The sequence below is a fragment of the Podarcis vaucheri genome, assembly GCF_965113315.1.
Source record: "Podarcis vaucheri genome assembly, chromosome: 5".
In the NCBI taxonomy this organism is placed as follows: domain Eukaryota; kingdom Metazoa; phylum Chordata; class Lepidosauria; order Squamata; family Lacertidae; genus Podarcis; species Podarcis vaucheri.
In genome coordinates this window covers 35070734-35337799 of record NC_138763.1, presented here as the reverse complement: position 1 = coordinate 35337799, position 267066 = coordinate 35070734, and the positions used below count along the sequence as shown (strand labels likewise).

Below are 267066 nucleotides of genomic sequence, written 5' to 3'. Positions count from 1 at the left end.
TTCAGCACCTTAACCAGCAGGAGAGATGAAGCTCTGCAAACTGCATCCCAAGCTTCTTGTATCCAGCATAACTCTGCCCACACTACATGGTGTCCATTTCCTCTCCTTCCCCTAAAAAAGGTAAGCCACACTCATCTCGCTTTACAGGCCGTGGCAGCCAGCGCTTGTCCGCAGACAGTTTTTCTTGGTCATGTGGCCAGCATGACTAAGCCACTTCTGGTGCAACAGAACACCGAAACCAGAGCAGTGCACAGAAGTGCCGTTTACCTCCCTGCCAGAGTGGTACCTATTTATCTACTTGCACTGGTGTGCTTTCGAACTGCTAGGTTGGCAGGAGCTGGAACCGAGCAACGGGAGCTCACCCCGCCGTGGGGATTCGGACCACCGACATTCTGATCAGCAAGCCTAAGAGGTTGAGTGGTTTAGACCACAGTGCCACCCGCATCCCTTCTCCTTCCCCTACACCCCCCCAATCTATCTGGAGCTGATTTTAAAGCATGGAGGGGAAGGGGAAGGAAGAGGCGGTTCCATTGCACACATGTCTGTTGCATTAGTGGAGGTGGGAGGTTGGACAAAGCCTTAAGTCTTTTATATATTTATAAAGATACTGTCTTCATTAAAAAAAAAAAAAAGATATTTCCCCGAGAATCCCGGGACCTTAGCAAGACCCCATACATGGCATATTGTGATTGACATCTTGGTGGTCCCATCTACTTGTCAAAGTTGGTCTACAGGAGAGTTGGGGACATATGGATTTGGTCTACCTGCCAGCCAGATGCATGTCTCTCTCCCCCTCCACCATTGTACACCCTTAAATGGGAGCCTCTGAAAAGGGTGAAAAGTCAGTTTGAATCTGAAGCAATAATTCCTAGTTGAATGTTCTTTTATGTAAGCTACATTTGACATATAATATTCCCCCAAAGTTAACCCAAACTACTTTGAGACATTTGAGTATTAGCTTGGTTCAATAATTTCCTGTGCAACTTCCAGACTCTTGTCTGTTATAGCACCCTTGAATTAGCTGACCTTTGCATTTACTGGCATTTATTGTGCAGATGACAACTTCCCTGTGTGCTCATTTTAGCAGGGATTTTTAGCCAGTGAATATTTCTCACACCCTTTAGAATTTAGCATTTCTTCAACAACAATAATAATAAAAGTTCAGCTATTATATTATATTATATTATACAATAATAAAAGTGCAACTAGTTTTTCTTTTCTTTACTTTAAGATAGTTTGTCGCCCTCATCTCATGGGCAGCATAGGAGTATGCTGAATTATCTTGTCTTCATTTGTTCTAAATAGAACCTGATTAATAAGAGGGGCAAATTTCAAATAATTAAAGAAAAAAACATTCTCTGCGCATGAGATGTACCTGCAATCAGTGCTTAGAGGTTAACTACAGTCTATACTGTAATCAAAAATGGAAGGAGCCAGAGTTCATAAAACTGTTCTTCCAGTTTGAATGGCAAAAATTTCTATCCTTTATCCATCAAGTTCCAAACAGAACAGAATAAACAGAAGTCCTTGTCACAGGCAGAAACCCGATTGTGTGTGTGTCTGTGTGTTACTTGAGGGGGACAAGAGATGCAGGCAGATTTATGGGGGAAAGACAAAATCAGGAAGAAATGTGATTGCAGCCATTACAAACCCTGGGAGGTAAACACATTTTGTGTGTGTGTGTGTGTTTCTATCCCCTTTGAGCTTCCAACTTGTGGAATGTGACTGTCTGAACCAGAGAGCTTTTTTTTTTTCAATCCATGGAAGCTCCTGACACATTTTGGAGCACTGGAAAAATCAGGGTTCCAAAATGCACAGGTACAAAGCAGCATAGAAAACTGCCTTATACCAAGACCTTATCTCAACTGCCTTAACCCAACAGCCCATCTAGTTCAGTATTACCTACACTGACTGGTTTTCTCCAGGTTTTCAGGCAGGAGTCTGTCCCAGCCCAATGTGGAGATACCAGGGGTTGAAACTGGGGACCCTTTGCATGCAAGACGGATGCTCTTCCCCTAAGCTCCATGGGCACAAGAGGCTCCCCACTGCAGAGAGTCACCTTCCACAAGCCGAAAGGTGATAAAAACATCCCTAGAGAGTGCAGTGAGCATACTTGCCCCCACTGCTTCCCTTCACATGTTTATTTCCCAGCAGTTGTAACACCTACATAGGGGTTACAAGAAGCAGCAGATGTTGGAGCAGCAGCAGCAGCAGCAGCAGCAGCAGGAGGAGGAGGAGCATTACAGAAGCCAGAAACAGAAGGGAATAAAGACAAAACAATCAGCTGTACTCAGATCAGTTAAAAACAAACAAACACAACAGTGCTGGAGAAAAGGCACAGTGACAAGATCTCGGTAGCGGCAATTTCACTGGTGAAGATGGGTGACGGCCATATTTGAGAAGACGAAATAGAGACCTACATGGGTGGTGGATGTGACTTCAGAGGTTCCTGAAACAAAGAACAGGAGAGTCTGAAGAAAGGAAGATGGAACTCTGGAGGGGAAGGGCAATAAGCTATAAATGCATGGCTGGGGGGGGGGAATGGGGAAGAAGAAGAAGAAGAAGAAGAAGAAGAAGAAGAAGAAGAAGAGGAGGAGGAGGAGGAGGAGGAGGAGGAGGAGGAGGAGTTTGGATTTGATATCCCACTTTATCACTACCCGAAGGAGTCTCAAAGCGGCTAACATTCTCCTTCCCTTCCTCCCCCACAACAAACACTCTGTGAGGTGAGTGGGGCTGAGAGACTTCAGAGAAGTGTGACTGGCCCAAGGTCACCCAGCAGCGGCATGTGGGCGAGTGGAGACGCGAACCCGGTTCCCCAGATTACGAGTCCACTGCTCTTAACCACTACACCACACTGGCTCTCGTATGGAATAGTATGGAATAACAGTACACTTGGGAAGGGGAAGGAAGGAAGGAAGGAAAAATGCCTGTGTGACTGGCCCATAAGGTTTTATGCACATCCTAGTCTTCCTTGGGACTCACATTTGGGGATTTATAATAGCGTATATTATCTGTATGCAAATCAGTGGAGAGACCTATACCCCACAAGGCTCTTCTGCAGAAAACTGGTATGTTGTTTAGCGACTTCTGATTTGCTAACATTTTAACTAAATATTCATGTTTTCCATAGATTCAGTTCAGCCATCAGGAAAAGCAAATTGCAAATGCTTTTAGGGAACCCATTAGTGACAAACAGCAATCTGTGTTTTTAAGGAAGGGAAGCTGTTATTTTAGAGAGCGGAGGCTGTCTGTGCCATTTTTATCCTCTAACAGCAGAAATTCATTTTCCAGGTGTGTTTGCTGAATATTTTACCAGCATTTGCTTCTCAAAGAGGTCAGGGAACTTACAGGAGTAAAATGGCTTGCCATTTATTTTATTGTGTATTTTAAAAAAAACTACATGTAAGTTAAATGCCTGGATATCTTGGACTAGTAATGAAAGAAATATTTTGCTGTGACTCATTAGTGGTTACTAGCTCCAGTGGCTATGCCTCTGAACACAACTTGCTAAGAATTACAAGTGGAAAGAGTGCTGCTGTACTCCTGCCTGTGGACTTACCCTAGACATCTGGTTGTGAGAGTAGGATGCTGAACTAGATTGGCTTTAAGCCTGATCAAGCAAACTACTCTTACATGCTTATCAAGCAGAGTGTCTGTCACCCAGTGAAAGCCACCTGTCAGGAATATCCTTGAAGAGATCAAAGATGACCCTGAGGTTTGAGAAGCAAAGGTGATGTTGTTGACCCACAACAGGAGCAGCAAACTCACAAAGGCGAATGTTTTCACTTCCAAAATGAGCAACTTTGTGCTCTTAGCATTTATGCCAACCTAACTCACTTCAATAGCAGGTGATCATGAGTTCGGATCTCAGTTTAAGGACAGGGTTACATAAATGAACAAATGAATGAACAGTGGACCAAATTAATTATATAGACCTTTGGTCAATGAAGGCAAAAATGAGAGGTGAATTGAAACAAGGCCAGCGGAAGATGAGGACCAAAGTCCACAAGACAGCAGTGTAAGCAGAAGCCACCAAATATATATGCAAAAGCAGTAGTCACCAATCTGATGCCCCCCAGATGCTTAGGGCTACAACCTCCATCAACCCCAGGGCTGTAACTGATTTTGACTACAATTCTCATCAGCTCACGTCATCATAGCCATGCCTGCTGGGGCTGATGGGAGATGTAGGCCAAAACAGCTGGAAGGATGAACAGCTGGAAGGATCAGCCAACAGGCTCTTTTTATGTTCATCTTTCCATCTAGTCCATGAGGTTGGCAAAGGCTATCCTAAATCTTACAGCATTTCCAATTTTTATAAGCAAAGGGCTGGCTATGCGAACAAAAGCTGGTTATAGTTGTTAAAGATTGACATGGGGTTTTGTGCAAGCAACCAAGAAATGGCATGGTTTTTTTTGGGGGGGGGGGCACTGACTCTGGCTGTGTTGTTGTCATACTAACTGATCAACTGGATACAACTAAAGTTTCTCAGGCTTCTAGGCACCATAGTCTTTCTTAAGTCCAGCCAAGGAAGTTGTATTTCCTGACACAAGGGAAAAAAGCATGCTACCAAGTACTTTTCCTCCTGTGGCCATGTGCTGGAGAGACATGTTTAATGTATTATCCAGATAGGCGAAATGAATACTGCATTGAAAGCCCTGGAGAGGAAATCCTATATCAGAGAGGCCCTCTAGTCACATTTTATTGCCGGATAATCTTTATCCCCATTGCTTCTCCAGGGAAAATAATATATACCTGGGAAGAGAAGCTTAGTTTACTTATTACAGTTCCCTTCTCTGAGTATTACACTTGCTAAGAAAAACAGATGGAAGAGTCTTGAGGAAAAACAGCGGGGGGTAAGTATTAATGCTGAGTTGAGGTGTGCAAAAGAGGATTAACGATTTAAATTGTGAAACTTGCTAAGGCAGGGGAACAAAAAAGATGGAAATGCGTTACAGAAGAGCAATTAAGGAAGACGGATAGATCAAATAGCCCTTGGCTGTAAAAACTGAAGACATTTTACACTGAATTGCTATCCTAGGTCGAAAGAAGCACCCCAAAGGCAATACTATGGGATTAAACTGGTAAAGACCCTGTTTAACCTTCATGTCTCATTTTCATTTCCTCCAGTCAAAAATAGGGCTTCTGAGAACAGCATGCTTGACAGAGTTTACCCTAGTTGTTCATAAAGTCTTTAATGGGCAATTTTAGGTTGGACTAGGAGTATAAAGTATAACAAAATGGAAATGGCCAAATAAACAACAGAAAGCCTCATCCTGGGGTTGAAGAACTTTTTCTCCACTGAAGGCCACATTCCCGCAGGGCCAAAGTCACCCCACAGTCTATTTTCTCTCTAAAGGACATCAACAAGTCACAATATTTCTCTCTCTCTCTCTCTCTCAAATCCACACCTTTCATTTAAAACACATGGCTTTCTTCAAAAAATCCTGAGTATTGTGGTTTATGCTTTAAAGGTAAAGGTAAAGGGACCCCTGACCATTGGGTCCAGTCGTGGCCGACTCTGGGGTTGCAGCTCTCATCTCGCTTTATTGGCCGGCGTACAGCTTCCGGGTCATGTGGCCAGCATGACTAAGCCACTTATGGAGAACCAGAGCAGCCCACGGAAACGCCGTTTACCTTCCCGCCGGAGCGGTACCTATTTATCTACTTGCACTTTGACGTGCTTTCAAACTGCTAGGTTGGCAGGAGCAGGGACCAAGCAATGGGAGCTCACCCCGTCACAGGGATTCGAACCACCAACCTTCTGATTGGCAAGTCCTAGGCTCTGTGGTTTAACTCACAGCGCCACCCATGTCCCTTGGTTTATGCTTTACAGAGCTGCAATTCCTAGCACCCTACAGTTCCTGGTGTTCTTTGGAGAGACCATGTACTTTAAGTGTATTGCATGTCTACAGTCCACGAGTGTGGACTGCTAATGGTCCTAGGTCTTCCTCTTTTTGTCACAGCCACCTCACGCCATCCACCCATGCACACTACTCCAGCCATTCGCAAGCAAATACATCTACAGAAAGAGAGAGAGCGCCTCAGAACATTAGTGGTATAAAAAGTTGCAGGATTTCAATAGGACATTACATGACATGGACTGATTAGAAGTGAAGCAAGGTGATGACCCCCAAATTCTTACAGGCACAAGTAGTATTGAAAGTGGGGTCACATATGACCGCCCCAGTAGCATCATAGGCACAACTTATCATGGGTGCACAATAAAAAAGGACGTCTGGAGGGGGCCTAATTGGAAATTGTTAGTCACAGTGCTGTTTCACACATTAAATGAAGGCAAAGTCAGGTTTACTACCACAGCTGCCGTCACCTCTCTAGGACATGTAAGTATACGCTACACTCAACCCTGCCATGTGGGAATCCCTTGCGGACAAGCATAGTGCCTGGAGACAGACAGTCGGGTCGTGAAGCAATCCATTGCAATGACCAGAGGAAGAATGACCGCTGGGAGGAGTGCAGAAACAAGAAACACCATGGTGCAACTGCAGCAGCAACACTGAACGCCTTCATCTGCCCCAGCTGCAACCAAACATGCCTCCCCTGCTTCAGTCTCTACGGCCACAGCAAGCGCTGCAACCTTCTAACAGTTTGACTTCACCCCCAAAGGTGTCTCCTGAGATGGACGGACGCCAACAACTCCACACAGGTGGTTTTTTTGCATGGAATCCCATTTACGCTTTTTAAGCAAACACATATTCTATTTTATGTGTAAAAGGTACCCCTGCCCATCAGGGCCAGTCGTGACCGACTCTAGGGTTGCGCGCTCATCTCGCTCAAGAGGCCGGGAGCCGGCGCTGTCTGAAGACACTTCCGGGTCACGTGGATTTTATGTGTACACCTTTAAAAAGGTGATTTTATGTGTACACCTTTAAAATTTGATACTTCAAGCAACTTAGCTGTTGGCTGGATTGATTAGGCATCACAACTCTGCCCTTCCACCTCTACTTTTCACCTTCACTTCCAAACTCTGCAATATTTCTTTCCAGATGAATTACTGCCGTCTTAAACTGAATTTGGTGGAGACAGAGCCTTTCATCTTCCTTCTTCTTTCTTTGCCCTTCCTCCCCAGTTACATCCACTAATTCCATTATTTTACTCAACTTATAAAAATGTACATAAAACTCTTCTCTAATCAGAGGCGTAGCTAGGGGGGCCTGCAGCGTGCCTGAGCCACGCATCTCTCCTGGGACTAACACAGTGGCTCGGGTGCCTGCAAGCTCCACACTGCCCGAAACAGAAGTGTGGGGCTTGCACCTGTCTGCCGCTTCCCCCTCAGCCGCCCTACAACTGAAGGGGAGGAGGCGGAGGCGGACTCCATGGAGGCTCTGTGCAGTGTGTCCTGCCCTGGCTCGGCCCCCCCTGTGGGCAACTTGCTCCACCCTCATGGGCGGCTCGGCCCACCACCGGGCGCAGGGCGTGCACCACCCCAGGTGCCCAAGCGTCTAGCTACACCGCTGTCTCTAATCCAGGTCAATGTAACTGTGATGGCCTGGGACTCAGGCTCAGACTCGGAACCAAAGGAGTCTCAGTCTGCACCAAATCCTTTGCCTCAGGCACCATCTGAACCAAGTCTAGGGCCTGATCCTGAAGAGTCCCAGTCTGCACAGGTTCCCCTGCAACAAACACCAGCTGGTCCGAGTCAGGGGCCTGAGCCTGCCCTGGCTCCAGATGCGGGGATTACCTCGTTGCCTCCAGCCGGGCCATCACTTACAGCTGCTCCACTACTGGTTGGGGAGGCTGAGGTGGCCCCTGGGTCTAGTAACCCACCGACGTCCCCCGAGCTGCGGAAACTAAGGTCTGAGAGAAGGAGACAACTGAGTACTCGCAGGAGGAGTGCTCGCCTTCGGGCGAAACAGGGAGGTGAGTCTGTTGGACCCCGCCCCAGGTTGCAGGAGCAACATTGCTGTATGCCAGGTCCTGCTTGAGATCCTGTACCTGTCCTTGCCTGGTTTCATGCCTCTTGTCCTGCCTTGACCCTGTAAGACTGACTCCTAGCACAGCCTTCGGATTCTGGACCGGACCTGGACCACGGTTCTTGGGTTACCCCCGGGCCCAGCACAGCAGCCTTCTACTGATTGTTTTTAGCATCTCCAGAATACATCCATTCCTTTTTAAATCTATTGCTTAAACTTTCATCCATGACTATACTTTCCTCTTATCCAGAATGGCTGCTACGGTCATATCTATAGTCTGAGCATGTTTATCACAAATCCTCTTCCCACATTGCAATGGAAAGTGTGTTTCAGGGAGGCAAACAGCTTTGGTTGTTTCTGTTGTCCCAATTTATTTTATTTTATTTCCCCCTGTGGAACCACTGCTTTTCCAGTTAGCTGTTGATAGCACAGCTTCCATGCCTGTGCACGTTCAGCATAACCTATGAAAAAGCCCGCAAAAGCTGCTTTGTACTAAGCCAGACTGTTGGTCCATATAGGCCAGTATTCTGACTGGGCGTGGCTTTGCAAGCTATCAGTCTACTTTGTTGTTTATAACTGGATATTCCTGGGATTGAATTTGGGATTTTTCGCAAGCAAGATGTTATTTCACAGTTGCCATTATTTTGTGACATCACAGGGCCCTATTGCTTTTCTGATTATTCCACCATCTTCCCTCTCATGTATTAGTTTCTTAGTGTAATCAGTCACAGTGCAACACAAGATCTAATTATAGCAAGTAGGAAGTGGGGGAAATAATTGACAAAAATTTTGCAGCTCTCAAAATGCATGTCTGGTTAATTTTCCTTTAATCTCATTTTCACAAAATGATTCTACCTCATCTTCCAGTCTTCAGATCTGCATAACAAGTGCAATCAAGAAGACCAAAATTAATAACCATCCCCACCGCTACCCGTCCAATCATTCACAAATTAAATGTGCAAAGAGCCTCTTCTGCTGTGTATGTGTGGGAGCAGAGAGGAAGGAAAAGGACCCAACCCTGCATTAAAAACGTAAGTGCATCTGTTGTCCTATTAATCTCTCTGCATTACAGCTAAATGTGAACTTGCCAATTAGAGCAGAAACAAATATTGTAATTAAATTGCTTCCTGTCTCCGTGTGTATTAGAGCAGTCTTTCTCAAACTTTTTGAACTGGGGCCCTCTTAAAAACTTTCCCAACTCCCTTGCCCCTGCCACCCAGATCCCAACCATGTGAAAAAGATACAGACATCATCCTGGCATGTAGTTGTGTGGTGCATAGAACCTGTGGCTATAGGTAAAGATCTGTGAAACATGACATGAGAGGAAGAAGAAGTTCTCTCTGGTTATTCTCCTGAAACCATTCTGAAGGATATCTTGTAAAAAGAAAGCAGTCTCCACCACAAATCCACACCCAATTAGTGATGCATAAGTGTAGTTTTTCTCATTCTAGAAGAGTTCATGCTCATCCTCAACATGCTGCTTTTAATCTGGATTGAGTCTAGATCCTGTTGTCCACATTGGTGGGTGTGCTTACTTGAATAAATGTACACACTGCAGGGTGATGCAGAATCAATTTGCAACAAGCTTTTGTTTTTGGAATGAAACCAATTTCTCAAGATGCACTTTTCAGGGTTTGGGGCAATACACAATAGATCTAGATTTATGTGCGGATTGTGTAGGGGGGAAAGCAAGTACCCAGTCTCCATTGAAACTAGAACAAAATGTTGGGTGTATGCTGCCCAATGTGAATTGATGGGGGTTGTCTGCCAGAAGTAATTCAATCCATACAAAATCTTGACAGCTGGGAAGGAAGGTATCCACTGCTGTTCTCTCTGTAGAACTTTGCACTTTGGAGAACATGGATTGCCAGTATTTTGGGACCCATGCACACATTTGCAAACCTAAGCTGGAATCCAACATGGCAGCCTGCTTTCACTCACTTGATGTAGCCTCACCACTCACCTGTGGTTGCTGATCCAGGGGTTGAAGACTATTTATATAGACATTGTTCTCCATGCCACAGCCCCAGTCCATATGCTATTCCTGCTATGAAATATAGGTCCCCCTGCCTCTCAAATTTCTATAAGGCTTCACACAGCCAAGCTCCCAGAGCAATTAACAATAAAAAGAAAAATTGTTCCAGTATAACAGCAAACTTGTGTTTACAGCCCCCAGGAGAACAAGAGCTGGATAAAAATGTGGCAAGATGGATGTCCCATTGGAGGCAATAGCCATAGACTGCAGCTGGGGAGGATCAGGGTAGAAAGTGGACTTCATTGAGTTGTATGTGGGTCATGTTACGTACCGAAGTTCTCACCCTGGGCCAGCAGACGAATACTGTAGATAGTTTTCACTCAGGTCCACATATGCAAATAAGGAATTGAAAGTGACGTTCATTGATTGGATAGTTACAGAAAGTTGTTACTGTTGCTTTGTAGTTGAGCTCTATATAAGCAGGTTGGCTGAACCCTTCAGTTCAGTTCTGTTCTGGCCTGTAAATAAACAAGAGCTGTTTGAAGAATCGCTGTGTTGTCTGATATTTTTACAAACAACTTAACAGGTCATCTCCTGCATACACCATGCAAGGCAATGGATCAGATACAGTGGTACCTGGGGTTAAGCACTTAATTCGTTCTGGAGGTCCGTTCTTAACCTGAAACTGTTCTTAACCTGAGGTACCACTTTAGCTTATGGGGCCTCCCCCTGCCGCCATGCGATATCTGTTCTCATCCTGAAGCAAAGTTCTTAACCGAGGTACTATTTCTGAGTTAGCTGAGTCTGTAATCTGAAGGGTCTGTAACCCAAGGTACCACTGTAAATGATAAGTGAAATGATAAATTCACTATGTATCTATGCCACTGGGCAGAGGTTTATTCTTTACACAAATTGCCAGCATGGGGTTCTGATTTGGTTGGGGCCTTAACATGGCATGAGTGCATGTATATAAGAGACTTTAACTCCCGTGCCACCCTGAGCGAGCCTCCTGCACCTGTAATTTGCATTGGTAAAAACTTTCCATTTGCTTAAATGGGAGCAAATGTTTGCAATACATCTTGGGGTCCTCCAGCGCTGATTAGCATACAGCAGAAGACAAAGTGTTAAAAGTCCATCGTGCTATAGTCCTGATCAGGACTGCTGCCCTCCATGCTGGCAATTTTCTAACCAAACGTGCCCTTAAGGGCACAGATACGTAGATACCATATTGTGTAGTTTGACCCCCTCATTCACATAATATTGCACTATCAAGGTGTTAAGAGGCTCTGAGGTAATGCTCTCTGATTTATTGGTCAGAACTCACCCCCGCCTTCACCCACCCAAATGCTAATGTTTCGCCTGCTGCGAGGAAGATAGCGGACTTTGTGGTAGTTTAGTAGGAAATTGAACATAATGAGCATTGTTGAAATCACTCAGTACTGTTGCAAATTGCAACATAATACATTACCTTACATGTGTTTCCTTTTCAGAACATGCTGGTCTAAAGGACTGAGTTCATGAATAAAATACATTATGATGAATTTGGAAGTTTAAACTCTGTGTGTGCATGGGGTATGTGATTTTGTTTTATTTTCCACCATTTTTCAAGAGGCTAGTTCGTTCCCTCTTTCTTTCTTTCTTTCTTTCTTTCTTTCTTTCTTTCTTTCTTTCTTTCTTTCTTTCTTTCGTGATCTTGGCATGTATGCTGACAATGTCAAGAAGGCCTGATGCAAAACCTGTGTCTTATAGCCACAGCCACATGTTTCATACAGTCTTGACAGTTTATACTAGGCATTAGGATCAGAACTGCGCCCACTGACCCTATCCCAGCCCCAATCTCCACACATGGATCATTTCTGTGCATTGAGCAATCAAAAGGTTACAGCAGGTATAAGAAATGACTGTACAGATCTAGGGGCTTAATGTGCCCCTTCAGACCTCTCTGTATTGCCCTTGTAATGCTCCCAAATCCACAGACATTGTTGACCATGCTCTGCACTCTCATAATGTGCTTTTGCCCGGCGAGAATGTGTTCTTGGGCTGGTATCAGGACCAGGCTGCCCATGAGGCACACTGAGGCAGCTGCCTCATGAGTCTGAATCCCGTGAGACTTCTGGTGAGATATCTCGAGAGTTCCACAAGATCTCATGAGCCTATCAACTGGAAGCCACTGCCACATAACCCTGGTAAGCAAGCCTTCAGTGGTTGGGCAGTGGTGGAGTAGGGGCAGCAGGGAAGTGGCACCTTCCCATTCACCTCAGGCGGCAAAGCGAGATAGGCCGGGCCATGCCTGACTGTGATAATGCTCCTTGCTTTGCTGGATGGAGGATGATCAGGCATGTGTAAAACCTTTAACTCCGCATGGCTGGAATGTGGCCTCCTGTACAAAGGTACAATACTGGTATGCAGGCCCTGGGAGGTTGTCCACAAGGGAATGCAGCCCTGGGTTGGAAAAAGGGTTCCCCACTGCTGGGTTACAGAGTCCTCAGCCAGCTGCCAGCATCCACACCAGAGCTTACACTCACATTTTGTGAGAAGTGGAATTTGGCTCAAGAAGTCTTGAGACAGGCAATCCAGTACTGATCCCCTGACAAGAGTACCTCTGTGGTACATGTGCTTTAGGACACTTCTTGGCCACATCAGCCCTAAATGTCAGTGTGTAAATATAGTTCCTTTATTTAGCCTCGGACAGCAGTTGAGATATAGCTGAAGCCATGATATGAAGCACTCTGATGTGAAGCACTCTGAGAGGCACGAGTTAAATCTCCCGTTAAGCTCGTTGAATATCTGTGGCCTGGGTTTTCAGAGACACCTTTCTGAGGAACACAAACTAGAAACAAATTAGGTTTGTTCAGAGGACTTTTCCGATGGCTGCGGTCTTCCTTTCCTAAATTTAATTTAGTGATCTAGCTGTTAGTGGCTTTGAGTCTCATTCCCAGCCCACTGAGCATTTTGTTGCCTGAAACTAGAGTCCTGGTGACCCATAGCTAAGGAAGTTAGAAAAAGTACAATGAACACGGGCTTTGCCCTCCTCATCATTGAAATGTATATTAGACTGTCATGGAGTGAGGGGCCATTGTCAAGATAAGTGTGCTTATTTCTTACATCGCTGCTGGAGGACATTTTGTCTTTGGTGCTGAAATGTTTTTCTTGCCAAGGTTTACGTGGGGGACAATTAGAAGAGCAAGACATACATTATTTAACTTTGGAAAGCAAGAGCTCTTTTAAAAAACCACGTAGGAGAGTGTTTGATGTTACTATAAGAGGTTTCCCACTCATTGAACTGAACAGCAGATCTCTGGCAGTGTCAAGGTTTTATTTATTTAATTCAGCAAAGAATATAATAATTACGCAGTGTGCAGCTGGATGGGATTCAAATCCATTTAATTCTTCTTCTTAAAGACTTGATGGCACACCTGGTCTTCGCATGTCAGCTCCTACAACATTAAAACCATCGGTAAGCACAGACAATTCCCTTCCAGACTTGCAGAGAAAACAGCTAAGCCAGAGCATTAACGGCGGGGCTGGGCTATTAAAAGGGAAAGAGCAGCGTATTTTATATAACCAATCAGCCAGCAAGCACTACAGGTTGCAGTAATTAGATTCTGACACTTGAATTGACTTTTACAAAGGATAAAAATGGGGAAATGCATAGGAATTGCTCTGTAACTGTGGGACATTGCATTGTCTATTATTAACCAACATACTGTAATTTATTAAACTCACTGAAGCAACAAGGAAATTGCAAAAGGAGAGAAGGAAAAGCTTTAAAGGTAACAGGAGTTAAGTATAACACTTTGTCAATTGGTTTCCCAACAAAATGTGGCTCTTTTCTCAGAATGTTATACCAACCCTAACAAATCCAGTCAATGAGATTACTAGCCAATTCTGAAGTTGTTTCATAACAATATAAAGCAAGTCTGGCACAGAACAGGATAAGATTCTGGTTTCTGCAGGGATGAAATCAACCCAATGGTAATTTTGTACATCTTATTGACCTTCTTTTGCTAAAAGTGAAGCCAGAATTTTATGATCGTGAAAAGAATAGAAATGAGTAGGTAGCTTCCTATTGTGCGTCTGTGAAATTAATCCCTCATCCCTTTAGACTGGCCCCTCAGAGTTTGCAAATACTGTAGTCGGTTTTGTATTAAAGTGAGCTATGCAGGCTTGGATAGTGACAATGTAAACAGAGGTAGAATGTTGCAAAAAATAGCAGCGGGATTTTTTAATTATAAACATAATTTGCAAAGGTGTTTAGTTTTTTTAAATAATTTTGGATACTTTTCTTTTTTCAGTTAAGTTCATATGGATAAGCTACTACCCTGTGGTTCTTCCTCTGTAAAATGGGGATAATAATCTATTGTGCAAAGCTGTTATCAGGGTGAAAGGGAAAGTACCACAAGCTAATGAATCATATGACTTACGCTCCAGGGTCCTCATTTTTAAATTAATAATTTAATTTAATTTAATTTCTAATATCATCTCCTTCACCCCTGCGGTTTGGAGAAAATTGTGATGTGTCATGAGGCACTGCAATGTTGATGAAGGCTGCCAAATTCTGTTTTTATACGGAATCCATCAGCAGATTTTTCAGTCCACCTGTGATAAAACTTTGACTAAGGGACTAACTGGAATCTGGTGAGTGTCCACCATTTAGTATTGTTAAGCGTTTGTGGGTGCCTTGACTCCCCTAAATTCCTGTGTCTAGTGGGCATTGGATTATCAAGATGGACTATTAAGATGGGCTGCCAGACACTGAATTTAACAGTGTGAAAATACAGGCCAAAGCAGTTTTTCTGTGCTCAGGAAAACACATGGGAGAAAAGCTATTATGGAGAACAAAAGAAAGGTAAGGGGTGATTAACAAAGCAGATACTCTGTGCCGGAGGGTAGATGAGCGCAAGCCCCTCCTTCCACTGAGAGACAAAGTGTCAGTCTGCTAAACACAACAAGCTAAGCATAGGGACAAAAAGCCATGTTTGATCTCTTTGGATCCAGCAGTGGGAGAAACAGAACCCTCTTGGAGCGTAATGCATTGACCTCTCCATCATAGGCTCAGGTTGTATATGTGTGTAAATAAGCCATATATCATAAAGACACCACAGTTTCCACTGTGCCTCATTTCCAAAGGAAACACAAACACTAGGTAAGTGTCTGGAGTACAGGAATCTTGGACCACTTGGAGATTGGGGTGACATGTAACAGAAGAGCCCTGCTGGATCAGACCAAAGGATAATCTAAGGCAGCATTCTGTTGCCATATTAAACTACTGTACTAGGACCATATCAAGCTACTAGAACTTATTGGAATGTACTGGAACTCAAGCGATCTGGTTATAAGGTTTGTTGAATTTGGATTCCAGAAGATTTTTCAAATGTTTTAGGGATCAGGGTGAAAAAGTGCCACTTCTAAACTTGCTCTGGAATGGTGGGACTTAGAGGGATGCGGAAGGGCATCCTTCAGGTGGGTGATTCAGAAGTCTACCTAAGAGGTTTGCAAGCCTGTGGCTGCACCTAAAATAACTTTGGATTCTGGGCAAGGACTGTAAAAATGTATACATTCGGAAGGCAACATTAAACACAGTTGTTTAGAGCAGTGATGGGGGATCTAAGGCTTGAAGCCAAATATGGCCCGCCAGGACTATCTATCTATCTATCCCTCAGGAATCCCCATAGTCCATAACTCCTTTTCATCCCCTTCCCTTCATCCCAGACCACACTTCCAATTAGCTTGGCTTTGCACTTCCTTGAGTGTTTTTGCCTGACTAGAAAGTGTCCTTGGACTCTGATAATTCTTCTTGTTTGCCTGGATGGAGAACTGAGAGGAGTGTGTGTGTGTGTGTGTGTGTGTGAAAAGCCTACTGTAAAAAGATAAAATTAACATTTGCTGCTCCACGAGCTTTTGCTTCTCCCCTAGCCCCTAGCAGTGGCATATGGCCCCCAGAAGGTTTTAATATAAGGGTATGTGCCCCTTCAGCTGGAAAAAACCCCATTGCACTAATTTTCAATTAAATGTGTTTAGAACGGGGATATGGAAAGTGTTTGAGAAAATTATTAACTCATCAAGCCATCCTGTTCTACATGGAGAAGCTGTGCAAAACCATTAGGGATTATGCAGCTAGATCCATATCAGAGGAAGTAAACATGCAGGTTCATTTCCAAAAGCTATGTGTGTTTGTCTGCTGAAGATCTCCATCTCCTTTGCCTGTTCATTTAGTTCACTGAGGCTTGTGCCCATAAAGAGCTTTGAAAACTGAACTGAAATTCTTTGGTTCACCCAAGTCTGCCTGTTCACTTTCCCAATTGTTCTTTCGAGTCCTCTTAATATGTAAACTCTCATTTATTTTTTCCATACTTCACTGACTGCTTATTTTCTTTACAGGCCCCTATAGCCCCACTGAAACTTACTACATGTCAGGCTTGGACTTCATTTACTAACCCAGCTGTATGAACTCAGCTTTTCCAGTGGCACTAAATTATACGCTTTAGAGATTGTATATACCGGGTGCCTGATGGTTATTCTGAGAGCAATTTTCTGACCTGCTTTTCTGCATCATTCTTCTTACCACCCCCCAAGAACATCTTTTCTGTAGGTAAATAATACTCCAGATAGCTTCAAATTAGGCGGAGGCAAATATATGCCTTTGTTCATTATGGCAATGATATGCTAGGAAGGGAAGCCAGGCTCAGAATAGTCAACATGGGCAGCGGCTCTCTGGGGTTCCCGGCCCCCTGGAGACACCAGGGCTTGAACCTGGGACCTGCTGCATGCAAAGCTACAGCCCTTTCCCCAAGTGACTGAATTTTCCTGCAGTACTGCTATTGGTATATCTTTCATGAATGATTTCGGCTCTTACCAGATGCAAATTGTCCCCTTCAATCCAGTGTTTCCAGCCTCTGTTATTCTTTTCGCCTTTCTGGACACAGATTAGTTTATCACCATCCCAGGTCACCAGCGTCTGCAGGGATCAAATGATAAAGTTCAGCAACATGGTAGAAACGTTTGAGGCTAACAACATATCAGAATAAACTGGAGTCAGGGTGACATAATGGCAGCATAGAGTTGGTCGGGGTGGGAGGTGGGGAGAGGGAACACATAACAAGCAAATACCACCCCCTCCCCTCTCTCCCAGCTCCCCAAATTTAAGTAGAAAGCCTATAGTGTCACTAAAAGTGTTTTATGTTTTCAATTCCCGGCTATTTCTCCTGACACAATGATCCATAATATACGCACAAAAGAAGATAATTAAATAAAGTGAATTTATGATGGGATTTGTCTCCAGAAAGGGGAGCACAGATATGAAATTTGCATTATTCCGTTCTCCCTCAGAAGAAAGCCACAAACGCACTGTAAAGCACAGCAGCAGGAAAAGCCGTGGATCATTTTAACTGCTACAACATTAATACACATGCACACGCACTTCTGTTGTGGATGCGGAGGGCATATTGGGAGGGAAGAGATTGTTCACAGCAGCTTGGATTCAAAGCTTTTGCATATGAGCATCTTCTAATATGTAAATGGTCCCCAAATTTATTTTCAGGCTAACCAAAACAGGTGTTTACTGCTAGAATAACATTGGGGGGGGGGCTCAGAAAGGAAATGGAAGGAAGGGAGGGTGGGTGGAGTCAACCTTATCATGGTCAAACTACCATGAAAGACAGTTCTCTGTGTGCAAACAAGAGGCATCTTGGAGCCACTCAACTGGAAGTGCAATAAGAAGAATGGGGATGCCCTGATCACAGCTACTATAGTAGTGCAGGCACACACCAGAGGAGATATTTGAATTATATTCTCTTTCTTCCTTTCTTTCATTTGAGTGCTGCTTCACTACAATTGTGATTGGGAGAAAAATATGACCTCTGTACATTCTGTAGCTGTCTGGCAACATCCCACATTCTCTGCACTGAAAAGAACAGATTGCAAAAGAACAGCTCTCTTTAAAAATAATTAATTCCTGAGCCTCCTGCAAAAACAGCAGTGTGTCGGTGGGGGAATATCGGGCAGAAATCATCTTGATAAGAAATCAGATAGAATTATAAAAGAAATAAGATGCTTTTTCTACTCTCCGTCAGATAACAACAGTGACGATAGGAGAAAATTGAGGTTATTGAAAGTTCAGGGAAGAGGCAGTTTTCTACCCGAGACAGGACTGGTAAAGGATAGCTTTGACAGAGGTATAAGGAGCATGCTGTGATGTCAGGGCATGAAAAGGTCACAGATAATAGGAAAGATGTTGGCTATGAGCAGCATACTCCTCCACATTATCTTGGGGAGGGGAGAGGAAATGATTTGGCTATTGTAATGCTTGCCATTCTGTTTTAGCTCTGTAGATACCAAGCGGTGTAGGCACAGATTAGGTTACAATCAGGAATAAAATGTAATCCAATTGGGGGAGAGGGAAGCTACCCACTGAAAAGCAGCTATATGGGAAACAAGACCTTGGCTTGAGAGTTCCTTCACAGAGAGCTCAATTCAATGGATGGAAATGAATTGAACTAACAATTGCCTCAGAATCAGACCAATATCTTCTGAAAGACAGATCAATGCAATTATCTTCCCTCAAGGGAATCCAGTGAGTCCCCCACCCCACCCCCAGAAGAGTGGCCAGATCTTACTGTCAGGAAAACAGCAACAACAACAACAAAACACAGGAACTAACTTTTCCATAATAGCAGAGCCAGCCTGTCCATGAGGCATACTGAGGCAGCTGCCTCAGGCTGTGGAATCCCATGAGATGGCACTCCCCGCCTTGCCCCTGCCACCACCTGAGAAGTGAGGAGAGGTGATGGTGGCTGGCAAGATCTCATGGAACTCTTGTGATCCTGGCAAGTGAAGCTTCAGAGGGAATGCTAGGGCAGCAGGGCGAAAGCACCCTCCCCTTTCACCTCAGGTGGCAAAACTAGATGTTCCATCCCTGCATATAAGGTCAATATGGGCATAAGTATTTTACAACTTGGTAAATGATGAATAAACCTATGGGCATTTCTATTATTATTATTATTATTATTATTATTATTATTATTATTAACCAGTTACCATTTTGACAGCACTGCTTGTCTTCCATGTTATAATTTTCTCCTCAGAACCAGAAGCAATGGAGGAACTCGGGAGAACTTTGGGTGAAGACATCCTCTCCCCACTCTAAAATTGTGCAAATGTGACTTGAAACACAGAGGTGTGTGTGTGTGTGTGTGTGTGATTGACCTCACTGGATTTTAAGCCACTAAAGAGAGCCAGTGTGCTGTAGTGGTTAAGAGTGGTAGTCTCATAATCTGAGGAACAGGGTTCGCGTCTCCGCTCCTCCACCTGCAGCTGCTGGGTGACCTTGGGCCAGTCACACTTCTGTGAAGTCTCTCAGCCCCACTCACCTCACAGAGTGTTCGTTGTGGGGGAGGAAGGGAAAGGAGAATGTTAGCCGCTTTGAGACTCCTTCGGGTAGTGATAAAGCGGGATATCAAATCCAAACTCTTCTTCTTCTTCTAAAGTGAACATACGCATACTCTCCAGCTGTGGAATGGCCCTTCCTATTCAGGAAAGGCCACTGGACTCCACTAGACAGGAAAGCATATAAAAGTCTTCCTATTTGAACAGGAGCATTCATGCATGAGCCACAAGGTTTTTTGGCTTTTGATGTGCAGGCCCCTCAACTTTCTGGCTCAGCACCTGGCTCACAGTTCTGGCCCACCACTGACTATGATGCAGCCCTAACTAGGACACAGCTTGCATCAGGCTCACTTGACTCCTGGGACTCAGCTATACAGCTGCAAATGTTTTAAGTGTGTTTTAATTGTGATATACAATGTGACACTAGATGACGATGGTGAGCCTTATGGAAAATTCAATGCATTTTTAAAAATGCTTTTTTAAAATGCATTTTTAAAAATGCTTTTTTAAAAAGCATTTTCAGAATGGTTTGTATGTGTGTATAGATTCTACTCTGCTTAAAAAGTTCTCCAGAAACAGGGAGCTACGGGGGGGGGGGAATAAACTAACATGAAAAAAAATGTGCCGCCACAGGTAGAATGGTCATATGCAGTAGCTCAGCAGTTGCTTCCACCAGAAAGCAGAATTTGCTGTAGCCTGTGGGGAGTCTGGAGGAGCCAGTGGGGGATATATAAGTACCTGGTGGAACCATGAGGAGTTGGAAAAATAATTCTGTCTTGCTGTCAACGAGCTGAAAAACTGTCATGATTTACATATGGAATAAATAGTTGCAATAGAAAAACATCCACGTTTTGAAATGCAAATAGCGGCTTCTTTATAAATAAACATTTCTTTAACATTTATAATTTGCTTTCAACCTGTTTTCTTGAATGTCAGGTGCTGGTGTTGACTGCTGTGTAAATGGAAAGCAAATCATAAGTTTCTACCTTCACCACTCGGTCATCAAGCCCCTTGGTGTGCTCTTCAAATTCCTCTCCTACGGTGTAATTCACTTCATAGTTCCTGAAAGTGCTCAGCGTTTTCGTCTTGAAATGGTTTCCCTCTTGAATAATTTCTTTCGTTTGTGTCAGGTGGTTTGCAATCTTTCTCGTAGCAAGGCCAATGCCTGCAGACACACCAATAAATATGTTAACAATGGGCCTGATTAATTCAAACATACATTTATAAACAATAAAGTAATGTGTGCCCAATAGGACTTTCTGCTTTTGGGGTGTGTGTGTGGAGTATTACATCCTGGGCCATATGATACTGCCGGTATACAACTATCACATTCTATCAGCATAAGGATTACTGTTTACATAATGGAACTTTCCAGGCCTTCTTTCCCCATGTGTAGCCCATCTGCTCTGGAGGGTTGGAGAGTCCCCATAACAGGTTTAGAGGGTGCAAAGGGGGAGAAGGGGGGGAAGGTTCTTTTGCACAAGTGGCAATCCTTGTGCTGATGGAATACATTACAGCTGTACCTCGGAAGTCAAATGGAATCCGTTCCAGAAGTCTGTTCGACTTCCAAAACGTTCGGAAACCAAGGCGTGGCTTCTGATTGGCTGCAAGAAGTTCCTGCAGCCATTCGGAAGCCACGGGACCTGCTTTGGATGTTCAGGTTCCAAAGAACGTTCGCAAACACTCACTTCCAGATTTGTGGCATTTGGGAGCCAAACCATTTGACTCGCAAGGCGTTCATCAACTAAGGTACACCTTTACTTAGCACTGCTGTGGAAAGTTCACTCATCTGAATTGCACTTGTGCACAAGTTTAACTGTTTAGCCACATTGTAATCTAAGGCAGTCCTCACTTATCAAGAAGTAACTCACTTTGGCAGAAAGCTGGTAGATATAGATATAGATATAGATATAGATATAGATATAGATATAGATATAGATCAGGCTTACTCAACCTCGGCCCTCCAGATGTTTTTGGCATACAACTCCCATGATAGCTAGCAGATCCAGTGGTCAGGGATGATGGGAATTGTAGTCTTAAAACATCTGGAGGGCTGAGGTTGAGGAAGCCTGGATTAGATGATATAGATATAGATATAGATATAGATATAGATATAGATATAGATATAGATATAGATATAGATATAGATATAGATATAGATATAGATATAGATATATTTAGGGTGGTATTCAACTAAATTTTACTTGGAGTAGACTAATTAAAAGTAATGAACAAGATTGTGTTAGGTCTATTAATTTCTGCTTTGAGTAAAACTTAGTTGAATACCATCCTCAGTGACTAACAGTGTAACCCTAAGTATGTCTACTCAGAAGTAAGGCCTGTTGAATTCAACGGGACTTATTCCTAGGTCCCTATAGGACTTTTTCTACACCGCAGCTGTTCAGTGTTTTTTTTTCTATATTTATTTGACTAGCAATCTTGGCCATTGGACTGCTGGCTTGTGGCCAGATTCACTTCATGAGCAAATATCGCCACGGAACAGGGTGTCCTGACTGCTGAGATGCTGCAGGGACATCCTGGCAGGATGACAGGCGGTAGTATAAACATTTAAGATCTAGGTAGAACATGCTGCTTACATCACTGAAACATGGTCTCAGTGACTGGTGGGGAGTGGGGGTCAGAAGTCCCTCTTGTACTTAGGAAAAATAGTGTGGCTAATGATCCATAAGTTCAATTAAAACAACCTTCCTTGCCTGAACAATCCACCCTCAACAATTTATGATGCAGATCAGGAGTTAAAATACAGGGACAACTGTGGCACATTTAGGGCCACTTTTCTGCTGTTAATGCAGAGATGGCCTAGCTGGGGAGGGGGAGATATTTTCCAGAGGCACCAGCTGTCTTTCAGCTTGTTGAGTATGGCACCAAATTGGGAGCACAGAGAGCTTCTTATAAATGTTACCATACAAGATTCAAGCTGCAGCCCTATGCACACTTTCCTAGGAGCAAGACAAAGTCAACCTTACCTTACTACTCAGTAGATGTGCATAGGATTGTACTGCAAAGTAGGTTTTCTGACCCATTTGCAGTTTAGGTCAGTGCAAATCACCTGTGCCTTTCAGCTATAGAATGCCTGTTCAATGATCTCATATATAGCATAGGTGTTGAAATATGACTGACAAATTCTTTTGTACGGGAGAAAGAGAAAAGAAAACCTTCAAAGAGAAATGTTTGAGATAAAACGTACTTGCTAGGAAGCATATTCCACTGTATTCACTGGGCTTACTTCAAAATATATCTGCTTAGAAATGGCTTGCTATAAAGGCAAAAGTTAATGTTGAATTAAATCTTATTCATTTATTTTTAAATTAAATGTAGAACAAAGTATCCCACCAATTCAAAATTCTTATTTTTATATTTACCTAAAGCAACCATGTAACCTTCGAAGTTGTCATTGGATACCATCACCCACGTTCCAGTGTAATCAACAGGCATTGCGGCTAGGATTTAAATCCAGGGATGGCTCAGATATGGAACTTGGAAAGGAGAAAGAGCTTACTGTAATTCTGTCCTTTTTATATTTCTTTGGGTGAAGTTTACAGCTTCCAAGATAATAAAGTCTAAGGGTCAGCGAGATAACCTAAACCGAACTTTCCCTTCATTACCAAGGTTCAAGAGGACAAGGCAGAGGCAGCAAACAGATTTCTGAGGTTAGAAGTCAGAGAGAAAATGATGTTGCAATGACCTTTGTAAAATATAAAAGAAGAGTAGAAAAACATTGATGGGAGCACAGCTCTGGAAGATGGACTGCATAATATCAAGTTATATAGTTATATGAACCTGATTGTGTGTATGTGTGTGCTTATTCAGAATTTCCTTAACTCCTGTTTACATTCTGTGGATGTTCTGGATGTATGAAAAATCCAACATTTACTTTTAATAGAAATGTTCATGATGCTGTGTCATCCAAGCAGAAAGAAAGACACACAAATCGCATAAAGGACAAGAAAAGATCTTCTGCAAGTAGAAGGCTGATTGTAACAAAGGCACCACCAGCCATTCCCTGCCTGTTTTGAGCTCCAAGTCACCACTTGTGCAAATGTTTAATGCTGGCATAGTCAGTGTTATGCCCTCCAGATGTTGTCAGACATGGTAGGAATTCCTGCCTGGGAATGATGAGAGCATTGATGGGGGGAGCTCACCCCATTGTGGGAATTTGAACTGCCGACCTTTTGATCGGCAAGCCCAAGGCTCAGTGGTTTGCAGTAGTAGGGTCTATTTCAGCACCTGGGCTCCTTGGACAGCTGCTGGAGCCTAAATACCCTGCTAGGGCCCAACAGTACAGGTGCCTCTTTTGTCCCTCCTACTAGTTCATTTCCCCAGCTGCCCTGGAGAAGGAATGGACCACCTCCTACATTGGAGGGATGTGACGGACAAGTTGCTGTTTGGTGGTGGCAGTAGCTGCCAACCTAGCAGTTCGAAAGCACACCAAAAAGTGCAAGGAGATTAATAGGTACCACTCTGCTTGGAAGGTAAACGGCGTTTCTGTGCGCTGCTCTGGTTTGTCTGAAGTGGCTTAGTCATGCTGGCCACATGACCCAGAAAAACTGTCAGTGGAGTGGACAAATGCCAGCTCCCTCGACCTGTAAAGCGAGATGAGCGCCACAACCCCAGAGTCATTCATGCCTGGACTTAAATGTCAGGGGTCCCTTTACCTTTTTTTACTGCTCACCAGCACCAATCCTATGACATTATGGTCCAGACTGAAATAGCAACTGCAATTATCGAAAAGCTAGATACAAATATATTGATTGTATTTCCATTCTGCTTTCCACTAAAGTGAATCCCAATACAGCTTACAAGCGATAAATAACAACAGCTGCAGCACTGAACACCAGCTGCTGCAATGCCTGGGCCATTATGAGCTGACCCCACTAAGTCGGGTAATAAAATTAGGAAATCCACAAGAAAACAATTATAAGTAATTGTAGAATATACGAAAAGATGAACAAAACAGAGCTAAAAAGTAGTCTAAAAGTTGCTGCCTTCACCCATACTCCACCACACCTGCTATCTCAAATATCAGTTACTCTACTCAATTCAAGGAAATACACTGCCCCACACAACTCTGCCTGGCACTTCTGACTTATGACTGAAAATCTCTTGCTTTGCTTGCTTATAAATTTGTGATTCCTCAGCTAGGCTTTTATGGACCCCTGTGTGAGTAGCTTGCGGTTCCTTTGGTGTGATACTGCTGGCGTTGTGGCCAGTGATTCACACAAACACAAGGTGTAATATTTGAATTTTAATGTCTCATGCATCTAGTCTTGTTCTTTACAACTCAAGGAAACTGGCCAAGTGACCCAATATCACATGTTGAGGTGCTTTCTTGCCAAGTTGCTTTCCTTATTACTAGAATAGCTCCATCCAACAACACAACCCTGGAAGCATTTGCTTTGTCACTTTACATCAGGGCTCAGTAGCTTCCTTTCGGATGGAGATACCGCTGAGGTCAGCTTCAGGTTTCGTTAAATTGACTCCTTGCTATCACAGGTCTCCAGATACAATGCTATTTTCTTTCTGCTTGCAGCTGCAGACATACCGAAGGAGGGCAGGGGGAGCTTATATCATAAGATGCAGGCACTTGTCAGAAGGTCTCTGAAAACAAATTGTAACATACTAAAAGCAATACGGGAAGCTACTTTCATGGCATTTTGAAGTAAGCGAAGAGGCAGGAGAACTTAATAAACCCCTGTGTTACTTCTGATTTCATTGAAACGAAGTGATACTTGAGAATGAATCCCATGACATTACGTGGAATTGCCCTGCTTTCCTCAGTGGCTTAAAGAAATATTTGGCCCTGCTACCCAAAAGATTTGTTGCCAAACACACGGAAAGCATAAAAAGTGGAGTTGAATCTCACCCTCTGAAGTCAGAGGAAATGTGGCTTTCTCCTGCTGTCCCACACTTTTTCCATCCTAAATCCAGAGATTCCCTATGCAACTGGTGTAGCTTTCCTGTTCAGATTTTCAAAGCATAGGGAATCTCCAGATCTAGAAAGCACAAAGTGTGGGACAGCAATAGTTGGAGGATGCTGCTGCGTGGACCAGGGATAATGAAAAGGAGGCTTGGGGGTTCAGAATCCACATTAAGTTCAGATATGGGTGGCCCTCTGTCGTATTTATTAATGTCAGTGGGGCTACTCTGAGTAAACCTCAGTTGCATATCACCCATGTGAAAGCTGGGCAAACTGGATATGCTCAGCAAAGGGAAAGTTAAAGAGACACGTCAGTATTTACACATACACGAAAACACAAAGCATCATTGCATATTTTACAAGCAAATTAACAAGTCAGAAAAATACCCTGACAATTAAGATTAGCAAGAAAGTGGGACAAAGCCAGTTGAAACGGAGGGATTTTAAAGCACAGCCTGATGAAATTCTGGCAAGGATGCTTTTGGGACGACGCTTTCTGCTTTTGCAAAAAGGTTTGTACTATCCCAGAGTCCCATTCCAGTTTTTATTTTGCAGTTAGTTTCCTCACAAGTGAATTGGAAATTTTCATAAAGGGATTTCCTTCATTCATACCCTGTATGTAATTGTTCTTAATTGCTAATTTGTAGCTGGTTTCCTTCGAGGTGTGTGGGTTTCTTTTTCTTTTTCTTTCGTTTTTCAAAAAGATGAGCTCTATTTCAGGAATTCCCTACACATGTATTTACTCAACACTAGCACCAGTTCCTTTGTGCCTTCTGAGGCATGGGTATAATTAGAAGCAGTGCATTATATTCCACCAAAAAACAATGTAAACAGAGAATTACTGAAAATATGGAGTATTGACTTTAACAGACGGTTCTGCTGAGATTTTACAGCGAAGGGTTGCAAGGGCCTATGAAGAGACACCGCAGCTCAAGGGTCAATACTATGATAGGCAATAATGCCTCCATCAGATTCAAAAGTCAGTCTAAATTGCACAGACCCCCACAGACTCCAGAGGCTCTGTCATTGCAGGTGCTGCTAACACAATATTATCTCAGGGCTCCACTGGAAATACTTTATTTTGCAGGTCATTGATCCAACAGAGTCCTAGTGGTGTGTTGGGGCAATGAACTGACAACTAAAATGATCTGTGGAGTTGGTGCGGTCACAAGTTCACTTGCTACAAGACCTCCTTTGGCATTTTTGATAGAAAGCTCTTGCTGGGAAGCCCTTTCTAAGTGGGGGAAAATAATTATTGCTGTGCATTTGTCTATATATGCTTACAAAGCTGCAGTGGGCAAGTTCCAGTCATTTCACTGAGTTTCATATATGCTCTGCACTTAGGATCTTCCTGTTACTCTTTAGACTGGAAGAAGAAGAAGAAGAAGAAGAAGAAGAAGAAGAAGAAGAAGAAGAAGAAGAAGAAGAAGAAGAAGAAGAAGAAGAAGAAGAAGAAGCAGCAGCAGCAGCAGCTGCTTCCTGGAAGCAAATTTGCTATTTTGTTGGTGATGATTCATTAACTTCCTCACAGGGAACTCTTATTGATGTCAATGGGACCTCTCTATGTAGAAAAACTGCAAGCCAGGCCCTGTGGTTCTTTTGCTTTTTCTAAGCATGGTGTTAAAATTTAACTCCAAATTCATAGTTTTATTCTACTTCAGAGTCAGATATAGTTATCTCAGTATAATAAATCATTGTTCATTAGATAGAGAAGGAGCACCGTGCCTGCGCACTAGCACAGCTGGCGTGGTGGTGCTGTTCCACAGCCCTCCTGACAACAGGGTCACTATGCTTCCTGGGCAGGGAAGGAGTGAGGTTGGGGCTAGGTGAGCATTCTGGCAGAACCAGCCTGCACACCCTGCCAGTGTGTCCATGCAGCCCCAGCCTTGCCACCTTCCTTCCTTCCTTTCCTCCGGAGCATATCAGCTGTGGAGCAGAGGCATTGATCCTGTGGTGGGGTGCAGAGTGCTTGTCTGCAAGTGCGCCTTTCCCCACAGAGAAGCTGAATGTGAAGGAAGACCTTGCAGCATTGAACCCTCCATTCTCATGAGGGGAAGCGGAGATGCCGTATCCCCCTCCCCCCTCCCATCTGGCCCCCAGGACAGATCAGGGGAGCTGCGCATAGCCCTAATGTACAGTATCACCTCCCAACCCTTGTCCGCCCACAAAGCTGGTTGCATGCAACTAGAACAATGTGCAAACAGGCCACGAGCAGCTGAGCAACCTGTGCACATTTGAAAAAGAACAACTGGTGGAGAACGAGCGAACTTCACAGCGGCAGCTGGAAACAGAAGGCGATTGTTGTCTGGACAGCAGATTCAGGCTTCAGCTTTAAGTTCTGCCAGTCTGGCATATTTTCCTGAGTGTTTGAGCCCCCTTTAAAAGAGAAAGCATAAAAATCCATTTTGAAATCAATCTTTTGAAAATAAAATGGCTGGCTTCCTGCCACCAGCGGCTGCTAACTCATCTGATCAATGCCTCTGTGTCTCCAGTCAATTCCTTGCCATCCTTTCCCCATTGCCATTAATCCCTCTCTTGCTGACTTCAAACTTCATTCTCATGTAATACTTGGGAGGAAACAGAAGTAAAACTCAAATGAAGCAGTGCATCATTTGAGGAAAGGAAGATGCCATTTAAAAATAAATTTCATGTCCTGGAAATGACAGAGAGCAGGAATGAATAGCCCATCGGTCAGTTTTGGTTACGGATAACATGGTTGTCCTGTCTGCACCTGTCTGTGTAGAAGAGGCGCCGTGATGGTTAGACAAAGGTGTTGCAACCACCACCAGTTGTTTTTTTTTATGACTCGTGTTTGCAAAACCTGGAGTACTGACAGGGGTTTATTAGCAGTGGTGCAGTTAGGTAATTTCAGACTCTGGACTTCATTGTCTTCCTCTCCCTTAAGATTGTAATGTGTTACTTGGCTTACTTAAAAATGTGGTAAGCCAGCATTGCTACATCCTCCTGCTCATTCTGGATGAATTCTGCCCTTTCCTGGTGGCACAACCGTTCTTTCATTCTTAATGATTGGCCTAGGTAGCATGCAGCCTCTTTCTTTCATTGGGTCCTTCCAATTTTTTCAATATTTTGTTGAAATTGTTTTTTCAGATCATGCCAACAGTGGGGAACTGAGGAATCAAAGGTACATTGTGCATTGCCATGGATCTGCATGTTGCACCGAGAGATGCAAAGAGACCTCTTTGGGAGGAAGGAGGGGATAGAATCTTAATAAGTAAAATGGAAGAGACAGTTGTAAAAAAAACCACAGTCTTCTTGTGGGCTTGTACTGGCTTGATTCCTTGGCCAGACTGCCTCCAGATTAATATCTGATGCCACCATTGATAAATCCAAATAGAAACATCAAGCTTTCATGCACCGTTTGGATTCCCCACCCACAGCCCTTTGCAGAAATCAGACATTAATATCTATATTGTTCTAATTGTATTTATTCTGTGGCAAAGTTTTCTAATTGCTGCTGCCAGTTTCTATCTTCATCAGATAAAGGTTACAATATTCAGACATTGAACGGCACTATTGATGGATTGCTTTTGAATGGGAAGATTCCATAGAAAGCAATATGGTTCTTTCACCCTTCTCCTACCTCTATGACAAGCATAATTTAACTAAAAGGATATATATGCCATTAAGCTTTCTCATGCCTGACCAATGAGAATGCTGTAATGTCATTTATTACCAGTTCCCATCCATTACAGGAGCATTTTGGAGAATGGATTTTGTCAAACGCTTTGCAGAAAAGTATTGCCTAAACCTCCCGCCCCCCCACAAAAAACTCATCGGGAAATCATAGTAAAAGTGCAGTAACATTCTAGGCTTCTGTGGATGTATTTTATATAAATAATATCTATTGGTATAAAATACACTGGCATAAGCTGAAAATACTATACTTTTTTTTTTTTTTTTTTTTTTTTTTACAATGATCCTATGGCAGCTTTCCCCAAACTGATATCCTTCAGATGTTTTGGACTACAACTCTCAGCATCTCATACCAATAGTCATGCTGGCCGGGATGATTGGAACTGGGAGATCTGCAGGGCAGCAATTTGCCCAAGTCAGCCATATACTCTGGTCTCTGCAAACATACCTCACAATAGTAGTCTGCATGAGGTTGTAAATGGCTTATGAACTCAGCTTCCTCCCATTGCAACCTAGCAGAATAAACTCCCATCGTTCTGCCCGGACACTGAGGTCCAGTGCCGGGGGCCTTCTGGCGGTTCCCTCACTGCGAGAAGCCAAGTTACAGGGAACTAGACAGAGGACCTTCTTGGTAGTGGCACCCGCCCTGTGGAATGCCCTCCCACCAGATGTCAAAAAGAACAACAACTACCAGACTTTTAGAAGACTTCTGAAGGCAGCCCTGTTTAGGGAAGCTTTTAATGTTTAATAGACTATTATATTTTAATTTTCTGCTGGAAGCTGCCCAGAGTTGACCTAAAAGGCCAACAAGTCAAGAGAGCTGTCTAGCCCTTTTTACATGCTCAGATTATGTAGAATCCACACTTGTGGAGGTCTTGTGCCAACCCCAAACCCATGTAGTAGACTCAGCGCATATCTCCTCCAGCATGCGTATGAATTGGGAGTGTGTGCAGGTTTGTTTGCACAATCCTGCTTCCAGTTGTTCATGCAGAGCCTACTTGCACACATCTGTACAAACGTAGAGTCCAGCCAATGTGCCTAGGTCACAATGCATAGTGGATATGGCATGAGGGTGACAGTCTCCTCCGTTGCGCTGCATGCATGGATTGCAAATAAGTTCTGAAAAGACACATGCATTTGGGAATCTGCTGTTCTGGGGTTCTTGAGAGGGTGCCCTCCGTATGTTCACCTGTACATACCTAGGTCTTTTGAAACCTTACAATGAACATGCATAGGTTGGGATTGTGGCTTGCTGCTGAAATACCTAACCTTCCCATGTGCATTCGCTGTGACTGGTGCCCGCACACTATATATTTAAAGCAGATTTAGTGTGCATTTAAAGTGCATGGCTTTCCCCAAAGAATCCCAGGTTTGTTAAGGGTGTTTGGGATTTTTCCTCTGTGAGGGTTAAACTACAGTCCTCAGGATTCTTTGGGAACAGGCCATGTGCATTAAATGTGCTTTAAACATATGGTGTGACTGTGAGAGGCTCATGTGTAAAGGGCAATTACTACCATAATTCCAGAATTAATTGTACTACTCATGTTTAGTAATGAAAACACTACATAGAAAGTGTTGTGGCCATGTCTGGGCACTGCTGCTCCAAAAGGATGGTGCAGCTGTAAACAAATGGGGACCATTGATGATAAATTGGAAAGGCTGCATCAATGCCTTGATTCTTATTTCTGAAATGTGACACTATCCAATAAAAGCTGTACCATTAAGGATAATGGAACCTAGCGTGGAGAAGACAATATGTTCACACAGCACTTAAACCAGCTCTGAATAGATCCATCAGGACGGCTTCCAGGTTCTGCAGCTGTGATTTGAAGATGGGAAATGGACAGGGATGAATGGGTAACTGGCACATATATCCCAATCCCTATTGATCAGGAATTGTTCCTCAATCGTGGCTTTGTGCCCTGTGATGAGGAACAGTTGGGACCGCTTTGACCATCTCTCAGCAGCACCTGCAAAAGGAAATAAGAACGGTGCTGGCAATATGCTGGTGAACACTCTTGTTCACCCCTCCCATGCTGCTAGGTTTTTGTTTTTATGTTCCGTGGATTCTCAGTTAATGTTTTTCTGCAGCCACTGGCAGAGGAAGAGGGGGGAGGGGAGAGCACACTGCCCCTGGCACCACAATCCTGGTGGGGTGCCATCGCAGCTGCCCCCCCCCCCGCACTGGGCGCCACACCCCTACAGGCAGTGCGCCACACCCCCAGGATACACACCATGCCCCTGGGATGCACGCTACGCCCACTGGGACATGCGCCAGCCATGCCCCCGTCTGCACTCCGCCACTGTCTGCAGCCTGCTACCAGTCCCGAAATCCTCAGTAGTCTTGTTTGTTGTCTTGGATGTTCCTGGACCAGTAGCACAGTGGCAAATTCAGAAGTGCGCAGTCCCTTCCTGATAGTCACAACCACACCCTCTTCTAACATTGCACAGCGTTCTAAGATTATAGAATAATCTTGAGAAATTACAGTAATATTAATAAGGGGTGCACTGCAACTATCAATGCAGATCTCCATGTGTTTCCTTTCAGTTAGATCTGCTATTTTCTGTGCAAATGATTTGGGGTGCTCTAATATGGTCTTTCAGAGTAATGTGAGCTCCTTGAAGTTCCATTGTACATACATAACACTACATACCAGTATCTTGAATCTGAAGCACTTTGTTTAGCTTTGGAACATACAGAACAACATCCAAGTGTTTTTTCCATGCACCTTCCCCAGAGTGATCCAAGAGTCAATCCTCAATGACTGACTGACATCCTTTTACCCTGATTGGCTCTAATCGGCACAAAGGTTGAACAGAATCAGTAGATAAAAGTCCCCCTTTCATGCTGATTGGGTGGCTCTAAGCAGTGGCGGAGCTTCATGCTCCAGGACCGGGGGGGGGGGGCAGAGAGCAGGCGTGGGCGGTGCCGGCACACGTCCTGGGGGTGTGGCATGCCACCTGTGTTGGCGGGGGGGGGGGAGCCGCAATGGCACTCCACTGGGATCGCGCTGCCGGGGACGGTGCGCTCACCCCACACTCCTCTTCCTCCACCAGTGGCTCTAGGCCACTGGAAACAGGGACTTGCCTGGGATCCTGCTGCAAAAATGGTAAGAGGTCCTTGACTTCTCACAACCCCACAACTTCCCACCTCTATCCTGGACACTGGCCTACCTTTTCTGTGGCATGAACAAACCCACATTGGTCCTTCAAAGATGTATCCTCCCATCTCTAAGCCTGTAAATTCTGTTCATGCACACAGATCAGGCATAAGCAAACTCGGCTCTCCAGATGTTTTGAAACTACAATTCCTGACCACTGGTCTTGTTAGCTAGGGATGATGGGAGTTGTAGTCCCAAAACAACTGGAGGGCCGAGTTTGCCTATGCCTGCCATAGATACATACATTCATTTATGTCCACACAGAGAGGGGAAATGGGGGTCATGGTCACTGGCAATGTCCCTGCTGCTGCATATTCTTGGATCTTGTTTCCATGAAATGTATGCACATAAAACTGAACATGTGCAGCCTCCTTTGTGCATTACATTGGAAGATGGGCAATTCAAACAGGAGCCAATGCTCATTTGGCTATACATGTATAGGCACCATGCAAGCGTAAGCCTAGAACGCACAGCGGGCAGAAGTGGTGCCAGCAGGTGTGACACCAATTAGTCCTCTCCTTGTGTTTATTGCCTGTATAAAAGGTTCCAATAGTTGTTTCAAAGCAAAACATGGCCACAGCGCTTATTCTCTTTTTGCTGCTACATTAACCAGAGTTTCTCTTTGCTGGACATGGTTTTTAATAGGTTGAAATGAATTCAGCACAATTACTTTAGTGGAAGGAAGGTCAAAACTACAACTTAAGCTGGCAATCGCTTCACCTTGAATATCATCATTAAATGCTGCAATCAGTGTTGCCGGTGTCAAAGGGCAAAAAAAATAAATGTGGAGGAAAGCAAAGGAGTGCTCTAAATGATCCTGGGTCTCTTTTATGTCGCCAATCAGATTGGAAAGTCATTCATTCCTTTGTAGGTTTAAGCCGCTATCTTTCTTTGAATCCTGCTGCACCTTCCTCATGCCCAGTGAGTAAAGGTTAAGTTGCTACGTGGCAGCTCAACTATCTCAGGTGCTATTTCATTATTCTCAAGCCTCTGCAATGGTTCTTAGCGAAGGTGTGCCCTGTGTTGATAGAGAGGGCTTGTGCAACAAGTTCAGCTACTATGCAAAGATAACCACCCACCCATCAGGTGATTTAAAGTGATCCTCATAAATTGAGGAATTTCCTGTGTTGTGCTATGCCATGGTTTGGCAGGAGAGGAACGAACCATGTATGATCCTTCCTCCTCTGCCGCCCCTTACGCATTCTCTTTAACTGGTTGCTTCTTGCCTTGCAGAAACTATACTTTGGCCTTTCACCCAAATGGGCAAACTATGGATCAGATTCAATGAACTAGCCCTACCAGTGGAAGCCTGCACAAGAACTTGTGCTTGTTTAACAGAGATTTCTCTCCCTCTCCTCCCACGTTGCCCGCCAAAGTCGCTCAGAGTGGTATTGGGATTGAAGAACCCAGGAACAGCATGCAGTCAGAGGAGAGGTCAGATCATTCCATCAGGCAAGCGGAAATGGTTTGTGTATTGTGTCTGTTCTACAAAACAGAACTGCAGGTTGGGGTTTGATCCTGGCCAGGTTGAAAACCTGGTTTGCATCAGAAGGATCTCAAAAGAAAAGATAGACAAGGACTGGAAGGCGTTTAAAGAATATTTGCAAAATCATATTGAAAAACCTGAATTCCTATTAGAATAAACAAGTTCCGCTATAAATACTGAAATATCAAATAATAAGGAGAACAATGTGCAACAGAAAAAGAAGTAGAAAGTTGGTTTAATAGTGTGTGAAAGAAAGTAATAGAAATGGAAAGAAATTGCAATTGAGTCTAGCACAGAGTGGGGTGAGGGGTGAGGGACGGTGGTGGGAAAAGGAAGTATGTGCGGGATCAAATGTGGGTATGTATGAATATTTTTAAGGATTGTATGAAATGTATGTTTGTTTGTATATCTGTGATATGTATGTATAAATGTATTAATAAAAAAGGGGGGGAGAAAACCTGGTTTGCAGGGGAAGTGAAAAGCACAGTTTGCTGAATTACGTAACTAAAACAGCAGAAACGCACGAGGGAGGGAAAGCGGGAACCACAGGCATCATCCAGCCATTGTTTGGTGTTGCATGGGAACTGAGATTTGAACCCCCTTACGGTATACAGAAATAAGCCCATTGCCTTACCAACATATCCATAACCACAGCAAGTAAAGCAACATATTTAGTACATTGGTAGCTAGAACAATCCCTATTCTTGTATTGCCTTGAAAATGAAAGGTGTTTTTTCTTTGTGCTTTTAAAGGTAGAATTGGGGTTATTGGCACAGCAACATGTTAGGCCATATTTCTCCAAGCACATGATCAATAAAACCAATCACTAAGAAAAAAACAGGGCAATAAGGACAAAAACAGACACAAGAAGAAAAATGCAACAAAACAGGGATCTTCAAAACCAGGATATTTCAGAAAAAGTAAAAAGGGCATACAGGTCCTTTTAGATCAGCCTTAATGTTGCTTAAATTCATTGACTCTTTTGGAAAATAAACTTGGATTAAAAAAAATTAAAAACTGTGACTAAAATGCAAAAGTCTCATGTGTTGAAAAGAAACTGCAACAGAAATATTCTTCATACACAATGAATGGCATTCAGTGCCTCACTCAGTTGTGCAAAAAGAATTCCTCGCTATCTCTTTTGCCCTGCAGCACACCGTGTTTCCCTTAAGGCTCTCCTGAGGGTCAAACGTCTTAAGGAAAGGCCTGAGATATTGGGTGGTGGGGCTGCTGTGGGACTGAGGACTCTCTGAGAATTAGCCAGATGTAACTTCCACATGCGGGAAGCAGTGGAAGACAGAAGTGCCTGGCGTGCTCTGGTCCAGGGGTCACGAAGAGTCGGCCACGACTAAACGACTAAACAGCAACTTCCACATGTGGTATCTCCGAGCATCCGGAAGGCCTTTATGGGGATAGAGGCCCAGAAGTTGCAGTGGGGAGGAGGTGGTTGGCAAGTCTTCCTCTCGAGTGAGCATCAGATACTACCCCAGTGCTTTCTGATATTTCATCTTGCCGTGATGGGCCTTGCTAGAAAATGTGCCTGCTTCAATATTTCTGCCGCACACGCCAAACCTAAAAAATATATGAAGCAATCTTCAGTTATACTGTACCTGAAAGCCCTGCATTCTTAGCTCTGGCTCTCATTATGCATCAACACAGCAAGTGAAGAAACAGATGTCAGAAAAGCTTTCAAGCTGGCAGCAGCCATTTCTTTCTCTCTTTCCTAGCTACCTTTGGCTGGAAACCTGGCGCGAAGCTTCAGTATGCAAAAGGCTGCTGTCACTTCATGCAGGTCTGTGATCCTCAGCTTGTCCAGGAGGAGGGCGCATCACACTTCAGGGCCGAGAAGGGGTAGGACATGATGGGATGAGGAGGGTAGAGGCATTCCTGTTTTCCCCATCTACACGCTGTGCGACTTAAGGCTCTTTAGCCCCAGGCAAGACACGGGACTTCGCTGACACCGACTTCTTCTTTGTTCAAGTCACAGACAGCATTAACATTCTCTTCAAGCCCATCAGTCAAAAGCTCCCTGGAAATAAAACTACATCCGTTTCTTTGATTCTATAGACTAAACAGGTTTCTTTTATATCTTTGGAAAAGGGAGAAGGGGAGCGAACAATGACACAAGTTAAAGCATTATGTATACAACGTGGTAGCCTCCCCGGAGAGCCGGTGACGCCAACGCTGTGATGAGAGCTTTGGGGAGGGGGGAGAAGTTTCATTAATAATCTAAGAACCTGAAAATTATCCTTCGAGGAAACACGCTGTATCTCTTCAAGACCTACTGTTCTGGCAGTATGAATGGATCTGACGCTTCCCGTAGGAAATGCTTTTTCTTTTGTCTTGGACTTCAGGAACATGGAAGAGAAATCTTTCTTTTCCTCATAGCGACGGGTGCAGATCAATGCTTCAAAACATTGATCTCTCATTAGACAGCGTCTTGTCTATTTAACAGTCATTTCCCACAGAGGATTCAATAATTCCTTCAGCTACTCTGATCTGGGCATTCGGCACCTTCTCAGCTTTGTCTCCTTTAATATCAAGAGTAATTACGATGACCTGTGACTTCTATTCCCCTACCTTTCAGGTGTCATTATCTTTTCTGAATGCAGGGCAAGATTGCCTTTGCTAACTATTGTGAATCCAGATGATCTGCACACAGGAAGGAAGGCATTGTTTCTTCAGCACAGCAGTCCCAAACCATTTACTAAAGAGTCCAGATAAAGGCATTTTCCTCGAACTGCATGTGGCTCACCCTGCAGCTGCTATTACGTGACCCCAAATCCCTCCTTTTTGTTCCCATTGCACTTCCATGCAATTAAATGTCTATTAAGCTTAAGGTGGCTTGCATGGTTCTCCTTCTTTTCATTTATCTTAACAACAGCCCTGTGGGGTAGGTTAGGCTGAAAGAGTGAAGGACTCAAGGTCACCTGCTGAGTTTCATGGCTGTGTGGGGTTTTGGAAACTGGTCTCCCAGGAAAACGTCCATCACTCAAACCACTCAAACCACCACACCACACTGCCTCTCATCCACTATAATACCCACCAGGGCCAGAATAAAAAGGTAAAGGGACCCCTGACCATTAGGCCCAGTCGTGACCGACTCTGGGGTTGTGGCGCTCATCTCACTTTATTGGCCGAGGGAGCCAGCGTACAGCTTCTGGGTCATGTGGCCAGCATGACTAAGCCGCTTCTGGCAAACCAGAGCAGCGCACGGAAACGCCGTTTACCTTCCCGTCGGAGCGGCACCTATTTATCTACTTGCACTTTGATGTGCTTTTGAACTGCTAGGTTGGCAGGAGCTGGGACCAAGCAACGGGAGCTCACCCGGCGCGGGGATTCGAACCGCCAACCTTCTGACCAGCAAGTCCTAGGGTCTGTGGTTTAACCCACAGCACCACCCGCGTCCCCACACTGCCTCTCACCCACTATAATAACCACCAGGGCCAGAATACTTCCAATAATACAGAAGTCTCAGCCTGGGCCATAAATGCCTCCATCTCCCATAGCCCCAGTTTATGCAGCTTCCTTCTAGTGTGGCACCTGCTTCTGCTTTTTCCCACCAGAGCAACCAAGAAGGATCAGAAGTGATGGAACCTAGAACGTGTACAGCACTGGGCTGCTTAAAGGCATGGGGAAGAGCATATCCCTGACATCTCCAGGTAGGGCGGGAAAATAGTCTTGTCTGGGGCTACACTACCAGCCAAGTGAACTAAGAACATAAGACCCCTGCTGGATCAGGCCAAAAGCCCATCCAGCCCAGCATCTTGTTCTCATAGTGAGCAACCAGATTCCAATGGGGAACCCATAAACAGGACATGAGCACAAGAGCGCTCTCTGGACGTGGTTCACCGAAACTGGCTTGCAGAGGAATATCGCCTCTCATACTGGAGGCAGTAGACAGCCATCATGCCCTATAAGCCACCAATAGCCTTATCCTCCATCAGTCCTTTGAGGGAGAGCTGGACATTGCAGGAGATGAATTAGCAATCCCATGCCGAATAATAACCTGAAATATTGTTTAAACAGTGCTGAAGAAATATAGTACTGGGCCATTGTCATGGACTGGTTGTAGGCAAAGGAATGGTGGAAGGAACCAGGTGGAGAACCCCCAAGGGAAGAAGGTTCAGAGCCAGGGGATTGGTGGTGGGACGATGAGTGGTCAGAAGCAGAAGAGGGAGAAGACTGGGAGGAGAAAGTGTCAGAAGCTGAAGAGGCAACAGGGTTTAGTGAGTAGGAGGCATCTGCAGCAGAGAGAAGTCTAGAAGCTGAAGCAGGAAAGGAGCGGGGCCAAGAGGCAGAGGTGAATGTGGCTAGTGAAGAAACCAGGGGGTCTCCCCCTCTTGCTGTGACCAGCTCCCCTCCCCTCTGGTCTCCCAGAACCAGGAGAAGCATGAAGAGGGCAGAGAAGTTAGCTTCTTGTAGGTGCAGTCTCAGATTGCTTGAAGAAAACTTGGGAGAGGAGAGGACTTAGGCGGCTGTAGGGAGGTGGGTACCTTCAGTGTCAGCAACTGCTTCATGGGGGCAATACCTGCCTGAGATGAGTTGCTGTGCTCATTAGGCCTGACACTCCCGTGCAGATCCTGCTTTTTGGTAATAAAGAGTTTACTCCAGAGTGCCCAGTGTGATTTACTGCTGGCTCGCCCCTGTCAGTTATTTATGCAAATCATTGTACCAGTAAGTTCAGAGAGTTTGGAATGAAGCAGAGTGTTTTATTTTGCAGCTGTTGCCATCTACGATGATCCCATTTCTCCTGATTATTCTGGTAAAAAGTTGTGCTGCAGCAGTTAGCCTGGTTAAGCAAGCATAATCAAATCCAATTTAAATGGACCCTGATGATCAAACTAATGTGGACAACAGATGATTTTCCAAAACTAATCAATTTCTTCAAAGCTTGTGCTATCACTTATGCAGGGCAGAAAATCAATTTGTCTGGCCATGTTATTTTCCACTTCAGCTTTGTCTTCCCTCTTGTCAGTCTTCCCTCTTTGGCATCCTGCTAATATTTCCTGACATCATCTATTCTTTTACACCTCAGACATAGATCATTTGGAACAATATCCAGAATTGGTAGTTTTCCTTGCCTATTTCACATACTTCTTCATGGCTCAAGGCTTTGGCTGCCAATCACAAAATGGCTACTGTGGAGCACAAAAAAGGAGGAGCATAAACAACAGGTAAAAAAAATGGATCCTCTTGTATTTTGGATGAATTTCAAATCTTATTTTCCCCAGGTCAACATCAAATTGCTGAGCTCATCCATTTCCATTGGCTGACCTGTAAAAATCACAGAAGCAGCATTTGACAGCACCACCATGACATTGGTGTGTATGGATACCATTATGAAAGTCATTGTTCTAGTGTTAACCAGAAGCATCATGACTAAAAATAATGGAGCCAAGGCACTGATCCTCACATATCTTAATGTTTTTACATGAGATTAGAAGGGAGCAGGTGGTGCTGTGGTCTAAACCACTGAGCCTCTTGGGCTTGCTGATCAGAAGGTCGGCAGTTCGAATCTGTGCAGCGGGGTGAGCTCCCATTGCTCTGTCCCAGCTTCTGCCAACCTAATAGTTCGAAAGTGCCAGTAAATAAACAGGTACTGCTGCGGAGGGAAGGGAAACATAATTTCCATGCGCTCTGGCTTCCATCACGCTGTTCCATTGTGCCAGAGGCAGTTTAGTCATGCTGGCCACATGACCCGGAAAGTTGTCTGTGGATAAATGCCGGCTCTCTCGGCCTGAAGCGAGATGAGCACTGCACCCCACAGATTCCTTTGACAAGACTTAACTGTCCAGGGATCCATTACCGTTACCTTTTTACATGAGACTGCCCTCAAACTACAAAACATGTCTGTGGATCTGTGATTTAATGTGGATCCATGAAGATCTGTGCCTTGTACCCATGTTATGGCATGTGCAGAAAAGGTCATTTTGACAGTACATTCCATAGAAAACCATGTTAGTTTTAAATAGCTTGGGGATAAGATGAAACCCTGCAGGATAATTCTCATCAGGTTAAGCAGTTGTCCTCCATCTCTACTCTCTGGAAATGACCACACAGGGAAGAGTGGTACCATAATAACCCTGTGCTTCCAACTCCCAAACCATGGAGCTGGTCTAAGGGGATACTATGGTTGATTGCATCCAAAGCTGCTGAAAGGTCAAGAAGAATTAAAAGGATCACATTTCCACTGTCTCTCTTCTCTTAAAGGCCATAAAAGAAGCAAGGTGTCCAAGGCAGTGGACCTGGTGCTGAAGCCAGATGGAGATGGATCTAGATAACTCATTTACTCAAGTTTTCCTGAACTCCTAGCATCCTCTTAAGCACTTTGCTCAGAAAGGAAATATTAAACTGCAATCCTAACTACGTCTGCTCAGAAGCAAGTCCTGTTGAATTCAATAGGACTTGCTCCCAGATAAGTGGCATTAGGAAGGAAGCTTTAGTGCTATTACACATGCCACATTCCCAAAATACACTTTGATGTTGTGCATGTGCAAAAGACGATAATTCAAAATCTTATAATAATAGAGAACATCTGATTTATGATTTGACAAGCAAACTGCATTATGGCAGCCTCAGTTCACTCATAATCAGATAGCTTTTTCAGCTTTATTTTTATATAATTCAATCCATAGGAGTACATAAGTAAAATCAGGGCTTTTTTGGCTGGAACTTGCTGGAACTCAGTTCTGGCACCTCTCAGGTGGGCGCTATTGCCATTCCAAGAGAATGAGGCAGGCGTTCATAATAAGTTCCAGCACCTCTTTTTCTAGAAAAATAGCACTGTGTAAAACTATACCGTTCTTCAACAGCAATTCAGAAAAAGTGCATAGTGCGGCACCATACCCTATACATCCCTAACAAAATACAGTAATTAAGGGTTTACTAGATCTTGTACTATGCTGGTCCAATTTTTCTATAAAATTATTATATCATAGTCTGCCTTGTGAAGTTTACCATATGTGTTATTTCCTGACTTTGGCAAGCCAAGAATAGGGAAGGAGTTTCCCCATTTTTCCTTAATCACAATTTTCACTCCTTTTAATTCTGTGGGATTTACGTCTGAATAAATTCTGCTTATGTTTATTCTACACCAAACCAGTGCTTCTGAGGGGGGAAAAGGTTAATAATAATAATAATAATAATAATAATAATAATAATTTATTATTTATACCCCGCCCATCTGGCTGGGCTTCCCCAGCCACTCTGGGCGGCTTCCAAAAGAATATTGAAATACTATAATACATCAAACATTAAAAGCTTCCCGAAACAGGGCTGCCTTCAGATGTCTTCTAAAAGCCTGGTAGTTGTTGTTCTCTTTGATATCTGGTGGGAGGGCGTTCCACAGGGCGGGCGCCACTACCGAGAAGGCCCTCTGCCTGGTTCCCTGTAGCTTTGCTTCTCGCAATGAGGGAACCGCCAGAAGGCCCTCAGCGCTGGACCTCAGCATCCGGGTAGAACGATGGGGGTGGAGACGCTCCTTCAGATATACTGGGCCAAGGCCATTTAGGGCTTTAAAGGTCAGCACCAACACTTTGAATTGTGCTCGGAAACGTACTGGGAGCCAATGTAGGTCTTTCAAGACCGGTGTTATGTGGTCTCTGCGGCCGCTCCCAGTCACCAGTCTAGCTGCCGCGTTCTGGATTAGTTGTAGTTTCCGGGTCACCTTCAAAGGTAGCCCCACGTAGAGCGCATTGCAGTAATCCAAGTGGGAGATAACCAGAGCATGCACTACTCTGGCGAGGCAGTCCGCGAGCAGATAGGGTCTCAGCCTGCGTACCAGATGGAGATGGTAAACAGCTGCCCTGGATACAGATTTGACCTGTGCCTCCATGGACGGCTGTGAGTCCAAAATGACTCCCAGGCTGTGCACCTGGTCCTTCAGGGGCACAGTTACCCCATTCAGGACCAGGGAATCCTCCACACCTGCCCGCCTCCTGTCCCCCAAAAACAGTACTTCTGTCTTGTCAGGATTCAACCTGACAAGGTTCTTTTTTTAAAGGAAAATAACAAATCCAGGAATATAATTTTCAAGCAGTATCTTAAAGAAATATGAAGAAAGTCTGCCAGACAGTTTGTAAAAATAATAAATTATATGGGAAAAATATATGTAAACATGATAAGTAAATCGATCCATCCATCAAAAAGAGGCAACATCCCTGAATTACCTGTTGTGTTTTGCTCTGTCTTGCTTCTAAAAATAAGTAAATGTGTCGAGCAAAGGAGTTCTGCTTATTAAGAGCGGTTGTGGTTTTTTTTTTTTAATCCCTGTATGGAATAACTGTACAGTAATTAAAACATTTTCTGCTTGAAATTCAGCAGTTAAAATTGACCAAATCCCAGGGAATTGCCTTAGAAAAGTCTGGGAAGATTAAGGGGGCCATTTGACGGGCAATTATTCTGTGGGTGCCCATTGATTTTATAAATCTTCCAAGAGCATAGTAAGAACCCTTTGCACTGAGCAGCTGAAAGTTTAAACTCTGTGTCCTGCTTTGTGGTACTTCCATCACCTGCTCAGTTACAGTTTGACCAATACAGCAAAGAGTGGTCCATCATTTTTATGACATTTTAAGATTTCATTTTGGAATAGTTACTTTTTTCTGTGTTTAGTATTATTTATTTTATTTGAAATTCCGCTAGGTTACATATCAGAGCAAAAAAAAGCTCTCCCAAGGCACAGAATTAGGGAGTGCAGTTTCATTAGCATGGTGAGTGTTATACAGTGGTGCCTCGCAAGACGAAAAGAATCCGCTCTGTGATTCTCTTCGTCTAGCGGTTTTTTCGTCTTGCAAAGCAAGCCCATTGACGGATTAGCAGATTAGCGCTATTAGCGGCTTTTAGCGGCTTATCTGCTGATCGGATCAGCTGATAAGCGGCTTAGCGGCTTAGAAAAAGGGGGGAAGGGGAAAAAAGCAGCAGGAACTCGCAAGACATTGTCGTCTTGCGAAGCAAGCCCATAGGAAATTCGTTTTGCGAAAACGGAAAACTCTTTGGTCTAGCGAGTTTTCTGTCTTGCAAGGCATTCGTCTTGCGGGGCACCACTGTAGTCCAAAACATCTGAGCAGCATCATGTTAGCAGTCTCTGCTGTCGTGTAAGGTCTCACTTCTTACTGAACCTTTCCCCTGGATTTGTATCATTTGTATGGCCTTCCTCTTGCTCAGGGGTGCCAACTTGCATAAAGTATCGGGGGTTAGGGGCAGCTAAGGTCCACCCTGTATAATCAAACACATGGCAGGGCACATGCATACCATTTGAATGGCAATGTCCATCAACTGTGAGTGGTCCTGGACCTGTCAAATATTTTATTGGGGGGGAGGTGAAGGGACCTCAGCTCCTAGGAATTGGCTCCTATGCTCCTGCAATTTCCCTTTTAAAGAGCTCTCTTACAATTGAAAAATGTCGCCATGCTCTGAACATTCATATGGTTTCGCTCTTGGTCAGGATATCTTATGTGCTCTAAAGAGTGAGCTTAAATTGAAGCGTCTTCCAAAAAGGGATGTGCGTTGGTGTGTAGCCTGGCTCCCATTTGATCAAATTTACCATCTATATTGGGAAAGTTGTTATCAGTCCTCTTCTCTAGATTCAGTACCAGCTCACTTTCTGTTGACTCACACACTGCATTTATTTCCAGTCTGTAAGGATCTTGGTAGATAATGAGATATTGTACGCTGTGTATATTAGGGGGGGAGGAGGGGAGACATAGTTGATCTGCACAGGCAGTGAGACAAGACTTGACAATATTTATTACTTCTTACATTTTTATGTTTTATGCTATAGAAATCTTCGGCCATAAATTGTTAAAAAGGTATGAATTAGCCAATTCAATCCCTGATTATAAAAAGGGGACTATTCACTTAGCAAATGTTAAAGTTTATTGTGCCCAATTAGCATTCAGTTGGATCTGATAAAGTGAAAAGAAATCCTTAATTGGTCTTGCACAATGGCTTTTGCTCTGTCATCATTATTCCATGGATTCAACCCTGTGTCACATTCTTTTTCCTTTTGAAAGCTGTGCCGAGGTAAATTAAAAAGAGATATTTTTCCTTCCTTATCATTTTACTAGGTTAAGCAAAGAGCAGTGCACAAATGGCCTCTTAAAATTCTTCACTTTGTTTGCAGGCAGAGAAATTGAGGAGAGAATTCCACAGAATTTCTCCAGGAAAAGGATAAATTATTCAATAGTTTCTAGGGGATGAAGATCAGTAGAAACTATTGCCCCCCCCTCCAGCTAGCTATCAACTGAATTGTTAGTCTGGCCACCATTTTGCACACACCACAAGGTCCCACGCCTAATATTGTTCTGGTGAATGTTATTGGGCCTGGGATGGGGGAGACAAAATGGTGGCCTCAATCAATCAATCAATCAATCAATAACAATAAAAAAAGATTTGGAGCAAGTTCTGCAAAATTGTCTTTTTTCTTGTGGTGGGGAGGTCAGGGAAGAGCGGTGTAGTAAGAAAAAGCTCAGAAATTTTCTCAGAAAAATGTCTTCTGAGAATTTTTGGCTCAGCTCTCATTTCATTATTATTATTATTAATGTGTGTTTCTGAGGTCCTAAACCCATTGTCCACAGAGTTTAAATGAACAGAAAACGATGTATTTCTGAGAAAACATAATTGCTTCATAATTTGCTGTGAGCCAAGCGGTATTTCTCAATTTAGTGAACTTGTCTGAGGTTATCATAAAAGAAAATCTGATTTTTGTGTGCAGAGGCACATTTCAAATACAAAATACCATTTTGGCACAGCATCCTGCAGCAGGGATGAGCAACCTAAAGCCTCAAACCCCACCAGCCTCAAACAATATGGCCAGCTGTCAGGGATGATAGAAGTTGTAGTCCAGCAATATCTAGAAGGCCACAGGTTTCTCAATGCAACCTGCAAGGTGTAGAAGCAGTGACTGGGAAAGACTGGAACCCAACAGTCAGTCATACTTGGTCATCATTGTCTTTCCATTGCCTTTTCAGCCTACATAATAATCATTGCTGGATATCTAGGCAGGTAACCTATTGGTTGCTTTTAGCTGTATTTCTATTTCTGTGGGTTTTGAAAAGTCTTATAAAAAGTCTATTTTCAATAGGAGTTTGCCGAAAAATACGAAACAAGGGACAAAGCAGCTTAGATAATACCCTAAAAATTTGAATATAAACCATTAGCAAAAACCTTTTTCAAAATTCCATTTTCTTCACCATTGAATCAGTACTTATGTTTTAGATAAGCCATTTAGCATTACTAACTACAATGCTAATCTTGCCCCTGTGTCAAATGTCCCCAAGGGGAGAATTTGTGTGTCTGATTACAGTAATAAGAAGCTTCAACAATTGGATTTACTTGGCTAGCTGCTAATTGAACTGCTTATACCTTTCCACCATAGAGTTTGCGAATGGGATTGGAGAAAATTGGAAGCAATTCTTCTGCCCCAAAATCCCAACTCCACAGAAGGCCATTAGTTAAGTGTTCGGCTCTGCTTTTCGGTAGCTCTCACAGGATGCACTAAGCAATTTTTAAAGTATCTCAACTCCAGCAAGAAGCTGCAGAAGGCTAGATGCAAAGAAGGGCATGGCTCCTGTACAGTTGTATAGAGCAGTGTTTCCCAACCTTTTTTGGGCAAAGGCACACTTGTTTCATGAAAAAAATCTCGAGGCACACCACCATGCCAGATGGGGAAAGGTCACTTTTTACTTATGTAAAAAAAAAAAAAAAATAGTAACAGCATAGAAGGTAATGGTTAGGCTAGCATCCCTCTTCCAAATATGCTAGGTTTTTATTTGCAGGGACTGTTCTACATGGGAAAGCATTCAGCACTGTCATTCTCCCATCTGCCATCTGAATTGGTACTATTCTGGGTCAACTTACTCTGCTGCATGTGTAGATGAAAATGGCACCAAGTGTGGGGGGTTTTGGCCCTCTCTGAAGTGCTTCTCTGCAAGATATGGTAGGGTGTGTTACACAAGTAAACACTTGGAGGGTATGATAAAGAGAGCATTCCAAGAGTGACTTGGGATGCTATGAAGATGCTGCAAAAGTGGGCATGTGATTATTGCATGCCTTAAGCTAATGCTGAATACCCAAGAGTGTACAACTGGACTGCTGAATCCTAACTGGGTGTACTGAAAAGATGCTGTATGAGACCCAGACCAATAGTACCTGCAAAAGCAGCGTTATTAAAAGCAGCTTTCCCTTTGAACATCTCTTTGTTCAAAGTGCATCTGAAAGCCTAATGACCCACTGGTTCCTTAGCAGTGAGCTTTAATGCAAGGATTTTGATGTTAATCCATGGATCAGATGCGTGTGTGTGGATAATCGCATTGTTGGACAGTCCTTTCTGCCTGTTGGCCGTTAGCCAACGACCCCCTCCTCCGCCTGAATGAAATGTGCCCCGTGGGAGCGTTGGGACATCAGAACCACGAGTTATAGTTATAGGCACGTCCCAGGGCGAAGCAGGTTTGGAGGGAGGGGGGTGCCTAAGAAACCATCGACGGGGTTGGCGAGGCGGCGTTCAGACGGGGCTGCAAACAGCAGCTGTGCAGCCTGGCCATAGGAAAGGCGAGCAGCTCCTTTTATTTCCTCCCTCGCAGCTGATTCCCCTCTCTCCCGCCACCAGATTGTGAAAAGGCTCGGAATTCAGCCTGAGGAAAACCCCAAGTCCCCACATTTCTAGTTTCCCGCGCCCTTTAAAGGGCGATACGAGCCCCACGGCAGGCAGGCAGGCAGAGCTGGGAAGGGGGTTTCCAGGGGACACGGCAGCTCCTCGAAAGGCTTCTCTCAGCTGCGCTCAATCCTCCTCGGAGAGGATTTCCCCTCCGGTCCCATGCGTTCGTTTGGGGCATCGCTCCGGCTGCTCCCTCTCCCGCCGCGCAGGAGCGATGCCTCTCTCTGGCTCTCCCTCCGCACAGGCTGAGGGAGGGAGGGAGGTGCGCGTGTGACCCATCTCTGCTGGGAGACCAAACCCAGCGAGGCAGAGTCGCGCGGAGGCGCCCAGGCAGCGCTGCCGGCTGCGAGGAGGAGCGCCAGGCAGCAGCAGGAGGCGCGGCCTCTCCTCGCCGCCGCCGCCCCGCCTCTCGCCGCCCGACTCGCCCGCCTCCCTCCAGGCAACATCTCGCGGCACACGAGGCAACGTCTCACGGCACACTCGTGTGCCGCGGAACACCGGTTGGGAAACACTGGTATAGAGGAGAGAGTTTTGGTGGGTGCACTTTCACAGAATCATAGAATTCTAGAGTTGGAAGGGACCCCTGCAATGCAGGAATCCTGCCCACAGCTATCCCTGGGTGGGCTTGAACCACCAACCTTCTTTGTCATGCAGGATTAAGAAGAGCCAAAATTCCCTTATCCACAAACCTATTAAGCGTACATGAACCCTAACTTCATTGCAATTAGTCATCCAAAGCAAAGCAGCTAACATTAATTGACAGGCCAGCAGGGTTGTAGGTACTGAACAAATCCAAATATCAATCTGTGGGGTTTTTTTTAATGAATCACCTAGGTAGCTTAGTACTGCTGAATATGGAAAATCAATCCCATGTTTGTTTGCTTTTGTGTGTGTGTGTGAGAGAGAGAGAGAGAGAGAGAGACACACACACACACACACACACACACACACATATATATATACACACACACGCAGTGGTACCTCGGGTTACATATGCTTCAGGTTACAGACTCCGCTAACCCAGAAATATTACCTCAGGTTAAGAAATTTGCTTCAGGATGAGAACAGAAATCGTGCAGTGGTTGCGCAGCAGCAGCAGGAGGCCCCATTAACTAAAGTGGTACCTCAGGTTAAGAACAGTTTCAAGTTAAGACCAGACCTCCAGAACGAATTAAGTTCTTAACCACTCTCTCTCTCTCTCTGTGTACACACACACACACACACACACACACACACACACACACACACAGTTTGCAATGATATCTCTATATAACATAAATTTACAATAAAAAACCATCCAGCTAACAATTATTGAAATACTTTTTCTTAATCAGCCTGGTGGAATAGGAAGGGTTTTTAGGAGGCATTCAAGAGTTGAAACAAGAAGGCAGAGCATTCCACAGCATTGGCCCAATGATGCTAAAGGCTGTATTTTGGGTTGATGTCAGATGAGCCTGGCCAACTCGCGGGACAACCAAGAACACTTCTACAGAGGATGTCAGTAATTCAGCTGGACAGTAAGAGGTTGGGCCTAAGTTGTCCAGGGCTTTGTGAATTGATAGTGCTAATTGACTAGTCATATATACATCGAGCCAGATAAAGAATCCAATGGGTGTGGTATAGTGGTTAGAGTATGGGACTAGGGCCTTGGAGGCCAGGGTTCAAATCCCCACTTGGCCATTAAGCCCACTGGGTGACCTTGGGCCAGGAGGGAACATGTATGCCACCTTGAGCTCTTTGGAGAAAAAAATAGGAATTTAAATGAAATAAATAAATTAATAAAGTTGCATGTTTCTCCCACTTGACCTAAGAGGAGCTTAGTGTGAAGCAGGCTAAGCCAAGCAATAGTGACTTAAGAGTCATTCACTCAGAAAGATGGGGTGTGTCACAACTGGCATTGAGTGATTTAATATCTCAGCTACTAAATGCAAGTTGCTCTCTGATTACACAGCTAATTGTAGCGGTGAGGGCCAGGGATGCCATGTTCCTGCCTCCCCATCCCTACCCCCCACCGCTATAAGCACTGCCTGAGGTGGCCAACTCCCTCTGGCTAATTATATGGCCATCCCTGTGTGACAACAATTCAAACACCAGAACTGAGCGCACATTGTTAAATGAAAACAAAAAATATTGCCAAGCAGTTCTATATGTTTCCTTTCATAGGCTCAAATGGCAGCTTCAGAAAAGAAAAACAAACAGCATTTAAAGAAAGATTTAAAAAATAAATGGATAAAATCTCAGCACTAATAATACACACATTCCAGGCTGCCTGAGACCTCTCTTGGGTGTCTGAAAACAGTTTTTAGAAGAGGCATTTATTGTATAAGGAATCCTTAAAGTGGCAATTTAGCGACCACCTCCAGTTGTTAGATTCCCATTCACCTCAGGTGGGGGGGGGGGCGCACGCGTGAGTAGTATGTCAGTATCACTCATAATCTATAGCTGAAGTTCTGGGCCTGCTGGGGTCAGTGATAATGCTTCTAGTGACTTCATCTCTTTCGCTAGAATAGTCTCCTTGGAATTACTGTAAAGCAAATGTCTGCCTATCAACTTGGACCTTCAGGGTCTCAGCTCTCTCTTCCCTTGATGAAATTTCTGTTGAGCACCTGTAGTGCTTTAGCACTGGCATACAAATTACTAATTGGGTTCAGTACATTAACACAGTGGCAATGAATTAGCATAGGGATTACAAATGTTTAATTTTTAAAATGGATATCATTATCTATTGTGCTACCCACACTCTTGGGACTCTCGCTTTGTTTAGAACAAAAACATTTTCCATATGTTTCTGTAAGTATTAGAAATGAAGGCGCACACCTTAAATAGCACATATCGAGGTGTTTTTCTTCAATCTATCCTCCAAAGTTCTTACCACATGGTCCAACAGGGACTGAAAAGTCATACATTCCCACCCACGCTTGGAATGAAAAGAAAATTATCCACCATTGCACAGCTTATTTATGCTCCAGATCAAATGAACTGGATGTTCATGCCAATATATCTGGGGGTAACTTTTATTTACAATGAAGATGTTTCACTTTCAGATCTGCAAAAATATCTTTGCTCTGAGTTCTTTCTATACGGGAAGTAAAGTACTGTCATATTGGGAGTAGGACCTTTTGGATAAGTATCATAAAATACTTTCCCCAAGGAAGTCTGTTAGGCTTCCTCTTTATTTAGATTTGGGATCAAACTACATTTTATGCGGCTGATCTGTGATTGAATCTCCTGTTGTTGTTTTTATTGTTCCTTTAAAACTGCTGCACAGTGTTAAAAATTGATCAGAGAAGTGGAACTTAGATCAGGAGATGTGCAACACCCACCCTTGTCTGTTTCCCTAATTACAGCTTCAGGAAGTGGGGAAATGGATGGAGGAAGGATGAAGAAAATATTAAGTCTCAAGCAAATATCATGTCCAGCTTTGCCACTTGAGATTTTTTAACTGGTGTCACATGCCGGTGGGTGCTCTCAGAAGATAGGGTCCCAGGCTGTGTACCCATTACTGTTCACTCTGGTCCCAGTGGACTCCCACCCCTGTATTCTGAATCCATGTATGTGCAACATTATCCTTGATCCACAGGTATCCACAGGGAAGATCAGCCTGGCTCAAATTGGATATAAATACCTCCTCATTCCATTCTGTCCCTGGATAAATAATCCCCTTCCTCTGCATTTTCCATCCATTCTCCTTGTGTGGCAGAGTGTCTCTCTCTCTCTCACTCTTTTAATTGATGTGAGCCATTTGGGAGACAATTATTGACTGGAAAGTGGGATACAAAAAATATATAATAAATCAATAAACCATCTTGGGAAATCTTGCCCCTTCTTGGTTTTATTATTGATCTGTAAGTTGTTCTTGGAGTCCTATCTGAAGAGATGGGTGAAACAGGTTTCAATAGCTAAAGAATAAATAAGTGCATTGATTTTATCCCCAATGCATATGCAGGAAAATAGCAGTCCATTGCAATGAACGCATAAGCAAAACCCCATTAGGAGAAACTCTGCCAACAGCAGCAATTTCCCTCGTCATCATAGACTGGGGTCAACCTAAACCAGCTCCTCAAATCTAACAGTTCCAGAGAAAAGGCTTGATCATTCTTTATGTAGTTCTGCCATTTAAGCTAAGCAAGTCTGGACTCAGCATTGTATTTTATGTACAGTTCTGGTACAATAAGCTTAGCAGTCAAAGTGAATATCAAACTTCACAGACAACCCTTTTTAAAAAACAAAAAAATTACATATTTATATAAAAATGAAATCACACATAATTCAGGTTTCATTAGCTTTAATCTGAACTTCTACATGATGATGATGATGATGCTCATTCAGACTCAACTATTGCTTTTTAAAATATCATATACGGTATGCAACAAAACCCACTACAGAGCTCCAATTAGACATGGCTAGATGTTGGCCATGGGCTCCTTTCTAGGTGTTAAGGGATAAGGTTTTTGTGCACTAACAGGGTTGTAAGTTTGGCAGCTGGTCCATCCATTTTATTCGACCCTCTTGGCCTCTGGGTTCAGGCTCATCACTGTACCTTCTTAAATACTTGCTTACATTTGACGCCACAAGCTCTTATTTCCTGAAAAAGAAAAGTCAATACTTAAATGCTACTTCTTCAAACACTGTGTTCTTCATAGATAAACACTGATGTCTTCCTTAGAATTGAATAGTATTCATAGTCAAACAGAAATAGCTGAATGATTACATTGGGAGTGTGTGCCCCTTTCACAAACATAAACGCTTATCTGGGGACATTTTAAAATATTTTCTCAGTATGAATGAAGATATTAGCTATCCAGATAACAAGACACTTCATTCTACTCTTTTATATCTATGTGGCACATCCTCCCTCCTTTCTCTCATTGCACCTCAGTGGGCTGAGAAGGGCCTTTGGAGATGGCAATGTGGGCTGGGTAGGAACATAAGGGAGAGGCTTTTCATCAGGTACTGGGGTTCCAAGCTGGTTTTTAAACTTAAAATCAGCACCTCGGTCCTGGAAACAAAAGCAGAACCCAGTGCAGGCAGGCAAAGAGAAGCACAGTATGATCAAACCAGAAGTGGATTTAGGGGAGTGCCACAATTTCGCCTGCACTGGGCACCAGAATTATGTTGAAGAATGGAAGGTGAAAGGTTTGGGGGCACTGAATTTTGGTGCCACACAGGGTGCCATTGAAATTTGAGACCCCCAAGGTCTGCCTCTGATCAAACGGCTGTTAACAATCCAGCAGCCATTTTGTGCACCAGTTGAAGTTTCCAATATATACACTCCAAAGCCCTTTAGACTAAAGGAAGCATTCTGGAGGTGTTTCAAGAATCTCTTAACCTTCAACCTGAGTAGTCCCCATAGAGGATAGGATATTTGCACCTAAAAGGAGAGGTGTGGGAAAGGAATTGAGATGCCTTTGATTTATTAGAAAAGATCAAACTTGTATTTTTAAAGGAGATACTTTTGGACAAAGTTAGTGTTATTTTATAAGATAACACTTTTTTTAAAAAAAAAAAATGACCTGGATGCTATGGGCATAATTTTCTCAGTCTAAAAAAGAACTTTTGATATCACTTCACAGAAAATATTAATCTAGTTGAGGAAAATCCATTCCTGGGGTGAGTGACCTAAAGCAGGTGAGTGATCTGAATGGAACTGGAAGAGGGAAGAAAGTGCACTTTAGATTTCAAAAAGTACCAGAAAGTGGGACAGACTGAATGGAAATGATTCAACAAATGAAAAAATACTGGCACACATTCTGTTCATTTTTTGTGTCAATGGATTTGATAAAGGAGTAAATGCAGCCAGGATGTGTGATCTCACAACAATGTGCCATCTATTGAAGAGAAAGGGACATCACAATTCAGAAAAAAACTCAGGAATGACTTGACAGCGGCAGAGAAATAAAGCCTAAAGTGGAATGGGAGTTAACATAAGATGTGTATGTTTTAATTAACAAAAAAATGCTGACTTGGAAAATAATCTGCCTGGAAAGAATGGTGAATAAATGCCAAAAGCTTATGGCAGATCACTTAATAGACGTTATAAAAGGATTAATTAATTAACATTTGGAATATTGTCTGAAGTTCAATAGGACCATAAAATTATTACTGAAACATCATAGAATAATGTTTATGGCACCTGAATGCCCTACATATTCAGAAACTCTCAAAGATACAAGCATGTGAAGATGAGATATCCAAATACATTAATAACACAACAGAGGTATTTTTTATTTTTATTTTTTGAGGAGGGGAGGAAAGATGAATGATGCTTTCAGAAGCAGGTAAGAGAAGTGATAATTTAAGCTGTCACAATGCATAAATAAAATACAAACAATGGAGTATTAGGATATGGCAGTTTAGAAATATCTATCATCTATCTATCTATCTAATCTATCTACCTCCCCACTCAAACCCCTGATGTGCATAACTACCGTATTTTTTGCTCTATAAGATGCACCAGACCACAAGACGCACCTAGTTTTTGGAGGAGGAAAACAAGAAAAAAATATTCTGAATCTCAGAAGCCAGAATAGCAAGAGAGATTGCTGCGCAGCGAAAGAATCATAGAATCATAGAGTTGGAAGAGACCACAAGGGCCATCGAGTCCAACCCCCTGCCAAGCAGGAAACACCATCAGAGCACTCCTGACATATGGTTGTCAAGTCTCTGCTTAAAGACCTCCAAAGAAGGAGACTCCACCACACTCCTTGGCAGCAAATTCCACTGTCAAACAGCTCTTACGGTCAGGAAGTTCTTCCTAATGTTTAGGTGGAATCTTCTTTCTTGTAGTTTGGATCCATTGCTCCGTGTCCGCTTCTCTGGAGCAGCAGAAAACAACCTTTCTCCCTCCTCTATGTGACATCCTTTTATATATTTGAACATGGCTATCATATCACCCCTTAACCTCCTCTTCTCCAGGCTAAACATGCAGCAAATCCCTCTTGCTGTTCTGGCTTCTGAGATAGCTGCGCAGCCTGCATTCGCTCCATAAGACGCACACACATTTCCCCTTACTTTTTAGGGGGGGGGGAAGTGAGTCTTATAGAGCAAAAAATGCGGTACAGTAGTTGAAAGTAGATGTGAATTTGGTCAGTAACTAATGCTGTAGTCCACTTATGTTTGAGTAAACTCCCTTAACTCAAAGGGATTCATTTCTGATACACAGATATGACTGTAACATAGTTCTCTTAGAGGTGCCCTTGGGGAGTAGAGTAAGGCTTGGAAACCCAAGGATCTAAGTGGCTTGCCGGTAAATCATGTTACCAGAGACTCCACTCCCAACACACCACTCTTTCTAGTTACTGCTCCTTAACTATGGTCTCATGAGGAAGTTATAGCCCTGGTGGTGGAAAATTATTTGCCAAGTAGACACATTACGTGACCCATAAGAGCAGCAAAATAACAAGAATGTGGAACAGTGATGGGATAAAATCGGGCCAAATATTTATTGACTGCAGCAGGCAGGGCAAGGGTTAAGCCCCATGTTGATGGAATGAATCTGTTGGGTTTGGAGCTCCCCAAACCTGTTCTGTGCGAGTCAGCCAGTGTTGAACCTTGCCATGGTGCAAGCCCAGCAAGCAAGGTCTCACAGGGCAACCAAGGTGCAGATTTCTACCAGGCAGATACCCCAACCCAAGCTTGGGAGTGCCATGATGAATTATGTCCTCAGGCTATTTATGGGGACCCCCCTGTTGATCCTGCTCAATGCCATTTCCGCCCTCATACAAACAATGTTCTTTGCCTAACAAAGGAAGGCTGTAATTTCCCTGAGGGAAAGGTGGGGGGAAATCCCTCAACCATATACCAATCAATTTGAGAGAAATATCCCTTTCCAGCCGTGTCAACCAGCGACCCAGAATTGCTCAGTGAAGGCTCTAACCCGAAGGTGGGCTGGCAGGGGCCTCTCAAGGCAAAATGGCCCTGAGTTCCAGGGGAAGCAGCCTTATTAAGGCATTCCCCTGTCCTTTGCAAGGGCTCATGGAACGGTTTTTTCCCATGAGCCCACCACACAAACAAGATACTGGGAAAACCTTGCCCCATATTTTGCTGCAATCTATGGGTCACAGGACTGCCAGGCAAAGGTGTCCCGTGCTTATGGGGCATGTAAAGTGAGGCTCCCTAAGTGAGTGCAGCACCATAATACAAACAAATGGAGACACTGAAATCATTTCCTTATTCTTTATTTAGGAACCCCCTCTGCAACAGACACACCAGTTATTCCACCCCCACCCCGTGTAGTGATAATGGCTGCAGACCTGGCAATGATTTAATCAAAACAAACTACATATTTGCCAGAGGATTATCATGCAGATTCTTTCAGGTATGAATTCTACAGAAAATTAGCAGAAGGAGAAACTATGTGCGGCATTATTATCACCATACATTTTTATAGCACTATAATGGCTGAACTAAACTTCCTGTTAAACGTGTGTGTGCACTGACATTTTAAAGTGTCTTATCTTTTACTTTTAAAACAACAGCTTCATGGGGGCTCAGTCAAGATTGGCACCACAGGAAAGGTCAACTCTTCACTGTGCTCCTGGTAAAAATGGTCACTGCCAGCTGTTACTGATCCTGAGTACAAAGCTGCCATTGGCCTGACCATTACAATACATTATTATCAATACCTAGTTTACCCCTAAGGATGAGATCCTAGTTTCACTTAAGTCCCATATAATTAGGAAAATGTAAATATATGGGGACAGCAGGAATAAGTGCACTAGCTCTGTGTCCTCTGTTGCAACTGTCTGAAGTGTGCGTGGACCCTGCGCACTTTATAACCCCCAAATGTGTGATATCAAAGGCTCCCTGCTACTTTCCCAGGTGACTGAAAAAGCAGCAGAGGGAGCAGAGATAGTCTGCTTCTCCAGCTGCCCTCCCTAATTGCAATGCCTGCACAGAGCCTCTCTTGGAAGCACATGCCATTAGAATCAATAGGACCGGCTTCCAATTAAATATTCCTAGGACTGGAGTGCTGGCGTTGAAACTGTTGTCTCATTTTACAGATGGAGAAGAAGTTGAGAGTTACGCAATAAAGACTGCGGTGAGATTCAGAGGCATGTCTCCAAGTTCCAACCCAACTATTCTCTCTCTCATTTACTACAACTCGTCCTGTTGGCTTTGATGGAAATTCAAACTTGAAAGCTCCATCCATCTACAATCTCAATGGCTCACCTGGATGTTTACCAAGTTAGCATCCTAAACAAATGGTGAAGTGCATTTAGTAGGCAGTAAGTTCTCAAGGATGGGTTTGTAGCCCCCTGGGGGAAGAGGACTTTCAAGAGGGCTATAAACAAGATACTTGAAAAAGCAGCAGCAATAAACTTTATTAGGTCCTACTATCTCAGAAAGTCAGAAATAATGGTTAGAAAGAAAATAATACTTTCAAAAGGGAATTGCTCTCTTTCATTTCCTAAGCTACAAAAAATTCTAGCCTTAAAAAGAAAAGAAAATAACTCCCTCCTTCCACTTATGACCTGTGGTTTGGGATGCAAAAATCTTCCCCAGCCACACACCATCACAGAGCAAGTCAAGGGCACTTCTGTTACATGCTTTCTCTTGTGTAAACTGATCAAAGCAATTTGACGGTTAATATAAAGATTTGCTGAATTTAGAATGCTGCTATTTATGACAGGGACACGAAAGAGATTATTGCCTTAGAAGTAAATCAAACACAATGCCAATGCTTAATTACTCCAGAGTTAGCCAGCATAATGCACAAGCAAATTGTGGATTATTGCATTTAGCCATATGAACAAATAAAGACTTTGGGGAGTGGAGAGAGGTGAGGGAAATATATTTGAAACATTGCATGTCCTTACCAAGTGCATTTCGTCCCCTTCAATCCACTGGGTCCAGCCACGGCCTTCTTTTTCTCCTTTCTGTACACAAAGAAGTTTATCTCCGTCCCACGTCACACAGGTCTAGTAAAATGCATTAAAAAACAGTATGATGGTAACTTTTAAATTCATCAACTAAAACTCAGTTGGGGTCAATTTCCTTTAGGAAGCAAAACTCAATACTGAATGGAAGAGCAATATTATTATTATTATTATTATTATTATTATTATTATTATTATTATTATAGCTTCTTCCAAAAGAAGGCAACTGCTGTTTTTCCAAATAAATTAAGAATGAGGGAGATAAACTGGTGTAGCCTTCAGATTAAATGAAAGATTCATTAGAGTCTAACTCGCTCATCCCAGTGGAACTTGCTATAGGATTTCTCCCTTAAGAGTTGTTTGCAGAATAATACCTGGAACTCAATGGAATGGGAAACATATCACCCTGAACACACTATAATTTAATCTATTTATATGCTCTTTATGTTGTATAGATTATTTTATTTTGCATTTTTTAAAAATCTTAGTAGAGTTGGTTAAACTATTTAAGAGGAGACCATCTTTGGTTGGGGGAGATAGACAGTGGAAGGCGAGGAGGGAAAACTAAGGGAAACTGTTGGATGTTGAAATGTTAAAATCTTGAATAAACTGTTAAAAATACCCATCTATTTGGTTTCTCCGATTCCTGTGGGTTTTTTTTTACACAGTAGATATACTTGGGTTAAAAGAAGGGGCTTTAAAAACAATCCACAGTGATAAAAAAACATCGTAAAAGCTAAGGAACAATAAACTTCACTGTAGTTCAGCTCCTGTCTGTATGCATAACCTGTCGATTCGATAGGCTGCGGAAAGGATAGACTTGGTCAACAAATGATGTGCTGCATTATAGAATCCCCACAGCTTATGCTAATCGGAGCTAGTTTAACAGAAGTCAGTGAAATTACACATGCATTTAGCACAGATGTAGCCAGAAAAAAAGTTGTGCCTGTCTAATGCCCAGTTCAAAGTGGGAAATAACTAGATTCATTACAAGCACTTTGATCATTCCTCACTACCACGGATTCTGTTGACAAGGCACAAGCAGCTTTTCAACCAGCAGGAGGAGCCGCTGTTCAGCATTTTCAATCTTTGGCTACAAAGCCAATTGACCTTGGGAAAATGCAGCGGTTTTTATAGTTCCTTTTTACCAATCTTTCTTTCAAGTGATTTAGCATGGCTTCAGAAAGACAGAAGGCAAGGGACTTCTTAACCCAGTTTTCTCATAATCTATGATTTCCAGTAACCCATTTTCCCCCACCCCCACCATCTTTGGGAAGCATATGACAGTAGTAAGGGGTGTGTTTTTGGCTCTTTTATTAATACTGTGTCTACTTCCCCAGACAGTTCAAATAAGGCAAGCACCATGCTAAATGCAACACGATCTCCATTCACTTCAGTAGGACTTGCACAGGGCTGTACAAACACTGGTAACATTGGACAAGCGCCTGACTGAATATTCCCCGCGTTCTTCCCCACACCCTCCCAAACAAAAGACATTGGATTCAGAGCAGCCAGTCCCCAAATATATGGATAGAAATACTTACTCCGGTGATAACATAAATTATAAGCCTGCAGCCCATGAGTAAGTTCAAAAGAAAGTGGTGAGTGAGGATCTATACCAGGAACAAGGGGGGGGGAATAAAGATGTAGTAGTAGCAACTATGAGACCAGCAGTGACTCCTATTGACCAAGAGGCCACTGCAGAAGCGGCATTGAGTGGGCACTGGGCAGATCTGGCCTCCAAGGGGTGTATTGCAGTTGTTGCTGCCACCACAGCAGCAGCAGTGGATAATTCTGTGGAGGCTAGATCTGCTGCCCTTGCAGATCTTGCTGCCTGAGGTGGTCACCTCCCATTGCCTGCCTATAATGGGTGGGCCGGCCCTGTAGGGTGAGGTGCTCCAAGTGAGAGAAGGGCTGCCCAGCCATTGGTTGGTGAACTTCCTTGGAATCAACTGTGTGGGGAGGTGATGGAAGAGGAGAACATGCCTTGGGATGGAATCCTGCTGATTCTATTTTAATGCTGCTGCTTTAATAGACTTTGACATTATTTCAATACCAATGTTTTGATTTTTAGATTTGCATTAAAACAATGTTTTAGATCTTTAGATTTGTATTAGTGGTTAGGGTCTTTGGTTAGTTCCTGAAAAGGTTTTAATTAGCTAAATGTGGACATCTTTTTTCTTATTCTTCTGATTAATGGAGGAGATTGATCTCTGATAGGCTTTGTAGGAAATTTTAAATTAAGAGGCAGGCTGTCCTCATTGTGTTAGCCGGCTATAATGTGGATATAACACACAGTGGTACCTCTAGTTGGGGACACGATCTCTTCTGGGGTGCCGTTCGCACCCCGAAAAGTCCACAACTAGAACGGCATTTCTGCGCAAGCGCGGCAAAACCTGGAAGTTTGCTGCATTCACAAGCTGAAGAGACGCAACATGAACCTAACGCATCACATGGTATGACTGTATTAGGATTTATAGAAGGTTTTAAATGGATTTGGCATACTTTTACCATCTGGCCTGAAGGAGTGGGTAGAACCGATGGTGACCTGCTGTGACTTATTTGCAAAATGTTTTGAGAATAAAATTGCTTGCTATTATACCAGGTGCCTAGCATTTTCCTTTCCTTTGATTCCTTTGATTCATTCTTACAAATGTCTCCTCACCTCCACATTCACATTACCTCTATAAACATAGATCTGACAACCTGAATTTCTTGAGGCAACATGTACATCCATCCTAAGTCAGATGTGTATAATATTTTAACACCATCTAAATTTCCTGCGACCTCTTTCACCAACTGCAGGAAAGTGAGGAAACATGAGTGCCTTTGTCTCCTCACCTCCACATTCACATTACCTCTATAAACATAGATCTGACAACCTGAATTTCTTGAGGCAACATGTACATCCATCCTAAGTCAGATGTGTATAATATTTTAACACCATCTAAATTTCCTGCGACCTCTTTCACCAACTGCAGGAAAGTGAGGAAACATGAGTGCCTTTGTTTCTTAACACTTCTACTGTAAAGAGCAACAGGAAAACACATATATTTAAGCTATTTCTATACTGGGAGTTCACGCTTCCCTTCCCAGTCCCATGGAGGAGACGTGCAATGTGCTCCTTTGTACATTACAGTAGATGCATGAAAAGCACAAACCATTGACACTCCTTGCAATTCCAAAAGAGCCCTGGGAAGCATTGCAACATTGTAATGTTACTGAAGTTCACTAATGAATTCAGAAACATTTAAATCTCAGATTAAATATGTTTAGGGAAGGCACTCTTCCTTTCTTTTGCAATCCACATATCCTGGAGCTATGGTGTGTGTGAGAGAGTCCTACTGGAGTTTACGCATAGAAAACAAAATGTTTTGGTTACCCCATGCCCAGGAAACTTCATTATTCTTTGCTAACTAGAATGTTTTGCATGGTGGCTCCTAGCTGGAAGATGCGCATTTTCTTTAAAATGTAATTTAGTTTCATAGCTTCTAGTACTAATGCTGCTGGTTCCATTTCCAATTGCGCATGAAACATACTAAATCTTCCCTGTTGAAATTCACTCTCTTATAGTAATTTAAAGAAGCATGTTTATTTTAAGTGTTTCCCAGTGGCGCTCAGCATCAACAACATAAGGGACCAGAACGCTGCCTATGGGAAAAGAACAGGCAAGGATAACTGTGCACAGCAGGCAGAGAGAATTCCCTAGAAGGCAACATGTGTTCACCCTGGAGATAACACCTGTTTTGAAAGCTGAACAACTCTCCCCATTTCTAAACTTTGAGTGGATACACTTCTCATCCCTTAGAGTATACCACTTAGAAAACAAAACAGCTTGTTAACAAAAGACACCATGGGAGTGAAATATCAACTAGTACTTGGTGCTGCTGTCAGGATGCTAGATATAAATTCTCTGATGGAAGACAGATCTCACGACACCTTTAGCTACAGTTTCGTGATGGAGTTATCTGCTGCATGGGCACTGCAGTTATCCCTGGCCAAGTGTGATTTCTTTGCCCGCTGTGGGTTTTACATTAAAACGTGTTGAAAACCAAACAGTTAAAGGGAAACTGAGGCAGTAGCAGCCATGGGAGGAACTCTGTATGTGAACACACACACACACACACACACAGAGAGAGAGAGAGAGAGAGAGAGAGAGAACAACAACAACAACAACAACAACAACACAAAAGCAACAAGAACTGGCCCCAACAGATTGGTGGTATTTCAGCTCAGGTGTTCCTGGATGAAAAGGATTATTTTAGATCCATTTCCATTTGGATTCAGGCCTGTTTATGAAATTAAGAAGGCTGTTGTTGCCTTGGTTCATCTATGGTGAAAACTACATCTTGGAGGCTTTCAGAGCCATCAGTGTGGGTATCATTATGGCCTGGCTAGTTGCCTGGCACTTGGAGACACCATTATACAGTGGTCTCAGTCATTCTTGGATGGGTGCCTCAAGAAGGTGGTGATGGGGGAAGTCCTGTTAGATTCCTTGGTCATTGTCCCTCGTGGCTCCATCTTGCTCCCCATGCTATTTAACATCAATATGAAACTGCTTGGTGAGGTTGTCCAGGGTTCCAGGGCTCCTTGTCACTTCGTCTTACTTTGTCCACTGTAAATATGCTGCAGGTGGTTAATTGGTTGTCTTTTAAAATCATTTAAGTTGATGCATTTTATCCCTCTTGTTGTACTGTTTTTGACAGTTCTATTGTCTTTAACTTCTTTCTTACTGCTGCTAGCCACCTTGAGCACCATTTGGTAGGATACAAAGCTAACAAACAAATTTGGAAGGAGACATTACCAGAGACCTATGGTGTGTTTTGTGTATGCGTATAACATTTAGGTTTATTTGCAAATATAAAGCTGAGCATAGATTAAGACACACAGCATAGCGCTTCCACAAGCAGCAATTTCCCTGCCCCTGCATCAGTTCTCCACAGAGAGGCATTCCTTCCCTCACAGATGCTTGCAGCTAGAGGAATCTGTCAGTTTCCGTTTCACATTTGCTTTGACTACTGCAATGCCCTTTACACAGTGGCGTAGCGTGGGGGGTGCAGGGGGGGCCGGCCGCACCAGGCGCAACATCTGGGGGTTAGGGTTAGGGGGCACAAATCCACGGGTTAGGGGGCGCAAATCCACGGGTAAGGGGGCGCAAATCCACGGGTTAGGGGGCGCAAATCCACGGGTAAAGGGGGCGCAAATCCACGGGTTAGGGGGCGCAAATTACTTGCCTTGCCCCGGGTGCTGACAGCCCACGCTACGCCACTGCCTTTACATAGGGCTTCCCTTGAATTTTGCCTGAAAGCTGCAGCTAGTGCAAAACATTACTGAATGGTTGCTGTTTGGGGCAACCTCTCACCAACATCTCCATTGAAAAGAGTGAACTGCCTGCCAATTTGCTACCATGCTAGATTCAAGGTATTGCTACTGATATATCAAGCCCGATTCAGTTCTGTAGCAGGGTACCTAGAAGCTGTTCCCCTTACATCCCATCACATTCACATGGTGGTGGTGTCACACAAACCAGTGGGAAAGCATGCTGTGACTTGAAGTGTGCATTTTAACTGTTTTATAGCCTGATTCTGTACACTTCTTGCATATTCTCTGAATGTAGAGTGGTTTATGAATTCTACAGAAATACACCCCCCCATAACCTGTAGGAGAATTTCAGTCTAGCTTAGCCCGGTCTGCTTCCTTTCATACAGATCTTGCGTAACAAGAGAAATGTGCATATGGGTTTTCATGCAGACTTATTGAGATCCATGTCTCCACCCACTTGAAGAAAAATCAGCCACACATCTTGAGACATTAGCTAGAAATCCCAACAAAAGAAAGTTATGACCAGGAACTGCCACATAATACTTAATGTTAGGGTACTGTGAAATAGCATGCCCTTTCCAAGTACTTAATCAGCTTAACTTAACTAATGTGACTAAACTAAGAATTTGATGGTGTAGGACCGTTTGTGCTTGATTGACTTCAGTTAAAGCTAACATTGGTTTTGACAGAGAGTCGTGCATGCTGTTACATATCTCGTCTTTCATTAGTAACTGGAAAAGGTAACTGGAAAAAGGACACAGACAGTTCTTTTTTAAGATCAGACTGGTCAGAAATAACCATTTTTTGTGTTTTTATATTGAAAACCACCCTGTAATCCTCGGATGAAGGATATTTCAGGAAGTTTTTAATGTTTGATGCTGTATTTTGTTGGAAGCAGACCAGAGTGGCTGGGACAATCCAGTCAGATGGGTGGGGTAAAATGAATGGATGCATGAATGAATGTGATCATTCTAAAGTTTGACATGTGCCTATGCATGCACACAAAAGTATCCATTTTATGCCAAGTTTCCTTACAACCATTTCCTGTAAGACCTATTACAGTCATTAAGAGTCGTCAACAGGCTCATCTCAGCCATCTGCCAATCTCCCATTCCCACCACCCTTCTGAGTAATACCCCTCCCCACCTTCTCACTATATAGAAGGATCTGGCAACTTCTGTTTCAGTGTATCTGAAGAAGTGTGCATGCACACGAAAGCTCATACCAAGAACTAACTTAGTTGGTCTTTAAGGTGCTACTGGAAGGATTTTTTTTTATTTTAACCATTTCCTCAAAATACACGCATGGAGAGGCAATGCTGGAAATGCTAAGGACGGGCTGCGTATGCTGTGCGATCTGTTAGCACATTTCCTTGCTTTCCCCACTTCTTGAATTTCAACTAAATGCCAAATCATTGCAAGTTATGAGCAGGGTAGGAATGGATTGTAGTGGATTGTCTGCAGCCCATATTGCTTTGGCACTCACTACAGGGAAGAAAAAGAAAGTCCACTTGTATCTCACTATTGTGGAGGAACAAATCAATTTTACAGCATGCCTGTTTGTCTCAACGGCTTGTGGGCTGCGTGTGACAAGGTCTATAATTCTATCATGAGGATGCTAAAAGATGCACCTGGGCTAGAAAGACCACATTAGCTAGTCCAGGCATGATCAAGGACCTAGATACAGACCGTGTACACGAAAAAAGGCTCACAATAATAATTTTCTGCCTCCTTTTTTTGGCATATCAGCATTCTGAGACATTCCTCCCTTTTATATTGTTTGGGTTCATCAGTGAACTGTACATTGGTGACTCTTTTAAATGCCTTTGGAAACATGACAGTCTGAATGAAGAATAGGTTTGAAAAAACATGTAATTGGATAAAAAAGCAGAATGCTTCAAAACACTTTTCAGACACATTTTGCAGCCTGCTGCAGATACGGGGGGCGGGGCGGCTCTTTATACATACATGATTTGATCTTTAAAGCCTTAAACAGTGTGCGATCTAGGGATTCTTGGTGGCACCTAAAATCACAGACTTCCCAGACATGTTCACTTGGTGGCTTCTTTGCCATTTTTTTTAAGGTGCCAGTTGAAATCTACTCTGTTTTTTTAAGCTGATTTCTTTTTTAGGCTGTAATTCAGGGGTGGGAGTCTGATTTGGCCAATGCATTGGATCCTTCCCTTCCCTACCCCTCCTGGGCCAAATTTGACAGGTGAGTTGGGCTACCTACTTGTGAATCATCTGGTGTCCGGTGATAACAGACAGGACTTCAAAGCCCTACACAGGGCTTGCAAAGAGGGAATTTGGTTCTGCAGCCAATCCAGCCGGCCTGATGTCAGATGCATGCTGTCAGATATATAGTAGGGGGCATGGTTTGGGGGCAAATAGCCTCACAAACTCAATTTGACGGTGGAGATTCCACATCCTTGCTGTATTTCCATGCACCCTTACTTGAGCTATTAAATGCAACAGGGCTGACTTCACATTTATTTGTTGTTTTTTTAAAACTGGGAATTTGCTCGCTGATCATACTGTTTTATCTGCCTATTCATTTATTGAGTTGCATTTTTATATACTGGAAATGACTGGAGGCCATCTTCTTGATGAAAGGAGGGGTGTACCATGCTATCAATCAATAAACAACCAAGACAAGGCTTATGAGAAGATACAAATTTGATGAACTACTGCATAAAGCATGCAGTTCCAATTTGCTGAGCAGATTGCTAGGCTGGTGCTGTGCTGTCTCCCTTGGGGTATTTCAAAAAGATCTTTGCTCCCTGTGAAAGAGATCTTTTTTCTGCATCTTTTATGGGGAGTAATAGAACTTTGCCCCCCCCCAAAAAAAAACCCACCACCCAAAACATGAGTGTTTGTGTGTGTTGCATTTATCTTGTAAACTTAACAAGGTGGCCAAAGGGGTCTTTCTTTAACTTTTCCAAGTTACCACTCGTACCTATAGGGCAGAGATGCAGAAACACGTAAAAATCTGTTTGCAATTTATATACAATATGACTGAAGTACAATGTATATATGTAACTCAGCTACTTGACCAGTGTGGTATCATTGAGAATTGTGACATATAATACTAATGATGAACTTCCCTCCAAACACAGAGTATAACTCATTCCCCCCCTTTTTATTTTAATGGTAGCAATTTGTTTTACTTGCTTTTCTGTCAGTCTAATAGGAATATAATTAGTGGAATCTGTGACTCCTTTATAGAACTCCTTTGTAGGCATAGATGCTTTTACTGCCCACTGCATGTCTGTCTCCTCCGGGCTCCTGACAGTAAGTAAATTGTCACCAGCTTATGTATGCTTGAAAGCACCAGCTCCATGCAAATTAGAATCCACAATAAATGCAAATTACAGCAGTTATGATATTGCTTTCAATGCAGGTTAACTTTTAATTTCAGCAATTAGTAAAAACAAAACAAAGCTGCTGTCTAGATCATGTGTATTCCCCTCAGTGCAATCTGAGTAGGCCAGTAAGCTAAAGCCATATTGACTTAAGGTCGGGAATATGGATGTCTGCAGCTTACCGAAGTATTCATCAAAATAATTGCTTTATCAGAAAACAATGTATTTTTGCCTTATGATCTACATGCAAGAGCTTTGGAAACATTTATTTATAGAGCATCAATGCTGTACTTGCAGGTTAAGTACCACACCTGATCTATTTGACTGCTTAAAATATTGCACTTCTGGCTGAAAGACAACAATATGGAACAAAACAGTATTTCTTCCTCAGTAACAAAAGGCTACTCCCCGTAGCAGGTTTCATTTTGTACCACCCAAGCTTCTATCAAAAACCTATTATAGGTTTCCCTTCCCATAGGGAAGTGCTGTATCTTTTTGAGCGTTTCTTCTTAGCAACATCCCCTAATAGCATCTTGATTTCATAATGAAGCCAATCTGTTTATCCGATTTCATGTACAATTGTCAATGTTTGTGTTCCATTTCTGGACTGTTTGATGCAAAATCCTGCAGCTCACTAAAACTACTTTCCTAGATTTGCTCTCGTATTACAACTGCCATATATAATGACCCATATATAATGGGTCCAAGAGACAACAAAAGGTTTATCATGTTTCTATGATTGAGATGGTTCACTACAATGACATTATTTACTACCATCATCTCTAGCCAAGCTGAATATGCATAAGTGGGAACCTAAGAATGATTACGATTTACTTGTTGGGCTGCATCTCTCCATATGAACCAACCCAGACCCTGCAATCATGATCTGAGGCCCTTCTTCACAATTTCTCAGAAGACACCATTTCTCCACAAGAGTTCTGGATCTTTCTTTTTTTGTTTTTGTTTTCATTCTTTCAATGTGTGTTGCTTTTAATTAAAAACATTATTGGAAATACCGAGGTTTGTGGAGAAGTTTGGTTTCCTGAGAAGTTGCTGCATTAATCCTGAAGCAGCAGCTGGGAGTATGAATGGCTCTCCCCCTTAATGAGCTTGCCCAGCACCACCAGATCTCTGCCCCCTTTTCCATCCCATCCCATGAGGGAACTCTCATAGAAGGTACCAGACCAGTTGAACAGAGATGGTGGTGAAGCCCAGAAGCAGATGCTTGGGTTTGCCCCATTGATCCTCCAAAGCTCTGCCACTCAGTGAGCAAGTGAGAGAGACACAAGGAGAGCTTTGGCATCTTGTGCATGCTGTACGTGTCTCGTTTGTCCCGTGGAGAAGCCATAGAGCAACACACAAATAGACAGTGTGGCTAGTCTTCTGCTTTGCGGGGAGGAGGGTAACTAACTTGACATTAACGTGAACTTCTTTGCAACACCAGAAGCAACTCAAGCCCCTCTTCAAAGAAGGAAACCCAAATCCAGCCCTGCACCTCCAATCCATAGCCTCTGGAATGGGAACAATTTCATTTCTTGTTTCTGATGATCTCTGGCTGATCCTCATCTGGGTAAACTGGCTCCTCCTTCTCTGGGTGAAGGTCCCTCAGTTTTTCCAGTGGAAAGCAGAGGACAGAGGTGCCGTTAAATATGTCCAAGTACTGAGGGTGAGAAGGAAGGGCTTCTTCATCTGTTGCTACTGAAACCTTGGCAATGTAACTGTAGGCCTTTTGGAATACAAGCACCCTGTCTTTAATGCCCTTGAAGCTGTCCCTTGTGATGACCAGTTGCTCCAGAGCAAGTTGTTATAGAGAGCTTTCCCACAGTGGACCATGTAGAAGATTATGGATGCAGTGTTTCCCCTCCTCGAGCAGCAGAAGGAGGAAGGCCAGCTGGTATTGTGCTTGGACGCAAGAGGAGAAGTTCCCAATGCCATAACACACGCACTGCAAGCCCTGGGCTCTGCTGTGGCTGGGCTCCTCCAGCAGCCAGGAGCTGGGCTCAAGAACTGACTCAGCTGGTGGTGTGAGCTTCAGCTTCTCGAAGGCAGAGAGGGCCTTCTCCATGGAACGCCTGGTTGCCCCCTTCCCTGCTGCTGGATGTTTGGGGGTGGATTTTAAGATGGTTCCGAGGCTTGAATCCCAGAATTCTGAGCTCTGCAGTTCTGAACACGCCTCCCGCAGCCACAGACTCTGCCTTTCTCCTGCCTCATCAGGGCTCTCTGCTGCTCCGCTCATCTCTCCGTTGCTGGCGCCTCCGCCTCCGCCTCCTGCTCTCAACCCAGAATGGTCCTTTTCTGAAGTGGCTCCCCATTTGTGGAATATTCTCCCCAGAGAGGCTTGCCTGGAACCTTCATTACATATTTTTAGGAGCCAGGTGAAAAAGTTTCTCTATAACCTGAACATCCTATGACATTTTAAATATGCTTATGCAGGGAAGTTATTGGTTTATCTTATTACGTATTCTCATTTTGTATTTTTATGTTGTGAGCCACCCTGTTATCTTCAGATGAAGGAAGATATACAAATTTCAACAACAATTGCTACTTTCCTCTTGCCTTCCTGTAGTCATTAAACTCTGTCTAAATGTCAATTGCCATGCTACCTTTTCACAGCTAGATAAGAGGATTCCGTTTTTGTTGACATACCTGTAATATCTCTTGGTGAAATTATAGCAAGGGAAGTCTCACAAGCCGGTACAAAATCAGCTTGCTTAAAATCCTTGATCTCAGGGGCAAGTTACCTTATGGAACAGTAATTACTTTTTGTTTAGGTTCGTTTATATGCCATTCACGTATCACCTACTTTCCTTAAGCACACATCTTGATATCTGAGAAAGAGTTTAGGTTTAGTAAAAGATAAATTTTACAAAAATTTAAGTTTGTGATGGATTTCTTAGTTTTATATGCTGTGAGCAGGCCTACAAAAATTCTCCTCACAAGTTTACAGTTTTGCACAATTCACAATTGTTAGGAGTTTAAATGCTGTAACATCACCATTTTCATACTGTGCAACTGCACTGGCTTCTGATCCCAATCCTGGATGTCCCATTTTGGCTCCCATGCTCAAAGATGCACTCTTTTTTTTGGTCCCACACCGGGGTGCGAATTAGTTGACTCACACCAGAGTATGGGACCAAGAAATGGAAGTAAAGCTTACCTTGCCCTGCATGTTACCACTCTTCCTCCTTCCGCTGTGGCTTTCCACCAATGTACCTCCAGAAGTGTTGTCGGCTTCCAGAAGTACATTGGCTTGCTGTGGCGGGTGAAGGTGTGAGGGAGGGAGCCAAGTGGGAGAGCATGAATGAGAGGGGATGCAGCCTCCATTGAGGCCCTGTCCCAATTTCCCTCACTCCAGTGTTGGAAGATATCCATTTGAAACAGTTAATTCTACTTTTTAACATATCCCCATTTGCTCTTAATAACCATCAACCACTTCCTAATGCAAAACAATGTTCCGCGTCTACTACAACACTAAACGGGTGATGGGGTGAATGACAGAAAGTGCTAAACAATAAAAATGTTGACAAATATGGAGAGAAAATTCTACAAGGCAACCTTTTGAGAAAAAAAGGTAAAATATTAGATGTCAGAAAAACAAAATATTCTGAGGAATTTCAGCTTATCTGTAGCCTCTTTTAGATCCTTAACCTATGAATTCCATAAAGAGATGTTGCTTTCAGTAACGAAGATTTGTCTCGATGGAATGGCATAAATGGGCGCATTTTATCTTCCAGAAACAGTGTACTTGCTTTCAAACGTGCATGGAAACTGTAGCGGAAATTCAGTCTCCTATTCAACAAAAATCCAAACATAACCAAACGGTTATGTTCATAATTGCTCCAGTGCTGCTGCCCTCGTGAGTTCTCCAAAATACAGCCATGGGATTGGATGACCTGAACTGTAATACGACTGAGTTGAGTTGGTAGGAAAAGCAATTTCTTCATATGTTCTATTTTCTAACATTATGGTCCATTTTTTTCCCTACCTCCCTGAGCCTTATTTAGCATTTGTACCCTGAGGCAAATTTAAAGGCTCTGAAAAAGTGACGGAACAGGTCTTAAACAGTCAAAAAGTGTTTCCAGAGCAAATTGTACAATAATGCCAATGACTCATGCCCCCCCCAAGCAGTTCTTGAGGTAACATCCTCACTGCTGTTTATGGCAAACAAAATAAATAAAAATCAAGTCAACAGTAAAGCTTGACATCGGAGATTGCATTCTTTCAACACAGCTATTGATTTGCCTTAATTTAATAACATCCTCTATCTTTGAAGGGTCAGAGAAAGTAACAGCGATAAAACAAAATACAAAAATGCAACGTCAGAATTAAAACACCCTCATGGCTGTTAAAAGTCAGGCAAATATGAATGTATTGCAGCACTTTTGGGTAATGTTCAGGCTCAGACTCTGGTGAATCTCCAAGGGAAAGGAGAACTGTGAGCATTGAAAGGAAACAACTTTTTTTATTCAAAAAATCCCAATATGGCCAATTTTATGTTTTCTGTTCCTTGTGCACAGGCTATTTTGCACTGGTAGAATTCCTTGTGTTCACACCCTTAGCCATAAAGTAGCCAAGTTTGCAGGTTTAATCCCCATACAGGCCACCTGCATATTCCTGGATTGCAAGGGGTCAGACTAGATGACCCTTGGTACACCTTCCAACTCTATAATTTTAAGACTCTATGATTCTAAGTTAATTTTCCCTCTATTTTCCCCTAACTTATCACTATCATCACAGGCATGCTGCTCTCGAACCCACTAATTATACCTGTAATAGAAGTTTGGCAGGTATGTGTTGCTTTATCATGGCTGATGCTGTGCCATAAATTCTAGCACCCAGAAATACTTCTGTACTCCCTACGGATTGCCCAAACTTTCTGCACAACTTTAATAGGTCAATTAAATGCTGCCACTTGGAAAACACAAGTGTGGGGGATATGCCACATGGCACCCTATTTACACAAGTTGCTCGGTATGCACTTCCTGCACGTGTTTGCAAACTGCATATAAGGAGGGGTCCAGATAGGGAATGCACATGACACTTTATGAGCACTAATTCTGCCAGTTAGGACTGCCAGCAATATATCTGCTTGCTGGATTTTCCAATAAGCTTGGGAAACAAGGCTAAATTGTTGCCACATCAAGTCACAGACTTGAGCTTGAAAATAACTTGTTCTTTAAATGAGGGAAGAAAGCAGTGGAGAAGCTAAACTTCAGCCACTGATAAAGGATCGATACCTAGGGGTGGGTGGGAAGGCAGAAATCCCATTGTATGGTGAAGCAGATAATTAATTATAAGACAAATGCATCATATAAAATTGTACGCTAGGCTGAGCAGTTCATGTGCGTCTCAAATTAGCCATTCTATTGAATGCCGTTTTCTTTTACTCTTTATCCTTTGCATAAATTGCTTTTCCTTATTGTAATGAAAGAGTTGAGGCATTTTTAAAACATGGATTGCTTACTGTGCAGCCTTGAGAGGAATAAAGAGCCAGATTATAGTGCTTAGCTGGTGTGAGCAAGGGCAGGGATCAATTTTTAAGCCCATTGTCATTTAATTTATTTGTAATGGTTCATGATTTACCCAGCACATGTATTAGTGCCTATACAAAAATGGCATTATTATTTATACATATTTAAAATCCATCCACTTCTCATTAAAGGCAGGAAGGAAGCAACAGCTTTGTGTACCAAGTTTTCTCTTCTCACAGTTTTCAGCGATTCAAGATTAAATTAATCCAGTCACTGTACAAGCCAAAACAGCTTTGGGTCTCATTTTTAGTTGACACACCACCATAGGCATTAAGCCCAGAGGCCTCATCAATTCAGGGGAAGGGCTGCTCTTCAACTCAATTTAATATTTCTACACCATCCTTCATTGTATAAACCAGGAGAGTATTTGTGGCTCAAATCGGTCATCTCATGTCCTCATTCTGGAATCTAGCATAGAACATTTCCCAGGATTATGTGTTCAGGTCCCCCAGAGCTCTTTTCAAGTACAAAACAGGATTGGGATATGCTCTTGTAACTCCAGGCTAGAGAATTTAGGCCTTGTGCCTATGCTTGTAGACACAGAAAAGCACAACAGCCTTCCTGAGGTAAATTGTAATGGAGGAAACTGCCCATGCTCATAGACCAAAACAACAGCCCCATCCTTGGAAACAGGTTTTTATTTCCCTGCCTGACACAGCCCCATCCTGAAGAGCTAGCTTCTAATGATTAAAAACAAGAGGCAAAAGTAAGAAGATGCGTCAAGACACTAAAGGAGTTTAAATGAGAAGCTCTGAACTAGAACAGTACCAAAGTTTTGTTCATTATCATTTCAGCAGACATCAGGAATTGCTGAGGGCATCAGAACTTTAAACAGCTATTGCTTCACCATGAAGGGTAAGGAACAGGTTTCCTGACATCTGTGACATCATGATCACAATCTCATTGCCATACAGAAGGAGGCTGACTGGCTTAGAGGGGCAATGTGACAGGGTAGAGAGGAACAAGGAAAAGGAAAGTCATTCCTCAAATGCCTTCTTGTCTCAGGCTTAGTGGATTTTGCCTTCAGCAATAAGGAGTATGGAACTAAAAGTTCATACCCCATTTCCACTTACTTTTACAAGAAACCAATATTCACCACACTGATAGAAGAAAATATGAGCTTTACTCCTTTTTGGAAAGAAGTTTGCCCATATCAAGCTGGTAGACAAGTGAAACAAAAAAATCTGGTTTTGTGCAAATGGACATAAAGGTTTTAAAAAACCCCAACCCTCAAAGCCACAGAATTAAGGTGCAGGAGACCCAGAGGAAAATGTGATTCACTCCCAAGTCTATTGGTAAGGCACCTGCCAGAGACATTTTGGCCTGCCTAATGATTTCTTTAAAAACTTCCAGAGGAGATTCCATCATTTATCTATGCAGCTTATTCCAGTGCTGATTAGATGAACTGCCGTAATAGGATATTGTTCTTAATGGATAGAGGAAAAGCATTTTCAGCATGATAGTCATTTTCAGCTTCAAAAAAGACTTTTGTTTTCCATCAACCAAAGCCATTGCTTTGCCTAGTCTAACTCCAGGCTCTTTCATTCACCAGCTTCTGCTATACCATACTGTGCTAGTAAGATACTGGGTGGGCATTTTCAAACTGTACATTTAAGTCCTATGTTTATTGTTGCAGTCACTTAGAAATAACCTTAACATTCAGGATACTAGGGACGCGGGTGGTGCTGAGAGCCACAGAGCCTAGGACTTGCTGATCAGAAGGTTGGCAGTTCGACCTCCTGTTGCTCGGTCCCAGCTCCTGCCAACCTAGTAGTTCGAAAGCATGTCAAAGTGCAAGCAGATAAATAGGTACCGCTCTGGCGGGAAGGTAAAAGGTGTTTTGGTGCGCTGCTCTGGTTCGCCAGAAGTGGCTTAGTCATGCTGGCCACATGACCCGGAAGCTGTACGCCGGCTCCCTCGGCCAATAAAGCAAGATGAGCGCCACAACCCCAGAGTCGGCCACGACTAGACCTAATGGTCAGGGGTCCCTTTACCTTTAGTCAGGATACTAAAACAGGTGGGGGAGGGGGACTCATGAAGACCTGTTAGATCAGGCCAATGGCCCATCTAGTCTAGCATCCTGTTCTCACATTGGCCAACCAGATGCCTTTGCGAAAGCCACAAGTAGGATTTGAGCATAAGAGCACTCTTCTCTCCTGCAGTTTCCAGCAACTAGTATTCAGAATCATCACCACCTTTGACCGTGGAGGCACAGCATGGCCACCACAATTAGTAGCCTTTACCTCCATGCTGTGATCTAAGCCTCTTTCAAATCCATGAGGTTTCAGAGGCTGACAACCATGCTTACATCTTAATAAATTGACCAATAAAGGCTAACACAACAGCTCCTGTTCTGAGTTTACTAAAGCCAGCTGATTATATATATTGTTCCAGTCACACAGAGGGCCCCCTCACCAGCCCTCCAAGATCCTCAAGGTTGCAGACTCTAGCCTGGAGCTCTCCAGGCGAAAGTGGCTTTTTGGTACATGGTGTCCACTGGGAAGCAGTTTTTGGTGACATCCACATGGGGTCTATAACCTATGAACTCCTTACTGAGGTGGTCCCCTCAAAAAGAAAATAAAGAAAACAAAAGCAGTACTCTTCTGCAGAATGGGACTTGCTTCTTCCAAGACAGAAAGAGCATTTAGTTATGCTTGCTGATGTAGAACAGATTAGCAATGACTAATTCCTCTTACTCAATGCTGTAACACCGTGCGCAAGGCTGTGGCTACATACTTGTAATAAGCTTCTTGCTTTATGCAACATCACAAAAGGCTGTGGTTTTGATCCCAGGCCCATGGAATTCGTAAAGAAGTCTACCAAGGATGCAGGTGAGGGCACAGAAAAAGAAAAACAGGTGGGTAGCTGAGCATGGAAGCTGTTGCAGTGATTGCATTGTTTACCTTGCATGATCTGCTGTTACCTCTCACTTTCCGTAAGCAGCTTGTCCAGCTTTCACGAGAAAAAAAGCATGTCTTTTGACTGGCATTAGGGTTTGTGTAACAGCACTGCTGATCAAATGCCAAGAGACTGAGCCAGGGTTTTAGGTGCCTGTGCTGTACCATCGTGTTAACATATTTATATTGATCCTCAGTGACTATTCTCATATCTTAAGAGCCTGCAGACACCATTTTAATGGGTAAAGTTAATGTCGGGTAAATGGATACACACCAACCATCATCACCACAGTTGTAAACTTTCTTTTTCATTCAACTTAAAAGCATTACTCCGTTAAGAGATGAATTTATTCTTAAAAAGAAATTAGAATTTTAAACCATATTTTAACCCAAAGGCATTCCTCTTGAAGAAGGAGGGAAGCATTCAAGTAAGCAAGCACTAGCCCTTAACTCAGATGACACATATGGGGCATTTTACTGAACGATTAAAAACATGTTCACTTGAAGAGGTAATTGGGAATTAAAACTGCTTGGCTTAACTGGTTAATCAATCATTCTTATCAATCAGAAGCCAGGTTCATGGTTTATGCTTCCTCCACACCATTGGTGGCAATGTCTAACAGTGTGCGGATGGCTGAGACATGGTTGCTGATGGCTATGGGAAATTTCTCCACATTAGCACACAAGCTAACCCTGCATGCATCAGTATCCCCTTAAGCAACTGTATATAGCACAAGGTGGGTTTCCTGCAGCCTCCAATCTCATTTTATGCACCCACCGACTACTACTGAAGCTGCCCTGTTCTTCCACCCCATCCAGGTTCCTTCCCTCCTGTTAATTTACACTTTATTTCACACCACTGCTGTTAGAAGTACCTCCCCCCACCCTTTCTATGTGGTTTCAAAATAACTGGAATGGGCGGTATTGTATTTCACAAAATAAATGGCTTTTTGAAAACATTCTTGGCTTGGAAAAAGAAGGCCATCCCGCATAGTTGCCCGAAGACGAATTGGAAGGCTTCTGTGCGCTCTTGCTCTCTCTGTGTATAGTGCATTATGGTCAGAAATAAATTACTTTCACTTGTTTTCCAGAAAAGTATCTATATCTGTTGTACTTCTTTTTTAAAAAACCACCTCTATATTTAATTGAGAATAACCCCATCAGTCCCAGTGGGGTTGATTTCTGATTAGACTTGCATAAAAGGAGGGATTTAATCTGAAATAGCCATGGTAAAAATGGAGGCAGGGTGACCTTCCAGATGTGTTAATCCAGATCATTTGTTTCTAACTCCACCCATTACTAGCTACTGGCTCTGCCCATCACTAACATGCAGCCCTCATCAGATTATTCCTGAGGGAATGTGGCTCAACGAAGGAAGAAAGGTTGACCATAACAAATCTTTTCAAGTACAGTAGATCAACAGAATAATAGAATCATAGATTTGTATAGTTGGAAGGGACCCCAAAGGTCATCTAGATAAATCCTCTGCAATACAGGAATCGCAACTAAAGCATCCATGGCTGATGGCTATCCAACCTCTGCTTAAAAGCATCCGCCACATTTCATGGGAGTCCGTTCCACTGCCAAACAGCCTGTTACCATCAGAAAGTTATTCCTGATGTTTAGTCAGAATCTCCTTTCTTGTAACTTGAATCCATTGGTTCAGGTCCTACCCTCTGGAGCAGCAAAAAGCAATAAAATCTAAGAGGGCGTGAGTATGCACTAAGGGAGTTTTTCAAACAAATCTCATCCCAAAATAGCAACAGTCAATCTCAAATTGTGTAATTAAAGATGATTTGGTGCTCTTATGTAACAAATCTGCCCCGCCCCCAGATCGGACTACTTGCAATTAGGAAAGTGATGGGGAAATGCACCGGAAAGTATGAAATACAACTTCCAGAATCAGAAATCTTGATACAACATAATATAACCTCCCCAAAAATAAATCAGAATGGGGGGACCACTAGGGGCGCATCAGAAGATGGCTGACAATAACATCTCTCCGACCCACACGAGGTAATTTGGAGGCTATGATGGGGGTAATTAGCCTCCTTACTCCCCCCCCCAGGATGGGGGGGGACTGTCCTTGCCTGCTGTGTCCTATACCACCCCCGAATTTGTGGGGATGGGGCCACTAGGCACAAAGCCCTCCTGTGGGATTCCGGCACTCCTGGACGCCGTCCCTGATCCGCGCCACTAGCTGCAAGAACTTCAAAAGAAATAATTTGGATGAAGCTAATTGCACATATTTCAACGAAGAAGGGGGAGTTGACAGAAGAGATCTCTGATAAAACAAGACAAGAATAAATCATGAGAAGATACGCCAAGATACAGTATGGCAAATGACTGATGGGGGAGGGGGAAAAAACTTTCCTTTCTTTCCTTATGTGATTAAACAAGAATCCCCTCCTCTCCCGAGTCATAAATGTCATTTTAAGGACTTAAGCTGTGGATTTAAGGCTGTGTGGAGATAAACTTTTGAACCAAAGCATGTTTTAAGAAGAACGTGGAATGTACAAGAGCTCTGGAATGACACAGTTAAAATTGCTGTCGCCATATTGGGAAGTTCTGTCGGAGGTTTTGAGTCTGGGAGGAGAAATAGAGAAATAGAGCTGCTTTTACACTGTGGGTGAAACTCCTCAGAGGGACTCAAGAGCCACAGTTTTGTGAGATAATGATGGAAAGAGCGATGTTATCTATGAAGGTGATGATATATGAAAACCATCTCGATTTGAGGATTAGAAGAACGGAAAAATTCACACAGGATTAATATTGGTGTTTATCGGCTTAAGGAGACTATCAGAAGAGTTCATAAAGAAAAAAGAGAAAATATATGAACAAGATGTGATGTGGAAACAGGAAGATAAGACTGGATAGAATTATGAACTCTGTTTGGACTGATTTGGTCTGATTTGGACATTAATGCAGTAGTAAGAAGATGATCAGAATCCCCCTTCGGATCTTGAAATATGGGTTCCCCCAACAAAATTTAAAATTTGGCTTTGTAATTCGGAACGTATGTGATGTGATTTAATTTGATTTGATTGGCCGGTTAATAAAAATTATTTTAAATAAATAAATAAATCAGAATGAATGCTTGATAAAGAGCCAAGATTGCACAAAGCTTGCAGGGGGGTTAGACAAACAAATCAGGATGGATGCTCCATAAACAGGTCATCTGGAAGCAATCAAACTTACTCAGCAAGTGCCGCAACCAAGGATTTCCACTTTAAAAGATATAAATGTAATGGCACAATGGCATGTTCTTCCTATGTGCAAACCCTTCAAGCTTCTTACCACCCTCCAAACAAAATAAAGATGATTTTTTTAATCCCATGATTCAGCTGGATAACCTTCATATCCAAATTCTCTTAAGTGTTAATGAGCCTCACTTCATGCTGTTTTACTCTAATGGTCTTACGAAGTCAGCCATGATATACTAAGGACTGTAACTGGAGTTTCATTTTCCCTATGCTCTCTCTATTACTGATCAAGTTGTATTGTGGTATTCCTCTTTTTTTTTGTCATGCACATTTTCAAAATGACATTTCATGTTCAAAAAGACCAGACATTTAATTGACTTTTTCTTAAAAATGTTGGGCTAGTTACTAACCCATATCTTCCCCTGCAAGCTCTTGCTATCCTTGCTTCATGCTGGTTCTGCACAGTAGCTGCATTTTCTCTTCTAATTCATCTTTCCCAAAACTGATTTCTGATTCTGGAAGCAATTAGGAGTCATGTTATTGCTTTCCTGTCTAAGGAAATGGCTGGATAATATTGTCCTCATTAAGGGCCTAGCCACACTACCATTGGATCTCTGTTGGTCACGCCAAGTGACTGAAAAGGCTGCATGCAGTGCTTTCAACTCACAGCAAACTGGTTGTATCCACCATGGGCAATATCACAGCAAATGATTCAACACGCATGATGAATCAAAACCTAGGCACAGCATTATATCCATAGACTAAGAGGCATAATGTACAGGCTTTTTCTATGGTCACCCTGTGCCTTCAAAGTCATGTGACTATATCCTAAATCCCAGTAGATTGTAGTCTTGCTAATAATTCTTGTTTTGAGCTAGTGGTATATTTTCACAGAATTACCTGAACCTGGTACAATCACCACTATTTCTTGTTTGCTACAGTCGTGTTTACTTACTATGGCCCCAACCAACTGTGTATTTCAGAAAGAATGGTGGTAAATGCTACCTGCCTAGCACCCAAGCAGCAAAGTGACATGTAGTGATAATTATAATTTTGCTACACTATGATGCTACACTGCAAGAGGGAGAGAGAGAGTTGGGTGTGTATCATTGAGGCCACTACCCAAACTACTTGCTTCCATACTTTTAAATATTAGCAGGTATGAGCTGTTGCATTAGCAGAAAACAGCTCTGAGGATCCCTTGGCTTTCTGATACTGCATCTGATATGATTTTGTGTGTCAGCACTAGACATGTTTGCCAACTGTGTAGTTCAAGGAGATACCCTGGGGAATTGGCATCCATCTATGCAGACTGCATATAGGAAATTAACCAAGTCTGGAACTAGGAGGGGTGATGGTATAAGCTCAGCGCCCTTTCAAAATGAAAATGTATGTATGTGTTGTGGGTCTACATTAAGGAGGACTAAACTGAGCACAATGGTTATGCACCAAAGTCCAAGCAAGTGCTACTTCTGCTTTTGAGCCAGGACTCTTGATTTTATATGTGACTCTCAGTACATTTCCTCAAGTGATTCCTTAACTACCTCCCTTGTGGCAGAGCTGCAGGCCTGGGACCTCTGTTCATCAAGTCAAAGATGGAAACAGCTTGGGTTTCAACCGTTCAGAGAGAAAAAGAAAGTAATGAACAAAATTAAGTGACAACCTATTTTAGCAGCTGTATCAAAGGAAAGACCGGGTTAGTCAGTTCCAATTTGGCAGGAAGCTGTACTTTGGTGTTGTGAAGCAACTGTATCCCCAGAAAACATGGGCATTAAATCTCACAGAAGACAACTTGATTTTGTTCCTGTGGCGTACATTACTTCTAATGCTTAACAAAATACCTTTAATCTTTGTTCTAAGGGAATGTGCAGTCCCCACGGAAGCAAGCCTAACCACTGCTTAGCCATCTTTTGCTTGCTGAAAAATAACGTTGCTTTTTCACAAGAGCTGCCACTGATTGGGGGATGCGCAGAGGCTGCTCCCACTGCTTACCTATGGTTTGTGAGAGTCTTAAAATGCAGACACTGGTTATTGTACTACTAAGGGCTCCACCCCTGCTCACTTTGCTCGCCAACCCCATGTACCCCCCCCCGGCAATTCCCAGCCCCTCACAGCTCTTTCAACCCCTTAATTCTTCTTCAGCCCCTAACCCCACACAGCACCTTCAATCCCTACCCCTTTACAGCTCCTTACACTACCAAAGTGGTGGGTGGTGGTGCTCTGTTGCTTTCCTGGGTCCCTGTCACTTATCAAAAAGGGGAGGTGTGAAGTGTGTAGCAGACCCCTGAGTCTGCCCTCTTCCTTCTCAGTATGCAGCAGCATCCCATGGCAATGGGAAGTGACTGTGCTCCCCATCACCTTAATCCGACCCATTCCTGCTGAGTGTTTCCCAAATGAGGGTCATATGGCCCCCTGGGGGCCCCCAGGATGTTTCAAGGGGTCCACAGGTGAAAGTAGCGTCAATGGGTGGGTGGGAGGCACAGAGCAAGGCTAAGGGGCTGCAGAAGGAAGTGAGAAGGGGGGGAAATCTTTTTTTTTTTTTAAGTCCTGATTGGCTGGCTATCTGCTTGGCCAATCACAAGTGGGTAAGGGGGCGGCCCACTAGGGCCTAACACTGCTTTTTGCCACATGCATTTTCTTCAAGCAGTCCTGGTTTATTTCCAGAAGGAGGGGGCAATTAGGACCGGGGCCTTTGAATGTTGCCAAGGGGCGTAGGCCCGTCAGCAGCGTCGGCCCAGCTGTGCAAGGCGTGGGGTGAAATCCACCCCAGAGCCTAGCCAAGTGGGGTCGTCTGGTGCTGCTGCTGACTTGCATCTAGTAAATTACTAATTGTCTACTCAGAAGAAAGCTGCATTGAGTTCAGTGGACCTTACTCCCAGGTAAGGACATGTGGGGCTATAGTGTTTTATCCAGGCAGCCAGGGCTCTTTCAGATGACAAAGTTTCCAGATCAGTGAGGACCACTTGCCTTTTAAAATTTCCCCATATATACAGAACTCCCTGTGCAGTTTTTGGACTGCTTTCTGTAGCTTTCCCCCTCCGTGTCAAATAACTGGAGTCAAATAATACATGGAAGATGGACCTCTCTTGGGAGATTCTGGATTCTCCTACCTTGGAGGTTTCTAAGCAGAGGTTGGATGGCCATCTGTCATGGATGCATTTGCCAAGTTTCCTATGTTGCAGGGAGTTACACTAGAAAGATAACCCTTGGGGTCCCTTCCACCTCCATGTTTCTACGTTTTCCTGCTCCAACAATATTTCATTATGTTCCTATCATTTTATGTAATTGTATCTTGTATAAATTGTAAAAATAAAACGTGTTCTGTTTACAAACAAAATATTTAAATATCTGCCTTTCTACCAGTAGGCTGGGGGAGGGCATGGGCATAGCCAGGGTTTTTGTTAAGGGGGCAGGCTTTTTTAGGGTGGGACAGAACCTCAGATTTGTATTGATTTTTTCTTATTGGGGGGCAGCTGCCCCCCCTGGCTACGTCTCTGGGGGGGGGGGCACCGTCAGAAAAAGGTTGGGAAACACAGCATTAGCTCTATCTTCAGTTTATTTGACAATATGTGCCTTATTTTACTGGGAAGCAGAAGATATAATAGGTTGTCTAATCTTTAAAACTCTGCAACTCTTGTCTTTTACAGAAAATAATTCCAATACTATAGAATTTATTCATCTTTCATTGTGAAACGCTTAATGGATGAAACGAAAGTAGCTAGTTTCAGATCCCATTCATGCCAAAAATAACTCAGCTCAACACTAATGGATCTAAGGCACTCTAGATTACCAATCAAAGGGACACAATGCAGATAATATAAGCAATGGCAAATCATATTCAGACCTTGCTTCTATTAGCCACATTGTGTGTGGGTTCTGTATCTGGGTTTTCGAACTGTTTAAAGCAGTGGTTCCCAATTGGGAGTCTGCGTAACCTACCTTGGGGGTCCATGGCACCATCCACATAACAAAAACCATCACAGAGATGTCAAAATGTTCATAAGTAGGGGGTCACTGGACTGGATTTTGAAAAACAGGGGGTCCACAGTACTTAGCGAATTGGGAGCCACTGGTTAAAAAAAAAATTAAAAGCCATTTGATTTTAACTTCTGCGTGGACTAGCCCTCCTACACAAGCTTTTGTGGTCAATCATTCTTTGTATAAAATGTACAGATAAGCCACTTGAAGCATGACCATTGGAATCTGCACCTTCTGGCATATCAGATGAAGACTGAGTATATACCCAGTGAAGAATTGCACTAATTGGCCATTGCTTGATTGTTTTTAAGTGAATGCTGTTTCCTCAAATATGCCCATGCCAAGACCTTAAGAAATAACTAAGCTTTCTCACCTAAATCTATCCTGCATTTAACATTACTGGATTTTGAGCTCCCAGCTTTCAACTTTAACCAGCGGGATAGAGATGTGCAGAACCTATGGCATCTAAAAAATGAGCTAAAAGGCCTGAAAAAACCAGATTCTCCAACAGACTGAACTGCAGCATCACATTAGCCCTCCTTAGATGATCAGTTACCAACATGTGAATGGGCTTTCAAGAACATTGGCTAGCCTTAAATCCTAGACACTGACACATGTCCCCATATCAATGCATGACTGGCATTTGAATTTGAATGCACCCACCCTCAGATGAAAAAATGTTCCTGTGCCTGTGGAAGGAGCAGCACACACACAACCCCTGTTTAAAACAACATAATTTACATATCGACCAGAGTGGAAGCTGGGAAAAGAGGGAAACTGAGAGAAACCAGAATTGATTCACCTGTTCCTATTTCCAAATGACAGATGAGGGCTATTGCTGAAACAAGCATTCTCTCTGTACTTTGCCTTCTTGTTTGGTAGCCAAACCTACCTAGTTGGGCAGGCAACACATGCCCCCTTTCCTTGCATTTCAAAATTCTTCCATTTTTCCATTGTCACGGGACAAAGAGGAAATTTCTGCTGTTCCAAGGCTAGAGAATGTGAGAGTTTGATTTAATTTCTCTCTTTTTAAAAATGCCTCCCTCAATCAGATAACCTTGTGCATTTTCACTTTGGGAACCTTTACTCTTTTAGAAGTATCTTGCTCTCAGAGTAAATGAAAGGACAGCAGTCAGGCTCTGACTCAGCTAAGCAACTTGGTATTAGGGAGACTGTGCTGCTAATTGGTATTCCTCCTTATGAGCCACACAGTATTGTTTCCTTGTCAAAAGCTAAGAGCTCACAGGGGAGAATTCTTGGTGCTGTCTACTTCTGTTAAGGATGATGCTTCTGTTTCTGGTATAAATAGCTGTTTAAAGCATGTGCAGTCTCTCTGGGCTTATTCGGAATTGTTAGCAAAAGGTGGGCAAGAGGCAGCAATTGCCTTCCTTCTGCTACTCGACACAAAATGAGTGGGATCATACTGTGCCAACAGCACCATTTCAACAAGCAAGTCTAACAGAAACGCAATAAAGCATACGTGTTGACCAAATCAGGATTGGAAACTACTTACTTTATAAAACAAAACAGAGACACTCACCCCCCCAACCGAGTATCAAATGTATATAATTCAAGTTTTATAGTGCAACCCTATGCATGCAGCACACAATTGTTCAATAGGACTTGCTCCCAGGAAGGTGTGTATGGGAGGACTGCAGCCTGAATAAAAGACAGTGACTTAATGTCTAGCAACACATTTATTAGATGTAAAGTCTGTACTGAGTCTGAGACTCTGCCTAAATACAGCTGTCAAACACAGTTTTTGGGGGGGGGGGACCACAGCAAAATGTCTGTGACCATCATGATGAAGGGTTTGGAAGCTTTTTTTTTTTTTTTTGGTCATGAAACAGTTGGTGATCTCATTCTTACCATGCATTTGCGATCATCCACCCCTGTTAAATCCTCCTCAAATTCCTTCCCTATATCAAAATCCATGATGTAGTTTTTAAAAGTGCTTAGTGTCTTAATGATCATGTGATCGCCATCTTGAATGATCTCTTTGTCCGGTTTGAGCATATTAGCTATTTTTCTCACAGCAATATTTACATCTGAAGGGAAGAAAGAGACCAGAAAAGAGTTCTGTAAAGATCAAACCTCTGGAGAAGCTTTGAAGATTTTCTTTAAAAAAATAAACTTGTAGTTCAATACAAAGTGAGGAAGTTTTAATACTTATCCCCACACATAACGAAATGATAATCTTGTCAACATATATAGATACTTGCCCTAAGATTTGGGCCAAGCAATTTGGATTTTGTTGAATTTACGTATCAACTCATCTGTGCATGTGCTTCACCTGATGGTATGATGACTATTATGCATAATCTTGTTTATATACTTTGACTATATGCCTTTCCAGAACCCTTTCTCCTTTGCCTTTCCTAAAGCTCACATCTACATTTTAAGGCTCTGTCATGCCACTTCAGCAAATATGGCTTCCCACAAAGAATCCTGGGAACCATAGTTTGCTATGGGTGCTGGGCTTTGCAGCTCTGTGAAGGGTTCTCTTAACAACTGTCAACAACCTTAACAAACTACAGTTCCTGGGATTCTTTGGGATACGCCATGTCTAGTGTGGATGTGTGAAAGTTGCTATAAAACTTTAAAAATACATTCAACTGAAAATTATTACTTAAGAAGTGCTACTATAGGTATAATATACCTGTTCAATGAGTTTCCTAATCAAATTTGTAGTTCAGGCTCTGCTACTCCTGTTCTGTCTCTAAGACTGTACACTACCTGAGGTAAAAGGCTTGCTATAACACCAGCAATGTATGATAACTTCTGGATAATTAATTTTGATAATTCAGAAGTGTTTATTTATGCTTATATAGACGTAACTTCTGGATTTTATTTCTTGCTCTTCCTATTGTCGAGGCACATTTTTAAATAAAAAAATAGACATGGCAATATTAATAAAGAAACTCAGTAAAACCAAAATATTTTCATACAAAAGCCATATAAAGTGAAGTGGGACAATGTTTATGTGATTGATGTTACAGAAGAATCAGATTCAGCCCAGAAGGTATGGAGCTACTGTTGTGTAATAAATTAAATTAAAATAAATAAATAAATAAATAAAAGAATCTTACCTAATGCTTTCAAATACTCCTCAAAGTTGTCATTGCTGAGCATTTTCCAATAGCCATTGAAATCGGCAGGCATGGTTGGTGCTTGTGTCCTCGTCAATATCAAAGCCTTTCAACTTGTGTGTTAATTCTGCACCATACAGCTCAGAGCCTTTTGCTGAGGCCAAGTCTGAACTCTGGTTTCTTTTATCTGTTCTTCCGGCCATGTAGTTATGCTAGTCCCTTTAAGCCGATTAGCGTCGAAGTGTTACCTTTAAATCCCCCCAAATATCTGAACCTTTTAGCTTGCTAATGACAGCAGGATGGCTTGATTTAAATGGACGAGGTCATTGCCCTTCTATACTGATGGCTGTATGGCCACCGATTAGCTGAGTTTCGATTTTAACTTCTTTCCCTTCCATGCGGCTAAGAAGATGGCTTCTCCTGATACACCAACGGCATATCTTAGTGCTGTATGCAGTGGACACACTAGGTGATTCAAGAAGTGGCAAATTATAGTCTCTGGATTGTCTGAGCTCATCGCCCTCTGTCTTCCAAACCTGTACTCCAAAGAGGTATGAAAGTTCTACCGCAAAAAAAGGAATTGCATTCTGAATTGCTAAATTTATGAAGGAATCCCTGGGCAATAGGTGTTGGGAAGCAGAACTAGATGGCTATTAGATGGCGGAAAAAGAGCCAGTCATTACTCATTGAGCCTTTTAGTATTGGACTTGCACCCCGATTCCAGTTGTCACTCAGCATCTCCAGCAGGGCAGAATGTTTTATTAATCAGCTGAGATAATGCGACGTTTTTGCAGCATGAGAAATAAGCAGTCCTTCACAGAAACCTATTAACTTCAGTGCAAGTAAGCTGGGGGTGGGGTGCGCGCACACACACACACACACACACACACACACACCGTGCAGTACTGCATTATTCAACAATACATTGCTGCTTGAAAAGAATCACTTGAGACCGTAAAGTCTTCTCATCACTTAGGAATACAGCAGGGAAATTTCGAACACGCTGCAGAACAAATAGTTTTCAGTGTAGCATGAGCTCAAGGTTAAATTAATTGAGTTAAGAATTCCAGGGCATTAGCTGCTGTGCCTCTGGATAAAGGCTAGCTCCTTCTCCCATGGGGCGCAAGGTGGCAAGTTGTAATAATCCAGATTCTCATATGTATTTGATGATGCTTAGTTCAGAGTCACACAGTACTTATTTCACATACCTAAAAAATCTGAAAATAACGACCCATCTTCAAACTCTCCCCATTAACATCTGATAGGCATTCTGCTGAAAACAACGACCCAATATCTAAGAGATTCTGAAAGCCGAGGGGTGGTGGGAGAGATCCCCAGAGAAGCCTTTAAAATCCTGAGTAACAAAGCCTAAGTAATTTGTGGCGCAAGGGAAAAATCTGGCAAGAGAAAATCTGCCAGTGGCAGGTGATTTTTAAATTTAAAACACACAAAGACAGAGAGAACAGAGGAGCTGCGCCATCTCATGATAGGAGGGAAAACAACTTAATATGGGGTTGGATCTCTATGCCAGCGCCTCCCATTTATGGATTTGTGGGCCATATACCATTAGCTGCACGAGTTTGGCTTCTTTGCAATGGTGTTTGTCAATAACATAAACTTGCTTACTTGTGTTAATTTACTAGTGTGGGGCTGGAGCTTTTATGTACCAGAGTGGACGGTCCTGGAACAGATATGCAGGCCCCTAGAAGGATCACCCAGTGCAAGAGATGAATCCCTGGAGGAATGTGGCACAAAAAAGCAGGGCTGCCAGGAACCAGGCTGTGTCGATTTCATGCCCTCACCTCAGGCTACAGGAGCAAGTAGAGTGGTTGCATACCTCAGAACACAGCAAGGTGGCAGTGGAAGATACAGTGTACAGAACAATTCCTGATGCTCACCAGAGAAGCAAGAGATGTGTGGTGGCAGCAGCTGACTCCCTATGGAGGGGGACAGAGGCAGCAGTGTGCAAAGGCATGACTCATGGTTTCAGTTGTCTCTACACAAATGTACAGAGTATGGGAAACAAGCAAAAAGAACTTGAGTTCTTAATACAGGATGGCAAATATCACCTAATAGGCATTACTGAAACCTGGTGGGTTGAGACTCATGAGAGGAATGTAGAAATTGAGGAGTACAATCTGCTCAAGAGATACTGATCAAACAAAAAGGGAGGATGTGCCCAGTGAAGTAGGTTAGGCTGAAAATGAGCAGCTGGCTAAAAATTAATAGCTCATTCCATGAACTTCACAGCTGAGCAGGAGTTTGAATTCAGGCACCCCTTGTCTAAAGTCCAACATCCTCTCCATTATTATATTGCAAGTTCTACCTGAAAAATGGTCAGAAATTGAATCGATGAAAAGTCTGCCATATGGCACCCCATATGATTTATCCTCCTTTCAATTTTCCTTGCTTTATTTTCAGCCCCACCCCCAAGCAGGGTAAGGACAAGGGAGTAATGGATGTTTGACAATCACATTGATTGTCAAGCTCTAAAAGACACAGAATTAGGTGTGTTGAAACCAGTTTCCAGAAAAATGTACCACTTCATTTGCAAGTTATAAACATTCTTCCAAAAGTCACATGCAAAATAGGAATTTTATGAAGCTGTATGCAAATCAATGTTTTATATATGGTATTCTGCAACCACCAGATTATTTCAGAATGATAGCAGACCCACAAAAGAAATTCAAAGAGGGAGTGGATGTGTCAATACCTGCCCCCCCAAAGCACCATCCCTTATCATCTCACATTGAGCAGGAAGGTTTGAATGGGAATTTTCTACATGCCAGATGTACTTAGAATCCTGCTTGTGCAGTGTTATTGGTCACAGGAATACTGTGTAAGTGTACTCAGCCAAACATGTGAAGAAACCCCCTTCAGACAATCCTGCATCTGGGGTAGAACCAATGGAGATAGAGACAATGGGGCTGTCTCTTTATTCTCACACACATTGTCTGAACTGCTGAGTAGGCCAGAGGAAAGAAGCATCTTTCAGAATTCTGACTTGTATTCTTCTCTCTTCGTAATGAGGTTGCTGAAGACATTTTTATAGATGATTCCCTGCGTTTGAGCAGGAAGGCAGGCTAGACATATGTCACTGGCACAAACCACATACAGACAATGCTCCTTTGAAATATTGCCCTGAAATAATGGAACGCACAACTTGTGTCTTCTGGGTTGGTTGGTGTTAAGATGAAATATGCTGGATCCTCTCTTTTGTTAAATGCTGAGCGGGTGTGCCCCATGGCAGAAAACTGCATTGCTGTAGTACCTGTGTCACTGCAAATCTGTTGTGCCTGACTGGAAGCAGTTGCCCTTCCATTGTGCTTAGATCCAGCTCCATGACCTGCTTAATTTCTGCCTGGTGACTTTGTAACCAAGAACTAGTATCTGGGTTTGCCTTTTGCTTCCTCCCTCCCACACCTTTTTTTCTTTTGTGTCATGTATTTGAGATTGTAAATTCACACCTGGTCTTTGTTTATTGGATTGCAAGTTATTTCTGAACTTTGTAAGCCACTCTGGGAACCCTTTTCAGCACAACGGCAGAGTTAAAAGACCTTATATAGCTCCCACCCCCTGAATTTATTAGAAGAGCTTGTGAAACACCCATACAGATGTAAAGATGTCAGCTACAGAAAAATATACGTTTTCTCTCTTTGCGTCTTTAGAAATACAAATGCTGCAGTGCTAAAATACAATTTACAAGAAATATTATAAGTCCATTTATGAAGTGAGGGTGGAGGAAGGTGTCCTTGCAAATCCAGTACTGGTAAGTGGGACTGCAGGCAACGGCTTGACAATTTTGCAGTAAAGACACTGAAAGCATTGTGGCATTGCAATGTGGTGAAAGGCTTACAAAAATGGTTCACAACATCCAAAAAGAAAGGAAAGAAACGAAAAACCTCAAACAAAGTCCAGACATAGAATTATAGAATTGTAGAGTTAGAAAGGACCACAAGGGTCACTGAGTCCAATGCCCAACATGGGGTTCAAACCCACAACCCTGAGTTTAATTAAGAGTTTCATGCTTTATTGGCTGAGCTACCAAGAAACAAAAGAAGATTGTAACATCACAATCCCACACCACACAACGTTGGGAGTAAATCTTATGGAAATCAATGGGGCTGACTTACAAGTGAATTGTTTAGGATCACGTGATATGGGAGCTTGTTTTGATTCACTGTCAATAGTGATACTTAAAATGATAAACTTCTTCGCATAACAGATGGCAAGGCAGAAACCAAATGCAGCAGGCAGTCCTTGTTTTAGATTTCCAGTGCCTATAAATAGACTCCAGTGCTTGCAAGGAACATCAGGTGGAACGAGGACTCTTTTTTTCATTCATTTCAACAAGAGGAAAGTGTGCAAAACTGTCTCCAACGCTGAAGGTCAGTGGGGAAGTCCCTTTGTGAACAGAGATATGCTCATTCATCAGTTCTTCACCACAGCTTTTGACTGGCGCAGACGGATTTTTCCATAAAATGGATTACTCTCATATTACCACAACCAAGCTTACTTTCCTTTATAGGCATATTGTTTAGGATTGTCACTCTGAGAAGCAGGTAACTTAGGGCTCAACCACACATCTACCTGCTCTGCTGCTTTCCCCCAGGAAAACCCACTGCTTACAGCTGAACTGGAGCAAAAGTCAGTCAGGTTTTCTCTGAATTGGCATTTGCCCTGATTTAGTGCTGACAGCGGCTTTTTTGAGGGAAAGAGGTGGGGCAAAGGTAATACTATTCGGACCCATGCCTAAAAATCATAGGAAAAGTGGAAACCCACTCAGACCCATGATTTCTAGGCACAGGATAAGTGGAAGTGAGGGCAAGCCCCATATTACCACCAGTCATTAAGAGGGCTGATGACAGAACAATTTCGCTTAAGAGGCTGCAGCAAATCCCCTTCATTTCTTTGTTCAGTCTCATCCGTGTATATATTGTGTTGCTTAATATAGGAAATAACAGAATCTGGAACGAGGTATTTCACACTTTGCCCTTTGCGCAAGGCGTGCCTTATGTTTGTGGCACTGATTTCATTGTGAATCCACTCCCTAACCAAGTGGATATTGTGCTGGTACCTGCTTAAAAGTGCTGACTGAGAGATAAACTGAGAAGGATTGTTGCCAACGCGGCTAATACAAACCAACCCAAATTTTCCCACTATTTCTAAAATGTGTTCTTCCTTCCAGAGGTTAGGTGTTTGAAACGTCTTCAGAACATCAGCTCCACACAGAAGTTTTAACTCAGGGACAACTGCAAGAACATAATATCATTCACATTATTTTCTTTTGCTGAAACATCCCCTTTAGATGTACATTTATATTTGTAGTTTATATGAACACATACACTTAAAATTCAACCAGCATCCTGCTAGAATCTACTGAAGTTAAGGCTGCTTACACAATAAACGTTTAAAGCATATTCCTTCCTCCAAAGAATTCTGGGCACTGAGTTATAATTCCCAGCAACTCTTAAGAAACCACAGTGCCCAGGATTCTCTGAAAGAATGTGCTTTAAAGGTATAGTGTGCGTTTGTAGAATCCTCCATAAAGTGTATTATTTCAAATTGCAAATGGGCACCATATGCCTTTACCCACACGGACCCACCTGTTCCTGCAGTCATTCTCAGAACCCCTCCTGCTTGTGCACACATTCATCCAGCAACAACCAAGAACAAAGCCTTCTCTGTTGTGCCACCAACACTTGGGAGCAGCCTCCCCACTGAAATAAGGCATACTCCAACACTGTTTCACTTCTGAGGCATGTTAGAAACACCTTTCTTTTCTAGCTTCTTCCCTGCCTTTGTCTACCATTATTTTTTCTGGTGTGTGATTCTAACACGTTCTGTCTCCTTTCATCTTCTTCATAAAGTAAATAAATGCAGTCTTTTCAGGATCTTTCTTCAGATTAGCTTCTACAAGAACTTAATAATAATTGCTGCCCTGGCTGACTCCTCCTCACTCCAGCAATATCCTTCTTTAAAGGATATGAATGCAGGTTTCCAGAAAACGAGTGAACATTTAAGCCCACTTATTATACATCTTAATTTGCTTTCCAAATAAGAATATGCGCACTAAGGAAGATCTCCACAATAACAAAATACAGGTTGCTTATTATTACTATTAATTTATTTTGAAATTTTGGAGCAATCAATCTGTTCAAGCTTTAAGGACTGATCCACATATTTCAACAGAGGCAGCTACAAATGTGGATAGGTCCAACTTATAATGCAAGGAGTTTCAGATTCTTTGGGTTTCCAACAAAAGTTTCCATGTAGCAGTGCATGACCATCTCTGAGCTCATGCTGAAAGTGGTCAATAATTTATCAGTTTTGGAAATGAACACACATTAAGACCTGAAGGACACTGGCTCTACCACCTTCCCATGCCCAAAGAAGTACAGGTACCTTTGGGCAGGGCAGAGACATGTGGCTGCTTCAGGAGCTCCAGTAGGAAAAAATGATGCTATGCACACCACTCCCACTGGGTTGCACAATCCTTCCCATTTGTAACCAGCCTTGATTAAATTCTTTGAAAGAATGGGAAACTCATAGAGTTTCCAGCAAATATTTAGAGGTACAGTCATGCAAATATGCATTCATTCATTCACTATCTCACTCATTGCAACACGTAGTTACACACAAGACTCTGCTTTACAGCTGCAAATAAAACGTTTTAAAAATGATGTAAAGTGCAATATACAAATGTGACACTAGATGGTGACAGTGAGGTATGCCAAATTCAATGTATTTTTCAAAACTTTTTTAAAAAAGCATTTTCACAGTGTGTTTTTTTTAGATGTGTGTAGAATCTACCAGTTTCCTTCTCTTGTGTTGATGCTTTGGTTGATACTTTAGTTATGACAAACCACTATTTCCTCAGTGATTGTACAGAGAAAAAGAGTGTGGTTCCCATGTACATATGGGGGCAGCCAACTTGCCCACCCACACATATAGTGTGCCTTGTAGCCTTACAAGGGCAATGTACAAAAAAAAGAGGCTGCCCCTGTTCCATGGGAATTGCAAGTGGGAAGGGAGCTGTTGAAATTAGGTCCTCCTTGTGAGATTCTTACAGGCATCTAGACTAGACTGATTCAGCAGGGGTTACACCCACACCAATTTAGATAGATAGATGATAGATGGATGGATGATAGGATGTGTGTGTTTGGAAAAATCCAAACTATAAAGCATATTCTGAAGCTTGGGGTAGAGATTTATCTAGCAGGTTCCCTCTGAATAAAGATACAAGCAGCCCTCTTTGACAACCAACATCAAATGCCAACATGGTCAAGCAACATACAACACACTATCATCCATCATTCCCGACATTAAAATGTCTATTTTAAAAAATTGTGAGAACAGCGTAAGGCTCTCTCTTCAGAAAGGCATCAAATCTTGAAACCAGAATTGAACAACTAAATGGCTTTTTAAAGAAGGTTGCTGATAGAATCAAGTCTAGAGGGACAAGAAACAGGAATATAACTTCCTTGGACTTTTGAGGGCTACTGTTAAATAATGATCTTGCAGTTTCACAACTGATAATGGTTTTTCTAAACTGCAATTCCAGTAAGAGTGATTCAGTTTCTGTAGCATACTTGAACCTTTTTTATTTTTGGTAAGGTTCTGAATGGAATATCTGAATCAATACTGGTAGCAAAAAAGTTATTCTAATACTCCATAATACCCTGCCAGAAAGGATAACCGAGTTAGCTAAAGGAGAAACTGCCATCAGCACAAAGCAGCTAGCTTTAACAGCCTGCAAGATCTCATTAAGAGACAAAACTCTCAAACCAAAACAGGTAGGAAACCAACCAGGTTATCTGCCCAAGTTCAATGTGAAATGAAATAAGGGTCTCTTATAAAAAGGAAAAGACTACTCTGTATGTGATGCTAAACTCAGTGACCCTTATCGGAGATGTGAAGACCTACTAAAATAAGTTACACAGAAGCAGAAAACGTTTTAAACTGATAGCAGCCTTTGTAAATATCTCAGAGGACCTTTCAAAAGGAAATAGCAAATAACTGAGATGTTCTCAAAAATGGCAGGCTGCTGTTATGCTAACAAGAAAGTAGAGATTTCAGAGAAGCCAGGCTCATTGAGAACTCATTAAAGTCCATCTCAAAGGAGATGCAAGCTTTACAAGGGTCTGAGTTCTTCTCCAGCTCAGATTGAAATCCAAGCTGGAGAAGAATTATAATATTTCCTGGTTGACAAATGTTTTGCAGTCAAGAGAGTGTTCTCTCTTAGCTGAGCTGAAGAAAGCTTCTGTACGCCACAGATCATTCAACCCACCCACCCACCCCCATAAACTCTTTTAAGGAGTCTTGAAGGATGGGCTTTTTTTGGCAGTCAGACATTGCACAACCTGCTGGATGTTGTCCTTTCAATGTACGCTGCCGGAGTAAAAACTAAGGTGTGGAAGCTTATTTCCCATGAGTGCTCCATCTGCACCCCCACTATTTACCCTGCAGTCTCTTTCCTTCCCTCTGTTTAATGTAATGGCATGACATTGAATAGAGGGTGATTTAAGGAGCCAAAATGGGAATTGCTTTTCTTTGTTGCATACAGTAAGGGAAAACAGTATTTGATCCCCTGCTAAATTTGCCCGTTTGCCCTCTGACAAAGAAATGACCAGTCCATAATTTTAATGGTACGTTTATTGTAGCTGTGAGAGACAGAAAAACAGGAAAACCCCCAGAAACCCAGAAGACAAAAGTCAGAGATTGATGGACTGGTCATTTCTTCGTCAGAGGGCAAACAGGCAAATTTAGCAGGGGATCAAATACTTTCCCCCCTCACTGTAGTTAGTATTGTTATTGTTAGTACTGGTCAGAATAGACCCACTGAAATTGATGGAGGCTAACTTATTGATTTTACTCTGTGTAGGTCCTTGCTGAACGCAAGCTTAAGAATAAAAAATGATCTGAGACCTTTCAAAATTTGTTTCCTGAGCTAAATCTCTGCATGCTTAGCGGAGCTTGCCTTTCTCTACAGAAAGTTCTTCCTTAAGTTTTGTTGTTGTTTTTTAAAGCAAGCGTAGAAAATATAATTTAGAAATAGTTAAGTAAAAGGGGTGTTGCAGATGCTGGGTTGGATCCAGGGCTCCCTCCATTTGTTGAAGGGACTTCCTCATGTTAGAGGAAAGTCAGCATGATTCATGGTTGTGGAATAACCTCCCCTCCAAGGTGAGTCTTGCACCATCGTTGTAGGCTTTTTGACAACTGGTGGAATGGATGCTCTTCCATTATCCTGCATTGCTTTTCCATACTCCTGTTAACTTTGCTGTTGGTTAGTTTTGTGTTTTTATTTTACGATTTTTAATAATAATTTGTACTGGGACTATTTGGAGAAGGGCAGGCTGCAAATACAAATCATATATCTATATGTATATGACCCTGGCCTATGATCCATGGGACAACTGGGATAACAGTAGTTACTAACACATTGTGCAAGGTACATATGGAAATTTTTAGCATCAGGCAAGCCTGTCAACAGCATGGGAGGGATTAAACCTAGCTTGGGAGAGATAAGCTAAAATCATTCACTGCTTGCAGGTGGTTGAAGAACATCTGTTGGGGTCTTGACTATGCATTACTAAATAGGAATTAAAAGCTCATTTAGGAGTACATGCAGGGAAGAGTGAGCAAAACTTGGGAGGAAGAGAAAAGGGCTAGAAAGAGAGCTAATCGGGAATTAAAACAAAAAAAGCATAGTTGTGGTTTTAAATTGAAATTTTGGCATCACTGGAATCAGTAGCATTTTCCAGGTGTTCAGGGAGGTAGGTCATGACACAACCTACGCACATTCATTACTGTACTGCTTCACAGGCTCTCAAACTACAATTTGAGACATTTTCTTTCATTTGTTTGTGAGACATGAATGCACACAGTGATGCAATGGCATTGCTGTGGCAGGCTCTACCTCTGTACACTGACATGTACAACTAAACACACAGAAATAAATTTCCCTCTGATTGCAAATCCTGCAAAGTTGTCAGCTGCTTGGAGAGAGCTCCCCACATGCTGTATGTGCAATGGATGCGAGGTAAATCTTGAGGCATGCTAACGAACCACAGGTAGTTGGTAGGGCAGAACCAGCCACCATGATACCAGCAATTCCTTTGTCCACACCTGGGAAGCTGCATCAGATACATCTCCCACAGCATTAGTTTCCCAACTTTTGACCCCTGGCTCCAGCCACAAGCATAAATAAATGCTCTATTTTCCTAGTTAGGCATGGGTATTAATCTGATAAAGGCGCAAGGCATTATCATGTACACAAGGAACACTACCGAAAGCAGTAACAAACCTGTGAGTGATGAAGCAAACGATGCTCCGGCAGCCTTTTCTATGGGCCAATTGTTTTCTCCGGGCAGTTCCTTGATATGGTGTGATTTAAGCAGTTCTTTGTAATGGTGCCTGTGTTAAAATAAAAGGCTCTGTGTAAGGTAATCCTCTCAGAGATACACAAAGCGATTATCTTGCACTTTCAGTTTCTAAAACTCAATCGGCTTTTGTGTACTTCAGGGCTTAATTAGATGGCTGGAGAACTTGCCATATTAATTCTGTGCATTGCAAGATTTGTGTCAATGGCGGCTCACATTCTTGTCCTAACTTGAACATCTTCGATTGACCATTATTTCTTTTTAATGTTGCTTTTACTCCTCTAGGAGATATAACACATGTAAAACGGTATCTTTTGTTGGACTTTAGCTTTATAACACACAATAAAATGTAATAAAGATTTCAGGCATTTACAGAATAAGCTGCAAAATGGTCACATAAAAAAATTGCTCCAATTTCAAAAAGAGGAGAACAACAAAAAAGGTCATTGACTAGGCTCGAAGGTCTTCTTTGAGAATGTCCTATAGAATGTTTTACTTTTTATTCTTTTGAATGGGAGACACCAACAACATAACAGGAACTGCTTAGTTAGCTCCACAGTTGTTTGGATCCAGGCTGGCAAGGAAACCAGGAAGAGCTTTCTAAAAGGTGAGAACATAGAAATATGGAAGGGAACAAACGGAGTAACTCAGCACAGCAAAGCTTTGTCAGGAGATAGGTGAAGCAGATGCTCAGGGTGTGAGGCAAAGGTGGCCTGAAGCCAACAGTGACATCAAAGCTTCTTAGTTGCCCAGACCAGTGACATGCCTGACCTATTTACAAGGATCAAAGAGTCTCCCATGTGGCCTATTTGCGTCGAGAGGCTTCCTTGCTGATGTGACTGGTCTCCTTTGGGGAAGGCTGGATTGGGACATGCTGAATCGTGTCCTCACATTCCCCAGTTGATAGCAGTTCAAGACCCACCATGGAGCTGAATACTGAAAAATTCAAACACAAGCCTGCAGCCAGATTCCAGGAGCAGTTTTCTTCTACAATCAGAACCTATACCATTCAGTGTTGGTTGGTTTGTTCTAAATTGAACCCACTACTCTACAGGCACCCAAATGTAAGGAATGTAAAGTGAGCACAATGAATATGGTTGCCAAAACCCGGTAGACAACTGTAGAGCTACACTCTAAGCAAGCTGCAAGCAATGTGCCAAACTTATTCCGAGGCCTACAAAGGTTAAGAACAAGCTCAATTCACCTCCATATGAACTTCCTCACACCTGAATAAGCAGCAGTGTTGTAGCTGTTTAAAATGTTAAAGACAGGAAGAAGGATTTCCCTCCTCTTGCATTCCTCTACTGGGAGATGTGCCAAAGCTTGACATCTTAAGGCTGCAATCCTATCTATATCTACACTCTCCTGGGAGTAAGTTCTACTAAGCTCGTCGATGGGGGGAATTATTTCTAAGTAAACATGTATAGGGCTGTACTGTAAGTTAGATACATCACAACTAATGCTGATTTGTTTTAACTGATGTTAATGTTGTATTTTTTAAAATGTTGAGATCCACTCTGGAACCTCATGGTGGAAGCAAATAAGAAATCCCAAGAAATAATAATAATACAGTGTTAATTAAGAATAAGAAAAAAGCACCAGCTTTGGAGATGCAGTTTGCCCGCTGTAATTCTCACAGTTTGATTCAGCTAGATATATGATCAGTGTCAGGAGTGCTGCATAGAAAGAGTCCAGCCAAGCCGAGACACAGTATGAGTTGAGGATTACAGAAAGTACCAAGCTATGTGACGAATATACATTCATTTTGTACAGAGATTTCAGTTTGATTATATTTTGCACTTTCAGCAGGCAGTATGTCAATCTACTCATATCGCCTAGCTTTTAAAGCATAAAGAACATACTTGCAAACTTGAATAGAAGGTGTTTTTTTTCCTTCTCTCCTGACAATTCTCAACACCTCTTCCCAAAGTCTGGTGTTGATGCTTTCCAGATGCAGCATCACTAGACATTTTACTTATTTATAGAAGTCCTCAAAGATTAAGCAAAGCAGCTTGTGACAACTGCCTAGCAGAATCTGTTAAGCATTAATTGAATATTGTAATTTTACAGGACAAGGAAGAAGGCATGCATGAACTCTCAAATCGGGTAATGCAAAAGAAATGGGAAGAGAGCTGGATCAAAATACAATTAAGCAACATTTCTTTTCCCATATATTTTGTAGACTCAACAGCAATTCCTTCTTGTCAAGACTGAGGAATAACATAACAATAACAATAAACAAAATATAATTTAGATTCCAGAACTGCAGGAGGCTGGATTAGATGACCCTTGTGGTGCTTTACAATTCTATGATAAAGCAAGATGCAATGCCATTATTGGAGAACTAGAACGTGATCTGTGACAGACATGAATAACTGTCAAGGCATCGAGACAGGAACAAGAGTATGTGCCTGTGTAAAGAAAAAGTAAGTGGGAATAATAGAATAATCCTTGCACTGTAAACTAGCATAAGGATCAGTACAATAGAATGGTAAGCAGGTTTTCAGTGCCTTCAGAAGCAAAAAGTACAAGTGCCTAAAAGAAGGACTATGCCTCCTAGCTCCACGGGAGAAAAAGGTAGAGAGACATCTGAGATGAACTCTGGGAAAGAGAATTTTGGCTTCTTTGGTGAATCAGTTCTGCAGGACTATGGCAAGAATATCCAAAAACTACAGAATGAGAAAATATCAAAGTGACATTTGTTGCAATGAAGCACAACGTACCCAAGCCTACCAAAATTAAGCCTACAGAAGCCAGACATTAGCAAACAACTAGGTTCACTATTTTAATCTGATGCATATCAAAAGATGTCAGATGACTGAAGCAAGCAAGCCAAAACTCAAGAAAGCACCTAGGTTTTTGGGGGGTGCGGACAGGCGGAAGGAAATCCAGGATCCCTAGCTGAGTTAACCTGTAGAAAAAACCTTCCTTGTCTCACAAGTGAAAGACTGACAAACATTTGATCTGCATAGGTGTTTTATTGAAATGTAAGACAAAAACACTGAAGTATACAAAGGATACAGGCCTTCCGGTGATCAAATGAGTTTTGACACAGCCCTCCAGTTTTGTGTCTGCCATGCCACAGCAATGAAAAATGCATTCAGACACCCATTCTAAGCCATCTTCGTTAATGATGACAATGCCAGACAATGTTTTCCTTATATGAGGCAAAAAAACCAACAACTCAAGGTGGGTCTTCTAAGGACTTCAGATTGTTCAACACACAGCCTTAGAAAGCACAAGAGACTTGGAATGAGGAGCAGAATATAAATTTAATCACAGGAAAGCGAACAGCATCTGTCTTGAAGAAGGGAAAAAAATACTACCAAAAGACATTTGGATGAAGCAGACATCAGGGAGTCATGGCTGTAAATGAACCTCAGACAACGAAACAGATAGCTGAGAGGTACCATTTCATCACCATGTATCTCACAGGTCCCTTCATATGTTAGTGAAGGGGTTCACACTGAGAAAGGGACAATGGCTTTGTGCCGCTGGCCCTGCTTCCAACATCACAGTTTACCCCAGACCCTTCCCCAACATCGTAGGCATGGATGGGTATAGCTGGGCAAGCCTGAGTACATAGTTCTTCTCTACACACAAAGGCTTTCCTAGGAACTGAAGTCTGCACCATCAGGACCTCAGGTGTGCCCATATATGCTTAAAGGGCAAGGTCTATGTGCATAGGCATCCCCAGTTCAGATGCTTGAGTGTTAACAATGTGTTCCTATGCACAGGGGGATGTTTACTCCCAGACTAAGTATGAGTAAGCTCCACAAAATACAGTGGCAATTCTGGAATAAACATAGACAGAACTGAGCTGTAATACTCTAATAAAGTGACTGGTAGAAATATCTATACAGCCTTCCTGTTGGAGAGGAACACTGCATTACGAGGAGGGTAATTGGACTCACCTTTGAAGTTCATCCATTTGGTTGAAAAGTGTTAGTTTTCAAACACCAAAGGATATTTTCACTTAATGTTTATAGTGGCTTAGATCAGGCATGTCCAAAATCCGTTTTGGGGGCCTAATCCAGCCTGCTGGTCAGTTTGATCCAGCCCCTGTGGCAGTTTATTTCCTGGGGTTGGCCCTTTGGTCTGCCCTCACAGCCCTTTACTTCATCAAATCTGACCCTCTTTGAAAAAAGTTTGGACACCACTGGCTTAGAGAAAAGTTACCTAGTACATGTGATAAGTTGTTGCACACTAACATGTTTGATTCAAAGGGAGAGCTTCTACAAAAATAATAATCTAAGTTTATTTCTACAGGTATGACTCAAAGATTATGAGAAAATATTGCTCCCCTACCTACTCTGAGCTACAGGTCCAATTTGTTGGCTTTGAAGAACATACATGCTTAGCTAGCAATAATCTAAAATAGCAAAATATTTATTTAGCTTTTCCTGTTATGCCATGATTGGAACTGTATACAGTAATTAGAGTATTCTTCACTCAGGAAGGTTATTGTTGTAATCAAATATATATAACAAGATAACACAGCTTCCAGACTTTCCATTTAACCCTCCGTACTGTTTATGTGTGAAACCATCCAGTGGCCTGGTGGGCTTCAGTACCCCTTTAAAAGCTCTTGGCTCCTTCCCTGGGAGATCAGCCACTTCTTCACTGTAAAGCAGCCTGCCAGCTTTACATTTCCCCTAGTCCTTCTCAAGACATTTTTGGTACACTGAAAGCCCAGATTTGTAAAAATGTAGCATAAGACCCCACTCACTTGAATTTCCTTAGCTCATTCTGCCCTTAGCATATAATTTTGTAGTGCTGGCAAGATTTTTAAAATACAGCTTATCTGAGACACCCCATGATTCTTTTGATCATTGAATGCAGAAGCATCACAGAGAGACATCATCATTACCTGAGAACCACTACAGTCTCACTCCATTGCCTTTGCTCACTCTCCCAAGGGTCTACTCTGATCCAGTCGGAGGTCTCCAGTGCAAGTTGAGCCATGGCTACACGATGCTTTGCTGCTGCCAAACCTTGCTTTCCATACTCATCATTAACTGGTGAAATTATACCTCCAATCACTCGGTACTTTCCTTGGTACAGGGAGAAAACAGAAAGGGGGGGGGGAACAGTCCTTGTATATCTGTTTTGTAATGGTGATAAATGAGGAAATGAAAATTATGTAAACAATAAAAAGCATTGTTCCCTCTCCTTGGCGATTAAACTGTTCTAAGTTCTATTACTGAAACGTCAACTCCATTAGATAGTACTAAAAGGAAAAGTGGATGTGTGTAAAACCTTCTGCAAATAGAAACATTTTTCATTTATAATGCATAGGATTAGACAGACTGAAGATAAGGCTAATGAATTTTTAGTTCTAGCAACTGTACCAGAACAGTTTCAAGATAGCGCAGTTGATGAATGTTTTAATTGACCAGTGTTTATTTCTTAGTATCTGATGCATACTAGCTAACAAGATTATCATGCCTTATCCACATGCTGAAGGAATAATGCCATGTTTCTGTAGATGTTTTCTGCCACTCTGCTTAATAGTGCACAGCAAAGCAAATCAGGACAGTCAAGGGAGAAAACGGTTAATAAGAAAGGTTTTTCAGACCAAGACCAGAATGGTATGAAACAAAAAAAGAGAAATCTTTAATTGGGCTTATCTGCGACAAAGATCTCCATCCATATGATTGACCACGTTAATTAAAATGGAAACAGAAGCCCTTATTCTTCAACAGTGCAATGAAATCTTTGATGTAATAAGATTTTCAAAGCAGGCCCTAAAGTCCTCAATTGAGGTTGGGGAAAGTCAATATGATGTTTTCCTAAAAGTTATCAAATTTATCCAAGTATAAATAGCAAGGGAAGCCTGCAGGAAGACAAGCTTTCATCCATCTGTTTCCCAACACTCTGGGGTGGATGAAAATGTCTAGCTAAATAAATGATCACAAATATTTTCATGGATTAACTTTGGCAACAACGTCAACCTACAACTAATCAAATATACAGCATTACTTATTGTGAACATGTGAAGCTGTATGACCTATCCAAGTTCAACCACTGGTCCATCTAGTGCAGCGTTGTCTGCTGACTGATTAACAACTCTTCAGATCTTGAGGGGTCCTTCATGAGATGCTGGGGACTCGGTCTGGGACCAAATTAATGCAAGATGTGCATACCACCACTCAGCCAACAATACCTCCCCCATTGCCTTCTTTATGTGCTCCACAGTTCATCACTGCAGTTCTACGCTTTATTGGTTTTTCTAGTTTGCGCTTTCTTCCAGCTATTGGGTGGTACTCAGCAAAATAACTGCACCAGTGGCAAGGATTAGTGTTAGCACAATGGGATTTGCCCCTCTCCTCCCCATGTGGTCCCCAAATCTGCTCTGGGTAGTTGGGAGAACCGCTGAAACAGATTTAGGGGCTGCATGGGGGGAGGAGAGCAGAACATTATTCTATTGTTCAAGAAGAAATATTTGCACTGTTGGAATCCACCTCAGGGCTACACTGAACACAACCCATTACCATCTGACTTCCTTTCTAGCTGGAGCTGTTCGTTTTAGGCTAGAGCAGCCTATGAATTTTAAAGCTATAATTTAACCAGCTGTAAATTTTGCCAGTATCCAGGAAAAGCTCTCCAAAAAATATTATTGCCTAATGTGAGCCCTCACCCTATAATAAAGTAGCAAAATCCTTATCTATCTTCTTGGCATGAGTCAAATGATTGCTCTGACATTTTCCAAAATCTCAGGGTTAGCAGATGCTTGGGAATGTTTTCTAGCATATTTTTGCAAGTAGAGGCTATACACGAACTAGCCATGATAGATGATTTTTCTAATCTTTTTTTTAGTAGGTTCCAGTAATGGGCACTCTAGACTTTGCCAGAGTAATTTATGGCCTCACTTCAGATCTACACTTTAATAGAAAGTGCAAACCTTTCTATTACAGTAAAAAACAACAACCCAAAAACTGAAATGAGGTCATAAAGTGGCATCATGTTTATTGCTGACCAATTACTCCAGGTCATGCTCGCTACAATTAAAGTTCAAAAGTAGTTCCCCTACTTGTTGCCTGAGGTAGAAAAGTAAAAGCATGCCTGACTTTTATGTTGATTCTGCAGCCATTCTAAATGTAAGGTTAGCTGTCTTGAATGTGAAAGAATGTGTAAAAAATTAAAAGCTGCCTCTTCAGGCCAAGGGCTTATTCAAACCTTCCTGCAGTAGCATCAACACCAGTTTTCAAAGTCCCTCCACACCTTCTAAGAGGACATCTATAGCCAGGTTAAATCTTAAATCACAATTTATTCCTACCTACAGCATGAAAAATCCAACTAGAGTCAATGTAGTGGTAGAGATGTGGTGAAATTGCCCACATCCGCATCAGAATCTGCAGTTATGCAGAACCCTCCGTAAGGCAATATGTGGACTGACGCAATGCCTGGTCTCTTTCTTTTACATTTTTTAAAAAAGCAATCTAGTTGGCTAGCACGTGGTGCTCCTTGCCACCATGTGCTCAGTACTGAAATACTGCAAGTCCACTTTACATGGGGATAGGCATGTCACATCCAACTCCAAGCAAGGGATCATCAAGAAGACTTGCAATATTTTAGTAAGGGGGTGCAGAAGTGCAAAACACTACACATGTGCATTCTGGTGCATTCTGAAATAAATTGATTCATTTATACACATGAGCTGCTCTAATCCACTGGACTCTCTTTTTTAAAGCTGTAAAAGAGCAGGGCTGCAGCACTCAGACCACATCGCAAGAACTTGTATTTTTCATCACAAATGTTGCCTTTGTGCTTCCCTGTGGATTTTTAAGGACTTCCTCTTAAAAGACCACACAGAGATGCAATGTGCTTAGTCCTTTTTTCATGTAAAACTCAGATAGACTGGACTTCAATGGGTCTTTATAACCCTACTTTATATTTTAAAGTCAACTAATCTAACTCACCCATCCCAAACTTATCCAAATTCTGCAACACAATTTTGCTCAAAAAAGTAGAATTAAAAAAAGAAAATTTATGCTGAGAAGTGTACATTATAGAGGAAAATGCACTGAAAAGCATACAAAATATATACTAATGGAATGGAAGGCATACAAAATGTGTACAAAGTGTTTAAAATGTAAACACACATTTCTCATGCTTTTTTTAAATCCACAAAAAACAAAACAAAACCAGACGAGATGTATACAAACCTGGCATGAAAATGCAAATAGGTTAAACCATCAAACCTTGGCTGCATTTAAACAGCAGTTTGTTTATTTTTTACGGACATTTCCCTAACTGTTAATTTCCACATTAAATCTGAGCTTTCACAGAACATATAAACCACTTCTGAAACTATAGTGGAATATAGCACGTGTTTAGCACTCATTTCCATATTATTTGCAAATAGGGTGTCCCCCCCCCCCCAGAAGCAAATAACACAATAATGAGCAATAAACTTGTACTATATTCCACTATAGTTTCAGAAGTGGCTTTTTCATTGTATGAAAGTTCAGATATATGCTGCAGAACTTAACAGGGAAGAGTCATGAAAATGGAATAAAGTGGCATTTGAATGCAGTCCTCCTGGTTTGTGGGTGGGGGTGGTCAGAGCATAGTTGAAGGCATGCTATGCAGGGAAGGATTTCCAAGCCTTGCCTGGGCAATCTGATAACTGCCTGCATTCCCAGATGAGTCGCTGAGAGCAAGACAACAGCAAGTTATATCAGCTGTAAAGGATCCTTTTTGGTCATGCAGCCATGCACTTGCATTTGGCCAGGGCGGCCAGTCTGCACCTATGAACCTGACCCTGTCTCTGTCACTTTACTGCTTTGGGGATACAGCTTAATGATCACATCAGCTCCAGGAAAGCATTCGAAGAAGAGATGTCATTCCTGTGGATTGCAGCTGGTGCAGAGCCAGCAATGCAGTTATACTCTTTTTCTTCCTCTCCCTGCATATAAGAGCTGGATCATGTTTTATACGCATAATGGATAGAAAGATTGGAAACACTGAAGATTTTAGATATAATTCCTATGGGTGTTTGCAGGAGGAGAGGGGAATATTTCTCACTATTATATGGCTTTGTTTGGTTATCAAAGCTATACCAAGAATAGGAACGTAAAGCAACAATAAATTTATATATTTATTTTATGTCTTTCAGCACCTTCTAAGCTCTGAAGGTTTGAAAAAGGCACTGTTGCCATCTTAAACAGAATTATCACAGATTACACTCTAACCTTTTCTCCAGATTACATGAAAATACCTTATCATGCAGTATTTAATTTCCCCAAGTTTCATTCTGTAATGGAAAATCAAAGTTAAACTCATGCCAGCAACTGCTGTGACATTAATTAAATCTGACACTAACCTGGCACCTGGGATCAAGCATTTTATTCTTTCAGTTGCATAGCTTTTGGTTTAAATATGTTGCAAATCCCTGGCAAAAAGGTGGAGGGAAGGAGGTGTGTTACTTATGATGCAGTCCCCTTGCTTTTATCAATTGTCTGGGATCCTCATATGCATTCAGCACCTGTTAATGAGGATTAAAGGGCAATTTCTCATACTGTTGCTATTCTCATTATATCTTGCTGCTGGAAAGGAGCTTACATTTGCTGGCAAGCAGTGGACAGATATCTGTTCCAAGTAGAAGTGACAGTCTTCAGGAAGAATACACAGCTGGACAGCTGGATATGCAATGGGATTTTGCAGTGTACATCACATCACCTTGTGACTACTCCTGAAGAAGACAACACACAAATGAAGAAAGCCATGATGCTTGGGCCACAAGGACCATGCCCAGATGGCTTGTTCTACACTAGGACAGAGATGGCCCCTTAGGATACATTCACACGGCCAGCCACTGGTCATTTTCACCAGATGGCCATGGACCATTCGTGCAGATACCCAGCCCATTGTGATTTACAGAAAATCAGGGCAATGAACCATTCTCTATGCATCTTTTCTGCATCCTGTGATCTTTGGTACTCCTATTGGTACTCCAATTGAGTTCCTACCCACCCCCTGCATGGCGCTTGTACCTCCTTCAAGGGAGACAACTTGCCTGCAGTTGGTCTATACAGAAGTCCCGTGCTACCCTTTCCTGGTTACTAACCTGTCCCATCTCCTTTGTAATAGAAGCTTCTTAAAATAAGATTTTAACACTGAAAATGCTGTTGCAACTAACTCAAACACTCAATTTCTTTTAGCAGATATTTAAAGTTGATTATTACCAATCCTAGTATCCCACATAATTTCCTTCCTTTTTTAAGCATGACTACTCGTATCCTTAAAGGTTCCAGAACCTTATTAGTTAATTAGTGTTCAGCATTCTAATCTATTCTCAGTTGGTATGTGACCAGGAATATGTCAAACCAGAACATCCTTGTATTCAAGAAATGTTAATGATAACACTTAAACCTTCAAATTAGATTAAATGCTCCTTAGAGAAACTCATAACTTGAGATCAGTGAAACTGGCACATGAAGTTGTACAGTAATCTTTGGGTGAAATCCACCCAAGCGGGAGGTGGTCTTTTTGCCCCACAGTAAACGAAATGGATGAATACTTTATTTTCTATCTAATATATTGACTGTACATAATTAAGTTAATGTAACACAACTGTTACATGGTCTACTGTTCATTTGGAAAAGAAGAGCACAGTGGAACTTATTTGCTTATGCCATGGTGGTAATTAAGTAATACTGAACACCATCACAACACCTTCAGACTCTCCATAGCTTCCCAGACTCAATACGTTTCCTAGAACACCTATGGAAACTTTGGTCACCTACTTGTCTTCAGGGGTATTTTCTTTCTGATCCCTACAAATCAATGGAGAAATCTGGCTTTTTTTCTTTTCTTTTCGTCCCAGCAATAGTATCCACATGAGATAGCTTAAGACCACTTCCTTGTATAGGAAGCATTAGTGTGAAACTGAACTTTTGGAGATGAGCAGCAACCCTAGAATGGAAACAGCATATGGAATACAATACCCATGATCATCATACAGTACGGTACTTTGCAATAGACCATGTTTCAAAACAAAGTTGACTGTGTAAACCTATCCACCTCCCGCCAAGAGTGTGAAATAAGAGCAAATCTGCCCAGACACTGGGAATGGGAGGGACTGACTATAAAGTAAAACTAATAGTATTCAAAATTTCTGAGCAGAAAGATCATATGTGCTTCAAAAACACACACACACACAAAAAAAAAAAAAAACCCTGATCAAATTATGTCCCATTGTGAAACAAGCAGGCTGAAAGAGGAATTATGCTGGTATGTTTGCATAGGTGAGGTATGCATTCCTTCCAAAATAACGAGATCGTAGGGTTAAGGGACTTCAAAAAATAGCATGCTGTCAGATCTGAGTGTTACAGCCTGATCTAAGACTTGCTGAGCCAGCTAATAAAGCTTCAGACCCAACCACTGCTCAAGTACAAACTCTCCCTCAAGTCAAACACACGTTCAAGTGGTGTGATTCAGGTACGGCTGATGTGCAGGAAAAAAGATTTAAGAGTGAATATGTTTTGGTAAATAATGTTTGTTCCAGTTGGCAAGAAACTGACTACAACTGCCTTTTTGCCAGCTTATTTTTGAGGTTTCCTCTAGTCCGCACAAAGACAGATGAGGAAGAAATGAATTTATGAAGAGAGGCACACTCCAAATGTTTCATGATAGAAGAAAAGAAAATCATGAGAAAATGACAGAGCAAGTTTCATATTATTATAATACAAGCCACCAACATTACATATTCTTGGTCTGAACGGGAATTTTAAACCATCAGCACATTGTTCTTAGATTTATTAAAGCATATCTGCCAAACAGGTGGCAAAACCATGGGATGTGTTGATTTGACTGCTACACATGTTCATTTGCAAGTTCATTAGATTTATCAGAACAGGCAAGATTGCATATCCGTTATTTTCAGTGGAGTAGCAAGCAGCATGGGAGATCTAGCAGCTAATATTAGAGAGAAGAGATGTAAGCTCAGTGGTAGAGCCCTTGCTTTGATGCAAAAGGTTCCAGGTTCAATCACTGGCATTTTCAGCTCAGGATGGGAAAGGGATCCATCTTAAACCATAGAGAACCTCTGCTAGTCATGTGTAGGCAATACTGAGTTAAATGGCACAATGCCTAACATGGTGTTTGCGAGTATCATATCTTCCTAATGTTAGAGACCAAGTCCGCTGCTGGTTTACATTTTTCTCATCTTCCCTTGACTCTTTTCTCAAATCCTTCTAGTTCAGAACAAAAGATCCATCTAGTCCAGCAGTTTGTTTCTAACAACTGCCTGCCAAATGTTAATATGGTATACATCTCCAATATTCATCTTAGCCAAGAAGAGCCTGCTTATGGGTATATACAAAAGGTTCACCTAAGCCCACAATCTGATGCTTTTTTTATACACTGGCCTCCTGCCCCACTGGTGGCCAAAAATGAACAAATTCAAGAAAGAAGAGAAATAAAACCACACATGTTGTTATTATCTAACCCAGAGCACTAGGTGAGTGGTCTTGTATTTTTCATCTTCCCTCAGGCCGACATCTTACATTCCTTTCATTATGTAGACTGAAGCACTCTATAAAAAAGATTTCATTAAAGGTAAAATACATAGAAAAGATAGATCATTTCTGACCTTCTTTAAACTGTAGGAAGCAATGGAAGATAATAAGAGCACAGAGGAACATGAGCATCTGAGAGCATTAGCACTAACAGATTGCAAAAAAGATATTTGGCACCATCAGCACAGTACTAAAAGGCACTTGTAGAACAAGGAATTGAATCGCATTATGAGACGAAATATCTAGCCATGCATGACAAGGCATGAAAAGTTAAATAAGGTTTCACATGAGTACTAATAAAATACAAAGGGGTGCATTACTCTCATAGCTATTCACTGGTGTATAGTCATATCCATTGTATTTAGGAAGTGACTTCATAAAATTTGCCCACTGGTGTGAATAGAGGAGAGAGAAATTCACTTAACATACACAGCCAAAGTTGCTTGGCAGGGATGAATAGGATGCTGTGCTTGGAATGGCAAAAATGAAAAAAAGAAAAGAAAGAGTTTGTGCTGAGACACCAAGGAGTGTATAAAAAGTTACCAAAGGAAACTCCTAAAGGGATGGGCCCGATCCCCAACACTACAAGTTCATATCTGCACAATTAGGGATTCAGTAGGGTTCAATAGACTCACTTGTACTGATTGGAGGGGAAGGGATACATGGGAGTACCAGAGACATACCCTCTAATGTCCCATCATTTTGCCTACTTGTATGCCTGTGCATGTGCAAGTGAAACAGGTGGCACTGAACTGGTGCTGGAACACTGCTCTATTGATCCCTATAAAAACTTGCAATGTACGGGCATTGCACTCACAGAATCTGTTTATCACACTTATTGTGTCCATTATATTCATAACTGTTTGTACTCTAAACCATGAAAAATGGATTTCAAGAATTAGTTGGAATACTGTGAAAACAGGTTCACTGGATTTGATGCGGACCAAGTTAGTTGCAAAAAGCCCAATTGAAATAATTGGGGAAAGCCTCAACAATGTCAATGAGACTCAAGTACAACTAATCTGCTCTGGATCCAACGCATGGATTCTGGCTTGATGACCGGAGCTCTTTTTGTTACAAGGAAGTGTCTTCATTTAGGGCAATTTAAGAACCTGTCTTGAGCAAAGAACAGTGTCTGTTTTTACTGCCAAGACACTGAAGAAAGTGATGTGGGCCTAAGAAGCTCCACACAATGCACATCCCCATAAATGCCAGGGTGCCATTACCGGGACCAGTTCCTGTGTGCTTTCAAATATGCAGGGTCAGAGGGCCGCAGCCAAAGCCTCCTGATCAACCAAGGGCCAAACTAGATGTAACATTAATTGAATACACGAGCAATTAATGTGCACTTATGCACATTTGTTCACTATATAAATAGCATCCTAGGGTATAAGCCTTGGGCCTCAGTACCAATGGTGTCACTGGAGGCTTCCCTAAAATGCAAATAGCTTCAGAAAGGGGATTTTTTTGTCTGAGAGAAGGAAAGTGTTAAAATGCTCCTCACCACCACACACAGGCTGGAGGTTGATCAGGCTTCCCTGTGATGCCATTTACCTAAACAAAGCACACATACTCATGTCTAGTTTGGTTCTAAATGTCCTTCATAAGGGCAGGGATGGCTTTCTGTTCCTCTTGTTTTGCTCGGCAACATTCATTTATTTTACAGCTGTCATTATTTCACCAGTTTTGCAGGCTAATTGTCTCCGTTTCCCTTAAAACAACTTACCAGAAAGCTAAACTCAGACCTATACAAAACCATACACCATTAATAGCCTATACAATTCAAACATTATGTGTAATTGAAGACAACATAATTGTTAGAGACTCCAGTTGTTAGAGATCCAATTACTATGGGTTGGATAACAACCTGAAAAAATATAGAAAAATATAACTGCTTGATCACATCTATGAAAATGTAACAGCAAGCATCTCTTTATAGCAGGGGAAAGTTTTGATATTTGTCAGTTCTAAGATTATACCTTAAATTCACAAAAGAAAAAACAGAAGCCAGTTATTGTTAAAATTTGCTAACCTCTGTTTTCCTTCTCTCAGTTGGATGAAGTCTGTCAACCACTTCACTCACTTTAGAAAGCCATTCCTTCCCTGATGCTGAGGAAGTACCTCCCCAATTTTCTACTAAAAAATCTTTGGCTGCTACTAATAGATCCCTTCCCATTTTTCTCTTTTGCATTGTAGCATTGCAAGGGTAAATTGGGCCAAATATCAATATTCACAGCTTGCCTTGTCACCGGTCATTGAAACTGTATTTGAGTTCTGGTTCTGTAACTTGCTCATGCAAGTGTTATGATGTACTAATATTGCTCTGGTATTTTTGTTTCACCCGAGCATCGGAAATCTGCAATCTGCTAAATGCTCCTGAACTGTTTCTTGATGCTTTCCAAGCATCCATGTCCAACACTCCATCTGTCAATGATTCTGAGCCTTTAAATAAATAGCTACCTACTTATCCCTACCTTGAGGCTTTACTGGTGCCTGAATGAACATAAGTTAGATGATCCAGAGAGTTATCCTGGTCATTTGAATGAAACACCAAAGCTGCTGAAACATAGCTCTTTTGCAAGTTCTGTTTTGAAGAAGCAGTTTTACACCTTGGTGAATATGACCCCTTTCCCCATTTTCCCCTAGTGTAAACTGTAAATCTTTAGACTAAATGCTAAGACTATCATACATATATAAAGTGTTTCTTTGCTCCTCAAGAAAAATGGGGCAGGGGGAGTGAGGCCCCTTTAAACAAGTTTAAATCTGCAACTATTCTACTAAACAGCTGACATAACTTCACCGTTGTGGTGTGAAAATCCCATTTTATATCTCCATATTTTGAGCCTTATTTTAAGAGGTGATAAAGGTGCAAAAATTCTGTTCAGCATGCTGTGAAATATCTAAGTCTTGAACTTTAATTAACAGGAATAAAAATGTGTTGCAATGATGTGAAATGTTGCCAATTTTCCGAGATTCCAATGGTTCCACATTCCAACTCTGCACACTGACCTGTTTGATGAAGGTGATCTCTTGCTAGTTCAAATAGACGCATATGCATGTTTGTTATGGGGTTAAAAGAGCCACAGGCAAGAAGGGTGAGGGGTGTCAGATGCTTCATCGAGGCAAGCAATCTCTGCAGCAACACACCCTAAAGGGTGAGGGGAGAAATAGCAATTATTTTAGCTCATACAGCTAACAGCCTTCTGAAACTTTTTCTCAAAATGAACAATGAATCATCATTCTATTTTTAAAAAAGCAACTCGCTCAAACATTATAGTAGACTAACAATGAATGAATATCCTAAGTACTAATGCTGAAATCTACATCTTTATTGAAATAAATAAGAACCCTGGGGAGGACTATACTATAGCTACATCAGATTTATTTAGTTTTGAAATCTATGTCTTCTCCCCCCACTATATTGTCCCATAGGATCTTCAGGGTGGATCAAATCACAAAGAAAATACAATGAAGTCAAAATCTTGAATGCAAATGTTTCAGAAAAATACTGCATACACACATGGCTATGTTGGGTATCAGCACTTTTCCTATTCATTATCATTGCCCTCTGCATTGATAGGACCTTCATCAATATGGAATGCTCTCATTTTACCGGTGCTACATGTCTAGCTCATCATGTGATAAACAACAGCATCTATTTCCATTACAGCGTAACTACAATTATGCATTAAGGCTGCTGAGTTACTCCAAGAAAAAAACCTGCCATTTTTGCACAGTGGCTGTTTCCCTGGGAAAACAGGAGCTTCAACAATTTGGGAGAATTTTCATCAGGACCACTGGGCTTGTTAGATCCACACAGACCCTTCCAATGCGCAATGGTTTCTCCATCCTATGCCTGCTTTGTTTTGAAAACAGAAGCTAACTCATGAAATGTGGTCACCCTTGTCTCACATTGTCAGCTCGGCCCTAAGGCCTCAAGACAGTGTTTTCAATTCTGTGACTTCTCTGTATAATCTGAAAAGAGATTAAAACCTGTGAGGGCAGACAAGCAGCTCTGGACGTTTTGTTCATAACTCAGATTGAGTCTGCTCCTCACTCAGCCTTTGTCCTGCAAACATTCATCTGAACTCCAAATAGTTTGTCGCTTCGAAACAACAAATATTCGTGGCATTATATCAGACCTGTTATTCTGAAGGGACAACCACTGTCTATATGAGAATGAACTCCAAATGCTTCTGCTTCAGACTCTTTGAGCTATGTATGCCTTTCAAACCTAACTCTTCCTGTTGCTCAAGTAGTGATTCCCCACACAATTGTGGCAAATTGTGTTGAGAGTGGGTCTCACATATTAAAAAGGTCACCAAGTGGTAATGCCAGTATATAGATTTCCAGCAGCTTCCATGTAGCAGTCACAACTTAAGATTTTGATGGTTCATCCCTCAGAAATGGGATACCAAGCCAGAGGCCAAAGTGAATTTAGGGGGTGTTGGCTCTCTGGCCTACCCATGACCAGAACCTGTTGATAGGTGCTTAGCTGTCTGTAGGCATGAGCATGGATGTCTGAATTGAGGAAGCCTATGCAGAGACTCCTGGGAGTAGGCCAGAGAGTCAACAGCTGCTAATGTAGGGGCTTCCCTTGCGCTTGATCCAGAAGCTGCAGTTAGTGCAGAAAGCTGCAGCACAGCTGCTGACAGGAGTGGGACCCAGTGAGCCTAGAACGCCTTTGCTTAGAGATCTCCACTGGTTGCCAATTTGCTACTGGGCCAAGTTCAAGGTGTTCCTATTTGTACATAAAGTCTTTAACAGTCTGGGACATGTTTACATTTGAGATTGCCTTACCCCATATATTCCCAGTTGATTGTTTCCATCTGCAGAACTGGCCCTGTTGCAGGTGCCACATAATACTTGCTCCACAGTTGTAAGAAATCATTCTTTCAATGTGGAAGAACCTCTGTGATGTGGATGGAAGGCCTGGCAAGGGAACCAGTGAGATAGCAGTGGGAGACAAAGCAGCCACAGCATCAATATTCAGATTTATGTGTCCAATATCTGACATTCAAGTTGGCAGTCCTGATTTAAGTGGAAATCATTAGCATCTATTTTTTTTTTACCCTTACTCAAATAAAAGATATTGTGAAACCATCTTTCAGGTCTCTGTATATTCTGGAATCAGATAACTGTAGAGTTGGAAGGGATCCTGAGCGTCATCTAGTCCAGCCCCCTGAAATGCAGGAATATTAAAGAAGTTCTATGTACATGACTGGTGGCCTTCCAACCTCTGCTGAAAAACTTCCAAGGAACGAAAGTCCACCACCTCTCGTGGGAGTCTGTTGAACAGCTCTTACTGTTAGAAAGTTCTTCCTAATATTTAAAAGGAAGTTGCTTTCTTTAAAAAAAAAAAAATGACCTGATGGGTTGCTGCTTCTATTCTAAAGCCTGTTTTTAGAACAATCTGCAGGAGGCTGTACACAGCTATATAGCTACCCCTCCAGCTCAGAAAGGGGAAGTAGGCATCTACCAGGCAAATGGAACTCCCAGCAGGCGCAGGGGCAAACTATTGTGACTACACTGTTCTACTCTAGCTCAGAGCCGGAGATTTTAAAAATGGCTCTCTGTTTGCACCCAATAAGCACACAGCTAAAAAGCAGGCTTCTGTCTACATTTGTGGCTGGGGAAGGGGCAAGAGTCATTCTTCCCATTCTGGTTTAAGGATTCATCTTGCTCACCAGACGTCTCACCATGGCAAGAGGGACAAGTAAGAATTTGCAGGCCCAGTCAGGAATCATTTGAAAGCTCATGACCTGAACTACTTAATTTTCAAATAGCTGTTGTACTTTCAAATGCTGAAAGCAGTTTCTTGCCACACTGCTTACAAACTGTTTTTGGTTTATTTGTAGTGCAGTTATCATACAAAGAGGATACAGAGATCTGCCCGTAAGCATTAACTTGAAACCCAGAGTTTGAACTTCTCTTACAAAGGCTTCTAGTAAAAATGGGGTATTTGGAATTCCAGATACAAACCAACCCTCAGGAAATCTATTTTAAGAACAGAGATTATTTTATTTCAAAATCAAGATGCACAAGTACAGCATCAGAAAGGAGGAAGGCACACAGCTGTAAGGTTTACTGCTTCAAAGCAATGATTTGGAAATACTTAATTCTCTTTGATCGTTGCAGCGCATCAATAATGTGTCTGCAATGACAATGAAAATGAAAGAAATGTCTCTAGCTAAAAATAGCCGACTCTGCTCACTAAGTACATAAACTTATGTACCCACATGGCTCTAGAAATCGTACGAAGAAATGCCACAAGCACAGCATGCCTTATACCGGGGGTGTTGGCTTGCACCCTTCTCGATGTAGCTGGACTAGAAGTCAACAACCCTTGATCACTACCCATGTCAGTCTGGGTTGATAAGAGCTGGAGTCAAAGAACATCTAGAGGGCCACATGCCAGCCAGCGGTACCTTACATACATCTCCCATTTGCAAGTTCTTGCATGCTGAAGTCTTTTATCTGGACCAAAGCCCGCACTCCACCCTGAAGCTGAAGGCCAAACAAGATGTGACAAGGCAGCCATGTATCTCAGTGTCTGCCCTGTTCATACATAAAGCAGAGCTGGGTAAGGACCTATTCTTCACATGAAAAGGACCGTATGAGGGAGGAAAGCCAAACTCATCACCCTGCTCTCTTAAAGTATTGCACTTTTAAGCTGCTTCTTCCCAGTTGAGATCACTTCTGCTGGAACACGGCAGGTAAGGTGGAGGAGCGAGTTTTGCTCCCCCACAGGCATTTTACTGCAAAGAAGATTCTTCAACTTTATATGCAAACGGAGCAGATGTGTGGATGGCTGCTCTGCCTTATCTAGTTTGACCCTGAACACAGCTGCATTTTCAAGGACCTTTATTAACACAACAAAGTGAACTGCTAAAACTGGAGACTGTGAAAAGTGCAACCATAGATTAAAACATGGTACACTGTATACAAAGTCCAGTTTCTTATATAGCACAGGAACAGTTGAAATTAAAAGGGAGAGCTTTACATGCTAGTACTATGCCTATGAAGTTTGTCAGATTTAAGTATGATTGACTAGATTGTATAAAGCTTAAATATTCCTTATAATTCCAGATTATTTACCATTTAAGCAACGCAAATATGAGTAGACCAGCACACACCCAACACATCACCTTCAAACAAGGTCTGTTTAAGTCAGAATTCCCAATATATCCAAACCAGAGAACATTGGCTTTACTCAGTCAGTTCTTAAGCCACAGTTTCCTCCTAGTTTGCATCCTTGTTCATAAAGCAACATGGCCTGTACAGACAGAACAGGAAGCAGCCCTGGAGTGAAACCAGGACTCAAGGTGAGGAGACTAGGTAAAGATATGTGCACACAAGTCTGACACCCATTCTCAGTTTGCTAAACTGGGGACAGGGAGATCATACGGACAACTAAAACAAAAAATCTGAGCCAGCCTAACTACACATGCAATCAAGTTCCATAGCTGTGGAGACACCATAGAGAAGGTCCTGTTCCGTGAGCCCACTAACTTGTCTTTCAAGGTGAGATCCTAAAAAGCAGGGCTTCTGAAGTGAATCTTAAGGCACAGGTAAGTTGATATGGGTGCAGGGAATGCTAAAATACTCTGGTTTAAAAATATTCAGTGTTTCAAAGGTCATCACAAGCGTTTTAAATTTGGGGCCAGAAACACAGTGGTACAACATAGGCTGCTTCAACAAACAACCTGAAGGCTGAATTTTGTACCAGATGAAGTTCCAAAACCATGGACAGCGTTGCAGTACTCCAGCTTGAACATTACATGGGTAACTGAAGGAAGGTCCATTCTCTTCACACAGGTGAACCAGCTGAAGCTGGTTAAGAAGGACCCCTGGACCACCACCGTCAGCTTCAACCTTGCCAACTCACATCAAGCCCAACAGCATTCCTGAACTGCTAACTTCCAAACACAAAATCACCATCAGCATAATTATTACCCTAAAAAATAATGGCATTGAACTAGTGATTGAGTCAAAGTTCAAATTAGGAGTCATTCGGGAATATGAATTGCCACAGTTCATAATGCCTCACTCCACTATAAGGCAAGCCATCATCCTTCCACATTTGGTCACAGGCTTCTGCTTCTTAGCACTGGGGCTCACCCACCACCAAAATAGCAAGGAAGCAATCCTTAAAAGGTTTGGAAGAAAATGTCTGTTTATTTACAAACACACTCCAGCTTAATGCACGTAGAACACTTCTTCATCAGAGGCAGCTGGAGCACATTCAGAAACTACCATTCAAACACTGTAGAATTTTACACTTAAAAATAGATATAATGCATTAAGTGTATGCCATTTAAAAAGTTGTTGTTAAAGAATGCCCATAATATCTTGGTTTACATGTACACATTGCACAATATTCTTCAAGGACTCTTACAATTCCATCCTATACATATTTACTCAGAGGTCCCATTGAGATTAGTGGGGCTTCCACGCAAGTAATTGAGAAAGCATTGCAGTATAGCAATACACTATTCTATGAATGTTCACAATTATAGGATGAATGAAACAACTAATGCACCATAACAGTTAATAACTATTATATAGTTAACTCATTTTTTCTGTTATAAATAAATTGCAGTGTTCACTTCTACTTGTTATGTATTTCAGTTATTTGCCTTTCATGACTTCCCAAAGTGGCTTACATTACAAAGAAACATTAAGGCATATAATTCAAATTACAATAAAAACAGTCAATTTAAATAACCCTAACAGAATAACATTCAGTGAACATTACCAAAATCCTCGGTTAAAGAGAAGAAACCTTTTTAATTTCTTGCAAGATTAATATAAGAAAGCAAACCAGCAAAACTCACCTAGCCTTAAAGGTCACTTCCTCATCTTGAATTAGGAGTTCCTTAGGATAGCAACCAATATAGCTGCCTACTTGTGGAAATCAAGGAGAGTTGTCCATTGTCAACATAAAACTAGGGGTTTAGGCTATCAACAGCCAACATGTTACATATTTTCACATTCTACTATTATGACCTGGATGGTCATAGTTCATGGTGTTTTCAACACTTCAATGAGTCCAAATTTCACAGGTCAGCAAAGTGTCCCCTGGCCAAACATCCCAGAAGCTACTTTCAACTAGTTTGAGAAAAGGGGTGTTTGTGTGGGAATCAAATGCTGTAAGAAAATGTACATAAGTTCTTCCTGCATCATTTCTATTCCTACAAGGTATCAATAATAAATGATGTTACCTCAGAAGGTTCTGCTGAAAACAGTCAGCAATTGGAGACATTTATGATTAATTACAAGAATCTACAACATAGTGATGAGCTTGCATTTTAATTTTTGAGCTTCCTGAGTGGGCTGTAAAAATTAGTAAAATGAAGGGCAAGAAACTCAGATACAGTGGGCTGAAAGGAAACAATGCGATGGGGAGGAGAGGGGCAGAAAGCCTTTATTCTCTACATAATAATAATAAACCACTGGGATTCTTATATCAATAGACTATGACACTGCAAACTTCTTCACAGATCCTTTGCTAGAGACTATCTTTTACAAGCACATTGTAGCACCTGTTGCGAGCCCTCAGAATTTTCCATTTGCAAGAACTGTCTAGCTTAAAGGGATAACAATATGTAGATGGTGAGGGAAACCTCTTCATACCCAGCAATACTGATTTCATAATATATTATGACTTGGTTGGAGAGCCTTTTTTTATTTAATCAATTTATTTAATAAAATTTGTCAATTTCCCATAGAATCAGAAAAATCAGGGAGTAACCATTATGCTCAAATACTCAGCATGTAGAGCTGAACTGCAAATTTCCTGATGTGCCCATTTTGTTCTCTGAAACAAGCTCCTTAACATTTCCAAAAGCAAAAAACATACCACCTGCTACTTTACTTCGTTTGAAGTAGATATGTATCAGATTACATTGAAAAAAGAAGAAAAAGTAAATGACCACATACAAAAGTTTCCCCAAAATAATTAGTTTTTGAATTTGACACTGAGATTTCCAAAACTTCTCAGGGGGAGGGGGAATACAGAGCCTCAATTTTAGAAGTGTTTGCACACATTTTACATTGGCAACTTTTTGATTAGAATTCTATACCATAGCTGCAAATTGCTTGTTTCCTACTAGCAATTATTTGTAATTTGTTCCTCCTCAAGAGCATAAATTAGCTAGGTCTGAACTGTGAACTGCCAATATTAAATAAACACCTGCAGAGGAAGGAAATGACTCTTTGTGACATGTTAATAAATACAGTCTACTTTGTATATATGTAGTATATATTATTACCACACAATGTAATGAAAAAATACTACTGCAACAGGGGAGACAAAATTTCATTTTTCCTTAATATGTATTTCATAATAATAAGACACTACTCAGGGGTGAACAATACATTATATGCATATGTTTTGTGTATGCTTTAAATGAAAAGGAACCAGGAGTTAATAGTACTTAACCTCTTCCTTACTCATTTTCTCCTCTAAATTATATCTCCCCACTACTGCCACCATGGCTCTTTTCCACCCTGCAGAATTCTAGGTGTGAGCTTAGCTTTATAAACACACACATGAAATCTGACGGAAGCAAAATCAGCTGGGTGTTTTTTTTACATGGGGGGAGCTGCGAAGGAAAGGATTAAGCAGCATTCAATTTTTCTTTCTTTCTCTCTTTCTCTCTCTCACACACTATTTTCCAGCACAAGAGATGCTATACCTCCAGAAAGTATCCCATTTCCAATGCTGCTCTGACCAAAGAAAAATGATGACTGGGAAGGCCTATATTGAAAACTGCATATGTTCACAGAACCAGAATGACTTACTTCACTTAAATTAATTGGAATTATAATCCATTTCTATGGGCCATCATTCCCACTAAAATCTGCCCCATGTAACATACCACATTAACTATATTCATGAGCCTGTATAAAAAAGTGTTACAGACTAAAGGTCGTTTTCAAGCGTCTTGTGAAAAACACAATATATTTTAAAGACGTACGGAAAAATAAAGAAATACAACCAGCCAAGAGTTTCACCCATAGAGTACAGTATTAATCATGCCATACTGAATGAATTCAAACAGTTTACAAATGATACACAGCAGAATAATTGCAATACCTTTGGGGTTAAAAATGATAGTGATTTAACAGCATACACCATACTACCGTTGTAGCACAAGAATAATAATAGTCTCTCCAGATGTAATTTTCATTGCAAAGACTAAAAATACTCAAATTGTTGGTATTTAGACCCAGGATTGTTCTTACCACCAACATTAACCTCAATAGTTTTAAGGACATTCACCTACTGAACCAACATCACCTTCCCTCCTTAAAATGTACTAGTCCAACTGACTTCAGAATGTAGAATTAAGCTTTGAGCCTTTGAAGAACATATGGGTGTATGTTAAATTTCCCATTCAAACACTAACTTCACAAAATGCATAAAGAATTCAGGTCATTATTTGAGGCAAGGAATTTGCAATGTAACATCTGGATTAAAAGTAACACAGCAACAATTATGATCTCCCAGAATCAGATGCCAAAATACTTCGTTTTAATAGAAGAAAATAATAAAAATACTTCACATACTGTATCAACCTTGCAGCACAATCCTGTGCTTGTTTACCATTGGGATTACACCCGAGTAAGCGTGGCCAAGAGTACACTGTAAAAGGTCTTTCAATGACAAGTGTGCACTGACTGGGCCCCTGATTGTATGTTCAGTGATGTGTGGGCTTGTTTGCAATCCAATAAGCGAGCAGAAGCTCTTAAACCAGATGGGTTCAGACACCATAAGCATATATGCAGTGTTATACAGTGGTGCCTCGCAAGACGAAATTAATTCGTTCCGCAGGTTTTGCCGTCTAGCAAATTTTTCGCCTTGCGATGCACGGTTTCCCATAGGAAACAAAGTCGCGAAAAGTTTTCGTCTTGCGAAGCAAGCCCATAGGGAAATTCGTCTTGCGAGGCAAATCGAAAACGGAAAAACCTTTCGTCTAGCGAGTTTTTTGTCTTGCGAGGCATTCGTCTTGCGAGGTACCACTGTACAGTATTTCGCTTCTCTGGGTATCACTTGACATTGAACTGCACTTCCCACTTTGAGCTCACCACTTGGGTGAGATCCTTTCCCAGCTCCTCACAGTCTGTTTTCACCACCCTAAACTGTCATCACAGAAAGTGACTGCTGCCTCAGGTGATTTATGGAGACTTTAAAAAAGACTGGCCCCAAAAGAGATCCTGGGGGATATCCTGCATAGCTGTCAACTTTTCCCTTTTCTTGCGAGGAATCCTATTCGGAATAAGGGAATTTCCCTTAAAAAAAGGGAAACTTTGACAGCTATGGTATCCTGCCTCTCTCTTGCGAGAAATGCGCATTCATCTCAACTGCTTGCTGTTCTTTAACCAGTTACTGACCCACGAAGCACACGCCTTTTATCCCATGCCTGCTGCTATATTCATTCAAGAGCCTTTGATGTGGGTCGTCATATATACGTATATATAAAACTTTTTCTTTGGAAAAAGGTCTTAAGTAGCACACAAGCACGGAAGTGCACAAGGTGCTTCCAACACTTAAATGACTAATAAAACTGAAACTGGGGTTCATGCAGAATCGCCTATTTTTGCACCAGCCGAGCAGCTTGCCCCCCTACCCACCCAATGGCAAAGTTTGACCTTCGCAGTTCTGCATAGGAAACCTTTCTGTGTTCACGGGCCAGCAGCAGCAGCAAGCCAGTTACTGTACTTCTTGGCTGTTCCTGGCCAGCTAGCAAAGGGGGACGGGAATCCTACAATAAAATTAGTGGCTGTATTCTGCACATGCTCATGAGCACGTTCCCAACCTCCCTTAAGTTTCGTATACGGAGGACAGAATGAGACCTTCCTGCAGCTACAAGCGCTGCCGCCAGCCTGGCACGAGACGGTCGCAACCAGAAAGGGCTGCGCGCGCCGCCTCAATAACGAGCCTGGGGGGGGGGGAACACACACACGAGATCGCGCGTGCGCACAGCCCTTTTCGGGAGCTCGCCCCTCCCCCGCGACGAACTGACCCCCTCTTCTCTCTCCTTCCGCTTGTTCGTACTCCCTGGTTGACGCCCCCCCCCCCCCCACGTTCCCGTCAACTCCCCTTACCAGCGGAAATCGACCAGCTCGGCTTTCTTTCGGCTTCCTCTACTTGATTGACAGGCTCGGGCCCCTCTCCAGGGGCGGGGCTTTCACCCCGGGAGAGCCAACGCCGGCGAAGGGCGGGTGGGCGGCGTTGCGGATTGGCTGAGGCGGGCGGGAGAGCGGGACTTGTAAAATGGCTGCCAGTCGCTTTTGCCTTATTTTTTTCCTCTCTGGCCATTTGGGGGGGGGCGCGTGGAAAGCCCGTCCTTGTACCGCATCCAGTCTTGGGTGTTGTTGTTTAGTCATTTAGTCGTGTCCGACTCTTCGTGACCCCATGGAGCAGAGCACGCCAGGCACTTCTGTCTTCCTCTGCCTCCCACAGTTTGGTCAGACTCATGTCGAGAACACTATCCAACCATCTCGTCCTCTGTCGTCCCCTTCTCCTTCTCAGTCTGTACAGTAGTACCTCGGGTTAAATACTTAATTCGTTCTGGAGGTCCGTTCTTAACCTGAAACTGTTCTTAACCTGAAGCACCACTTTAGCTAATGGGGCCTCCTGCTGTCTCTGCACCGCCAGAGCACGATTTCTGTTCTCATCCTGAAGCAAAGTTCTTAACCCAAGGTACTGTTATGGAAAAATTCTGGGTGCGGGGTTACTCTGCCACCCAGCTCATCGGACTAAGTCCGTGGGTCCCTGCGGAAGAAAATGAGCTCAGCCGGACACAGGAGCAAACTGCAGAAGGTCCAAGTTTATTGCGCAACAGGTTCAAGGCGAGATTGAACAGCGAGAAAGGGGTGGCATGAACTTTTGAGATTTCCCTCCATGTCCCAGAATACAGTGCATGAAACGTCACGAATACATTATGGGAAGGTTGGGTTTCACAAGTTACATCATGAATATACTTTACACGTCATGAATACATTATGAAAAGGTGGGATTACATTAATTAGCATTTTCGGATGAGGGAGGGGGGATATGCGGAGCGGGAAATATACATAGATACACATTTATTGAGTACCGGTGGTGGCAAGACAATGGGCCAGGAATATACATCGTCTGTCACCTAGTATTGCCCGAAGGAAGGATTTGCAAAACTATCTGACAGGATTAAGAAGTTCCTGCGTACGTGACCTGCCGCTTTGGGGATTATGGAAGTAGGGACAGCATCATGGAGTCCAAGGGGAACTGAGTTGAATGGCACCGAGAACGAGCAGATCAGAACCACGGCTGATTTTATATCAATTTTTGAAGATTTCAGTGATTTCTAAGCCACTCTGTACTAGAGAGCAAAAGCAGAAACAGAGTGGATACATTGTAACAGGATTTTGACAGTATTACTTGAGAGATTATGGAGGACAGGGGAGGGGTGATGGAGTCCTAGAGAAATTGAGCAAATATATTGTAGTGAAGAAGACATTGCCCCCCCCCCCCGTTCCGTATCAGTCCCCCATTCGGAGATAGATTTGCATTAAAGTTCTGTAAGAACTTGCAAATCTTTTCTCCGCACCCTAAATCTCGGTGAATGGGATGTGTGGCTTTATGCAAACCTGAAAGGGACTTGCAAGCCATGCCTCTTACGGTCATTTGCAAGTATATCAGTGCAGGTAGCTGCATATAGGGTATTATATAAAGAACACCTCTTGTATTTTGTTGCTAAATTACTTGTGGCATTCTCAGTAGTGTTTTATGCTTTACACCTAGCAGGAAGGTCTAATTGACTGAAAAATGCAGTTGGTGTTTTGTCCTTCGCCATTTTTGTGTATTTCTCAGGTGTCAAGCTAGCTCTTCTGTGGTCTCACACTGACATAGTGCTACAGCAACACATCCTGTCTGTTGAATCCCCTCAGGGCTTTCATTTAACCATGTCGCCTGGCATTCACCATAGCTGGCACAGGTTTGGGCACCTCTGAGGGAGATGTCTTCGCCTTGGCCTTTAGCTATGGGATTTTATTATAGGCTGTGGTTTTGCACGCATGGGGGTTGCTCACTTGCACTTAAAGGACCAAAAGGCTAATTGCAGCCTGGATACACGTGCCCAATTCAAACTGAGTCCAATTTGAATTTATCTTGCCCCATGGTTCTCAACTCTTCAAACCAATCTGTTAAAAGAAAACCATTCTTAACAAGGGCAGTTGTCCAAATAAGTCAATTTAAGTCTATAAGGAATCATTCCTGCTAAACCAAAGCATATCCACCTTCATGTTTCTTAGAAGCTTCTCCTTGGTAAAGCAAGTTTTAGCACATTTTTAAAATGGGTAGGGAAGGTTGGCATAGTGCCAGGTGGGACAACGAATTGTGGTTATCTAAACATTGGACTACACAATAGTGTGAGCTATTAGAAAGTATAAAATGCATGAGAATTCTCCACTGGTGTGTAAGGAATAAGACATTAAACATAAAAACAGTTACACACAATAAATTGCCCCCCTTTGTGGAAATCACACTGTCAGACACATTTCAACATTCTTACATAATAACACATAATACAAAACAAAATAATTAAATATCTGTTGCATATCTTGACACCATTGTGATCTTTTACGTATGTATCTTTTGAATCTTGGAGCAGAGGCTTGAGGTTCAAGTGAAAAGATGTCCTTGTAAGTCAACTCCACCCCCCTTTGTCAGGCCCACTCCCCCAGCAGTCTCTGTTGTCTGTTGTTGCTGGTCTTGCGATGGCGAAGTACTGAGTTGAGGGGTTGTTGCTGCTTTTCATCATTGCACATCTGTAGAAGTGATATCCTGTAAGGGGGCAGGGTTTTGGGGTGACTTAAAAACACAGTTAGACAAGGAAAGGGCAAAAGGTAAAAGGGATGTCCTCCAGTTTCCATGGGAAGCTGCAAATAATAACAATCTTAGTGGATTAAACATTTTATTCATTATCACATTTCCATATAATTACTGTGATTATCTGCTAAGTTTGTTTGCTTTCCTTCACTTAATTTTTGTTGTTGTTGTTCTTTTCATATTATAAAATAAAAAATTACTCCACATGTATAGAAAGAGAACTGTAAAAAATACAAAGGTTAAAAAATAAAAAAGAAAGCAAAAAATTAGATTACCAGTTAGATGAAAATGGACTTGACACAAAGACATCAGATTCAGAAAATAACTATTATTAAATATATTATCAAAACCACACAGATTACTACTAGACTGGGGGGGGGGGGAAAGGGAAAACCATGGGGGGGAAACTTTAAATTCACCATGTGCTATCTGATAAAAGAACTTCATGAAACTGACTTTCAACATGTGATGAACATGTCCCCAAAGTAGAACACACACACACAAAATGACCTATGAGGAACCAAAAATAAATAAATGCTAAGACACACAATTAATACGAAACTTGAAGTAACCTGAAGTAATCTGTTTTGGCATTTTAACATCCCAAATGACGTGACAACATCAGCTGTAATGTTAATAGCGGAATACTGGGAAATGAGTTAATACCAAGAAAAATGAATGGCAATTTAAAGTTGTGTGGGTACCTTGCACTAGCCAAAATGACAGAATTAGTAAGAAATGCTCAGGCCAAAGGTAAACAAGTACCATTCCACAAACAATGTTTGGTTGTGCTTCGATTAACTTCATAGACATCATGGAGAAACTGATTAAATAAATGAAAACAGATTATTTGTAACTTTAAAAAATGTCAAAGGCACAAAGAGATAGAGGTCACTAATACAGCAGGGATTCAGACTTGTTTCACAGAACAGAAAGAAAGTTGCTGTGGGAGGAAAAGGGACAAACACTTTGTTATCAGGGTTCACATACCTGTTAAAAGGGAAAATTATTTCATGTGAAAAGCCTGTCAGGAAATGCTGTTCCTAAAATTCCCAATCAGGGGGGAATGCTTTGATATTTACCTGTGAAAAGAATTTTGCATGTTAAGATTTGGAACCTGGAAAGCTCTTGACTTTTGATGGGCTAGTTTGTTTTTTTTTTTGTTTTTTTTTTGTAGCCTTTTGTCTTAAGTAGCCCCTGGGGCAAAGACAGATTAAGGGTGATTTCCCTCAATGGTTCTGACTTTTCTTTTACATTTGGAAGAAACCTCCTCTCCCTCCTTACAGTCCCCCCCCCCCCGTCCTCTCTCTCTCTCTTCTTTAGCTGATCTAGCCTCTGTGCATGTGCAGAGTTCATGTCTCAGCAAACCTTTTGTACTATTGAAAATGTTGCATCCTTTGGCTAAATTAACATTTGAATAAGGGAAGGGAAGGGTATGGAGTAGATTTTGAAAACAGGGTTTGATTTTAAACAAAAAAGAGAAACTCAGCAATTTAAGTATTTACCAAAGCTAGCGATTTCGGCCCAAGCAAACGAGACTGCTTCCTTTATGTACAGGAAAGGGCTAATATCCCTCTGGCCATTCGCGGAACAATCAACCGCTCTCTTATTTATGAGTAAAAATGGCCAGAGAGTTAGAATTCATAGGAATTTTTTTTTTTTTAAACATTCTCAGTCATTTCGGCCTTACCATTTGCAGACAAATTTTACTGCCCCTTTATTTACAGGATGGATGGTCAAGGCGCCTATGTATTCGTATGCCAATGCTTGCAGACACATGGCCTTCCACACAGCCACAAATTGGGAGAGTTGAAAGGGACCCTGGGGTCATGTAGTCCAACCCTCCAAAATATAGGGTTCACAACAAGATCTCACAGCAAGATTTGTACTACCAAAGAGACATACACATTTAAGTACAGATTTACAGCTGGGAAAGGAAACATCTATGCTCATATCATGTACTAAAGAAGAGGAAAATAAAAGTACATAACTTTACACAGAACCCTTTTGCAGAACTTGAGATAGTTTGAGTGAGTTTGCTTTCTTAGATTAAAGAATGCAAGTTCCTAGAGAAATAAAGGAAGATTGAATTGAGCAGTTTTCCCTAGGATAGGGAGAGGATCTTTTATAAAGCAAAGTTAGTTCAATTGATATAACCACTCACAAATAATTAAAACAGCCATAGATTTGATTTAAAAGGAAGACAAAAGTGACAATTTTCCTGAACTTGCAGAGGAATAGTAAGCCTAATCTATGCCCCCCCCTTGCAGTTTCCTTTAAAGGAAGCTTACTCAGGAGTAAATTTACCTGGCACAGAATAAGAAGGAGAAGGAGGGAAAAAAAAAACCCTGAAAGAGACAGAATGAAACAGGGGGGGGGGGCATTTTCTAAGAAAAGAGGCCAGGAAGTCTTATAGAGACTGATATCAGGAGCCTTACAATAACTCTTCTGTCCAACCAAATCAAAGTTAAAACTGGACTCAGATATTTTCTTAGAAGGAACACCATACTTTCATAGGCATATGCTTAATGAAATACATACACTGCATTTTAGCTTGAGAGCAGTTGGCTCAACTAGGCTTTTGCAGCAGAAACATTAGGTTATCAGCACCTTCCAAAATAAGACTGTAGACTCGCAATCTCAAAAGTTGGGGCAAAGCAAGAGGTGGGGTAAACATTTGCACACTTCATTCTCATTTTCTCTTATTTAGGACTGCTAAGATCCAGCATGACTTCCTTAGATTTAAATTTTGAAGCAAGCTTGCAGTTTAAACTATGCACACTTAAGAAAGGCAGTCTGCCAGAGACAGAAGGAACAGACAACACACATAACGGACAACATGCAAACATACATATTCTCATATATGTATTAACAGACAACACACATAACAGACAACATGTAAACATATATATTCTCATCCTTTAGTTGGTTATTGCAAGGAGATGGGCCACTACCTTTGGCTTCATTAAGTGAAATTAGTAGGAAGGTCCCACATGGTTTTATGAGCCTCCTTGCCTCTTCAAACACACCACCAGGTAATCAGACTGGTAGGGCTCACAACGCTTGGTTGACTGGGTACCCCTTTATAGATGCATGCGTTGCTGTTGTTGCTTTTTTGCTTTTTCCTTTTTTTTGGGGGGGTGTGTGTCTGGGATAGAGAAGGGGAAAAAAGAGGGGTTGATTAGGATTGGTATGTCTAGGGGTTTGGTACGCTTAGTACAGGGACGTATAGTAAAGAGGAGAAGGGGCTTCTAGTTGCCTGGCAACTTCCTTAGTGGGTTTTAGAGAGCTCTAGCTATCCGGTTCCTTGCGTTCCATTTCCTATTTCCTTATTTCCTTATTTCCTATAACCTGGGGTCTCTTTCCACTCTGCCGGTCCTGCCCAATTCCTCATGGGCTATCCCTCCTGGCAACCTCCTACCTATCGTCACATCTCAGGAAAAGGGGCCCTACTGGACGCCCGCGCCATGCAGTGCCAGATCGGGTGGTCCCTGGATAGAATTTCGGGTCGAAAATCCCCCTTGCTTTCGGAAGCGAGCTTACAGTACACGTGGTATGTAGCTCGACCGGTGCGGCTGGGATTGGGATAGAAAGCAAGACCACTTCCTGCCCCCTAGAAAGGACGCTCGGGAAGATCGGAAAGAGAGCTCCAACCCCTTGCTTTCAACTGGGATGCCCGTTGCAGAGAGTCGGCTATCTTTCAAGTCGGGTCTCTCCGTCTTACTTTCGGGCTCCCAATTGGTGCGGCTGGCTGGAGATTTTAAGGAAAAGGGATAGAGCTCAGAACCCCCCTTTCGGGTTGAGCAGCGGTCCACGGTCTCTCTCACTAACCGGACCAAGAGAAAGGCAAGAAGGAGCGATAGAGAGGAGGGCAGAGAATTCAGTTGCCAGGAGACTTCCACCCCCTTCCCACCAGTGCACTGGATTTTCCTTTTTCCTTATACTCACGCGTCTTCTATGATGATCCCGGGATCGATGAATAAGCCGGCTGGATCCCTCTTTTGCTCCCCGGCTGAACTCCTAGGGCTTTCGATTACCGCCCAGAAGATGGCTGGGGGTCCAAAAGGATCTTCCCAGGCAAAATGGCCTGGAGCCGGCTGAAGATTTCGGGGCCCCCAGTCAGCAGCTTGGGAGAACCACAAGCCCCACGTTGGGCAGCCAACTGTTATGGAAAAATTCTGGGTGCGGGGTTACTCTGCCACCCAGCTCATCGGACTAAGTCCGTGGGTCCCTGCGGAAGAAAATGAGCTCAGCCGGACACAGGAGCAAACTGCAGAAGGTCCAAGTTTATTGCGCAACAGGTTCAAGGCGAGATTGAACAGCGAGAAAGGGGTGGCATGAACTTTTGAGATTTCCCTCCATGTCCCAGAATACAGTGCATGAAACGTCACGAATACATTATGGGAAGGTTGGGTTTCACAAGTTACATCATGAATATACTTTACACGTCATGAATACATTATGAAAAGGTGGGATTACATTAATTAGCATTTTCGGATGAGGGAGGGGGGATATGCGGAGCGGGAAATATACATAGATACACATTTATTGAGTACCGGTGGTGGCAAGACAATGGGCCAGGAATATACATCGTCTGTCACCTAGTATTGCCCGAAGGAAGGATTTGCAAAACTATCTGACAGGATTAAGAAGTTCCTGCGTACGTGACCTGCCGCTTTGGGGATTATGGAAGTAGGGACAGCATCATGGAGTCCAAGGGGAACTGAGTTGAATGGCACCGAGAACGAGCAGATCAGAACCACGGCTGATTTTATATCAATTTTTGAAGATTTCAGTGATTTCTAAGCCACTCTGTACTAGAGAGCAAAAGCAGAAACAGAGTGGATACATTGTAACAGGATTTTGACAGTATTACTTGAGAGATTATGGAGGACAGGGGAGGGGTGATGGAGTCCTAGAGAAATTGAGCAAATATATTGTAGTGAAGAAGACATTGCCCCCCCCCCCGTTCCGTATCAGTACTATTTCTGGTTTAGCGGAGTCTGTAACCTGAGGCGTATGTAACCTGAAGCGTATGTAACCCGAGGTACCACTGTACTTGAAAGTTTAGGACGGGTCAGCATACTTTTTCATCCATTGGCCAGTCCACCGTCTCCCTCAGACCATGTGGTGGGCAGGACTATATTTTGAAGGAGAAAAAATGAACAAATTCTTATGCCCCACAAATAATAATAATAATAATAATAATAATAATAATAATAATAATTTATTATTTGTACCCCGCCCATCTGGCTGGGTTTCCCCAGCCACTCTGGGCGGCTTCCAACAAAGATGAAAGATACACTAAAATGTCACATATTAAAAACTTCCCTGAACAGGGCTGCCTTCAGATGTCTTCTGAATGTCAGGTAGATGTTTATTGCTTTGACATCTGATGGGAGGGCGTTCCACAGGGCGGGCACCACCACCGAGAAGGCCCTCTGCCTGGTTCCCTGTAACATCATAATAATAATAATAATAATAATAATAATAATAATAATAATAATAATAATAATAAATTTTATTTATATCCCGCCCTCCCCAGCCGAAGCCGGGCTCAGGGCGGCTAACAACACTAAAATAGTGCAACATTATAAAAACATCATAAGAATTAATTAAAATCAGAATTGATGGCAACCATAAACTAAAGTATTGTAAAGATTGCCAAAGGAGGGAGTCAGGCTGTGCCCTAACCAAAGGCCTGGTGGAACAGCTCTGGCCTCTCGCAGTGAGGGAACCGCCAGAAGGCCCTCGGAGCTGGACCTCAGTGTCTGGGCAGAATGATGGGGGTGGAGACGCTCCTTCAGGTATACTGGACCGAGGCCGTTTAGGGCTTTAAAGGTCAGCACCAACACTTTGAATTGTGCTCAGAAACGTACTGGGAGCCAATGTAGCTCCCAGTCACCAGTCTAGCTGCTGGATTCTGGATTAGTTGTAGTTTCCGGGTCACCTTCAAAGGTAGCCCCACGTAGAGTGCATTGCAGTAGTCCAAGCGGGAGATAACCAGAGCATGCACCATTCTGGTGAGGCAGTCCGCAGGCAGATAGGGTCTCAGCCTACGTACCAGATGGAGCTGGTAAACAGCTGCCCTGGACACAGATTTGACCTGTGCCTCCATGGACAGCTGTGAGTCCAAAATGACTCCCAGGCTGCGCACCTGGTCCTTCAGGGGCACAGTTACCCCATTCAGGACCAGGGAATCCTCCACACCTGCCCGCCTCCTCAGGGATGCATTTTAAATAAAAACACACATTCTGCTCATGTAAAAACATCAGGCAGACTCCACAAATAATCTAGAGATGCATTTTAAATAAAAGAACAGCGTGTAAAAACACGCTGATTCCCAGACCATCCACAGGCTGGATTGAGAAGACAATTAGGCCGCATCTGGCCCCCGGGCCTTAGGTTGCCTACCCTTGGTTTAGGATAATGGTGGGACTAAGCCTTGGCCTGCTCAGGCTCTCAGCCCCACACCTATCCCCACCCCACAAGATTTGTCTTATATGCTTGTACTCTGCTCCACAGACAGGTGAAGGCATTCCTCTCTAACTAGGCCTTTGGCTGATTGACTTCTGATGCCCTTTTAAATGTGTTATTGGTTTGTTTTTGTTATTTTTATTATGCATGTGGCTTTTTTATTTTGTAATTTAATGTTGTAAATCAACCTGAGATCTATGGGTGTAGGGCAGAGGTAAGGTAAAGAACCCCTGGATGGTTAAATCCAGTCAAAGGCGATCATGGGGTTGTGGCGCTCATCTTGCTTTCAGGCTGAGGGAGCCATGTTTGTCCACAGACATCCTTCTGAATACTGTGGCCAGCATGACTAAACCACTTCTGGCACAACGGAACACCATGACAGAAACCAGAGCACACAGAAACACTGTTTACCTTCCCACCACAGTGGTACCTATTTATCTACTTGCACTGGCGTGCTTTCGAACTGCTAGGTTGGCAGGAGCTGGGACAGCAACGGGAACTCACGCCGTTGCAGGGATTCAAACCGCCGACCTTCCGATCAGCAAGTCCAAGAGGCTCAGTGGTTTAGACCACAGCTCCACCCGTGTCCCTTTTTGTAGGGCAGAATACTGATTTAATACAAAAATGAATAAATAAATAAATAAATAACAATGGGCAACACCTGCAAATTAGTACCTACATACGGCAAGTCCCACAACAAACACTAAGCGTCGCCCCTCGAGCAAATGTGTCAATCCAGAAAACATGATACGGTAGTTTTCTTGGCATGACATAGAAATGCTGCAACATAAAGTCAAAATTGCAGTCCATTCCTCGGTGCACTGAGAGATGACGATAAGTGGCTAGTGAGGAAGATAGAAGAAGGTTGCTTGGCAGATGCTTTATCTCCCTTACTTTCCCTTCTATCAGTCACAATTCTTATAACACTGAAATGAAGTTCCGCTTTTGCTTTCTGCTTTTGATGGGTATAGAAGGACAAGTGGGAGGCAATGCTTTTGTAATCCATGACTGTTCAAATCAATTGAAGTTGGTCTGGCTATTTAGTTCAGTGGGGTATGTGTCTTTGTTCATGATCATGTGCTTTCTCTCTACTGAACAGTAAGAGACAGAACATCAATTTTATTTTCATTAATCTACAATTATAGAGCTCAAGGGGGTGTTCTAATGTCATCTTGGGGAAAAATAATAGCTTCCCAGTTGGCACCTAAACAAAACTTCCCTATTTGTATATGGTCCATTTCCATTTAGATGACCTTTCATTGTAGGGCTGCTTTTGATTTTTGCAGTTGAACTGGTTGTTTTTTCAGAATACCTTATTATAGTTCCTATCACATTTCTGTCACAAATTAATCACTGGCAGTAATTCAGAGCTTGGGAGAACATACAAACAGAAAAAATTCAGAAGGAAAATGGAGATTTCTTAAACAATAACCCCACAAATCAGTAACAACACTAACAAATTCTGATCAGGTTTATGTTGTCTCTTTTGTAATGAGTTTTAAAGTTACAGTATTGTTTTAAAACTGACTAACTCCATCACTCAAAGCCCAATGAAAGCAGATATGAAATAGTACATTGTATATAGGAACGAGTGCTGCTTATGAAGCTTTTGGCTGGGAAACATTTGGTACGCAGAATTTATGAGAAAATTGCAATCAGATGAGGTTAGATTAATTTTACTGAGCTTCCAAATAAGTTATACTTTGTGTCAGAATATAGACTTTGTTTATCAATACTTACAATGATTAGGTTACATTACTTGGGGAGAGGAGAAAGAACTGTGTCAGTTGGGTGATCTGTCTGTCTGTCTGTCTTTGTTTTCCTGTAAACATTGGGGGCATTCATATCTGGGATTCTGCTTGAGATGCCCACCCAGAGCGAGCCCTGATAATATTGGTGACACATCTACAATTACTCAGCATTCATAGTTCATATTAAAATATTCCTGTCATGCAAAACAAAAGAACATATCCCAAAGCAAGGTTTTCAGGCACAAAAAGATAAATAAGGGAAATAGGGTTAAAAGGAGAGGGTAGAGTAGCAGATAAAGCATCTACAAGCACAAAGAAGTAGTCGCGCCATAATTCTCAGGCACAAGCTCGAAGAAAACAAACACATAACCAATAACAATTGGGAAACTATAGGTGATATTCAACTAAATCATGCTGTGTCCTAAATTTCTTAAGACCACAAATTTCAATGGTCTACTCTAATGTTAGTTATCACCCCAAAAGTATACCCACACAATATATTACAATGGGGAAATCTTACTTAGGCCTCTGCAAGATCTGGAATGTTAAGGAATACTTTTCCTTAAGAAACTGAAATACACTGCAATTGGGTACAGAGATTTTTGAGGCGTTGTCACTAATATTTTTCTAGGCGATGTTGGAAATTGCATGTAATTCCTCTGGATTTAAAAGAACAAAGAAAGCTGTTTTCTAATGTAGGCATACCTGAAAACTAGCCAGGTTGCAGGGTCTCTAAATGACACACTATGCTGTTCACCCTTTTAAAAAAAAGAAAAGCAAAAGCTTGCATAACCTGTCTTCTTTTGAAGAAAAAAGCTACAGGGCTCTGTCTGGAATGTTTCTGATCTGAATTGGGGCCCCACACCAGTTTTCTGCAGGCACCTTTGTCCTGATTTCCTTCTTTGAAGAGGCAGTAAAGTGGTCTCTCTCTTGTGAAATGGAATAGAGAAATGGATAATAGAAGCCGATTAGATAGACATTAAAGAGATTTTCAGCATCATTAAGTCCACAAAGGAAAATATAGTGGGGTTAGAGAATAAAATTATCATTATTATTTACAGGTTTATCACAGATATGTATAAGCTGCTTACATGCAATAAGGCTGAGTATCAAAGTAAACATTTGTGTTCTGAAGGCACCTCACAATTGGCCTCAGAAATGTAGACTGTAAGAGGAAATCCCCCTCATACCTGCAAAGAAAAGTGTTGGGATCTCTGTAACAACAGGATGTTTCTGCAGTGGCAACCTTGCTCTGCTGTACAATACATGGGCTTGCTGGTGCAAGGTATCAGACTTGCATGGGTGGGTAAGCATATCAACACTGCTGGAGGCCCAAAGGAGAGTGAGTCACGTGAGATGGCATAGGGATTGGGTGGGGAGCAGGAGATACCAGCCCAGTGTTCATGATTCTCTCCCTTGGCCCACATTTTGGACAGAGGCACCATAAAGTACAACACTCAGGCTACATTGAAGATACTGTGGCAGAAAGCCATTCACTGTTGTAGGTGCAAGATCTCCAGAGCACTATTAATCCTCTGTAGGGCCCCTACTTGGTTCAGTTACTGCAAAGGATGCTCAGTCATGACATACCTTCACTAGCCCATGTAGTCACTGTTGTGTTTCTTTCCGTAGGCTATGGCTCTAAGGACTAGGAGCTGCAAGATGTATGCTACCCTCTGCCATCTTCCGTGCAGCTCTGGCTGGGGTGTTGCAGGCACCAGTGATGGTAAGTTCTTTAGCTTACTACTTTAGGTCTTTTACTCTCTTCCCAATAGTGCCTAGTTTCACAAACCTTGTGAGATGCTGCCCTCATGCTATGTGTCTTCACACTGCCTCAGATAACTGGTGAAGCAGGAAGTCACATAGCGTGATGACAAAAGATGTTACGAAAAAATTAGATGTTGTCAGTAAGAGGAGAAAAGAGATACAGAGTAGTGGCCGTTTCACACTTCGCGTGATGAGCTTTTTGCACCCCATCCCAATCTCCAAGTGGTGTAAGATTCCAGGGGTTCCAGGCACTTGCTCAGGGTTCGGTTTCCTTAGAACTAAGGACAGCGGAGACTGTGGCATCTTTATGATGTATGATTTATTTACACATATATACAACCTGAGCCTACATTGGAGGGGCTCACAGCATTAACATCCCAAGAAGGTCTTGCTTCTCCTGTAGTCACAGCCTTGGATTCCAATAGAAATCAGGCATGGTTCTGTCTCCCAGGTGCCCAGCCTCCTTTGCTTCTACTTTCTAGCTCACATGCTCTCAACTCTCAACTCTGGCCTTTGCCTTTCTAACTACTAGTGACTTGAGGGAGCAGGGCCTACCCATCTGATGTCTAGCACCATAGGCGCCGACTCCATGGGGCTTGAGGGGGCCCGAGCCCCCTCAAAAATTCGTTTGGGGGGGCTCTGCCCCCCCAATAATCTCCGGCGCCCCTCCAGCAGACCACCATCGCCGCCGCTCCCCCAGCCCAAAATGCACAGGGTCGGGCTGCATGCCTCCTGCCCTCCCTCCCGAGCAAAAGCTGCACCCAGTTTCCTTTGGAGCTGATTAATAGGCGCAGCACGCTCTCCCCTATTTGCTCACGAGGAGGCGGCGCCACTTTATTTGCATATTCATGAGCTTATTTATTATTCATGAGCTTTCCCGACCCCCCCCATATTTTTTATAAGTCCGCGTCCCTGTCTAGCACAAAGCTACTTCCTTTACCAAGAAGCTGGCCTGGCTATTCTAGGAATTGAATCCATGCTGGATCCAGGAATGAGAAGGGGGCTCAGGCATACAGCCCAATCCCCTGCCCAACTCACAACATGCTGTTATCTGAGGAAAGTATCTACTTCCACCACTGTTTCCAGGGAGCCCTTACAATCTTTATGTCACCAGGCAAAGACCTTCCTTTTATCCTTGGCCTTTAAAAACTGTATAGCAGTTTTGTAAATTTTAACATATTCTGTCAGGTTTCCCTGGACTATTATTTAGCTGCTTGATAAGATGGGGGTTTTGCGCTGGCAGATGAGTTTACGCCTGTAGAGGGGATTTTGTTGATGCTTGCTGTTATATTTTAATTATGGTGTTTTATTGGTGTGTTACTATATTTGTATACTGTGTCTTTGTTTTAAACTTGATAAGTCACCTGGATGCTTTTTTCAAAAGTATGAGGCTGATCAGTTGATTAAATATGCACATGAAACAGACAATCATTTTGAGGGGGGGGGGGTTTCTTTTTTGATGATTCACACACATGAAGCAGAAAGCACACCCTTAGTGAAGGCACTTCCATTCGTGAAAGGCAAAAATGGGAAATGCCTCCCAAGAAGGCATCTGCCTCCCATAGTTTTTGTAAGTTTTCCATTTAATCGGCAACGTTGGTTTTTTGTTTTTGTTTTTAAGCAAACAAGGATTTTGCAATAAATTACTCTGACCAGTTCATTGATTGAATGCTGCATTTAGCCTTACAACATTAGATCCTAGAATAAAAGTAGGTTGCAAAAATTCACCAATAATCTTAAAGTAGTTTAAGGCCGTAGCAAAATTAATAATGTAACTTGAACTGTTATTCTTTATAATTCTTTATTTTTATTTACAACATCTGTATCATATCTCTCCAAAACTCAAGGCAGCTTAAAAAATAAATTAAAACAACAAAACCACAGTCAAGAAAAATGCAAATAATTCCCACCTCTACACACACTGAGAACATCAGGAACTGTATACTTCATACCAACAATAGAAGACCTTGGGTTGTGGACTGCAGTTTGCACAACCAACCTCTTCACCCCTGCAGTCACTTGCATCCTCCCCCCACAAAAAAACACTCTGGAGACTGAGGGGAGACATTGCTTAAGAAATTTTATGTGCAAGGTTCCTCTGTCCTATTTTGGGCAGTCTCCCCGACACCACACCAAGGTTCAGTGTGACACAGCCCACAAACTGTCCAGGAGGAAACCCTTTAACCTTCTGGAGAGGCTTTTCAGGATGGAGGAGGGAAAAGAATGGCTTTCAAAGCCATTGAAATCCATCTCCTTATTACAAGTCAGTGTGCCAAAGCATTTTGGAATTGGTGTTTTTTACAACTTCCCCAGACAGTTATGGCCCTCATTGCAGAGTTGATTCCATAGCTGTGGACAGGAGACATAACAATAAAGGCCCTGCCCTTCAGTGCAAATACTGTTGCATCGTACCACATTGGTATATAGCATGGGACCCAACCTTCAGAACACAGACAGTGGTGAAACACATGGTGAAAAGTGATTTTTAAGGTAAGAGATTAACTCACTGACCTATTGATGGATAACAAACATCACATATACACAAAAGACTGTAAGAAGTTGATGCTGAAGAAGACTGTTAAAAAAATTCACAACTAAATCATCTGCATATGATTGTGGTGATTTCTTCCATATGCAATCACAGCATAATTAAAATTAATTAACTGTCCTGTTGTGTATTTCTGTTGTGTTTATTGGACAAGTATTAGAGGATATCTAAAGAAAAGTGTATCTGAAAAGTGTTTGCAAAAATGCCCTTTACATATTACATGGTTTGTGGCTCAGAGTACACAAATACCTGTGCTTCAGCAGAGAATAAGAGTACAAATGGGAAGCAAAAGCTTGCCAATTACACAGTATCTCTGGAGGATGCCTGAGATCAGCAGGCTTGCCAGAAGCTTGGCATTTACTGTGATCCTTCTAATTCAAAGTTCCCTTGAACTTCAGTTAGAGTTATGAATACAGAAATGCTGCAGAATTTAGCTATGAATTTCTAAGATCTGCCAACAAATCAGCAGAGCTAGTCAACACAGCCTTTTGTTCTTCTGGCACTGGTCCTTACCAATGCATACCTCTGGTATGAAGAAATGCATTGGGAAGACAGGAAAAATATATGGTACAATTCCTTTGGCAGAACGATATCTGGGGATATCATAATTAGTTTCTTTACAAATATGCAGGATGAATGGGAGACAAAGAGGCAATCACACAGGCAGCTGGCAATTGCCCCATCTGAACATAATTTCTATATACCTCCAAATCAAAATTGGCTATCTCCCATGGAGATTCAAACAGATGATTTAGGATGTATTTGAACACACTTTTCCAGGTAAAACTTGTTTGAGCCCTCAGCTGGCAAGCACAAGTGACACACTTTCCAGCTGATTTGAAAGGCAGTGGACGTTCAATGTTGTGTTGTCACACAGCAACCATTAGACCAGGGCTTGGCAGACAGCAGATTGATATATACAGTGGTACCTCGGGTTACATACACTTTAGGTTACATATGCTTCAGACTCCGCTAACCCAGAAATAGTACCTCAGGTTAAGAACTTTGCTTCAGGATGAGAACAGAAATCGTGCTCCGGCGGTGCAGCAGCAGTGGGAGGCCCCATTAACTAAAGTGCTGCTTCAGGTTAAGAACAGTTTCAAGTTAAGAACAGACCTCTGGAACAAATTAAGTTCTTAACCCGAGGTACCACTGTATCTAGAAATTTGAGGTGGATCAGCAAGAGTTTTGACTCCCAATTGTTTAACAATAGTAACAGCAAAATGACTCCATCTCTCTCTCTCTCCCCCCCCCCCAACACACACTCTCTCTCACACATACACGATTCCTGAAATCTTACATTGGCTCTTACATTGGCTATTGAAAGCTTACTATGAAGGTCAAATAGGAATAGGTCACATTTACGTTCTCAAACCATTAATCCCCCTTTCTCTGAACACTTTGGCTGAGTAAACACCACTTAAGAATATTTCAGAGGAAAACATGAAGGGAGCATTAACAAGAAATGTGTCACTGAAAGAAAACACTTCATATTCTCCAGGCTTTTAAATCTTTGTTAAAATTAACAGGTCTTGTGCATTCCTGCCCCCACCCGGAAGATATTCAGGTTTAGCATTTGTTGGATCCCAGGTGAAAGTCATTTTATGTTCCAGAGCGGTAAGTAGCTGTTGAAACAACTTGCTTGTGCTTGTCATTTTACACTTTACACATAATAAGGGTCCACAGAAAGGAATCTGTTTTGAAAATGCCTGAGGCTTGCATTTCCTTGTGGCCAACCTTCCAAGGGCCATATGCCAATGGTCGGTGGAGCAATAGATGTGACTCTTACCTTTGTTCAGTAGGCTGCAGCCCAGCCTCACAAAAGGCAGAGGTTTCTGCATGTACATAGGCCTGAGGTTTCCCACCCCTTTAGAGATTGTAATGGGTTTATCATTTTGAAGAAGAGATGATTCTGGGCTGCATCAATAGGAGTATAGCATCTAGATCAAGGGAAGTAATAGTCCCACTGTATTCTGCTCTGGTCAGACCTCACCTGGAGTACTGTGTCCAGTTCTGGGCACCACAATTCAAGAAGGACACTGACAAACTGGAACGTGTCCAGAGGAGGGCAACCAAAATGGTCAAAGGCCTGGAAACGATGCCTTATGAGGAACGGCTAAGGGAGCTGGGCATGTTTAGCCTGGAGAAGAGGAGGTTAAGGGGTGATATGATAGCCATGTTCAAATATATAAAAGGATGTCACATAGAGGAGGGAGAAAGGTTGTTTTCTGCTGCTCCAGACAAGCGTACACGGAGCAATGGATCCAAACTACAAGAAAGAAGATTCCACCTAAACATTAGGAAGAACTACCTGACAGTAAGAGCTGTTTGACAGTGGAATTTGCTGCCAAGGAGTGTGGTGGAGTTTCCTTCTTTGGAGGTCTTTAAGCAGAGGCTTGACAACCATATGTCAGGAGTGCTCTGATGGTGTTTCCTGCTTGGCAGGGGGTTGGACTCGATGGCCCTTGTGGTCTCTTCCAACTCTATGATTCTATGATTCTATTCTATGAGGGCAGATTGAACTCTGCATGAAAAAAAATAGAGGAATCAAATTTGTAAAGATGGCACTATCCCATCCAAACTGATGTAGATCATACTTGAGCTAAGCAGTGCTGCCATCTGTAGGTACAGGAGGAGACTGTTAACACCTGCAGATGTGATGCAGAGAGAAGAGTTTTTCCACAACTGCCTACAGAGTTTTGTGAGAGCACAATATGCCATGGTCCATATTTTACTATGGACTCTCTAGGTAGGGGAAAGTCTCTTAGTGCTGACTGAATGGTGTTTAGTGTTTGCATCTGGCGTGGACTATCTGGTAAAGCTGCCAGAATTTTACTAGCTAGATTACTACAGTGCTATCCTAGTCACTGACTGACAACATGGCCTCTTCTACAGACCACTGCCATTGTATTATGAGAGTGCTACAATAAAGAACAGCAACTAGGGTTACTACTGCTGTACCTCCATCCTACTGCCCACCGGCTTCTGTTATTCAGTGATTTCAACACCCATGCTTAGGCTGCCTCTGGTGTTCCAGCTTGGAACTTTATGGCCTCCATGATGATCATGTGTCTGCCCCCAAGTTGTCATGGGGCAGTACAGGTAGAGGAAGGGGTGGTGCGGAGATAGGGTGGCGGCAAATGTCACTCCATTCTCATACTTGTACCATTCCTGGTGACGTTTGGGCTCATGGCTCTTGTCCTTCCCCTTTGCTGTGGTGGTGGTGGAGGACTGTTCCCAGAGACTAATGGAATCCAATGGATTCCTGAATTCCTGTGGATAGAGCAGAAGACCCTGTTGAAGCTATGATATAATGAGACATGAGACTCTTGACATGGTTGGTAAGCACCCTCTCCAGCACTACGAAGTCTATTCTGCATCTTGGTATACCAGAGACCTACAGCTGATAAAATACTCTAGACAACAGCTTGAGAGCACAAGAGGTGAAAGGCATATTGCAAAGTTGACTGAACATGAGTTAAAGCACATAATCATGCCTACTGCGTGGTGGTGAGGGTGGTGAAGAAGGCCAACTTCTGTCATATTGAAAGCAAGGAGGAATTGACTTCCATGTTCACACTGTACAGATTTCTAGGTTTCTGTGCAAAGGCTTGTGCCAAAATTGATAAAAGTTCTGGCTTAGTGCTGCTGCCAGATATCAGCAGATGGGTTGCACTTGGATCCCATGTGTCTTCCAAGTAGCTCAAGAGAACATTTTATCATGGCAGCATTGAAAGTTACTCTGGAAAATGGTAACTGACCCAGGTCCATCATCAGTGATGGGGCCGGATAGTACCCCTCTCCCTAAATGCCACAGGCAGGATTATGCTCACTGTGATCTGTCCATTACATTAGCCTAATTTCTTCCTTTGTCTTCAGCTGTAAAATACCATAAAACAGTTCTAAAATACAAATTCCAGTGGATGTATAAATCTGGTCTCTCTGTTTAAGAAATAAAACCTATCAGGTAAACCAAAGTTATTTGTGTGATTAAGCTGGGTTTTCCCCATTTGGCTATAAAATGTTTTACCCTCTAAGACAGTTTGATGGATGAGGTGATAAAGCATACCCAGAGTAACCTTGAAATATAGTTTTACATCATTTAATACACAGAATTCTACACAAAGTGGCAATTGGCTGAACAAATCATCAAATCTCCCATCCATCTTTATTGTTTTGTATTTAGGCCTAGATCCCTGCTCACATGCCAGATGGCAGCTGCAGCAGAGTTTCAAGTGTTAGCTGCAGTTGATGAGGTGATAACTGTCTCTTGAGGACAACGGCCAGATTGCATATTCCTTTCAGTTAGAGACTATTGCTTTTCACTAAGGCTACAATCCTAGTATACACTTCCTTTGGGAGTAAGCACCACTGGAACCTTACTTCTGAGTAGGTACATAAAGGATTGCACTGTACATACCTAGTCTGTATGTAGTTAATTCAAAAACTGACAGTAGCAGCTAACTTGTGTTCAGCCTAATCATTTCTGTAGAGCTCACCAGTGAAATGAGCCCACAAAAGGAGGCAGCCTGTAAACAAAGAGCTGCATAAAAGCCAGGTGAAAGTTACCTTCCTTTTCATTACTGCCAAAGATGCAGTCCAAGTGCATCCTAGATACCTTTTGCAGTGGTGCTATGGCATAGTTTGAAAACACATGATATAGCAGTAATGAACCTAAGCAGTTTGACTCTGATCAGGGCCTGGATGGGAGATACCTTGGGAACTCTCTAAATGGTTTTTTTTAAGTGTGTGTGTGTGTGTGTGTGAGTGAGAGAGAGAGAGAAAGAGAGAGAGATTATAAATGAAATAAAGAAACAACCATCACACAGGATGCTGTGGAGCAACTGCCAGATTGCACACAAGTGCACATGGTCCAAGAGCTGTGCCTCAGGATCCTCTGTAACACAGCAGTGGATTGTGGGATGTAGCTTTCATGTCTGCTATGCAATATCTTTGGTAGGTGAAATGTCCTGATTGGACTTCCTTTGCTCCAATAAATATTATCCCTGCAGATCAGATAGCATCTGTGATCATCTTAAATCAATTTTCTTTCCACCTTTGTCCAGAAGTACTGTCAGTGCTGGGGATACCTGTGAAATAACCTCCTGGCACTGACTGGATGGCTTCTGCCAGAAATTAAAAAGTATATATGTTTACTTCTTGGGGGGGGGGGGAGTTATGCTGCCCATTCCCTTTAATATGTGGATCCCTTCTCCAGTCTTCAGTGAATGGTTAGAAGTGGGGAGCAGGATAAAGGTCCTTCTTTTCCTTCAACTCTGCAAGCAACCTCTGGATTCTTCCTGCTCCAGCAGCCAGGCAGCTGCAGATTTGCTTTGGGTTTTGTTTGCTTTTCAGATTTTCCCATGAATGGTGTAATCCAAATTAACACAACAAAATATGGGGGATGGGTTCTGATTGAGGGCAGCATCATGTGGACACTGCTCAGAAATCTTAGATTCAAACTCATGGTAAAGCCCAGTTTGGACAAGCTCACAATCCATGAGATATACTGTACCTACGGTGAAGGAGTGTTTGTTTCGTGTTAACAGGCAGATACAGGTGAGCTAGTGTAGCATAGTTTACAGCAGCAGCAGCAGCAGCAGCAACAACAACAAAATAACTTCCAATTTATATGTGTTGTTCATAGAATAACATTTCAGTACTTTTACCTCTCACAGGATATACCGTATTTTTTGCACCATAACACTCACTTTTTTCCTCCTAGAAAGTAAGGGGAAATGTCTGTGCGTGTTATGGAGGGAATGCCTATGGGTGGCATGCCTATGGATTTTCCTCCTCTAAAAACTACATGCATGTTATGGTTGGGTGCGTGTTACAGAGCGAAAAATACGGGTACATAGCTATCTCCCAAAGATGTCTTATTTAAAGTAAATTCTCTTGTTTTTCTCCTGTTTCTCCTAGATTTCTAGGTGCAAAAGAGAATTATTTGCAAACAGATGAAAAACACCTGGCTCTGTTAAAAATAAATACCATTTACAAAACACAAGCTGTATAATTAAGGTCTTAACATGCATTCTCTATGTCATGCGGGCATAACAGGATCAGAGTCAAACTGATAATACAACCTGCCCTGGTGTGAAAGTACAGCAGATCCGAAGCTGTGATGCTAGGGGGGAAAATGAAGTTCCTTGTTAAATAAATATTAGGTGCTGTTAATCAATAGGCATGAACAGTGTTTGTGAAAGAGTGAGAACAGCATGTGGAAAGAAACCTGATAATGAGAATGTGCAAGGGCACAAGAGCAATGAAAGCTTTTTTAATGCCTAATTGCTGCCAAACCGACATTTTTGGATGTTCATATAGCTGGGGAACAAAGGTTTTCAGGGCTGTCTTTAGCATATGCGCCACCAGGGTGCAAAGACCCACCCCTGGGGGGGGGAGGTCAAAAGTTGTTGAACTTCTAAGGAAAGGAGCAGCAAAAACTACTAACATGGGGGGGGGGGAGTGGCAGTGAAAACTCTGTCTTCTGTTTTTGCAATCATGCAAGATGCTTTAAAGTTTTGATCCTAGTAGGGACAGTGGGTTCTATGCGTTCTGTGTCAGAAAAAAACAATGATATGGAATAGCACTAGGAGGAATTGGGACCACACACAAACACACACACTTGTTCTAGTCACCCAAAGGCCCTGTGCATAAACAGTGCACTAAAGCCCTTAAACATGTGCAGGTTGGGGCAGAGCCAGCAGGTAGGACCTCAGTTCTTCCATTCATGGGTTCATTGGTACAAAGATGAATGAAGGTACAGGACTAAAGAACGAAGAAGTATTAGGCAATCTAGTTCAACTCTATGCTTGATGCAAGATATCTAGAGTTAGATGATCTACCAACAGTTGATGGTTCAGTCTCTGCTTGAGGATGTCCAGTGTAGAACTTCCCACCATTGTTCTAGGTAACTAGAAAACAGAGAATAATATGCATGTAGAAAGAGACACACTATGTAGGGTGCAAAGGGATGAGAAAAATCCTGAAGCAGGGCTGCTTTGGACAGAGTTGGGGCTCTCTGGGTTGAAGCAGGAACTATTCAAAGCAGGGGCCTCCAAAACTATTTAGTCCTTTGGAGAGCAGGGTGTTTAAAAACACTGTGGATAGTGTGTCTGCAAAAATGGAAATCTTTGTTCTAAGCTTGCCATATAAGAGAAACAACAGGCTGTGGAGAGTGAGGTGGAGAGCTTATTGAATGACTGATAGGTCTAACTTCTAACCAATGCGAATCACTTTACCAGGAGGGCTCTCCTATCACAGTGCTTTGGGGAAGGGATTTCAATGCAGTATCACATTGTTGTCTGTTCTGTGCACTTAGCTAGTAATGCTTGCTTAGAAAATGCTGGAAATTCAAGTCTTTCTGCCTCTGTCTCATGCCCACACACCCATTCCTATCAAATCAGCTTTGCACTTAGTTTCTGCTACTTCTATTGAGCAGAACATAAGCCTGAAGCTTCTTCACACCCCCCAATTCATCATAACTGTAGCCTTTGCCTCCATCCTTCTGATATTTTGCATGTTACTTTCCCAGGGACATCTCTACCACATCTCTAGGAATTTTTTTAGAATAACATTGTTGCCTTGAGTTCAACCACAGGGAGCAAAGCAAATCCCTTTTAGTTCTCCCCCAAATCAACTGCCTACCAAGTGCCTACCATAAGACCCTCTGAGCTGATCTGTAGCTTCTCCTGTCCTTTTTTCAAAAGAGGGAGAAGTCAGAAAAAAGAAATCCCCATCCCTTTTCTGAACAGAGAGAGTAAAAAGAAGAAGCAAGAAATGGATTCTCTTCCTCTGTCATTGCAGAATTTACAGTGGTAATAAATACGAAGATTTTAGGATTCTCCTATAACTATGAAAAGCAGGATTAGTAATAGAAGAAATTGTCAGTTGCATATTCTTAATCTGTGGAGTTCACAACCACAAAAGATAATTAAGCAAGCAAAAATACTGTGCATGAACTGTTGAAAAAGGGCTGAATGCGTTTATGTTCTTTTATTGCAACATTTATGGCCTTGCAAGTGATGATAAAGGTAATCAAATCTCATGCTTCAGAGCATATATTCAAGAGTCATTTTCTTCCCCCAAATGCAAAATTTGGCATTCAACAATGAGCTGGAGTCTATGTTGAGTAATTGCTTCCCTCAGAATAATCAGTTACTGGCCACAGGTGAATGCAATATGATGCAGTGCCCGATCTCTTTTAATAACCTTGAAATCAGGATTCTAGTTCTTACAAAAGGTGGATTAACAATGAAATATTTTGCTCAAACACCACAATCTTTGAGATGCACACTGCAGATACAACTCCTCCACTATCTTAACTAAAGCATCTTAGCTTCATTTGGACGAAACAATAAAAGTGAAGGAGTTTTGTCCGACACTTCACATCTGCTGCTGCTTAAGGTGGTAGTTTGTCTTATATGTGACATCCGCTCTAGTGAGACATGAATTTACATAAGTAGGTTCAGTATACAAAGGTTACCCATATATAAGGTACCAAGTAAATAATTTTGATAAAGGTCTAGGTGGCATAGAATATTGGTTTAAAGTTTGGGAAGATTAATGTGCATGAGCTGCTCACTAGATCTATGCTTTATCTTATGCTATCACCTACCTGTATGACAGGATGCAATTTACTTTCTTTGGTAGCAATCAATAGGAATCATTCACTCCAATGAGAAAGGGTAAAGGTGCTGAAGTTGGAGATACCTGGGAGCACTAGCTGCCCCAACTCACAAAACTGAATGTTTCTCAATGAATTCCAGGGTAGAAAGTGGTGAGTCTGGCCCTGGTGATCCCACCATTGGTAGAGGGAATAAGACTGCTGTTCTCAGCCTTCATAGCTTTCTTGACTGAAGCTCTGTAAATGGTCCCACAAAAGTCGAGAACAACTTAGCCATGCAAGTAGGAGTTGTAGCACAGGAAGATGGGTGGTTTGGCATCCCGTAAACCAACAGAAGTGGTTATACTAGAGTAGTGATGTGGTGAAAGGCAAGTGTGCTTTATTGCTGCAGACCCATTGCAGGCATCTTCTCATATTTTATTGTGCAGGAGATCAGAGGACACTCTGTACCTGTGCCAGAGTAAAGCCTGATTATAATTCAGGGGATACCTCACCGATGGAAGAGGATTGGAGACCCCCAGCGCCACTAGGAACCAATGAGATATGAAAGCTAGGAGCTAAATGGCACCTTATACCTAAGTTATGGGCACAACAACGGAATGTCTAGGTGCACTTTTTTAATAACAAGAATACAAAGCTGAAAATGAATGAACTGCAGCTAAAATCTTATGTTCATTTTTCACGTGGTCTAGTCCTCATCTGAAGACTGCAAAAAACAAAGCCATGCTTCCCCTGCTCACCTCCCTAATATTCTTAAGAGGATATCTTCTCCAGTCTTCAGAGAGTGGCTGGAAGTGGGGAGGCAGAAAAAGGTCCTTCTTTCCTTCCACTGTGCAATTTTAATCTGAAATCTTAGGCGCAGTACTGTGCCCAGAGCTCAGAAACAGCTTGCACTAATGAAATTCCCTGTTGCAAAATGTGCCTAGAACAATGGGAGTTTCAAATGCTGTTAGGAACCCAGAGAGCCCCCTGTCACGGTCATGCAACCCAAATTGCCCAGCCCCTCCAGCACACCACACCTAGAGCCCTGCTTCAGCCTCAGACCCTTTCCACTTTACCCCCAGATATAGAAACAATGTTGGGCCTGACAAGAAGTCCAGAGCCACCAGAGGGGGGCTTGCTTGGCAGCCAGGGGGCTGCACTATCAGTGGTCTAGGGAAAAGCTAGAGAAGAACCATTTCTCTGAATGTGCTAAAGTATTTACAATCCCACTTCAGAACTTCCCACTCAGTGAGGGAAGGTTGGAAGTATGGGTGACACCATTCCTGCTCCACAGGATGCACAAATAGGGTTCAAGTGCCTTTTAGAACTGACAATGATTGGGCAGGATGTGCTGCCCACTCCTCCTTCTGGATAGTAAAGAAATTGGCCAGCCCTGATACAATGGTGGTTCCATTTGGGGTGACCCTGAACTCAGTTTTGCTTTGAGGGCCTCCACCATTACCTAATGATACATAAAGAGTATTTCAAAGAATTCCTGTTAATACATAGACTGCTGTGGTTTGGGAGATGGGAGAACAGAAGCAATTAACATACTGCATCACTTTAAGCAAAACGGTATATACTTGTAAATGGCCACCTTATGTGCTGATTCAGCAGCATCTCAAAATTGTGATCTATAAGCTTGGGACATCTGATCTATAGATGTCAATAGGGAAACTGCAGGGAGATTTGTAAACATGCCAAGCATTCTATTGGAGAATTTGCTTCTGCTTCCAGCTGACAATAGTACGGCATGTACATAGCTTTGCGACAGCACATCAGTAGGCATTCAGTTGCTGCTCGGGGGCTCATAATGCACTGACTTATTATCTGAAGGGCCAAAGCCTAGACTGATTAAAAATGTGCATTAATATATCATTGTTTTACATGTACTAGTTTTAAGATCTTGTTTTCCAATCCACACAATGGGGCTCACTGCATTTTTTACAAAGTTGGATTAAATACAGCACACAGCCTTGAGGCGCTTTAGAAGATCATGTCTGTAATTCATTGCGTGAACATGCTGATGCACAGACAAAGGTGAATTAGCTCCAGATAAAAATGTTTCAATGCTCTATTGAATAGTCAATTATTAAGCACATAATAGGACCTGTGGTTAGCAGGGCATAGTGAAGATGTGCACAGTCTGCAAAATTTATTTCTGAAAAGGAATAGTATTGGGCAATATTTAAAAGGCAGACAATGAAAATCATATTTGCACAGACATTTTTGAAATTGTTCATTGAAGCTACTTTTTACTATTACCTTGGATATCACTTTGTGTTTCTTGCACGGTTGCTATAAAATGTATTTTATTGCAGCCTAAGAAGAAATAATGGAATGCACTTCTATCTGAGACACAAATATTCTTACATTAATAAATTTTACCTGAAAAACAACTTACATTGCTTCTTAGAACTTGTTGGGTAAAACTGAATAAGTAGTAATTATATGTCAAGCGGTGGGGAAAGGTTACAGAATTCTACTGAGTGATGAATTATTATGTACTAACTAATGGGTGAAGGTTTGTGGATAATTTCTTTTGTAATGTAAAATAGTTTCATCTTTTACTTTGTACAAAAAAGTTCCTTGTTCCATAAAAAAGAAAACAAGAAGGCAGCATTAGACATCATCACTTCTGTTTGGGGAGCTATGGGCAGGATGCAAGTAAGCAGTTCTGCTTGTGAAAGAAGCTTTGGCTGCACAATGGAACTTCCCTGTCCTCTCCTCTCCTGATGTGCTCCATACATGTCCAGTACGTCTGCTCCAGAGGGTTGGAGGAACTCCCAGAGTAGATTTCGGGGTTGCAAGGGGGTCACATGAAGAGAGGAGAGGAATTTCCATTGTGCACCTAAAACTCATTGCCACTAGCAGAACTGTTTACTTGCATACCACAACATTCCATAGCCCCCAGTTCATGCACACATTAATTCATTTTTCAAAAGACTGCATAGTTTTTGAGGCAAAGGGAGGAACTGGAAGTTTTCAGGGGCTGAAGGTTCCTAAGAATCATAGAATCATAGAGTTGGAAGAGACCACAAGGGCCATCGAGTCCAACCCCCTGCCAAGCAAGAAACACCATCAGAGCACTCCTGACATATGGTTGTCAAGCCTCTGCTTAAAGACCTCCAAAGTAGGAGACTCCACCACACTCCTTGGCAGCAAATTCCACTTTCAAAAGACATTATTCCTTTTTGCCTTTGTTTCAGATTTTGGTCCCAGATAGCTGGTATTAAAATAACTGATTACTGGTAGAAGACTACTACATTTCTTTAATTTGGCCTTTATATTAAAGTGGGATGCCATTTCATTTTTCATTTCTTTGCTGAATTAACAAACCAAACTACCATTTCACCATGCTGGTTACCTAGACAGCAAATGGGGAAAACACATTTAAGAATATATATATATATATATATATAGAGAGAGAGAATATATATATGAGAATTGCATTTGATTCCATCCATAGTTCAATGGTAGAGTATATATGCTTTCCAGGCAGAAATTTCCAGGTTCAATCCCTGACATCTCCAGTTAAAAGGATCCAAGGTAGCAGATATGAAAAAGATCTCCAATTGAGACCTTGAACAGCCACTGCCAGACAGGGTTAATCATGCAGCTCCAGATAAACCAGTGAACTGAATTACTACAAGACAGCTTTGGATGTACCTGATGTGTGAAAGACTATCCATGATACAAGCAACTCTCTGTTGAGTATAGTTCACATTTTGTGACCTTACATACAAAGACCAAGTACCTTGCCAAATAAACAGTGAAAGTATACCTGGCAATGGCAACAATGACACCCTAGCTACGCAACACCCTGGTCACTGAAGTCTGCTGTTGTTTCTTTTCTGATATCAGCTGAAGATAGGTCTCTTCCCCCCAAGCCTTAGAGTTTTTAAATATTTGATCATAAAGAAAATGATGGTAAGCGAAAATGAACTAATTGCTTTGCTTTCACTACTAAGCTATCAGCATTGTTTCAAATAACTGCAATAATGTTTTATCAAGCATGCGTTAACATAAACAGCAATGCTAACATATTGTTGGACCTATACTCTGTTAAAAAGTTGTGTGAGCTAATTCAAAGCCAAGTGTTAGATGAAATGCATGGATCCAGTTGCAACACATTCTTTGCTCAAGTCTTCTCCCCAGTGCCATTATAACAACATCCAATGTTGTAAGTTTATATTCAATAAGTCAAGAAAGAAACTTTACAATATTTTGGCTCCTTTAATATTTTTATTGCTCCCAGACAATAAACTTAATCCAACCTTTTCCGCCACAACACTTCTTATCCAAAATTAATAAGGTGTTTGGACTTTGACATTTCTGCAACATCCTTGACTTTATTTAGCCATATATATTCAGTTCCTGCATTATCTCTGTTCCCCAGTATTATTCCATGAGAAATTTATAATGGCCAGTAATTCTGCTATTCAGACTTTTAGACTTTCTTCTTCTAGAATTCTCAAATGCTGTAAGAGCTGAGTAGCTGGATCTGTATGTAGAGATTGGAGCAGAATAATGAGAAATTTCAAATCTATATTTTCTCTTTTTTTGGTAGATGAAACTGATCTTCTTATTGCTTGCTGATTTGTTAGTGTAAAACACTCTTTTGGAAGCTTTGACCTGTGCTGACATAATAGTTCACTCCATCTGGCTTAATCTTTTCCAAGTTTCCTACAAAATGTTGCCATTTCAGAACTGTGAAAATTGGTCCTGTGAGAAATCTCAATTTAGGTCAGAGCAGTAGAAGACATTGATGTCTGTGGCAGAAAATACAAAAGGTACCTTTCCTCCATTGTAGTGAAACTATAATAGTAAGCTAACAGACATTTTCTTTCTCTTTTAATAGTACCTCTAATGTTGCTCCTAATGGTAAGGCCAGCTCTGGGTCAAATTTTCGTTTTTTATTTTTTGCTATTTGGATCTAGCAATATACCATAGACTGAAACTGGGGCGGTTTTTACGTTTGTAAGATCAGCACTTCCCATTTCGTCCGGTTATTCAACTTCCATGGTGGTGAGATAATATTTAAGTGGAATCATTGTTTTGGTGGGGTTGTGTGCTAATTTCTTCTTAAATCTTTCTTCCAGTACAGTGGAATCTCGAGTTGCAGACGTAATCCATCCTGGAGGCACGTCCGCAACTCGAAGTGTTCGCATCCAGAAGTGCTTCATTTGCGCACGAGCGCAGTGCGATTTAGTGTGCATGTGCGAGCGGCAAAACCCAGAAGTAACCGCTCCGGTACAGTGGTACCTCAGGTTAAGTATTTAATTCGTTCTGGAGGTCCGTTCTTAACCTGAAACTATTCTTAACCTGAAGCACCACTTTAGCTAATGGGGCCTCCTGCTGCTGCTGCTGCCGTGCCACCGGAGCACGATTTCTGTTCTCAACCTGAAGCAAAGTTCTTAACCAAGGTACTATTTCTGGGTTAGCGGAGTATGTAACCTGAAGCGTATGTAACCTGAGGTACCACTGTACTAAACAAATATGCAACAGCTTTCTGTTGTTTTGATCATCTTAAGTCCCTTCATCCTGCTCTTTTAGAGACACCAACTGGCTCATGACTTTATTACACAGGAAGATAGGAAGCTGACTTATGTTGAGTCAGACCATTGGTCCATTTAGCTCAATATTGACTATACTGACCGGCAGCAGAGGCACTCCAGATTTCAGGCAGAATTCCATCCCAGTCCTACCTGAAGATGCTGGGGATTGAACCTGAGACCTTCTTGCAAGGCAGATACTCCACCACTGAACTATAGCCCTTATCAATAAAGTTCTAACTCCCAAATTCAAATACCCAAGTGTCTTACATTCTGCAGTAGGAAAAACAGTTACATTGCACACACTTAGTTAATTGCACAATTGTGACTGAATGTGAAGAGTTTTAGTATGCTGTCCAAATCCCCCAATGCCTCTTCTGTTTTTCAGCTTTAGTTCCCCACTTAGAAGAAGCAAATTTCTAAGTCAAGCTGTGTTTTAATTGGCAGAAACTCTGGCCAAAAGAACTAAAAGATTTTTGCCGTTGCTGATAAGAAAAGATCCTCTGAATGGGCCAACTAATTTAGGAAGGGAAAGTGGAGCAAGACAGCTGTATTTGAGAAAGCAATGCACCATTTGTTCGGTTGCAACACTATTGGGATGCAATGAATGAAGCTGGATACTGCTGTATTTAGAACATTCCCAGATGGTTACGATTTGCTCTCCGTCCTTCCCTTCCTGCTGCCTGGGGTCTCAAGGCCCTGGAGCACAGCCTGCCTTGCTACTGCGTCCCCGGCCCTCTCACTGAATAGCCAACGCCCTTGCTGAATGGCTACCTGGCCAACACTCACTCACTCCTTGCTCAGTGTGCAAGTGGGTGCGGATGGAGGAAAGCAGGCAGGCATTGACCCCAGTATGGCCTGGCCCAAAACTCCTCTCTGTGGGTGTCAGGGGGATTCGCCTGCCAAGGGCTGCATCAGCTGGCTGGGCTCCCCCTGTACAGATGGGCAGGCGATGCAGCGTGGCCCCGCTTGGCTCCGGGGTGTGTGTGTGTGTGTGTGTGCTTTGGCAGCAAGGGCTGGGCTGGCATGGTGGGCTCCATTCACTCTCTGCATCCTGCCCCTTGGTACACACCTGCCTGTCATGGGCACCAGAAAACCATGCTACGCCACTGTGGTGCATATGCTTTGTATTGTTACACAAGCCTGGTGCCTGCCCCCTCTCTCCGCCAAGCAGTGGCAAATGCGTATGGGATCTTAGGCGCCCACACAGGGTCTGTGTCCCTTTGGGGAATGGGAGACAAGATGAAGACTGTCATGCTTTAAGAAATACGGTTTGATTCACATATTTACACCTTCAGTCTGCATGGGGGGGGGGGTCCAGATCTTACAGCATGGCCCAAAGCATTGCAGGCAGTCCTTCCTTCTCCCTTCCCAAGTTGGATCTCACTCCTTCTTCCTCTTTCTTCTTCCTAGAAGTCCCTTGCCCTCCTCCAGAGCAGTTACCTTGGCAACCTTCCAAATCTCCAGTCTCTGTTCACACCTGGAAAAAGAAGTTCCATTGTCTTCTTAATGACCCACAGTGGTTCTCCCAACAGCCCTAGTTTGGCAAGGCTACCCAGGAATTCCTTTGCAGCTTATATTCTCTCTTCATTTCACAAATAACCCCAAATCCTAACATTTATTAATTTTAGTGTTTAGGAGGACACCCCCCCAAGTTCTGTAACAGTATTTAGGAGTAGCGTTGCTCCAAATGTTTCAGACCCTTGATTTTTTCCACATTCAGGGGGTTTATTTGGGGGGAAGGTGCTGACCAGATGGGCAAGGTATTATTATTAGGTGGGGAATGGAAACTTTGGTACATGAGGTAGTGGCACTTTAAAAGATGAGGTGGTCCAAGGGATTCCCAATTCCCTCTTTGTTTTTGTTTTTTATCCAAAGCTCTGGACTGCACTCACACAGCAGTTTATTCCATTTTTATGATGTTTCTCTAATGGTTAATTTCTACATTATATTTGAGCTTTCAAATGACGTAAAAGCTGCTTCCAGAAATCTAGCAGAATATAGTGTAAGTTTAGTGCTCATTTCCATGTTAATGGCTTCCAGAAAATATCCATTTGCAACCCCATTAAACCAGAAAATCACAGAAGTAAAGTGATGAAATTAGGGGTGATATGCCAGCGTACAGATGTTTCCTGCCATTTTCATAGGGGAACAGAACTTTGCTTCAGGATGAGAACAGAAATCATGCTCCGGCGGCGTGGTGGCAGCAGGAGGCCCCATTAGCTAAAGTGGTGCTTCAGGTTAAGAACAGTTTCGGGTTAAGTACGGACCTCTGGAACGAATTAAGTACTTAACCCAAGGTACCACTGTACTCCACTATATTTCCAGAAGCAGCTTTTCAATCATGTGAAAACTCAAATTCAGTGCAGAAATTAACTGCTAGGGAAATGTTGGGTAAATGGAATAAACTGTTGTGGGGCTGCAACCCAGGTGAGTGCCTGTTAACTTCACAGCTTCCTTGCACCTTGAAAGGAGGTAGCAAAAGCCCCTGTGATTATGCTTTGAGTGATGCTGCAGCATTCCCAGGCATGGTATGGAAAAAGATGGTTTCCTGTATGGGTCCTGACTAATATTCTGCAAGGAAAAATGTACTGTGAGTTACCACTGTATTGTTACCATAGTGCCATTTAAGATGGCAGATTGGGGCTTATATGATTCAATACGTCTTCATACCCACCCCCCTCAAAAAAGAGATTTCTGTGTGTATAAAATTGGATGTCAGTGAAAAGGGTACTTATGTGGTCTTTTATCTGACATACTAGTTTTCTATGTGGAGGGAGGTTATTTTGATTCTGTTTTGTATGGGGGAAGAGTACAATCATGTGCGCTCTAACCTGTAATCTGAAGTGTTATAGTCCAGAGATAGGTTCACCACCTTGCCTTTTGTTTATGGGGACTAAGCTTCAGTAAGAGGCCTCATTGCAAACACAATTTTATTTGAGCTTTTATATCAAGAGTGGCCGGGGTGGGGGGAGGACTCAGTAATACTAAGTGGTGCCATAAATCTTGCTGATGTTGCCAAGTTAATAGCAAGACTGTAGTCTCCAACCTGTATCGAGATGGGTTCAGATACTGATTTGCCACCAGATCTTTCAAGTCTGACTCACGCAGGAAGTTCTATTATAGTGAATGTCAAAACCTGAGCTACTGAGAATTTCTCATGGCATAATAGCAGTGCAGGAACTTGATCTGGATGACAAATGAAAATTAGTTTGTGATCTCATACAAGTTCTATGCTGTTATCTGTAAACTTTTCCTGGAAACTTCACTCATATGCCAGAGGAGGTATCATAGAAGCAGAATGCAGGTTGCTAGAAGTCTCTGCACAAAAACAACATGGTCTCCCCCATTGTTTCTTCCATTCCCATGATGTTGATATAGGATGAGTTAGGACTGTCCTCAGCATGGCTGCTGATCAGTCATCTAGGCATTGCACATGCCACCGGAGATGGTTCTCCCTTTATGTGGAGTGGCTGCCTCAGGTGGCAGATCCTGGGGTGATAGGCTGACAACTTGTGCACTGCCAAAAAAAGGGGAAAAATTCCTCACAGAAACAGAGGACACAGTTTTGCATAAAATATACATATGTGTGTGTGTGTGTGTGTGTGTGTGTGTGTAAATTCAAATTTACAAATAATTACTGCAATTTCAGTAAGATTAAAAATTAAGATCTCCGGGCTGTTCAGCTTCTGTGGAATGGAGACAAAATCAAATATCTTTAATACGGTCAATGACCAACATTGAATGGGAATGGAGACACCATCTTCTCTTTTGCCTCAGGCAGCAAAATATCTCGCAACTCACAGGGATGAGTATCCCTCATGTTGAATTGCCCATTTAGAGAACTTACCATGTAACTTAGGGCCATCATGCCACACTTCCCTACCCTTTGTCAGATGGTGAATGCCATGGAATTGGACTGCAGGTGAAGAAATCCACATGATGGGCCTGCCTTATGCAGTGAGATATGTCTGGAGTTGGTGGAGAATCAGCCAGTCTCTGTGGTGGATGTAACAGCTAGGTTTGTTCTCAACCATGGTAGTGGAATGTATCATAGCAAAAAATATCACCCAGCAGCCTGCTGCAGCATTGTGACCATAGTGTTATTGTTGTTAAAATAGAAAATAATTAAAAAATACACAATAATTAAAAACACACACAAAGCAATACAATTAAAATAAAAATAATCATGATGAAATATGCAATAAAATAATCCTGTTAAAACAGCACAGCAAGTAAAGCAGGAGTCTTGGAACAAGAGGGCAAAACATATGGAAAATTACAATAAAAACAGCACGGTACCAGATCCTTCATTAAAACTTCCCCAAAGCCTATTGGAATAATAGGTCTTCACCTGCCCCCAGATGAATAACAAGGACAGAGCCAGTCAACTTCTCTACGGAGGGAGTTCCAAAGTCTGGGAGCAGCCACCAAGAATGCAGCTGTGGTCTTGCAGTTGGCTGTTTACTATTATATTTGAAATATGCCAGTTATAATTGTGGTAGTGCAGAGGCATTTTCACTGGTGACACTGGTAATGTGGAATACACTCCCTGCTGTAAAAAAGGCGCCCATCTATATTGGCATTCCACTGGCTTTTGAAGACACACCTGTTTACATAGGCATTGATTAATATATATAATGTTTAATTGTTTTTTAACAATTGTGGTTAGCTGTTCTGGTAAGCTGCTTTGAGTATCTGTCAGGGGGGAAAGTGGGGTATTTATTATTATTATTATTATTATTATTATTATTATTATTATTATTCCTCATTCAGCAACCATCACATCTCAAATGAATAAACATATTTCAAAACAGAAGGAAGATCTATTGTTACTACACACAGAAAGCACATGTGTCAAAAATTCACAAACTCAAGGGACAGATAATGTATGTCAGACAAAGCTTATTTACTTCTTTCAAGATTCCCATTTTACCTTTTATATAAAGGAAATATTGTTATATATGCTTAACTGCCAGAGTATTATTCACACATATGTTTATACTTGGTGTGGTGTGGAGGTTTTTCCTCATTATAGGAGAAACCTACCCACATAATGCTGAAACATAAAACACCAATCTTTGTGTGATAATAGTCACTATAGCTATACTTGAAATTCTGCATTGTTCCAAATCTCTCCCAAACAGCTACAAAACCCCCGCAATATCTCAAACACAACTATGTTCTGGGAATAAATCCCTATTTTTTCTGAAGAAGAATTTTTGCCTTAACGTGAAGAGAATCCCTAAGGCCCATTATAAAAACAAAAACTTTTGAAACTTTGAAGTTGGACTTTCTGCATTTTAGTGAAGATTACTTCCTTTCCCCCTTCTTCGCGTGTGGGGAGGCCCTGCTCTCTGCCTGCCCCTCAGAGTGGGCAGCGCATAGCGGCTGCTTGTGGAGGAGAAGAGGCAGCAACTGCCTCATGCCCCATGTAACAGGCTGCAGCCTCTCCTCCTCTTTGCCCTCCAGATCTCTGGCATCTGCTACAAGCTGCCTGGGGGAGAAGGCTGGCAGTGGCAGCCATGGAGAGGCAATGGGATGCTTCCTTGCAGCAGTTGCCACTTGGGATAAGCGCTGGCTCACCCTCCTCCCTGAGCTTGATGGCGGCAGCACTGGCAGCGGAAAGAGGGACATTCTAGGATTAAATCAGAAGCTGGGATGGCTTTCATAATTCCAGGACGGTCCCTGGAAAACCGGGACACCTGGGGGTATGTATCCCTCTTTTGTCATCTTCCCTACTGAGAGGGGCAATTCTGAAAGACAGCTTATAAATACTACCACCACCAATAGCATTTGGATCACAAGCTCTTCGGGCCGGAATCTCTCTCTTTTGCTTATGTCACTCATGAAGCTCTATGTACACCAACGACACTAAGTAAATGTAATAAATAATGTAGAGCCCTGTGAATGCTTGAATGAATCAATCCCATTGAAATGTAGCAAGATGTTTTTGGCAGCAGATGGGCCCTGTGCGCTGGACTGTAGCATATGTGCAAATCGACTAGGATAAGCCTAATTTCTAGCCCTTCCTTCTTGGGCTTGTTGTCATGGTGGCCTGCTGGGATATCCGGCCGAACCAGGAATTTTCAGTTTCGTTCCTTCCTTTCCAGGACCTTAACTACCCTTCATTTTGCTTCTGTCTCTGTGTGTTTTGCTTATAGCTTCCTTGCTCCAGGTATGTGTTATAACCATTGCTTTGCCACTCTAACCAAACCCGAAGCTCAAGACAATGGCAATTGAAAGTTACTTCACTTGCATCCCTAGCCCAGGATGCTCCTCTGACCAGTGGGTTTACCATCATTATCTTTTCTATGAAGAACATATATCTATTGCTGTCTTTCTCATCTTCTGGCTCTAATCAGACCAGCTCTGATGGTGGGTCCTGGCAGAAACATTTCTGTCTATTAGAAATAGAAGATTTGTGTTTACGAACAGCATTTCCACATCTTCTCCTGAATGTGTGCATCTTTCTTACGATACTACGATGAGTGTGTGCTGTCTAATGGAGGAATCTGCCTTGGCTTATTTCTCTGGATGAGGATAAGAATTGTCTTGCCAAAACATGGAAATTCCATTTCTCATGCCTTGGTGATCCTGATCAAGAAAACTGGTTATCTGTTGATTCATCTTTTTTCTTTTTATGCTATTTAATACATACATGATTTTCTCTCATTCATGACTAACGTGCATTAATTGCACAAGGTGTATTCAAAATTTCTACAACGTCTAGTGTTGCCATATTTCTTTTCCATAGATATAGAGCCTGGGGTTAATAAATCCAGATAGTACCGGACACAGTTTCATCGTTTAGCAGTTTAGACATGAAATTTTGTGCCTGTCTACTCAGCTGCAAGCCCCACTGAATTTGATGGGGCTTACTTTGTGTAATAATAATAATAATTTTATTTTTAAAAATTTATATCCCACCCATCTTGCTGGCTTTCCCAGCCACTCTGGGTGGCTTACAACATGTATAAAAACACAACAAGCATCAAACATTAAAAAATAAGATATCCTATACGAGAAACCAACCAACCAACCAACCAACCAACCAACCAGTAAATCAATAGAAACCAATAACAATAATAACCATTATAGCAACAATAATAAACAGTTTACAGCTATACCCGAATTAAAATAACCGCCAACCCCAACTAAACAGTTAACCAACAGCAATCCGACAAAAACAAAACAGAGGAATCAACATTAGAGCCCTTTAAAACATTTTAAAACATTTTAGCCAATTGCCCCAACCCAAGAGTTGTTCCAGCAATGTCCCTCTGGCCTCCCAGAAGCCTCTTTTAGGATGGACACAAAGTGGCTTCAAATCAGTGTGAAGGTAAGTACATATATGCATCCATGAATACAAGGAAATAATACAAAAATGAAATTAAAATAACAGCAACAATGTAAATAAAAAAGTACTGTGTATTTTGGGTCTATGGACCATAATAAAGTTGTGTGTTTAAATAAATAAAAATACAGTGCCATGCACTCCAAATTCTAGCATAATAGGATGGTGGGTTTTTACTGTGGCCCTTATTGCTGACATAAAAAATAAGCGAGTGCCAAGTCAAAACAAAATTATTTGATTTTTTTAATACCATGAAGAAATAAAATTTTGAGTCATTATTTCCATGAGGGCTAAATATCACACCTGTAGTCCAATGGCACACATCACAAGTCTCTCTAGTGTTTGGGCAATGTCAATCTGGCTGCAATGAACAAGTGGCCAATTAATTGTTTAACCTTTATTTTTGTTTTTTAAAATACGATTAAATCATTTGATAGACTTAAAATAAATGAAGTTCTGATTAGTAGGCTTAAACCTTGAGAGAGCCTTACTTGTACCAGCAGAGGGAGCCTTGAAAGAGCCATAAACCCAAATTCATAGACAATGTACAGGTCTGTACCAGGGGCAGTTCTGAGTTCTGTCACTTTTTCGGTATCAATTGGCAAATTGCTCCTTTTTGAAGTTTTGCATGAATTTATGAGAGAATACTGATTGGCAAGGTTGATTCCCCATGTATATATCCTTAGATGTTTATTTTCCATGGATAATCAATTCAACAAGCACAAGACAGAAATCTGTTTATCTGTATGGGCACAATGGAGCCTTAACAAGGAAAAGTCTCCATTGACATGGAATTCTAGGCATCCCTCTGACACAGGGATGCTGTCTTGATTTGATCACCAGCACTTTACATATAGGATCAGGATTTTTTAAAATATATCTGAAATGGAGCCAAGCAATGACTAAAGATCTGTGGCTGATTGAGTCATACCTGTCATACTTTTCTCATTAAAGAAGACACAGCAGTGTGCCAAACTTGTCATTCTCTCCCATGAAAGACAGCTTATTTCATTAGGTGGAGCAGCTGACTGTACATTTAAGTGAATACAGCAATAAAACTGCTAGCACATTTGCAAAGCTAAGCAGTGTCTGGTGTGGTTTCAAAATGGATGGGGGGACCCTGTGTTGAGATTCCTGCACTCTCGGGGTCCCTTCCCATTCTACAATCAGATCTCTTTCCCCCACCCCTCAGACCCTCAGGACACAACTGAGAAAAAAAACTATGGCCACAGCGATCTAGAGAGATACAAATGTGCAAAACGGATTGAAGAAAAGATATGTCTTACCCTAATTTCCAGGCTCCAAATGCAAGGTCAGTAATATAGGTCTGGTATTCTCCTTAGCGTAGGAGTGGAAATGCTCTGACTCTGTCACACCTGTGATGAGCCCCTCCCCCCGCACCCCATTAGCCACTTTGAGTTCTGTGTAATGTATAAAAATGAGAATGTTAACTGAGCTTTGATCTAAATGGTGCATCCTTGACTGGATTAGGCTGCATAGTTTTCTCCTACAATTAGGTTCATAGACCAACATCAGAATGATTGTCTAAGGAAAGGCATATAGGGAATCAAGAGCTCAAAAGTCAGTATGAACTCCAAATATTAGGGAAATGTTGACTGCACTTTACTGCTGCTATAGTCCCTCTCCATAGGTATAGTAATACTTAAAAATTCATGGGCTACTTAAAAGTGATAGAATTGTAGAGTTGCAATGCAATCATCACAGCCAAAGAATCCATGATAGATGGCCACCCAACCTCTGCTTAAAACCTTCCAAGGAATGAAAACCCACCACCTTCCAAAGGAGTCCATTCCACTGTTGAGCAGCTCGTCTGTCAGAAAGTTCTTGCTGATGTTTAGTCAAAATCTTCTTTCTTGTAACTTGAAGCCATTGGTTTGGGTCCTAGCCTCCAGAGCAGGAGTAAACAAGTCAGCTCATCTTGACTTCCTGTTGGTGGATTATGGCTGCAACTCTGTACCTACTTCCATGGAAGCAAAACACACTGTGGGGCTTACTTCTAAAAAGACATGTACAGGATTGCACTGTGTGCCTATCTCCTCCAGATATTTATCTATCATATAGAATCATTCATAGCATTTTTGGGAAAATCACACTTAAGATCATCTCTGTTAAGTCTTTGTCAATTACAGCAACTATTCCCATTGCTTCCCTTTTATTGAAAATGTTTTAAAGATGAACTTTCCCTCAATCAACTACCCTGAGGCATTTTTAAATGCCACAACTGCTCTCAATAATGTCACCTAATTTAATAAAAAAGGGATACAAATTAGACAGTCACAGAAAGACTAAAGTCTCTAAGCAGCCTGCTCACATAATTAAGAACCAACCTAGTTGAGATGAACTTAGAACCACTCAGAATTTTTATAGAGGACTCTGAGGTTTGAGAAACTTAAGATAATCTTTCCTTGCATGTGTTAGTGTGCTAAGATAATTTTAGACTGTGGACTTTGATGATCTTACCTCTCTTTCGATAGCAAGTATCGTGTCATAAGCCAACCCAGCTCCACTGAGGCACAGCAGCCATTTCAATAGAACTTTGTATCAGGTGGCATGTGCTTGGACCCAGTGGTGGTAGCCTCCTGGCTGTTTTCCCTGAACCCCTAGGCATTGTGATCATATACACCCTAAACTTCCCTGCTCCCCACAGGTGCAGTGGAAAGTGTCATCCCACTGCCAGCGTTGAAGTAAAAGTCAACTTCCAGTCAGGTTAGCTTCTGTACATAGGTGGAGGTGCCATCTTGCCCTGTGCCTCTCTGCCTTTAAAACTCTATGGGTCATTTTCTCCTGTAGTAAACTAACTTTATTAGACACAATAGTAATATCTATTCAGATTTTTCCTAAATACCTCCTTTGTACTCTATGGCCACAATCCTGTGTATGTTTATCTGGGAGTAAGCCACAGTGAACTCGGTGAGTTTTAATTCTGTATAAAACTCGTAATAAATACTGGTCTACAAGTACAATTGATCTGCAGGTGTCCAATGAATGTATTTCAGAAATGATATAGACTGAAATACATGGATGGTCAGGCTCACATTCATTGCTTTTCAGATCTTAATGCTGAGATTATTGACTGAACAGCTCAGAACTGGCAAGTGTTAATATTATCCCACCTGTTTGGTTCATGAAAATATATCTTGGAAGCTCAGTATCAATAGTCTATTGAAAGTTTGCTGCTAACAATAACTACTCAGTGTTTTACTCTGAAGTTGGGGGTGCCTGTAGCTCAGAGAGAGAACACATGCTTTTCATGCAAAGGCCCTAGGTTCAATCGACAGCATCCCATGGTAAGACTGGGAGGGAATGCTGCTTAAAACCCCAGAGAGCTACTGCCAGTCAGTGTCAACAGTACTGAAGTAGATGGACCAATGGTCCGATTTGGTATAAAGCAGCTCCCTATGTTCCTGAACTTTTATGTAACTTCCTTTTCATCAATATGACTAGTGGTGTATATTTATTTTATGTGTTGTTGCCCACAGGCAGGAAAACTGTTAAACTCTTCCTAAGTGAGCAGATTGATGAAAGCAAGAAGGCTAAAGCCACAGGTGAAAAGACAGTGCAGTAGGAGGAAATGTCATTGTGAAGATATACCGCATTTGTCAGTATTTTAAATCATGTGGCCTGCAAGCACTTCAGTTGTATTTGGAGATATGTATGGGAATGCTTCACTCTGGAAAACAGGACCATTTTCAAGTCTTTCACAATTCATACAGTTTATAAACTCAGATCATATTCGTACAATTACTTACTTCTGTTTAACGATCCTGTAATACACATCTATTCTGTTCTCCCATATAAGTGAAATTGTGATTTCTTAAATGAAAAGTACATATTGCCAAGTTGTATGTTTTTAATATTTCATATTCTGATAAGTCCTTCTTTTTCCAAGATGCAGAAAACGTTGATATTTCTACAACATTCCAATTAATGTGTATGAGCAGGATACACAGTACTGAGTGTCTTCTACCAGCACAGCAAATGCTACTCTGAAGGAGCAGGAAAGTACATCAAGCCTCTTTACTCCTGATAATATTCTCTGTGAAAGGAGCTGGTGCTATTTCTTGTTCATTCAACTGCAGCCTGAAGTTTCCTTCTCAGCTAAGGACTGTTGCAGTAGCATGCATCCTAACATTCATAAAATATATAAAAACTCTCAACTGTTTTTATTATTTAATGATCAGCCCCAGACACCATGGCCTGGTCTGCACTGTAAGCTCTTCAGCACAGGAGTCTGCTCTTTTCTTTAAACTTTCTGTTCTTTATTCTGCAGACTCTTGTCTTGAAGAGTTTACAGTGCAGACCAGGCCCTGGTGTCTGGGGCTGACAGCAGTTGAAGGTGAACAACATCTGTAAGGCTACAGGACCTTCATCCTTGCTGTAGCCTGTAGTGAGTTTAATGTGGTTGTGGAAGCCAAAGGAAGGTGAGACAAACATAACAAACCAATGGAGACATGGGAAGAGCCAGGGTAACACAGAATGTGCGTTACAAACGGTAGTTACATGCTATAGGAAAGGAGCATGCACTCTTTTCCTTGTGAAGTAAGCAGGTTGCAGGGGGTGCCTTTCTTAAACACTTAACTAGTGCTATCAACTGTTTTGCTTCCAAGCCAGGCGGTCCTTAAGAGCTGCACAAATTACTAGCAAGCTCTTTGGTCTGGCCAGGCAAGAACCCAATCAGTACCTTCCTATACCTTCTCCTGAAAAGTATGAATTAGGCAAGGGTGGACTTTGGTCTTTCAAATTTCAGCAGCGCCCTGTATGAGGCCAAAATTCGGAAGGCCCTTGCCTCTTGCCTTCTGCTCTGCAACCATGTCCGAGTTGTGGCGCCTTGTGGCACATACTGTCTCTGATCAATCAGCGAGAGCATAGTTTCTTTTAAAGTCACTCAAGTTGGTTTCCATCACTTCCTCCTGTGGGACAAATTATGTTATGTTTTGTTCTAAGCGGGTGATGACAGACAAGGGGGAAAGCAAGTGACCCATAAGATAGAGGCCTGAGCTTTTGAAATTGCATCTATATGCCCTGGATGCAATAATAATAATAATAATAATAATAATAATAATAATAATAATAATAAATTTATTATTTATACCCCGCCCATCTGGCTGGGTTTCCCCAGCCACTCTGGGCGGCTTCCAAAAGAATATTAAAATACTATGATACATCAAACATGCAATACCTAGTGCATTGTTTAACTCGGGGAGGTAACTTTTAAGAGGTGCCCTTGAGGAAATATCTGTGTTTTCTTCCTAGATGGATTAACCCAGGGCAACCACTATCTTGTGGATTTATGCAAAGCTCAGACTACATGCATCAGTCACCTTGCCATTATGGAAGGCCAGAGTCCTTGGCAGTTAAAGTGTTTCTCAAGCAGAAAAGTCTGGAGCTTTGGATTCTGTTACCTATGTCTTTGGGTTTCATCTTTTCACTTGGGGATTAGGACTGAGGGGTTTAAAACAAGGCTTCAGGGAAGCAACCTTCAACCTTTGTCTTCCAGAGAGATTGATTAGCAATACTGCTTTGAAGGTTTTTGTTTGCTTTTTCACCACTACATAATGACACAACAGGCTGCTGCTGCTGCTGCTGCTGCTGCTTCTTCTTCTTCTTCTTCTTCTTCTTCTTCTTCTTCTTCTTCTTCTTCCTCCTCCTCCTCCTCCTCCTCCTCCTCCTCCTCCTCTTCTTCCTCTTCCTCTTTTCTTTGGTAGTTTAGTATTACCTTTCTCTTTTTGTGCATGGTAACTAGTGACTTGCAATAACTGTGTAAAGATTTAATTAGAGTACTTCCTGTAACTTCGAGAGAATTGGTACGTCTATATACAGCCATTCACACCTCTTCTCTGATTTCTGCAAGATATGCCTGGTCCTCCTTCCCTCATTTGTTGGCATATTCATCCTCCATTGTTTTACTCCTATGGTTTTCCAGCTGTCTGGTGGTAACAAGTTCATGTGTGTGATATGAGCCAATAGCTTCTGTTACTCCTACCAGTTTTACTGCTTCCAGTTTGAGACAATATGTTTCTAGTTTCTAACCTCAGTAGGGATTTTGAATTTCTTTGGAAAGCATAACATTCATTTCACAAGTCTTTTATTCGTAGTCTAGCATCTATCTGACTCCAGACCTCTCTCGTTTTATTTTCAACCTTTCACTGTAGCCTGGTGCAATGTTTCTGATGGATCCTGGAAGGGTTTTGGCAAAGCAAAGGCTTTCATTTTAACTCATCATTTCAGCAGTCCCCTTATTTGTTGTGTGCATTTGTTGCATGTGTTTGCCAACATAATAACTCCCTTGAACACTAAAATGTGGGAGTGAAACTGTGGGTGCACATGGTCAATTCTACACTTCACACTCAAATACCACCTGGATCCTTCCCTCTCCTTTTCAAAGACAAGAAGAAAAATGAAAAAAAAAGATATTATAAAGTGATATCTGCCTTGAAGATTGGAACGTTATAATGCACATAGGACATGACACAGTTTCAAGTTTGAATCCCAGTTTGGCCCCACACCCATTACAAAGAACCAGGAAATATGTAAAACACTCTGACTGATACTTAATGAGTTCCTTGAACGAACGTGAGGCATTTTTTTATTTCATTGATCACCCCACTTGTTGCAGCTCCTTTGTTACATACCTTTCCAATCTGGAAGCTCTCCCATCATTCAGGAGCAGCCTTTCAAGGGGGACAAGGGGCTGCAGTAGTAGTAGAAAGATAGGCAGACCAACTGTATGAGTATGGTTCTGCTCATGTTTGTCTGGCTCCAACTCAATGTAAAACTCCCTTGAGCACTTAGATATCATAATGAAATTTGGTATGCACGTTTATGTGACCCTATCTTTGGAAAGACTGCTCAGTGTAGGCAATTCAATGGTAGATAGAACAGTTGTATGACTTTGTTCATTATCATCATAGTAGTTTAGGAATCTTTTTACACTACCTTCAAGAGGCAGTTGCACCCTAAAAGGTGCGAGTAAGTAAGTAAATAAAAAGAACACCATCCTTTATTTGAAATTTGAATATGGGTTTAGCCACCACACCCATTTATAAGAGGCCTTGGAATGGCGTCAAATGCAGAAAATGCGATACAATGCTTATGGAGTGAAATATTGGAATAAGAGTTGGTGGGTGGGTGTGTATTTGAAATCTTCCATTTGAAATTCAAAGGGACACTGCCTCCCCTCCCACCAGTCCTCAGTGTCAAGAAGGGAGGGGAAATATTTATTTATTATATAAAATTTATTATATAAAATATTTATTATATAAAATTATTATATATTTATACATATTTATGATAATTTTTGTTATTGTATTTTTAATGGGTGCTATTCAACATTAGTCACAGTCAGAAAAGGCTCATTGACTTAAGTCAATTTGAAGTCTATTCATTTCAGTGGGTCTACTCTGAGGATGACTTACACTGAATATCACTCACCATTTATATTTTTTATGCAAAATAGTCCAAAGAAACATGATGCATTCATTTTACAGTTCAAGTATGGACTCTACTTGAACCTCTGTGTGCATTTTAAAGGAGGCCAGGAAAGAAATTATCTTCTTAAAAATGTTTTTGTTTTTGTTTTAAATGCGATATCTGAAGTGAGACCTCTTCAACATTGACCTTTGCTAGCTTAAGCCTCTTTTCTTCACTTGTAACAACATTGGCCATGTAATTATTTTCCTATTTCCTGGTCAAGTGAGCTGCTCCAGCTTTATTGCTCCTTCAGAATGTCAAACAAAAACCTCTTGTCGTTTTTCCCAGTTCAGATTGTCACAATCTAGGCTTTCATCTGAATTTACCATTGACGATGACACAAGTTTTGTGACACAAGTTAGCTGCTTTCCTCTTTTCTGTAGAAGCCAATGTACACAGGGCAACCCAAATCAATAGAGCATAGTCCGCAAAAGTTTATTGTGGCCTTGTTCTTCCGCCATGCAGCATGGATTGCAGTGTCATTTCTTATTTATTTCCATTCCCTGGCCTCAATACTTTTTCCAAAAACAAGAACACCATAATAATGTAAGCAGTTTTATGGAGCATTTCAATGCACAGCCATTGTAACGGGGTTTTGTATTGCAATAGAGCATGTCAAGGCAGAATATGAAAAATGTTCCATTTCGGAAGTTTTTATTCATTTTTATCATTTTTCTTCAAAATTGCGTGAAGATTTATGGAGGTAGATACACTTGGCTATATGCACTTAAATTCACAATGGGTAAAAAATGTGCTATTCCACCAATCCAATAAATCCCTTGGTGCTAATAACTAGGTCATCAGCCTCATAGGTAAGCACAAGAGAAAATCTATGTGCCTATGCACAAAACCACAAGCAGCTGTTAAACTCTATGGCTCTTTCAGTGCTGCTAAGACAATAGTTTTGAATTAATTGCCATATCTGTAATTGCAGATCATGGGGACTGTAACCAGATCTTGAAAATTGAATGGCAGACATTGTATGTCAGTGAAAGTGTCTATTACGTTGGTGTCTTCCATGCTCTTCCCATCTTGTGTCAGAATCACTGGTGTGAAAGCTATATATCCCCAACCAAGAAGGTTATTCTGAACTTTGCAGTCATATACTGATGTAGCAATCAACTTGACATTTCCCAGGAAGAGTGGAAAACTGATCTCTAAAGGCAAATACATTGAAGAGAGAGTTTTGGCATCATAAATGAGAAGCTTACCCTCCCTGCTCTTTTTGAAGTTCCCCACTACAAAAATGCTTTGAAAGGGTTCCAGCACCTGGGAGAACTCTCACAGGTGGCGACTGTGCCAAACTCTCCTAGATCACAATGGCCAAAACATTAATCTCATAATTCTTACCTGCTCCAAGGAAAGAGAAACTTAACAATGGAACTTGAAGAGCCAAGTTCAAGGTAGCAGAGGAAATATGAAGATCTATAAATATCCACCTCCCCAAATCTAATTACTCCAATCCTAATGGGAGCAGAGACTTAATTGAATGGCACAAGATAAATCTCATGTGGTAGGGTCTATGCACATTCTGCATTTGATAGCAATATCAGTAATATTTTCTTCTAAATGTATTCCAATGACATACTCAGCTGGCATTATTCTTATTCTCAACCACTGAATAAAAGAGACAAAGCAATGGTAGGTGAGATGTTACCCAGTATTTAGGTTGTCGGGTAGAATGCAATGGAAAACACTAGATCTGCAGTAGTTCATGAGTTAATTTCTAAAAGCGTTATGAACAAGACATCAGATTAACTTTATCAGGAAGAAACTTCATAGGAAATTTGCATAGAATTGTTCTGCCGCATGCACCCTATATTTATATCATAAATATTGCTTCAGCAACAAGCAAACTCAGACTGCACTTTAAATAGCTCAATCTGGGTAGTTAAAACAAAAGCAAAATTGTTGTGTTTTTTTAAAGCATAACAATCAAAACAGTTAAAAGCATCTAAAACAGCACATCTTCACTTCAGGAGAAAGCTTGCCTAAATGGCTTTGTCTCCAGGAGCTGTTGTCTGATACAAACCAAATATTGGGGTGCTGAACTCTATTTTGTCTCTGCCTGTACTCAGATATTTCATGTCATACTAGACTGAGGTTCAAGTAACCGTTTCAGATTTGTTTTATCTGAAAGCTGTAGCCATTTCTAAAATATCCATTTACACCCATGTTTATGAACCTATAAATAAAGCTGCTTGCGAAGTATCCAAATGATGCCACATTTTGGCAGTTTGGAATACCTCATAAATGCTTTTTATTAACCATGCTTAATTTTATATGGATCTCTAAATTGTGTAAGGTGTAAATGTCACTGTCCTTTGACTATTTATATACCTTCTGGGTTCTAAATATGGACACAAAAGTGCTATCAGGCAAGAAAAAGAGCAAATTTGTGACAAAGAAGAAGAGTTTAAAGTTTGCAGAAGAAAGTGAGAGGACACAATTTATTTCAGGCAGAGGAGGAATGTATGCTAGATGCTAGTTATTGCAACAGGTGAATGATTGCTTTTTATTCCAATCAACACTTCAAAAAACTTCTCTTACCTTCCAGTCTTAAGCTTTCTACACAAATAAAATCTGTATAGCAGAGAAGAGAGGCACGGAACCCTATCACTTGCAAATTGGAATGCACATCGGTTAAGTCATAACTCATTTCTCCGGCTTTCTACTTTGGATGATTTCTTGGAAATTACTAAATTGTTTGCTTTGATTTTAAAGAAATGCTTTCCATTTCAGCTCTTGGCGAGTTCTTTTTAGGGGGAGAGGGCAAGCAGTTAAATGAGAAAATAAGAGCTGAAACAAACATGTGGAATATGTATTTTCCAGTCCCTGTTTCTTTCAGCTTGTGCACAGAATAATGCTTCAGCTTTTATATTTATACCAATAATCCTTTTGTAGTGTTGGGGTGTGTGTGTTATGTGTTTGCTGTGTTTTTCCCCCTGTTTTCATTGTGTATTTTGTGTTTTTATCTTGTAATCTTATGCTGTGAACCGTCCTGAGATCTACAGATGAGGGGTGGTATAAATAATATAGGCAGTGTCAATTTGCCACAACACACAAGGCATTCTTTAGATGATTGATAACCTGAAAGAAGAAGAAAAAACCAAAAACCAATAAAACAAACTTTTCTTTCATATTCCCTTTATAAATCCACAGGTATATCCTGATGAGATTCTGTTTCAGTCAGTCCTTTCATATATAACTCTAAATCTTAGATTTATCCAACAGTAAAAAAGAGTAATTATTTTAAACCATGAGCACACTTATTGTACAAAGATATAAATATGTTTATGTGAAACGTAGGGTCTTCCTATATGTAATAAGGATGGTTTTAAAAAGCGTCAGGAACTACTGGGTGAGAGTGCATGGTCAGAAATACACAAACAGAAGGGAGTCCAAGATGGATAGGAGTTTCTTAAAGGTGAAATATTGAGGGGACAGATACAGACAATTCTAATAAAAAAGCAAAGTGGGAAGTATCTAAAGGACTTCCTCTCCCCATATGAACCTACCCAGACCCTGCAATCATCATCTGCGACCCTTCTTTGTGTGCCTCCTCTGCAAGACATCCTAAAGCAGCAACATGAGAACAGGCCTTTGCTGCAATGCCTCCCAGTTTATGGAATGCTCTCTCCTGAAGGCTTGCCTGACTCCTTCGTTACACTTCTTTAAGGATTTGGTACTAAACGTATCAAAACTAATCACAATACCTGAGGATTCTCAATCCTGTATTAATATTGTCCAGGGAGAACACCAGTTTCAGAAAAGCAAACATCTAGATGTTAGATTCCACCATCTCAAAGATTACGTACAACAGAAGTTTATCAAGTTACAAAACTGTCCAACAGACAACATGGTGGTAAATCTTTTGACTAAACCTCTCGCCGAGGGAAAACATAGCAAACTAGCAATGCAGCTCAGACTGAGTGTGTAACCTTGTGATACCCAAGGGGGAATGTTGGCATTCATACAAAGTGTTGTGGTTACCAAGCAGTTAACACTACATTAGGTAGGTATGCTGACTCAGGAAGTATAAGAGCATCATGAGTGGTCAGGAGTTGGCCAGTTAGTCTGCAACTAGTTAGTATGAAGTATTATGATGCCTCTTGTGTGAGCTAGTGTGCTTGTGATTCCTGGATGCTTGTATTATAAGAAGACTGCATTATGTACCTTGATGAACCACCCAAGACTGCAACAGGAAGAAGGTTTGGCCCCTGAGCGTTTCCTGAGAGTACTTTCCATTGTTCACAATCTTTTACAAGACCTGAGTAGGCTTAGCCTGGAGAAAAGAAAGTTAAGGAAATATGTGATAGTAGTCTTCAAACAGCTGTAGGGCTGTCATACAGAATGTGGAACAGATTTGTTCTCTCTTGCTCCAGAGCACAGGACTGGAACCAATGCATAGGAATTGCAGAGAAACAGATTTCAGATAAACTTCAAAATGGTAAGAGGTGCTTGAGAGGGGACTTGACCAACCTATTTTGCTGGAGGCTGGATAGTCTTATGTCAGGTATGGTGTAGTTGCATCCCACATTGAACTAGGGGTTAGACTACATGGCTTCCAAGATGCCTTCCAGCTCATTGAATCTACTGTTCCCTAGACAAGCATTTGGCTTTAAGGCAAGGCAGTTTATTCCATGAAACCACAGCCTGTTATAAAATTCTTAACCCTGAGAATCTTAGATATCAGTGGCACAATCCTTTCAAAGTAATTGAAATTGGTTGCCGGGATTGTGCCCCGAGTTCTGATCCCTTAAGTACGTGAAGCTAGGCTTGAAAGCCTATAGACATTGCCCATTGAAAAATCAGAAGCTACGAGAAATAGAAGCAACATTCTCAGTGGGTCAGAGAGAGCTTACAGTAGCTTGCATTGTGCTCTGTGTGACTCATACAAGTGGAATAATGTTATAGCACTTATGTGGACTAATAGAATACAGCAGATGATATTTTGAAAAGCAAATACTGCAGTTTGTTATGTTAAAGCAAAAGGTTTGCCAACGTGACACTAGCAAACTGAGCTCCCGGAATTTCCTATTTTAATCTGGTAAAATAGTGCCAGCTAATTGAAAGGCTCTTTTGGCTCTAACAACATAATAAGAACAAATTGGACAAGAATCTCGCACATGAATACGAATAGGGAATCTGATATTGAGCAGACTGGGAAAGGTGACACTGTTTACTGAGATTTCTAACAAAGTGCCATTTTGGAAATGACAGCTGCAGACTCTGCAGGGGATTCTGCTGGTTTCTTTGTCAAATGCCAGCATTGTGGCTCCCAAAGAGGATTAGAATGAAACAGGAGCAGTCTCCAAAGATGCAAGGCCATGTCTTTCAAGTGTGTGCATCAGAAAAAGATCAAAGCTTTAATAGTCATTGAGTTGTTAATTAACTTACCATCTCGCCTCTCTCAAGCATGCCTAATAGGATATTTGTTTATTGGAAATCAAATAGTGAACATGTCTGTATATATTGATACAGAGAAATATGATTAGGGTTTTGTCTCTCCTGAAGGGCAGCTGGTGCCTCTACAAAATGAAAGTGCAATGCTTCCACCAAAGCCATTCCCAATGCACCTTATCACAGCCTCACCACAAGTTCAATCCCTGGTGTCTCTTAGGAGGGCTGGGAAAGCCTCCATCTGAAACACTGGAGAGCTGCTGCCTGAGGTAAAATATCCCCAAAATATATAACTTTGACATTTCTATTGTGGTGTGTGTGTGTGTGTGTGTGTGTAGATAATCTTTATGAATTTCATTGTGCTTATAGACACTGGCTTGGAGTGAGCCGAACTCCACTCAAAAGGTGCTCCCATTTGTGGTGGCAGTGGTGAGGTGATTTTTGAGCTAGATCCCCTTATACTGTCCACTCTGAAAAATTGATCCGGAAGGGTGGAAGGACTACCTGGAACAATGCTGGAGGTGGTACAGGGGACTGTCAGGGCAAGGGGATAAAAATATGCATGCACACGCGCGCGCACACACACACACACACCTTTTACCAGTGGGAGCATCAACTGAATCAAAGGTCCTGCAAAAAGAAATTCAATGTGCCTTTTTATTATTATTTACCTTTTGTGATCAAATAGCTCATTATATTTCTTCTCAAGTCTCCCTCTCCCTCTCTCCCTCTCCATCTCTCTCAATGAGAGTTCTCTTCTGCCTCCTCAAATGACATAATATGAAGCTGAGAGTGAAAGTGTAGCTAAAGTGTTTGAGAGGAAATTAGAGATCAGCTTCCTAGAAGCATTTTCCTTGGCAAATTAAATTTTCATTGGGGTTACTTGCTATGTTAGAAGAACGAAAAATGGAGAATTCTTTCCTCCCCTCCCCCCCCCCCACAAAACCCTCCAATAAACCTCAGGGATGACCTAGCTCATTTGTAAAAGCTCTCCACTTAAAATGATTAAATGCCTAGCAAAGCTCTATTGACTGCAACTTTATAGTTCCCAATTTGAACTTAGAAGACTCTATTTCTCTTCTACCTATCTACCTTAATAGTTAGGGGGTAACTCCATGAGACTGTATTTGTGCATGTGGGTGCATGTATGAGCATGCACACATGTATATTCAGACACAGAGAGAGAGAGAGAGAGACAGACAGAGAGAGAGAGAGAGAGAGAGAGAGAGAGAGAAAGAAAGAAAGAAAGAAAGTCCCACAAACTTAGCTATATATATGGATGACTGTGATGGGAACATGTTATTCAGTCTATGTTGCAAAATACAGTGGTACCTCAGGTTACTTACGCTTCAGGTTACAGACGCTTCAGGTTACAGACTCCGTTAACCCAGAAATAGTACCTCGGGTTAAGAACTTTGCTTCAGGATGAGAACAGAAATTGTGCTCCCGCAGCACGGCAGCAGCAGGAGGTCCCATTAGCTAAAGTGCTTCAGGTTAAGAACAGTTTCAGGTTAAGAACGGACCTCTGGAACAAATTAAGTACTTAACCCGAGGTACCACTGTATAGAATTGCTGCATCCATATGCAGTGAATGCAGAAGTTTAAGCATCGGTATGTACTATGCACAAAAAATTATACCCAGAACAAACTTATTTGGTCTCTGAGGTGCTACTGGACAATTTTTAAAAATTTTAAGACTGCATCAGACCAACACAGCTATCTACCTGAATGTGAGTTCAAAGTTTACTTTCAGGGCCAAAATGATACTTAAGCAATCAGATCAGACCCTCCAAGAATCCCTATTTTCCACGAAAAGTCCTGGATTTACAGAAGCTGTCCTGGTTTCTGATTTGATCCAGGAATGTTCCACTTTTCCTTAGGCCATCCCTATTTTCATTGGAGAAATGTTGCAGTGTTTGTAAAATAGCTTTGCAGCTTGAATCACCAAACGTACTGTTTGCAATGGTAACATGGTTAGTGAAAATAAGATTGTACGCAAGCTTACCAAATCCACATTTCTTGGACTAGCACCTTACACATATCTTGTCTCTTACCTCTGATAGAGACAGAGGCAGCCAGAGGTGTACACTTTACTGTTGCCACATAAAGAGTGAGGAGTGAGATTGAGAATCTGGTGGGTTGAAAAGAAGGCCTAGAATGCAGCATGCATTCTCAAGTGCAAATGACATGGATTTGGGCCATATGGGGGCAGAAACGTATTAATATTTAGAAAATGGTGAAGAAAGGGATAAGTGGAATGAACAGAATACTAATAATTACCTATTCTGTAGTGGTGGGAGGGAGAAGGAAGGAGGTGGATTTTCTGAATTTCACCATGAAGGCCTGGGGTTGCACCAGTATAATGGGGTTCTCAAAGCAGTTAGGCATAGGTTGCCTGCATATATGTCACTATCTACCTCTGTGTTTGCAGACTGAGGCAGGCCTATTATTCATCCATCCAGTACTTTTCCAGTACAGATATCCTGATGGGAAACAGCGGGTTAAAAATAAAGAAAGCTTATGGGAGAGCTAGCAGCTTGTGTTCCGTTAGAGTTCCTAACTAACCTGAGAAAAACAAACATGGAAAAGAGAAAAAAGAGTGGAGTAAGAGATTGTAGGGAAGGATCCAGCTGGGGTTGAAGTGATAGGTGGAGGCTTCACAAGGTTCAGCACACTTGAGAAGTGCTTGAGACAGCTTGGGTAGGGAAGACTGAACAACACGGTCCCTTGGGGACATTCAGTTAAGGACTTTGCTTCCTAACAGGAAGTGTTGCCTGAGATAAGATTATGAGGCTAAGAGAGGGAAAGGATACCTCAAAAACAGTGTTATGTAATCAACAAAGTGTCCCTGGCCATCTGATTGGTTGGTCTAAGGGGACAATGGTGAGGGTCATGAGCCTATCAAGAAAGTGTTCCCATGTTCATGTTTGGACTTGAGTGACAGAAATGTCCTTTGTGCAGAATGACGCTAAAATAACTTAACCTTAAAGGATATAAATGAGCATTGACTAAGTTATTGGTAAAGCAGTGCCAGTTCAGAAGAAGGCTTTTGTTCTTGCCAGGGGTGATTAATGACTGAACAGAAGCTCGTGCCTGTATTAGCAACTGGCCAATGGCTCAGATACCTAATTAGACAGTTCTTGCAGCTCTCAATCCCATGATAAGTTTTTCTTTCTTTCTATGAGGTCATCTAGCATATGCCCATGTTTACTTTCTCTGCCAAGCTTGCAAAAAGCCCACACTCATTGTACAGTAACCTGCAGAGTGAAGCTATAGGAATCAATGAGTTCTAGGGCATGTGTAGAGTGCAAGCTGGACTGAATATCTCAGTATTCATTAACAATAATCATACCTTTCTAAGCTCAATCCTCTTCTGGGCTTCTCGGTTAGGCTTTCTCAACCGCTGCCATGTGTAATTTTGTATTATCCAATGAGAAGCTAAAATCTAATTGCTTATAACCAGAGCATAGGCTGTGAACTAGTAATTTAAGACATGTAAAATTGTATTTCCATGTCAGAATATGAGGAAGAGAATATGAGTAATGATCCTTTTGCTTAATCAACTGGAGTTACTTTAAGCTTTTTAAGTTTACAAACCGAATAAGCTTCTTTACTGTGCACAAGTAGGTACCCAGAGATAAAAAAATTAAGGCTTATTAACCTTTTTATGCTTCAGGGCTAGGTATCTGAGTGCTTTGAGACAAACAATAAATCTGATCAGAGACTGAACCTTATTTTTACAAAGAGCAGACAGTGAGTCTGGCTGTTTCTCAAGTATGGGATGGTGGAGGAATCCATTTTAAATATATATGGAATTTGGTAGTTCTGATCTGATTTAAGGGCCATAGCTCAGTGGCAGAGCATCTGCCTTGCATTCAGAAGGTCACAAGTTCAATCCCTGGCACCTCCAGGTTGGGCTGGGAAAGACTCCCTATCTGAAAGCCTGGAGAGTCACTGTCAGTCAGTGTAGATAATACTATGAAAGATGGACCATGGGTCTGACTCAGAACAATCAGCTTCCTATGTTCCTGTATTCCAATAATTGAGCTTTGCCCACATTGGACCACCTCTTGCATTGAGTGCCCACATACGTCTGAGCCACTTGTGCATTGTTCCTGTTTTGCTTTTTAAAATTGAATGGGTAAGCTCAATATTGAGATTTTCAGAAAATTCTAACTCCCTTTCAACTGTTCTTACTTCAGGCTGCAGGTAGGGCTTGCATAATGAAATGTTCATTCAAATAGACATACCTGCAAATCTAAAACTATGTGTCAAGTAGAAAGCTAAAGCCCTTTCCCTTGACACACTGTTCTCCCAATGCAGGGATTATTATTACTTTTTAGAGAAGTATTCAATCAAATGAATCCTCATCTACTGTCTGGAATATACAGAGGAAGCTGCCTTATATTGAGTAATGGGACTTGTGAGGTCTGGGAGGAGGCTTGTTGTCACTCAACTGGATTTTGCTCAGGGCAGGTGATAAGGGGAGAGACACAACTACTCAGCTGGAGCAAACAGGTGCATCAAATAAGATTGGGAGAAATAAAATAGAAGCGATGCAGAGACACTGTATTTGCTCAACTTTCTCTGTGTATGGACTATGGCTTGGCTTGTTCAGGAACTCCACTGGACTGCAAATTTGGGACTGACCCTCTGGATCTTCTTCAGAAGTGGGAACATGGCCTTAAGGTTTGACTTTGAACAGGTATTTGGTCATTGGACTTCCCCTTCCCTTCCTCTCTTGGGGCTTCTGTCAACAGCACTTTCAGCTTAGACCACACTGCTTGCTGTGTGCACTATCATGACTTTGAGCATGCTGGAGTTCAAGACATATCGCCTGTGGAGAATCCAAAGGCCCAGGTAGAGAAGTCTGGAGGACCACATTTGGTTCTTTGGCCTTGGGTTCCTCAATACCCACCCCTGTTTTATTGGATGTGCTTTTGAAAGGTCTCATGGAATCTAAGAGGTTTCTGTTCTAGCAGGAAGAGCTTGGAAAATGCTCGAAGTGTTGTGAATGTCTGGAGCAAATTTCTCCAAAAGTGGAGGGCAAACCACTGTTGCATGTCCTGCTGTAGAAAGAGGAGAAACATTTGTTTCTTTTGCTTTGGTGTGGCCTGGTTGATACAAGTGTTAATGGACAGTTGGCTGTTCCAAGCACCTGAAATATGTCAGTTTCTTCCAGGGTAGTGATTAAGGGTAGTGCCTTGCAGAGTGGGTGAGGAAAGGCAGAAAATTACAGGTGTGCGGTTTTGTTTTGTTTTGGAAGGCCAGGATCTGATGTGAATCAAGTATTGCCTGTGTGTTTATCTCTAATGCTGTAGGTTTGTAAATAAATAAGCAAAAAAGCAGCATAAATCACTTGTTCTTCCTGTTCCAGAAGAAATCTACCCAGTAAAGGTTGCTTGCCATTGTTTAAGGAATACAAAATACTACTTTCCTCTTCCATAGATAAAATAAATGTCAATTGCTTTCTTCTTTGTTAAGTTCTTTCTTGTAAGCTGTTGACTTTTTCTCAATACTCCAGTTGGAAGACTGTCCAGGTTCACTTACTCAGTCCCAGAATACACTTGTCCTGGTTCCACTTTGGTCATTCCCCTTACCTAGCATGTAGCTGTGAGTCCCTGGACTACAAAAGCTGAGTCTGCAGAAGAGGTCCAAAGGTTGAGATTGCTGGGAGGACTGCACTCCACCTCGCCTGGTGCAGAATTCACCAGCCAGGTTGCTCACTGAGGCAAGATGGTTTGAGCGTATTACATTGATCCTGGGCCAACTGCACTGGCTGCCAATTAGTTTTGGGGTCCAATACAAAGTGCTGGTTTTAACCTATAAAGCCTTAAATGGTTCAGGACTGCAATACGTCAGTGACCTCCTCTTCCCATATAAAGCAACCCAAACTCTGTGATCATTATCTGAGGATCTTTGTATGTCTCTATGAGAGGTGTGGATGGTGGCAACACACAAACAGGCCTTTTCTGCAGTGGCTCCCCATTTGTGAAATGCTCTCCCTAGGGAGGTTTGTCTGGTGCCTTCATTATACATCTTTAGGTGCCAGGCAAAAGCAATTCTGTATAACCATGCCATTGGCTGATTAATATTCCTATAGCATTTTAATTGTGCTTGTGGGAGGGGGGGTTATTGTTTTGTGTTTAACTCTGTTTTGTGTTTTTATCCTGTATTTTTATGTTGTGGTCTGCCCTGAGATCTTGGGGTGGAGGGTGGTATAATAATAATAGTAATAATAATAGTAATAATAGTAGTAATAATAGTAGTAATAATAATAGCAATCTGAAGGTTTTACTAGAGATTTGTGGATAAAGGCAGTTCTGTTGTGACCCCAAAGAACTATGTTTTACAGCCTTTCTGTTGATCACCTCTGTCAGACTTAAACTCCTTGCATTTTCACTCAGGTATAAACATCCTAATCATTCATTTTTCAAAATCCTGGAAAATGCATGGGTCTGCCTTCAAACTCTAAATGGAAATTAACAAAAGTATGTTACTAGTGAGGTGCAAAACCAGAGAAAAACCTGCCCCTCCCCCCCCCGCATTTCTTCTCTGTCCTGCCCTTCACAGAAGCCTGAAAATAGCAATGGATAATGCTGAGACTAAGAGGAAAAATTCCATCTGTAGACTGATGATTTACATACTCTGAATCACCTCATGATGTGACATAAGACAGCACATCATACACTGAGGAAAATTAAAGCTTCTTAAGTAGGCCACAGAGAGCATTGCTGATGATATTCATTTAGCCCTGAACTAGCAAATACTGCCATTCACTGCTGCCACGTCTTGTGTGCCTGGAAGGACAAATCTACCTTTTGGAACCATGTTCCTCTCTCAATTAATTTTTGAAACCAGGTACATACTAAAGAAGTGATGGAGCAGGGGATGACTTATGACTCTGAGCACAAAGAATGCCGTGCTCATCAGTAGAATCGGCAGGTATTAACCTTTATGTCCTGTAAGTTAACCTACAAGGAACAGATTGCTACACACACACACACACACACACCCAAAAAAATTGCAAGCAGAGAGGATTAGTTTTTTTAAAAAACACAAATAAGTGCCATATCTTTTATTTAACTGGAAAACCTTTGCCTGGCTTCTTTTTAGAAACACATATACATCAGCCTAGATCTCAGATAATCTATTGACTTTCACATGAATATTTTATAACAAGAACAGATGGTGATGCTGCACCTCCGTACATGTGGGCAGGGGTGGGGGAGAAAAATCTGTTAATTTTCATTATGGCTCATTCTGTTGAAGGGATGCTGCACACTAATGATTCCTCCCCCTGGCTCTTTGCATACACGTCCCTTCTGCAGCTAAAGGGGACTTTCAGAGAACCCAGTCCACTGGGAAGTCTTCTGTGGACTTTATGCATACATTTTCACTGTAGGTTTCAAATAAGATAGGAAGCTGCCCTATACAGTGGTACCTTGGTTTAAGAACAGCTTAGTTTACGAGCAACTTGGATTAAGAATGCTGCAAACCCGGAAGTAGGTGTTTTGGTTTGTGAAATTTGTCTTGGAAGTAGAACATGTTCCACTTCCTGTTGAGTGTGTTCAATTTGTAAATTGAGCCCCCCACTGCTGTGGGAAAGCACGCTTTGGTTTAAGAATGCTTTGGTTTAAGAATGGACTTCCGGAACGGATTAAGTTCGTAAACCAAGGTACCACTGTACTGAGTCAAACCACGGGTCCATCTACCTCAGTATTGTCTACACTGATGGGAAGCAGCTCTCCAGGGTTTCATGCAGGGGTCTCTCCCAGCCCTGCCTAAAGATGCTATGGATTGAACCTGATCCCTTCTTTATGTAAAGCAGACACTACCACTGAGTTATGGCCCCTCCATTTAAATAACAGAACGTTGTTGCTAAGATAGGGTCCATATTTATTTGGCACAGGTGCCTCATGGAAGAGAAAATAGCACAGTTCACGCCTTCAAAAGTTACTAATGTGCAGAAGGAGCAACAGCATATCCACTAACCCCATAATGACCTCTGCATGAATATGGCTATATGCATGTATCAGTTTGATTTATTGTGTTTAGCGAGCAACCATCACACACATAAAAACAATAACAAGAATACTGCTAAAGATAGTGGTTTAGATTTCTACTCCCCAGCCTTTACAGGATAAATCATTTCCCATTACTTCTTTAAGTTTTATTACACAAATTTGTAAAGCCTTGGCAAGGAATTTGGATGTTCTGAGGATATATACCTCTCTACTTCAGACAACTGAAAAACAGGTCTTAGCAAGAGACATCCTTCCCTTCTGCAATCTTAACAATGGGTGGATGTAATTGTTTCTGAGGTCAGAGGGCATTCAAGGAGTACATGAGTTATGTCTTCTATTGACACAGTTGCAGCTGCAAACATGTAGCATGTCGCCTCTCCCACGCACTCAGAAATCCTGAGCAACCCTGTTTATCAACCTGCTACCTTCCAGATGTTGTTAGACTACAATTTCCATCCACCTTAGCCAGCATGGCTAAAGGTCAGGAATGATGGTTGTTGTAGTCCAAGTCATTGCTTTTAGTTCCATTTTTCCTGTTGAGGCTCATTTGTCAGGGTGAGGTTAAATGGCCTCTTCAGACATAGTCAACTTGAAAGGCAGTCTAGGATTTCTTGTTCAGTTCATGGCTTTCTATCATGGAGCAGTCACAACTGCCTGCCAGAAAAGGCAAGAGATTGCCCCCGTTGAAGGCAGATCAGCAGACAATGCCTTGCTGAGGAAACCAGTTCCTCAGTGGAGAGGCAAGCAATAGTGGCAGTAGCTACCACCAAACCTCCTTATTCTCCCTTTTTAATGGCCCCACTTCCATCCTTATTTGCTGGTCTCTCATTCCCATCATCATTTTAAACCTCAGATTCAGCCACTTCCTCCTAGAGCAATGTACTGGCTGGAGAAAATAGCCTTGTTGCACGTAATTCTAAGCTAAATCATAGCTTAGCACAAATGCATGAAGATGCTGGCTTCAATGAGGTGATTGTCAGTGTTAGAAACTGAGATATGAAAGCTAGGAGCTAAATAGCACCTTAAACCTAGGTTATGGGCATAACAACAGAATGTCTAGGTGCACTTTTTATAGCAAGAATACAAACTGAAAATGAATGAACAGCAGGTAAAGTCTTATGTTCATTTTTCACATGGTCTAGTCCTCATCTGAAGCCTGCAAAAAACAAAGCCATGCTTCCCCTGCCCAACTCCCTAATATTCTTAAGAGGATCTCTTCTCCAGTCTTCAGAGAGTGACTGGAAGTGGAGAGGCAGAAAAAGGTTCTTTCCTTACGCTTTGCAGTTTTAATCAGAAATCTTATGTGTAGTACTGTGCCCAGAGCTCAAAAACTGCTTGTGCTAATGAAATCTCCTGTTGCACAACGCACCTAGAACAATGGGAGTTTCGAACGCTGGTGATTGTAGATACTTTGCTCATCCCTAGTCCTTTTGACTCAATGTGGCATGTTAATTAAGTCAAGGTCTAGCTGAGTGTGTCATCCACAGCAAAGACTCATTAACCACAAGCTGCTGCTATTATTATTATTATTATTATTATTATTATTATTATTATTATTAATAATAATAATGTGATTGGATTTTTTTGTATTTTGGAAACTGGTTAGAAGTCTATTTTGGCAATAAATGATAAATAAATAGGACAGCTTACTTCATTCAAAACAATTGCATTTTTTAAAAAATGGACCGAATGGAGCCCAGTTGGCCTCTAATATCAGCAAATGCCCCTTGCAGAACTAGGAGCCACAAAATACTTTTTACAAAATACTCCTTAACCACAAGCTGGTTTGGATGACATGCTAAGCAAAACCTTGGGTTAGGAGCGAAGTGAGTGTGAGCCAGGAAATTCACATAGGCCTGATAATCCAGAGTTTGTTTCCCTGTAACATGTCAACCAAAACAGTCGGCTTCTGCCTGTATGTGGCTCTTTTCCTTGAAGTTCACTGAGAGTCTTCTTCAGCTATTGGGATCCCTTGACTTGGATTTCTCTTTAGGACTCAGAAAGGTGAGTTGAGCAGGCCATACAGGGTTTTGCAAATAGACGAGAAATAGTGTTTCTCACAGTAAGTTCTCAGACACTGCTTAGTCATGCATCTCATTAATGCCCACAAGCAGACCTGGAACAAACACTCTTCTTCATTCAAGGTTCCCAGAGTGTAAGACATGAATAGGCAGAGTCATATTTTTAAAGGTAACCTACTTTTAGGGACGTAAGTGACTTCTCAGTACCACAAGTGTCACCTATTCCATTCCTGTTTCCATGGCATTTCAAACTTGAAAGAATAAGCACTTCTAGCACAACATTATAATGGCTGCTTCGAAGAAAGCCCCACTAGATAAATATGTATAAGACTGTAGTCACTTCCTGTTAATTGTGGACCATCTGTGGACTTCTAACGTGTTTGTGAATATTCTGTTTGGTTTTGCAGAAGCACAACCACAAAATACTCCCCAAACGTAGGATGCTCAAAACAGTGACAGCACCCGAAAGAAAATGGGAGAGGGCATAGAAGGGGCAAAGTATATTTCCGGGTGGGTGAGCTATTCTCTGTAGGGGAGTATATGTTAATGATGGTGTTCAGCAATGAGGGGGGCTCTTGGGGGGCATTTGCTGTTCTGTTCCCCTCTGGTGCCATGCATGGCACCAAGAATTCATTGCAGAAACTGGTTTCTTCTACCATGTGAAGTGCTGTTTTATGGAAGGTGTGTTTAATAGAGAAACAGTTTTGAGTCTATTCCACATAAGCACCATTTCTATCCCTTTTAAGTTTTAACCAAAGGGCTTTAATCTATTAAGTTATATAACGTTAGAGCCTAAGCTGTCTAAATATAGTTTAATTCATTAGTTTACATCTCTGAGAACCAGATCCTTACGGAGGTGTGCAGACACATCCAGAATATGCTGTCTATTACTTCTTTGTTTTAATAAGCCATTAACTAACAGTAGATGTGTCTTGTCTGGATTTAGCTATGGTTTATTAGCTTTAAAGCAGTCCATTTACTGACTTGAAGCAGCCGTTCAGGATGGCCATGGTTGCATCTGGATTCAATAAAAAAAGAGGTAGAACTTAGTGCCACCTGCATATTGAATGCACTTAACTCCATCCACCCTCTCCCCATGATCCAATATAGATTTTTAATAGCGCAGAACCATGTCACTGCCGTACAGATGCTATGGCACCAATCCTGAAACAATAACGTCTGAAAACTGCCTGCCAGGTAGGAGTAGAACCACTGAATAATAGTGCCTCCACTCCCCATCCTGGATAGGTGATGCAGAAGGATCCAGTGATTGATGATGCTGAACATCCCTGGCAGGCATTGTTCAGATAAGGCTCTCATTTACAAGACAAGTAGCATTGACCATTGACCAAAGCTTCTGAGCACTACTTCCAAAGTACTGCACAGGTACTTGCACAAATGCAAGCAAGTCATCATCTCATTACACCACAACGTCGTATGATTTACTTGAGTTTTGGACCTTTGGCAATCACTGATCATGTCTGCAAATTAATTGTGGTCTCAGCATTGTACCAGAGCCGCTTAGCTCTGGCTGACATTATGACTGTGCATAGTGTTGCCACTCCAAAGGTCAACCACATCCAGTGCATGGTGCTTACACCAGCAGAATGCTTTTCCACGGCATTAATCTCTGATTTAACTACATTGGATGTTTTTGAGCCTTGATTGGAAAAGATTAAACTAGCCTATAATAATTAGCATAACAGGGACTGAGCAAGTCCCAAGAATAGCAATAAAAATGATGTAAGATTAAGTAAATCTTACTTACATATAATGTGGTACTACAAAGACTGTCTTATTGTGATCTTCTCACTAACAAAGGCGCTATATATCATCGTTCCTGGTTGTGTGTGTTTTTTTAATCTAGCAGAAGAAACATAGTGAGGAAAACTGATAGGAATCGGCATTCAGCGGTTAAGTGCATATATAATTAGAGCAGTCAAGCAGAACTGATCACACCTCTTTGAAGTAGACCAACAGTCTTCCCCTGCTAGGTCAAGCTCAGGGGAAACTGCATGGCACAGATGGTCTGATCTTTCTGACATCACAAAGCCACCTCATCTCCTCATTTCCACCAAATCAGTGTTCTGGAGTTCAGCTGCAGCTCTACTCATTGATTCCACTGCATTTACCAGAATATTTATTGGAGTTAAAGCAGATCTCGTGGTTCAGGGCATCACACTGACATGTGCCCATGGGTGGCATTTAGGGGATCACAGGCAGGTCACTGGCGTAAGGAAGCATTCAATTTACATTGCCTGCTGTGAATGGATGCTTTCAAGGAAGAGTCCAAAGTCAATGTGTGCTAACGCTGGCATTCACCAACAACCTGCACGCAACTGCCCCCAAATGGACTTAAAGCAGCAGTAGTTGCCACATTGCATGTGGTATGAGAATAATCCCAATCCAAGTTTGGTTGGGAGGATACAGCAGCATGTACAGTGGTACCTCTGGTTACAAACTTAATTCGTTCTGGAGGTCCGCTCTTAACCGTTCTTAACCTGACGTACCACTTTAGCTAATGGGGCCTCCCACTGCTGCCACACCGCTGGCATGTGATTTCTGTTCTCATCCTGAAGTAAAGTTCTTAACCCAAGGTACTACTTCTGGGTTAGCAGAGTCTGTAACCCGAGGTACCACTGTATTCATATGTTCCTGTTGTGCTTTGAGGAGTTGTTTTAGGTCCAAAGCTCTATAATTCAATTTACATTCTCTCTCCTACAACCATTCTGCATATCAGAACCATAGAGGCTACCTCAGGGAAGAGTTCTGTAATGTTTAGTGAACATGTTTTTCCCCTGAAGGAGTGAGAAAGTAGTTAAATTAATAATCACTCTACCATACTTTAATGTTGGGAAACGCTAAAATATTTGACCTTAAAAAAATCATTAAGATGTAAGCTATGCTTCATTTACAATTGGGAAAAAAAATTCACAATTACACAATTTAATATTTGGATACATTCATGCATATACTTTGCTAAGCCATTCCTAATATTGAGGACAAAATATTGAGAAAGGTAATGCAATCTCCAGAGAATGTCCAGCTTTTTAAAAAATACTCTTTCATATATTAAATCATGAGGTGCAAACTCAATTTTATGTTGTGTACTACACAGTTGCCCCCCCCCCCGGGTAATTCAATTCCAAACAGTGTTTCCACATATACCCTCCAATCTCAGGGACATGATATTAGGATTTTCCAGGAGGTCTTTGAAGAGTAGATGTTGGAGCCTATGTTTTTACTCCATTCTCCTCCCAAGACATTTTTAAATTTAGAATTATATTTGGAGCAGACCTGGATGGTTTCTGGAAGCAACATCTGAGCTTTACTATTCTGGAGTCTCCAACCTGGACTCTGCAGGGAGCTGTCCAGAGTAGCACTGAAGCCTCCACCTCTGTTCTGCTGAGGCTAGCACTCAAAACAGAACAGCCCTTCTCATTGTTCCATCTGTGAGTCTAACCTGCTGTCACAGGGCCTCCTCAGTAGCAGCAACATGACTATGGAACTCCTTCACCCTGGGAGCATGGATGATCCCTTAATTTGCCGCTTCTGGTATCAAGTAAAGGCATATCTGTTCACCCATGTTTGGGTGGAAATTGATTGCTCACTATCAGGGTAATTACTATCTATTACTAATTGATTACTATCTATTAATGTTTGCTTAATAATTGTGTCACGGGAGACCAGGGTTCAAATCTCCACTCAGCCATAAAGCTCACAGGGTAACCTTGGGCGAGTCACTGTCTCTCAGCCTAAGCTACCTATCAGGGTGGTTGTGGGGATTCAGTGAGGTAGGAAAGAACCATGTAGACCACCTTAAGCTCCTTAGAGAAAAAAGTGACATATAAATGCAATCAAATGCAATCAATCAATAATGACCCCATGTAATAAATAAATGGTTAATTCATGCCTTCGTAAATTATCCCTTAGTAAATCAACATGACCTTGGGGTATAGTGCCAACAATATATATATATCCACTAAAATGCTAGATAGAATTGGAAGGGAGCAGGGCTTTTTCAGCTGGAACTCATTGGAACTCAGTTCTGGCACCTCTCAGGTGGGCAGTATTGCCGTTCTAAGAGAACAAGGGGTGAGTCCTGGCTCCTCTTTTTCTACAAAAATAGCACTGGAAGGGAGGTATGTGCACGAAGACTGGTTTGGAGATAGTTGGCCTTATATAGACCAATGCAGACTTTGAATTTTTGTGAGCAGCACAATTATTTAAGACACTGGTCTTACATTTTCTTTTTTTTTCAAATTTTCACAGTGAAAGCTTGCCAAAGCTTTCCCAAAGGTCATCTGGCTATGAACCTAAGTTCAACTAATTAAACAAAGATAATTTTGAAGGTCAGAAGAAACCATACAGGCCATTATGAATAAATACCATCTACTAGGTCAGACAAGAAGTCAACAAGGGTTGGTGCCAAATGTTGAATGATGACAGATTAAAGGGAGGAGACCATGTACCAATGTTGATGCTAAGCAATTTTTCTTCAGTATAAACAGCAAATGATACAGAGACAAGATGTGCCAATACTGTGTTTTTGCCTATGTTAGCCTTTTTGTTTTCTTCTTTGCATTTCTCCCTTGTTGTTCTTCTGACTTAATATTATGCTAACTTTAGCAAACAGAAAATATATACCACCTTAAAATGTGGAAAATGCTAATCATCTGCATCTGCCTGGCAACATGTTAGTATGTGATCTAGCAGCATCAGTGTCATAAGCTGCTTTAATTGCTCAATTTCTCAGGGCAAGGCCTATGTTGTCTTCTGTACCTCCAAGCTCACCATCTGTACACTACAAATAAAAACTAAAATCAGAATTAATATACTATATTAAGCATCTGGAAGTGCAGATGCAGCTACTGGGAGAAGGGAACAGGGCATGAGAAAATAATACTGATAAGGGGAAAAAAGGCTTCCTAATTGTTTGCTAATAGATTTCCTCCCTGTAATCTACCCTGGGGAAACATAGGTTTGATCAATATACCATCCACCCACCCCCACTCTATCATACAGTCAGAGGCATATTTAATTTAGCTACTAGCTATTTCTGACGTGAGGGGAATGATCCTTTAAAATGATATTTAGAAAAGCTGAGCTCAGTCCCTATCATCACTACTAATGATACCAATTCACAAGTTTAGTGACTCAAACTGTGATCCACTGAACTCAATTTTGAGTAATTGCTCTGCATGTCTGGACAGTGTTGCTCTGCTTTCTGCCTTTGTCATTTAACTATATAATAGGAAGCATTTATTAAAAGCAATTGCATCTGTCCACCAAGCTTATGTTTGTTTGTCTTCAACAATTCCCCTTACATCAGAACAGAATTTTAGTTGGTATGTGATAATGGTATTGTGTAAATCAGTGACTTTGTAGTTGATGTTTGTAATTGCTGATGAGCTGCAGAACCCTTATGATTGATAATTATAATAAACAGTGCTTTTTTCTAGGAAAAAGGGTTCCTGTACTGCATTCCCTTGAGTACACCCTGGAAAAAAATCACTGATAACAAGGAATGTTGGGAATAATGAGATCAATTTCCCACTTGCATTATTGATGGGTTGTCTGGTCCAAATAAGTAAGAACCTTAAGGGATAGCAGAAGCCTTGAAATTGGCCATCTAGTTAGCACTTATAGCAAATATATCACTTAGTCACAGCTTCCTCACTATGGGGAGATGCACTGTATTTATATTTAAATTATAGTGACTATTTCCAAATTTGCACCTTTGCATATAAATTAGCATCCTTTTTTGGCAATGCATAAGTAGTCATACTAGTTCTCAAGCTTCTGTAGTAATTCACTCAACATTGAAATAATACATAACTCATTGATACATGAATTTGGACATAATTGTTAAACAGATATTTTAATGGAATATTGCACTGTTGGTATATTATGCACTATGAGATATAACCGCACACTACTTTCTTCTGTGTTCCTGCTGGTTTTGCAAATTGACTGCTCCATGTTTTAATGTAATTCATCTTCCCAGACAGGCTCTTGTATAGCCATAGGGTAAGTTTTTGTGATAACATTATTTGCATTCTTCTAATTGTACCAGGCAGTGTACTATTATCAGACACAGTCTTATGACAGTGCCTGAACAGAAAGTCTGGTCATCAAAACAAAGAACTGCAAGCAAGCAACAAAGATAAACTCACTGAATGCCTAAAATCTTACTTATTTAAAACATTTATAAAGCACTAAAAGATCATTACTGAAAGGGATGGGTGGTAGACCCAAAATCAGCTGGATCAGCTATGCTAGCTGATTCTCTGAGGTTCAATGGCAACACTATCCTGGTTCAGGAATGGCTGTAGCTGTCAAACCAATCAGCATGGGAAACTGTCACTATGCACCACTGACACTGCCTGGGGTTACCCCAAGCTATGTACCTGCTGCTTCAGAGAGATTTCCACTCAATCTGGAACAGGCTACAGCCCCAGTTTCTGGACATAAGAACCACCCTCCACAGCACTTCTAAATTGCTGGGATTCAATTTCAGCTTATTGGTCCTCATCTCCCATTACTGCCTCCAGATACCAGTTTAGCACCTGCACAGCTTTGCCTCATTCAGAGCACCAAATCCCCTGATACCCCCCCCCCAGAGGCTGGAATTGTTTCCACACAAAATGCCTAGACAAAGTTTTTGATACCTTCAGTAGAACTGTGCCAACAGTGGCAGCAAGGTCTGAACAATTTCCACCCCAAATTGCTTTGCAAATTTGATACAGTAGGCTGCTGGGTATTCAGTTTTTATTTGGAAAGCTATTGCCAGTAACATTTCCTAACTGAGAATTTTACAACACATGAGCTGCAGAAAGGTAGTGTAACGGTTATTTGTATTGAGCCAAAATTCCTGTAGGATCAAATGAAATTATGGTTTTCTTGTCTGACTTCATGTGTCTGTGACAGTGCTCTTCTCTCCTTAGCATCTTAGTAAAGAGATAGTGAGTTTTGCCAAGGAAACATACATACCAAAGGGCAAGTCAGCCCTTTTGGGCATATTGGCCTTTTCAGAGACCTATTAATTGCTTGGTTGAGCCTCCAAAGCGTTGGCACTATACTCATAACATTAATTCTTGAAGTCTGCATCTTGCACTTTTGCTTCCAGAAAGCCTCCAGCTCTGTTCCATTTATAATTCTAAATTTTAAAATGAAGGTACCAATCAACCAAAGTGTTGATTGCCCTTTATGAAACTATGAGCCCTAGTCAGTAAGTAGCTTTATTGGAGAGAGAATGGAGTAAAAAGGAGAAGCTCCAACCTCTACTCTTCTGGCAAATCCTACTGTCAAAGACACTGTTCCCTCCACATCATTATTTTGACTCTAGTTGCCACATTGGGGTTCAATGGCACTCCTGGGAGTGTATATATCAGGAATAACCAATGTGATACCCTCCCTATGCTGTTGGACCACAGTTCCCATTTGTTCTCTTCAACCATTTGCCATGTTGACCAGGGGTAATGAGAATTGCAGCCCAACAACCTCTAGCCTGATACGGTCCATGGAAAACCATTTGTTGGTCCCTGCACTGTGATGTGTCACAACCTAGGCATTACTAAAAGGTTATCATCAAAAGACTAAAATAAGTATACTCAAAATGTGAAGATTTTATTTAATGAAATATTATTTAATGAATGTTTAAATATATAAGTCATTAGTCAGGAAGGCATGATTCAAGGGTAGGTATATGAGTTTCAGGCCATGGGAAGACTTGAGTGTTTATTAATTTGCCACTGAAGCTTTAAAAAAATATTCTGTAGTCTCAAGTGATCAAAAATATTTCCTCGCCTGTCTTGATTCTGTTTGGTTAGCGTATGTGTGAGATTTTTCAGATCTTAATGATGTAAAATGGGCATAATCAAATGAGGCAGTTCATTACAAGCAAAAGTTCCAGTTGAGAGCATATTAAATATGCAAGGACACCCTGCTGAAATAAATGCAGCACAGTTTTGACTGACTCAACCAGAGGAAGAAGGTCTTCTTAGCTGATATGGAGATGAAGCCTTTGTTGTCAAAGTAGAATGGTCTACTTGTCCTGATTTTGCCAGTACATTCTCCAGTTAGAAGCCAGTCATATGTGTAAGTGCAATGCATAGTGGCCAAACATTTTTAGAAATGTACAGTAAAGATTCACCTCTCCTTGCATCATGTGGTAAGTTAGTGCAGGCCATTTAGGTGCAATATTTTATTTATTTAAAACATTTTTATCCTGCTCTTCATCTTAAAAAGGTCCCAGAGTGACTTACAGATATCAATAATAATAACAGAGCATGGCCAATGGTCAGAGAAGATGGGAGTTGTAGTCCAGCAACATACAGAAGGCCACATGGTCCCCCTCCCTGACAGGGAAGATGGGAGAGCAGGAACTGCATTATCACCTTTCCTTAATCATTACTGGCAGACTGCATCTGACAAAATGCCCTTTTCTACAGAACTTTCAAGGCTACAGGTACCTTGCTCTGTATTGCTTCTAATCATTTTACAGGAGATCCATAGTCTTTGAATAGGTTCAAATTAATGATTATCACTGTGATGGCCTGGGATTCCGAGTCTGAGAGTGAACCGGAGGAATCCCAGCCGGCACAGGAGTCCCCGCCTCCAGGGCCAGCTGAACTGGGGCAAGGCCTAGATGCTGAGGAGCCTGCACCTGTGCCAGATCCTCAGGGGCAGGCACCAGGTGAGACCATTCTGGCCCCAGAGGTGCTGGAGGACTCAGTGGCTACAGGTGAGCCTCCCCCGGGGCCCAGTAACCCTTCGGCCTCTCCTGAACTGCAGAGGCTTAGGGCAGAGAGGCGAAGGGAACTGGTCTCTCCCAGGAGGAGTGCTCGCCTTAAGACCACCCCCGGCCTTAGAAGAAGATAAAGGTCAGGCAGCCCGGTCCCAGGTTGCGGGAGCAACGTCGTTGTGGAGTACCTGCTTTACCCAGACCTAGATCTGCACTCCCAGTGTGCCTGTTCCTCGCCCGGCTTCCTGCTCCTGACTCTCCGGTGTTCCTGTTCCTCGCCCGGCTGCCCGCTGCTGACCCACCAGTGTTCCTGTTCCCCGCCTGGCTCCCTGCTTCTGCTCTACCAGTGTTCCTGTTCCCCCGCCCGGCTCCCTGTTTCGGACCTCGCATCTCATCTAGTGATCGTCTGCCCTGCTAGTGACTCTGGACTGAACTTCGGCTACGGTACTAGTACCTTTCCCCCCCGGGACCAGCACAATCACATGCCCAGCCTCCTCAGTGTGCTGGTCTTCCCAGGTATTTGATGATAGAACATTCAAACACACATTGAATCCATTCATTGGACTGGAGTGCTCATGAATTTCCAGAGTGACACTATTACATCTGTAATAGGATAGAAAGTTAATGTGACTCTAGAATGTGCTTCTGCAGAAATAGTAACCCTGATCCAGAACAGTAAATAAAGTGTTGACAAGAAATAGCAGAAATGCATCCTGGTATTTTTGTATCAGTTAGTGAGTCACCTGTTCTCATTGTACCCAGCTGAAAATGGTTAGATCAGTCTAGGGAACTTGGATGTTAATGGACCATGGGTCTTCCCATCTAAAATGATCTCCCTCAAATAAGTATTAGAGTGGAAACCTGATTTTATAGGTAGTGAACTTATTCATGATTCAGGAGGGTCTTGCTTAATTGCCTTCACTGCCAAAGGCCTTTTGCTTATTCTTGGATTAAGTTATTTGGTTTTGCACAAGCCCTGGGTGGTTTGCAGGATAAGCAGATTAGAGATTAGGCCTCGGGTGGGATATTGGGAAATGTACATTATAGACTGAGGTCTACTGATCTCACAGTAATGTTGAGCAGTACTGTGATATTACAGTAATGCTGCAAGCAGTAAAAACCCTTGAGATAGGTAAATAGACTTTCAAAATTGCCTACAAAGCACCAACTTTACAAGCTTCATTTCCAGTCCTATGAATCTAAAACTCATATATTCTTGAGCGGTTCCATAAATTCCAATGGAATGTCACTAATACTAGTCCAGAAAAAAAGAGTGTGAAGACTGTCCAGTAACAATTCTTATCAGCTCAGTATAGGCTGGATAAATGATTGCAAATGTAGTAATGTATTCTGTATGCAACAAATGTTTTCTGAATTGCAACAATTTCCAAAGGGGTAGCCATATTAGTGTTGCAGCATAAACAACGGACAGTATTGTAGCACCTTTTAAAACCAACAAAGTTCATTATGGCGCAGGTTTTTGTACACTAAGATCCACACAGTCAGATACATGAAGTACAGTCACAGTTGGCAGGCTTTATAAGAATGTAAATGGGGGGGGGGACACGGGTGGCACTGTGGGTTAAACCACAGAGCCTAGGACTTGCCGATCAGAAGGTCAACGGTTCGAATCCCCGCAATGGGGTGAGCCCCCGTTGCTCAGTCCCTGCTCCTGCCAACCTAGCAGTTGTAAAGCACATCAAAGTGCAAGTAGATAAATAGGTACCGCTCCAGTGGGAAGGTAAATGGCGTTTCCATGCGCTGCTCTGGTTTGAAATTAATGAACCAAAGTTAGTGATGCTCTGAGTATGACTGTTGGAGGTACCCCAATAAAATTAAAAAGTAATAGCTCAAGTAGAGCACAGATATATGCAGAATGGGCACACTATCCCTTTAAACACTGTTAATATACTCAGCAATGCTAGTTGCATTATTGTGGAATAGGAAGACGTTTCTATACAGACCCAAGTAAATAGTATTGAGTCATAATTCTGCAGATTCTGTAGTCTCCCTTTGAAGTTTCTTTGTTCAAGGATGACCACCTGAAGGTCAGTAGCAGAGTAACTTGGTAAAGTGGCGTGTTCTCCCACTGGTTTCTGGCATTCCTGATGTCAGATTTGTGTGGGCTTTTCATTTTATGTATGGCGCGTCCTGCTTGTTAGTCCTGTGAAGAATGCCAGGAGGGCATGGTTGACAGATATCACACTGGAAGAAAAGATGTGTGAACCATTGATGCCATGACTGACATTATTCAGACTCATAATAGTGCAGCCTCAGTAGATAGGGGGACAGAATTGGCATCTAAGTTTCTTGCAAAGAACAGTAGCTGTGTTTGCACCTCTGTTATGTGGATTGTTGCCCTGACAAGTAGTTGTTGTAGGTTTGGGGATTGTAAGAATGGACTGGCCTACCACACTACCATACTAGATCTTCGAGAGGGAAACATGATTGTGCAGGATGGACTGTAGATCCTTGATGATAAGTTTTAACAGTTTTAGCTGGGAGCTAAAGGTTACAAATAATGTCCTATTATTTCCTCATCCGAGTCCATCCTTTGGTCGATTATTCCTGGGTACCAGTCTGACCTCCCCACCCCATCTGTGGTTGTGTTTACTTCATTGGGTCTGAGAAATGCCTTATAAAAATCCTTAAATGGTGAGTTGTTGCCTAACAGGCGAGATTTGGAGACAAGAAAGAAAGAGGCAAGAAACAAGGTATGGGGTTTAACTTGGGCCACTTTATTATCTGCAACTCAAGAACTTACAAACTATACAAGGGAAATAAGAACACCTGTGGGAAATACAATTTAACACCAAAAGTGAGCCATACCCTGCCCCACAGGTCATTCTGGAATCACTCTTCACCTGAAAAAATGCCTCAGGGTACTCACCATTTGTGTTCACCTCCCCCCCCCACCTGCCAACTGACCAAAACTAATCAACCTAATTATTCAGTTCCCGCAGCTAACTACGCCTTCTCAGCTCCTACCGCAGTACAGAGGAGGTGAAACCCCATCCCACTTTCAGGACAGTTACAGAAGAGGACAAAAACTCCTGAACGTGAGATGAGCCTACTGGATCAGGCCAATGGACCATTTAGTCCAGTATCCTGTTCTCAAAGTGGCCAGACAGATGCAGGCCTCTGTTCACCTGTGATTCCCAGCAAATAGTATTCAGAAGGATACTGCCTCTGACCGTGACATAGCTTAAAAATGTGGGTTGCTTATTGTATTCTTTTTTCATATTTATTTGATAATTCAGTTTTGTTTGAAATATGGAGTAGAATAATAATAGTAAAATAATAATAATAATAATAATAATAATAATAATAATAATAATAATAGTAGTAGTAGTAGTAGTAGTAGTAGTAGTAGAATGGTCTCCCCATGGTATCTGGATTATTCAGATGGCATATCCTTGGTTTGGGCCTGAAGATATCCCCTGTCTATGAGACAACATCCTCCCACCAATGTCTTCTGAGGCAAGCGAATGGGGCTGAGCTGCTGGAACTTTTTCAACCCATGTCTGAGGCCAGTCTTCCCTTGGTGATAGTTGACAGTTTATTTACTTCCTTTCAAAAAATTTATATAGAGGGCAAAATAACCAAGCAGAGGCTGGCTATTTTATGTCTTTTCTTTGACGGGATCCCTCCTTAACCAAGCAGTTTAAACAGGAGCGCTTCGTTGTAAGATGGTTTGCAATTCTAAATAAAATCTAGAGGAGGAATTCCAGGTGGCTGAAGATTTTGTGTTTTGAAAGTTGAACCTATATAGTCAGAAGTAAACTCCACTGAGTTGAATAGAGCTTTCAAACAAGAATCTTTGCATAGGATAATAACCTTATCAATTGGATATTACACAATGCATTGCTGTAGCTTCTCTCTCTCTCTCTCTCTCTCTCTCTCTGTGTGTGTGTGTGTGTTTGTTTGTGTTTGTAATGGATCAGCACAGCTTCCTGATGTGGACTCTCATTGGTGTGGCTGCAAAGTCTCTCCTAGGGTCATGGAAATCAGGACTGTCATGATGAGCTCCTGCACTTCAAAATTTACCACTGCCCCACTGTGTACAAGGGATGGAGAACGAGCACCACCTCTGGGTAGCATCCTCAGTTTGACAAACAGCTGCTTGAAAATGGTTCACCTAATCTAGCTTCTGGCACATTGTCAAAGAAAATAACAGCAAAGCTTTTATAGGAGGTGTTTGGGGTTGCGATTAATTTCACTACAATGAATGGCAAATTAATAATTTTAAGTTCAGATAGTTTATATTCATCTCGGTGATGCAACCAGGAGAGAGAGAGAGGAAATATTCAGACTGAAGCTTTAAATGTAAAAATTAGAGCTTTGTAATTACATGCTTGAATGGTGCATAAACAGATGTTGATATACAAGGGGATTTTGAAATGGGCTTTTCCCTCCCTTTTTAAAGGGCCTTGTTTTCCCCCAATGATTTTACCTTGGATGGCTGTATTGTAGTTCATCTTATTACAGGCAGAGCTGGCACAGATAACTATAATTGAGGGTGCCTATTATAAAACTGTTTTCAGGGACAAAATTTAATCATTTGGGCTGAGATTTTCTATGCCTAGTTTATGTCTCAGGGTGAACTTTTTTTAAAGTCTCAGCAAAAAACGGCTGAGCTGTTTTTTGAAAAGAAGCTACTCTGTTTTCCCTGTAAATACTGAAGGGCACCTGTCATTCCTCCTTGGGGCAAAGACTCTCCCAAGGCAAGCATGAGTTAGTTCCAAATGCAGTCAGCTCATTTGGCTTCAGTAGGGCCAAGCAGGAATTTTAGGTTCCCATTTCTTGACTTGGCTGAAAATACAGACCTTTTTTCTTTTCTTTTCTTTTCTTTTCTTTTTTTTCTTTTTAAAAAAACCCTTTGGTTCACTACTGCTTCATTGTTTGGATTGAATAACTGGATTTAGGATGAAGCCTTCACCATATAAATAGGTCATTATAGGCAGGTTAAAAATAGATCATTGTTGGTGAGAAGGAGAAGTGTGAGTGGGTTTTGCTGGACCAATCTGCAGCTTATCATCTTGAGGAGGCCAGGGGAATATAATAAGCCATTTTCTAGTCCCTTGGGCCTCATACCCCAAGGCTTACCAGTTTGTGGTCCGACAATGCTGACTTTATATCCTAGGCATACATTTCAGGTGTACTGAAGAGCAAAGACCAGTTATATCACTGACTGAGTGCTTGATGCCACCCACAATGGGTTAGCAGTAGGACGTGCCTTTTCCCAACTCTAACCTTAGTAGCAAATACCAATGTAAGTCAGGCTGGCTTTGACCAGTAAAGAATCTTGCGGATCAGACATGTCGATGAATGACGCTGTGGTTCACAACAACTTAAAAGGTTACAATATTTGGGACTTTCTATTTTAGAAAAATGGAGATTGAGGGGGTAGTCCAATAGTGGTGGATAGAATTATGTAGGAAAAGTGGCTACAGTTTCACCCTTTTTTCATAATACTGGGACCTGAGGTCCATCCCATGAAACTGAATGTTGGAAAACTGAGGATAAAGAACAGGAAGTACTTCTTCACACCGCACCTAGTTAAGCTGTGGAATTCCCTCTCACAAGATGTAGTGATAACCACCAACTTGGATGTCTTTAAAATAAGATTAGACAAACTATTGGGAGATAAGGCTATCAATGGCTACTAGCTGGATTCCTACTGTGAGGAGCTGGAGATGAACTCAGAGTGTACCAGATATCAGTTTGTTCCTTCACATGTCACATAGAACATTGCTGTTCCACCCAGAGAGTGAATACCGTATTTTTTGCTATAAGACTCACTTTTTCCCTTCTAAAAAGTAAGGGGAAATGTGTGTGCGTCTTATGGAGCGAATGCAGGCTGCGTAGCTATCCCAGAAGCCAGAACAGCAAGAGGGATCGCTGCTTTCACTGCGCAGCGATCCCTCTTGCTGTTTTGGCTTCTGGGATTCAGAATAATTTTTTTCTTGTTTTCCTCCTCCAAAATCTAGGTGCGTCTTGTGGTCTGGTGCATCTTATAGAGCGAAAAATATGGTAATTGACTGGGAATAATAGTGAAATACCTGTGCTCACCATTTGGTGGCTTATGGTTTTCCCCTCTCAATTTCTACAGTGCTGTAGGAATAGGTATCATTATGCAGAGATTGAGTCTTCCAGCAAATATATTCCTATACTTTGTCATTCTATGACATTTTATTCACAGAGCCAAGGCAGTATATTTTTAGTTACTTGCGAATTCATCTTGCACTATGACTTAAGTAGTTCTGGTTCCAGATTAAGCCAATTATGACTCAGTAGCCTCAAAACTGGGTATAAAACAGCACATTATGACATTATTGTTTTAGTTAGCACAACTAAAAGGATCTGAATTTGTCACAATGAAACATGCCTTCAATTACATAATCAATAGACACTCAATTGTAAATTTGTAGTGCTTATTATTTATTTGGATAGAGGCAGTTTGAAATCATAAATCACCACTGCAGAGGGTTCCATTCAATGCTCTCTGAAAGGACACCAATGGCTAATTGCCAATGGAACAGGTAGAGGAATTCCTCCTTCCTGATTTAGACAAAGGGAAGTAAGGCAAAGACCATTAGCACAACCACTGTGACCTCTTTGTGTGCATCAGAGGAAGACTTACAGCAACTCTAACAAATGCCTACAGAATGTCAACTCTGCTCTTTACCTTTTTATTGAAATACCTACACCCCTTCCTCTCTAGCCATGAGCTATAACCAAGGTTTGTTGTAAAGAAGACACTCAGTTTCATATATATAGAAACATATTGCTTAATGATTGATCTAAACCAGGAGTTAGCAAACTTTTTCAGCAGGGGGCCAGTCCACTTTCCCTCAGACCTTGTGGGGGAGCCAAACAATATTTTTTTTTTGGGGGGGGGGTGAATGAATTCCTATGCCCCACAAATAACCCAGAGATGCATTTTAAATAAAAGGACACATTCTATTCATGTGAAAACATGCTGATTCTCGGACCGTCCGCAGGCCGGAGTTTGAAGGCAATTGGGCTGGATCCGGCCTCCGGGCCTTAGTTTGCCTACCCATGTTATAAACAGCTAAACCCAAAGTGGTTTGCTATATTTTATGAATAATTTGTATTTTCAGCTTTACTAACTAGATATCTATCCTGCATACCAATCCTAAACACATTTACTTGAAAGTAAATCCCATTGATATCACTAAGTAACATACTTAGACTATCTACCCAAAGGCTAAAGATAATTAATTCATTAATTACCAACAATAATGTAGTACTAACATAGCTATCTTTGCCCTTTTAATTAAGGAATGAAGTATAAGAATGCTTTTGTGCTAGGAAGCTTTAATTGTTTTTTCCCAGCATTATCCCTGAAACTTAAAGACTAAAAAAAGTGCTTAATTATTTGAGCATTTATGTTAGCTTAGCACCCAACAGCAACACATCTGCCTGCACCCACATGATTGTTTATGTTCACAAGAAAATAGAATCCAGCCATTTTCAGGGTATTAACTTGGTGCCAAAATGAAAAAAGAGAACTGCTATTTCTTTCAAATTAGGAAGTGATACTAGCCCTATCCATTCACAAGTCATGTATAAAGTGCACGTACATAGTGTGTAGAGCCCTGATATTGCACCTGCTTTTTTGTTGTGCATAGGAAATCCGATGTGTTAGCTCCTGTTCAATTCGAACACCTAATCAGGAGCATACTAGGCTTTCTTTACAAATAGCTATACACCACACATGGTTGTTGAAAAAATACGGTATGATGTCAGGGGTGAGGCTAAACATGCAGCCTTGCTCCATGCTATACACCTTAGGAATGGGGAACCAGGTGTCCTCCAGATGTTGCTGAACTACAACCACCATAATCCCTGACTATTGGCCATGCTAGCAGGGGCTGATGGGAATTGGAGTTCAACAGCATCTGGAAGTCTACCGGTTCCTCATCCCCATTCCATATCCTATGCCTTACATATGAGTAGCTCATGATCAGAGCTATTGGCTAGTATAAATGTGCTAATTAAATTCAAAATAACTTTTTTTTTGGAACACAGAAAACTGCTTATATTTTGTCACACTGTCATCCAGCTTAGTAGACTCTTGTCCACAAAATTTACTCTGTAGTAAACTGGTTAGCAGCAATTATAATTCTTTTTTGTTCTCGCTCAGTGTTCTTTAGTTTAGTGAGTGACAGTGGCTTCCCAAGGGTTCTGTCAGGGGTTTTTCATGACCCTCCGAAGAGAGGCCAAGGACTGGATTTGGCTAAGCATGTGCTCTGCCACTGAGGAATGGCCCTTCCCCATTCAGAAGAGCTGCCTTACTTACATTAACTGAAAACCACAGCAAGTGCAAATAGCCACAAGCTCATTCAACATGCTTCCATGAGCTCAGGGGAACTGCTGACATTTCTTCTGCTCTTGAAAATCTGTTTCAAAAGCAAATTTCTATGTAGCATAGGACAGAGGTGGGAGGTTTGGCAGTGGTGGGAGAAGCAGTTGTTCAAGAAACACAAAGCTAACGTTCTCTTAACTTACAAACCCTGTTTCAGAAGGGGGTTTTTTTTGGATCCTGGCCCAGGCTTTTAAACTACCATTAATCGTACATTTTAGTTTCCTTCCAGACCAAATGCACTTCAAAAAATGGTGCAAGCTATGTTTAAGGGAATTCCAGTTGAACCAAAAAGACTGAGGTTGGAATCCAATGAGATCTCCTATGTGTTTTTCAAGGCTTCCAAGCTTTCCTTTCCATCCCCTTTGTGCCTCACAAGAAGATGCTCCCAAACTCTTGGGAACTGTGGAAATGGTCTCTGATGTGGCACACAGGATTGTGAGCAGCAGCAGGAATTAGAAATGCCTCAGAAGCACTTGTGGGTGCTCACAGATCTCTTTAGAACCTGGCCTGAAATATTCACTGCCCATATTGATGACCTGCATGCAATCAAGACAACTTTTCCCACTCTTCACTCAATACAGTAAAGTACAGTAAAACCCTTTACTCAAACAAGTCATGCATGGCAAAAAACATATAGAAAAACCATATTGATCACATCATATTGTGACAGAGCCTCTGCAGTGCTGGCCCCAGAGCTTTGGAAAATACACCCTGTGGCAATCCAGCCAACTCATTCACTGTTCTCCTTTAGAAATTTATTTTAAAAGCATATTTCAATAGGCTTTACATGTGAGAGTCCTCTGTTTTCAACTGGATTTCACATCCACAGGAACTCACTCAGGTATTGAAAGCATGGTTTGAGGGGTTGCAGTGTTATATGTATGTACCAATGGGTATGTCTGCCAAGCTCTCTCATTGGCAGTGGGTTCAGTACCTGTGTGACATGACCCTATGCACATACAGGGATGTGCACAAGGGGATTCTCCCTGTGAGGATAAATCTACACATTGTTTTTCTTGGGCAGGGGGAGGAGGGTGTGCTAGCTGGCTTTACCCTGTAACGCCCCCCCTGTATTTTTAACCAAAAGAACCAACACCGTATTGGTTTTTAAAGTAGAGTATTCAGGAGTGGTGTCCGATAAGAGAAAGGATCTGTAAGCACATGTCCCCTTTTTAAATCTGTGGACTCTTAAAGAAGTCCAGAAGCCCAGAAAACTAGGGCTTCCTTAGTTTTCTGTTTCTTGAGGTTACACAAACAGTATTCTCAGCTTGGCTTTCTCCTCTTTTGTGCCAACTGGCTCTCTGTTTTGGCAGTTAGTTGAGTTGTCACTCTCAGTTTAGCACATTTATCTTACCTGCAGCAGCCCAAGCATTTCACACCTGATCAGCAGTTGTGCCCCTATAGTACATTTGGCAGCTTAAGCTTAATCCTGGGCTGGCCTGCTGCAAGAGTGAACTTGAGGAGCCCCTTCTCAGCACACCGGCGGCTCCTGAGAACTGAAGATAAGGATGTAATGGAGCTGGAATAACACAATTTGTGGCTTTTAAATGCGCACCACTACAGAGCCTCTTGACAATGGAGAACTACTAAAAGCATTAAGGTAGTCGAGGTGGGGAGTGGGGATACTATAGCATATATCACAGCGCATATGTGTGTGTGTGTGTGTGTGTGTGTAATTTAACAAATTTATAGACTGCTTCATCGCATAAAGCCATCAAAGCAGTGTACAAGATAAAACATTTATAAGAACAGCACAAGGAAATAGCAACAATACAGCAAGTCACCATAATAACTTTTCATGAAATATCAATTCTTTTTATTTTTTAATGATAGAATTTAGAAATATACCAGGATGCTTTGTATAGCTTAACAAATCATATTGTATTTTACAGAAGGTGTGTCAAACTTAAATTAGCTGGAGAGTAAACTTAATAACTAGCAAATAACTCATCTAAATTCAACACCTAACTCTCTTTCCATTTTCCTTATTCTGTGTAGCAAAACTCTCCTGACTACCAAAAATTTATTTTCTAGTACTCGCAGTAAGGGCCAGGATCTCTTGTTTTCCTTAGCAGAGAGGTGATGTGTGGGATGTAATCCATTGGTACAGTCAAAAGCAACATTCCTTATTTCCCTAGAGGGGGCACAGGCAGGAGGACATCCAGTCAGTGTAACTTCCTGTTCCAGTGGTCTGGAGCATCCTCCCCCTGCATGTGATCTGGGAGATGGGCATGGCTCTGGCTGACTCCATAAAACAGCTGAGTCATGCCGCCATTTTCTCAATCTAGTTCATTTTGCTTCACTCACTCTCTTGCTTGTTGCTCTTTTGCTGCCATGTTGCTTTCTTGCAACCATTTTGTTATCTTAATGTAATTTAGCTGTCTTCTGGCTCTCAGCCAGCAGCAGAAGTTCACTCTCCCTATGAGATGAACTCATAGTTTCTTTATGTAACTACCAAGTAAAGTCTGCCTTTCAGGAATCGTATCGTGAACTGAAATGTGAGTAAACTTTTTGTTACTTTACTCAGAAACAAACTGTTACTTTACTCTTGTGTCTCTATTCTTTTAAGAAGGAATGAAGGGAACACTAGGAAATAATCTTAACTAAGAGATTCAAATGAATCTGCAAACTAGTCTCCAGCTATATTGAAGGGATTCTGCTCTGCTACATCACTTCATTAGGGTGAGTGAAGGAAGGATAATACTTATTCAATATATCCTTTCCTACTATCTTTAACATTCCCACATAGTGTCATTCCCTGAATACACAAAGTATCAGTTTCTGTCTGCCAGAGAGATGGAGAAATCATTAACACCATGATGGCCATTTCCCAGCTTCCAAAAGGTGTAAAATCACCTGATGGTTGTGACTGACTTGTGACTGGTGGGACACAGCCAGCTTTCAGTCAAAACCCACCTGGATCAAAATGGTCCTTCGTCACTCCATGTCCCTCAAAGTCCATCATCTCACTTGACCACCAGCAGTGCTACTCTTGTTAATTTCTTGAAGCAACATTCTGCCTCTTCATCTGTCCTCTCCCTTTCTTCATATTTATTCTGAATAAACCTCCTATAATTTGGCTGTTGGTGCCTTGGGTGTATTCATGTCAAAGGTCTAAGGATTATTCTAACCCCTCCTGTGCCTAGTCATGCTATGAGTGGGGTTAGTTAGGGGAAAGAATTTCCAGTGGTCTCTGGAGAGAGACAGGTAAGGTGGGTGCTATTTTCTGTTCCCCTTGTAAATTGAGTAAGGCTGGATTGAGAAACGTAAGCTTCATTAGTCTCCAGGGAGAGAGAAGTGAGCTGAGTGCTGACTCTGGTTTCCCTTATAGTTACAGGCACAACTCAGAGATATTGAAATAAAGTGAGTCACACACACATATATATTGTTTCCCAGTGCATATAAAAGTTACGTTTACACTATACCATAGTCTGTTAAGCCAGATTCCCCCCTGAAACCTGCCTCTAGCTAGCTCCACTCCTGTGACCAGAAGAGGGGCAGTGGCAAGGGGCAGGGTGCAGGGAGCTTCCTTTCTCTGGAAGTGACTGGGCTGCTTGCAGCTGCTCCTTCGCGAGGAACGATATCTGCAAAGCGCAATATGTATGTCTGTATTTGCCTTGGATTCCTGGAAAGTACTCCAGGGCTAGAGGGAGTCTAAAGGGTAGAACTTAGCCTTTGGTATGCCTAGTCTGGAAGAAAGTACAGTGGTACCTTGAGTTACATACGCTTCAGGTTACAGACTCCACTAACCCAGAAATAGTGCTTCAGGTTAAGAACTTTGCTTCAGGATGAGAACAGAAATCGTGCTCCGGTGGTGCGGCAGCAGCAGGAGGCCCCATTAGCTAAAGTGGTGCTTCAGGTTAAGAACAGTTTCAGGTTAAGAACGGACCTCCGGAACGAATTAAGTACTTAACTCGAGGTACCACTGTAAAAAGATTATTTACCCCCCCCTCGATTACAGAACCTTTCACTTGTCTCCTGCCCATGGAACCCCCAAAGTATCTGAAGGTTTCCAGTGTTCTGCCATCTGAATTACCTGCCAGAATTGTTTTAATGCTTGCAAAAATGGTTGTACTCCCCCCCAAAAAACTGTACGTGCTCATACTCCTCAAACACCATGGGCATCCAAATCTCTTTCCCCACTGGCTATGTGTGTGTTAGATGACCAAAATGTTCAATGTTTACAGCTTCTGGGATTTAACCACAAATATATGGAATTCTGAGCTATGTGTTCCTGAAATAAGCAGGTGAAATGCAGGTATATGATGAAGCAAGTTCAGTGAATTCTGGGATTAAGGGCAAAAGCATGCACTGTATTTTAAAAGGCAATGCAAACATTGGGGCAAGAGAGCACCCGCAGAGCAGAATCAATCAATCAAACCTACTGACTCCTCCCTGCAAATAGCAACTGAGGCTTTTGCCCCTCCAGCTGAGCTTACGTCTGGTTTCAGACACTTGAACATTTCCAGAAAAGTGAGCATTTGCTGTGGAGTATTGGCAAGTGAGGAAGAGTTAAGTACCCTATAAATTATCCTCTGCAAATGTTCCCATCCCCACAGAAACATTACAATGAAACTCTTTCTGCTGCCTTTTATTTTTTTGTAGGAGTGAGAGCACTTAAGTTCGGCACATAAATGCAAAGTCACAGCTATAGAACTATAGAGATATAGATTCCCTGGATCAAGAACTTATTCTTCCTTTGCCAGCCCCCACATCTGAATATCCCTTTCTGTTCCACTTTGAGCCTTCTACAGAGAAGAATTTTATTTCATTTAGATAAATAGAAGGGGCGAGGGAGGGAACTGGTTGGCTGCAGTGCCTCACATACATTTAGTATCTTCTCAGTCTATATTGAGGCTGCGGCATGCTGGGTATTTTCCAAAGCATTTCATGAGAATCAAATTTGACAAGGCTAACTCGCAGGAGCAAAGCATTTATAAATAGGCAAGACCAAGAATACTTTTCCTTGTCCTTATTCATTCATTGGAAAGCCTTGGAATGATATTATTATAACCAAACAGGTGGCGTTATCACTTGGGAGGCAGCAGCAATCTAAGTATGTCAGTGCCCCACAAGGCAAATTACTAATTATAATTTGCTTTGTTAATAGCAAATGGACTCTGAGATGGAGTCTGCTCAAACACATTCACTACCATCAGGCTTAAGCAGTACCAGTATTAGCCTACATTTAATTCAGGAAGTATTGTGCATCAGCATTACTGGTTTGCTGAAGGAAGTCAGGCATTGCTAAACCATTTATAAGGACAGAGACTAGGGTACAGGATCTATTGTATCTTTAAAAAAACACCATTCTCTGTGAATAACAGAGGTAAGAAATAGGCCTAGTTCAGATAAATGGCCCTGCAGCCTCCATGTAAGGTCTTGTCTGTGTGCCAACTCCTTAGATGTTTGTTAGCTTGCTCACCTTTCTTCTGGACTTCCTGCCTCTCTGCTTCTGAGTTTTCCAACTTTCTGTTTTGTCCACCTGTCTGGTTGCTGCTGCTCTGCAACCCTCTTGCAGCCTTCTTGAGTAGTCTCTAAGGGAGACTAAGGGAGGCTAAGGGAGCTGGGCATGTTTAGCCTGGAGAAGAGGAGGTTAAGGGGTGATATGATAGCCATGTTCAAATATATAAAAGGATGTCACATAGAGGAGGGAGAAAGGTTGTTTTATGCTGCTCCAGAGAAGCGGACACGGAGCAATGGATCCAAACTACAAGAAAGAAGATTCCACCTAAACATTAGGAAGAACTTCCTGACAGTAAGAGCTGTTCGACAGTGGAATTTGCTGCCCAGGAGTGTGGTGGAGTCTCCTCCTTTGGAGGTCTTTAAGCAGAGGCTTGACAACCATATGTCAGGAGTGCTCTGATGGTGTTTCCTGCTTGGCAGGGGGTTGGACTCGATGGCCCTTGTGGTCTCTTCCAACTCTATGATTCTATGATTCTATGATTCTATGATTCTATGATTCTTGACCTTGGACCCAGGAGTGCAGTTGCCTCTGCCTTCCTAAGCTCTGCCTAGATCCTTCTAAGTGATCTAACAGAGTGCTCCATTCTAATTTGATTCTGTGTGCATTTAAAGCCAAATATCAGACTCCCACTTTCCGAAACACTATGCAAAGCGAAGCATAGCTAGCCTATGAAATTTATGCTTACATTATCTGAATTTTGCAGTGTAGTTCTCTGACCAAACACTGTTTACAAAAATGCATATCTTGGGGGAAAGTTGCAATAAAATGAAGACATTAGTGAAGATAACATACAAAAGTACATTCTATTGGGGGGGCGGGAATTGCTTGAAAAAATGTTTTTGTTAATCAAAACTGCATATAAAAATGTGCTTATTAGAAGGGGTTCACAGTAAAGTGTTGAGTTTTCAGTAAAAAAAGTTCACAAAATGCTGCAATTTAAGACTGGAAAAATTGAGTGAACGCAAACTGATTCTATCCCTAATTCTAACTAATTAATTCTCAACTCTGCTGGTGCTCATGTGCTCAGTACTCTATAATATGTTCTGTGCTGTTTAGTTCTGATAAAACACAGTCAGTTCTGGTTGCAGTATATTACAAAACAGCCATTTGGTGCAATAATCACATGTAAATTTAAAAATGAGAGGGGCGGGGCAAGGCTGTCTCTGCCCTCACTAATTACTACCCCTACTATTGTAGCACTTCTGCCTGGTAAATTCATCCTTTACCTTCTTCAGTTTTCTCAGTTTCATGACACTACTTTTCTATCTTCTGAAAATATATTTTGTGGTTGACGTTGGCCTCCCCCAGCCGTATCCATTGATAAAGGCAGATTGTTGCAGTGACACACAAAACCCTAACAAAATAAAAATAAAAATTTGAATATAGGTTACTGGATGTTCGCTAGGCAAGGAGATCATGTATTCTTGTGTTTCCCCGCACATCAATTACTTTAGCAGGTTTTTTCTTTCTCAAAAAGCAAAGTGTGCTAGGTTTTTAGGAGGCACTTTGCACATATTTTCCCTCAAGCAGCCCCAGATCATAATTTCTTCCTGCAGCTGGGAGAACATGACAAGGCTTTTCCCAGAAGCTTGTCACTGTTGATCATTTTCTCAGCCCAGATGGGGCTCACTCTAGCAGAAGTGCAAAGCACTTGCTCCCCATGGAACTGCAAATGTTGTCTTTCCAACAAAACTCAGATGCATTCCTTTCATAGCTATGCACAAGCTGCAGTCACTCTTTGCCCCTGCTGCCACTCTTTTGTCTCTCAAATATTCAATTTCCTTTCTTTCACTTTTCTAGGAACAAAGTGAAATTCCCCATGTAAATCATAAGGTGGCCGACATTATAGAGTGATAAATAAGATGAACATATTCCAAAAAGGACAGGCTTTTCTTCCTATAAGAAGTTTTAAAGAGACAGAACTACCACCCACCAGTGTGTCCCACTGAGAACTGAGCTGAAATTTCTAAGACCTTTTTTTGAGGGAGAGAGAAATTGAGATTTGTCTTTTTCTAAAAAGCAAAGAACACTTCACATAATTTTCTCCACCATTTTTTTTTATGTTGCGGGTTGCCATCATCTTCCCCAAAGCACCCTGGAATGGCACTAGGGGCATGTTCACACGACCACTTACTACTCATCCAGTTCACTCATTAGCCACAATTAATATCAGTCCTATAGTTTATTGGCAACTGCTGCATTTTTCTCAAATCATTTTCAATTTGACTTGAAAACGTAAGCAGCATCCACTTCCTTCTTAAGAAAGGTGTGTGCATTTGAGACAGCAGTTGCACACACACAGATGAGCACACATCAGTTGGAGCTGTGGAGGGAGAGAGTTGCAGAGGCAGGGAAACCCAAAAGGCCATGTGGGTCACATGAAGACATTCCCGCCCCCCTCTCTGATGTGAACAACATTGCACAAGTGTGACTTGAAATGCAGTGGGAGGAAGTGACCTCACTGCATTTTAAGCTGATGATGTGAATCTGGCATTTCAGTGAATGCAGCAATAGTGGCCTGACTGTTTCTGTTACTTGTGGCAGTAGCAATTTGGGGGGGGGGGAATGGGAAGAGATAGGAAAAGGGAGAGAAGCTCTGCGGCAGCCACTGCTGATGGTAATGACTATCTGAGAAATGTAATGAAATGATGTGCCCCTACCCCGTGTAATTTATCTGGCTACAAATAGGGTGGAGAATATCAAGAGGCTATTTGCTCACTGCTTTAATTGACTCACATAGTACTTTGAGGATGATTATTATGACTGCACCTGCTAAAGCTCTGTCCATTTTGGTGCATAGCACCCCAAAAAGTGGACTTTTACATCCTCAAGCTCCATATGCCTATTAAGAGTTTATTTGTTTATGTTACTAAAGAAATGCTCCTGCTGCCACATATTTGCTTCCCCACTCCCATGTTGTGGAAGTAACTTCCACTGTGTGTTTGTGTTACGTCATTTGCAAATTCCAAAATATAACTTTTGTGCCTTGCCCTGCAAAGACATGCACAAGCTGTCCAGCATTGCAAGTCAGTGTGTCGCACTATGGCGGGGGATGGCGGCAGGCGGGATGAAAGTTTCACTTTGGACATCACAAAGGAGCATGGGGAAGAGGAAAGACATTTGCCCCTTAGTCAGATTATTTGACAGTCTGAAACTCGGTCACTTTTGAGAGTAAATGGAATATAAAAATCCTGGGAACTGTAGTATATGAAAGGTATTGGGAATTGTGGCTCTTTGGATGAAAACTACAGTTCCTGGGATTCTTTTTTTTGTCAGGGGTTCTTTAAATATATGGCCTTTACCTTCAGTATCAAAAGATATGTAACCAAGGATAGCCAATGTGGTGCCCACTAAATGTTTCTTGACTATAACTTCCTCATCCATGGCTATTGCATAGCTGTCAAGCGTCCCTTATTTGGAGGGACAGTCCCTTATCCCAGCCCCATGCCCTGCTGCTGTCCTTTATTGATTGATGTCCCTTAAATTTCCCGGGTTTCAAAGGAAGCAGCTCTTCTCCCTCTCTCCCTGCCGGCCAGGGAGGAGGAAGGCTCCAACTGTGTTGCTTGGCTGCCCGGCCCGCCCCTCTCCGGCCTCCTCTCACCAGCCTCGGCCCCCGGGAACCCCTCCCTGCCAGGACTGGTGGGAGCCTCGGGCCATTCTGCCACCATCCTCCTCGTGGCCGCCGAACTGAGCGTCTCTGCCTGGGGCCTCCCCTCTGCCCATCACCGCTGCTCCCGCTAGGCCATACTGCGGCTGTGCCGCCAAAGGACCCGAATGAGATGGGCAGCCCGGCATAGTCTAAGAATTGCTGAGGAGCCTTGAGAGGACAGCAAGGGCAACCATAGAGAAAGCAGTTCAGAGAGAGGAGGGAGAGGAGGAGGCGGAGGTGCGGGCAGGTGTTCCAAGGGCTACAAGGGAAGGACCGCAAGCGCTTCTCCCATAGGTTTGTAGTGGTAGACCAGCATAGATGGTCTGATCTGCGGGTTTACTTCGGGCACTATTTCCCCCCCCTCCTCCCGCCCCACCTGATGGAATTGAGAGCTGCAGATGGAGCACAAGAGAAAAGATACAGAACTGCAGCAGCATCTTCGTAGCTTGGACTTCGTTTTGCGCGAAAAGTGGTTGCTGCTTGTAGTTATTTAATTGCAGTGTTTCATCGGCTGGTGTCTTGAGCAGCAACCTCTGGAAACGAAGGGCTAAAAACTGGTGCTGCTCTCCAAAATTATCTGGTCCCTTTTAACTGGTTGACTAAAATCCCTTATTTTTGCTGCTGGTCCCTTATTTTCAAGGCTGCTGGTCCCTTATTTTCAAATCTGTAAGTTGACAGCTATGGGCTATTGGCCATGCTGGCTGGGGCTGATGGGAGTCGTAACAACATCTGGTGGGAACTTTATTAGCTGTCCTTGATAGGAAGTGACTGATAGTGTATTTTTTCTGTACTAATGCTATATTTCAGCTCCATTAAGGAGTACCTTCTCCTGTAAGTGAGACAGTAGCTCAGAATCTGTTCCTAATCAAAATTAGCTGGTCTTATCCATCAGCACATTAATGAAATGAAACAGGTACTGGCTTCATTCATATGCTGAAGCCTGAACTGAAACTACTAAGTTTACCACTATCTCATCTTCATATACTGTTATCTCATGAAAAAGTTATTTTGTAGAATACCAACATTTTCATTGCCTTTGTTTTTAATCTCCGTTCATCATCAGAGCTGATTTTAGGTATTAGGCGCTCCCATTGCAAAAATCATGCCAAAGGCAAGTCAGTCTTACATTTTCCATTTCAAACACCATCACTTTATCCATTAAAACAAAATTATATGTGCCTATTTAATTTGTTCCCCTAAATGCTGTTTTCTGACTATTATAAAGGATAGTGATACCAATTTTCAACTAAATCGGCTATATCTCCACAATTAGCAATTAGAGCTTCTGTTCATCAGTGCAGGTTGTGAGAAGATATGGTCTTTTGGAGCAATTTTGTCTCGTTCAGTTTGCTCTTAAAACAAATGGGTTCTTCTTAGTGATCCATTGTTGCAGACACCTTAGTACAACCTGCTCTATTTAATATTTGGCTAATTTTCAGTAATGTGAGGCATGTTGGAGGGTGTGCATGGGGATGGCAGAAGTATGCATCTTTCTAAGCAAAGCCCCATTGTATTCAATGGAGCTTACTTGCAGGTTCGTGTGCATAGGATCTCAGCCTGTGAATGAGATGAAGAGCTGGACTCTGAGAGGGAGAGAGAGAGTGTTACCTGTCTGCACATATGCACTTGAACTGGAGAGATGTCGCTGGAAGGAGTTCAGAGGGTGATTAGCTGAAGCAGAAAAAGCAAAGTGGGAGCTCATTGGGCAGGTCAGTGAAGTATATCTGCTGTTTTTGGGCTTTCATACAAAGAGAAACTGGCTGACTTGGGTGAGTGATATACTCAGTAAGCTTCAGGCAACAGGGCTAGGCTAGGGAGCCCTCTGAGTCAGATTCTATACACATCTTTGACCATTTCCCTAGTACTCAATCTTCTTTGCCAATATGGCCTGATTACTCGTCTCCAAACACCTATTCTTTTGATTGTAGATGTATCTCAAATGTAGGGTCAAGCCAGTGAGTTTTCTGGGCAGGGAGGCAGATTGAGGACAGACAGAAAATACTTTCCCACATAACACATTATCTTTTCGCAATACGTTGTTGCCAGATGTGATGGCTACTGGCTTGGGTGGCTTGGAATTGGACAAATTAATGGAGGAGGGCCGATCTAGGAGATATTAGCCATGACAGATAAATAGAACCTCCGTGTTTACAAACAGTATATCTGAATACCAAATGCTGAGTACTGGATGCTAGGGACCTGCCATGGTGGAGAATGCTGGACTACGTGGATCAGCAGAGAAAGTGTTAGGTGGTTCATAGACTATTCCTTCCCTCACAAACCATATCCACTTTTTAAGGTAATCCATAGAGACAGTACCTGGAGCTGCGCTTCAAGAGAACACCAATTTGCATTTGTGAGAAGCTGCCTTTGTCTATGTGCAGAGAGCAGATCCTGTGGCTATATATCCAGGTAGTGTTTTCTCATGTCAAAATGTGTTGTGTCAGTGTCTACAGCTTGAGCTTTTAGGGGAATGACATCTGTGGCAAAATGTCTTGTGTTGGCTGTGCTGAAGCTTGGCATAAGACAATCACTTGAAAATCTCAGCAGTGTGTCAAAGGCTCCAGGGAACAGAATATGGCATAGCACAACAGTGCAATCCTATGTATGTCTGCTGAAAGAAAGGAAGAAAAAGAGGAAGCAAGGGGCAGAACTGATAGAATAAAGTTGGGGTGGCAATGAAACAATTCATTGAAATGAACAGTTCATTTATAAAGACAAGACAAATCCTAGAGCTGGCCCTATAATTAGTTCTTTAGCTGTAATGGGTTTTTCTTTATTCAGTAAATGCATGCATAGTTTGCATAGTATAAATAGGGATTTTATTTATAACTCCCAAGTCTCTACACTCAAATAATATTGGCTTCCTGTAACTATTTAGTTTAATTCTGCGCAAACCTATGTAATACAAAAGACATAAAAATTAGTATTTATACTATGGCTCCATAGCCTTTAATGATGTTCTAGTTCTAGAGATTTCCTCTACAGCAAGGTCAGTTATGCAGCTTTTGCCTAAATCACTTTAATTTGTTAGAATATATTAAATAGCTTCAGTACAATGTTTGGACTGTAATATTAGACTTTGTCTCCATTTTCATTAAATTGATTAGTTATTTAATATGAAAGCAGAATAATATGATTGCACTGGAAATCCCAAGAGATGGATTTAATCTCTTACTATATTGGTGGGTGGGGGAGGGGGGATATAGGCAACTCCAATTTTCCAGAATATTAACTGGTAAAAAAAAAATCAGCAAAATAAAGATTTGTTATACTAAGTGGGGCTGAATGAGATGAGATTGGGAGAGAGAGAGAGAGAGAGAGAGAGAGACTCTCTTCCTCTGTCACAACTGTTGAGTTTACAGGTTTTGCAAATCTTTTTAGTGCTTTACAGTGCAGTTTCATACATGCCTCTTCAGAATATCAGTAAGCCAAATTAAGTTCAGTGGGGCTTAATGACAGGTAGGTGGGCAAAGGAATACAGCCTTAAAAACCTAAATGCATCCAGCGTTTTCTACAAGCCAGCCACTGAGTTGGTCTTCAAGCCAACAACGGTAATGAGAACTCATTCCAGGTTCTCCACCTATCTATCTACTCAAACATTTATAAGCTGCCTTTCGAGTCCCCCAGGAGGTTAGTCAGACCACTGTTGACTACATGGTTAAGATATAAATTACTGGACAGGGAACCTAAGCAACCTTAAGTCTCGGGATGGGAGGACATTGATAGTAATTAGAGTTGGTTTAAGTTATTTGCTAAACAGAGAAGAAAAAGAGAGAAAACCACCTTGAATACTGTGTTGACAGTCAGAATGAAAACTTGTGTGTGTGTGAAAAATACACCGAAATATTTAGAATGTAGTGAAATAGCTGCTAAGTAATTGAAATGTCAATAGTTCTACTTTAGTGAAGTTGCAAAATTGCCTTCACATATCATTGATTCAGATTTGAAAAGAACTGTGTTGATGGACAAAACGTTCAACCAAATGGAAGAAGTAATGGGAACAAAACATTTACACAGATATTCATGTGTTTTCCTTCCAGATGTCTGCAGTAAACTTCCAGTTTTTGAATTGCCTCTAAGACTAATCCAGCTATCTGCCAGGCAGCAATTAATTTTCTTGTGCTATGTTGCTCATGCAAAATATACTTCTCAAAATAAACAAGTCCTTGTCCAAGAATTGACTAGATGAAGCAAACAAAAGGAAGTCTTCAGCATTCTTGTGGACAGACTACTAGCAGACCCTGAAAAGGGTGCACAAATATTAAAAGTATTTCCCCCTTATTCCATGCATTTTCTTATCTTGCTTCTAAATTGGAAGCTCCTAGCACTACTGAATCATTGCTCTTTCACTATAAGCTACACTACACACAGAATTTCAGCTGAATTCCCATACTTTCGAGAGATAGGTACCTTTTGTATGCATTTTGCTATGTTCTAACCGTACTAAGGGACATGACATATCAATGTGAGGAAAGAAATGTGCAGTTTTAATACCAATTTTTATCAATACTTTGCACTGAAACACTTTTTAATTGACTATTGCATGGTTACTTGAATAACTTTTTGAAGTATCCACTAAAATACATTGGTGCTAATTGAAAGATCAGCAAAAAAATTAACCCTGTGCTTTAAAAAAGCAGTATTCTTTTTAGATCACTTATATAGAAACACTTTTTTATTTAAGGTAGGGAGGCTAACATGCCTCCATAAAAGGGGCTGATTACCCCCCCCTGCAAATTCTTCACTCCCTCCAAGACCCTAAAAGGTAAAGGTACCCCTCACCGTTAGGTCCAGTCACAGACGACTCTGGTGTTGTGCGCTCATCTCACTCTATAGGCCGAGGGAGCCGGCATACAGCTTCTGGGTCATGTGACCAGCATGACTAAGCCACTTCTGGCGAACCAGAGCAGAGCACGGAAACGCCATTTACCTTCCCGCCGGAGCGGTACCTATTTATCTACTTGCACTTGGCGTGCTTCTGAACTGCTAGGTGGGCAGGAGCAGGGACCGAGCAACGGGAGCTCACCCCATCGTGGGGATTGGAACCGCCAACTTTCTGATCAGCAAGCCCTAGGCTCTGTGGTTTAACCCACAGTGCCACCCGCGTCCCCAACCCTCAAAGACCCTACCAATATATAATTCTCTCCTTAGGTGATCTTCAGAAACAGCTGAGGGTGGGGGCCGGCGTGAATGTCCTGTGTGTAGAGCATGGGGGGTAGTCACATCCACCACTGGTATGTGGTCCACTGGAGGTTGGCCGAAGAGGGCCAAAAAATTGAGCCAAAACAGATGAATGGTGATAGGCACACTCCATATGTTAAAACTATACCCTTAGAAAGGTGGAAGAATAAAGCTAAGGCGATCTACACCTTTTGATACTGCAGTTTTGTTCGGCTCTTTTCAAAAAAGTCAGTTTTCCTGCGATCTGAAAAGAGAAAACACAGGAGAACAATGCTTTAATGGCAATGTCATGTAGAGTTGTAAAAAGTGAGTGGGGGTGTGTGTGTTTATTCCTGTGTAAATGGATAGCATGGAAGCACTCCCACAGTAAGGGAATGGACTGTCCCATGTTATTTCAAGTCTTCAGCTCTGCTGGAGTTTTAATTAAGATTTTCATTAAAAACATATTGAGGTCAGAGCTTAGAGCTCAATTAAAGTCAATGGGATAAATGAAATGATGTACCTGAAAAGCTGGAGGTCTGAAGAAGACCAAATATGGGGCGAAATTCACATACAGCAAGCTGATGTGATTTTCTTTATGCCGACGCAGGATTTAAATAGGTGTTTACTGTTACTTTTTTGTTCACATATTCATAGAAGAATCATAGAATCATAGAATCATAGAATCATAGAGTTGGAAGAGACCACAAGGGCCATCGAGTCCAACCCCCTGCCAAGCAGGAAACACCATCAGAGCACTCCTGACATATGGTTGTCAAGCCTCTGCTTAAAGACCTCCAAAGTAGGAGACTCCACCACACTCCTTGGCAGCAAATTCCACTGTCGAACAGCTCTTACTGTCAGGAAGTTCTTCCTAATGTTTAGGTGGAATCTTCTTTCTTGTAGTTTGGATCCATTGCTCCGTGTCCGCTTCTCCGGAGCAGCAGAAAACAACCTTTCTCCCTCCTCTATGTGACATCCTTTTATATATTTGAACATGGCTATCATATCACCCCTTAACCTCCTCTTCTCCAGGCTAAACATGCCCAGCTCCCTTAGCCGTTCCTCATAAGGCATCGTTTCCAGGCCTTTGACCATTTTGGTTGCCCTCCTCTGGACACGTTCCAGTTTGTCAGTGTCCTTCTTGAATTGTGGTGCCCAGAACTGGACACAGTACTCCAGGTGTGGTCTGACCAGAGCAGAATACAGTGGCACTATTACTTCCCTTGATCTAGATGCTATACTCCTATTGATGCTGCCCAGAATTGCATTGGCTTTTTTAGCTGCCGCGTCACACTGTTGGCTCATGTCAAGTTTGTGGTCAACCAAGACTCCTAGATCCTTTTCAAGCAGATTGACCTTTAAAAATTATATTAGTGTTCAAGGTCATACTTTATTGCATTGCCATTACTGTAGACCCCAGAAAAGATATTTGTGTACATGGATCACTATGGTATAAGTAATAAGTAATAGCCTTAAATAAAGACCATACCATGATATTAAACTGACATCATAATCAAATGCATCTTAAATGTACAGCTTAATTGGTGTTTCTCTGACCTCAGGAATGGATTGATAAGATATTTCTTTCAAATGTAAGAGAAAGAAGGTAGATAGTGATGGCCAAACTTCCAGCTGTTTTGGGACTACAAATCCCATCATCCCTAGCTAACAGGACCAGTAGTCAGGGATGATGGGAACTGTAGTCCCAAAACAGCTTGTGGGCCAAGTTTGGCCATCATTGAGGGAGATGATCTGTATTGTTGATGAGGAAAATAAAATTCAGAAAGAAGGAGCAACTGACATGAAAGCAAAGAATCTTCCTTGAGCTGAATCTAAGAAGCTAATCGTATGCATGTTTATCCTGTGGGAATAAGCACCACTGAACATGATAGGATGTTCTTCCAAGTAAACATGCTTATGATTGTACTGCACAGGACTATAGAATGAAATTAAAAGTTTAAAATAAGATTTCAAGGCATTGATATATATATATATATATATATATATATATATATATATATATATATATATATGCTTTCGTAGATTTTCACGGGTACAGGAATGCAGGTTTTGGTGTCTTCGGGTGTCTTCCCGTGTAAGAGTCGGGGTGTCTGGGCGACGTTTCGACGAGGTCTCACTCGTCATCTTCAGGCTGGTGCTTTCGGCTTCTTGTTACTGGAACAGAGCAGAATCTGGTGTTTGAGTTCCTATAAATACTGTTGAGGGGTGTGGTGTATAGCCTCCAACGTTCTGGGCAGAGAGGAAGTTCCTAGATTAGTGTGCCTTTTCTTCTTTTGTTCCTTAATTACTTGAGGGATATCTAGAGTGATTTCATGAGTGATATTCTGAATACCACTGGGTGGGTCATTAAGTGTAGATTAGTTGCTAAAGCTTTCGTGTCTTGACCTCTTGAGCTTGTGAAGAGTTTTTCTGAGAAGATGGCTGTGCTGCATTTAGTTGTGCTCTGGCTTGGCTTCGTGTATAGGGGCGAGCTGTGATTTTGTGCCTTGTGCCAGCCAGATCTGTGTAGGGATTGCAGGGGGGTGCAGCATCCGGAGGTGCCACTATAGTTTGGCTACTGGATGGAGTCTGTAATATGTCTGTGGAGAGGGTCTGGGTTTGGGTCTGGTGTGGTTGATTGGTGACGGCGTTCTGTGTGCCCTCCCCACAAAAACCGACACCAGAACCAGAGGCACACAGAACGCCGTCACCAATCAACCACACCAGACCCAAACCCAGACCCTCTCCACAGACATATTACAGACTCCATCCAGTAGCCAAACTATAGTGGCACCTCCGGATGCTGCACCCCCCTGCAATCCCTACACAGATCTGGCTGGCACAAGGCACAAAATCACAGCTCGCCCCTATACACGAAGCCAAGCCAGAGCACAACTAAATGCAGCACAGCCATCTTCTCAGAAAAACTCTTCACAAGCTCAAGAGGTCAAGACACGAAAGCTTTAGCAACTAATCTACACTTAATGACCCACCCAGTGGTATTCAGAATATCACTCATGAAATCACTCTAGATATCCCTCAAGTAATTAAGGAACAAAAGAAGAAAAGGCACACTAATCTAGGAACTTCCTCTCTGCCCAGAACGTTGGAGGCTATACACCACACCCCTCAACAGTATTTATAGGAACTCAAACACCAGATTCTGCTCTGTTCCAGTAACAAGAAGCCGAAAGCACCAGCCTGAAGATGACGAGTGAGACCTCGTCGAAACGTCGCCCAGACACCCCGACTCTTACACGGGAAGATACCCGAAGACACCAAAACCTGCATTCCTGTACCCGTGAAAATCTACGAAAGCAAATATATATATATATATATATATATATATATATATATATATATATATATATGCAGAGCAGCTATATGCACCCCCATTTTTCCTATCTTTTTCTGCTATGCTGTCCAGGGTTGGGCATCTGATACAGCCAGCTTTCAGAACTGGGTGATTAATGGAGGCACATAGGACTGGATCCCTCTGAGATTTGTGGATGGGCTGTGATGTGATTGACCACATCAGAACCCATTTTAGCCAGTGTCACACTGAGGTTTGTGCTGCCCTGTGGTGAGAACAGCTGCAGGACAGTTGCATACTTAAAAGTTTAAAAAGAACAAAGGCTTTTTTGTGCTCTACGTGTAATAAAGGACCGTGATCAAGTCCTTTGGAAGGGGCACTGGGCTTTCATCTCAGTTTAATTAATACTTTGCTGAAAATGAGTGACAGATAACAATTAATAGGGTGGTAATGAAAGACTAATAAGGACATTGGAACTAAATGGTTATATATGTGACAGAAAATTTGAACCACAAGAGGGATAATGAGGAGACGATGAAAAAGTGAGAACATCTTCTAATCCAGGGATGAAGAAACTGTGGCCCTCCAGCTGTTGTTGGACTACAACTTCAGTCAGACCTAACTATAGGCCATGCTAACTGGTGGGAGGTGGAGATACCTGGAGTGCCACAGGCTCCTCACCCCTTCTTTAACCAGAAGTAAATCTGTTCATAGAGATGATTTTTAGAGATGATGATTGAGATTTGGTAGTGCATAGAATATTCATTCATATTGAAAGCAAAATGAGAGAATAAGGCCAAACTATAGTCCAAGTCTCTTGGGAGAAAAGCAATGACAAACCTAGACAGCATCTTAAAAAGTAGAGACATCACCTTGCCAACAAAGGTCCATATAGTAAAAGCCATGGTTTTCCCAGTAGTGATGTGTGGAAGTGGGAGCTGGACCATAAAGAAGGCTGATCGCCGAAGAATTGATGCTTTTGAATTATGGTGCTGGAGGAGACTCTTGAGAGTCCCATGGACTGCAAGAAGATCAAACCTATCCATTCTGAAGGAAATCAACCCTGAGTGCTCACTGGAAGGACAGATCATGAAGCTGAGGCTCCAATACTTTGGCCACCTCATGAGAAGAGAAGACTCCCTGGAAAAGACCCTGATGTTGGGAAAGATGGAGGGCACAAGGAGAAGGGGACGACAGAGGACAAGATGGTTGGACAGTGTTCTCGAAGCTACCAACATGAGTTTGACCAAACTGCGGGAGGCAGTGGAAGACAGGAGTGCCTGGCGTGCTCTGGTCCATGGGGTCACGAAGAGTCGGACACGACTAAACAACTAAACAACAACAATAGTCCAAGTCAAGGATGGAGTACCACTGACTCTGCAACTACAGTTCCTATAAACCCTGGCACCTGGAGGACCGCAGGTTCCCCATTCCAGGTCTAGATGGAAATCAGGCACAAGGATATCCTGCTGCATCAGGCCCATGACCCATCTAGTTTAGCATCCTCGTCTCACAGGGGCCACCTAGATGGGAAACCGTCAAGGAGGACCTGAGTACAAGAGAACTGTCTTCACTTGTGGTTTACAGCAACTGGTATTTGGAAGCACAGAGGCATCAAACGGGAAAATTGAGGGATCAGTTATGGTACATGTCCACTCTATAAGCTGCATTTTTCCTGTGCCCACTGTACCAGCTGTTAGTATAAAAGGGTTCAATGGGCAGCTTGTCATTTCAAATAGCTCCTCACTTATACTTAATGCATTCTATTTATTCAGTTACAAATCTATTGAGATTTCCTTTTTCATCTAATCCAGGTGATAGCAGGCAACAGATGCTGTAAAACTAGTGTTTTTGAGCATTATGCTTTAGCTAAGTCATTTGAAAACTACTGTGGTGGTAATCACTTTCGGAAGTGATTTAAATGCACTTGTTTGAGTCCTTTATATATTCCATCCTTATCTCATTTGACCAAATGTTTTGGAAGGCTAAGCCTTCCAAATGTAGACTCTAGTGCAGGAAAAAGCAGAATGTTGAACCCATTTGATAATGTATCCAAAAACAATTTGATTTAAAAAAATCTGGCAGAATGTCACTACCTTGAAGCAGAAACTGTTAGGCTGGCATTCAAATTTGTGTATGCTCTGAGAGCAAGTAGGGATATTTGCCAACATATCCTAGCCAATATATTGACTTTTCCACTTTGACCAGAAAAGCAATTTTGAATGACTTTCATGTTGGATCCAAGAGAAAAGAAAGAGATTGGAGAAGTCCATTCTGAGTACGTGTCAGGATAATGGATGGACCCAAACTGTACATGATTTGGGATTCAGTAAGGGTAGCCTCAGGTATAGTTAGAAGACCGCTAAAATCCTTGCAATAATTTTGCCAGCCACAGCTAATGAGATGCCTCAATAGTTTCCACAAGTTGTTCTGTCACCTTTTTAAAAAAAGGTTGATAATTTTGACATCCCTAAAATCTGCTGGGATCTCCTCTCTCTCCCAGATTTTTTCAAGGAGTTTGTGAAGTTGTTGTGTAAGTTCAATTCCACCCACTTTGAAGACTTTGGCAGGTATCCCATCAAGTCTTCTGGCTTTTTTTTTTGGGGGGGGAGTTAATAGCTGTACACAACTCTTCCAGATTTGAAGACACTGCAAGCTCATCTCTAATTTGTTTTTGCGGAATTTGTGAAACGACCTCAGCAGCTATGGGGGAGTTGTGGTTAAGGAGATGCTTGTAATGTTCTTTCCAGCACAATGCAATAGCTTCTTTATCTTTTAGAAGTGTGGTACTGTCTGTTGAGTGTTGGGGGCATATGCTATGATTTATTGGCCCATAAATGGTCTTTGAAGCTTTAAAGAAGCTCTGTGCATCTTGAGTATCGGCTAAGTGCTGGATCCCTGGAGCTTTTTTTTAACCCACCAGGTTCTTTAGTTCTCGGGGGGGGGGGGTTGAATCTCAGCCTTAGCATTGGCATAGGGTTTTTCTCTTAGTGGTGCAGTTTCTATCCCTTTGGCAGATCTGAAAGGCCTTCCCTTTCTTGTTGATAATGCATTCAATCTCACTTTCATTCTCACCAAACCAATCCTAGTGTTTCTTGGTTTGGTATGTTTGTTCACAGACTGCAATAATGGATGTTTTTAGCTTGGTCCAGTGTTCCTCGATGTTGTAAGGGAACTTGGAAAGCAGATGCTCCTTAAGAGTCGTTTGCAGGCAATCCTGTTTAATAGAATCTTGAAGGGCTTGATTGTTCATTTTGCTCCTTGGTTTCCTTCCTTGAATCCTGAGTTGACGTATAATATTGATAGCCATCATGGAACATATTAATTGGTGATGTGTCCACCAGTTGTCAGCACTCAACATAGCTCTGGTAAAGAGCATATCACAGTGATCTTCAGCTCAGACAATTACATAGTCTAAGAGGTGCCAGTGATTTGACCGAGGATGCATCCCTGATTTTTAAAAAAAAAAATGTCAGAAGAGTGTGTTGGTAATAACAACGTTGTGTGCTATACAAATAGTCAAAAGTAAGATTCCATTCTGGTTGCTGTTGCCAATTCCTTCTTTCCCAATAGTCCCTGGCCACAGATCAAAATCTCGCCCAACTCTTGCATTAAAATCACCCAGGAGAATAATTTTATACTCCTTAAGCATCTCTAATAGAATGGCATCCAGCTGAGAATAAAAATTTTCTTTAAAATCTTTACTGGTATCCAGTGTTGGTGCATAAGCGCCTAAAACAATAGCCTTTTGGTTTTTGGCCAGTAGCATAGCGTGGGTTGTCAGCACCCGGGGCAAGGCAAGTAATTTGCGCCCCCTAACCCGTGGATTTGCGCCCCCTAACCCTAACCCCCAGATGTTGCGCCCGGTGCGGCCGGCCCCCCTGCACCCCCCACACTACACCACTGTTTTTGGCGAGTTTTATTCAAAGGGTTGAAAGTTACTCATTAATGCTGGTAGGGACTTCTGAAAGAGCTTTACAAGATCATAGATGTCAGGTGCTGGTGTGGTTGCTCGAGAGCAAACAGGCAAGACTCTGACCTGTCTTTTCCAGGCTTTATTCTTAGTCCAAACTATTTACAGTGAAGAGCATCGTAAGTTCATGTCCGGCTCTATTGCTAGCAGAATCTGGGAGTGGTCGGTCTTTGTACCTCGCCAAGCATAACAGTCGCGTGACCCCCAACCTTCTCCACCCCTCCCTGCGCTGAAACCTACTGCGCAGAGAGGGCGCTGGCAAAGGGGCGCTTCCCTTCCCTTCCCTTTGCTCAGTGTTAAGGCTCTCCCTAGCATCTCCTGGTCCCTGCATCCCCTCCCCACTGGAGGTGGGGCTTTCCTCCTCACTGGAGGAGAAACTGCTTAGCAAGATTTTTGGAGGTTCCCTGTAACACAACTGCCCTCCACCTCTCGCCTCAGAGCTGATGGCAGTTCCTTGACAATAGGCATATATGTATATATACACACCCCTATTTAGAACAGAGAAAAATCTTACTTCAAAAATAAAGTGGTCAACGCCCCCCTTCCATTTTCCAAGTGGGACTAACCCCCTCCCCAAAAAAGAACCACTGCATATTGCACTGATACATTCTTCTACCCCTGAAAGGCATGAAGGCCCTTGAAACAGTACAGGTAAAAAGCTTATTTTTCTCTTCTTTGATCACATCCTGCATGTTGAGGATCTAATTCTATTGGCTGAGGAATGTAAAATCTCCAGACTGAATGCTACTTGGTGCTAAAATTACATTATTATCCAAAAGTAGAATGATACTGACATGTGAGCTCTATACAGATTACTTCTTCACTAAATATAACTGTGAAAATATTGGCTAAAGTATCTATAGCAAATAGACTGTAGAGAAAGTGATTTGTCAATTGATCCACACACTGCCCAAACTAGCTTTTTCAATGGCAGAAATTTCTCTGGCGAGATAATATTCCTGCTTGATAGCATGAACTTCTGTATAAATCACCACCTTCCCTTGCCTTTGATTCCATGGAGGTAGATAACAAATTTCAGAAGCTTGGACTTGAAATTTACAAGGTGACTCAATCAATTCACAATCTGGGAGATGCTGCATAATACACACTAGAGAGCTCTTTGTTTTCCATTCTGATTACACACCACACTTTGTTCTCTTTAGCCAAAAATACCAAGAAATGTTTGTTTAGCCTCTTTCTTTTCACACTAGCTATATTTATCAGCAAAGCTGATGATGTTGAATCCAGTAATAGAACAAGAGAGAAAACATATATAGGCACACATTTGTTGCACGTACAGTGTTGGTTTCATATAAAAGTAGTTCGTGAAGTCATGGCAAGTATAAGTCTTGTCCATTAGAACTTCCTGATGTGTTTAGTATCCAGGTCCCGACCATATTGGGTGCCTTCCGAGAGGTGTCTATTGTGAGGTTATTTTTAGGACTTCTGGCCCTTAATTTGAAGGGCTTTAAGTACTTGTGGTCATTTTTAGTGGGCAGGTTCTTTACGACCTGTATTTTATTTGTACGCATGTGGGTTTTTAAAAAATAGGTTTTTATTGGTTTGTTTGTTGCAACTGGTTTTAATGATTATACTGTGTTGTAAGCCGCTTTGAGTCACTTTTTAAAGTAAGAATAGTATTAATAAGTAAGTTTGTGTTCATCTTGCATGCAAGTCCTTTGCAGCATCCACACTATGTCTTAAAAATGCCAACCTGCATTTCTAGTGGAAATCCAATGTTAAAAGTGACTCATTTGCAGTATCACAATTACAGTGTTAAGCTCTACCATTTACTTGTAGGTAAGTCTCATATGAGGGACGCGGGTGGCGCTGTGGGCTAAAGCCTCAGCGCCTAGGGCTTGCCGATCGAAAGGTCGGCGGTTCGAATCCCCGCGGCGGGGTGCGCTCCCGCTGCTCGGTCCCAGCGCCTGCCCACCTAGCAGTTCAAAAGCACCCCCGGGGGCAAGTAGATAAATAGGTACCGCTTACCAGCGGGAAGGTAAACGGCGTTCCGTGTGCGGCTCTGGCTCGCCAGAGCAGCGTTGTCACGCTGGCCACGTGACCCGGAAGTGTCTTCGGACAGCGCTGGCCCCCAGCCAATAGATGTGAGATGGGCGCACAAACCCCAGAGTCTGTCAAGACTGGCCCGTTCGGGCAGGGGTACCTTTACCTTTACCTTTAAGTCTCATTTAGGACGCGGGTGGTGCTGTGGGTTAAACCACAGAGCCTAGGACTTGCCAATCAGAAGGTCGGCGGTTCGAATCCCCGTGACGGGGTGAGCTCCCATTGCTCGGTCCCTGCTCCTGCCAACCTAGCAGTTTGAAAGCACGTCAAAGTGCAAGTAGATAAATAGGTACCACTCTGGTGGGAAGGTAAACGGTGTTTCTGTGCGCTGCTCTGGTTCGCCAGAAGCGGCTTAGTCATGCTGGCCACATGACCCGGAAACTGTACGCCGGCTCCCTCGGCCAATAAAGCAAGATGAGCGCCACAACCCCAGAGTCGGCTACAACTGGACCTAATGGTCAGGGGTCCCTTTACCTATACCTTTAAGTCTCATTTATTTAAAGTAAATACCATTTATTTTTGGACACGACTAATGTGGGAAACAATTCCTTGAGATGCTGCATTGCTAATTTTGTGTCTGCTTTAGTCTGCAATCTGAAGCATATATCCCTGGAACTGAAAGTAAGCCCTATTGAATTTGGAAGTTTTCTGATTAAACTCACTCAGGATTGCTCTGATTAGTACATTACTGTAGGTTAGTACACTACCTTTGACAAGCTGAACAGCAGCAACTCTAAGACTGTTAGGGCTTAAATTGCAGCAGGGTCAGTTGCTCCCACTGCATTTCAAGTTGCATTTGCTGCACTACACCAGGGAGTTGGCAATGGTGTCTTCACCCAATAAACAATATCTGATCTGTTTCCCCAGCTCTGCAGTCCTTCCATACTCATATTTGAGGAATATGGTACAGGACACATATGGATTGTGCCAATGTCACATGTACTTAGCTTCAAACACCAGTAGTGGGAGTGCACTGAAGCCAGAGTAAGTGTGTGCAAGAGATCAGTTGCAAATCCTGAAAAATCCCTTAACTCTGAAGGTCTTTCCTCAAATAAGTATACTTCCCCATGCATCGCTTTGTATCCATCCCAATCATTTTCCGCTCCTCTAGCAGAAGCTCCAAATTTCTTTGCTCTCATTTGTAGACTGGGCTGGAGGATGGATGAAAAACATTCTTCCTTGCCCTAAATAAGGAAACCTTCAGATGACTAACTTTCCTGGATTTTTGAGGTTCATACTCTTGTTGCTGGACTGTAATATGAAACAATGGCGCATAGGTCAGCTTAACTTTGATAAGTTACATGCTCTGAACAGTAGCTGTAAATCTGAAAGTCTTCCTGCAACTTTCACTGCTGTGCTGGCAGTTCTGGAATGAATAGAAAGCCCTCTATAAACTCACCTTCAGAAGCTTGAAGGATTCATGAGGCTCTAAGGACCCATTGAAAGGTTTAGGATGTTTCAGGAAACCCTATAGTCCAGCTGGCACAGAGGTTCTGACAACCTTAACAGAATTAAAGATGTTAGGGTTGTTGTGTGTGAGGATAGCAGGACTCTGTTATGGCTGAATTAAGGCAATAAATTAGTTCACGACAATCTGCTTGCTTTCCTAATGGGCTGGTAAGTATATAAAGTGGTGTTTTATATATTTACACATTTAAAATTTGTGCAGGCTAAGGACATTTATAGACAGTCTTCACTCCCGTCTTGAGGTCATACATGCAAACCAGTTGGGGTATAATATGGTATGAACTCATTAAAGTAAATTGCATTAAATTGATTCAGAAAAACTAGACAGCCTTATTAGTTCCAGGATTGCTGATACAGAATATAGTTGAAATCTCTAACTGATGCTAATAAAAAACAGGGATGGGATTCTAAATGTGCTAGCAATACCTACAAAAGATTATGTTACACACACAATTTTGAGCTAAATTTGTGAGCTGCCTTGTTTGAGACCCATAGCTACTAATATTTGAAGAGAAAAGATTTGCCCTAAAGTCTATCTAACCAGCTTTTCCCCTTTTTGACTTCATCTTCTTGGTCAGCATGATATTCATTCTTTTCTTCCTAATGTCTTTCCTACCAATTGTACTCAATTGTACTTAACAATTGTACTCAAAATACATACCTTTGGCTGAGTATTGCCCTAGGTCTTCTAGTGCCTTCATTTAAAAGCACTTTTGCTAGGTGGTAAGTAATAAATGGCACTTTTTCTAACAGGAAAAAAACCAGGTGAGAGCAGCTTTGTCACTGCTACATAGTACTATCACTGCTGGTCTTCATGCCATCTTTTTACTTTGATTTTTGTTAAAGTTATCACACTGGGGGATGTTTATAGTGCCTGTTTTAGTGTTTCCAATAAAGTGCTGAAGTTAAAAAGCCTCCTTGGGTGCAGACACGTACAGCTCTTGACTGAACTGAGGAGCAACATTTTTCTCAGGACTCATCAGCTAGCAGGCAGTTTCTTCTCACTTAGAGAGAGATGGGAGAGGAAATGGCCGTGAAAGAATTTCCACAGCAGGGGAAGAACTGAAGAGAGGGAAGCAGCGGGTGAGAAAGTGGGAGAGAGAGAGAAAATATTATACAAAAAAATATATCTATGCAAAGTGTCCATAGAACCACAGCAGGAAAATATTAGGTTGTTCCTTGGATTGTTCGGGCTTCAGCCTGGCTGCTATTAAGGCTGATGAGGTATATCTGTAAAATTGTAGTTTCCAAAATAAGTACTCTGTTCAAAAGGAATGGCTCTGAGCACTAGCCTTTGCGGCACTGATTCTATTGCTATACTTAGCACAAAGTACACTGGAACCCATCTAACTGGGTAAGCTCAGAGTACTTAGACCTGGCATATAAAGCAGCCTGCAGATAAGTGCACATTTAGTGTTAATCGGATCCTTAGCCCTGCCTGTGTGAAAATCAGTTAGTCAGAGAACCGAATCCCTGCAGAGTGGTGACTTCGAAGGTGACTTGCTAGTGAAAAAGTAAGGGTTTGTGTTGCCAGCCAAGGTGCCCCAAGTCATTAGACTAGCTGAAAGAAATCCTGAAACAAGATAGTTGTCATTTATAATTGTGTCAGGGTCAGCAGTAATGGGCAATAAAACAAACAGGTTAGGAATTAAGGCTATTTGATGCAATCAAGATCAATTGGCAAGTTGATCTAGAAGTAGCTATCACCGAAACCAAACTGGAAATCATTCTTCCCCTCCCCCATCCATTTTCCACCCTTATGTACACATTGCAGAGCAATAAGAGCACATTGAATTTCAAACCACATGGCAAACAACAATTCACATTTATGCCCTTCCATATATGTGTTCCATTCTGTCATTTCCTTTACCTTGATTCAGTCTGATTCAGGTGCTGTGGGAATGATTTGATAAGGTGTATTGAGTGGGTGGGGAATTAGAAGAAAATGTGTATTTGTTCCGCCAGTGTGGAGAAGCCTGTGAAAAGGCTGTGATAAAAGAAAATTTTCAGGAATCTATTTCTCTCTAATATCCAGGAATAGAGAACAAAGATCCTAATTTCAGAACTCCCACATTTAAAAATACTAATAGTAGTAGCCACAGAGAAGCCCATATCAGATTAGGACAGAGTGATGTGGGGGGGGGGCATAGCTTAATTACCCCTAACACACAAACACCCCCCCCCCGCAATTTAATGTTGCATCAGGCCACTCTTTCTTTGCCCTTTGGGGGTAAATCTTTCAGATACCCAGTTGTTAATCATACTACTTCCCCTCCAAGCAATAATGTAACTAGTAGGGTCGGTTCATATGGGGAGAGGCAGTCCTTGAGATATTGTGGGCTTCAGCCATTTAAAGCTTTATAGGTCAAAACCAGCACTTTGATTTGGGCCCAGAAACTAATTGGCAGCCAGTGCAGTCAGGCCAGAATTGGTGTAATAGGCTCAAACTTTCTTGCCTCAGTGAGCAACCTGGCCACCGAATTCTGCACCAGCTGAAGTTTCCTGCCTTCAGAGGCAGACCCACGTACAGTGGTGCCTTGGTTTAAGAACAGCTTAGTTTATGAACAACTTAGATTAAGAACGCTGCAAACCCGGAAGTAGGTGTTTTGGTTTGTGAACTTTGCCTTGGAAGCAGAACATGTTCCGCTTCCTGTTGAGTGTGTTCCATTTGTAAATTGAGTCCCCTGCTGCTATGGGAAAGCACACCTTGGTTTAAGAACGCTTTGGTTTAAGAACGGACTTCCGGAACGGATTAAGTTCGTAAACCAAGGTACCACTGTATAACATGTTGCAGTAATCTAAGCTAGAGGTTAACAGAGCACTGAAGTTAGGTTATCCCTGTCAAGATAGGGGCAGAGCTGGGCCACCAGCTGAAGCTCATAGAAGGCACTTCAAATCACCAAGGCCACTTGACTCTCAGACAACAGCAAAGGATCCAGAAGTACCCTCAAACTACATACCCACTCCTTCAGAAGAAGTGTAACCCTGTCAAGAGCAGGCAGACACCCATTCATCTGGTCTAACGGTGCCTCAGTATTATCTGGATTGAACTTCAGCTTGTTGGCTCTCATCTGGTCCATTAGTGAGGCAAGACAACTGTCTAGCACATCCACCGCTACACCTGCAGACATAAAAGAGAAGTAGAGCAGTGTGTCAGCATACTGCTGACAATGTACTCCAAAGCTCTGGAAGACCCCTACTCTGCAGCTTCATGTAGATGTTAAGCAGCATGGGGGATAAAATCAAACTGAGGAACCCCACATTGAAGCTAGTTTTTGTCAGTCAAGAATGGTTGAAACAACTTAACCACTTATATTGCAAGGCATGTTCTGATGAGTGTGTGGCGGAGGCTGACCCAGCAGAGGGAGGCCAGTGATTTATGGCATTTGGTGCCACCTGTAAGGCAAGAACCAGGGTGGAAGGAAAGGGAAGAGTCTGAGCAGTCAGAGGAGGGGGTACAGGATGTGTTGGAAGCAGAGGAAGAGGCTGTTCAGGCAGGGCAGGGGGCAGGCTGGCTGAGTCCCCGCTGTCCACTGCTCCACTGTCTCCTAGAACCAAGAACAGCTTGAAGAGGGAAGCACCATAGTGACGTCCATGCAGAAGACTCAGGTTGTGTGCACACACTCCATCAGATGAGGGATAAGCCCAGTTGTGTGTGTGTGGTCCTACTGTTGCTTCAACTACTCTGCGAGAAACAAACACGGGAAAGTTCATGCCAGCTATATATTCTCTAGAAGTGTGTGTGTGTGTGTGTGTGTGTGTGCGCGCGCGCACATAGTGCACTTTAGGAGCCAGTGTAAGTGCATCCTTTTGTCAATAAAGAATTAACTATCAGCTCCTTGACCACTTTGGCTGGGTGGGTGCAGGACAATTTATTTGTATTTCTCCAGAGAAGAAGGGATCATTCTCATAAATCTCTGACATTTCAAATGTATATAGATTCAGTCAATGTAGTAAATTAGGTTAGAACTTCAATTCACTGATGAGGCATTAATATCTGTGGAACAACTGCAAACTTCTCAATTAACAAACCACAATGAAACTCTGTACATTAAGTTCAAAAATGCCTTGTCTAGAGATTTAATTCATACAAGGCGAATGGGTATATTTTTAAAGCTCCCATTAATGCATTGGGTTTGAAAAAGAGGAAATGGCTTTTTTGTAACTTTTGGTGCAGAATTTCCATGGAGGAACCCTGTGGCAAAATGCTGCATGTACATGACATCAAGGGGGGAAAATAAAAGTCAGAAGCAATATTTCAGAAGCTCTCTGCCAAGATTTTCTGTAGAACCCTGTATAGTGCAGTATTCTGGGTATTTTAGGAAGAGATCAAAGCGAGGCAGAAAGCATAATCTAACGGAAGGCGTTTGGGCCATGGGATAAAAGGAAGGAGCTTATGAAAGAAGATGACAAGAGTGTAGAAGATGCCCTCATCAGAACTGACACAGGTTCTTAAAAAACAAACAAAGCAAGAACACAGATTGTCACAATCAGCCTAGCTGTCCCATCCTGAACAGAGACAATCTGAATGGGTCTGAGGGCAAATGAATGTCTTGTGAAATTCACAAAAGAAGCATTAATGTGGAGCTCTGCAGAATCATAACAAGCAAAAGCTGCCATGAAGCTTAATGTGCATGCCATAAAAGCAAAGGAACAGACTTTCAAATCAAGTATTTTAATTGAAAAGGCACTGAAATGCAATCAGAAGCTGTTTATGTGCTACAAGAAGCTTTCAAGTTCTCTGTGTGTGCGCAGCATGCATGTGCTTAATAAAACATAGATGCCAATGTCTGATATAGATTTCCAGGTTTCTCTAATCAAATTAATCTGAGCTTCGGTTAGGTAGAATTCATTTCACATAGCATCTGGAATAAAAGGCCATTTCAGCAAGTTACGTTAGAAAGAGTTTATTAACTTGAAGCTGTTATCAAAAAAAATGGGAGCTATGTGCTCTAGAAACATAGATTTGATGCTGCACGATGATAGAAGACTATCCTATTATTGCTTCATGTAACAGAGCCATATGTTGACTCTGGCAGCACTGAGTCTCAGTTGCTTTAGAAACAACTGGAATAGTTTGCCACATAGAGACATACAAGAAAATAAGACATGAGACATGAGTTGGAATTAATGGGCGACAACTTTAGAATTATTGGGCAACAACTTTAGAAAGTTAGTAAGATTGGCAGCAAGCATTTTATCAACAAGCTGACTCCTCCTTAGTGCGGTTTCAGGTGAGAGTTGGGAAAATGATTCTCCCACAGTGAAACTGCCATTCCATCCCTGGCTCTGAGTACCAGAGCAGTTTGCTTTCTGATCTGTCTTTCTGCTTGACGGCTTAACCTAAATGTATGTGGAGGCATTGTCTATGATTGTCAGTTGTAGGTGCCCTGAGTCAAAGAATGCCCAGGGATAGGAAAAGCACTTCCTGCCATTTAGCTGTAAGAGGTTGGTTGGATAAGTGCCCCTTCACCATAAAGAGGCCTCAGGGTGCTCTCATCCAGAGTAGCCTAATCTCCCTACTTTAGGCTGCAATGTCATCCGTATTTCTTTAGAGTATATCCCATTGAACCCAGCATAACTTGCTTCTGTATAGACATGCATAAGATTCCTGTGCCTGCAGCTGTACCAAATTAATGTTGCCCCCTAATCAGCCAAATGTTCATATTCCCTTCCAGTCCCTTCCAGTCGGGATTCAGGCCTCATCATGGGACTGAAACTGCCTTGGTCGCACTGGTTGATGATCTCCGGCGGGCTAGGGACAAAGGTGAGAGCTGTTTCCTAGTTCTGCTGGATCTCTCAGCGGCGTTCGATACCATTGACCATAGCATCCTTCTGGACCGTCTTGAGGGGCTGGGAGCTGGGGGCACTGTTATACAGTGGTTCCGCTCCTTCCTCCTGGGCCGTGTTCAGAAAGTGGTGGTGGGGGATGAGTGTTCAGACCCCTGGGCTCTCACTTGTGGGGTGCCTCAGGGTTCTGTCCTCTCCCCCATGCTTTTCAACATCTACATGCGGCCGCTGGGAGAGATCATCAGGAGGTTTGGGCTGGGTGTTCATCAGTATGCGGATGATACCCAGCTCTACCTCTCTTTTAAATCAGAACCAGTGAAGGCGGTGAAGGTCCTGTGTGAGTGTCTGGAGGCGGTTGGAGGATGGATGGCGGCTAACAGATTGAGGTTGAATCCTGACAAGACAGAAGTACTGTTCTTGGGGGACAGAAGGCGGGCAGGTGTGGAGGATTCCCTGGTCCTGAATGGGGTAACTGTGCCCCTGAAGGACCAGGTGCGCAGCCTGGGAGTCATTTTGGACTCACAGCTGTCCATGGAGGCACAGGTCAAATCTGTGTCCAGGGCAGCTGTTTACCAGCTCCATCTGGTACGTAGGCTGAGACCCTATCTGCCTGCGGACTGTCTCGCGAGAGTGGTGCATGCTCTGGTTATCTCCCGCTTGGACTACTGCAATGCACTCTACGTGGGGCTACCTTTGAAGGTGACTCGGAAACTACAACTAATCCAGAATGCGGCAGCTAGACTGGTGACTGGGAGCGGCCGCCGAGACCATATAACACCGGTCTTGAAAGACCTGCATTGGCTCCCAGTACGTTTCCGAGCACAATTCAAAGTGTTGGTGCTGACCTTTAAAGCCCTAAACGGCCTCGGTCCAGTATACCTGAAGGAGCGTCTCCACCCCCATCATTCTGCCCGGACGCTGAGGTCCAGTGCCGAGGGCCTTCTGGCGGTTCCCTCATTGCGAGAAGCAAAGCTACAGGGAACCAGGCAGAGGGCCTTCTCGGTAGTGGCGCCCGCCCTGTGGAACACCCTTCCAGCAGATGTCAAGGCGATAAACAACTACCTGACATTCAGGAGACATCTTAAGGCAGCCCTGTTCAGGGAAGTTTTTAACGTGTGATATTTTATTGTATTTTTGGTTTTTATGGAAGCCGCCCAGAGTGGCTGGGGAGGCCCAGCCAGATGGGCGGGGTATAAATAATAAATTATTATTATTATTATATTATTCTCTCAACATTACCACAGCATGGAATGTGGGGTGGAGCTCTGAATTCCTACTAATCCCATACTGTAAATTTAGCCTTTTAAGACTACTTGTGTCTCTCCTCTCATTGGATGGCATGTGCTGCTTGCCATGATCACCACAGCAGCACAAGGGCTGCAAGGTTGTGTGTGCCAAATTTTGCCAAGGGCCTCCAAAAAGGCATGAAGGGACCATGCTACTTATAAACTTCCTGAGAAGTAAGCCTTCCTAAATTCTGTTGGACTTGCTACTGCATTGGCATATCTTCAAAGAGGTAACTACCACTGAACTACCACCCTGTAAAAAAAAGAAAGAAATGAGATTTGTCTGGCAGGGCTTGTTTTTTGAGAAACCCATGCTTACTCTTAGTACAGTCATACTTCGTGTTACGTCCACGTCATGTTACATTCTTTCAGGTTACATCCCGCGGCAACCCGGAAGTACTGGAAAGGGTGCGCAGAAGTGCAAAATGACATCACGCGCATGCACAGAAGCAGCGAATTGCAACCCGCGTGTGCACAGATGCGCTGCTGCGGGTTGCACTCTTTTCATGTTGCGAACGGGCCTCCGGAACAGATCCTGTTTGCAACCAGAGGTACCACTGTAATTACAGCATTCTTTTCTAAGTGCTCACAGTTTAATTATTGGTTCTAGTACCTTTCTTGGTATCAACATCAAGGTGACTGGTTGGTAGTTAACTAGGTAATCCCCGCCGCCGGGTTCTCCAAGAATTCTCAAAAATTATAGACAGATTTTTACCACATGGTGGTTATCAGTTATTCTCATATACTGACATGGACTGTTATCCTACTCCTTGTGTTAAATTTGTTCTGACAAATGCAGTTGCCTCCTGGATGTGGAATTGTTTTGCTGATTGACTGAAACACTCTCTCTTTGGCATAAATACAGACAGGACACTGCAGTCCTCATTGCTTTGTTCACTTAGAGGGGCAATGCATGTAGTTTCTGTTAAACCAAATCTTGTTGTTTATCAGAGTGTGGAAGTAAGATTCACAGCCATCCTGGGATGATGTTAAACTCTGCAGCTGAGATAATATAAAAAGCTGGAAAACAAACATTGCACTGCAGTTTTGAACCATTTGAGCAGAAAGTCCATTTGATTGCTCTAAGATACTGATTATTTAGTAACATTCAGATATCATCCAAAGTCATGTCCAGGATTTTAGGAGCAGAGATACTGGTTGGTCTAAGTAAGGACCCAGAGCAGAAGGCAGCAATTGCTGTTTGTCAGTCAAAGTCTTCTCTTCCCTGAGCTGTACTTGGAAGTAGGAAGCAAGACAAGTTGTATGTGTCTCAAGACTATGCTTCAAGAAGAGGAAGGCCACTGAGGTAGTTATGAAGTAAGTTGAAGCATAGCTTCTGTTATCTAGCTCAGTTTCTTTCCTCTTGAGGAAACCATGTTATCCAACTTGTTGAACAGCTCCCTAAGCCTTGACAGAGGAGAATCTAATCGTACAATACTGTGCACCAGCCTTGCCTAGCCCTGGTGCTCTTCAGATGTTTTAGACTCCCACCATTCTGACCATTTAAAGCTAGCCAGACCTGATGGGAGTTGTGGTCCAGCAACATCTAGAAGGCACCCAGTTGGGGAAGGCTTGCCTTGGAGTAAGTCCCATTGAACTCAGTAGAGTTTAATTCTGTGCAGATGTATAGGATTGCACAGTAAGCCACCCATCAGTGGTGGCAGAAGTAGGGCACAGATTGCTTCTGAAAAGTCTACTAGCAAGCCATGAATGTAGGTGCCCTTCCCTACAGTTTGGCCTCAGAATTTTTTATTTGCAGATTTGTAAGCTATTTCACAGCCAGCAGTTACTGAAGCAGTGCACAATGAGATGAAACAAAAAACAAAATATTGTTGTTATTATTTATTTCTTAAATTTGTTAGTTGCTTTGTCTTGCCCATGTCAAACCCAAAGCAATTTACAAAGTTTGCAAACTAAAAGTAATAAAGTCACTTCTACAATTGTACGATTATTATTCCATAATATAACTGAGCAACTGTTTCTTCTATTATACCACTATTTATTTATGCTTCTAACTGGCATTCAAATACATATAAACAATGAACTTGAAGGTCCAATCTAGCTATCTTGGCTAATTCAGTTTTAGATGACAACTCACTTTTTCGAAGCCAGCAAACCGAATGTGGTGCCTGAGTCAATCAAACACTGTAGCATTGCCATTTCAGCTGAACTTTCCAGCTTTCTTATTTGTTTTCCTCAGAATGCAAAATAGCCTGCAAATCCTTATTACAAATGCCATACATTTTGGTTTTGAAGAGTCAACCCCTTCACCTTGTCTAGTCTTGTTCGACTTTTCCTTTTTCTATTTCAGTCTTTGCCTGTTATCTCTTGATTTAATAGAGCTTTAATGGATCCTGCATAAAAACGAGTTTAAAATAGGCAAAGAAACAGTGTTTGTGTATGTGTTTAAAAGTATCTTCTGACTTACAAAAATAATAATCTGTTCTTTGTTGTTGTTTTTGAAGCCAAAACCAATTTGGAATTGAGTAATGTTATTTATCTGTGTTTATTTTAAATGAAAAACATTGGCGTGTCCACTGTAATATGGGGATCTGATTTTTATGCAACACTATTTAACTACCCGACATGTTCAAGGAGAAACTTTAACAGATTGCTAGGGGCAGACTGTAAGCTGGAGCTGCTTTGAGAGCCTGCTATAAATATTCTGCTTCTTTTAGTGGCACTACTGAAAGCTGGCACAATGCCATGCAAAATGCTCAGGTATAAAATAAAATATGGCCAGGTATTAAAAGGGCATTTTCTCACCCTTTTTGGTATTTATTCATTATTTGTCTTTATAACCTACCCTTCAGCAAATGGCTCCAGCAAGCTTCAGAAAAGCAAAATTAAGTGTAATAGACAAATAAAATCATTAGTAGAAACCACAAAACCAACCAATATCAGAATAACAAAAGAGCTGTACAGAACTGCAGTGGAAAAAAAATGTATGATCATGTTAGTGTGATAAATGTCTTGAAGAACTGCTGAGTAATTTGGTGGTGTGTATTGTTACTTTAGTAAACAACGGATCTTATTTTCATTGCAATCAATAAGTTGGATGCTTGTGAATCAACCAATGCCCAGTTTTCTAAGGGAATCTAAGGATTTATTGAGGAAAATCATTCTACAAGAGCATAGCGACTTGGATCCAAAAGTGGCTTGTACTAGTAGAAAGGCACTTCTGCCTGAGCAGGGCAGCTAAAGCATAAACAAGCCAGCATATAAATTAGAAAAAGGTTTCTGGATAGATTCATTTATTTAAAGAATTTATATCTCACTGTTCAGCCAATAAAAGAAAGAAAAGGCTCCCAGTGGTTTACAAATGACTACAATTCTGAGAAGGCATGTGGCATAGTGTTGGCCTAGGATCTGGGAGACTAGAGCTCAAATTCCCACTTGGCTATGAAGCTCACTGGGTGATCTTGGTCCAGTCACTGTCTCTCAGCCTAACCTACCTCACAGGGTGGTGGTTGTTATACTTTGAGTGAACCGTACATTTCTTCCAGGTAAAACTGTAGCAGCACAATAACACACAGAAAGTAAATTTATTGATTAGCTTGGTTTTTTTGTTTTTGTTTTTAAATGATTATAAAATGAGAGCAGGACTGAGTTTCTTTGTTTTCTATGCTTTAGTGAACTGATATTCATGGATAATTTCTGTGAAATATTTGAGTCCTTAGACAAAGTAACGTGGAACCTGTGACCCTCCAGACGTTGTTGAACTCCAACCTTAATCCAGCCATAGGGACCAAGGAAGATGGGAATTGTCATCCAACAACATCAGGAGGGCCATTGGTAGCCCACCCCATACTATATTCCACTGAGTGTATTTCACACACACAATAAAAAATAATTGACCACCCATAAAGAAATTACAGCAGAAGGTTTGGGAAAAGATACAGTGCATTTATTGAGAATTGTAAACAAGAGTGCGATGGATGGAACCCCATTCAGGCAGCATACAAACTGCTGCTGTTTTTATTATACTTGATGGTACAAGGTAAGGTAAAAAGAAGGATAATAATGATGATACAGCATTTACAGTTTCAGCCACTGAAAATGAAAAACCACAGTAGCCTAATTCATGATGAGATGGCCAGTTACATCACAATTTTACTCCTGAGCAGTGGTATTATTAGTCGGTTTCCCTGGAAGCCAGCAGCTGTGAAATACTGTGCCCATTAAAGATACAGGCAAGTCGAACATGTTGCTTATAAAATATTTATCCACAGTTTAACACATTTTAAAGTGTGTTTCTTATCAATGACTTTAAGAGACTGAGTGCAAAGGCGTGAAGCCATGAACTTTAAGCAGCAAACAGATTCCTATGAGAAGATAGTATAGCATATACTATATAACCATTAAAAGCAATGGACACACTGTTACGCAGGGTACTTTCATCAATCTCTTTACATTCTGTTTTGTATTTCATTACAACATCTTCTAAAACTCAGCATTAAGTCCACATAAAAATCTTTAATCTATGTAAAAATAATAACTCAACAGAGCAAACTGCAGAGAGTACGTCATCTCTAATACTTTGTGATTAGAAACTTTGAAATCAAAGCTCCTGTCTTTCAAAAATACCGTCATTTTCAATATACTTCAGTGCTTCATATGTTTGGGAGTCAGTGTTGAAATAATTTGATTACCATACATTGTACATTGATGTATCATTTGTTAAAGTTTCTCAGATTGCAGAATCACTTCAATTTAGTCTGATAATCAACACCAGCAATTATGGATCTACAAGAATTGTTAAAACAGGGGTGGGGAACTTGTGACCTTTCAGATGTTACTGGATTCTCATCATCCTTAGTCAGCATATTACTAGTCAAGGATGATAGAAGTTGTAGTCCATGACATGAGCACCCACATGGATTTTTCCAGGGGCAGGTGGATTAAAATATTGAACAGTGGGAACAGGCTAGTTTCTCACCCAAAAAAGTGAGAAGAATTGTGCCTGTTCATTTTTCCTCATATCTCTGGTTCTACAAATATACGGACCTTTGTCGGCAAGGTGATGTCTCTGCTTTTTAAGATGCTGTCCAGGTTTGCCATCGCCTTTCTCCCAAGGAGCAGGCGTCTTTTAATTTTGTGGCTGCTGTCACCATCTGCAGTGATCATGGAGCCCAAGAAAGTAAAATCTCTCACTGCCTCCATTTCTTCCCCTTCTATTTGCCAGGAGGTGATGGGACCAGTGGCCATGATCTTCGGTTTTTTGATGTTGAGCTTCAAACCATATTTTGAGAGCCAGTGTGGTGTAGTGGTTAAGAGCGGTAGTCTCATAACCTGGGGAACCGGGTTCGCGTCTCTGCTCCTCCACTTGCAGCTGCTGGGTGACTTTGGGCTAGTCACACTTCTTTAAAGTCTCTCAGCCCCACTCACCTCACAGAGTGTTTGTTGTGGGGGAGGAAGGGAAAGGAGAATGTTAGCCGCTTTGAGACTCCTTCGGGTAGTGATAAAGCGGGATATCAAATCCAAACTCTTCTTCTACAAATGCTGGAAGCTGCTTCCTCTTTTTTTAAAAAAATAAATAAATGAAAGCTAGTACCTGGTGAAGCAACTGTCTCCTCCCACCCCCACCCCCACATGTCCATGGTCCAACAACTTTGGTTCAGGTAGTTCTTAGTCTGTCAACAGAGTCAGGAAAGAAGTAATAGTATTGGGTAATAATTCTGGCGGGAGAGAAGCTGGAATGAATGGTTCCATGCTCCTCCTTTCCATGCTGTGGTTCCACTGCAGATCTTCAAGGTTATTGTTACTTGAAAGGATGCAAAAGTGGGGGATGAAAGGAGAATCATAGTCATACGATTTAAATATACTTTAGCATGCATTTGGCCTTGCCACTGAATTTTGTTCTGCTTATTGTTTGCTGTTGCTGCTCTGACACTGTTGTATGTTAGTCATCAAATGATGTAGGGAAGATACAGCAATACACAAAGGCAGCAAGAGAAGATCAAAGGAAAGGGAAAGAACAGGGGAAGTGCAGCAAGGAAATGTTAATGGGTCGAGCAGGACCCAAAATTGTCCCTGGGGGTGCAATCTCTAAGCGGTTTAGAAATATTAAACGAAATGAAAAGCCCTGGCGATGAAAGATGCGGTTAGAAGTCAAGAAAGAAAGGAAGAATTTAAGAATTCTGGAAGTCAAGCCCAAGTCCCTGAAGTCTGACATGTTGAGCCTCCCAGAGTCAAAAAATAATATAATTTGCCTGTGGGGAACTAATATATGAGAAGCAAGACAGTATCCAGTTGTTCAGCGTTTGTATTGCATATTGCATCTCTGTTTAGTTCTTGGTATTATTTTCAAGTTTACTTTCAAAAATGTGCCTAGAGCTTCAAATCAACTCTTCTCTTGCATGTGAAGCAAAGCCCCTCCGACAAAGCAGTGTTACCAAGGTGGAACATAATGGAACTTGATATTTCCTTTGAGCTCTAGGGGTGGTTGCTGGGTCTTAGTAGCAGCATGTGAGTCTGGCATTATAAATCACATAGGAGTCAAGATATGAGAGTGCTTTTATGATGTGACAGGGAACATTGAAGAAATCTATGTGTTTCAAATAATTATTCAGCATCTGTACAGGTAATCAATGGGATAATTAACTGGCCAGATTATAAACCGGTGGATGTGTCAGATCTGTGTTAACTTCAGCAATGCTCCACTGTTTTCCATCAAGTTAGATTCTTCAGTCAGAAGTTTTAAATTGAATCCAGTGGCATTTTACATGTGGAAACTGTCACTAGGATCCATAAGGTCAAACCAATCTTCTCTTGAACGCTTATTTTATGTATAAAACTGCAGGATACATTGGCTTCAGCAGCGACACTCATGTTATAACAAACAGTCTCTAGTTCTCTTTTCTGTGATGGAGCACTGCATTTGTGGAAAAAAAATTCAGGACAACTGTGGCATTGTAAACAGAGAAGCAGTTTCCAATGCCCCCTATGCCCTTTTTACTTAGCTGACCCCCTGCCACAATATATCACAGTTTTTTATGTGCAAACTAAGTGGCTAGCAATTCTGGAAAGATAAATATAAATGTATAATGCATATATATTACTAGCTGCAGGACATACTGTTGCTACAATGTGGTAGAAAGAATGTAGTTTTCACAGTCAGATGGTTATTCACAAGAAATTTATGAGGGTTTTTTTAAACAGAAAGTGGAAATGTTACAGTAAGAACTTAGAGGCTGCTTCTTTATTTCAGCACAAAAAGAGTTCTTGATAATAAGGATGGCATCTGCCATTTGTTATCCTCTATTTTTTGCTCCAAAAGAATTCTAAGCAGCCTGTTGGCTATACTTGTGGCACAAGTCAGTCTGTGATTTGGTCAACTGCACTGTGCTAAAATGGAAGCAGCCTTTGTTTTAACAGTTGCTAGTCATTCTATACAAAAAGAAATATATAACGATAAGAATTTTAAAAGACAATGACTCTGTTTCACCCTCGGTGAATGTTGCTGCATCATTGTGAATATCAGGGATGCACTGGTGAGAAATGTTGTGAGAACTTTTTTTTAAAAAAATGTGGAAGTACCATTTATTGATTGATCAGTTGGAAGGTATCCAGAGGAGGGTGACCAAGATGATCAGGGATCTGGAACCAAGCTTTAGGATAATACCAAATTATCCTTGGGGAAAGTGACCATAAGATCAAGATAACATCCTTTCCTCCTTGCTTAGATGGTTTCACTCAAGGATGGTTAGGACACATGCCTCTGCTTTTTACACACAGTGGAATGTAACGTCCCAAGAATGGGATCCCAACTCTCTCTTTCTAGATCAGTGGCAAACCAATTCCAAACAAAAAGAAAGCTATGGCAGTTGTTAGAATTCATGTAAATCCTTCCCACTGGCTAATGCAACTAGTGGCTGGTTAATGCAGTATTCTTGCTGGGCCAGCAGACTCATTTGAGTGTTGTTGAAGTTCATGGAATGCTTAACTGTTAATCAGAAAATGCTCTCTAGTCCTAGCACTTCCCCACTTTTAATTTAATATGCATCACCACTAGACAATACGGAGTTTTAGTAATTGGTTGTGTGTGAATAAAATATGATTGGAAGTGTTTAATTATAAATGTGGTCATGTGTGAGAGAGGGAGAGAACAAAAGTCATCTAAAAGAAACACGATACACACAGGAGAGATGAACTACAAAGACATTGCTTAGAGCTAAAACCATAAAGTGCTGGGCATTTCTGTGATTTGTCACCTCTGCATTAGCCACTGACTCAAAGCATTAATGATAAAAGCAGATAATAATAGTGGTGTCGACTAGCAAAGGGGCCATTACCATTGGGTAAATAATAGACACGATAAAATGATTCTAAGCTTGTGTTTATATAGTAAAGTTCTGTGCTCTTGTTCATGTTTGCCTGAGCTCATCCTAGTTTCTTTTTGTATATATTATTATACCACATCAAAGCAAGAGCCAAATTAAACTAACTTGTTTCAAAAAGCAGCTGTTTCACAGGCCTTGCATGGTTTTCCTAATAAACAAAGAAGCGACCACATTTTAGGGCACAGTAGGGGGGACCTACTTTTGAATTTCTGGTTCATAGGCATATGCTATCACAATGTAGCGCTTTGGGCTCACATAATTAGTGTTTTTAAAAAATTGCAAACAACAAAGAACATATAACTGTACATATCACATATCCTCCAACATTGTTCTGATGAAAATGGAGATGTCCCATTCCCCCCCCTCCTCCTCCTCCTCCACCTCCTTCTTCTTCTTCTTACCCCACCCATCCGACTAGGTTGCCCCAGCCACTCTGGGTAGTATATAAAAACATAATACTGTAAAACAATAAACAATAAAAACTTCCATATACAGGGCTGCCTTTAGATGTCTTCTCAAGGTTGTATAGCTACTTATCTCCAGAAACTGGGACAGCTTCTTTAAATCCGGGATTGTCGTTGGAAAACAGGGGCACTTGGAGGGTCTGAAATTACAATTCCCCACAAATATATTTCTTTCTCTTGGGGTGGGGAGGGGAGAAGGTGGAAAGCCCTGTTGTATTAGTATAAGTCCTTGTGCACGCTTCCACTTGCAAGACTTGTTAGCAGAATCTGGCCCATTAAATGAAAAGGCTAGATGAATAGTTTCACACCTGAGTTGCACAATAGCGCAGCACTCTGTTTGTAAAGATAAGATAGTAATAAGAAGGGGTGGGGAGATTTTGTGTGTATATATACACACACTTTTTTAAGGCATTCAGAATAGTGTGGAGACAGACAGAGTTGTGTAACTCATTAGTTACAAAACTCACCAGTGTTGATGTCATGGGTACCATCTAGCAGCAATTTTCTCAGGCATATTTTTATGGTAAACAGTTGAGTACTATGCAGCATTCTAACGTTCGCTTATGCGTATATGTTTACAGTTGTCTAACAAAGATTTTGTCAACATGTACTGGGTTTCCAATAATTCTTTTACAAGAATAAACTCTTATTTTCAGTAGCAACTTGCTCATGGTCTCCATGGCACTCGGGAAGTCACAGTCCCTAAAGCACTTATTTCTGAAAGCAGTGCTCTTTTATTAATCAATTACCTCCGCCATTGCTGCCACTGCCACCAAGCAACAGATTTTGGATTGAGTGCTTGGAAAATGTGTGATTTCCTCACTAGAGAAGTGATACTTTGAGAAAAGATGTGTAGATTTTCTGGAATAACTGAATTACTGCTGCTGGTTCTTTTTGAGCTCGAAATCTAAAGCTCCATTACAAATTACTCTCTGAGGTGGGAGAACAATATTTTACTCTCATCCCCACTAGGAAGGGAAAGGGACAGAGCTGACCTACATCTCAAGGATATAATGATGATCTTTGGAAATGAGTGCAACCCTACTTGAGTCAGAGCTGCACTGATACTTCTGCTGTAGTTAAATCATAGTGTGTGGTTGTCATTGCCTCAAGGTCTGCTCTCTGGATCCTCACAAGGGACAGGATGACTTTGCACATGACTTTGTACCAACCAGAAACCTTAACTCTGGTTCGTAGCCTTTTTGCATGTCTGGCAGTCACCTCTGAATCTTTTGTGTACATTGTTCTGTGTGACATGTCAATTTTTAAATAGGGCAGAATGTCATTTCTAAACAGATTTGAAAGGAGATGCACAGCAGGAACAAGATGAATATGGAGAGGGAGGGGGAAAGAAAGAGCATTACTTTGTCTCTAATTTTAATTAATACTTCAGATGGAAAAAAGAAACACTGAATATATTTTTTACAAAATCTCTGGAGGGGAAAATTGTCAGATCAGCAGAGACTGTTAGACAAAATAGTAGACAAACCTATGTGTAGGAAGATATTTGAGAAATATAGCTCTATTGAGAAAAAAAGTAAAGTTTGTCTTTTCAATATATTGATACTTTAGGTGTGATAAATTCAAGCCATTATCTCCCAAATGTAATTTGCAGTAAATATGAATTCTTTCTATGGGCATTGTCACACACAGCGATGCATGCACGCATGTGCACCATTTTGAAACAAATTGGAAATATTAGACTTTGGGGCTGGGGTGTTGTTTGGGTTTTTTTGTTGGTGATGCTGTTGTTGCTGTTGGTTTTTGCATGTTTATTTTAGATCCTGTGATTTATGTGAAAATTGTTCAGTTTGGTTGTGTATATTTTGATGTTTTGTTTGTTGTTTGTGACTACTTTTGTGATGTTGCAGTTATGTATTTTTTCATGTTGTAAGTTGCCTTGAGCCTGGTTTGAACTGCGGAAAGGCAGCATATAAATAAAATTATGCATGTATGAAAAAATGGCTAATTTTGCAAAATCCTGTTTCTAGGATTTCACCAAAGTTGGGTAACAAAGGCCTACCAAGTCCTTTACAGAACTGGTCAACATAAGGTGGTCCCAATGCTCAGAGATGAGAAGAGCATAGTAATTTCCAACATGAAATTCTTTTTTCCTTTCTATTCTTTCTTTGACTGCAGTAGGAGCCTTGATACTTTTCTCTCTTTCCCTCCCCATGTGGCTTTATATCTTTTTCAAAGCTTTGCTCATTTGGTTTCCCCTTCTCTCTACACACTCCCGGGCTTCCTTGCAGTGAGTCACAACACAGGTGGGGCATTTTTTGTCATTTTTGTTGACATATGTGGGATGAGATACGGCGGTACATTATTTTTCTGCAAGATTTCCTCAAGGGATTATCCCTCATGGGCGAAATGATTATGTTTTCTCCGGTTTTTGGATTAGATACCTTAGGAAGGAAATATTTTGTACTTCATTACTACCATTAATCTCACAAGGTGCCCCTCTGAATAAAAATCCATTGTTATGTTTAAGTGGTAGAGACACTAACACATGTACCTAATCTAATTGTGCTTCCAGCAGATGCATCGCTTTTGTTGCCTGATGTTAGTTCTGTAGCATAATGCCCTTGAATGTTTCCTTATATTACGGGTAACCTTTTCGCCACAGTAGGTGGACATGCACCTTGGCTTTCTGTTAATCTTTGTGATGATGTAATTGTATATAATCAGCTGGCATACAAAAGAAGACCTCTTTACTCTTTTAAACTAAATTACACAGAAGGAGACAGACCAGCTAATGAACAACAACTGTAGGTCCTGAGTGATACGAGACACTAAATAAAAATAGAACTAAAAAGTGAAAGCTCGTTATGTGCATATGTTTAGGAGCAACAGTACAATACACCCCCAGGGCTGCACCAGATGTTTGCAGGTGAACATTTTTGGTACCACAGTGGAGCTTAGAGGGAGGCAATGGCAGTGGGATAATATTATCTGAAAGCCTTCCAAATGCCCATGTTTTTCATTCTGATTCCAAGCACCTTCATGGTTTTGACCGGACTCCCAGCACTGCCCAGATTCTGAATTGGCTGTGTGAAGTAAGAAAAAATACCTTTGCAACCTGTCGGTGAGATGAAAAGACGTCACGTTCCTTAGGAAGCCATGCACACCTGACCTTAACATCACTCTATGACATAACAGCAAGAGTGGGAGAAATACTTCTATGCACATTTACCTTTCTCTAGCCTCATCCATGGATTCAATGGAGGATGGGTTTTTGGATGTGCCCCTCCTTCAGAAGTGCCCCACCAAGCACAACACAGAAGCAGACTACAGTATGCTATACCCTTTTCTTTACTGGCATATTTCTTCTGTCTGCATGGCTATAGTGCCTCCCCCCCCCCCCCCCGCTCTCTGGAATCTGATTCTTGCAATTCTGATCCAGGAAATGTTTTTGTTAGACATGATCTTGCTGACTTTTCTCCTGTAAGCTCTGGCCATAGGCATGTATGCCCTGGTCCCTAACAAAATAGAACCCATAAATAACTCTCCCACTGCCGCCCAAAGAAATTCCACTGAAGCCTGCATCACATGCTTCATGCCACTTATACATTGAGACTGAAAAAATGTTCCTGTTAATTTTAAATGGTCAGATGAGGAACTGGTCCAGTTTAATGTGTTGTATTCCAAGTTCTTTATGTAGTCACCTCAGACCACTTCATTGAGATAGATTCTTAAGAACACTATTCTTCCTTTGTGGGGTGTGGCTAATCCTTGAGTTCTCTGTTAGAAGCCTCTTCTGGTATGCCCCACGGAGAACCTTAAGGTCCACAAATGACAACATTTTGGAGGTCCCAGGTCGCAAGGTGGTTAGATTGGTCTCAACTAGGGCCAGGGCCTTTTCAGTACTGGCCCCGATCTGGTGGAACGCTCTGTCACAAGAGACTAGGGCCCTACGGGATGTGACATCTTTCCGCAGGGCCTGCAAGACAGAGCTGTTCTGCCTGGCCTTTGGTTTGGACCAAGTCTGACCCTTATGTTGTCCTCCCCTTATGGTCTTGATCTATCAGCTACTTTTAAAATGAGGCTGCATTTTAAATTGCATTTTAACCTGTATTTTAAATTGGTTCCCCCCCTTGTGTTTTTACTGTGATTTTGTTGGTGTTGGCCACCCTGAGCCTGGCTCTGCCCGGGGAGGGTGGGGTATAAATAAAAATTATTATTATTATTATTATTATTATTATTATTATTATTATTATTATATACCCTGTTCAACACCCGTGTGAAATACACATTGCCCATTATGTGACCCATGAGAGCAGCAAAATACCCAAACCGTACAACAGTGATAGGAGAAAATCAGGCCAAATCTTAATTGACAGCAGCAGGAAGAGTAAGGGTTGACATGGCATTGGGGCCAGGATCAGTTCATCATTCCACGAACCACATGTTGATGGGATGGGTCTGCCTGGTTTGGACCTCTCCCAATCTGTTCCATGGGAGTTGGCCAGTGTTGAACCTTGCCGTGGTGCAAGCCAAGCAAGCAAGGTCTCACTGGTTGACCAGGGTGCAGATTCCAGGCAGATGCCCCCAACCCGAGCTTGGGAGTGCCATGGCCAATCCTCCCCTCAGATCCCTGTAGGTTATACTATGTTATCCTTTCCAATGCCATTGACTCCCTCAACCAGCAATGCTCTTCTGCCTAAAAACGGAAGGCCATAATTTCACTGAGGGAAAGGTGAAACACAAACCCAACCAGGTAGAGAGAAAGAATTCCTTTCCAGACCTGTCAAACACTGACCCCAAATTAAATCAGTGAAGGCTCTAACCTGAGGGCAGGCCGGAAGCTCATGGGGTGAAATGGCCCAGAGCTCCTGGGTAAACAGTCTTACTTAGGCTTTTCCCTCTTCTTTGCAAGGGCTCATGGGGTAGCTTTTTCCCATGAGCCCATTGCATGGGCAAGATACTGGGCAAAGCCTTACCCAGTATTTTGCTGCAATCTGGGGGCCACAGCACCATTGGGCAAAGGTGCCTTGTGCTTATTGCACATAGAATAAGGCTTCTGGTTCCTACTATCCTTTCAGAAAGCTCAATTCCAGGAGTGGGGGACCTTTTTGGCTCCATGGGCCAGATCCTTATCAGGACTGACTTCATGGGTCGTATGTGGCAGCTGGGTGGGGTTCCCCATTTGTCACTCACGTGATGCCATTATGGCACCACATGATTGACACATGGGCAGCCCCTCCCCACATCTCAGAATCCCTTGTGCAGAGTTACCAAGTGGCTGGCAGCTAGTTGGCTGCTGCGTCCTTGGGAACTCATAATGACTTCAAAGCCCTTTTGCTGTTTGTAAAGTGCTCCAGACAGGCCCCATTCCTCCTTCTGAGCTTCCAGAGCCTCTAACGGGGGCGTGGGGGGGGGACTATATTTCTATTCATTTTTTTAAAAAAAGAACTGCCTAATCATTAAACTGAAAGTCCCAATGGCTTTGTTTTCCCCATAAGCAAAAGTTCCCATAGAAAAATAATGAAACAAATAGTCTTCCATTCTTCATTATGAGCATAGATTCCTCCAAAACAATCACAGCTGTCTATTCCATTCGATCACCACCCTCTAAATTGATAAATTCAGAAACTTGAAGAGATGTGTCTCTTTGCACAGAAGCAGCCTATGATTTCCTATAGCGATCATCATTGTTGCATAACATCTATACTGTATTACAAAGGAAATTGACTTGGGGATTATAATGTTAAGGAAAATTAAAGAGCAGTGAGTAAAATCGAACAAATTATTAAGCTAAAGCATAATCATAGCATCTTGGAGTCTGATGGTCTTATGCTATCACAAGTACAAGATAATGAAAAATTGGAATTGAAATACAGCATTTCCTCATAGCTTGCAGAGAATGAGTCCTAATTATGATCACTTCAACACATTCCACGCAGCAGATTTGGAGGACCAGAAATAGAACAGATGTAAAACTAGTATGTGTTAAATAATCCCAGTGCTATTCTTACCTATTATGACTTTGATCTTTTAATAACTTAAACTACATTTTAAAAAGGCAATGTTCTCCATCTCTTACATTTATTTCCTTCTGTGCATTAGTTTTCTAAGTTGCCAACTCGGTTGTAGTCTCGGGGCAGAATTCTCTCTCTCTCTCTCTCTCTCTCTCTCTCTCTCTCTCACACACACACACACACACACACACACACCACACAGAACTGACTCAGTTATATTTTTTTTTGGTCTGCCATATGCCAGTGCTAATTTGGGGCAGCTCCAGAGCACAGCTGATGTATGTTCATCTGCTCTGATATCATTTAAAACACGCTGCTTGGGCTCTTTTTTCCTGGCTCAAAATGGCATTAAAATGGCATCATTGTAAGGAATTTCCTAATTGCTATTAAGCAGATTTCCAGAGGTGCCATGCTCAGTGACAGTCAATTCTTTCTAATACAGAAGATTTGAGGTTCAGTCCTTGTCCTCTGAGATATAGGAAAGACAATTGCCTATGTCTTTGGTGGTTCGTTACAACCAGGGAAGTCAGCACTGGACTAGGTTATTTAACATCTACATCAGATACAAGGAACCTATGGACTTTTAGATGATATAGGACAGCATGCCCAATGGTCAGGGATGATGGGACTTGGAGTCCAACATCAGCTGGAGGGCCACACATTCTCCATCCCCCATTCCTGATCTACATAGCAATCATCTGGATATTTGGGCTAGATTGTTATCAGGGCCATCTGTACCATTAGCCAATGTTAGGTGACTGTCTAGGGTGGCAGAAGCTTGGAGCTTGCAGTTGCAACCCCTAGCTGTTGCTCCTAAGGCCCATTGCCTACCATTGACTTCTGTTGAAGGGAAGAGCTCTTGGCCCCTAAACTATATTTCTGCCTCCGATGCAGTGCAAGGTGCTATCCTGTCACGACTGTGGAAAAAAGATTCAGCTGTCAGTCTAGTCAGCTTCTATATGTGGAATGGGGACTAGGTTCCACCTCGTCCTACACTTCAAGCGTGATTGTCATCAGTACGAGGATGACATGCAGTTCTGCATTTTCTTTTCATCTGATTCTGGAGGACATAATTGGCTGGATAAGGACTAAGAAACTGAAGCTTAATTCCAAGAAAACAGAGGTGTTTTGGGTGATAGGTGTGTTGCCTTGGCCCCGTGGCAGCAGGTGCCTAGGGCATACTGATGTCACAGCAGCATGTACAAGTGATGTCAGCACATCCCGTAGCATGCCTGAGTAGAATCTTGAAGGCCCCCTGACCCCTTCATTTACAATTTGTGGTTGCTCAGGCACCCAGGGCCCCACTTAGTTGGTGCCCCTGTTGGGTGGAATGGGAGATCTCCTAGTATGGAGTTTCAGCCAGTTCTTGATGGGGATGCACTCCCCTTGATATATAAGGTTTGCCATTTGGTAACCTTTGGTAGATTTTCTGCCCCTGCACTTACTGCTGGAGGCCGAGACAGCAGCTTTGGCCAGCAGGACATTTGCCCAAGTTAGCAGACCTATTTTTCAAGAAATCAGACCTATCCATGGTGAAACAGTTCTTCATGACACTCTACACGAGGCTCTTCCAACATTGAAGCATTAGATTGTAGGATGGAATCAATAAAACAGACTGGCAGTAGTGATTGATGCTGCTGCCACTCTGTTCTGTCGCCATGATACATGAAGCCCTGCAGTTAAGTTGTAGAGCTCATGTTTTGCATGCAGGAAGGTCCAGGTTCAGTCCTTGGCACCTTAGGTATTAAGGCTTGGAACACAACTCTGCTTTAGAGCTTACTGCCAGTCCTGGTTGGAATAGACCATTGGTCATGCTGGCTGGGATTGATGAGAACTGCAACCCCAAATCTGTGGAGGACATCAGATTTTGGAAGGCAGACAGATAGGTAGGCCAGTTTTCTAGTAAAGTATATAGCTGCTTAATGTGACCATATTGTAAAGTGTGCCTCAGGTAGTGTTGAGAATGGTTTTTAATTGTTTTTAGTTTTCCCTTAAGATATATTCCTGTTGTCCTTAGTGCTGAAGCCAAAATAGCTTCTTGCTAGGGACAGAGTGGAAGAGTCTGAAATATCACCTATAGTAGCAAGAAGGCATGTTTTCCCATTACAAGTCCGTTAAAGTCAGTTGGCTTTAAAGGCGGATAGTCATTCTTACTCATACATATTCTAACACATCCAGTCTGCCTCTTATGGAAAAGTAGTCAAGGTCTGATTTCTCTTAGCGCCTCCAAATCGAACCAGCCATTAACATGTAATTCCTTTGAGACATAGTATGCTCTCTTTAGTAAACTACTTTAAAATTAGATCAATAAATTATGGGGTCATGTTCTGTGCTTCTGCCATGACTTCAGATAGTTTTGTCTACCTAGCTCTGTCCACCACTTGATGTATATATAATCTGTTCTTTATCCAGTTCCATTGTTCATGGGTTTGAAGCAATCCAATAGTATGCATATTATACCAAGAGAAGTCATTGTTTTTACCTATTTTCTATTACCTAATGTCAGAGACAAACACAACAATTACTCTCTACAGAGGTAGGGTGGCAAGTGTGGAGGACTAAATTGCTATATTAGTTTTGCGTTCTGAGATTAATGCATAGCCAGATACTCAAGTAATTGGATTTAAGTGGTACAGGTGGGAGAAAAAACAATCATGACCATTGTCTTTATCATATGTATTCCAAGTGCATACTTACTGCTATTATTCCTTTCATCTAGCAGCCTGCTGGCTGACACATCAGTTACTCACCCTTTTTAAAAGGAAGATTTGAATACTCCTTATAACTACTCTTTGCTATCTCAGCTTTCTGTTAGCTTGAAATAATTAACTTGTTACATATGTAGTAATTAGCCTTCAAAACATTTATTTCCATTGCACGAATGTTGGGAGACTTTATTCTTTTCTTCTATTGAAATATACTGCTAGCTTGTAACTTATAAATCTTTCAAATGAAGAAGGTAAGGATGCCAAACAATTGCTAAAGTGAATCTGAAAAGTGCTGGCCTTTTTTTCTTTTTTCTTGCGTTGGCAGAAAAATTAAAAAGCCACACACCACATTCGTCGAAATCTCAGGCAAGTTCATAGAGAGAAAGGTATATTATGTGTTCAGTCTGATATATGGAACCACAGCAAGGAACAGTGAATAATACTATCCCTCGTTATGAAAAAGCATCCAACCAAGAAAGGCAATGATGGGAGAAAAACGTAATTATCATTGAACTCCTTGCTGACTCCCTTGGTAATTTTAATCTTTGATAGTGGAGTGCATATGGCACATCATAATTTATAATACCAAGTTTTAGGAAGAACAGGTAAAGAGCATTTGTTGTGATAAACTAGGCAAGCTGTATTAATAGTCAGATATAATGCAATTCATGTGAAATATGTTTACATCTGCATAAATTATGCATACTTATTCCTCAGATGTGTATAAAAGTATTTCTGATAGATGTATGGATTCACATAATGCTATGCACTCAGAAACTTATGTATCTACTAGGAATAAATCACTGAAAACACATTAGAGACAAGAGGAATCTTGAATTATGCTCCTTTTTGTGGCACATATTTCTTCAAAAACAATTCCTTCAGACCTGTCTTGTAAATATTAGGCATACCAATCAATTGTTTTATTGCTTCTTAAACCACTCAGAGTTAGCTTCCCATCTGCCATTTCTCATCGCTTGCAAGATCTCCCAAATCCAAAGCAAACAGGCAAGTATCACTCAGGTTTGTTCTAGGAACGAAAGCAAACTAGGGAGGGAAACTACAAACTTTGCAAAAAGGCAATTAGCACTTCAAGTTGTTGGTACATTGTATCATCCCCCCCAAAAAAAAGGTTTCTACAGTGGTACCTTGGGGGTTATAGACGTTTCAGGTTACAGATGCTTCAGGTTACAGACTCTGCTAACCCAGAAATAGTACCTCGGGTTAAGAACTTGGCTTCAGGATGAGAACAGAAATTGTGCTCCGGCGGTGCGGCGGCAGTGGGAGGCCCCATTAGCTAAAGTCCTACCTCAGGTTAAGAACGGTTTCAGGTTAAGAACAGACCTCCAGAACGAATTAAGTTCTTAACTTGAGGTACCACTGTACTCATATTCATTCAAAGAGCTGCTCTGAATAGAATCACATTGAAACCTCTAGTATCCTCACAGTCTTAAGAGGGTGGATGCTTTGAAATATAGAATTTTCTTTATTTTTTTACAGTATGCCAAAACATATTGATTTTCAAAAACGTTCCATATTTATGATGTAGAACAATATAAAGTTATTAGTTTGTTGTTGTGTTCTAAGCAAACAACTGCCTGGCATATTATTGCCAATTTCTTTTGCTTTTTAAAATGATAGCTGCATAGGTCTTTTACTGTTATAATGAGGGCTTAGTCACTAGATCTGCAACCCCTAATTCACTATGCAGGGTAAGATATGAATGTGCTGGATGGGGAAAGAAGTTCACTAGCCTCTGCCCACAGAGTGTGAACAATAGCCCACACAAAGACCCCAAATTGGTCATTTCAGAGGAGAGGAATGCCATCACTTGACAGAACTGGACATAGCACTGAGCAGGGGTTTGCCTGTATACAGCTAATGGGATTTGAACTGGTGGCTACTTATTTGGAACAAGACCTTGTGGTCATAGTGGCTAGCTCAGTGAAGTAGTATTAGTTATTATTCAATAATATATTGTCTGATGTTAACCCTAAAGCCCCCAGGTGGGCTACAATAATTAAAATTTAATGGCTAACAAATTTCAACAATGCCCTTCCCGATGCTAAAATTCCCCCCACCTCTTATGCACCGTTCTACAGCATTGTTGTGGTGCCCACTGCAGCACAGCACTGAGTGCAGCCAAACTGGTTGCACTGCCCTAAAACTGCCTCTGCCTCTGCTTTTGGTTGGCCATTGTGAGAAGAGGATGCTGGATAGATAGGCCTTTTGCCCTGATCCAGCAAGGCTCCTTTGTTTCCTTGCTGCATTCTACCAGGGTCCCTTTCAGCCTTCCACTCAACCAGTTCATTTGCTTCCCTCCTGCCCTTAGACTGTCTGACTCCTCTGACCTTCTTGAATTGCATTTGAACATGCCAATTTGCATTCTCCTGAGCTTTCCCTCATCTTTCCAGTACCATCTCTGTTCCATGGTGCCTATGATTAAGTTTCTGGGTCTGGGCACTGACTTAATGGGTAAATTTTTGTCTCTATGGGTAAATTTTTGTCTCTATCCCAACTCCACAAATATTGATGCTATACCAGAGAGTGATATTGGTGCCACACTTCAGTGCCTCACAGAACTCAAAGGCCAGTTCAAGCATTCTCAAGGAGCTCCACGTGACTGACCCTAATAATAATAATAATTTATTATTTATACCCCGCCCATCTGGCTGGGCCTCCCCAGCCACTCTGGGCGGCTTCCACAGAAAACAAAAATACAATAAAATATCAAACATTAAAAACTTCCCTGAACAGGGCTGCCTTAAGATGTCTCCTGAATGTCAGGTAGTTGTTTATCGCTTTGACATCTGCTGGAAGGGCGTTCCACAGGGCGGGTGCCACTACCGAGAAGGCCCTCTGCCTGGTTCCCTGTAGCTTTGCTTCTCGCAATGAGGGAACCGCCAGAAGGCCCTCGGCGCTGGACCTCAGCGTCCGGGCAGAATGATGGGGGTGGAGACGCTCCTTCAGGTATACTGGACCGAGGCCATTTAGGGCTTTAAAGGTCAGCACCAACACTTTGAATTGTGCTCGGAAACGTACTGGGAGCCAATGCAGGTCTTTCAAGACCGGTGTTATATGGTCTCGGTGGCCGCCCCCAGTCACCAGTCTAGCTGCCGCATTCTGGATTAGTTGTAGTTTCCGAGTCACCTTCAAAGGTAGCCCCACGTAGAGTGCATTGCAGTAGTCCAAGCGGGAGATAACCAGAGCATGCACCACTCTGGTGAGACAGTCCGCAGGCAGATAGGGTCTCAGCCTACGTACCAGATGGAGCTGGTAAACAGCTGCCCTGGACACAGATTTGACCTGTGCCTCCATGGACAGCTGTGAGTCCAAAATGACTCCCAGGCTGCGCACCTGGTCCTTCAGGGGCACAGTTACCCCATTCAGGACCAGGGAATCCTCCACACCTGCCCGCCTCCTGTCCCCCAAAAACAGTACTTCTGTCTTGTCAGGATTCAACCTTAATCTGTTAGCCGCCATCCATCCTCCAACCGCCTCCAGACACTCACACAGGACATTCACCGCCTTCACTGGTTCTGATTTGAAAGAGAGGTAGAGCTAGGGATACATGCAAGTAAAGAATCAGATAACTTCTGAAGTGGGTCGTCCATTTTTAAGTGTCAGACTCCTATGATCCTATCTAGCCATTGTCCATCATGTCTACTTCAGTTCCCCTGGAATCTACTCTTGTATGTTGCCATCATACTCAAGGAGCTACCATTCACCACATAGCAAAGGTATGTCAGAAAAAGAAGCCCAGCTACATGCCACAGGGAGCTACAGCTGACTGGGAATTCTGGTCACCTGTGTTAAGGCACATGTTTATAAGGTTTGCATATTATATTTGTGGTCTGAACAATAAAGGGTATCCCTTTAAAAATGTAAAGTATGAAGAGGACCAAAGTCATTTGCCTGAAAAGGGTTCCTTGTCCTTACAAAGAAACTTAATGATAAGCTAACAGGGGCTGATGGACGACATGAGAAATCCAGACTCTATCAAATGCTTGTCCCGCAGTGATGAAAAGTTATGCTTCAAAAAACATTACATCATCTGCAATAATTAAATTAAGATGTGTCTAAGGAGAGAGAAGAGTGGAATGAATTGTAAGAATTAAGGGACTGGCAGGGTGACAGCAGAGGTGGATAGGTATGTATGTATAACAGGAATAGCCTTTGTTGCATAAGCTATAGTGTGTGTAATTAAATATTGATTATTTAAGTCTTCTGAGAAGAAACTGTTTAGCATATTTTTTAAAAAGAAAAATGATGCCAGCATTTTATACTTCTTTCAGCCATCATCTTATAATAGTGGACCAGTAAAGTTAAATGATCATCTTCCGTATAATGTTTATTCCTAGTACAATTCCCTTTTTGTCATTCAAAAATCATGTAATGGAACACTGCTATGTGTGTTCTCAGATAATTAGTTAATTCGGAGGGTGTATAGACATGGCTCGCCATGCTTCTCCTTGTAAGTCTGTTTCATGTACCTCTTCAGAGAAAATGAGAGAGATGCATACCACCAGTCAGAGCAGATATTTTGTCCCTGGATTTGCCTTGCTGCCTATGCTCCAGGTGTCTTTTTAAAAACTCAGTTGGTTGTTTGTTTTTAAAAAGGAAACTAGGCTAACTAACATTCAGCAAATGTGCCCAGACCTTCTTCATTATACTATGTTTCTGACAAGGCACTTACATAATTGCTTTAGGGTTATGTGCCGAATTCCTGGCTAGTCCTAATTCTGTTTCTCCTAAGACAGACAAGAGGTTCTGATCTCACAGTGTTCAAAGAAATACAGGGGCAGTTCTGCCATGGACTGGAGTGGGGGGCAACTTCCTTTAAGTAGCACCATGAGTGCAACAGGACTTTGTAAAATGCTGGCTTAAGTTCAGGGGGTGGGTCACTTGGGTTGTGCTTTGGGCAGTAAAACGCCTGGTGCAAGCACTGATAAGTGGGATTTTTCAGTCCTGCTTCAATTGTAACAAGAGACACAGAACAAATAAGTTTGTATCTCCATTAGCTCTGCTGAATTCTGACTTTGAAATCAAAGTTGCAATTTGTGCCTTAGCCATCCTAAACTGGACCAGAAATAACTGAGCCTTTTCCCTCACTTATAACACTGGAAGCATCTCACCCATGTGATTTGACTGAAGTAGCTGGTAATGGTCTTTCTTGAAATTCTGGAGAAGAGGTAACGACTCTAGGAAATTAACAATGCTGAACAAAAAATAGACTAAAGGGAAGATGAGCCAGCAAGGAAACCTGATGTATTCCTCTGATGACTGGAAAAGAATCAATACACTCTGCTGCTGTTTTGTACCTAAACTTTACCCTAATAACTTGATGTACAAGGCATTGAAATGTGCAGAATATATGTATAATCAATCCCCATAGCCTTGAGTTTGGTATGTACTCTTTCAGCTTTAAGGGGACCAATCTGTTATTTATTTTGGAAAGTTATAATTATCATCGTTAATTGTCTTGCATTTAAAATAAAACTAGAACCATACAAAATAGGCATTCACAGTAAAGGCCCATCTGCCCAGCTGTGAAAGTCTGCTGGAACAAAAATGTCATCAATTGTTGCCAGAAAGTGTGGGTAGCGCACACTTCTCAGCGTCATATCTCAGTGGGAATGCTATTCCACAGAACAGTGGCCACCACGCAAAAAACACTGCTCCAAGTTACTGCACAATAGACTTCTGAGATAATTGGAACTTGCAGGAGAAACATTGCTGCAGACAGCAGTGATATACTGAGTGTATAAGGGATAAGGCAGTGTCTTAAAGTCATTTGTCTGTTCATAGAATCATAGAATTGTAGAGTTGGAAGGGACTCATCTAGTGCAAATCCCTGCAATGCAAGAATATTTAGCTGTCCTATACAGGGATCGATCCTGCAAGCTTGGCATTATTAGCTCCACACTTTAACCAGCTGAGCTATCGAGGGTGACATTTACTATGCATTTGGACACCTCTTATGTTATCTTAAACAAAGTTCGCATGCTGCTTCCTGACATCAAGGAGCAGGTTTTTGGGCTATGTTTGGATATAGTTGGATGCCATTATGAATCAAGATGGTGAGCTGAGCCTTTGATAACTACATTGATTTGAACCACTGATTTCAAAGCTGTGCTTTCCCTCCCCCCTTAGAATTTGCAACCAACAAGCACATGAAACTGCTAGTAGCTCTAATACCCTGAAATGTAGGGTGCAACAATCCATTACTTGTAAATTCATGTAACAAAATCCCAATAGATATTTCTAGGAAAATCGGTTTTGGGGAGGATAAGACTGATCAAAGAGGCAACATAACACACACACACACACACACACACACACACACACACACACAAAAGCACACACTATTACTTTCTATGTCACATTTAGGACATAGCTCAACCAAGGCAGCTCACAATATTATTAAAGCATCAGCAAATCAACAATTAATAAAAGGCAGCAGCATTAAACAACTGTTAAAATCCTTTAGCTCAAAACATAGGCCAAATATAAAACAACCAAGATCACAGTGGCTGATTAATGAACAACAGAAATAAACATCAGGTTATCTGATAAGAAGCCTTTAAATTGGATATTTTATTCTCTATGATTATTTTTTAATTAGATGCTATTATGTCAAAGCATGCATTGGAGGAGAACACCTTATTCTTATTGTCAAGGCTTTCTAAAAGTGTCCAGTTTCTCAGCTGCTGACATTAACAGATGAAGTACTGTACAAGCAACAGTCATAGGTGGGAAGATGCATTGTTTACAAAGCTGCTGCTGCTGCCTATTGTTTACAGGGGATGACCCACCACATGGGGGCGAGCAACAGACCCCTGAAATAAAAAGAAATGTTGCCATGGAGGTAAAGGAAATGTATTTTACTGAACAACTGCACAGCTGCCTTGATATTTCATTTTGCTGTTACATCGGCTCCACTGCTTTCGTAACCGATAGACTAATGTACTTGCTGTGCAGCCAGCACACACCAGGAGTTCAGCAAAAGTTTACATTCCTTACAACAAGAAATGTTCAGCAGCCCACAAAACCAACCAGTGCTCCATAAACTCTAACAAAACATAATTTTCCAAACCAAAGCACTCCCACTGCTTATACTCTTCAGGCAAAAAAAGTGCTTCAGGTTCAAACTCTGGCATGTACTGCAGAACGACAGGGGTGAGGGCTGGAGGGAGGAGGGCAGGACTTACTAAGCTATTCTCCAAGCAGCAGGGTAGTACCTTTTCCTAGTGCTTGAGGGTGAACTGGCAAATGAGGTCAACATGGTCATCCTCTTGGTACAGACTGACTGCATAGGAACTCACAGCAGGCTGATGCCATTCATTTTTATGTGAAGCTTCTATAAATGGAAGAAACTGGATGGTATCTTTGCCTTTAGAGTGCACTGAAACTTTGTAGAATATAGGAAATTTTATAAACCTCTGTTTATAATGCATGATACAGACATATATTAGGAACATGGGAAGCTTACACCATTCTCTCTACAGACCAGCATAGTGGAGGAAAACTGGCATAACTATTAGTCAATTAAAAAATGCACACTGCTAAGCTATGGTGGAAGAGTTTTGTCATGAACTTTCCCCTCCCTCTTTTCTGCCTCATCTTCAACATCCCACCATCAGAAAAAGGACATTGTGACAGGGAAGGAATCTGCAAGCAACTATGATGGGGAAAGGGGAGTTTTATCTCCCAGGGAAATGTAATGTAATGTAAACTCAGAATGATGATAGACAGCTGAAACAGTCAGATGAAAGGAAGAACAGATTTAGGACCTTTAAGAGGGGAATTCTCCCTCTCAAGGTACCCTCCAAATTATCTTAACCTGCAACTGCTGGATTGCCTAAGCAGTATATCATTCACCTACCATTATGGAGCATATAGAAGTAGAATAAAGGTAACTGTTTAGCCCAGCCCCCCCCCATATATATATATATATATATATATATATATATATATATATATATAATTAAGGTCTCAAATTTGATGAGTTTTTGATGAGTTTAACACCATTATGAATCATTAGCATTTTAAAAATGTATTATGCTAAGCAAAGGACTATTTTTAATATCACTAAAATCCATTGCTGCTTTGTAGTTGAAATAATGCATTTTATTCATATACTGGCTGAGTCAAAATGGGAGTTGGAGTCATATAGTCTCCACTCCATTCTTCTCTTTCCATTCTCTCAACATAAATGATGGTGTTAGAGCCAGTGTGGTGTTTAGAGCCAGTGTGGTGTAGTGGTTAAGAGCGGTAGTCTTCGTAATCTGGAGAACCGGGTTCGCGTCTCCGCTCCTCCACATGCAGCTGCTGGGTGACCTTGGGCCAGTCACACTTCTTTGAAGTCTCTCAGCCCCACTCACCTCACAGAGTGTTTGTTGTGGGGGAGGAAGGGAAAGGAGAATGTTAGCCGCTTTGAGACTCCTGAAGGGGAGTGAAAGGTGGGATATCAAATCCAAACTCTTCTTCTTCTTCTTCTAACTTATATTTCCTCCCAAAATTATTGAGTTGAGGATTATTTGGAGCAGCTTTCCACATTCAAGATGCTTCAAATGTTTTGAATTACAGCAAAGCACTGATGATGGGAGTTATAGTCTAACACAGGCATAGGCAAACCAGATGTTTTGGGACTACAACTCCCATCATTCCTAGCTAACAGGACCAGTGGTCAGGGATGGTGGGAATTGTAGTCCCAAAACATCTGGAAAGCCGAGTTTGCCTATGCCTAGTCTAACAACATCTAAAAGCTGACCTGGTTTGTCATCAGGAAACCAATATGGCTGGGCAGCAGCAAAAAATATGGATGAAAATAGGGCAATTTGTAGTCATGGGAAGACTTGAAAAGGAACTCCAGTGATGTAATACTGTATTACTTATGATATAGAATGGTGCAGCACTGAGGCTGTGCATTCAATTCTCACTTTGAACAATGTCTTTCTTTAGGTAACCCAGTAAGGTGCACCGAGTTCTTCATGTGCTGGAGCTTTACAGGGCATTCGATGATGGGTCTCATGCCCTTGGTGAGTTAGAGACTTCCCCTGTATGTGAAGACAGCCTTTGGCAGATTGAGCAAATAAGACCAACAGTAGGTCCAATGGTCAAGAAGGCATTTACTTCATGTGCTGTAAAGGGAAGTGGGGAGCATGTGGAGGGTTTTCGGCCTGGGAAGGTAGTCCATCTACGAGAAGGAAAACTCTGGTCCTAAACCCCCATTGCCTTGCAGGATAACCTCAGTGGAATAAAAGGTTAAGGAGTAAACCCTACACAGATCTGGAATGGAGTCCCTAAGACAGTTGGATGACAGCTTGTACACCTCCTTCTGGCAAATCCTTCAGCCGAGCAGGTACCAATTGTATTACTCTACTTTCCTTTGGACCATATCAGTGCAGGCAGAAATGCAAGAACAATTCAGTCAAAAGCTATGTTATGAAGAGAGCAGACGTAAACAGGACCTTGGACAGCTCCAAGCAAGTCCTGCTGGCTGAAGCTCTGCCTTATTACAGTAGCTATAAGAAGATGCTGTCTCAGCAGGAAATTAAAACCATTGGAAGCCTTATGTGGGCTGACAAAACCTGCAATGTGTTGAGTCCTCCTACACCACCTGAAGTAGCTGGCAGGTTTGTTCAAGGACTCTTACCTTGTTTTGCAACATTTGAATTCTACATTGCTGCGGAGATGGAGGTACGGAAGGAGCCTCAGCCTCTGGGTTCAAGGATGGTGGTAAGGTTGTGACCTCCAGCTGGGAGCTCCCTGAAAAAAGTTACCAATTGTTCTGCCTTCAAGGAAGCTGCCAAGGTCTCATCCTCACCATAGTTATCCACCAAGCACTACAAGGTCCAGTGTTGTGGAAGGTATGGTTTGGAATGGCAAAAGAAAACATGTCCAGAAAAGGAAGAAGGGGGCTTTGGCACCTGCATTCAAAGCTTGCTGCTCTACATGCTGGTCTTCTGAAAAGGCGCTAACAGGTTGAAAATTTGTATTTCTACATATTAAACCTATCAGTGCAAATTATTATGGCACACAGTGGATATAACTGAGCCTTTATCAATGTACAGTGAGCATGGCCCAAGCATTGATTATTGGTGTAAGTACTGGGGTGTTGCAAGTGCCTATTTTTGTCAATGAAATTTACTGATAAAGTATCCTAAATGTACTTGCAAAGTTGTTGTTGTTCGAATGTGTTTATAAAAGGTTTTCCCACAGCACTGGTGTTGCACTCTACCATTTATCAACAACGAATTATAAAATAAACTAATAAAATAATAAAAATACAATATATCTATTCAAAACGCATAGGAAAAAATGATTACAGAGTACATGAGATAATACAAACTAACCAGACAGCTGAATGGTAACCTCGGCCCTAAGTTGGTACCATGATCTAAATTATGTGCACAGTAGTATTTTACCCCAATTTTGTCTCCATTTCAAGCTTTCATTGTGCTGTCCTTTGTGTTTATTATAAGCACACTGCAAATTCTCAGTTAAGATAGTGAACCAATACAGGCAGGCAGAACCATTTTTATTGGCCATATGGAATTTCTCCTCAAGGATTCCTTTACACTGTCCTAGTTGCAGAAAACAAGAAGTTATTTTAAAAAAATTCCACCCTTGGAATTTTATCTGCCTCCATTGCCTTGTTATTTGTGGTGCTTTGGTGGCATATGATCACCTGCCACGAGGAGATGAGCTGCAGTTGTCAGCCATTTATTTTAGGCATTTTACTGTGCTTGATTTGTAGGATCTCAAGTTTTACTAGAAACAGAAAGTCATTGCTGTATGAAGACACAATTCTTCTTCCCTGTTAGTCTTCACTCTTTTATACCCCCTGCTCCATTTTGGAAGGGTTGTGAATTAATTGTTGTGTATCACTACTCTTTTTCCCCACAGCCAATTGTGTGCATGATTGTATCTGCAAAATATCAAAATTGTCCCCAACTATATTTAAACATGGCTGGAGTCTCCAGCCATATTTTAGATACTTTCCTCACACAATTTGGGCATATAAAATGATCTACAGAATATAAGTAAAGACAGGTTCGATTTACATAAACACAGCCTAAAACCAATTAAATAGAAAACAAAAAAGCAGCAACTTAAGTCTGGGGAATTTCAGCCTGCATTGGCCAGCAACCCTCTGCATAAACTAATAGGTTTTATAAGTTGACAATAAGAACAGAGGAAATTGCCTTCTGCTGGCTCAGACTATTAGTCTATTTAGCTCTGTGTTGTCTGCACTGACTGGCTGCTGTTCAGGATTTCAGTAGGCATATTTTACAACCCTGCCCTGAGATACCAAGGATTGAATCTGGAGCAGTCTGAATGCAAAGCATGCACCATATGACTGAGCTATCACTCACAGTGGGAAGGGGACTAGACAAATTTCCCTTAATGGAAGTTCCATTGGGTGGATTCCACTGCTGGTAAACCTTGACACTGAAAATTAGTAGATCTTGCAATGGAAAATGGGAAGAACATCTTCAGCAACCAATTCCAGTATTTGGAAGTAGCCATTGCCTTATTGTGATTAGAACAACTTCACCAACACAACTTCATCTCCTTCTTGTAAACATAAACAAGACCAAAAATAGATGGCTCATCTTCTCAGTGAAGGAAATGTATTTTTTGAAAAGGAGGGTTTTTGATCAGTGTTCCTATTGTATCCCCCGTGACTGCAAGGTCAGAACAGTTTACATTGTTCAGGGAATATAATGATTCAACTGGGCAGCTTTGGATCCTGAATGCAGGCATTTCAGATAAACATGTTTGAATAGATATGTCATCCCAACTGCGGTAGCAAAACCCCCAGCAGTACTATTGTTCTATATTCAATTGCTGCCTGAAATTAGAGATGGGTAGATCAGTCTATACACCCAGTTCATGTCAATTTTGTTTTAAGTTCATTCATCACGTCCATTCCATTTTGCTTTTAATCTGTTATTGTGTATTTTATTGCAAACAAGTTATTTCAACCAACACATTAGTGTGGGAGGAACAGATCAGGGTAGTCCACACCGGAGTTCACAGACTGCCCATTGTACAGGTACTTGCTATTAGCTCTAATTTGTGTAGAGCTCAGATATCAGCTATCACCTAGTATGTTAATTGCTTGGGGCTAAATGACATCAATAAGCTTACCATAGAAGCTTACACATTTGTTACAAGAAAAAACAAAACCAAAAAAGTGTAAATGGAAAATGAAACATCATTCTCTTACAATCTTTATGTTCTGCTGGAAAACTTTTCTGACATTTTCCCCAAAGAACCAAGTGTAGAGAAAGTTGGCAGGTTGTAGCAGAAGAAAAGCCAATGATTACACCAAGGAGTAAGGTAGAGTATTGTTCAACATCTGTTGCTTAGGAAAAATATTCTTATGCACCATGTTCTGGTCTCACAGCATCAAACATCTGAGAAATACTAGGACAAAATGCACATTGACACCTGAAAAATATTGTGATGATTTGGTAACTGAATGTCTGGAAGCAGAGATAACAGACAGCTGTTAAAAGATTAGGCAATTGTTTCTATCAGTTTATTTTCTTCTGTGTTATCCTGAATGTCAAAGAACGTTTATAGAAAAAGGTGATCTGTCTGCTTATTCCCTTTTGTATTAGACAGAACTTCACTTATTGTCATTAGCAAATATAAAACCTCTATCTCTGGGTTCTAAACAGCATGATCTGCATTTTTTAAAGACTATTAGAAGTCCATGGACAGATGGCAACTTGTTAAGGCCAAGTAAGTCTTTTTTTTAAGAAGCATATGTTAGGAAAGTAAACAGATAGGTAGATGTAGACAAAAATTCAGAGAAGATATCAAGAAAGAGACAAGTTGTCCCTTTGCAGTGCCACAGAGACTCTCAGATAGAGCCTATGCAACACTGAGCTTCTGAAATGGCATCATTGTATAATGGAGCAGTTATTATTAATTTGAATAGTGCCTAATATAGTCTACAGCTTGATTAGTGCATTCTAGTAGATGGCATCAGTTTTCAGAGTTTACTGAGAAGATGAATTTTTCAGCAGTGCAAGTTGTACTAAAGTTTCAGTTTTGCTCTGATTCCTATATCCCTGAGAACACTCAAAATCTGTTGTTTGCCTGGCAGATCCACCCACATCTGGCCCCCTCCTCTAAGTATATGAGTGGTTTTGTCCACAATCCTTGGAATCTCTGCCTCCTCAGTAAAATGTACCACCTGTTCCTGGTTTGGTAGCCATTGCTCAATCTTTGCCTTCCAGTTGCTTTATTTCCAGGGTTATTGAACTCTGTGGCTTCCTTCTCCCTAACTGTACTGGCCATATTGTAAGCACCAAAAGCTGCTTATATAAAGTCAGAGCATTGGTCAATATAGTTCAGTGTTGTGTACATTCACTGGCAGCAGCTCTTCAGGCTTAGAAAAAAACAAGGACCTTTTATAGTCCTATCTGAAAATACTAGGGATTGTACCTAGGATGTTTTGTATGCAAAGTATGTGCGGTACTCTACCACTGAACAATAGTCCTGTTTTAGATTGTAGGGATGGATCAGCCCTTCAGCCTCTATTATCCTTGGAATCTAAATACAGGATTGTATCCCTTTGGGTATGAATTTTACTGAGACTTGATCACATTTTTTACTGTAAATATATGTAAATAAACAAGGATTGCATGCAGAGGATTTACAAAGAGATCTTAAAAGCAGCATCCTTGCATTCTCAATCAACATGCTATGTTTATTAGAAGATGTGTTGTTTGTAAATGTAAACCATGCATCCCCAGTGCACATTCAGAAAAGTTGTTGGATATGGAATTCCTATCTAGATTTAGAGATGAATCAATCTGAATAAAAGTTTCTAAATCAGCTTTCAGTTTGTGCCAGCAATAAAATGGCAAGCCTTCTTCCATTCTGCCTTGAAAATAATTAATAATAATTTGAGGCACTTTCTTGAACATACATCACGTATGTATGTAAGACCAGTACCCATGTAGTACTTGGGCATGTGTTCCAATTATTTAAAGGGAACTTACTTCCAAGCAAATATCATTAAGATTACACTACAACTCACTGATATGGAATCCGTATGCACTCTTAACTGGAAGAAAGTCCCATTGAACATAACAGTACTTATTTCTAAGCAAACATGCAATAGGATTGCACTGCACATGACAAAATTATCAGTGACAATTACTTTTTAAAGATGACACAAAAGCATAAAGTCATCAAAATGTCCTCTAGATACTATTCTTGTTTAAATTTACTTAGTTCAATCAAATTAAAGCTCTGGAAATGGATAAATGTTTTCAGTTGCACTTTGTGAATGATGATGAGAAGATTAATATATTGGGATATAGTGGGCATTGTCTTCGGAAATAACAATTGGCATGGGATTTTATGATGTAAACCAAGCAGTACCATTAGTCCACCTAGTCCAGAATTGTCTACTCCAACTCAGTGTCTTCCAGATGTTTTTGAACTACAGTGGGGTGAGGCTGATAGCCCAAAATATATGGAGGACACCAGGGTGGTGAAGAGTAGTCTAGACCTCAAGCAGAGTTTTTCTGCATCTGTACTACTGGAGAGGCCAGGGATTGAACCTGTGTCTTTATGCATACAAAATGTGTGCTCTGTCACTTTGCGATTTCTCACTATGGGAAGTATGCAGTGCTAGTCTTACTCAGCTAGTCCATTGATTTAAACAAGTCTGTTCTAAGTATGACTCATATTGGGTATCTATTGTCTTTACCAACATTAAAGCTAAAACTAAATACAGTGGAACCTCGGGTTAAGTACTTAATACATTCCGGAGCTCCGTACTTAACCTGAAACTGTTCTTAACCTGAAGCACCACTTTAGCTGATGGGGCCTCCCGCTGCCACCGCCCCGCCGGAGCACGATTTCTGTTGTCATCCTGAAGCAAAGTTCTTAACCTGAAGCACTATTTCTGGGTTAGTGGAGTCTGTAACCTGAAGCGTATGTAACCTGAGGTGCCACTGTATATCCCCATCCCTCTACACAATGCATGTGATTTAGAGAAAGTTTGATCACCTCATGCCCTTAGATTTCAAATATTCTGGACATCAGAAGCTGTAGAATTTGATACCGATTAATGTTCCTTTTTATCAGATAGAAATTGTGATACTTTTTGATTTAAATATATAAATTTATTAATATCAAATGTGTTTGAATGCTTCTAATTCATTATTGTATAGAAATTCTTGCTTACACCAACACTGTACAATTCAACTTGACTATGTGATACCCAAATATGTTCAGTAGGCTGTCAATGTCTAAGGATACACCCATTCCTGCAACAGATATGCCGAATCTATAATGTGTGTGTGTGTGTGTGTGTGTGTGCGCGCAACACATACATGCACCCCTCTAGCAAAAAAAGGAAAAAAGAAAAAGGAGCTTTTTAGATTGACTGCAACTGATGTCAGACTTATGTCAATAACTCCAAGTAAAGGCAGGAATGTGACCTTTTCCCTCTTATAATTTCCATTTCAAAAAAGCAATGAGCCATGTCGGATCAAAGCGAAACTGCACACTTCTCCATGTGGAGGATATTTTTTGCTCTTTTTAGGTGGTAGAAGTCACGTAACCCAGTGACCCTTGAGTGGGAAATAAATCTTCCAGGAATAGCCTGCCTTGAACCACATTGTCCATTAACATAATACTATAGGGAGGTGGGGAATCCAAATAAGCTTTTGCTTCTTAGGACTGTAACCCAATTCAATACATTATAGTTTATTAATCACATAGAATTATTTATTAAGTATTTTGCTATACTGTCCATAATGACAGTTGTGGATGCTGCACTAGGGGATAAAAGCATGAAACTTCTGATATCTCACAGCTGGTCTAATTGCACAAGCAATTACATCACTACTTTTAGGGACATCAGTGGAACAGCATGCATTCTGAGAGCTGCACATTAGCATATTTTGTGATGTTGCAAAAAGTGGTGGAGTGCTATTCTCTGATTGTGCAAATGAAGAGAACCCAATAATAGGGTCTCACCAGCCTCTAAACCAGGGGTAGTCAACCTTTTTATACTTACCGCCCACTAGTGCATCTTTCTTGATGGTAAAATTTCCTTACCGCCCACCAGTGCTTGATGGAAGGAGGATTCAGCTTGTGCCATGGAACCCCTACTGCCCACCTAGAATCCAGAAACGCTCACTAGTGGGCAGTAGGGATCAGGTTGACAACCCCTGCTCCAAACCATCACAGAGATGGAGCTCATATCTTGGACTCTTGGAGATGTACCACAGCTTAGTGGTAGAGCAACTGCTTTGTAAGCAGGTTCTATCTCCAACATCTCCAGGTAGGCCTGGGAGATGACACTGTCCGAAACCCTGGCGAGGCACCATAGACAATAGATGGCTCAATTATCCGGCTCGGTATTAGGCAGCTTCCTTTATATTTCTAATAACTACAGTATGTGGTACACAGGCAGTACTGTGGACATAAAATGTCTTAGAGTAACCCCCCCCAAAAAAAAACCCCTGCCAACTGGAGGGCTTCAGCTGTTTCAGTAAGTCAAGAAGCTCATCAGCATGGTCAGAAAGTGGAGGTGTTGACTTAAGGACACAATGACAAGTAGGACAATCAGGAGGAACCCACACCGTAAGGCAGGCTTCCTCAACCTCGGCTCTCCAGATGTTTTGAGACTACAATTCCCATCATCCCTGACCACTGGTCCTGCTAGCTAGGGATCATGGAAGTTGTAGGCCAAAAACATCTGGAGGGCCGAGGTTGAGGAAGCCTGCCGTAAGGTCTCTCTCTGCCAAGCATAACCCATCATGTTAAATATCTATTGATACTAAGTGTAGTGGGCAGGTTGGTGAAAATAGCTGTAGATGCATTTCACTTTGGGTAGTTTCATGGGGAGGCATTTTATCCATGTGTCACAAATTATTCCAATAAAAGATAATGTCCTTTCTGTTGGGGAGGGATGTGCTTTTGGGGAGACTGCTCTCAATTTTGTTTTAACAACTGACAGGACATAGGTAGGGCTAAATATACTTAAAGGAGTTATGCTCTGCAGAAGGGAGTGAGTAGGTTTTAAGGCAGAATTGATCCAATATCCTTGGTGGTGGGAGTTCAACAGACATTCTTGTGAATCCCAAATTTATCTCTCCAATTCCCATCAATGACAGCTTTGAAATGGTCCCACTTTGGTTTTAAACTAACTCCACCACACCCTGTGTTGTTTTTGCTTCATCATCCAATCCAATGGATGTTTACTCAAAAGTAAATCACATGCTGTTCAAAGTAAATGTGCATAGGATTGTGGCCTAGGGCTTATTTGCTAGTATTCTGCTAGCACTGAGTGATTCGTAATTTTGCTACATTTAGTTTAGCTTACCAATAAAGAAGGAATTAGCTCTGTCTTTGGGCGCGCGGGGGGGGGCACACACACAAACACAGGGCGAAGAAATATTTCCTTTGATGGTCTTGTAAATCTGTGAGTATGTGTGAGAGAGTTACGGAGAGCTGAGAAACTGAGTAGTGTGTGTGTTTTTAGAACAGTCCCAATGCTCATTTTAAAATTGGCAACAGGTGCAGCAACATTTTCCAGGATAATAGAGTGGCTAAGGTCAGTGCTAGAATAGCATCTCATCCTGCTCTGCATAAATATCACGAGAAACGATACGGATGGACTGAATGGTAAATTCATGAATTCCTTTCTCCTTGTCAACAGTGGGATCTTTAATGGAGAGGTTACACTAGCACGGAGAACCTCAACACGTGTAAGCCATCTGTAAAAAGAAAAGGTGCATAAAACTGTGAAGAAGAGATATGTAGCCTTTTTATTCCTCCCTCTGTGTGTAAAATGGAACAAGCATGCTAATTTGGTGTGGAGGAGGAGTGATGCTACAAGGCCAGGATTGCAATAACTGCAGAATATTACATACCACACATCAACCCCTTACATCCAAACACAGTTTCTATACCTCTCTTTTTACAAGCAACCATTTTGGATGTGTCAAAAATGAGGCCAAAATTGTACTTCCTCATGCTTCTCTGTCTTATTCAGAATCCATCCTGTCAGTCTCCTGCTGGAACCCACAGAGACGGTATAGGCACCAGGGAATACTAGGAAGATCTGGGATGCTCTCCATTGGAAGCAAGGAAGCTCTGGAGCTGCCACGAATGCTTTCCTGCAGGTTGGGCAGAAATAATAGTTGTGTATATGCCATACATTTAAAGCACGCACACCCAAATCCTGGAAACTGTTGTTTACTTGTTGCAGAACTACTGCTCCAAACACCCTTAACAAATTACAGTTCCCAGGTTTCTGGGAAGGTGGACAGTAAAGGGATAGGTACCCCTGACCATTAGGTCCAGTCACAGATAGCTCTGGGGTTGCGGCGCTTATCTCACTCTATAGGCCAAGGGAGCCGGCATTTGTCTGCAGACAACTTCTGGGTCATGTGGCCAGCATGACTAAGCCGCTTCTGGCGAACCAGAGCAGAGCACGGAAACGCCATTTACCTTCCCACCGGAGTGGTACCTATTTATCTACTTGCACTTTGATGTGCTTTTGAACTGCTAGATTGGCAGGAGCAGGAACCGAGCAACGGGAGCTCACCCTGTCATGGGGATTCCCAGGTTTCTGGGAAGGGGGACAGTAATGGGCTTTAAATGTATGGAGTTATATCGAAGGCTAGTCCTACTCATATTGCACCCATTAAAATGAATGGCTATGGCTAACTTAGACACATTAAAATCAATGAGTCTCCTCTGATTAGGACTTAGCTGGATACAATTCATGGTGCGTACAAAGAAAATAAGGAGGATCCCAGGTTCCTCTAAGAAAGTAAGGTGGGGCTTCACCTTTTCTTCTCCAAGAATGTGCAATAATGTTGCATTTGTCCCTGTCTTTTGGCACAAGCCATATGAGGAACCATTGAGAGAGTTGGGTATGTTTAGCGTGGATAAGAGAAGACTGAGAGGAGATACGATAACCATTTTCAACTATCTAAAGGGCTGTCACGTGGAAGATGAAGCAAACTTGCTTTATCCTGCTTCAGAGGCTAGGACCCAAACCAATGGCTTCAAGTTCCAAGAAAGTAGATTCCAACTTAACATCAAAAAGAACTATCTTACACTAAGAGCTATTTGACATTGGAACAATCTCCCTTGGGAGGTGATGGCCTCTCCTTCTTTGGAGGCTTTCGAGCAGAAGTTGGATGGGCATCTGTCATGGGTGCTTCAGCTGAGATATCTGCATGATGACCCTCCGAGTCCCTTCCAACTCTACAGTTCTATGACTCTATTATTCTATGGCATGCAAGTAGAATAACAACTTAACCCTAACCCTTATGACACCTTAAACACTTTTAAAAAATGGCATAAATGTTATGTTAACAAATTTATCAAATTGTTGCACAACCCTTGGGTTGCTTTTCTGCAGGAGAATAATTCGTCTATTCCTCTGAAAATTGTTGTGCATTTTTCTGTGCACTTTCCCACACTTTTGCAGGGGATTCCTTGGATCTGGAAACCCCACTGAAATGCTTTTTCGTATGTTAAAAAGTTGATTGCTGTCCCAAGTGCCTGTGTGTCAATTAGAATTTGGATATGCAGATCATCACTGCAGATTTGTGTTCTGGCCTTGGAGAAATAGCTAATCGCTTTGCTAATCGCTTTGGCTTTCCATTGAGCATTGGCCAGTTTTGAGTGGGACAGCAGGTGGGAATGCTGTGGAATCAGCTGTTAACAGCCATTACAGAAGAAAGCAAGCAGGGAGGCACCTCCTGTTTATAGGGATTCAGCCATTTAGGGGCAAATGATTTGTGACAAATCTGGGGAGTTGAATGAGTTAACGAGGTGCTCACGGCAGTCATCTGCCAGGCAAAATGATGCTTGGATGAAGAGTCTGGCAAGGGGCCAACGGGCAGCACTGGGTGGACAAAGCATGCAGTAAAACAAATGGGATAGTGGGCTGTGTGTTTAGTCGGCAAGCAGGAGCAGTAATTTATCATAAATGCATAGCACACATAGTTTGTTGGTACAGGCATGATGGTACATATTTATCTGAGCAGGGAGTTTCAAGACAGGGTTTCAAGAAATGCTTTATCCTTGAGGACAAATGGAATTGCGTGAAGACACTGAAAGACTCCTTCCCAGGAGTGGTGTGAGAACTAAAGGGTAGTCACTGAGAGTAGGCACAGTAGTGAAGAAAGGCATTCTGCACATGCTCAAAAAGTCTTTATTTCTTTTCCCAAGGCTGGGCTTTAGAACAGGGATGGTGGACTGAAGGCATCTGCCAATGGTCCACCAATGAACCAGTGATTAATTTCTGATTGACCAGCTAGGGCTGGTTGCTGGAACTCATGCAAAGAGTGGATTGGCTTCATCTGGAAACATACTTCTTATGTCCCTAAGCAGGAGTGACACTCCCATCACTTAACACAATGAGTGATGTCATATCTTTAAGTGTGAAGCAATCCTGAACATGTATGAACTCTTGTTTTGCAAATTTGAAAACACAGTGGCTGGGCCCACTGGTATTGTGGCAAAAAAGAAGCAAAATGATGCCCAGGGCATGGCCTGAGGGCACATTATGCAATAACCCTGGTGAAGCTAAAGAGGCCAGAGACAGTCTGGGAGCACCATATAAGCTGCCTTGAATAACATAACAGATGATAGGCAAGGTATAAACATAACAATTAACAATTATATTAAAGGAAAGCACAGACCACACAAAAACCAAAATCATATCTCAGCTGTTCTCAAAAAGAAAACCTGTTTCTGTTCTGAGTAGGGCTAAACCAAAGGCTGGTAAACAAACCTAGGTATGTTCATGACTGTTGCATGCACAATATAAATGGGACATGATTTGCCCAGCTTTCCCCCAATCAGAAATGGTCATCACATGTTCATACAGTGGGAAAGGGGGATTATGCCTGCTGCTGCATAATTTCTTTCACACCAGCACTGATTATGGGGCAGGGCTTGTGGGTGTAATCCTGTTTCCTCTTGTGCAGGCATCCATTCCTTCATTATGCAGGCATT

At 41.9% G+C, this 267066-nt stretch overlaps 3 protein-coding genes, 1 long non-coding RNA gene and 1 pseudogene across 12 annotated transcripts; 1 reads left to right on the top strand and 4 right to left on the bottom strand.

Moving 5' to 3' along the window:
* Positions 1-13206: 13206 nt before the first annotated feature.
* On the bottom strand, positions 13207-22821 carry RBP2 (retinol binding protein 2). Its single transcript, XM_082221977.1, has 4 exons — positions 22677-22821; positions 20280-20458; positions 16766-16867; positions 13207-13346 (listed from the first exon to the last, which is right to left on the bottom strand). The coding sequence occupies exons 1-4, from the start codon at positions 22747-22749 to the stop codon at positions 13293-13295; spliced, it is 408 nt and encodes a 135-aa protein (XP_082078103.1). The 5' UTR covers positions 22750-22821; the 3' UTR covers positions 13207-13292.
* Positions 22822-50455: 27634 nt separating this feature from the next.
* On the bottom strand, positions 50456-87419 carry RBP1 (retinol binding protein 1). The gene is made up of 4 exons (XM_082221978.1): positions 83447-87419; positions 82227-82405; positions 56006-56107; positions 50456-50772 (listed from the first exon to the last, which is right to left on the bottom strand). Exons 1-4 carry the CDS (start codon positions 83517-83519, stop codon positions 50719-50721), a joined length of 408 nt encoding a protein of 135 aa, XP_082078104.1. The 5' UTR covers positions 83520-87419; the 3' UTR covers positions 50456-50718.
* On the bottom strand, positions 65950-66984 carry LOC309532942 (SRR1-like protein; annotated as a pseudogene). Its single transcript has one exon. The product of its transcript is annotated as an SRR1-like protein (transcript).
* A 35-nt stretch (positions 87420-87454) lies between the features above and the next one.
* On the bottom strand, positions 87455-119566 carry NMNAT3 (nicotinamide nucleotide adenylyltransferase 3). Of its 4 annotated transcripts, none has more exons than XM_082221943.1 (5): positions 119466-119566; positions 109362-109500; positions 98699-98882; positions 93753-93862; positions 87455-88698 (listed from the first exon to the last, which is right to left on the bottom strand). In XM_082221943.1, exons 2-5 carry the CDS (start codon positions 109468-109470, stop codon positions 88283-88285), a joined length of 819 nt encoding a protein of 272 aa, XP_082078069.1. In that variant the 5' UTR covers positions 109471-109500; positions 119466-119566; the 3' UTR covers positions 87455-88282. The 4 variants fall into 4 exon arrangements, with proteins under 4 accessions (XP_082078069.1, XP_082078071.1, XP_082078070.1 ...); XM_082221945.1 differs by lacking the exon at positions 119466-119566 and adding an exon at positions 119214-119334; XM_082221944.1 differs by lacking the exon at positions 119466-119566 and adding an exon at positions 119010-119317.
* Positions 119446-256164, top strand: LOC309532033. 5 transcript variants are annotated; one of them, XR_014219528.1, is made up of 5 exons: positions 119599-119729; positions 132090-132183; positions 136302-136389; positions 255004-255080; positions 255284-256164. It is a non-coding gene; the product is annotated as an uncharacterized lncRNA (long non-coding RNA). The 5 variants fall into 5 exon arrangements; XR_014219531.1 differs by lacking the exons at positions 119599-119729; positions 255004-255080; positions 255284-256164 and adding exons at positions 119446-119582; positions 140695-140949; XR_014219529.1 differs by lacking the exons at positions 255004-255080; positions 255284-256164 and adding an exon at positions 209532-209653 and having other exon boundaries at positions 119607-119729.
* The last annotated feature ends 10902 nt before the right edge of the window (positions 256165-267066 follow it).

What these genes read in the sequence shown, in the direction of transcription:
- RBP2 (XM_082221977.1), bottom strand. Translation starts at nt 22,749, where the DNA reads ATGCCTGTTGATTACACTGGAACGTGGGTGATGGTATCCAATGACAAC. An exon ending in TTGATGACCGAGTGGTGAAG is followed by an intron (nt 16,868 to 20,279) that starts GTAGAAACTTAT and finishes TGATCCCTGCAG; the next exon opens with ACGCTGGTGACCTGGGATGG. An exon ending in AAGGGGACAATTTGCATCTG is followed by an intron (nt 13,347 to 16,765) that starts GTAAGAGCCGAA and finishes TTAATGTTGTAG; the next exon opens with GAGCTGACATGCGAAGACCA.
- NMNAT3 (XM_082221943.1), bottom strand. Translation starts at nt 109,470, where the DNA reads ATGAAGCATCTGACACCCCTCACCCTTCTTGCCTGTGGCTCTTTTAAC. An exon ending in GAGACTGTAGTGGTTCTCAG is followed by an intron (nt 93,863 to 98,698) that starts GTAATGATGATG and finishes ATTTTAACACAG; the next exon opens with GCACCATTACAAAGAACTGC. An exon ending in GTTTGCTTCATCACTCACAG is followed by an intron (nt 88,699 to 93,752) that starts GTTTGTTACTGC and finishes ATGTTCTTGCAG; the next exon opens with TTGTCCCTGAGTTAAAACTT.
- RBP1 (XM_082221978.1), bottom strand. Translation starts at nt 83,519, where the DNA reads ATGCCTGCCGATTTCAATGGCTATTGGAAAATGCTCAGCAATGACAAC. An exon ending in TGGATGATCGCAAATGCATG is followed by an intron (nt 56,108 to 82,226) that starts GTAAGAATGAGA and finishes GCATTTTACTAG; the next exon opens with ACCTGTGTGACGTGGGACGG. An exon ending in AAGGGGACGAAATGCACTTG is followed by an intron (nt 50,773 to 56,005) that starts GTAAGGACATGC and finishes TTTCTTTTTCAG; the next exon opens with GAAATAAGAGCTTGTGGCGT.